General features: G+C 37.8%; 4 protein-coding genes across 28 annotated transcripts; 2 read left to right on the top strand and 2 right to left on the bottom strand.

Annotated features, from left to right (window-relative positions):
• Positions 1 to 409: 409 nt before the first annotated feature.
• On the bottom strand, positions 410 to 96825 carry gphna (gephyrin a). 19 transcript variants are annotated; one of them, XM_077240025.1, is made up of 27 exons: positions 96704 to 96825; positions 65854 to 65932; positions 58256 to 58313; positions 57437 to 57565; positions 52737 to 52831; positions 52539 to 52605; positions 48093 to 48365; positions 47540 to 47656; positions 43724 to 43855; positions 32700 to 32741; positions 31482 to 31556; positions 26326 to 26388; positions 24416 to 24458; positions 24196 to 24333; positions 13283 to 13375; positions 11948 to 12003; positions 11313 to 11432; positions 10629 to 10687; positions 8542 to 8695; positions 8338 to 8459; positions 6379 to 6466; positions 5849 to 5922; positions 4653 to 4717; positions 4129 to 4230; positions 967 to 1070; positions 778 to 874; positions 410 to 685 (listed from the first exon to the last, which is right to left on the bottom strand). In XM_077240025.1, the coding sequence occupies exons 1-27, from the start codon at positions 96765 to 96767 to the stop codon at positions 552 to 554; spliced, it is 2643 nt and encodes an 880-aa protein (XP_077096140.1). In that variant the 5' UTR covers positions 96768 to 96825; the 3' UTR covers positions 410 to 551. The 19 variants fall into 19 exon arrangements, with proteins under 19 accessions (XP_077096140.1, XP_077096141.1, XP_077096144.1 ...); XM_077240026.1 differs by having other exon boundaries at positions 57473 to 57565; XM_077240029.1 differs by lacking the exon at positions 4129 to 4230.
• Positions 96826 to 131565: 34740 nt separating this feature from the next.
• fut8a (fucosyltransferase 8a (alpha (1,6) fucosyltransferase)) lies at positions 131566 to 240091 on the bottom strand. 3 transcript variants are annotated; one of them, XR_013206710.1, is made up of 12 exons: positions 239786 to 239924; positions 200847 to 200901; positions 164950 to 165456; positions 151834 to 151952; positions 149860 to 150022; positions 148278 to 148392; positions 144838 to 145075; positions 140365 to 140611; positions 139425 to 139601; positions 135824 to 135974; positions 133017 to 133119; positions 132797 to 132921 (listed from the first exon to the last, which is right to left on the bottom strand). XR_013206710.1 is itself a non-coding variant. In XM_077239989.1 (11 exons), the coding sequence occupies exons 3-11, from the start codon at positions 165150 to 165152 to the stop codon at positions 132589 to 132591; spliced, it is 1746 nt and encodes a 581-aa protein (XP_077096104.1). In that variant the 5' UTR covers positions 165153 to 165456; positions 200847 to 200901; positions 239786 to 240091; the 3' UTR covers positions 131566 to 132588. The 3 variants fall into 3 exon arrangements, 2 of the variants coding, with proteins under 2 accessions (XP_077096104.1, XP_077096105.1); XM_077239989.1 differs by lacking the exon at positions 133017 to 133119 and having other exon boundaries at positions 131566 to 132921; positions 239786 to 240091; XM_077239990.1 differs by lacking the exons at positions 133017 to 133119; positions 239786 to 239924 and having other exon boundaries at positions 131566 to 132921; positions 200847 to 200953.
• Positions 240092 to 241816: 1725 nt separating this feature from the next.
• Positions 241817 to 245749, top strand: dnal1 (dynein, axonemal, light chain 1). The gene is made up of 8 exons (XM_077239988.1): positions 241817 to 241897; positions 242454 to 242492; positions 243362 to 243471; positions 243585 to 243640; positions 243721 to 243776; positions 243854 to 243980; positions 244401 to 244541; positions 244636 to 245749. The coding sequence occupies exons 1-8, from the start codon at positions 241895 to 241897 to the stop codon at positions 244683 to 244685; spliced, it is 582 nt and encodes a 193-aa protein (XP_077096103.1). The 5' UTR covers positions 241817 to 241894; the 3' UTR covers positions 244686 to 245749.
• A 425-nt stretch (positions 245750 to 246174) lies between these two features.
• tedc1 (tubulin epsilon and delta complex 1) lies at positions 246175 to 266109 on the top strand. Of its 5 annotated transcripts, none has more exons than XR_013206708.1 (10): positions 246260 to 246476; positions 246878 to 246968; positions 247049 to 247260; positions 249024 to 249200; positions 249304 to 249393; positions 251445 to 251531; positions 255701 to 255907; positions 256717 to 257157; positions 260010 to 260570; positions 264972 to 266109. XR_013206708.1 is itself a non-coding variant. In XM_077239987.1 (8 exons), the coding sequence occupies exons 1-8, from the start codon at positions 246345 to 246347 to the stop codon at positions 257077 to 257079; spliced, it is 1359 nt and encodes a 452-aa protein (XP_077096102.1). In that variant the 5' UTR covers positions 246175 to 246344; the 3' UTR covers positions 257080 to 257309. The 5 variants fall into 5 exon arrangements, 1 of the variants encoding a protein (XP_077096102.1); XR_013206707.1 differs by lacking the exon at positions 264972 to 266109 and adding an exon at positions 258462 to 258605 and having other exon boundaries at positions 260010 to 261699; XR_013206709.1 differs by lacking the exon at positions 264972 to 266109 and adding an exon at positions 260616 to 261698 and having other exon boundaries at positions 260010 to 260524.
• The last annotated feature ends 22249 nt before the right edge of the window (positions 266110 to 288358 follow it).

Below are 288358 nucleotides of genomic sequence, written 5' to 3'. Positions count from 1 at the left end.
GCACTTTGAGGAGAGATGAAAAGATCCAGCTCCCGTCGGGGATCCAAAGGGGTCCCCGCTCTCATTTTGAAGAGCTTTTCATTCCTCAGTGACACATTTTCTACCGATGAGAAAATAAGCTTTCTGATGTATGTGTGACAGGCGCCAACAGCTGTCTATTAAAATGCTACGGCTATCTATAAGTTCTAGCATTGAACACACAAAGCAATTGCAATGAAAGAGAACAGAGTTGCTTAATATGATAATATTCATCATTATATTAATAATCATAATAATTATAACAATATATTACAGAATAAATCTCTTATATTTAATATATATATATAATCACTTTAAAAGGTATAATATTTTCTGTCATTGAAATACTATGTCTTCGAAGTCGTATTTTCATAAATTTCACATATTCGTCTGTTCAAATGTTGATTATAATGGATCAACTTCTCCCAAATCATTAAAAACTAGCTGTGCCGTTGCATATTACAGAATAGTAATGATATGTGGACATGCACCACTTTCTTGCTCTATACTTGGTCTGTCCCCTTAAGATGACATCATAGCCGTCCTATGACCATGACGTCCACGACTTCACCCTTGTGCAACTCCACGTATTGCTCTGTTTTCGGAGGCAACATCAGAAGGCCGTTGGCACTTCGCATGCTCATTAGTCGACTACTCATTTGGTTTCCTGAGAAACAGAGCAGGAAATTGCTATTTAGCATACAGATAAGTTACTTATAGCATGTGTCTGTGAATATACACATAACTAATTATGTATACCTGTGCTCTGTGCCCAGGGAAGTGGTTCCTGGTGGTGCCATGTCAGTATACAGCGATGATATTCTGGACGTGGATCCAACTTTACATCACATGACAGCTGCAAAGAAAAGGACGCACGCTGATGACATCCCAGAAGTACAGAAACACAATGAAAGTCACAAAAACTTGAGCTTTTGCGGCTGTGCTCACCCTTGCTTTGATGATGGTGGGCCGTGGGTCCAGTATCCCCTGCATCTTTCTTAATGCAGGAATGACAAAGAGGTTACAGGTTACAACAGCTGACACTGGGTTACCTGAGAGAGAAAGGAGAGATGACTGTTGAGGTGAAGACTATGGCTGTGACTGTGGGGTGCAGAATCTAAACTGTGGATCAGTAGTAGATAGAAAATCAGTTCTGTCTCCTGATAAATCACCACTGATGCCTATAAAGCAACAGTTCACCCCCAAAAATCTGTCATTTATTTACCCTCATGTTGTTACAAACTAGCAGAATGTTTGTGCTGCCCTTTTCCATTCATTTCATGTATACACAATGGTCAGTGGCTGTCAAGCTCCACAAACAACAAAACAGCCTAAAAGGAGGAACTGACAGTAATTTTAATCATTGTTTGCTTAAAATATACCAATATCTGCATTCCAAATCTAATTATTGTAAACTACAATTCAAAAGTTTGGTTTTGGTAAGATTTGTTTCTGAAATAAGTCTGTTATGTTCACTAAGGCTGCATTTATTTGATCAAGAACAGAAAAAAAAACAGTAATACTTTCTGTTTTAAAATGTAATGTATTCCTGTGATGGAAAAGCTAAATTTTCAGCAGCCATGATTTGGTGCATTTCTTATCATTGACTATGCTAAAAATGGTTTACTAAGTAATATTTTATTGGAAACTCTCTCTCTGTATATATATATATATATCTAACCTATCATTGAAGTAAAATAATTGAAAGTGTGTGGGGGGAATCACATTATGAAAAAAATACTTTTTCTCCAAAACACCGTGGCCACAATTGCTTGGCACCCCTAGAATTTTTAACGAGTAAAATATCCCTGAAGTATATTCCCATTAATATTTACCTTTTTTTTTTGCACACCAGGGCCAAATTCCCTTAATCATCCATCACAATGAGTAAAACCAAAGAATAAAGTTCTGATGTGCATCAAAAGATTGTTGAGCTTCACAAAATAGAAAGTGGCTTTAAGAAAATAGCCAAAGAATTGAAAATCCCCATTTTGACCATTAGGGAAATAATTAAGAAATTCCAATCAACTAAAGATGTTACGAATCTGCCAGGAAGAGGATGAGTGTCTATATTGTCTTAATGCACGGTGAGGAGGAGAGTTTGAGTGGCCAAAGACTCTCCAAGGATCACAGATGGAGAACTGCAGCGATTACTTGAGTCTTAGGGTCAGAAGCCTACCAAAAAAACAAATAAAAAGAAATAAATCAAACAACCCCTACATCCTCACATGTTGTTTGGGAGGGTTTCAAGAAAAATCCTCCTCGCTCCTCCAAAAATAAACTCCAGCATATTCAGTTGTGAGACACGACTGGATCTTCAAACGGCACAGGGTTCTGTGGTCAGATGAAACTAAAAAAAGAGCTTTTTGGCAGCAAACACGCTAGATGGGTTTGGTGCACACAAGGATAAAAAGTACCCCATGTGTACACTTTAATATACCGTTGGATCTTTAATGTTGTGGGCCTATTTTTATGGAGGTCCTGGACATCTTGTTCAGACACATGGCATCATGGATTTTATCAAATATCAACAGATAAAAAAAAAAAAACCTGACTGCCTCTGCCAGAAATCTTATAATGGGGCCGTGGTTGGGTCTTCCATCAGGACAACGGAGCACAAAATGAAGCTTCTGCCATTACCGTCCCAGTTCCCTGACCTGATGAGTGTAGTGAACTGAAGAGAAGAACCACCAACATGGATCTGGGAATCTGCAGGATCTGGAGAGATTCTGTATGGGGGAATGGTCCTCCAAACTCATCCGGCATTATAGGAGAAGACTCAGAACTGTTATCTTGGCAAAAGGAGATTGCAAAAAGTAAGGGTGCCAATAATTGTGGCCAACGTGTTTTGGAGAAAAATATTTATTTCATAATGTGATTTCCCCCCACCCCACACACACTTTCAATTCTTTTACTTCAATGAAAGGTTAGATTTTTGCAAATGATTTGAATGAAAGATCAAAGGATAAACAATGCAGATTCATTTTTTTACAGCCATTTTTGATAATATTTACCAGGGGTGCCATTCTGACCACAACTGTATATTAATGATATTATATTAATATATTTCTTTTTCAGAATTCTTTGATTATTAAAGAGTTCAAAATAACAGCATTTATTTGAAATGGAAATCTTTTGTAACACTTAATATATCTTTGCTGAATAAAAGTTTTTTTTTTTCGTTCTGTATACTTCAAAATTAAAAAGAGCAGAATAAAGATTTTACCAAGCTTTTTTTGTATTCTTTGGACAAAGGAAATTCATACGAGTTTGTAACGAGACGAGGGTGAGTTGGTGATAACAAAATCTTAATCTCTGGGTCAACTGCCCATTTAAAGAGTCTTTTTTATGTCAGAGTTCAGTTTGTCAGGTTGGTGTGAATGAAAGCTACACTCATGTTGATGATGCAAATGTACATTTGTGTTTATGTAGATTTCAGAGCCCAATAATACCTGCGTGAAGGAATTGAACTCTGGTTCGGACCAAACCAATCAAATAAAGTGTGAAAACAACCCAAGACTCTCTGATAAGACAAATGTGTAGCACACTACTGAAATCAGTCAAGGAAGAAGAGTGTGTCGAGTGCAGAGGTGCTGCACCACATCAACAGGAAGGGAAGAGGCATTGAAAGCAAAAGGAGGACAGGACTATTTCAGACAAATAGCAATTTCAAGACACTAAGCCACATCACGGTACACAAACGGAAGGGCTTTGAGAGGTTGCAACAGAACTAATAACTACAAGGAGTGCCATGGACGCAAAAAAAAGAAAAAGCAAAAACACAAAGCTTCTCTCAGAAAACAGAACAGAAAGCGTCACATTGGAAAATCAGAACAAAAATATTATTTCCTATTTTTCATTTGATTGTGTTTTGGAGGTTGTTAGATTAGACAAGGCTATTTCATGTTTAATTAATATCTTGTGTCCGTAATAATTATATCATACTGGTCCCAAATGAGCCCAAGTGCACTAAAAAGAGATTTCGTGTTAAATCCTGTTCTGATTTCGAAAACCAGTTAATTAGGGTTTTGTGTCAAAATTTCAAGTCCATTTCCGTTTTCTGAGCGCGGGCTGAAGACAGGGCTTATTTCCTGAATTAAGAGCACCTACTTCCTCGTGGGGGAGGAGGCACAGGCAGTCTGCTGGCCTCGCTGTCACTCAGGGGCACAGTCTCCAGAAGAGTCGCCCCTGTGTCTCTGTAGGTGAAATTACCTTTAAAGGGGAATATAGAAATCGCCACTGTCACCACTGCCTCGACCACCTGGTTTCTGAAAGCACAAGGTGGGAGCACAGTGGGCTCGGGATGGGGGCAAGCCTGGGGAAGCTGATCGGGCCAGTGGGCAAGAAGGGAAATGCAGGTTTGCAGAAGGATACATAAGTGGGTAAACGTGGGCTGATTATATTTAATGGAGAAGGGACCATTTAGTTTGGAGATGGTACTATATAGATATGTAGGTTTATGTATATACTTAAAACAAGGGAAATTGTTTTAATTGGTACAATACATACATGGGGAAAACAGGAAACTCAGTCACCTGGGTTTGTGTATGTACGCGTTCTCATTTGTGTAAAATGAGAACATTTTTCCTGTCAATACTTCTCTGTTCGAATGTCAAATAGATGGCTTATTGTACCTGGAAGGGCGAAGATCAGTTTTCTTGTTCCGTCAATGTCTACGGTGGCAAACGTAGTAGGCAAACTGAAACAGAAATAGAATAAAGCATTAATATTCTGAATTCCAGGAAAAAACAAAATCATAAAAAAACAACAAAGAGATTCCCTAATCAGACTTAACATGTCATGAGAAAATGTACAGCCAGTGGGTTATTATCGCAAATTATTACACGGCTCTTTAAAACACTTAATTCTGATTGGTCAATCAGGACATTCGGCGATCAGATGTTTCCTAATATTTTCTGTTGTCTTCTCATGTGGTTAACTGTCATCATATAACACTATAGACTCAAGCTCTTTTGTTTTAACGCCACTGACATCATCTTGCATCTCAGTCATCAATTGTAGTGAAATCAAACTCAAATGAGCCGAATGCCACAAATGACCAATCAGAATCAAGTATTCTGGAGAGCCATGTAATAAAAACTGGTGTTATTGTTAACTAAAACTATTAAAAAAAACAAGTACACAAGTCAACAAAATCGTCAACATTGATCTACTGGTTTTTTTTTTTCTTTTCAAAAATCGTACATATTGTGCCTTTAAGCTAAATAAAATATAAATATGAGATGAAAAACAAACAAAAATTTAAAATTGAGTATTTTATTTAACAGAAATAAAAATACATTACTATAAATAAATTACTAAAATGTATTACTAAATATACAACTGAAATAAAAATATATTTTTAAAGAAACTAATAAAATGACAAAAAGTATTACTAAAACAAACTAAAATAAAAACTGAAAAAAAAAATATATATAAGCAAATGTAACATAAAAACTATAGAACTATATAAATAATACTAAAAGAACACTGATATTAACACAATGTAGCTCTTTTTCTGTTTACTTTGCTTTGAATCAGATTACATGCCAATGTTCAAAAACCATCTGATGCATATTGCACACAAAAATAGCAAGAGCTGAAGAAAAATGATTGGCGGGGTACTCCGCAATTTTTGGGAGTCAGGGTGCAGTGGTTCTTATCAATATTTTAGCTTTGCCAAAATTTTGGAGGTCATGGCATTAAACCCTTGTAAGAGTTTTTCGGCAGTAAGTTTTATCCCAGAGCACAACTAAATCCCTCCCCTCATGTCAGTGCCGCCCCATCAAGACTTTACACAAGTCTGACTAACACTGCTTTTCTAACTCACCCTGGCTTCATAAACACTCGACCGAAGTGGATCTGGGCATGGAGGTCTATATCCAGCACTTGCTTCAGGTAGTCCTGAGAAGAAGAAAAAAACAGAGAAGTTAGTGATGTGTTTGAGTGTGTGTTTGCGTTTCTCCACTTAAGTAGTACAACGCATCTATCCCCGCCTGGTGAAGTGAAACATTGGGTAATTAAAGAGCTCTAATTAATAGGGCGGAAAATCGAGAGCGAGAGGCGGTCAGTGCACTGCTGCCTGGGCAAAGACATAAAATAAAAGGTCCGATTAATAAGTGTTGCTTTGTGACAAAAAACAAGCAGTAACACTAGATGGCAGTAAAACACACGGTGACCTGTGGCATAAGCTCTTAAAGTGTTTTGATCTGAGATCTCATGGCCTTTGGGTAAACCAATGGAATCCTCTCCTTGACATGAAGCAGATTGATCTGTGAGGCCGTATTCCTTTATTGAAAAGCTCAGACATTTAAAGCATGTGACCTTGCATACACTTCCAGACAACTCCAAAGAACTGACCTTTTCACCCATGGACACGCCCCCGGAGGTGATGATGACATCAGCACGACTAATGCCCTCGTTTAGGGCGTTCAGCAGGTCGTCTGGGCTGGAGGGAGAGTTAGAAAACATGTTCATGCCAAATGACTTCCATTTTCTCTTTCCCACATGCATTACCGGCATATTGGTTAAAAGTGTCAAATGTTTGCTTACGCCAGGTTCACACACACTTTATTTCCCGTGCCCTTGTTAACAGACTATAGCATTCACGCCGCACAAGGATGCGGTCCGGCAATGTGTTCCAGGAGTAGTGTGTATTGTTTCCGCACTGTCTATTAAAGTGACAGTGTATTGTTCGCATAAAAATAAACACATGGCTTTTTAACCAGAGTAAAGGAAGGGAAACTACACCTTACCTCTTATTTAGATAAACAAGGCGACATAATGGATGACAGTCGTCTCTTCGTGGATGTGGAAAAACAAAGTTCTTTATGACCCGCATTTCTTATATGTAGATTTAAATCCAAAAATAAAAAAGACATGAGAGTTGGCTGTTTTGTCAATGTGTAAGTTTTACTTTAAAATGTTACTTTAAAAGAAAAGTATGTTTAAATGTTATCCCACTTTCTTGAGCAACCTAATATATAAAACTAGAAGTAATTAATTGAATAATACATTGTTTAAATTTAGTGTACTTAAACGTGAATAAGTCTATGAAACGTTGCATAACTGTAATGTGTACAAAGAGAATCACAATGCTGAAAAAGCATTTTCAGTAACAACTTCTTGATTTGAAATAAAAATTACGAATACATGTTGTGTTTCTGGTATACAGAAAAGGATGTTTTGCACACTGCAAACGTGCCATATGTGAGAGCACATGAAGCCGTGCTGCAAACGGAGTATGTGTGAACCCGGCGTTACTCTGTTGCTAGTGCAAATTGAATGCAAGAAATAACCTGAATTTAATATTTTTATTCATCAAGGACACATTTAATTGATCAAAAGTGACAGTAAAGACTTTTACATTGATGCAAAAGATTTATTTGAATCTTTTTTACATCGTTACAAAAGATTCAAGTAAATGTTGTTCTTTAGAAATTTGTATTCATATAAGAATCCTGAAAAAAAGCATGTATTACAGTTTCCACAAAAATATTAAGCAGCACAACTGGTTTTAGAATTGATGATAAGAAATGTTTCTTAAAAACAAATCAGCATAATAAAATGATTTCTGAAGGATCATGTGACACAGAAAATAGGAGCAATGGCTGCTTTGTCATCACAGGAATAAATTACTTTTTAAATTATATCAAAAGAGTAAAGTTATTTTAAAATGCAATAATATTTCACAATATTACAGTTTTTACTTCATTTTGATCAAATAAATGCAGCCTTGGTGAGCATAAATCTTACTGACCCCAAACCTTTGAACCTTTTTTTATTTTATTTTTATATATTTAACCTGCAATACTTCAACTGAAAAAAATTAAATAAAACACCTGTTCTTCTACTGTCCTTACTTTTCGTTTTTTTTGGATAGACTTCATTGAATATGTCAGCAGCAGAATTACATAAAGCAATAAATAATACATTTCAAAATACACAATATCTTGTTATATTTTATATTTATACTAAATGCATTAAATACTTCAGTCAAACTCGTATTTAATCACTTATCACTGATACTTTCAATGTAAACCTATTTGTAGTTGCTCCTTATACATGTTTTTTGTAAACACCCTTACAGTATATGTATGTGAATACAAATAATGGTGGAAAAATACTTCAGAGGACTGCAGGAAGTGCTGTCGTTCGGTAAATTCTGCTGAGACGTTGTATGATCCTGTATCGATTCTAATATACGAGCTGGAGTTTCAGAGGAGTGCTGAGGTTGGACAGATTTAGATATGTGCAAAGCTGACTGTGTGAGTGTGTGTGCGTGTGCGTGTGTGTGGGCGGTAAAGGAGGGATGCTGACTTGTCTCCGACGATGCCGAGGTTGATGGTGGGATAGCCGTGCTCCTGAATTGTGGCCAACAGTGTGGATCGGTTACTGTCTCTGATCTTGCCTGGGTGGAGGTCATCCTCAGGGTTCAACAACTGCACACATAAGCATATATAAACACGTTCAAACTCGTTTTAAACGACCATGAGCAAAAGAGAGTAACAAAGCAAGCCCTACCTCATTGCCAGTGGACATGACTGCTACAACTGGGAATTTCTGCACCTCCACCTCTGTGACTCCTACAGTGGCCAAGAGGCCGATCTCAGATGGACCCATGTGAGTGCCCTTAGCCAACACACACTCTCCACGCTTGATATCATGACCTATAGGCCTGTGTGTGACACAAGCAAGTGACTAGACTATAACATCAGCATTTAAAATACCAGTTTATTATTCTAAACAAATGAGCCCGATTAAGAATATTCACATCAAGCATCAAACATGATATATGTACACATAACACTACCGTTTTTTTTTTTTAAAGAAATTAACACTTTTATTCAGAATGGATGCATTAAATTGAATAAAAGTAACAGTAAAGACATTTATCATGTTACAAAAATTCTTATTACATACATGCTGATTTTAAAATATATCCAAACAGAAAACAGTTATTAGGGGCCAAGCACCAAAGGTTAAAATTATAAATAAAAGGTTTTTGATAAACCCAACAGTTCTCAAAAAACGCACAAACGAATTTGACAAAATAAAAATGGATGTGAGGCTATATCTCCGCAACACTTGAGCGTTGGTGCATGTCATAGATATATACACTAGATGTCGCCTTGGCTACGGCGGTTCATTGGAACCAATGCGTCAATAGAGCCGCAATCATGGAACAAGGGAGCCCCTCCTCTTTAATGCATCAGCGTCAATGTAGGAAAAGGTCGAACGGAAATAAAATCACCAAAAATCGTCATGAATGCGATTTTCTAGTTTTTGGGTTCGTTCCAACGGTCAGACATGTATTTATCATTGAGTCCAGAGAAATTTTTAAAAATTTACAAAATTTCACATTCTTGTGAAATGTAATCCCTTGCTGTCTGGTTTTTAGATTTCGTTCATGTGAACATCCATACGCAGTGCAAAAGTCCGGCATCCTCCATGAATTCGAAGTACAGGTGGAAATAGCAGCATTACCTAGCTACTTTCTATGACAAGACCCCTGTTCCAAGATGGCGGCGGTTTCGACGCATGCTTAGAACCCCAAGGCGACATCTAGTGTATATATCTATGGGTACATGTCATCACAAGCATGAACTGAGGCTATCTGCAGCATTTTGGCACAGCGCCTCCAACTGGTCAAGAGAGAGAAAAAAAAAAGCTATTTTTGCTTAGACGCCGACCATTTTTAATTTTGACGTAAAATACTCTATTTTATAAATGCATTGTCATATTGATACTAACACGGCAAGTGTCATCGGCACTGTGCCCTGAAGGTACTCAAAAAGTTGAGACAGAGCCATCTTGTGGTCAAAAGTTAAAATGAAATGTAAAAAAAAAATGCTAATAGCTTTTGATTAATCTTAATGCATTTAATGGGTTTTGATGAATTTAAGTGCGTTTTGATGATTTTTTGATTAATTTTGACTTGATAGGTTCTTGAGTCATTGTGAGAACAATGATACCAATTATGCCATTGTTGGTCAAATTTCTTTGAAAACCTACTTTTCAAACTCCTCCTAGACCGATGTTCCAATTTTCACCAAAAGTGGCTCAGATCATCTTCAGTCAACGTTGGCCAAAAATTATTAAAAGCTTTTTGATAGACAAAACCTTCATCAAGTAACGCATCAACGAAATTGTTGGCATGATGCCAAGCTGATTCTGAGGCTGTAACTGCGCAATACTTTGGTGTATTGACACCAAACTTTGTACGTGTCATTGTCACCTCACACTGACCACACAATATTAATTTGGTAACAGCACCACCTGTTGGTCAAAAATGAAAAGCAATTAAATTGTATTACTAGTGATTGTATTTATGCTATTTCAACCATTTTTCATGTTGTTGTTGTTTAAATGCAGAGGCTCTGTTCTTTCTTTAGATAATATTGCATGTTCAAATATTCATCATTCTGGGGGCCATGACATTTTTTTATATGAAAATGATTAAAAACTCAGAAGCTGGCTGGCAACTCTTTTTTTTTTTAAATGCAAAGAGTTAAGAAGGAAAAACACAGTGAAAATCTAATTAAAAAGTAAGTAATAGGTTTAAAAAAAATTCTCTTTTTCTTGAGGAAGCAAACAACAGTCCAACTCACCTGATATCCTGTCCTGGACGGGCCTGAACCAGGATCCTCACTTCCAGCTCCTCTGTACCCTGTAATTCATAACCAACCATGGGTTGGGTAATTCATAACCAATCCATAACCAGACACCTGTACACTAATGAACGACACTGGACTTTCATTTACAAAAGTTCCTACACACTTTTTAGAAGTGTTGTGTTGTGTTTCTTGTTTTATCCTTATTAAAACCATAACACAAAATATTTTTCCTTAAATATTTACCTTAAAAATCCTGCTGTACAATTTATTGTAATTATATAGTTGTAGATTACTTGTATTTTTTTATTTTATTTATATATACATATATATATATATATATATATATTTTTATTTTATTTTTTTATTTTTTTATTTTTTTTTTTGTCTTTGAAGTATGCATGTTTCACTTTAGGTCAAAATACGTGAAACTTGACCCAAAAAAGTAACTAATACTAACAAAATGGGCAGCATCCTCAAAAGATAGAAATTACTCATAAAAGTACTTTTATTCTAAAAACACAAAAGCTATTATTTTAGAGATAATATGGTTAATTTTGAGTGAGTTAAAAGTTATTTATTAGAAGTTTTTATTTGTATTTATTTACATTTAATTAGAGATATTATATATTAATTATAATAGTTACAATTATTTTGTGTTTGAGAATGTGATATACTTACGTCTTCAGACTCTCGTAGCAGTTCTGTGTCTTCTACTTGCACTACAGCGTCTGCACCACATGGGATAGGAGCACCTGTCGTCACCCTCATCACTTGGCCTGGCATAACTGTGAGAGTGGGCTAAACACAGAAAAAGACCCTTCACCAATGTATCAAAAAAAACATACATGTGTACGACTTTGGTGTGGAAGCAAAACACTGATGTTTGTCCTTCTGATACTGGGTTAAATTGTGTTTATTCACATAAAATAACATATACATACATATAGTACATTATTACATGTATGGCATCAGCTGAGAAAGCAACAGAACAACAGAATGACCCAAGACACAAATGCAAACACACACATGCACTGTGTGGACGTCAGCCATGAGCACTTGAGTGCTGGCCTGCACACAGCCCACAGGGATCTCCCCCTCTCTCTCTGTGTGTCGTGTAATGCACTCATTAAACACGCTCACTGATTCTGAGTTTTCTTGCCATCTGAGCACACAAGTCTCCTGCAGATGCAAGGTGCCAGTGCAAAAGCAGGCATTTCCAGGGTATGGTTAAGGAAGAGAAACTCTGCATTTTCACATCAATGTTTTCATGGCACAACAGTGTAAGAAGTTTAGTGAGTGTTAGCTTAACTCACCTGCTCTCCAGCCTGAGACTCCCCGATGATGAAGCGATCACCAGGGCCATCAGCAGCTGAAAAACAGTAAAAACAATAACTCTCAGAGTTATTTTCAACAGGTTTACAGGTTTGGTGAATGAGATTCTAATGGTAATAAGGTTAAGAATAAGGTTGTTATATCTTATTATGATAAAGTATTATGGGTAAAAGGGAAATAATCATAAGTTCTAATGAATATGTCAATTACACCTTTTTTATCGGCACAGTGCAAGAGCCAATTTGGCCCCGTTCCAAAAGGTGGCGGACCGGACAAAATCTGCCCTGTAAACTTGGTCAACTTGTTGTTGAACTGCAAACATCATATGTATGAAATGATGCATATAGATTTGATTTGTTGATGTATCTACCACCTATATATATACATTTAATGGTGGTATAAAATTACCTTGGATGTTAAAACTTTCTCAAAATGTTTATTTGTGTTTGCAGGCATTTATTTGGGCAATGTGAACTAACCTGAACACTAAATGTGCAAATGTATGTTTATGGGCAGGTTATATTATATAATCAGTTATGTAATCGCTCTGCTCTTAAAGGGAAAATGTGTAGTTTTTTAGGTGTTTTATTATCTAAAATCAATATTTTTTATTCATAAATATCTCCTCAATGGTGTACAAATACCTCTGCCAATTATCTGACTTATCCTTGTAAACGAAGAATTTATTATCTTTATATACATGTGACGGGTAGGTCCACGGAGGCTTCCATGTCGTTCCGCCATCTTGAAAAACTATAATAGCAGAGAGGGTCAAAAATTAATAGGCCAACGCGTTTCCATAACGCTTTTTCGTTCAGAGCCAGCATCACGTGACTGAAAGCAGTAGAAACGGAGGAGCAGAGAGGCGCTTGTCACTGAGCCGGAAAGTTTAAAAGGCTGCATTGCACTGTTATTATTCATACTGTAACATAAGTTTGTTCGTTGTGTCAAGTTGCAGTTTGTTTCAAATAACAAAGCTGTTCACCCGAAGGAAAACTCGACGAAGTGCTATTAGAAGACATCCTGTCATAGCTTTTTGGTACATAACAGCTACCGTAGATGCAACACGCATTTGAAAAAGCGAGGCGCTGGAGAGCACAATTCGTTTGAATGCAAAATACAATTTCACCGCTAGATGGGAGAAATTCCTACACAATGTCACTTTAAGTCAGTATAAATGCGGTACAGACTGAGAGAGGTCGGGAAATCTCCAGACCGAGCACGGTTCTAGCAAGTAAAAAGCACCATTTGGGTGGAAAAGAGGTAAACGAGACTGATTGTGTGATTGTGTGGATTTGGCAGAAACGGGTAATCACCTCGAACAGCATAGCCATCTTTAACTGACGCAGGGAAAGGAGGCAGGTTGTCTTTGGCGTAGACGTCCTGAGCCAGAACTCGACCCATTCCATCTACAAACAAAAGAAAATTCTGATGAACTCATACAATCATGAATACAACAACACAGAAAGATAACTTCCTTGTAAAAGTCAGAAAGGGAAAATGTGCCTAGATCAGAGGCCAGCAAAAGAATGCAAATGCATGAGAAAGCAAATGCACACATGCAGCCAGACAACAGACATGAACAGAGGGACGTAAAAACAAGGACAGTGCATATTAGGATGTACACTCTCTTAACTATTTTAATAATACAAAGAATGTATGTAATTAACTACCAGTTTACCATTTCATGTTCTACGTTTATTCTGGTAGCCGGCAAGCTAACAGGTTAGTATATTAGCTTAGCATACTGCTAATTAACAAACATGCCGCTAATTGACAAGCCTGCTAGCCTTGCAAACACACTCGCATAAATTATACACCATTATTTGTAGTAGCTAGCACTGCTACAAAACGATAACCCATAATAGTGAAATTTAACACTCTTAAACAGTGAAATAATATCCCTAACCCTTGAAAATGTGAGGAAAATAATTTTCAATTTTAATTGTTATTTTGTCCTCTTCAAATCATCTTAAATGACTAAAAAGTTCCTCTAATTGAGGAATCAGCCATCATTTCAGTGTATCAAGCTAACCAGTTAGCATACTAGCATAGCATACCGCCAGTCGATGAGGCTACTAACTTTGTATTCAGCTAGTCAATAAGCTAGCTAGCTTAACGTACTGCTAACTGATAAAACTGTTAACCTTGCACATTTGTAGCTAGCATAACCCACAAAAGTTAATTTGATTATTTAAAAGAATATCTTTAATTTGAAAAAGTTATTTTCATTATCTAGAAGAATTGATTTTTTCATTTTTATCACGGGCATTACAAGAGGGGTGCATCTCAATCAGCTCCCTAGTTTAATAGTCAGGGCATTGATCAGGAAGCCAGTCATTTTAAGCACTGTGTAATAGTAGCTGTAATATGTACAATAATACATTTATACTATTTATAAAGAACTTTGTCAGTGGTCAAATTTCACACATTTCACACTCTCACGAGAAAGCACAAAAATTCACACATAGCCTAAGGCCACGTCCACACGAAGCCAGAGCTTTCCCTATCCGATCTTTTTTTTTTCTCGTTCTAAAAAAAAAATCTCAAGAAATATCTGCGTACACACAAAACCACTGAAACCGACTGAAACTGATGTAGTATACATGCCAGACCAGTATGAGGCGCTGTATTTCTGACACAGATACACTAAAAACAGAGAAGAAGACCTCTTCTTCTCCGCATAAACCTTGCGCGCTGTATACAATAATATTAGGAACAGTAGCTTCTTTTTTTTCTTTCTTTTTAACCAAGAACTTTATTGAACAATATGAAAAACCATAAATGGCCTGGTACAAAATAGGAATGAGTCACGATATTCGATTAGTTAGCAGACGCATAAAGCTTGCCACAAAGAACCGGCAAATAGCCCAATCATTATGAATGTGTCAAATATAGCAAGGAGACATTTTAATTATTTATTAATAAACTAGTGTTTTCTGTGACGATGCTGACTCGCCACCTTCGCAGTATTGTGAAGGTGCTTATAGAGATAAATGCTAGGGATGCTCCGATCAGGATTTTGGCAGCCGATACCGATAGCCGATTTCTTGTCATGGTGATCGGCCGATAACGATCCCGACACCGATGCTTAATATACTTAATATAAGACAAAGATAAATACAAACAAAATGGAGCAGTCTGATGCAGCCCACAAGGTTAAATTAAACATTGTCCAAGAGTAAACTTTGGAGGACAACATAAACATTTAATCACCTAAAATAGAGAAGTCTGAATGAACCTAAACATTGTCCAATACAAGACTGAGCTGGACAAAAATTAAATAAATAAATATATAATTTCAACTCCTAAAAGACCAAATTGGAGAAGTTTGATGCTACTCATTAGAAGGGGTGGGCATTTCAAGCAAAAATAATATTCGAAAATCACACCCTTCCCCATATGCACGCACAGATGCATCAATAGGCCACACAAGTGAGAAAAGCGGAGTGGTCTGACCTTTAAATATAACTTAAAAACGTAAATATACATTTGTTTTATATAATATAAAGTTATCTTTTATTTCATCTATGGGGATTATTTGAAAAAGGAACCGCATGAGATGAGTAAGATAAGATCATAAGATGCCCAATATATCAGGAGACATTTGGAATGGGTCAGACATGATTTTGACCACTTAATTAAGTTTTGTTTTGTAGAAAGCCATTCTTTAAAGTGAATTTCTTTTGTAAAAATTGTATCTTAATTTCAATCAATGTTTCATTAACCAATTGACTGGATTTAATAATTAAAAAAGTGAAATATAGCAGACAATATAGGATACGGAGGCGCCCGCGCGTGAACTGGAGCGCGTCTCATAAATGAACCGAAACTCAGCGTATAAATGACTTGCCTCACAGACCTGAGAACATATAGAAAGCTTGAAATGCTTAAAAAAAAAAAAATACATTCAAATCGATAAGAAATGGTGTACTCTCTGCTAGTCTAATCCGTATGAATATCCGTTTCTCTCTATACGCGTTCACTACTTTGAAGATGGCGTCAACATCTCCAGCTGTATCTTTGCAGCCAGAAAACACTAAAATGTATAATGCTGCTTAAACATTACTTTTGCCGGTTCTTTGTGGCAAGCTTTATGCATGTGCTTGATATGCGGAATATAGATAATATTACGATAACACTCATTATGGTTTAGTATTTTCTCCCATATATATATTTAAGTAATTAAATTAATATAAATATGCGATTAGACTACTGGCTTAAATGAACTACTACTTGTCAACTAGAAAACTTTAGTTGTGCACGGGCAGCTCAATTTATTTCAAATATTTCCTAACCAGCGCGTCACTGCTGGCGTTCTGAGCGAGCGGCGCTGTGCGGACAGATCGAGCGAAGCTACTCTTCAGAAGGCGATCTCTCTGGCGGACAATGCTCCTCCACATGAGATTCCTTTGAAACATACATGGCAAATAGCTGTTTCTCGACACATCATAGTAATTCCACACCGGTGATGGCATGACTGCCAAATCATTTAAGTCCCCACGCATCATGTAGCCTACCTTCTCACGTTTTGACGTCATCAAATTGTGATCGGTTTGTGAGATAGGCCAAGTTTAGTGAGTACCGATCGAGTCATAAAATGTGAATATCGGCCGATACCGATCTCTGGCCGATCGATCGGAGCATCTCTAATAAATGCACACTTCATACGGATTATAGAGAGTTGTCTGTTTCTTTTCGTTTAGAATTGTTTTGTTTAAAAGTAGACATTTCAAGCTTAGATATATTTCTGAGTGTCTGTTGATTTATGAGACAAGCTCCAGTTCACGTGGGATGCAAGTTATATCGCGTCGGCGCCTCTGTGTCCTGATGGCTATTGTCTGCTATATTTGCTTCTTATTTATTAAATCCAGGCAATTGGTTGATGGAACATTGATTAAAATTAAGATACAATTTATACAAAACAAAATTCACTTTAAAGAAAGGCTTTATATAAAACAAAACTTAATGAAGTGGTCAAAATGATGTGTCTCGATATTGGGCATCTTATGATAAGGCTACTCACGCTGTTCACTTTTCATAATCAACATATATGAAATGGAAAAAATAACATATTATTTAAATATAAATATGAAACTAACTTTTCTTTAATGGCTACAACATGTAGACCTACAGTATGCCTTCAGAGAAATTTAATGTCGGAGCGAACGCCGTGTTACCGGTGAGCATGAGGGGCAGAGGTGCGTTTTTTGAATAATAATAAAATAATTCCCAGCGATCGTCGAATATTATTTTTGCTTGAAATGCCCATCCCTACAAAATACGAAATGTCTTAATCAGACAAAATACAAGCATCATAGCATAAGAAAGAAATATAAACAAATAAAGAAGTAAAATAAAAATACATTAAAGTAGGCCTAAATAATAAATAAAGAAATAAAAGAGGCTCAGTAGCTTCTGAAGCATGAACTCAAGCAAGTAAGCTAGTCGCAGTTGTTGTTGCTGTTAGCCTACTGATTTAGTGCGTCTGACTAGTCGACACGTGGGGTGATGACATCATCGTTTCACAAAATATACGGATTGGCCGTACACACGAAGGCGCAAGGGTGTCGTTTTCAGATTTATCCACCCTGGGACCCGGTTTCAAAAAATAGCGGTTTCAGTCTCCCAAAACGCCGGATCCGTCTGGACGAAACGCCGATCCGATAAAAAATTTGTACGTATACAGCTAAACGCGTCTCCGTGTGGACAGGGCCGAAATGAAGTTGTAGTAAAGGTGGATGAGAGTGTGCCCTGAAACACTGATGTGCCATTTACTCTGAACACCAAACATACACACTTACACTCACACAAAGCCTGAGATCTCTTGGGGGAGCAACAAGCGCCCTCCCACACATGAAAAGAAGAGGAAAAAAGAGAGATGACAGACAGAGAGGGAGAAAGAGGAATAAAGAATCAGGGAGAGCCAGCAGGAAAGCGAGAGAGAGAGAGAGATGGAGAGAGAGAGAGAGAGAGAGAGAGAGAGAGAGATAATAAATAAAGACAGAAAAAGAAAGAATGAGAGAGTGCAAAGGTGCTCTTGTAGAGATAAAGCAGGAGAATGAGAGAGGGAGAGCGAGCTGATGCTAATGAGGCCTCTCCTCGGTTGGAGGCTGATTAGAAAAGACTTATTTCTCTAAAACAGCACATCTGACAAGGCTCTAAATATAGCGCGTGTCTGGATTGGGAGATCAAACAGATGGGGTCGGTGTTATCTACATACAGAGATGAGTACTCAAGCGCACATCACAGAGCCCTGACAACCCAGTCACCGTGAAACTGCAATGATTCCCTGCAGCTACAATACAACAAGCCCAGATCAACTCAACACAGCAGAGCACAGGCCCGTAAACAGACCACATGTAAGCCTGGAGTCCAGACCAAATGCTGTCGTCTTGAAATGAACACTAAAAGAGTGCTCCTAAAACTGAGTTAAAGTTATTTTTGACTGAATTAACTTTAAACTGATGAAAAAAAAAATGTTTATAATACTAATAAGCTTGGTAAATAAGGTTCTCGTAACTTCTAACCAAATTAAACATTTTTGTGAAAAACTTGGTTGTTTTCTGAAGAGCAGTATTGAGGATATTTATAATAAATTGCACACATAAATTCCATATATTATAAATAGAATTGAAAACATTATTGTGAAAAATATGAAATGAGAATCAACCATAATCAGCCAATCATACACTACAGTTCAAAAGTTTGGGGTCAGAGAGATTTATTTTATTTATTTTTTGAAAGAAATGAATACATTTATTCTGCAATTTATTCATAAATGTTGTTCTTTTGAACTTTCTATTTATCAAAGAATTCTGAAAACATGCATCATCTTTTTTCTACACACAAAAAAAAATTTTATATTATGGAACACAACTGTTTCTAATTGATAACTAGAAGAAATGTTTCTTGAGCACCAAATCACTGAAAACTGGAGTAATGGCTGCTAAAATAAATATGCTTTGCATCAGAGGAATTAATTACTTTGAAAAAAATATATTACAATAGACATTTTAAATTGTAATAATATTTTGCAATATTAATGTTTTTTTTCTGTATCTTGGTCAAATTAATTTAGGGTTGTTGAGTTTCAATATTTTTCAAATCTTACCAACAACTTTTAAATAGTGGTGTATGTAGACATAGATGTATACAGCAATATCTGCAACCCAATTGGTTACTGGTAATTTATATCGCTGCATCAGAAACTCTTATACATCAAAATCCAGCAGAACAGGCTCTCACCTCAGCATACTCTAAATGGCCAATCTTCTCCGAGGCTGAGACCATTTATACATTTTAAATTCATTTTATTAACCGAGGTGACAGAAAGAGGTTTTGAAACAGACAGCCGCTCATAACTTACACCCATCTTGTTGTATGAACAACGCATTTCAAAAATTTATGAGTGACATTACTTGGCTGGGTGAGGATATTTCCTCTATTTACGCTGATCTGGACATGCCCTCCTTGTGCTCGCACGGAGCTGAAAATCAATCACTTTTATCTGTCAGGAAACAGTGAAGCTCTACACACAGTTACTGACAGATTGAAGGCACAATGTTTGAGGTGCTGGTGGGTTTTGTGAGAAGAGGTGATGTCGGAGAAGCTTGTGTATTGAATGTTTGCTTTAAGTTGTTTTTATTTTTACTGTTGGATTTGTACGCAAGCACACTGTCACATCTAACCACTGCGCTCACTGGCTTCAATAGCAGCAGTCATGAACAAATGATTTAGAACGCAAAATGACAACAAAGCTCTTTAAAACTAGGCCATTCTTCATGGATAAAACAGATACAGCCAAACATGGAACATGATTCCGTTGACTATGTATGACAACCATGCCATGTCCAAATCAGTGGAACAAGCTAAAGGAAAACAAAAGATTCCAGTGAATCACTTGCCTCTTATGAGCTGAATCCCAATTCGATACACTATCCGTAATAGTGTCACATTAAAGAAGTATGTCAAAAGGTACTCAAACGGCATACTATTTCTGATTGGATGGATCATTCCATGCAATGCAAGTGGTTTTGTTTGAAATAATTCACTGATGTAACATCAAGACACGATTTTTGTCACAATTTTGTACTGGCTTACTACATACTTAAAAGTATACAATCAATGGCTAAAATTTTCATATTATACTTTGCATACAAGTATACAAAAGTATGCAAATTGTGATTCAGCGACACTCAGCTCAGTCCTTGACGTGAGTTTTTTTTTCCACCCTCTTGTCAGTGGCAGCAAACAACTCTCAACCGCCCCCTGCTGGTCTGGAGGTGAAATGGCACTGAGGAATGGATGACTATTCCACACATTACTGGGGCCGGATGAGCATCAGGCATGCTCGAAGGTGTGCGCCGGACATGAAGGTGCTGGGTAAGGTGCTCACTGACCTGAGTCAAACTTTGGGGCTTGGGCGGCACTGGCCAGGGCTATACTCTCTGCTTCTGCTTCGGCGCCAGTGCAGAGAGGAATTTTCCGCCAACTTGAGCCGCTCTGGCGCCAGACGCCTTTTCGTGCTGGAGGGGCCAAGTCATCTGCATTGGGCCCTGCCAGACGCATTGGGCACATTACACTACCACATGGGCAATCCCACTATCCCCCACCACATGGACCGACATTAACGCCCAGCTCACAGACCTGTGTCTTGGTGGCACAATTCACATCCACATGCAAGGGTGACTGCTCTGTGTTAGTGATGCCCATGAAAAATCAAAAAAGAGCCATCAAAAAGAATAGCATTGGCTAAACTAAACAGCTTTTGGTGCACTGACCATAAAGTACATCCCATAGTTTTTTTTTGTGTGTGTGTTTAATCTAACCATTGGGACTGGACCGCTCCGGATGTTCATGTGAATTGAGTAACTTCGAATTGAGAGATTGAAAATCTTCCATAGTTTTTCCGAAATCCAGAAAGAAGACCTTTATGGTTGGATTTGTGTGTAAACTGATCACAGGATCTGTCTTCAGATGATCACAATGGCATCAAAGCTTCAGAGAAGGTCAGCGAGTTAAAAAACAACAGAGGACGGCGGATGGAACAAGCGAAAAGATTAAAGCTGGAAAGATGGAGAGACGATGGGACGCAAGAAAGAACGAACAGATGTGTGACAGATGAGGAGCTACAGGCAGGAAAGATGAAAAAGCTAAAGCTGAAAGCCTGCAAAGCAAAAAGCTTGGTGACTATATGCCTTCAGCACTTACTGGCCTATATACACCACAGTCCAACAGCCAATGAGAACACAGTTTGGTATCATTAGAGGGACAGTACTACATGTTAAAAGGATAGCCCACAAACAATGAAAATTCTTTCATCGTTCATTCATCCTTCCGTCTTTCAAAATCCATTTGACTTTCCCTCTTCCGTGGAGAACAAAAGAACTTATTCACGACAGCATGTCTCTATAACAAAATGCTCTTTACAATAATGAAAGTAGTCATATGGAGTATTTTTAAGATGTTTCATGGCTCTTCAAATTACATTGTATGAAAAAGAGTAGCAAGAACATTCTTCAAAACTTACTGTGTGTTCCATGGAAGAAAGAAAGTCATATGGATTTGTAACAACATAAGGGTGAATAAATGATGACAATAATGCTGGTTTTTGGGTGAACTATCCCTTTAAGGCTTATTCACAACATCTTTTTGAATGAGTCTGAATTTTAAATACTAAAATAAGCATGACAACATTTTTTTAAATGAAACAATTCATCCTTGTGAACTCCATGCAGAGTCTGAAACATCATACTGCAATGATCCATTGTTGTTTTTTAATTCTGTTCTGTTCATTTTACTGGTTGTTGAACAAATTCTAAGGGAATCATCAAAAAAAAATCAGAGAATGAAGTAAACAGTTTTGACTTTTTTTCACGATAAGTTTGTAAAATGCCAGTAGTTTATAATAATACTAGTAAAATATCATGTTTCTCAATACCAATTTCAATGCAACAAAAAAATAGGCTAGAGAATGCATTCCTTTATTTTAAGGTAAATATATATATATATACCCCCAAAACAGAAAAAGTTGGGACATTTTGTAAAATGCAATAAAATCAAGAATCTGTGATTTGTTCATTCAATTAAACCTTTTATTAGTCTAGCGACGACATTGATGATCGAGAGAGGAACAGGCCTGTGTTTTAGTTGTGTTTGGTTTTAGTATTTGTATTTTATTTTAGCCAGCAGTCGTCCGCGAGGGGCTGCTGGCGGTATTTTGGTTGGTTTGTTTTATTTTAAATAAAGTTTGTTAAATGTTTGCCGGTTCCCGCCTCCTTCTTCCCTGAACATTTCTACACCAATGTTTTCACTGACCAACATAATTGTATTTTGTAAATATGAACAAATTTTGATTTTGATGGCTGCAACACACCCCAAAAAAGTTGGGACAGAGACATGTTTACCACTGTGTCACATCACCTTTCATTTTAATTACAAGTTTTAATCATTTGAGAGTTGAGGATACTAATTGTTGGAGTTTTGCTAGTGGAATATTTGCCCAATCTTGTCTGATACAAGACAGCAGCTCAACAGTCTGTGGTCAACATTGCCTGATTCTCGTTTTCAAGATGGGTCATACATTTTCCATAAGAGACATATCTGGACTGCAGTAAACAGGCAGGCACATCCCTTCTATTGTGCAGAGTGTCTAGAAACCACTCAGTTTTAGCATGTGCAGAATGAGGCCTGGCATTGTCTTGCTTCCCAGGAAAGATGTAATCTTGATGGCAGTATATGTCTCTGTCTAATCCAAATATATGCCTCCATGTCAATGGTACTTTCACAATAATGCACGTTACCCATACCGTTTGCAATGATGCACCTCAATACCAGCACAGATGGTTGCTTTTGCACCTGTCGCTGGTGAAAGTCTGGTTGGTCCCTTTCGCCTTTGGGACGGAGAACTCAGTGTCCAATTTCTGAGACCATCTGAGATGAGCTCAGGCCCAGAGATCTCGCCGGCATCTCCACATAGAACTGAAGTAAAGCTTTCTCCTTGCGAAACAGAAATTCAAGTGACATTTATTGATGCAGCGTCAGACTGTGTTCAGTGAAAACGGTTTTCCAAATTACTCCTGAGCACATGTGGCTGTATTTAACGGATTAGCATGATGGTATCTTGTGCAATGCCATCTGAGGGCTCAAAGGTCACACACATTCAACAGAGGTCTACTGCCTTCCCCAACACAGACTGACATTTCTCTGGATTCCCTGAATCTTGTGACAATATTATGTATGGAAGATGATGAAATGCATAAATTCTTTGCAATCTTGCATTGAGAAATGTGATTCTTTAATTGTTTGACAATTCTCTCAAGATATTTGGCACAAAGTGATGAGCCATGACCCATCTTTGCTTAAAAAGACTGAGAAGCACTTTTACACCCAAACATGATACCCTCAACTATTACCAATTCACCTGCTCATTGTGGACTGTTAAAAAAAAAGGGATCATCTAATTTGGATAATCTTTTCACTTTTATTTGGTCTCCGTCCCAACTTTTTTGGGGTGTGTTGCAGCCATCAAAATCAAAATTTTGTTCATATTTACAAAATACAATTATGTTGGTCAGTGAAAACATTGGAAAACGTTTCTTTGTACTTTTGTCAGTTAATAAAAGGTTAAATAGAACGAACAAATCACAGATTCTTGATTTTATTGCATTTTACAAAATGTCCCAACTTTTTCTGATTTGGGGTTGTATATATATATATGCACACACACACACACACACACACACACACACACACACACACACACACACACACACACACACACACACACACACACACACACACACACACACACACACACACACACACACACACACACACACACACACACACACACACACACACACACACACACACACACACTTTGCTGTTCACGTCTGATTGTAGGGGACTCATAACAGCTACTAAAGCTATTCAGCCAAGAGCAGACTCTTTCTTTTTAATATTGTTGCTTGATTAATATTAATGTCAGTTGCGGGTTTAATCGGCTGAATTTACACAGCAAGTCCTAATGGACAGATTTCATATTTGATTTGATCACATTTTTATCCCACTTGTTCACATTCACCTTCTCACCAAGATTGATCATTTAAAATACTTAATTAGTACTTTTGACATCCCTGCAAATATATTCTCTCATCTGGTTTAACTTTGTGCGATCAGGCATTTGGCGTAGTTTAGGGTTGGTATGCACAAACAAAGAGCTTACCTCTGTAGTTGATGATTTCGGTACCCAGGACAGGAGTCATCTCTAGCACAGTGATGAAGGCCTTGTCCATAGAAGTGAGGGGAAACGGGGACATGCGGTGTCTCCGAGCTACTTTGGTGATGTCCACTGCACTGTGACCTGATACAAAGAGTGAGAATTTACACATGCTCTCAAACACACTTGCACAAACATCACTGATAATGCACAATCGGTCACCCACTTGCTCTCAGGATGTTCTCCTTGCTGCTGCATCGTGACTGCACCTACAGATATAGAGAGAGAGACGGAATGAGAGGGAATGAGGAAGAGAGAGAGAGAGAGAGAGAGGAATTGGGAAAAGAAAGACATGAAGAGAGTTAGCGCACAAAAGGAGCCCCATCGTCCGTCCAGGAGAGTTAGCATTCCACTGACAGGGTTCATCAGAATGATCATCTACACATTCAGACAAAACAACCAAAATAAACTAGCTTGAAAACAAACAAACAAACTGAAAATAACATTTTCAGTCCTACTGCCATTATTATCATTATCATCATGGACTTAATGCTGTAGCTAGGCTGAAAATTTAAGTGTTATGTCATGTTAGCACTCTAGTGCCCAAACCAACACGGTTCCAGAATCGTATCTGATATAACAGACATTAAAGTCAACATGAAACATTTTAATCCTGTAATGTGATGTATTTTAGAGATGCAGTTGTAGGCATTTCCTATCAAAACATTGAAGTGGAAATTTTGATTGGATCACCACAAAACACTATTGTACAGCTTCGGAAGACATAAAATGCTACTTTTATGGTACCTTTATAGGTTTTATATCGTCATTTTACTGCTCAAGTAATGCCAAGTGAACAAAAAAAATTTAGAAATTGCTTTTATCCATCACAAATTGATTGGATCGTGAAAATTGGGCGTAAAAAAACAAAATGGGGTTTCTGTCTGCTTTTGGACTGGAACTTGAGGTTGAAGATCAAGTTTAGCCTTAAAAGCATTTCGACTTATCGCAGTGATTTGATAATTTTCAAATCCAATGCTATTTGATATTGCTAATGTAATGTTTTTTAAAAGTTTAGTTTCCTACAACAGTAGCCTAAGGACAGTCAGTTCAGAGGCCATTAACTATTTACATATCTATTAAAATATAAATGTATTTTAAAAATCGTGTCAATTTCAAGTTGACTTTAACAGCTAGGTAGCTCCATAAAATAGAAGACTTCAAACACTCCCTCCCATTCAGTTTAATTTTGACCCCTTTTAAGCTGAATTTCTCTCAAAATTAGCCATGAATGTTTTAAGATAATAATAATAATAGCAAATTTGATTACACATTCAGCTGTAACTGTGGAATCTACCAATACAAAGTATCATAAAGTATGGAGTTCCCTTAGGCCAAGAGTAATGGTATGAGAGGGCAATCAAATTCCATGCAAAAATACACATTGACTTGAGGCTATAGTGGCTGAAGTCTATAGATATTAAGTTTTTGATTTACTGCATGAAAGTGTTAAAACAGCCCTTTATGTGTCCTTCGTGCTGAGACGCAATGCCCCTGGCCTATAGGGGGAGACACACAAGCAAGTCCCAAATCCTTTCTACTCACGATCCAGTTACAACAGACTAGCACCAACACGACAAATCAATGATCGACACAGAGCAGAGAGAGAGAGAGAGAGAGAGAGAGAGAGAGAGAGAGAGAGAGAGAGAGAGAGAGAGAGAGAGAGAGAGAGAGAGAGAGAGAGAGAGAGAGAGAGAGAGAGAGAGAGAGAGAGAGAGAGTTAAAGGAAGACCGGGAGAGGAAGAAAACAATGAGGCGCAGCTCACATACAGCAAACAGCAATAAAACACTGCATCTAAATGGAGATAAAACTTAAAAGGTACAGGAAAACAGGAGAAAAAAGATCTAAGAAACAGAACTCAATGTCCACAAGAGACTCCAACACACCAAACGGCTAATAAAACAAAGAGAGCATTAGAAAGAGCAACGTCTACAGACAAGATAATGAGAGAGAGGAAAGAAACAAGACAAGGAGAGAGAAGAAGAGTGTAAAGCAAGGAGTTTGGACTCCTGACGCAAAGCAGAGTTTGCGGATGGAAGCAGCTCCTTTTTTTTGCGTGGGTTGGGAATAGTTACTCGCGAGTCGAAGGTCCTATGGTTCCTGCGATCATCTTTGAGCCCCTCCAGCCTAGAGTGGAGCTTTGGCAATGAACAGAAACAAAAGGGTTTACAACAGACAGAGCAAAGGAGAAGCTTTGGGAGACCAAAAAAAGAAAACCGAATGAGTTTTAAAGGCTCTCTGAGACAGCGCTCGCTCAGTTTACACACAACAAGCTGAGATGAAAACGAATGAGCACTGAGAGGTGAAGAGAGATCTGACTGGACGTCATTCGCTCCTGTTGCTAATGTTTAGGTGGGCATTATGCCGGCCAGCCAGGAAGGTTGTACATGTTAGCGAGGAAGAGGGGTGCGGTGAGGCACAATGTCACTCGGCACGCACAGTTAGCGAAATCACACGGCACATACTGCACTTTTGTTCCAGTGAGATTTCAGAGGACACCGGAAAAAGACAGTGGTTTTGATTATCAGTGTGCTAATGGCCACCATAACAGTTCAGTTTGGATGGATGGATGGATGGATGGATGGATGGATGGATGGATGGATGGATGGATGGATGGATGGATGGATGGATGGATGGATGGATGGATGGATGGATGGATGGATGGATGGATGGATGGATGGATGGATGGATGGATGGATGGATGGATGGATGGATGGATGGATGGATGGATGGATGGATGGATGGATGGATGGATGGATGGATGGATGGATGGATGGATGGATGGATGGATGGATGGATGGATGGTTTAGTTTAACTTGTTTTCTTTCTTTTCGTGAAGTACTGAATGCACTAAAATAAAAATTGTGAACTAAAATGCAGGCAAGTTTAAGATAATTAGTCATAATTCAAGATACATTTAATTTACTAATAGCCCTGTTTAAAATTGTGTAATAATCATTGTTTCATAGATCCTAGAAAACCATACACCTAGAGTTAATGCAAATGAATGAATTTATTTAATGTAGTTAATGCACAAACTGTTTGTTTCATTTGATTTCTTTCTGAAATTCTGTAATCCCATTACTTGATGAATACATTATAATTGAATGCACTACACTAAAAAAAATAGCAGTTCAAAGTTTGAGGTTAATCATGTTAACTAAAAAAATACTATAAGATTAACTGTGATTAATTTTAATCAACTAGTACCCCTTTATATACTTTAGGTATAATTATACATTATGATTATTATTTACTAGATTACAAGTTATTGTTTAGGTTATATAGATTCTAGAGAGTCTAGATTTAGATTTATCATAGTAAATAAAAGGATCATAATGAAAACACAAAAACAGCTGCTAAAATGTAGATTAAAATATCAGGCCATAACTCAATGAATTATAAGATGATTAAAATAAAATAATTATTTAAAACAGTTAATACACTAAAATTACATTAAAACGGTTTAATCAATTATTTTCTTGAATAAAAAATAAAAAATACACATTGTCTGTACTTAAAAACCCAGTAGTATTAGTTAGTATTTAAAAAATGGGCCAGTTTAACTCCGGTATATCAAACACAACGACACAAACATGCAGATCTAAGACTGGTAGCATCCCGTCAACCAGCAATCTTTAACCAAATCCTGTACAGGCAAGGAAGACTGTACATCCGTGGCACGTTTGATTCTTCCCCCTCCTCCTATTTGTACATCTAACATCCTTTCATCAAAAAACAGACAGCATGAGCTCATAGTGAAGATGGGAGGTAACCAATGATCACAGGATGGTTGAAGGAATGGATGGAGGCAATGAAAGCAATGCAGCAATGTCAGGTCTCTCTAAATCAGAGTGGGACCAAAGAACTCAGTGGACTGAAAACGCATGCTCACAAAAAGACACGTCCTCACACACACATAGGGTGGGGAACGATGTGTCAGCATACGGGCAGATGAGAGTTAATCCCTGACCAGTGCAATGAAGATGGAGTAATTGGGAAACAGCAATGGGGAATGAATTATTAACGAGAGAGTGTCAGGCCCAATAAAAGGAACTCCGCTCTGTGATTAATCAGAAATGATTGATAAGACAGTATGGAAACTAACAGCTGTAATGCAGGTGAGCCATTTTATTAGCTCGGAAAGAGGGATGGAGAAAGAGAGAGAGAGAGACAGAGAGAGAGAGAGAGAGAGAGAGAGAGAGAGAGAGAGAGAGAGAGAGAGAGAGAGAGAGAGAGAGAGAGAGAGAGAGAGAGAGAGAGAGAGAGAGAGAGAGGAGATAGAGAGAGATGCTGTATTCCAAAACTTAGTGAGCTGCCTAACTAGACAGTATTTTAAGGCATCATAGTCACACTCCTGACATGAAAGTTGATCCAAAAGGTAGGAAGAAGAATAATTATATAGGGCAATTAATTGATTAAAAACAATAGTCAACCTGATCTCAAACTTTTAATTTGCATAAATTTCGCATCTTATTTAATTTTAAAGTATATATTGTATTGTATTGTATTGTATAAATATAGTGTATCCAGTTTTTTTGGTATCAGTGTTTTTTTTAAAGAGAACTTATTATGCCATTTTCTAAAATCTTTAATTTGTTTTTGGGGTCTACTAGAAAAGGTTTTCATGCTTGAATATTAAACAAAACATTATTTTTCAGATATATTTACATTGTTGCAGCACCTCTCTTCCCAGTCTGTCAGTAACACTCTGTTTAGTTCCTGTCTCTATGAAGCCCTTCCTTCCGAAAAACGCAATGTGTTCGGATTGGTCGGCTGGACCAGTGTGTTATGATTGGTCAGCCGCTTCGAGCATGTTTCGGAAATGTCATGCCCCTCAACATAACCGAGTTTCAATCATAGACTGTACAAAAATATGGACTTAGTGTCCGTGACGTCACCCGTAGGTTTCTGAAGAACATTTATGAAGCCCAAAGTGGGAGGAGCCGGCCTTCTCCATCATGGTAGCGCGTCACTCCTGGATAAACGAAAATGGGCAAAAAGGCGGGATTAGCTGAGGTGACGTGACGCTAACAGACAGCAGACAAACGACTAGTAGTGACAGCAGCGGCTATCCACCTGTCACTCATGTGGCCACGCCCTTAATAATGCAGAACTTTAAGGCTTAATATTATTTAAACGGTTGAGTTATATAAAAATTCACCCTCCTCACAGTTGTCATGAAGGGCAAAATTAGCTATATATACCAAAAGAAGGCTGTAAAGACACTTTTTTTCTGCTGTAAAGTTGGGCATTTTAACATGGGGGGTCTATGGGATTGACTCTCTTTTGCAGCCTTTCTCTAGCGGCCAGTCGATGAATTGCAGTTTAAAGCCCCTTTCACACAGCGCGTTGATCCCGGGAAATTGCCAGAACACCTTCTGTGTGAACGCAAACACGACCCGAGATTGATGCCGGGATCGATGCCGGGTTGGGGATCTACTAACATTGCTGTGTTCAGTCCCGGTTCCCCAGTGTGAAACAGTCCGTAATGCGCTAGTTTATGATCGAATCAGAGAAAAAAAATGCACAAAAGTGGTTTCTCGAGAGAAATCGCGGGTCATAAGCAAACAATAGACGCTGCTGAGACATTGCATTTCTCATCGATTTGCACATGTCTTTACGGGATTTTTACGGGTTGTGTGTGAACGCACTCTCTGATTCACTGAAATCACTGGCAGTGTGAATGAACCAAAGTCAAACGAACCCGGGTCAAATCCCAGGTCTCTTTATCCGTGTATTTTCCGGAATCTCTGTGTGAAAGGGGCTTAAGTCAGTTCCGTGTTGGTTTCAATTGAGACAGGAAGGTTGCCGCTTGGTTTCAACACACTACTCAACCAGGCCTCACCAAGGGGGTAATCCATCAGCCGGAAGTTGAAGCCTCGCGGGAGCCGCCATTGTAGCAGAACTTCACCTGCTGTTAGCATTCCACTGACTCCCATTCATTTTGGCGTCACTTTGACAGCGAATAACTTTACATCTGAGGCGTCCAAAGTCTTCATTTGTCCATTATTTATTTCTAAAGAAACACGACAATGTATAAAAGACTCCATTACTTTGTATCTTACGTTACGGCCCCGTAGAATCCGTTTTTGTTAAAAACAGGCTAACGATTGTGTCACAACCACGCGACTTTATGTCGCACAATAGATGCATTACCGTATAGACAGGAGGAGAAGCTCGCAGGCAATCTTTTACTGTCTATGATGAGGCAATCGGGGAGACATAGAGGCATAAAGTCAAGGGAGAAGCCCATTGATAGAGAGTCTATAAAAACAACGGGACAAAAAATTTCAACAACGTTTTTGAGGAATTAGGTGATTCAGATTTGTTTTGCCACAGTTACTAGAAGATGTACAACTGTCAGACTGTCGTCACGCTCAGTTTGAGCCTGCGCAGTCGCTCCGCCATCAGAAAGGAAGTGCAATAATCGGGCTTCAGTCTTCTCCGTGGGAAATCAATGGGGTCGCTGTGTCCATTTCTTTTACTGTCTATGGGCCTCACCCCTTTATTTTGCATCGGTCTTCCTGCGAATTATTTAAATGAGGAATATTGTGACATGTTCTTTCCCGGAAGAAAACTCAATCAAGGCGTTTCAGGGAGTTCAGAAACAGTGCTATAGAGAATAACAGAGAATAATAGAGAATAACTCTCTTTTAAAGATGTGCTTTGTAACTATGCAGACCTTTTTCATACTCAAACAGCAACATTACACTCTAAAGAAATTTCAATTAGCTAAAAGTGTCAAATGCATTATATTAGGAATATTTAATAATTACACTGCCTTCTAAAATAACTAATTTGGCCAAATTGTTAGAAGCGAGAATGCAGAAATACCAAAATGCATTGCAACAAACTCTGAGAAAAAAAAACATCCATCAAAAATAGCATACAAGTCAAGAAAGATGTTAAATATAAATATATTTAATTAAATAGCAAAAAAAATTGTGAATCGATTCTCCTGTGCACTTCATGTGAGGAGCGCTAAGATAGCCATCATTGTAGTCGGTAAAGCAAGGTAGTTCACTAGGTTTTGGAACAAAGCAAGAGAGAAAGAGAGATTGTTTAAGACAAGAAGTCAAAGCTATAACAAAAAGTGCCTTGATGCTACATCAGAAGGCTGTGGGCCACGTGCAACACTCTGAGGGAAGACTCTGGTGCATGTTTGTATGTGTGATTTAATGAGGGCTGACTTATGTGAAGATTAGGGGAGAAAGGGATATCTGTTTACCTGGTCCAAGGTAGAGTACCTTGACTTGAGCGTGATGACCTCATCCAGGTGAGCCCTGAACTCTCTCCGTGAGGCCTGGAGGAAGCCACAGGACAGTAACTCACCTGATACAGCCTTGCCCGTCAACAAACACACCCACACTTCACAATATACACTGTCACAAACACACACTCTAAGGATCATCTAACACTGATATGAAAAATATGAGGGGGAATCAAGCGAAAAGTCATAACAGCAAAATCTTCCTACTACTACAACTACTACTACGCAACGAAAGAGGAGCAAAGCAGCTGCAGCGTGTCTCTGTGTGTTACGCCCATTTTTCATCTGATCTCTAAAAACAAGGGAGGCTTCCGTGGAAAATGAGCACTCGTTGTTGTATTAAAGCTCATTTCTATAACTCCTCCAACTTTGTGAAGCTGGACGTGTTGCAGAAAAGTACAATATTATGAGAGATTTTAGTCTGGAAGGACAAGAGTGTATTTGGTGGTTTTTAAAGCTCCTGTAAGCAATTCAGAAATCAACTTCCGCCACCATTCCCCATCCTTTTATACACTCTCAAAAAGCCGCCCTCCAAGGGTGAATCTCATCAAATCTTTCAAGAACATAATCATATCATATCAAAAAAATAAAAATTATATTATATTAAATTCTGTTTTTGAAAAATTACTGCAATGCAAAAATCATTCACATTACTGTACTGTGAAAAACAATATTATTTAAATCGTATTATATTATCTCTATGTTGTACAATTAACAGTATTAAGATATGAAATAAATGTAAAAAAAAAATATTAAAGTAATGAGAATCACCATTGAGAATAATAGAAAATACAAAAAACACTAAAATAATGCAGTAATAATTTGATGATTGGTGGTATTTCATAAAAATTGCTTACATCAGCTTTAAATGTTTTTTTGTAATCAATCATAACATGTTCCACATATTATGCTATACATTTTTCTAATTACTGATCACTTTATCCTTATTTAAAGACAGAAAAGTTCACAATTCACGAGAAACTGATGAATTGAAGCACACACACAAAAACACAAAACAAACATTTTGGGGGTAAATAAATGAACCGATGAGACGGACTTGCTTCACAGGGATGAGTTGTGAACGTGTGGGGTGTGTGAGCAGTGATTGGCCGAGTCTCTGAGAGGGGCGTGGTTAGTCGCAGGGTGATGGGCGGCGCAGTGTAAAACATGCTGTACCTCTGTGACACTATAAGTGGATGAGCAGGAGGTGAGCCGGGCCTGGTGTAGGGAGAGAGGGAACAGGGAAGAGGAGGGTTAACACTGCAGCCACAAGCAGGGGGAACACATAGAAACAGCATTCCCATCATTACAGCGGCTCACAGGCAAGTGCTCTACAGGGAGAGGACATATTCACGGTGGCAGCAACCCCACTGCCAGTTTGACTGGACACAACTGCACACGTTTGCCAAGACCTCCAGAGAGAGATTATCTTCAAACACAAAATAAAACCCAAAACTCAAAATTAAACATGCAACAAACTAGTTACAATGATAGATCGCTGACAAAAAGAAAAGAAAAAAAGTAAATTCTGTCATCAATTACTCAAATGCATGTCATTTCAAACCTCAATGACTTTCTTCCTTTGAACACAAAAAGAGAAATGTTGAAGAATGTGTTGGCTACATATTATATTCCGCTTTTCCATTTTATGAAAGTAAATGAGATTCTGGGTTGCGGAGTTTCAAAATGAACAAATAAAATTATGAAATGAAACAAAATAAAACAAAATTATGGAGCTCAAAACTATGACAAGAAGAAAAAAAAATTGATATTATAACCACAAATTAAGATTTTGTTCCCACAACTTGGCCACATTAAATCTCTGCATGTCAAATTCTGGTCTGTTCATCACATAAAGCTATTGCATAACTTTAGGAGGTTTGGAATATATAGTGCACGAGTAATATGGACAACTTAACTAATACTTTTATGGTGCTTTTGACAACCCGGATCCCAATTTACTTACTATCGTTTACTCTTATGGCAAATGGCCAGTATTTCTCTTGCAGCATTTCTGCTGTTGTGTCGCATCAGATCAAGAAAGTCATGTGGGTTGAAAGATATGAGAGTGAATGATGATGGTAGAATTTTCATTTTTAAAATAGTTTAAACATACTCTCAAACTCACAACACAAAGCTTTATCTATCCATTTAAGAAAACTAAACTGCTTAAAAAAAAAGGTAATTTTGAAATTGTCACGGTTATAACATCACAACATAACACGACCGCCAACATTTACATATCAATGCCAATTCAGTATTCAGCAGCTCAGCCAACTCTGAAGAACGACAGTGTGAATTAGGCTAGTATTTCTCACATGCAATTAGCCATTCATAACACAATTCAATTAAATACAGAACTCTTACAGTAGCAGGTAAAGTAACAAAAACAGCCTGTTTAATCTCACTGTTTTTGGTACAGTGTGAGATATTATAGAAATGTAGAACACGGTCACATTAACAGACTGCCAATGTAGCTGTATGTGTCAAAAGATATGTACATGAATAAACAATAGAAACTAAAGAATGAGATGAAGGATGGATTGAGGTCTGAATATGAAGAACTGAAACTATGGTAATGGACACACAACTGGACAAACACATACTTTGAATTAAACAGAACCAGTCAAGTCTATAATGTACCACTACGTTTCCATGAAAACTTGTACCAGCCTTTAACCCCATAGGCGCGCACACACACGTGCACACGCACACACACTCAAACACACACACACGCACAAACACACACACACATTACTAAAAATAAAAAATATCCAGAGGCACTGCCAGATACAATATGTATCTCTTCCACAACTGTCACATTCAATGACAGGGATGTGTAATCGCCACGGCAAGCGTAAGGAACTGTTCTCCCCTTCAGCTGACCTTCAATCTCCTCAACATTCATCAATAGAAGAGAGAGAGAGAGGAGGTGGGGGTGGGGTGGGCTCGGGAGCAAAGGGTCATTGGCCTGTCAATGTCCATTTATTACACTTCCAGAGAGGTTAAGCCAGATACGCTGTCTCTCAAACTAACACATACAACCTAAACATGTTATTAGTGTTATGTGGCTTAAAGTGCCTTATTTTGGTTATCCCAGTATCCTATATTTAACTATTTCTGTGTGACCTTTCTTCTTTTTTTTATTATTCACAATAAAGGTCCGCCCTGTTTACACCTAATATGATACAAGTAACACAAAAGCATAGAATAATGGTTTCTCCAGCACTTTTGAGAGCTATGATAATACATTTTACAACTGAAACGGGCATTGCAGAACATCTGTCCCGTCTTGCTCCCTTTAAAAAGTCAACCCATTTCAAGAGACCAAATGTAGTCACTATACTGACAGCAAACATGCCCAGCGACAGAGTCAGTAACGTATTGCTTTCGATGAAAAACCTTTCATGTCAAACCTCCACTTAAGCAAAAGGGCATGGGAATTTTGTCTTCATGAAAATTATATTATTTAGTCATCATGACTTGAGGTATGATTTTCAATTTGAACAGCTACATAGTTACATAGGCCTATATAGCCAGCGCATAACCCGACTCCTACTACACTTAACATAAAACACCTAACAGCCAGGCAAAGTGCAGTCACAATAATGTAATATAATTTTGGTCTTTATTCATATAAAACAGAGCAGAGAGCAAAGAGATGGGATCGGAGAGGACCACAAGTGGAAACATAATGTGTTGGAGTGCAACACAAGAGGGGTTTTTTTAGGTTTAAAAATGGTCAGGTTTAGGGTAAAACATAAAAGAAAAAAAAAAGAAAAATTAGAATTAAATATGTGATCAATGTTATACATTTTTTTAGACATGCAAATTTATAAAGATATTTTGAAAAACTGTATTTATGATAATAGACATATTGATGCCATTATTTACACCAAAGCAATGGGTTTATTGCTTACATCAGTTAAAAGGCACCATAGAGAACTTTCACCATCGGCATCAACGCAAAAGCACTAGAAATTAAATTTAGACGTCAATAAAGGCCTTGCATAATGAACCGTTATGTTTTAATTACCTTAGAATGAGACATTAATATCTCCATAACCACGGGCGCCCCCTTCTATCGAGGTCGACATATTGTGTCGTCATGTTTCTACAGGAGCCCTAAACGGACAAACGCGTTTCGTTACTATGTTGCTCTTCGTGCAAGGAAGCAAGCTTAGTTCAGCGAATAAAACACTGACACAATGATGAACAAGTAACAATAATATTCGCAATAACATATAGTTTTACTGAATAATTAAGTAAACATAGTTTCTTAATTTATCCTTGTAAAGAAACCTCATTGCTGAACTGCTACTCTCTACTGTCTCAGACGATGACATATTTTCCTGTCGGCCACCGTAACTTTTGTTTGTTGCAATTCGTAACCTCACCACTAGATGCCGCTAAAAATCACACACTGCACCTTTAATTGTTTACGTTCATTATTATTGTAATGTTATGTATTTTGAGACATGAGGTAGTTTAACGCTGTCTCGTGACGCTTTTAGGCCCTGTTTACACGAGAACGATTCCGGGTGAAAACGTAAAAATATTTTATCGGACGTGCCTTTCGTTTACATGGCTTTGGGAATTAAAAACGCTAAAAAGTGAAACCACCCTCCAGAGTGGAAATCTTAAAAACGCTCCACCGTCGCGTTCCCGTCCAAAGACAGGCATGTGCCAGCACAGGAAAATAACAACCAACATGTCGGATTATTTCCATACATCAGACCTTCAAGTTGCCCTAGCAGCTCTGATAAACGTACAGGAGTCTTTTCAGCAGTTGTACAAAATATTCTCAGATATTGGTGTTGTTGTGTGGCAGTGCTTCATAATGGCACCTAGCCGCCTGGAGTGCATACTACATCGAATTTCCCACACTTTTGCGTCACCATATCCACGCGGCTTTCCCCCCCATAACGCTCGTCTAAACGCAGAATAAAAAGTGATAACGCAACGCCATTTTTGCGTTTTCTCTTCAGATCGTTTCCGTGTAAACATAGCCTTATTTGCTCCCTGCTGAACGCGTTCATGTGTTTTGAAGGAGGCGTGGCTTTGGAGACGCTCTGAAGGGAGGGTGGGACATATACTTTCAAAGCTCGCTATTGCTAGTCTCTCTGAAAATTGCCTACCCCTCCTTTAATTAGTCTCTTTTTATGTCTGTTGCTGAAAGCCCCTCCAGTTGGTATCCTTAGCCAACCCTATCCCGCAAAGCACACACCAGTGAACACACCACACACTCGCCTCAGTGAACACACACGCTGTCCCTCTGACCATCCAGTGAAGCTTCCGTTTGAATCTCTCTGACTATATCTCATATTGCTGTTATCTCGACTTATTATACATCACACACATGATGGGAATCACCAGTGATTAAAAGGTATGATACCATCATGTGTCGTGTCATAAAGTGTTGTTGCACTTATCATATATGACACACTGAGTAGGTCAATCTACAAGAAGTGTTGCAAACTACATCTGAGCAAATAATATACTATAATAATGTATATTTGTATTATAACATATAATATGGTAATTTATTCAATACAATTTGTGAAATCCCGAATAATCAAAGAATATGAAAGAATAAAAGATGAATATTGCACAAATTAAAGTTAATTCAAATTGCAAAGGTTAAGAACAACCAAGCATTGTAATTTAATTCAGTCATACATTCTTTATCTGACATTTTAATGTCAAATTTTGAGGCCAAATACTTGAATTTGTTGCAGGATGTTGTTGGATTTTTTTTTTGTGACTGTATTGGAACGGAAACATGGCATTCACAGGATCTGTTATAAATCTTAAAGTGCCCCTATTATGGATTTTGAAAAATAACCTTTCATGTAGTGTGTAACATAGCTCTAAGTGAATGAAAACATCCGGCAAAGTTTTAAATCTGAAAGTGCACCGTATATAAAGTTATTTTCTTTCAAAAGTAAGAGTCGACTCTGAATCAATGAAATTAATCGTTTTTAAAACGAGTCATAAGCCGTTTCGTTGTGACGTCAAGACGAGACATTAGCATATTGCCACATATTGCACGCGCAGACACCAGGGAAAACTTGAACCACAAACACTGCATCTGATCCCTATGGATACTGCACGTAGTGCACGTTTTTGAAAACGATTTTGTTATCGTCTCTGTGTAAAATACTGAAACGATAATTTTTGAAAACCATGACGTCATGCGCATGTGTATTATGTGTTCACTTAGTGTTTCTTTACAAATGTTGTTTGTCTGTATGCGAAAAACGCAAAGGAAAAACGTTCTTAGTTTTTTTTTTTGTACATCGTTGTCATGTAAATGTAGCCTAAATATTCTTCCAGCGAGATAGCCTGTTTTTGCTTAATATTGCATTACATTACAATACATTACGTTCCATTATATTATATTATGTTGAATTACATTACATTATATATTTTTTACAATAACATTGTGTTGGAACTTATTCATGAAATGTCCGTTATAAAACTTCTGAGAAAATTGTGTCTTTATAACGGAAAATCCAAAGTGTGTAAAATATCAGATTCCCCCTCCCACAAACAAACACACACTATGAATATGAGTGCACATGCACACACAACAAAAACAAGCATACGTACACTTGCACATCAGGCAAACACGCATAGTTAGCGACAGAAACAAATATGCACAAGTCATAAAGGAAACAACAAGATTCTCCCTGTAAGCACCTTCACCTGGAACTGTTGTACAGATCTGGGATTCCCAGATCCCAGTGCTTCCCAGACTGGGAAGCACTGATACTACATCAACTACATTTCCAAACAGTGGCGCCTAATGGAGCCTCCATTCAGAAAGCCACAGTAATGTTTCCTGTAGCTACAACCACATCAGACCACTGCAGCTGTTACAAAACCAAGGGGCTGCTCCTTACGCCGTAGATCATGCTGCACCCTGAAATCCCCCTCGGAGTCTATCTGAAACCCTACTCACTTACACCCCACACGCACACACATCCGAAACAGACACGTGTATAACAAAACAGAGTGACGCATCAGAGAGGAGAAAGACGGCGCTTACCATGCTTTATCCTGGTACACAGAAGAATGCCGCAAGTCTCCCGTGCACACACTGACACACGCACACACACTACACGCATGAAGCCAGAGAGAGTGTAGGAGGGGAGAAAGAGGTGGAGTGAGACGGCATGCAAAAGCGGAGGATGTGAAAAAAACACTGGGATCTAAATTTGGAGGAAGTGCAACCACAGATTTGAGGGATGTATGGCATAACGGGTTGACGTCTGTGTGTGCGGTTACGGAGAGTGTTTTCCGAAATCAGATCGGCTCAGACGAAGCATGTGAGTGGGCTAAGAGAGGAAGAGAGAGTGTAAAAACGTATTATGCATTATTACCTCTGTGTTTAGTGCGCATGGAGAGCTCACAGCCAAACACGGTCTTATGTAACAGCTGGACGGTGTGCTGAGGGAATGCAGTGAGCATGTGTGTGTGTGTGTGTGTGTGTGTTGCCTCTGGCCATACTGGATGATGTATGCTAGGAAAAGGTTTTTAATCACACGCTGCTTTCACACTGCACAAAAAATCCAATTTGGCTTCACATCCGATCTTTAGGCCTGTTTGTTATTTTGATGACATAGTAATTGTTTGTTCAGAATGGTAAGTTTCAGTGAATCCTCATTGTAACGATTTTAGCGTCAGCATGGTTCTAAAAGTCTCTCTTATACAACAAGCTGTCAGCTTGGAAAGAGACGACTGGGAAACTGGAATTTAACCTCTGCTGATGTTTACTACACCATTCTGCTGACCAGAACATAAGCTACCTTTTATGCATTCATGCATATATTGTGTGCAAAACTGCTGATTTGTTCACTACACAGTGAATGTCACACAGTTCACTAAATAAGGAAGGAGTCAAACAAAAAAGAACATATTCAGACACAGATCCAGACAATATTGAGCGCACTATGTATCTTTACCCACATTATCATTCTAAGTCTCATAAAAAAGGTTATTTGAGAATAAATACATTTAAAAAAAAATATATATATATATATATATATATATATATATATATATACATATATATATATTATTTTTTATTTTAAATAGAGATCAAGATTCTCCAATGATTCTGAATAGACAACTAAACAAAATAACATGTAATTTACTAGAGGTTCTGACAAAATGTTAACTGCTGTGGTCCATTTAAAAATATTTAATTAATTTAAATTAATTATTCAAAAACAAATCTGTGTGAATGAATGATTCAATGACTCGTTCAAAAAAGTCACTTATTTTATTACTGGATGAATCTGCATCTTTGAATAAATCTCTTGAATGAATGATTCAATAATAGATTTTTTAACAGTAACATTTCACGACTTAGAGGTGATATACAATCTTTATTTGAAGTGTCGAGTTATGAAAGGTGACAGACATCAGTGTTTATTTCCAAACTATAAACTTTTATTCCAGTACTTCTGTGATCATTTGAATTATTGTAAGACCGAATGAATGACCCTGTGGGGTTGAAAGGAGTGTTTGTGAAGCTGTTTCGGGGTCAGCGGAAGCGTAAACGCAGATTTGAATGTTTGCTGTGATCGTGCTTGTCAAAGGATTAATAGAAACAGGAAAATCGTTGTCAATTAAGAATAAAATCATGTGGGTGTTTGAATCGAGATTGAGATCTTTTAACGATTAATCTTTTAATGATACATTTTAGCCTAAAAAATTTTAATATTCCAAAGTGATTTACAATGATTAAAAGCCTCATTATGCTAAAAATTTTAGGATGATTTTATGATAATGAGGCTTTTAATCATTGTAAATGACTGTTCATGGGGTTATTACATGTTAAATGTATTTTTTGTTTTCCTATTTTCACAAAACGTAAGTCTATCTTAAATCTATGTAATGGTATATATTAAGCCCAAAGTATACTTCACTTTTTACACAAACGCTAGGGTCCACACTGTACTTGTCCAGCCCGATTTTTCTAAACGGTTGAGTTATGACATTTTGATTAAAAATGATGAGGTCAAACTTAAATGAAATGCTCAAAATAAGATCAATGACATGCATTTAGAAAACAGATTTTAATTTGATTACAAATTTAATTTGGCCCCTCTATGAATGTGAGCCCAACCACAGTCTCTCTTTCTCTCTCTCTCTCTCTCTCACACACACACACACACACACACACACAAAAGCAATATCCGCATATTAATTCTCACGTTTGTGAACCTGCGATAACTCTATTTTTTCAGGTCTGGGAATTCCCCAAATGCTCAAGCTGGTAGGTACACTGCTAAACAGCGCATGTAACAGAGTACACACAAACACACACTTACTTCTCTGCACGTTCTTTACTGTGTGTAGCCTCTAACTGTTAAGTGCCACCTGACACCCTTGTTCAGCAACTAAAGCCAAACTGCCAGACACTTGTCATAAAAAACAACAGTCAGCAGAATTAAAACCCAGCCTGAGGTCAACGCTGAAGCTTAGAGCACTTCATTGGAAATCTGCTTACCACAGGCTTTCACATACATCCTAAAAAAAAATATGATATAAAGAGGCCAAAACATTTCCATTATATACTTCAAGCACTTTGCAAACCAACTTTCCATAGTCTGTTACTTAGACAAATACTTTTATCTACTTTATCTGTTGTAATACACACTCTGTTCACTAGAGGGAGACAGAGAAACTAGTGCAGCACCACTAATTACTTATTTTTCTTATTATGTTGACAGATTTCACACACACATATGACTTATGTGACCCATTGTCTCATGAGCTAAATTGACACACATACAGTGGTCCTGACCCATGATGTCCACGTCGTCAGGGCCAAAAGAAACACACACTTATAGTATGACACTAAAAAAACAATAGAGAAAGAGCTGAAATCAAAGTAACTTATTGTCACAAACTCCACAACAAAATGTAACTTGTTATAAACACAAAGAAATGACTACATTCAGTCAACAACTCGATTGTCTACTCTACACCAATAGCACTTTTCATTCAAAAGTTGAGATGCGAGTGCATGTTTGATGATGTATAAAGTGACCAAATACTGACACAATAGGGGCTTCGCATTGGGTAGTTCTAGGAACTAGGCACCGGGGATGTTCCCGAGAACTAATGGTTCCCCTAGGAACATTTTACTGGTTGCATTCGCACCGCCAGTAGGAACCGGTAGGAACTCTGAAGTGACGTAAGCCACACATGTTGTTGATTTCCTGTGTTGCTGAGCAGAAATACATAATAATGCTTCACTTGGTCCCCTCAAAGTTGCGTTGGATTTTCTCGTCAGCGTAAAGGTTAAGAGGCCCATCTATCACTGTTTTCCATGTTCGTAGAGTTAGTTTTTTGAGTAAATATATAGGCTACAATCTGTGTGTTTACACAGCCTTTTTAAAAATGGCGGTCAGCTGGCATTACGCGTGCGTTCGGCCAATCAGCGAAGACTAACGTCACGGATAGTTCCTGTAGTGCAGGTTTAGACCCTACTCTGATGTAGGAGCTAAATTAGTTCCTCCAAAAGAGTTCCTAGAACTTCTGTCCTGATTTCTTCGAGGGGAGGGTCTTTGATAGGGTTGGGTACCGAAACGCGGTGCCAATAGGGAACCGGTTCCGAGGTAAACGGAAGTAACGAGACCGAATAAGAACAAAAATTTCAGTGCTTGATTTCGGTGCCTGAGTTTTTTTTACCGCCCCCTGGTGTTCCGGCGTCAACTTCAGTGCCGCTCGTTGAACTGATAGCGAGGGGATTAATGAAGATGCCGAAGGCAAAACGCTCCAAGGTTTGGGTGCATTTCATGTGTAAAATCACGGGTCAGAACGCCCTCTCTGTGCCGATTGTCTGAAGCCCATATAGAATCACGCCAATTCATTGGCTGATGGCGCGGGCGCCGCCTCGACGTCGTCATATTATATTGGCGTGCGCGCAATCTGCTCCTCAGATTTCTCTGCAGAAAAAGGAAGTTTGTCGGCAGCGCGAGGATCTTTGCAGCAAAGGCAGCGTCTCGTTCCCTATTCAGAGAACATAGGTTACACCAGTAACCAGAGACGTTCTCTTTCATAGGTTCACTCAACACTGCATAGCTAAGACGCAGTGGGAACGAAATACCAAACTCGCCAAGCTAAACGCTGCCGTAACTAGTACAACGACCAGAACTTACATGACTGTTTCAAGCTGACATGTCGAGATTAGATTACCCTGGTAGTAATCTCTATTAATCTCCGGTATTATTACATTGTTTGATACAATATTGTTTTATTTGATATTATGTAAATGTGAATTTTTATTTTATATTGGTTTATTTATTATTACCACATGTTACTTGTATTTATATTGTTTAAAGATGTATTGTGTCCAATAAAAGGGTATTCTTTTTTAAGTATGTGCGGTTTCGTTTTCTTAAGTACTGGTTCAAGAACCGTTTAAGCACCGGAACCGTTTAAAAAATACTGAGTAGGTACTGGTATCGGATAAAACCCAACCGATACCCAACCCTAGTCTTTGAGCGGGTAAATGTATGTGTTTTTTCAGATCTTTCAGTCTAATGGGCAAAATAAGCTCACGCAATTAACAAATTAACGCACATGGAGACAACGGAAAAACGTACGGAGAACAGCAGCTTTCGTTTCTGCTCTGATAACAGCAAGACCACGCCGAATTCTGTGAGTGTTTGTTAGAATCAGGATGGTGAGAGAACATTGTGATTGGAACATTTTTCATATTCAAACCAAATTTGGGTCTTCATCCAAAAAGTTTAAATCCAGTCTGGCTAGTGTGCTTCCCATAATGTTTCCGCATTAAGTCAGCAGGTGGAGAGCAGCTGGTCCTTTGTGGCTGTTCGAATATCTTTAAAAAAATAATAACAAATGTTATGAATTAATAGCCCCTCGTAGAATTCATCTAATCATACTGCTGGATCTAAAACAACAAACTGTCAACCGCTACAGGAGGAAAATCAAATTGGCCAAACTTAAAATTCAGCCAGTGAAGAAGCCCCGCTTCTCCTCTCACACGGCCCATTGAGCAAAGTCACTGCTGTCTGGAATGCAAAGCAGTGTGTCAAGCAGCCAATGAGGTGGCAGCAGATGAGGATCCAGCCATGGAGGATACTGAGTGCATGACGAAACAAAAAGCTGAGGGAGAAGGAATGGTGTGAATAAAGGGAGAAGGGGCTGAGTCTTACTTTAGGGGTGGGGCAGGAGGCAGTGGAGAGGCGGGACTGCTGAGCACAAGGAGACTCTGAGGGCGTGGTGCTGAGAGAGGCGGTGTCCCGCGGCAACACCTGCACGCCTCGCGAAATGATGGACTCTGGGATCTGGAAATAGAAGACCGTGCCAGTCAAATTCAGTAAAGAATTGTCAGAATTAAGCATTTTCACTGAAATATTATTGTTTACACTACCATTCAAGGGTTTGGAGTCATTAAGAAATTCATACTTTTATTCAGTAAGGACACAAGCAATTTGATGATGAGCAATTTATAATGTAACAAAAAAATATTTTTCTAATAAACGCTTTTCTTTTGAACTTTGTATTTACCAAAGAATCATGAAAAAATCAAGGTTCCCACAAAAATGTTAAGCGGCACAACTGTTTTCAACATTGATAATAATAAGAAATGCTTCTTGAGCACCAAATCATCATATCAAAATCATGTGAAACTGAAGACCAGAGTAATGGCTGCTCAAAAAAATCAGCTTTGCCATTATAGGAACAAATTGCATTTTAAAACATATTAAAATAGAAATTGGTTAATTGAAATTGTAACAATTTTTCAAAATATTTCTGTTATTACTGTATTTTTTATCAAATAAATGCAGCCTCGAGTATAACGGACTTTCAAAAACGTGAAAAAAAATCTTAATTATTCAAAGTTTTTGAATGGTAGTGTATAATGATGTAAAATGGTTGAGAAGGACTAAGGTATTTTAGTTAAACTAAAATTAAGTCATTAAATCTAAATTAAATTTAAGTAAAAAAGTAAATAAAAAGAGTAAATAATTGTGTTTATATACATACGCATACATACATACATCAAATATATATTAAACAAATTCTAAATAATATAAATCATTTTCAACGACACACATAATATATTTATTTATAAATATAAATTATTTATTTTATTTATTTAAAGAACCTGATCTTTTACAACAATCTAATTTTTAGTCGTTAACATATGACCTCCATATGTGTTGGCTGGCATGTTGCAAAGCATTAGCCAATCGTAACACTGCTTATTTGCATATATAACTCTCAAAGGTACAATAGCATCTGGGGGGGTTAAACATGTTAAATAATGTAACACAACATTAAACCTAGATCAACATGGATTTTCAAATGCTACAGAAGCGCATAATATGGCCCATTAAATGTCTGCAGAAAGTATCAATGAAGATCCACAACGAAGACAAATATTTGAAACGCCATGATCTATACAGAGTGATCATTTTGTTACTGTATTCAGACTGAGACTCTCTGCCTTTGATCCAGGCGAGTCTTCGTGCAGTAACAAACGGCAGCTATGCTGTCTGGGAGAACCGTGGTGGGATTAAGCAGGAGTCTGATGGGCAGAAGGGCGAAGAGCGCAGGGATCTTCCACAGGAACGTTGGGGCTTAACGGAGCACTAATTAACACTGGGGCTAAATCAAGGCCTCGCAGGAAAGAGCAGCTCTACAAGCGCTTTAATTACCCAGCCCAGAAGCTAACCCTGCGCTAATAATAGCATTCGACTCAACCTCTGCCTTCCCAGGAGACTCGTGCTACCAGCGCTCCCTGTGGAGAACACAGTAATGCCAACCTGCATGACCCCATTATAATTACTATATAAAGACAGCTACTACAGGATATACACTCAATCCTCTGCTATCAGGGAAAACACTTTACAAGACCAGGCAAAGCTCAACAACAAGACAAATATTGCTTACTAGATAATACACATGATACAAGGCACTACAGAAAGACAGTGAGACGTGCTTGCCAGAGCAAAACTAAGGTGTTGTGGGTGGTTGCCAGGGTGTTACTTACTGGCAAATTCAAAAAAGCAAGACCTCGAAGTGCCAAGTCTATGATATTTTTGTCTCTAGATATAGCTTTATGTCTAAATAAATAAAAAAATTAATAACAGTATGTATTAATATTTTACATAAATTGTATAAAACTGAATTAACATTAAAACGGTTAACTTTCTAAAATTAATCATCTCATGTTGTTATTGTATTGTGATGCAAAATCATTTTGTGTAACATTCAGATTAATGAAAATTAATTTAAAAAATACTTTAAAAAAAATAACATTCAAATTATGAATGTAATTATATAATGTTAAATGCCTGGTTTGCTGAAATTTTTATTATTAAATAATATTAAAAGAGATGGTACAGGTTTGGTTTATGATTCGATAAGATGCAGTTTTCTGTGTCGCGGGACTAAATCCACTTTGCATGCACTTTCAAAGGATGAGGACTTGAATTGATACGGTAAAAACTGACACCATTGTTACTGTTCATATCATTGTGTATACAAGTGCTGAGGAAGCCTTTGGAGCTGAAATTCAGATATGGTAATGGGCGTTTGGTTTCTGTTAGACGTAGGCCAATCAGAGCAGAGAGGGCTCTTGGAAAGGAGGGGTTTAGAGAGACAAACTGTTTATTGAACTGCTTTAGACAGGATATGCTGCAATGGAGACCTCCAAAACAAATTTAGGAACCTTTAATAATAGGAACCTTTAATAGCATAAAAGGGGCACTTTACATTAATTCAAGACTGCAGTAGATAAGTAATAGAAAGTAAAAAAAATAAATAAATAAAAAAAGACCTTGAGGTGTCAATTATTCAATATTTTGGTCTTTAAATAGTTTTAAGACTATGGAATTTTTTTCCGGTTTTATCATCGACCAATAGTAATGGTGACAAATCATGACATTTCATTTCTATGATTGGTTGTGAAACTGGATGTTCAAAAGGGCTAATGGAATATCAGGAGTTGGGATGCTCATATTGACCGTTTAACCGTTAACCGAAAGAAAAAAAATTAACCGATTAATACTACCAGTTAAATGGTTTAAAGGTTAAAAGGTTTTTTTTATTTTTAATTTTTTTTTAGTTTGCTGCATGGTTCAAAAAATACTATAAAAAAATACTATACTGCCTATATTTGTTAACTCATGGGGTGCGTCGACACGCACAACCACACGTGCCTACAGACATATTTCACTGAGCAAGCAAAGTGAAGCGAGCGAAAAGAAGTACTGTGTGGGATCATTTCGACAGAAAGAGCGACTAAGTTACTTGCAAATTATGCTACGCGGTATTAAAATACAGCAGAACTACAAGGACAATGCAATATCGAAGCAAACATCCACAAGCAAATGAAAGGCGCTTCCCAAAGCTGGCCATTCTAGCGAGACGTTATCTCTGTATTCCCGGGATATCTGTGCCATCGGAGAGGGTGTTTTCTGCCGTGGCTCTAACTGCGTTCCAGACTAACCCCACATCATGTAGACATGTTACTTTTTTTTTAATAAAAACTAGACAAGGTGTGGATTGAGGTAGGCCTGCTATTTTTATTTGACGAAAAAACTTCGTCTGACGGAAAACAAAATGCCATTTTTTAAAAGCTTCAAACGGATTCAGTGTTTTCTTTTTGTCATCTTAATTTGTGAATTATTTAAGTTAAAAAAATGTTTTTCTCTGTTGTCACTGTCAGAAATGCTGCAGGTGAGTGAGAATGTGATGTGAATACAGGTTCTTTTGTTGATCTGTTCTGTATGCTGCTATTTGCACGTTAATATAAACCCGTGAAATTTATTTTTGGTATTTTTAACGGCTCACAGACACTCAATTTTATTTTTATTTAATGCCAGTTCAATATTATAATCTTATCAGTTAATGGTTAATAGTCGGTAAACGAGGGGCGGTTGTCGGTCGGGAAAATTAACCATAATGAGCATCCCTAATCAGGAGAGGTGAATATGGATGGAAAAGTGTGTGTGCCTTACCGTGTCGCTGCAGGAGCAGGTGAAATGGGTGGGAATGGAGGTGGGCGGGATGAAGCCACTCAAGGGCTGCCCACCTTTCGCCATGAAAACGGCATGGCTGGGATGAGACTTCATGTTCTGATGATGAATATGAGACATATAAACATGACAAAAGACTTGACACATGTACACACAAAACACAAAACATGAATTAATGGAACATCAAGGGCAAGAGATGATGAAAGAAGGGGTAGAGCGTCATTTTTTCAATGTCAAAATTTCCTATTCCACTGTTAGGAAAACCTGTTTGAAAGCAGTTGCTGCCAATTCACTAGTGGCACGGAGATGACACACTTTACCTTTGAATACAATACGAAATTACTTTACTAGCCTATTTAATGCAAGTTTATCTTCATAAAGTGATAAAGTGATTAATTTTGTAATAATTTAAGAAGAGAAAAAAAACAATCTGATACAAAAACATATCAGTGAAATAAGCCAGTCTTTGATATTAAAAGAACAGCTTGAGCCAGTTTTGAGTGTTTGAGACTAATCAACCATTAATGTTGCTCACCTTAGCAGCAATAGCAGCTGCTGTGATGTGAGAGGAGCCGCTGTCCTCTGTGGACGCGATGCCACTGTCCTTCTTCTCCTCGTCCTCTTCCTCACACTGCACACCCTTGTCTTCTGTCTGTTTGTGTGGGCTGGTGGTGGGTGGAGGGGAGAGGGGCGGCGGAGGGGATGGCAGGTCCTCTAGAGCGTCGTGTACCTCCTTCACCTTCACTATGGCGTCCCGTAGCAGGTCTATGGCGTGGGGCAGAGCAGGCAGGATGAACTGGAAGCACTCCTGTGAAAAGGGAGAGAAGAAACATGTGAAAGAATGAAACAGCAAGAAGATCTTTTAAACCCAAAACATGTTCATTCATATCAATGAGCTCATAAGCAGCTCAATCCTACAGTGATGCCTTGGGAAAGTCTAGAAAAAGCAGGCAATAATGTGACAAGACATTGGACACGCAATAGAAATAGAAATAGAAATTCAATACTGAAAAGAACTTAATATAAATATCTTTAAACAATAAATGAAATGTAATAAGTAATATATAACTTGCCCAGTATTTCAATGTGTATATTTATTATGAGTATCACATTGGTAAATGGCAGTTACTAATAGGCAGTAAGCAGGTTTCAAAGTTGTGGAAAAGAGCCATTAATTTAATTTAATTTAATTTCCAAAACAAATCAAACATAAGTAAACAGTACATAATAATTTATACCTTAATTAATTAATTAACATAAATACAGAATATTAAACTTAGATAAATAGAATCACGGTAAAAAAGCTTAAAATAAATTATTTCATTCTCTTATTATACTGTGACGGAAAATCTTATTGTCAGAGATTCGGATGAATAATAAGAAATCATGATTTTAACAATAAAAAATAACATTCTGGGATTATTATTTTTATGGTTTGCTGAAAATTACATATCATTTTTAAAATATTATTACAAGAGATCAAGCTATGGTATAGCATTATACATGTTATTAACGAATCAACACACAAGCTAAAATAAATACCTGACTGCAATAGATTAATGATTGACATTTAGTATTATTTTTCTTATCCATTTTATTTTTCTTATACAATATTTGACATTAATATTTTTATCATACAATATTTAACATGTGCTTAAAATAGCTGAAATTATATTTAACCTGAGCTACTCCTTTAAGATTTAAACAGTGGAATTATAAAAACAAATTAATCTGTTGTATCTCCTCAGAGTTCAACTTTCTTTGCCTTGCCTTGCCTTACTGTTTAGCAGTAATGCGAGCTCTTTACGGCGTAAATCCCTCTTGTTCTCCTCCAACGTAATGGGCCACTATCTATCCGAATCCCCTAATAGGATGACATACAGGCCAACCTATTGACACTAACTTAATGGAATTTCTAATACAGTTGGACATCCTCCATTTTGAGGGGATGAAGTCCGATAAGGACACAGCATGTGAACTTAACACAGGTGGCCAAACTCGATTGCTCTTGAACCACATTTCTTAAGTACTTCTGACAAGAGACATTAATAATAATGAAGGAAAGGACGGCAGCGGGATGGAGACCGGTCCAGGGAGGGTTGATGCGGTGGAGTGTTTCCCCCCGCAGGTCTGATGTGGTTGCATCTCTCCGTTTTGGTGACTCAGAGTTAAAACGAAGATTAATGTGTGGAGACATTAGAAGTCCATAGGCTACTTCATGTCCTCTTGGTGCATGTAGGAATGGTCTATTTTTGTCTTCCTGGTGCAAGGTGAGGCACATGTGTGTGCGCTGACACTCCAGATCAGCTGCTCTGTAGGAATAATGGCACCTGAGCTCAAAGAAAGATTGATGGGCAACTCCGACACGCTGACCAGACAGGAACATGCCAATATGGATGTGTGATGTGAAGCCACATCACTGTAAAAGCAGATGGACACATTTCACGTCCAGTTTCCTCGAGACAGCAGTAGAAACCCCAACAATGTAGCCCTTATTCAGAGCGGAGGCATTATAAGACATTCTGTCAGTCACTTCACTTGGTTTCTATTTTGTTGTGTTCAACAGATCAACCGTTTCTTGTCAAAAAGCATACAATTTAAGATGTAGCATTGACGTATGTGTTCAAATCCAATGCAATAAGCTAAAACGTATGGATTTTAACTTCTTTCAACTTTTAAACCCTTGGAACTCTTGGAAACTTTCCATTTTTACCATTAAACTATGAAAATCGATAATTACGATAATCTAAACAGAGCAAAATAATTGTAACATTTTAAGCAAAATTTAGTTCTGATAGAGTTTATAGAAAATTCTATTGTCTCACAGTTGTGGCATTGTTTTTTAACACATCAAAAAATGTTGCACCTAATACAGTGAAGCGGTGCTTGGACCTTTTTTAGCAGCCTTGGTTCCTAAAGTATTTTCCCCAATCATTTATCCCATAGAAAGTCAAGCAAAACAGGATTTAAAAACCGGACAAAATACAAAGGTACACTGTGTACTTAATGGTTTTCATAAGGGAAAAAATGATAGGTCTGTCTTTAAATAATTATAAGTTATCGTTAAATATCAGTTGATGAAATGTGGAGAAAATTAAAAGAATTTGATAGTTCAGGACACCTGACTGTTGACTCTATACAGTTTTTTTTTAAAGTGTGAGAGAAAACAAAAAAAATCGAAGTATATTGTATAATTTCCAATCAAGCTATAATTTTGACAAATTACACAAAGTGGGAACATGTTAGTAAAGGGGTATTTCACCGCTGGCAAAATGGGATTTCAATAAAACTTGGCCTACACAGTAAAAAAGGCGGATTTAAAAAAAAAATGGTATTACCTGACTAGAGAAAACAAAGAAAAGAAAAATAGCGTTCTGTCAGTTCCCGAAGCAGAACACTGTCGTGAAAAAAAAAAGAAAACTGTAAGAAAGCTGTTGCCATAGTGTTCCATGTTGACCATAATGCATAAAGACATAGTACGATACAGTTTTCAGTGATAAACCTACCAATCTTAGAATAACTGTTTGTTAATAACCCTCTGTCGATCCGACGGTCTATGGGCGGGGATACAAAAATGCTGAAGTATAATCAGTTTTTATGAAACCCTGGAGCTCTCAAAAGTTTCTCTGTCCAGGTAACACAGAGAACGAGTACACTTTGGTTAATTTACATATACTACTGACATTGTAACAATATAAAGCTGGTTAAAAATCTATGAATTTATACTTTAATTGTGTGTATTTAGGATACATAAAATGCTAGCTATCTTAATTAGAAAGGCTATTTTATTAATTTATTTATTCATCACATAATAAAACTTATATCAACACATCATATGAGATGTAGTGGAAACATTCAGGACTTTGAGAACGTGTCCAAGGTTGAAGAAACACCAATTATGTTTATTTTAGCACTTCATGGCCCTTTGAAGGTTGTTTGTGTTTCTCACTCTAGTCAGTGCACACTGGGAGCACGCATTCCCATTTTCTCAGATGCGCTAGGGTCTGTGGCCCTTCCCCGTTTCAAATTCACTCAGTTTACTTAAACGGTAACAATTTTCCTGCATCAAAGCTCTTGCTGAGAACATTAGCGATCTAAAGGCTTTGCGGAGTTTCTCTGTGGACCGGTGTCTCTCTCTCTCTCTCTCTCTCTCTCTCTCTCTCTAAACCTTTAGCGTTGTGGCCTGGGTCTGTCTCCATTTTAAAAGCAAGAAGGGCAAACTCAGTCCAGAAGCAGAGTCACTGTAATAGAGGAGGAGCTGGGGATGTGAGGAGGCTGCTTTTATGGGTCGTGGACGTGGGATGGAGGGTGCTTTTATTTAGGAAAGGAGAGGGGGAGTCTAGTCCCTGAGCTGGATTGAGCATAAAGGGGTTCTTCAAAGTTTAATCCCCTTATCGGCTCGGCTTCTGGACTTCAAAGCAGCAGTGACAGCGGAGTTCTCCGTGGCTGGGGCTGATGGGTAATGGAGATTAATACCAGGGCCCTATCAGCAGAGCTGCACGGGAAAAGCTCTAATAGGATTGGCCACAATGTTAACACTGTAAGCGAGGGTGAACGTATATGTGAGAGGTGAAGGAAGGGGAGGGGCGTATACTCATTCTATATATATAATTTAAAGAGCTTTTTACATGGTGATTTTTTATTTAATTTATAATTTTAATTTATGTAATGTATATATATATATATATATATATATATATATATATATATGATATAGATTACTCTTATATAAATAAATACAATTTATAAACAATATAAGCAAGTGTTTATATATTTTATAGATATATCAGAATAGTTGAAGTCAAGGAAGTGATCAGAATACTTATGCACCGAAAGACAGACACACACACGCGCACGCACGCACGCACGCACGCACGCACGCACGCACGCACGCACGCACGCACGCACGCACGCACACGCACACACACGCACACACACACACACACACACACACACACACACACACACACAAACAGCTTACCTGTGAGCCCTTCTTGCTCCCAGGTAAATTAATGATGAGGGTTTTGCCTCTTATTCCACATACGGGTCTACAGGAAGGAGATGATTAGTATTTAATCCAATTAGTATTCGAAACACATCCTTTACACTTGTGTGTTTGAGAGTGAAAGGCAGAGAGGAGGAGTGAGATGAGAGGACATGTCTGTGCATGTGCATTCACCTGGACAGCATGCCGAGTGGCGTGACATTTAGGGAGCCCATGAGCATCGCTAGAGCCATTCCTGGAGCTTCACGCTCGATCACCTCTCTGGTGGCCTGCGGACGACAGAACACACACATATATAAGCAACAACAAGTTCATAATCCGATGTCAAAAGCACCAGTATTTTGGAGTCAAGTCTTTCTACAGTACCGAATTGGTAGATGAGTGCTGTTTTTCTTGGTTCCTGAATAATTACTTGGTTACTTGAATAAAAGCCTAATTTCAACCTGTTCATCATATAAAATGATTGTGTCTCTTCAGAAAATTTTGGACTAAACACCTCAATTCATATGGATTAGTTTTACGATGTTTTCAAGTACTTTTTGAAGCGTCAAGTGTGCAGCTGTCAAAAGAGGGACAGAAAGCTCTCAGATTTCATAAAGATCTTCTTTTGTGTTCTGAAGATAAACGAAAGTCGTAAGTGTTTGGAACGACATGAGGGTGAGTAATTAATGACAGAATTTTCATTTTTAGGTGAACTATCCCTGTAGTGCTACGCTGAATTTTTATGCCATCTAGTGATTTAAAAGAGAATAAAGTCAAATGCGCCTTTTACGCCGTAAACATTTTAAAGGTTAACATTTTAAATGCACAGGCTAATTTTTTTTCAACTTATAGTAATACACCCATGACATCAAGTAGTACACTAGAAATGGAAAGCCGGAAAGGAAGAGTTCACCAAAACCTACAAATTCTGTCATCATTTACACCATCATTTACTGGCATCATAAGATATTTAAAAAAAAAAAATGTTTCAGTGTTTCAGTGTTTTTTGTCCATTCAATGAAAGTAAAAGGGGTCCAATGTTGTCCAAAACTCTTCAAAATATCTTCTTGTGTTTTCCTCGTTTAAAACAAAGTCATACAGGTTTGATAAGAAATAAGGATGAGTGAATGATGACGATTTTTGTTTCCAGGTTAAAAAAATAGCCTATATAGGGAACCAATTTTGTTCAGTAAATGTAAAAAATTCTTAATTTGTGCTAATACATGCTAATAGGCTAAGCTAATTCATAATTTAGAGCCAATTGTTCTTCACAGCACCGTTGCTGAGAATTTTGACTACAAACACAATTCCAGAGGGCCTTTGATGTCTCTACTCTTCCATCTGAAACCCCCGTTCACTGAACCCTTCTCAGCCCCCCAAGGGACACATATCCCTCCATCTCCACTGTCTCATCCCTGTGGAACACACATATACACCTGCACACAGTCTACTCAAACAAACAAGCTCAAGAACACACGCAAAGTCAGAAGAAAAGTGCACAGGAGGGTAGAAAGGAGAAGAAAACGAAAGGGATCTCAAGCAAAAGGAAGGAGATAATTTCTCTCAGATGTGACGCACTGTGCCCTTGGAATTGAATGACACTTCAAACACTCACATTAGTAAAAAGGAGAAGGAGTGCACGGTACATCAAAAACAATATCTACACAGCATCGTTCCACCAGGCACAATCCCCACCAGACAGACTCCCATATGGATATACACGGTTTCACTCGTTCACATCAATTAAAGCACCTTTGTGTGGAGATCTGCAGGCACACACACGCATATTTTCTTCAAACTAACAACTAACTTTTATCAGTTCAGTAAATCAGTTTTTAGTAAATCAAAAACACACTGCGCAACCACGGTGGTTTATCTGCCAAACAAATTACTCTTTTGTAAATGTAATTGGTATTGGTAAGATTTGTTTGACCGAAGTCACTTATGCTCACGAAGACTGCATTTGTTTGATCAAAAATGTATTCACATGATCCTTCAGAAAATATTCTCAAATGCCTATTTGGTGCTTGTGATGGATTTTTTAATTAATCATGACTAACATTTATTTTTCTTGCAGGAACAACATTCATATGGTTTTGAATGTTGTATGTTTCCAAACCCTTTGGTCAAAAAATCGTGACTTTGAGTGTGTGAGTGTATAAATAACAAATAGGGGAAATGAGACTAGACAGATGTCTCGGTTTCAAAACTTGTGATTATGAAGTAATGTGTAGACTCGCTGGAGTATAGTTAGAGGACTCGGCTGAAGTCGATGTGTAGACTCGCTGGAGTTTAGTTAGGGGACTCGGCTGAAGTCGATGTGTAGACTCGCTGGAGTTTAGTTAGGGGACTCGGCTGAAGTCGATGTGTAGACTCGCTGGAGTATAGTTAGGGGACTCGGCTGTAGTCGATGTGTAGACTCGCTGGAGTATAGTTAGGGGACTCGGCTGTAGTCGATGTGTAGACTCGCTGGAGTATAGTTAGGGGACTCGGCTGTAGTTGATGAGTAGACTCGCTGGAGTATAGTTAGGGGACTCGGCTGAAGTCGATGTGTAGACTCGCTGGAGTATAGTTAGGGGACTCGGCTGAAGTCGATGTGTAGACTCGCTTGAGTATAGTTAGGGGACTCGGCTGAAGTCGATGTGTAGACTCGCTGGAGTATAGTTAGGGGACTCGGCTGAAGTCGATGTGTAGACTCGCTGGCGTTTAGTTAGGGGACTCGGCTGTAGTCGATGTATAGACTCGCTGGAGTATAGTTAGGGGACTCTGCTGAAGTCGATGAGTAGACTCGCTGGAGTATAGTTAGGGGACTCGGCTGTAGTCGATGTGTAGACTCGCTGGAGTATAGTTAGGGGACTCTGCTGAAGTCGATGAGTAGACTCGCTGGAGTATAGTTAGGGGACTCGGCTGTAGTCGATGTGTAGACCCGCTGGAGTATAGTTAGGGGACTCTGCTGAAGTCGATGAGTAGACTCGCTGGAGTATAGTTAGGGGACTCGGCTGAAGTCGATGTGTAGACTCGCTGGAGTATAGTTAGGGGACTCGGCTGTAGTCGATGTGTAGACTCTCTGGAGTATAGTTAGGGGACTCGGCTGAAGTCGATGAGTAGACTCGCTGGAGTATAGTTAGGGGACTCGGCTGAAGTCGATGTGTAGACTCGCTGGAGTATAGTTAGGGGACTCGGCTGTAGTCGATGTGTAGACTCGCTGGAGTATAGTTAGGGGACTCGGCTGAAGTCGATGAGTAGACTCGCTGGAGTATAGTTAGGGGACTCTGCTGAAGTCGATGAGTAGACTCGCTGGAGTATAGTTAGGGGACTCGGCTGAAGTCGATCAGTAGACTCGCTGGAGTATAGTTAGGGGACTCGGCTGTAGTCGATGTGTAGACTCGCTGGAGTATAGTTAGGGGACTCGGCTGAAGTCGATCAGTAGACTCGCTGGAGTATAGTTAGAGGACTCGGCTGCAATCGATGTATAGACTCGCTGGAGTATAGTTAGGGGACTCGGCTGAAGTCGATGTGTAGACTCGCAGGAGTATAGTTAGGGGACTCGGCTGCAGTCGATGAGTAGACTCGCTGGAGTATATTTAGGGGACTCGGCTGAAGTCGATGTGTAGACTCGCTGGAGTATAGTTAGGGGACTCGGCTGTAGTCGATGTGTAGACTCGCTGGAGTATAGTTAGGGGACTCGGCTGAAGTCGATGTGTAGACTCGCTGGAGTATAGTTAGGGGACTCGGCTGAAGTCGATGAGTAGACTCGCTGGAGTATAGTTAGGGGACTCGGCTGAAGTCGATGTGTAGACTCGCTGGAGTATAGTTAGGGGACTCGGCTGTAGTCGATGTGTAGACTCGCTGGAGTATAGTTAGGGGACTCGGCTGAAGTCGATGAGTAGACTCGCTGGAGTATAGTTAGGGGACTCTGCTGAAGTCGATGAGTAGACTCGCTGGAGTATAGTTAGGGGACTCGGCTGAAGTCGATGTGTAGACTCGCAGGAAGTATAGTTAGGGGACTCGGCTGTAGTCGATGTGTAGACTCGCTGGAGTATAGTTAGGGGACTCGGCTGAAGTCGATCAGTAGACTCGCTGGAGTATAGTTAGGGGACTCGGCTGCAATCGATGTATAGACTCGCTGGAGTATAGTTAGGGGACTCGGCTGAAGTCGATGTGTAGACTCGCAGGAGTATAGTTAGGGGACTCGGCTGCAGTCGATGAGTAGACTCGCTGGAGTATATTTAGGGAACTCGGCTGAAGTCGATGTGTAGACTCGCTGGAGTATAGTTAGGGGACTCGGCTGTAGTCGATGTGTAGACTCGCTGGAGTATAGTTAGGGGACTCGGCTGAAGTCGATGTGTAGACTCGCTGGAGTATAGTTAGGGGACTCGGCTGAAGTCGATGTGTAGACTCGCTGGAGTATAGTTAGGGGACTCGGCTGTAGTCGATGTGTAGACTCGCTGGAGTATAGTTAGGGGACTCGGCTGAAGTCGATGTGTAGACTCGCTGGAGTATAGTTATGGGACTCGGCTGTAGTCGATGTGTAGACTCGCTGGAGTATAGTTAGGGGACTCGGATGAAGTCGATGAGTAGACTCGCTAGAGTATAGTTACTGACCTCAAACTTTTGAATGGAAGTGTATATAATTGTCAATTACATATAAAATATTAAGACCGTATTTATGCCACTTCTAAAAAGACTAGTAAAGCTGTTAAAAAGTCATTAAAAATACACCTATCGCAAGAACTGTTTTTCATAAGAAAGCATTACGCAACCAGCATGCATGTGAATGTGAAAATAAATTGTGCACAAAAATACACAATGCCCAAATATACAGAAGTCATAATTTCTCTCATTCTCATTCTCAAGGACACATGGGGGTGGGGACAAAAACACACACTCACATGGACACAAACACAAACAGGTGGGCTCCCATGTACCTCAGGCGTGACATCACGGGGTGCAAAACCCGTTCCACCGGTGGTCAGAATCAAGTTGAGCTCCTTCTCGTCGCACCAGTCCACCAGTGTCTCCTTTAAAGCGCGCGGGCGCACACACACACACACACACACACACACACACGCGCACACACACATGCGCACACACACACACACACACACACACACACACACACAGAATATCAACACAAAACATTCAGCAGTAATTCTATATAGTGCAGAAATATTTGTATCCCTCAAACTACTGGTGCAACATCATATCAGCTATTTCGGGCATATAGTCTTGCCTGATAAATAAAACATCCATTTTTATTCTGCTGTTACCAGCAAAAAATAGCATATACAGTGGCTCCGAAAATTATTTTTAACACATTTAAGCCATTGCATCATTGCAGCAATAGACTTTTAACCAACTAGTCCTCCATAGTGATTTTTAGTGGATGTCTATCACAGTTCACCATTGTTTTATCATTTAAAACTTCACAAAATTCCTTGATGAAATGTTTTGCTTAAAATTGGTTTAATACTTGTTTGGTAATGCAATGATATTTATACCTGTTAAATGTGGCTTGAGTGTCCAAATACATTTTAGACACTTTCATTACATTTTTCCATATCTGAGCTCAGATAAAATCCAAGTGGTCCATGTTATGGATAAGAGTGTAGCACTAATACTGGCCTCTAGGGAGCAGTAGTGTGCAAAGGTGTGTATGGATGTGCATGTTTGCCTCATGGCCTCACTGAAGGGGTGAGAGGAAGCATTACCTTGATCTCGTCAATCTCATCAGGGACTATTTTGTATGCAGAGATTATGCCTCCGAGCCTGTGGGTGAAACACACAAACGACAACAACCGTTAGTGTATGTTCAGTCCCAACAGGAGGGGAGAAACAGGGAGTGAGAGAGGGAAAAAAACACAATGTGACAGAGTGCAAGAAAAAGAAAGAGCAACACAATGCCAGAGGTACCAGAAAGCAGTCAAAATACATTCCCACACACTCCACCTACAACCGGAATGACAGTTAAAGAAGAAATTTATTTCTTTCACAGGGCTCTTGTTGTTTTATTCACTTCTGCATTCACGGGGGTGACAGCTCACTAAGGATCAAATTTTGACAGAACTTTTTTAGGCCACAAAACAGGTGGATTAACACAATAGCTAGGTTTCAAGTACAAGCCTCCTATATAAATGTACATTTGCACTTAAAACTTTTGAGCAAACCATGTTCAAATACTGAAGTGCAGCACACACTAGTGGCTGCTTATAGTACTGCAGCTTTCAATAAAGAGAGCCAGCTCAGAGACAGATAAAAGCACACTTACCATTTTTGATTTCGCCAAACAAACTTGAACATTATCCAGCTTAGTGCATGATTATATACAAAACAAATAAACAAATTAATTTTTCATGTCCATTTAAGTTTAAATTATGTTATTTAAAGAAGAAGAAGAAGAAAGGTGATACAAGACGCAAACTACCACAGCTCAGTTGGAAATCAGTTGCCGGATACAATGACCAATAAAACTGTTTAAAGTTCCTTAAATATTAAACAGGACGCTATTAAGGAAACAGGGCCAATGGGATCGGGGGTTGATGAAAGTCGGACTCAAACTTGTATCGTCTGCGTGAGCACCACGTCTTGAAATGACTGGACCGCAGAGCTATGTGTCCAACTAAAGAGGCTAAAATCAGAACAAACTGAAAAGATTTAGCAAAAATCTCCTTTTTCAGTTTGGCTCAGGACTGGTTTTCTGGAGCTTATTTGTATATTTGGGGCTCTCTCACGTTGTTGGTTTGCATCTACATTTTCTCTTGAAGCACCTCTATCAGTCCATCTAACTACTATGGCGTAATGCCCATAAAAGAGCAAGAAATAGAGAAAAAGAAAGAAAGAAAGAGAGAGGGAGAGGAAGGAGAGACAGAGAGCAGAGACTAAAAGAAGAATATGCTGAACACAAAGATGCAGAGCTCTTTAATCCGGTTGCCAGGGAAACCGCTGGTGTGTGAAGATTGGGGGTTTGGAAAGAGGTGCTTTAAGACGGAGATGAGTTTGGGATTTCAACCTGGGTATTTTGTTTGTGTAAGTGAGTACACACATGCACATACGTGAACAAAGGAAGGCGAAGAATGCTGAATTTAACTGAAGCGTCTTCCGAATCTGGACGAAACTGTTCGATTGTGGCTTTATTAATGAATGTGTACGTGGGTTGGGCAGCATAGCCTCTCAAACCCAACCAAGTGTGTTTAACGTGTGTCTTTGTGTGCTGATTTAGTTGAGGTTTCAACCTGAATGAACCCTGAATAAAGCCATCACACACTATATTCAACTTTAAAATCTCTGTGGTGAAGTACATGGATGCCACAAATAGCCACCCATGCTCAGCTAAGCAGACAAGGATTTGGAATATATAGGGATGAATTGACTAACCAGTTGAAGCTCTTTTACACAGTATTTCAGTGCATAAAACACCATGTTATTCAATTGTCATCTGCAATTAAAGGCACAGTATGTGGTTGCTTATTTAAAACAATAACATAGGACATAGCTTGAATGAGCGTGGAATCATGGGAGTTGTCGTCTTCACCTCCACAGCCGATGGAAAGCAATCCGATGGGACTCAGGCAGAAATCATGTTCATGAATGTATTAAATTACATTTCATTAATGTTACTGTGGTATGAAGCAGGGCGGGACCAATAGCAGAACGAGGACGGTGGAGCGAATGCTAATGAGAGACGCCTCCACGACACAGCTCCTTCTTTCCTTAACTTGTTTGTTACTTTGTTACAGTTACGTTTGATCACTTACGTTTTCCACATTATTTTATTTTATTTAATTATAATGAAATAGCCACAAGTGCTGAATTACTACTCCTACTGGCCACTTTATTTGAGAAAATAAAATTGTGGGGTAATGCAGCCCTGTTTTACTTGGTCAAACCAATCATACTAAAAATACATTTAAGTGTGTTGGAAGTTATATTAATGTTACTCTGTGTGTTCGCTTGGTGGCTGGTATGAGAGACTTGTTGCACACAGCAGTAGAGGGCTGCATTGGGATTGAGTCCCGCCGGGTCCCGCGGGACCCAACGCAAATCTCGCGGGAGCGGGCGGTTTGAACTTTGCTGTGAGCGGGAATGGGTGGCTAAAAAAAACCCTGCGGGATCGGGAGGTAGCCTAGTGGAGAATGAGATGTCAGTAAATGACGTGGAAAAGAACCTCAAACGAGGTATTTACAGCACAAAACGTAAGCAAGGCAAGTCTGACATTTGGAGAAGTTTCTCAATTGTTTGTGACAAAGATTGAAAGGAACTGGACCTTGTTCATTGTGACAAATGTACATAGACATAGGATATATATATTGACATTGACAATTGATGTATTATCACCGATTCCGACTTGTCAATTACAGCGATGTTTTTGAATGTTTTGTATACTGTATTTTCTTGTGGTAGTAGGCTATATTTGTTTCCCTCTCGGGGTGTTGTTTTGCTTTGCGGCATCATATTTGCTGTGATGATAGGTCCACAACAGTGCGTTTTTACCTGTCCTTTTCATTATTTAAATTATTGTAGAAAGATGTAGACAGTGGTACGCCTGCATGAACTTCACTGTTGTTGAGATTTTCCCAGAAAACGACGACTCATTCATTTAAGAAAGAAGTTGAAGAGGGACCCTCAAAAGATCTGCAATCATGTATTTGTATGTATTTATTTAAATCTATTTATCTAAATGTATTAGAAGATGTAGAGGAATAGCTAGAAAAACAGCAAACAAATAAATAAATAAATAAATAAATACATTTAAATAAAAAAATGAATTAAATAAAAATACATTTAGATAAATACATTTAAATAAATACAAATACATGATTGTATTTGATCCTAAGATACGACTATCTTTTAGTGATCAGTGCGTCAGATGCAGGCCAGGGAAACGAAACAAACAACCCCATGAAGCTCTTTAATAATAGCAATACAAATACGTGTTTTTTCCTGCGGGACGGGAGAAGACAAAATCAATGCATCTCTATTATTGTGCAGGAATAAATTCTAACCAGTTTTGCGGGAGCGGGCGGGAGTGTAACACATACGTTGCGTGAGCGGGCGGTAATGGTCAGAAATTCAGCGAGCGCGGGCGGGAGCGGGATGAAGAAAACAGTCCCGCGCAGGTCTCTACACAGCAGTAAGCTAGATCAATATTACAATAAATGTATTAAATGTGTGGTGAAAATAAAGGTTTTAATGTTATTTATATGTCTATGTGGTGTTTTTAATATTCTTTAAGACAAACCATGTGCAAAAGAAAATTTTCTCCTTAAAAACTGCAGTGAACCAAAGACAGTCTCAAAAATGCAGATTGTAATCGCTGGTGTTTCTGTCGTCACAAACCACCTTGTAACCAATCACGTCGATGTGTGATCGTCAACGAGTGGATCTCTGAGCTGGTGTGAGTGAGTGGAGGCGGGGCTCATTTGCATATTCATAGAACCACGTATACTAAATGAGGCAAGGGTGTAGAGTTACATTCAAACTATTTTAAGGAATGAAGTTTTTTTTTTTAAGGAAATACCATTTCAATATATCATTTTGGTGATCAAAGAGGAGTTTTAATTGATAAAAGTATTGACTACAGGGGGACTTTAAGTAATTTAATTATTGCAACTCCCTTATTTACAAAACTCAGCACTACTTTCCTAGTGCAATTAGCATCACGCTAAACATGTCTGCGGTAAACAGGAGGTTAAAAAAGTTTTAGTGAGAAGAGACCCAGTAAAGTAGCCTTTACAATGGAGCACTATGAATTCTGAAACTTGTGTTAAGCACAGATATTCTAGACTTGTTTGCACAGTTATCTGATTTTGGATACAGTACGTCATGTAGTGAATTGGATGTCCTAGCTGTCCTCACCCACCGAAAATACAGAACAGGCAGACACTATAAGACATAGGTGCTTTTGCAGGTGATGCAGGTTCAAATACGGTCCCATCCCAATGCCATCACTCTCAATTTCCAGTCTCCTCTCTACTGTCATTGATTTAACAAAAATGTATAAACAGATCACTCTGGCGAAGTTAATAAATAACTGTCTGCAGGCCCGTTGCAAATAAAAGTCGGTTTCATAAGGAACTATAACCTTGGTGACACTTTTCCGCTCTCAGGTGAAGACACGTCCATTTCTGTTTCTCAGGTGAGTGCTCAGCTGTCCCTCTCTCAAACGTCTGCATGTTCACCTCTCTGTAGGTGAAGACGTCAGAATCATCTCTATCCAGAGGACGATGAGCCACGCGTGTCCCCCGCTATGATTAATTCAGCTCTATTTTTACCCCACCTCGTTAGTAAAACTGACAGCTCTTCCAATGAATCAATTCACCTGAGCTGACAGAGCACTGGAGATGGAGCTCACCAGTCAACAGACAACACACACATTCATTATCCATCAATACTCTGTGAAGTATCTCTACCTTCTGGCGGCACCCCATGCTTCTCTGACACCTTTCAGAGACCTACATCCCGCTGTCTCTGTCGCTCCACTGACCTTGTTGGGGTACAAAGATTTGCTCGGTACAAAGCTTTGGTTTTTGATGCTAAAGTAGAAACAGAGGTGGACAGGCATTGCAGGTTCTGGTACAATGGAGTCTTCGACCAATTGGAGTTCCTTTAATTCCTGATCCATCTATGATGACCTTACTGCTCAATCCTCTTTACCCATAACAGCACAATAACCACAGATATATCAATTATTAAAATGGGGCATTGCACACTTGCTGTCTGAAACCAAAAGCAGCTTCTTTTCTGAAATAAAATATCTCCAGAGGAAACTAGTCTCCTAGTCTTTCAAAGGCACTCCAGAAATCAACAGATTGGTGCATCTTTTTAGACAGGTTGTTAGTGAACATTGGATTTGGATGTGCCTTGAGGCCTTCCAACCTTCAAATTATGCCTAGAGAAGGTAGCATTTCTACAGAGGTGGAAGGACAATGAGCTCTTTTCAGCTGAAAGTCTGTTAAAGAACGAGAAGGTTATCAAAGCTCGAGAGGTCTCCGCTGAAGTATACAAGAAGTAGCTGAAATTCGAGAGGCCGAATTAAGTAAAGAGTCCTCACTACACCTATTTGCAAGAGTGCATGCAGACATACTCTGCACTCAAGCACTCATAAATACAGTCTCCAGCAGTTCAATCCTGCATGTGGTCATTTTTGCATGACCTTTGACGCATAACTGAAGAAAGTAAATATGCTACATTAGCATCTCATATGCACATAGTCAAAAGTAGACACACCTTGGATGTAATCGACACTATAATAGACACTTTCACTAACTGCTTACGGTCTACACAAATTACATAAAATAAAAGAAGTCCTGTTTATATATTAGTTAATCTTATGGAACCAGATTTTTGACCACCGACATAGTCTGGACCACTTTGAAGCATATTCTGTCCAAAAACTTCCTACCTAGGCCATTTAGAAAGGACAAGTTCTTGCTTATTTAGAAACCTCTACATTTGGTTTCATTCAGACAAGGGACAAGGGTCAAATAGAGTTGCTTTTTTACAAACCAACTAAGGATGCTCAAAAATCTTACTTGCTAGTCTTGAACAAAAATCGTAAATATCTTTCAAAGATCTGATGCCATAAAACTATTAAACTTAGGCAAACCCAGCAATAAGCTGTTACTCAGAAGCATTTTATTATATCACCTTGATACCCTGTCAAGAAAATCTTGCTTCCTGGAAAACTGATAAAAGTCTGTGCACCTCAATTCCTAGAATTCGTATAGAAGCTGCGCTTCAAATTTGGTCGATTTACAGAATCAATGAAGTTTGCAACAATGCATGAAAGGTATTGCAGACAGACTAAGTAAGAAATTGCAGCTGCTGTCCTCCTTTGTCAGGGATGGATTCTTGGGCCTTGCACCAAATGCTGACCTACTGTAAACACTCGCAGTCTTCAAAGTCCAAACATTGGTCTGGGTCGTTGTCCTTATCAGTGTGGGCTCGACACAAGGCCATATTCAAGGGCACAAAGGGACTGTAAAGTAGAGGTCTTCACAGGTCCACTTGAACCCGAAAACTCAAGGTCCGACCCGAGCGGGTCCAGGTCCAAAACTTCGACGAGGGCCTCGGACATGGGTAGAGTTCGATATTAGTGGCCTCAGGTCTCAGGTAATTTGAAAAAATTTATTGTAATTGTAATTGCGATTTATTAATTACGATTATCACAATTTACATTGAATAGGCGTATTATAATACATGTTTACACAAAAATTGTTAACACACACACAAGTACTGTCCCCCTCTACTTAACATACACATACATTGTAAGAATGACTAGTAAAGACTACTAATAGATAAACATTAGGACTATGCTAAAGCAATAGCAGTCCCAAAATAGTTTTTGTTAATACAATGTTGATATGAGCCACCACAGTCATTTAAAAATATAAAAATTAACACAAAGTGAAAATAAAGTGGCATTTTTGGGTTATGGAAACGACAATTACCATGGTGAATACACAATACTATCAAGAACTGTTAATGAAACAGCTCCTGTTGAATAGAATGAAAATCATACCTGCATGCAAATCCTTCTCAGCTAACACGTGATTTATTGGTATATTACTTTTATTTCGTGACTTACTAATTTACATTGTAACGACGTTGCTCCTAGTTTCTTTTGCACTTTATACAGTGAAGTGATACACAGCGCTGGCCGCCACATTTGCGCGTGCAATTGAAGAGTGCGCCCTACGAGCACAGTATAACGGGACAGGACAGTAAAGTATGTTTTTCTGAGGTGAAAGTCTTTTTATTTCAGCTTACACTTAGGTCACTGCCTGGTATGTCATATTGTGCTGGGTTTTCTGAAGTAGTCGTGATTCGCGTCTCATAACATAATTATGCTCTAAACACACACACGCAGAGTGGATTTTCTTTTGTAATCGCGGCTTTGAACGATTACCTAATCGTGGCATCCGTAATCGTAATCGCAATTAGAAATTCGATTAATTGTGCAGCCCTAGGTCTCATGGACATCACAAACACTTGCATTCTTCCCCCAATTCCACACATTGGTCTGGACCATTGGGTAGTAGTCCGCATCAATGTGGGCTCAGCATAAGGCCGCATTCAAGGGCACATAAAACCTGTAAATAGGGTTACACTATGGTCTCGTGGACCACAAATAAATACCACAAGACCGCAAATACATATCAAGTGCAGAATTTGGGACAAGGCCTTTATCTTTAAGAAGGACATCCATCCATTCAGCACAGAAAAACAAGGAATGGGAAACCTGTCCGAAAATGTCCTATGATGAACGAGACTTGATGCATGGGCAGTAATATTGTACAAAGTCACTTACAAGGATGGGTCATGGACAAGATCTTTGAGGTTGATTCCACTGCGGTCCTCAGCAAGGTTTCTGAAGCAGCTGTCACTCACTGCAGACAGGAGAGAGATGGAGGAAAGGCATGAGACATAGGAAAGGGGAAGAGAAAAGAGGAAAAAAGCACATTATTGCATGGGAATAATACAATGCCCTTTTGCAGACCACAAATGTCTGATTCCTTAAACGTCACATTAGTCCTGAGGTTTGAGAGAATAGGAGTTATGTCAAAACACATTACACAACAAAAGCACGCAACTACAAGCCTGGACAATCATACTCTCAAATGTGTACATTGAAACTATGTACACATAGGCTATACAACATGAACCACTTAATGAAACTGCTGCAAAAAATCTGACATTCAGAAATTGTCATGGTATTGATGCCTAAACCGTTAGCTAGCATATGACCAACCATGCTTACATATCAATGCCTATCTAGAATTCAGTAACATAACAAACCTTGATGAAGAACAGTGAGAACTTTGTTATTAAAAGGTTAGCCAAATATAACAGAGGTCACTTGCATATAGAAGTCTTTCGAAATAAAAATTCAATGTTCCATGTCCTATGTTGTTTTGGAATCCACTGACTTTCACTGTATGGACAAAAACAATTGTAGCATTCTTTCTTAAACATTATGTTCCACAGAAGAAAGTCATACCGGTTTTAGAACGAAAGGAGGGTGAGTAAATAGGGACAGAATTTTCATTTTTGGGCAAACTATACCTCTAAAGGCACAGTAGCAACAAAGAAAGTATCAAAAAAGATAATGAAAAACTATACGATCACTGTTTGTGGTGAAAGATATCTTGACCAATGTTATTATTGGACTATTATCTTGACATCTTTTCTCTGATGACGTGTTTATAGGCGCCAGGGCGGGACATCCTGTCACTCATATGAGATCACAGCAATAGCAAACCACAACCATCCAACGATTCAATCCATTCCCGAAGGACAAATCCAAGTAAGGGAAGAAGCACAAATACAAAAGTATAGACTATTTAAGTGTTTTAGTCGAGACCAGCTCATTAGAGTCAGAGACCAGGCTGATAACTGAGTAGGCTGAGTCTGAGTCAAGACCAAGACCAGAAAAGAGTAGAGTGTGAGTCTGAATAATTCAGACAGTGTAAATATGTTTTCTATTGAGGCAAATGAAGCCTAGTTTCACGTTAGTGTCACGCATACCTCCGCAATGCACACACAGTGTGCTCCGGTCACACAAAACCACAGAGTGGAGTCGGCACAGACAGACCACAATACAAGTCAGGACCGAATGCTCCAAAAGCTCAAGGGTCCATGACAACACAAAGACCATAAAAATATGGTCAAGATCAAGTCCAGACTCGAGGACTACAACACTGGACACTGTGTTCAAGTAAACATTGAAACCCAATTTAAACCAGGTTTTACTGTGCATATTATGCCAAAGAAAAATATCTTTGATGTTTCATCAAAACATAACAACTTGCTATGCCTCTAAAATGACTTAGGGTCACCAAGCTCTTATTTTTAAGAGTCCCATTCTAATATGCGCATTACCGAATTAAAAAGGTTGCAAATAATAGTAACAGAAATAATAGTAATTTCAACAGCATTTTGATATAAAAGAGTCCAGTCTAGCTCAAAACAGGTCAAAATGTGTGACGAGGGAAAAGAATGACCCGTGTTGTGTAAATAAATGATAAAGTGCTGCCATTCACCGTCACATTCTCCATCACGCACAAGGGCTCGGTGCAACACTTGCTTCATAATTGCAGCATTTTCTCACCCTTCTCTCTTTTCTCCACATCTCTTGCTCTCTCTGTTCTCTCTCTCTCTCTCCACCCTGCTAACCCTTGATCTATAAATAGGCTGGTGTTCCCTGCAGGAGGCAGGAGAAGTGAGCTCTCCTCAGAAAGGCGGCAAAAAACTTCTTGTCACAGGCACGGAAATGCAATGTCTGTGTGAGCATGAATGAGGGTGAAGGAGGATTGTTCTGCCTATGCATTGTATACAAGTGACCGTGTGTGTGTGTGTGTGTGTGTGTGTGTGTGTGTGTGTGTGTGTGTGTGTGTGTGTGTGTGTGTGTGTGTGTGTGTGTGTGTGTGTGTGTGTGTGTGTGTGTGTGTGTGTGTGTGTGTGAGAGAGAGAGACACGCAGAAGTTGGAACATTCATCAGAGATGTTAAGGAATGTTAATGTCACCAAAGCTCTGCCCAGCATGAGAGGAGCGGAGAGTTGTCTATTTTCTCAGAACTGCTAAAGAGCTACACTTCTCAAGTGAAGCATTAAGCATATCAATTCATTGTTAAAGTCATTGTTCCTTTAAAATATTTTTAAAAAGCTGACAGTAACCAACGATAATACCATGGTGCTTTAATATACATACCATTACACAGATTTAAACATTCACATGGTATTCCAAGGAATAAAAAAAAACTACTATATGACAACATATGACTGTTTTATATACGAGAATAGGATTGATAATAAGTTGACTTAACTTTCGCCCAGAAGCTGTAACTGATTTGCTGAAAAGCAAGTAAGTGAAGGTGGCCATAATAGGAGAACCATTCACTGATTCATTAATTACATCGACTGTGAGTTTGCAACCAGCTGACAAAGGCTTCTGATTGGTTTTAAATGGCTTCGTTTTATGGAGCCGGCTGCAATTGTTTTCATTTGTACTGTAAAAAAAAATCTCTGAAAATATATTATGTAAATATTAAAAATATATCATTAAAGTATAAATATTTAATGATTATATAATGACACCTTACAAAAAGAACTGTGGTGACTGATGGTTATACCATTTTATTTACATGAATTTCCAAAGGTACCGAAAAATACAATAATTTCACGATGAGTAACATATGGTAATGCCATTAAACTTAAAGCATTGTTCTGAATGAATACACTATTCAAATAGAGTACAATAGTATTTACATGGTACTTCAAGTTACTTAAAATAATTATTTAGTATAGTATTACTATAATATTTTGAGATATGAACTCAATATGTACTATATATATATACATACCATGGTATTTATATAGTACTCTAAATGTACTTCAGAGAAATTCCAGATCCTATGCTAAAGTGATGTAACAATGCTTAAAAGACAAGTTCGGTATTTTACACTTAAAGCCCTGTTTTAAGATCGTTTCTGATGAAATAGAATGGTTAAGATTGAAATTTGGACAAATGCTGCTGTCCCGAGAATTTTCGGTTTCTGTTTTAGCAATCTTAAAACAGGGCTTTAAGTGTAAAATACCGAACTTGTCCTTTAATACCACAGAAATCTGTTGTATTCCACAGTACGCAGTGATTAAAAAAACATGCTGTACAAAAATCAAGAAATTAAAGGGATGGTTTATTATGATTTCACTTTTTTAACTTTAGTTAGTGTGTAATGTTGCTGTTTGAGCATAAACAAAATCTGCAAAATTACGATGCTCAAAGTTCAAAGTAAAGGGAGTAGGGGTCGACCGATATGTGATTTTCAGGGCCGATGCCGATACCGATTATTACAGATCAAGTAGACCGATAACCGATATTTTAAAACCGATATATAACCTATGTCTGGTGTAAAAATGTAAGTTAATGTCAAAATTAAGAATAGCAAAGAGTTTTGACAAATACTTTCTTTAAATTATTTTAAACATATCTTTAAATCTGAGAACTGTTAATAATAACATTATTATTATTATTATTATTATTATTATTATTATTATTATTATTATTATTATTAATAATAATAATAATAACAAAAAAATTTGCAGGGAGCACCCAGCAGCATTCTGTAAAACTTAAAGACTCTATTTTAATGGTTAAATTAAATTTTAGTAATCAAAAAGCATTTCTAATTAATCTAAATCATCAAACTTATTCAATTTATTTACAGTTTAACAAAAATTACATGTTTAGGGCCCTATGAAAAAACAAACTTTTATTTTGATGGGTTGCCGTGGAGATCTTTGAGTTTCTGTGTGTTTATGATATGACGTTAACTTTTCTCAGTTGAAGCTTTAAAAAGCTCATGAAGGGACTAAGCGCCTCTGGAGATGATGTTTATGCAATCATGTCCTCATATAATGATGCGGCTGAGGCTGAAAACAGCGCAAGCGTCACGCGTGCTCCAGTGTGTGTGGTGAATGAAATCACACGTCTGCACCATTCATTTAGAGACACGCAGGATTCATTTTTAAATAGTCTTTTTGCAGTTTGAAATTCGAATTGATTTGTACTGACCTGCTTTTTATTAATTCATCAAGAAGTTGACAAATTCCGTGACATTCCGCTTTATACAGTAAATTCCGTTTTTATGACTGGATTCCGCGATTCGGTCCGTGTTTTCTGTATTGCGGACATGACAGGACCCTATTATATTGAGGTATTTTGCAACTTCAGTGTAGTCATTTATTGCTACGTCAGCAAAGTCTGCTACTGCCTTAACTTTGAGAGACAAGACAACTGATGCGTGATCAGTGCAGCAGTTCCAGTCAGCGAGTGCTGTCGGTGTGAGTGCTAAACTTTCAGTGCCTTCAGCTTTCCGCATTGATTGGCCGGACTCGTAATCAGATGTGCGGGACATTGCATTGGTCTAGTCTACAGATTGGTGAGTTCCGACAGAGGTGGCTGCGTCAGAGCCAAATATAGCGCATTTCAAAATTAAATTATTTTATCGGCAAATCGGTTTTGAAAATGGCCGATACCGCTAACCATAAAAATGCTCAATATCGGCCAGGCCGATAATCGGTCGACCCCTAAAAGGGAGGTTTTTGCTTTTAAAGAAATCGTTTTTGTGACATGACTAACCCTAAAATTGACATAAACCCTGCCTTCGGGAACACGCAACAAAGGGGGTGAATCCATGTTGAGAAGAGGTAAAAGGATTTGCTAACACACAAGCTCTTGAAGCTCCGCCCTCTGTGCCGGGAGCAGCAGCTCATTTGCATTTAAAGGGACACACACAAAATGACGCGTTTTTGCCCACCCTCAAATAGGGACAATTTTAACATGCTATGAAAAATTGTCTGTGGGGTATTTTGAGCTAAAACTTCACATACACGCTCAAAGACTTATTTTACATCTTGCAAAAAGGGGCATTATACCACCCCTTTAATGTTACATTGAATTCCTTTTTAGTTAGTGAAAAGGAAATAAAGTATTATATCAAATAATGTAAATATAAAGGAATTACTGAACACCACCAATTCTAAAGTCAAACAGAAACGGCATCTTTCAAGCTCTATTTGTAGGAAGGTGCGCACACACAGACACACTTGCTCTTTCTTTCTACCTCATGTCTGTGACTCACAGCTCTGCAGACGGAAAAGTCTGTCTGCATGGACACTTTGGTGAGGTGAGAGTTTCCCTCTCAGCGTGAGACTGTGTGTGTGTGTGTGTGTGTGTTGCCTGTGGCTGTGCGTAGGAGTTAGACTTGCATGAGCTGAGCTGGTGTAAAACCCTGTCTCGTTAACCCCTGCCTACATCCAGAGAAGACCTGTGGACCTCAAACACCACAGGTTCAACACCTGGGAGCAGATAAGCCCAGCTTTGAGCAGCAAACCTCGGTGGAGCAGCATTCCCTTTGAAAAACCCTACTGCTATAAAAGACTACATATAGAAACATCCGATACTACAGCTTACAGTACAAGAACAAGTCTGTCTCTGATTGGATGATCAGCTAATCCAGTTGGTACATTTACTTCCTGGCTTGTTTCATCCCACTTCAAGGTTTATTCTGATACCAAGTAGCATATAAGGTTGAAAAATCAATTTAAAAACTCTTACACAACTAAAATATTCTTACATTTTCTGAGGCATATAGGAGTGGTGCAAATTTGCTGTATGTAGTTTCCAGGGCGTTCCTACGCAGTTGCTAAGGTCTCCTGGGTGGTTACTAGGTGTTCTGAGTGTAAAGGCCCTATTCACACCATGAACGACAACTAGAAAAATAACTATAATGATAATTATGAGTCTACACCAGCAGACAATAACATTGTTTAAAAGCCTGCTGCAGATATACATGTCATTTAAAGTCACCATGAAATCAAAATGGACAAACAGTTATTGTTTTGTCATCCTAATCTTTATTCAAAATCACTTCCCCTCCCTCTTGCATCTTGACATCTTTTCTCTGATGACGTGTTTATGGGCGCGAGGGCGGGACATCCTGTCACTCACATGAGATCACAGCAATAGCAAACCACAACCATCCAACGATTCAATCCATTCCCAAAGGACAAAACCGAGTAAGTCCTTCTTTTATTTGTGGAGAAGCCATTCAGTCGGATATAGGCCTATACTTCACAATAGGGAAGAAATTACTATTGCAACCAACTTTAAATGCCCGAGCTCTATAAATTCAGGTGGATTCTAATTAGCTGTTTTTTGTTTTGTTTTTGTTTGTTCAACTGGGAAAAAAAGTGATTCAGAGGATTTTGCTTCTCTGTGTCGTTCTAATTATATCTGTGGTGTAGACTTCGCTATTCTTATGGAATTAGAGAGATTATTAAAACTTTATAGTTACAGTTTTTATCATTGGTGTGAACGGGCCTTTAAAGTCGTGATGAAATGGAAATAGCAACAGATCTTTTCTTCAGTATTGTGACATATAGTGTGAATGTAGGACATGGACTTAATATAACTTAACGCAAGCATGCGGTTGTTCAGCCGTTGCTTAAGAAACAAGGTTTGGATGTGGGTTGCTTTAATAATTTTCGGCCTGTCTCTAAGTTATAATTTTTATCAAAACTTTTAGAAAAAGTTGTCCTGTCTCAACTGCACTCGTTTTTAAATGCTGCAAACTTACTAGAACCTTTTCAATCTGGTTTCACTGCCCATCATAGCACAGAGTCTGCATTGCTAAAAGTGTTCAATGACATTCTACTCACAGTTGACGCCGGTAAAAATGCCTTTTTGATCCTACTTGATCTTACGGCTGCCTTCGATACTGTAGACCATAGTATTCTTATTTGGCGTTTGGAGCATCTCTTCGGTATCAAGGGTACGGCCTTACAGTGGTTTAGATCTTATCTTAAAAACAGGTCTTTTTCAGTGGAGATGGGTAAATTTTCTTCATCTTCTGCTCCTATTATTAGTGGAGTTCCGCAGGGCTCTATTTTGGGTCCCCTTCTTTTTAATTTGTATATGCGTCCATGGGGGATATTATTAGGAAGCACAATGTATCATTTCATTTTTATGCAGACGATTCACAGCTGTACCTGCCGTTGAAAGCTGGTGATTCAATTCAACCTTTGTTGGAATGCATTGGGGACATTAAGAAATGGTTAGCGCTTAACTTTCTCCAAATTAATGAGGACCAAACGGAAACTATTGTTTTTGGTTCCCCAAAATTGAGGAGCAGTACTATTATGGAGCCAAGCAATTATTTTCCTTCTGTTTCCTCCCAGGTTAGGAACCTTGGCGTCATCATGGACTCAGAATTGTGCTTAACTAAACAAATAAATTCTGTTGTTAGGAATAGTTTTTATCAATTGCGGATTATCTCAAATATTAAACCGTTTCTGTCAGCACAAGACTTGGAGAAGGTTATTCATGCTTTTATTACCTCACGCTTAGATTATTGTAATTCTTTGTATCTGGGTCTTCTACGGTGGCCGAGAGGTGCAAAACAAATCACAATTATAAAAACAAAAAAACAATTCAGAAAACACAACGACAATTCAGAAAACACAATAACAATTGAGAAAACACATTGACAATTCAGAAAACAAAATAACAATTCAGAAAACACAATAACAATTCAGAAAACACAACGACATTTCATAGAAAACGGAAAAGGTAGGTACATTTTGAGAATGGCAAACTTGTCGCTGATTGGACGAGACACCTGTCAATCAAGCTTTACAGGAAGTAAGAAATTTGTGATCAAAATGGAACACACATTAAACATTACTTTGAAGAAGGACATTCATATGCCGTGATTGTGAACATGCTGGTGACATGCCACGACATTAAAATGAGCTTGTGCTCAAATGGCTTAAGTTTATCGCACCCATCAACATGCCAAAGATAGTTCGGTCCCATGGAGTGATATGCAGACATCCTAATTCTCCCGGAAGTTCCCCGCATATTGATAGCGGCTCCCTGTTGCCCGCAAATTAGTTAAAAACTCGGAGCTCTAGAGAATCTAGAGCTCGCGAGCTTTAAACCGTGTAGCGCACGGCAGAGAGGTAGAGACAGAGAGCGAGAGACCTTGCGTGTGTGCCTCACGAAGCGCATGTAAATATTTTTTAGTAATCTTGTAAATAGTTTTAATACCGTGGTATTTCACCAGCATGTCCACAATCACGGCATATGACTGTCCTTCTTCAAAGTAATGTTTAATGTGTTCCATTTTCGCATTTAGCAAAACAAAGTTGATCACAAATTTCTTAATTCCCGTAAAGCTTGATTGACAGGTGTCTCGTCCAATCAGCGACAAGTTTGCAATTCTCAAAATGTACCTACCTTTTCCGTTTTCTTTGAAATGTCGTTGTGTTTTCTGAATTGTTATTGTGTTTTCTGAATTGTCAATGTGTTTTCTGAATTGTTATTGTGTTTTCTGAAATGTTATTTTGTTTTCTGAATTGTCAATGTGTTTTCTGAATTGTTATTGTGTTTTCTGAAATGTTATTTTGTTTTCTGAATTGTCGTTGTGTTTTCTGACTTGTTATTTTGTTTTTATAATTGTGATTTGTTTTGCACCTCTCGGCCACCGTAGTCTTCCGCAGTCATCACTTGCTCGACTCCAGTTGGTACAAAATGCAGCTGCAAGGCTGCTGACCGGGACAAAGAAATTTGATCATGTCACCGCAATTTTAGCGTCCCTTCATTGGCTCCCGATCCGTTTTAGAATTCAGTTTAAAATTTTGTTGTTTGTTTTTAAAGCTCTTAATAATCATGCTCCATTTTATATTACTGATCTTCTTACTCCTCTACCACCATCCAGATTAAGATCTGCAGACAAGGCTCTATTATCAATTCCCTGCTCCCGTTTAAAAACTAAGGGAGACAGAGCTTTCTCAGTTGCCGCCCCCCGTCTATGGAATCTATTGCCTCTGGACATCCGCCTTGCACCTTCCATTTGTACTTTTAAATTAAAAAAAGAAAACATATCTCTATTGCCTGGCGTTTGATACTTGATATCCTGTCTCAATGTTTTGTTTTTGTTTGGTTTTATGCTTCTGTGTTTTTATTTATTTATTTTACTTTACTTTGTTCAGCACTTTGGATAGCTTCGCTATGGTTAAATGTGCTTTATAAATAAAATTTACTTACTTACTTACTTACTTAATATATGGAGGCAGATCGACAGAATACGAGCTTGCAGTCGATTGTTAAAATGGGTGGGGGGGCTTAAGAGGACTACATGATATTAGTGTAATGATATTCTGATTAAACATTTAAAAAACAAAATATCAATTAAAAAAATAGATAGGTTGAACTTTTATTTCATGCCATCTTTAAAAAAGTTTTTTTTTTTTTATCATGTCTTTACGATATTATAATATCGTTCCTGTAGCCGTGACACTAGCAATGCCAACTTTATTGGTTCAATTCCAAAGGAACACCTTTAATGTAAGTCACTTTGGAGAGTGTGTGATTTTATCCAAGTGTCTAAGTAGAAAAATGGTCCTTGGAGACTCAACTCTCCAAAAAAAATAAAAAATAAAAATACAAATACAAGATCATTCATGTTCTTAGCATAAAATGTTCTAGGACCAGGTATCCACCAGAGTTCAATATCTAGTGTTAGTGGGTACTCTTTTCAAATATGAGCAATAGTAGCTTTCTCAAGCACCACTAGCAACATGATTTAGAGGCGTCTGCTGTCTTCAGATGTGTGTCCAATCAAACTGAAGAATGTGTAACATCCTGCTGACCAATCAGAGAAGCCCCCTAGACCAACTCCCCAAGAGCAACGTTATACATTACTCACTCCTCACTCTAGATTTAATCAATGACTATCTCTACTGCCCCCTGCCTCTACCTTCATGACTATGCAAAACTGCTCTGGAAACATGGAAGATTTGGAAGAAAGATGGGAAAAGAGCAGAAAGGGTTGGTTTCAGGTGAACTCCAGTGACAGGAACGCGCTGATCCCCAGGCACATAGTTAAACATGCTTGCTGGACAGGACAGGTTGTTTGTGTGTGTGCGTGTGTGTATGTGTGTGTGTGTGTCAGTGGGGGGGGGTTATGTTTAGGAGAGAAGATAGAAAAGCACAAACAAACTCAAATCTGTGAGCTGCATTTCAAAGCACCTTTATACACAATGCATCGTATAGACTCTACAAAAGCTCACTTTCTAGATAAGCATTTCACAAAGGCAAAGGAGGGAATAGAGAAAATGAAAAATTATTTATTTAGGGGGGAGGGTGCAGAAGGGAATGTGGACGTGTTCTAGAGAGGAATGAGGAGCATCTAATTAAATCATTGAGAAAACATCAACATCATGAATCATGATATATGATATATAATATATATACATGTATGTATTATTCAATAGTCAGGGATGTGACTTTTAGCCAGTTTTTCATCTTTAGCCATGCATAAAAGCAGGAATGATCCCTAACACGTTTTGAACCTTGCTCATGAGTATTAATTAGGTGTCTTAACAAACATTCACCTGGAAGATAACTGATTTGGTAGGTAGGTGGGTGTGGCCATATTAGGGTAACCGCTCAGTGAGTGAATATTTGTTTGTTTCTATTAACTGTTGGTTGCACCCTATTGGCAGACGCTTCTGCTTGTTTTTAATGCTGTCATTTTATGTGGCCAGGGCTGCACGTTTGATCGAAATAAAACCTATATCGCAATTTGGCTTACTGCGATTATGAAATTGCAAAGGATGTGATTGTTTTTATTTTTAATTAAATAAGTATATGCAAAGCCTGTTAGTGAAGAGCGGCTCTGTGATCAGTAGTAAATGCTGCTCAAAATCTGAAAGCACTGCGAGCTTGAATTTCTTATAACGTGCATTTGAAAGAGCAACAGGCGTCAAACATCTTCCTAAACTTCTAATGCAAAGCGTTTATAAACCTGTTGTCCAACAAAAGACATTTAATAACATTTTTTCACTCCAAAATCACTTCATAACGTCAGTTGAGTGTTTGAAATAACTTATTTTTGTAAGCTGATGAGTGATGAGGCTTCTTATCATAGAATAAGGCAGTCAATATATTATTGTATAGTATTCTAGTGATAAAGTCGCTTAGCATTGCATTATAAATATACTCCATTATGATGAAAATACCAGAGGCTTGAAGAACAGTATTAAAAACTTTTGTATTGTAATGTTTATTGCCTTGACCTCTGCTCCACAGTAAGTGCCTTATTGTACGTCCCAAACTGCTAAAATAATTACTACAATTTAGACAACAGCTCAAATAACACAAATATCGGTGTGGAAAAAAGTATATAAGTGCTTTAACAAAATGACAAGCCGCACTGTTCTGGTTTCCCCATAGTAAGTACATTAATGTAAACAAGTCAAACACTTTCTATAATTGTATTTAAAAAATGTTCCCTAAACATCAGGCACTTCAACCAGAAGATCATCTGACCTCACTGGACTTCTGCACCAACAGAATGCGCTTTAAACATTCCATCATGACGTTCTGCGAAGTCAGACTTTATAAGAACACCACCCTGATCGAAGTCTGAGTGAAAAATGAAAAATAAAAAAAACCTGAGTTAAAAGTTGCCCTCGTCGTCTCTCTCTTTCCAGAGCAGATTAATAAAACATCATACACAGCAGCTCCACTGCTAACTTACTTAGTCAGCAAAATGTAGCCCATCTCTCAAAACTGAACACACACACACACGCATGCTAACAATGGCAAGATCACACAATAACAAAGCAAGCACACAAAAAGAAAAGAACTCATACTGTAAAGAAGCGAGTGCTTTTAGGCCGTCTTTTAAAAATGTTGAAGTTCACAGTCACGATCAAAGTCAAAAAAATATTCACACGGTAGGCAAGACCACACTCGCATCTTAATAAATGATTATGTGAATTATGATATGGCTGAATCCGCTAAATGGGGGGATTATTAAGCTGAAATAAAATGGAAAAAAATACTAATTATAAATAGCTGGCAACTTTCATTTGTTTAAACGAACAAAAATCATTTCATATTGTTTTTTTTCATAATTTTTGACCAACTTCTTGTTAAAGTTAACTGTCACTAAAAAATAAATTTTTCCCAATTTATCTTGTTATATGACTGTCAGTAGGGGATGATCTTTTAAAAAAATCAACCCTGTTCACATGATATTCTATATATTTAAAAAGGGTATTTATAGATATATCAGCATCAGATTGTCTTTATACGCAGCACCTTTTAGTTTCATGACCTTGAGAGGTTTATAACATCAACTTAAACTAAAACTTATCACCCTGTTACGTTTCTGAAGGCATAATTATTTATCAATGTATATTAAAACTAATCAGCTTAGCAATGCAATTTGGTACATGCATTATTTGTCTGATAGAATGTTTAAAATCTTACAAAAAAACGTCACTTTAATCAAACTGCAAAACTACACATTTTATAAATTGATATATTTTTCTTTTCTAGTTGCTCATGATTTCTGGATGAAGTTTTCAAAACATTTAGGAGGAGCAATATTTAGCCGATTAAATATTTTAGAGACAAGCATTACTACTAGAAGGAAAAAAAGTATATTCTCTAGAGAAATACCCATGATTTAAGATTGGATTACTTTCTGTGACTTATCCAGACCTGGAACTCACCCTTATAACGAGATGAATTAGTCTTTACCGTGAGTTTTTCCATTTTAATTACTGTGAAACAATTTCAATTTTTTTTCCCCCAATGGCCTTTTTTTATATCTGTGAGATGGGATTGTCCACCGTTATTAATATTTCATTTCCAAGCTAATAAATATTGAGGAGGGACTCATTCAGGAAGCCGTTGCACACAGAGAGGAATCTCAGCACTCGTCTCTTTATATCCCTCCATCCTGCCACTCCTGTCATCTTCAGCTCTTACACTCGCATACATTTCTAAAAAATCAAAAGACACAGATAGTTTATATCGTAGACTACAGAAGGGGGGAAAACTAAAAACCAACATAAAGACTGAGAGAGAGAAAGAGAGAGAGAGAGAGAGAGAGAGAGAGAGAGAGAGAGAGAGAGAGAGAGAGAGAGAGAGAGAGATGGATAGAGTCAGATGGTCAGTCAGGAAGAACAATGGTCAATGATGAAGGGATCTGAAGACTGAAGGAGAGAATGTGGAGGTGTATAAGGAGCGACTGAGGAAGAGTTGGATTAGGGAGGAGAGCGAGAGACTGTGGATGAGAAGAAAAAGCATCAGCGTAGATAAATGATGAACAAGATGAAGCATACATCCTGAGAGAGTGAGAAAAAAAAGATAGAGAAAAACATCAAAGAATGAGAGATTTAGATTTAGAGAGGTATGACGCAAACCCTTACATCCAAAACTCACAAACGGCTATTCCCCTTGTGAATGCTGGTAATTATCTTAAAGCCCACTGCTGATGACCCCTGTGCTTTCATTAGCACTTTTGCCTGACTTCTGCACATACAAGCACACACATACACACAGAAACTAAACTGTTTACTCTCCTGCAAGACATTCATTAAGAGCAGAGCTGTCACTGTAACACATATGAAAACAATATTTTGGAGTTCCTCTTAAAAGGATATTATGGATTTAATATGAGTTAAAGTCTATCGGCAGCAACTGTTATTAATTATGAAAAAAAAATATTTCAACCCTTCCCTCTTTTTGTGAAAGCAAAGAATAAAACGCACAGAAAGTTATGGACTTGCAATGGAAGTCTATGGGACAAATACACCAACTGACCCATATAACTCCATTGTAAGAGCATTGCAATGTCTCACTTTTTTGTTTGTAGAAAAAAAGGTTACCAAAGTGTCTTCTTTTTGCTCCAATATTGCTGAAACTTGCATTAAAACACACAAACAAAGATTAAAACTTAACATAAATGACCCAATGAAATCAAACAACTTTTGTGGGCCATGTTTGCTTTAAAGCTAAATGCTAGTGTACTCAGAAAAAGTCAAACCAGTTTTTCTTTTCTGGAACAAAATTGTTGTCTGGTTACCAAACAGTTTGGGTGGCCACTGCATTCTGTTATATGGACAAATAACATTTCTCAACAAAAAAAAAGAGAAAAAAAACTATTTTGTGTTCCACAGAAAAAAAGAAAGTCAAACAGGTTCGGAACCACATGAGGGGGAGTAACTGACAGAACATTATAGGTGAACTCTGGCCTCTAACTCATGGCCATGTCAAACATCACATGGGCCGTTTCTCAATATGCGTTCTTGTCTGTACTTGTGTGCTTGTGGACTTATGAAACGTCATCAGTCGCTGCCCAAGTACTGTCTCAATACACAAGTTTGCATTTTGGCAAGAACGGTTAAAAATCCCGGAAGTGTTCTTGACACGCCTACACAGTAGATTTACACAGAAATCTACACAGTAGATTTCACATATTGGCATTTTTACGCCAAAGTTATGTCGAATCGAAAATATGCTCAAACATTTTCGGTAGTGAAGAATCTCCATACGCGCACGCGGGTGTAGCAAGCGAGCCAACCGGCCAGTCATGCTAAAAACCTGGCTGTTATCATCAATAAATCTTGTTATGTTTGGGTACTGAAGACGGCGCTGTGCGGGGGTATTGCGCAATACCAGCAAGCACACATCGCCTTAAACTGTCAGCAGCGTTCTGTGTGCTCGTCACCTCGTAAGTTCATTCTTCCAAGAACAACTAGCAAGAGCGTTCTCCCCAAGAACACAAGTCCGTTCTTTGCATTCTTGGTTTTGAGAAACGGCCATGGTCTCTAGAATGAAAATGTCCCTCCTCCTATTACCACCTTATAGCCAGTAGGAAATCATGGTTTAAGAGTCTGACAAATTAAAAGTTAGTGGCTAATCAGAAAAAAAGAAAGAAAGAAAAATGAGCTCTTTAATATCTTTCAACACAACCTTTAAACCAGAGAAATGTGTTGGAGACGTGGCCTAGCCAGACGTGCTAATTCAGGATATTGCATGGTTTCCTATGCACTCTCGACTACTTCTAAAAATAAAAGTGGCAAAATCCCAAAAATATAAATGCACCAGCCTTGAATCACCCTCAGAGTGACGGGATGCAAAGCTTCTCATTAATTCTCATAAAAAAACATCATACTCCACTCTTTTCTCGATTAAAGGGATAGTTATCCCAAAAATTTCAATTCTGTCATCATTTACTCACCCTCATGTCGTTTCAAAGTCATAAGACTTCTGTTCATCTTCAAAATAAAAATAAAGATATTTTTAATGAAACCCGAGAGATTTATGTCCTGAGAGATTGGAAAGTCCAAACAGAAATTTAACACCTCGAGTTTATAAAGATATTGTAAAAGCAATTCATATTAACGGAGCAGTTTGATGTGCTCTATGTATGCGTGTTGATTTAAAGCCTATATTAAATTGGTTTATCATATAAAGCATTCATGTCTCTTCAGAAGACATGGAAATAACTTGATTTGCTTAATTCGTATGGATTACTTTTACTATGTATTTATGAACTTTTTAAATTGTTGAACGTTTTGGGTGAATAGACTTTTGACAGAAATCATTAAATATACCTACATTTCTGTTTCAAAGATGAATGTAAGACTCATAAGTCTGGCACAACATGAGGGTGGGTAAATGGGTTGAACCAACCCTTCGAGCCAGGGGTTCTCAAAGTCTGGCCCTCAAGGTCCACTTTCCTCAGAGTTTTGCTCCAACCAAACCCCAACCCTCTTTCATGGAAACTATGTACAAACCTTAATTAAACAATTTAATAAACAATTATAAAGGAATTTATACCTTTATGACATTACACTGTAACCACACTGGACCAGCAGTTTATAAAATGGATGGATGGATTAGCTTCGGAAGCCATCGTTTGGCGGGACGTGGGAATTACTTTGGCGAAACTCTGACAGTGCATTATGGGTATTCTCCAGCCTAGTGTTTCTCAGCTGGTGGGTAGCAAGACCGTTTTGAGTGGGTTGTGGACTGTGCAGTCAAATAAACAAAAGTAAAATTGCAAGATTTTTATTTTGATGTTGACACTTCTGTCAGACGATATTAAGTAAAGAGTGCCTGTGAAAAACACACTGTCCCGACGCATCAGCATCTGCGGTCAGATGAGATGTTGTCAGGCTATATGTTAGTGCATTATTCGAACATTATTTTTGTAACTTGTTACGACATAAAAAGCCTCTCACCTCAGAAAAGCAAACTTTCCTGTCCTGTCAGACATTATACTGTTCTCATAGCGTGCACTCTTCATTTGCATGTGCAAATACGTTGTCGTGCGCTGTATAGTATCAATTCATTCTAAATAAAATGCAAAAGAAATTACGAGCATGCAATGTCATAGTTATGTTGTCAATTATTAAGTCATGGAATTATCAAAAAGTGCCAATACATTATGTAACTGGTACGTCATGTGTAAGCTGGAAAGCCTTTTGCATGCAGGAATGTAGGCTATGTTCAATTCATCAGGAGCAGTTGCTATATGTTTCATTAACAGTTAGTGTATTATGTATTTACCACGGTAACTGTACTTTCCGTAACCCCAAAATGCCACTTTATTTTCCTGTATATTACTGTAGTGGCTCATACCAATTTACTAACTTTATTGTATTAACAAAAAGTAGTTTGCCAACTGCGGTGCATTATGGGATTAAATGAGTACACTCGATAATGTCCACTATAGTTTCGGACACCAAATGGCTGTCCCCTCAAATAGTGCCCTATTAAATGTTTAGGGGCCGATTTCAAACACAGCCCAGGACAACAAGAACTTCCTCTAGGCCTCATGTTGCAGACCAATTTGAGAAAATCGTTTTTGGGGACTGAGACAGCCGGACTGTCCTTCACTAGACTGACACTGCGGATGAAGACAGTCTGCTCCAAAATGTGAGAGCTGTAATCCCACAATCCAGCTCTGCATCCGAATCGGAAGCTTAATCTGCAGCAGAACGACTCGCTGGGTCTCACACACCACCCTGACTTAAAGGGTTAGTTCACCCAAAAATGAAAATGATGTCATTAATGACTCACCCTCATGTCGTTCCAAGCCTGTAAGACCTCCGTTCATCTTCGGAACACAGTTTAAGATATTTTAGATTCAGTCCGAAAGTTTTCTGTCCCTCCATTGAAAATCTATGTACGGCATACTGTCCTTGTCCAGAAAGGAAATAAAGACATCATCAAAGTAGTCCATGTGACCTCAGGGGGTTAGTTAGAATTTTTTGAAGCATCGAAAATACATTTTGTTCCAAAAATAACAAAAACGACGACTTTATTCAGCATTGTATTCTCTTCCAGGTTCTGTTGTCAATCCGCGTTCACGAGGCCAGTGACGCTGCTGACGTGTTATCTGGTGCGTCCGTGTATTCGGGTTCAAATAAATATGTCTGGTTAAAAAGAAATGCAAGTCTTCCCCTGTGTTGAACATCCTTAGACGTGTTTGCAAAGATTGTTTTGTTTACAGCGTGCGTCTCCCTCAGACTGTAAACGAAGCTCGGGCGCACCAGATAACACGTCAGCTCGTCTTACGTCAGCGGACTCATGAAAGCGGATTGACAACAGAACCGGAAGAGAATACAATGCTGAATAAAGTCGTCGTTTTTGTTATTTTTGGAACAAAATGTATTTTCGATGCTTCAAAAAATTCTAACTAACCCCCTGAGGTCACTTGGACTGCTTTGATGATGTCTTTATTGCCTTTCTGGACAAGGACAGTATAACGTACATAGATTTTCAGTGGAGGGACAAAAAGCTCTCGGACTGAATCTAAAATATCTTAAACTGTGTTCCGAAGATGAACGGAGGTCTTACGGGCTTGGAACGACGTGAGGGTGAGTCAATAATGACATAATTTTCATTTTTGGGTGAACTAACCCTTTAAAGGTGCTCTTTTGATTCACTTTGAAAATTGGTGTGTTTTGTGAATCAATGAAAGTGTGATTGCATCTGATATGCAGACACTGACACTTTACACCAGTTAGACTTGTTTCATTATTTAGAGAAAGAATTAAATCAATAGAATATATTTTTATCATCATACACAAATTTTTCATTATAATACAGAATTGCCACTCTGAAGCAAGCCAAGCATCAATGCTTTAATTAGCATTTGTTGTTAAATTAAAACAAATTGCACTGCTTTTGGTTATTTGAGAGCAGTCGAAAGTTATTGTTGTACGGTTGCGCAAACTATAGTCGTCTCATTCTACATACGCACCGAGAGCCTGGATTCATTTCACCTTTAACAGCATTAAAGAGAAACAAAAGCCTGATATGAAAAATGCAATTTTTAAGAGATGCCATATGAAACCCTCATTGCAGTTTAATAAGTCTTGATGTTCTGTAATCCTTTCCGTATTTCAGCATATTAAAGAGGCTGCTGTACTGCAATATGACCCGAGAAATATGAAGATTATTGCGGGATCCTTGGGATTCACACCCCAATAATTAATAATAGTGGTGGTGGTGGTTCCAAGTAGGTGTGTGACCTACACTTTATTCACACTGAATGGTTTTTGGAAAGATCTGAGCTTTCTACTCATTAAAGAAGCCAGCATGAAACTTACTACCTTGCCTTTCTCAGGACAGGCACTGCACTCACAGAACTCTGAAGTAATGCCGACACAGAAAAACAATCACATATGCTCTGAAACACACGTTCCAACAGTTTACAAAAACGTAAAGAGCAGCATGTCCATTTGATCGTCGGTGAATTCCGGGGGTTCCTTTAGCCGTAGGTGAAGGGGGTCTGTGATTAATGTCTGTATTATATTATCTAAGACGCTGCAGTCACACTGTGTCCAGATAAGGCTTGAGTTAAATTATTCATCCAGACACGAGCCAACAGAACACAGGCACATTCAGATGGGAAGGCATGTTTAAGAGAAGAGATCATTACTGAGACACTTTGGCAGATTCTCTCTCTCACACAGTCTGTTTCCACCATATGGGCCTCTTGTACTGTTACTGATACAGTTTCCCTCACTGTGAGAAGTGTTCCCGGAATATAACCAAGCTGTTCAGGCATCAACAATAAGGATTTTTTTTTTTCTAATGGCCCAATCGATTCGTCACTAATAATCGTTCCAAAAAATTAATTTATAATTTAGATTTTAAAGTAACTAAATAAATAAAATACTAAATAAATTATTTTATAAATTTGTATATTTTTATCATGAACATTATTTACTTTTTATTTAGTTTAGTATTTCATTACATTTTTAAATATAGCCTATAAATAATAGTAATAACACTTAATTTTTTATTCATTTATTTTAAAATGCGTTTTATATGAACTTTAAAAAATATATATAATAATAATAAATTGCAAATGCATTAATGTCGTGTTATACTATTCGATATCTATTTTTTTTTTTTTTTTACTTTCCACATGTCCTGTGCTAGACTAACAAGGACTAGTCACAGCAATTGCATATTGTTGCCCTATTGTTGGTTTGATTGCTTCTATTGCTCTCCTCACTTGTAAATCGCTTTGGATTAAGTCTTGATTTTACATGATCTTCAAGGGGTCCTATTATGCTTTTTCCCTTTTTCAACTTGATGTGTAATGTTGCTGTTAGAGCATAAAAAATATCTGCAAGGTTACAAAGCTCAAAGTCCATTTCAAAGTGAGATAATCACTTCAGCAGAAAACACTTTTCAAGAACTACAACACACTTCTTCTGGATCTTGTATTATTGTATATATGTGCTGCACATTTTACGGAGGACAGCTTCCAGAACCTAACTGTGCGTTCACACCGCCTCCGGCAAGAGCGTCAAAGTGGCCGAAAGTCATTCATTTTCAATGTGAGCCGAGGGCGGTGCGCTGTCTTGGACAGTGAGAACGGCGAGGAGAGTTGAAGTCAAGTCAACTTTATGGTAATGAGCTATGACGCAGTACGGCCGCAACCAATCGGAATGTAGAAGTCATTCACTTGAGAGGATTCCAGAGAACTTTGGTTCCGACCACATTAGTTCCCAAGCAAAATGGAGGAGAGATTGATCATGTATATTTGATAAGAAGGCGCGCAACATTATTTATAGGCAAAATTTTCACGCTAGAAGGCTTGTTTTTCAACGGGAATGCAAATTAGACTAGCACTTAACCATGAACACAAAAGCCACACCACACAAATGGCTTTTAATTAGTCTTTAATTGGCTTTTTTTAGTCACTATAATTGTTAAAGGGATTGTAAAACACGATTTCACTTTTCTAACTTTAGCTATTGTGAAATGATGTTGTTTGAGCATAAACAACATCTGCAAAGTTACAATGCTCAAAGTTCAAAGCAAAGGGAGATATTTGTTTTTAAAGAAAAGGACTACAACAAACGGCTGGTAGGGACTACACAACGTTCCTCCCGGGTTAGTGACATCAGCAACCCTAAAATGTACATAAACCCCGCCCCCAGGACACGCCTTCCATGTCGAGAAGAGGAAAAGTTGTCGTATAAGAGTACATTTGTGAATCAGCTCAAACTTTAGCATTCTTCTTTTCACATGCAATAAAAAGTCACTCTGTGTGCATCTCACAACAGTTCCTATACGAGCGATTTATAGATCATCATGACAGAATATGCTAATTGAGGATTAGTGGTTAACTCCACATCAGCAACATGAATTCATCAACTAATCATTCAGAGACGTCCTGTGGCATTCTACATGTTGTCACTTCTTCTTGAGTCTCTCCATCTTTGTCTGACTGTGTTTTAACATTAAAGGCAGAACAGTTTCTGTCATTTTAGTGTGTCTGCGTGAGGTAATCAGAGCTGCTAACACACAAGAGCTCTTGAAACCCCGCCCTCTGAGCCAGCTCATTTGCATTTAAAGGGCCAGGCACAAAACGGTGCGTTTTTGCTAACCCTCAAAAAGTGACAACTTTAACATGCTATATAAAAATATCTGTGGGGTATTTTGTGCTAAAACTTCACACAAACAGTCCGGGGACATCAGAGATTTATTTTACATCTTGTGAAAAGGGCATTTTATCACCCCTTTAAGTTCTTTCCATCGATCAATTTCTTACTTTCACATTTAGAAGATTACATGAGGTTTACTTATACCCTACTTGGTCAGTCTAAATCTGCTCTGAAAAACTTCGGGTCGCCTCGATCTCAAGTCGTAAATATCCAACATGTTGAGTTTTTACGATCAGAAATCCTGTTGTTTGAGGGGAAACCCGAAGACAAACACGCACTCACACTGTAGATTGTCACGTGGAATGAAATTATACCAAATTAGAAAGTGAGCTGACAGAAGAAAAAAAGCATAACACGACTTCATCAAAAGCTTTTACTTTTTTCCGTGAATTTTCTGTAAAAAGCAATTCTCGCCTGTTGTCTGCCATGTTTGTGTACTCCAAAGTTACATTTGGCCATGAGAGATTTTGCGAGATTTCCCATGTTCAAAGTTGGGAATCTTATTGTTTGTGAATGTAATCTGTTAGCGTGTGGTGTGCTGTCTTGGCACTCCACATGCTATAGGAACAAAACTGTTAAATCTATGATTTTTTTATTGTCATGTTTGCAGTCTCTCACATTTTGAAAATCTAATAAGATTTTAAAAATGTTTTAGTTTGTGAAAGCCTTAAGCAGTTTATAAAACCGGCCACAGGTTCTAAACAAGCTGATAAACGGATAGGCCTAGCCTTTTTCAGTCTAACAAATAATATGGGCATGTATGGCAGTGATATAAGATATGCAAATAGAAAGGCATAATAAACAGCTTAGAGAGCTTGAGCTAAAAATTTTGATGCGCTTTTTATGGCGATTAAACGGAAAACAATACGAACCGTGTCAGGCCTTGCTCCATGGGGCTGGTGCGGTGAGAATAGCTCCCGGAATACAAACACGTGTACACGTTCATTCGCTTCATATCCCAAAAAAAGCAACAAAAAAAAAATAATATTAATAATAAAAAATATTATTATTAAGGAACGATAAAAACGACACAATTAAATCACGTTTGCTCACACAATCACAAAGCCATGTTCTCAATCTATTCCACAAACACAAAGGCTTTCTCTTATGTATTCAGAGTTATATGTGTCTAGCGTTGGACAGAAGTGTGTTTGGAGTGCCGTTGACAGTGGAGGGGTGTAATGAGAGTAATGATTAAAGGCCGATTAAAACTGCATGAGGATTATCATGCTCATTTTCAGCCTCTGCTGTGCTAACTATCAAACAGTGCTGCATTTCAGCCACTGCGCTAGAATATCCTTGCGCATGCATTCGTTTTATACACATTCCTATACGTGGTATTTAAATCATTGATTTTTAATTGGTGCGCAACACTGCTTTGTGTTTGTGTGTGTGTGTGCGTGTGTGTGTGTGTCTCGTGATCTGGGCTGGTCTCTGAACTCTAATGGTGGAGCATGATAAATATATGACCAGCCATGAACCCCTTCAGAGGTCCATTTAATCAGCAGTCAGGAGGCCAGCGTGAAAAATCCTCCATTTCAAGGCCAGCACTCAGGGCATCATGGGACAGAGGAGGGCAAAAGTCATTTCTTGATCATTAAGAGCTGAAAGAGGCACGAGTTTGCTGAAATAAAAGTTATTATTATATCAAATATATTTTATAAAAAATATTGTATCTTGTTAGGCACTTAGGCTGATATATTGTCATACTGAAATGGATCTCTAGAGCATTTGAGCATATAAATATCTTATGAATAAGCAAAATCCGTTTCTCATTTACATAGATGTTTATAGAAAACAAACTATTTTTAGCAGATGTGCTCATATTGAAACAACTTTACAGTGTTTTCTTAAACGTGTAATTAGACCACTCAATATTTCACTATAGCAAACACTAAAAAAACTAAATGAATAATGAATTATCATCAGGGCTGAGCATTATCCAACAAAACAAAAAACACATATATTGTGTGTATATTTCAGACTATCGCTATTAAAAGAGAATACCCCTTATTATTCAATAATACAGTAAAAAAAAAAAATAGTATAAAAAAATTAATAAATCAAAACCTTTTTTGACAACATTCTTCACTAAGAATTATATTTAATAAAAATAAAGAAATATATAAAAAAACACACAGAAAGAAGTTTATCTTTACTCTGAAAAATGCCACAACAAAACTTTATGGAACATGGACATAAATCAAGGTCTATTAGCACTTTAGCACTATAAATATAATAATATAAGAAAGAGAATTAAAAGATTTCAGATTTTAGTTAAAACAAATGAAACTTGGGTGCCTGTGACGTCAGCAAACAGGCCAGTCTGGCTCTATGAGGGTCACATACACTGTGTGTGTAAAACACACAATATACCATCTGCAATGAGTTCACACACTCTCCAAACACTCTGAGTGTAAGTGGGAAGTGAAGCATAGGCTAGACGGCATGGTATAAATGTCCTGCTGGATCATATTTCCCACTGCTCCAAATCCCCAGCAGGACACAGACACAGAGCCAAACACGTTCATGAGCCATTACGCATTTATGAATGAAGCTTGTGGTGTGGTAATAGAGGCAGGCCTCTGAGCCAGCCATGCAGGAACACACTGCCAGAGGACAGGAGACTTGTCAGTCACTACAGGTCAACCAATAGCAGAGCAGGAAACTGCAAGATCTCAGACAGGTGACCTCTTGAGAAAAAAAGTATTCAATAAATGTGTAATGAAACAATATTAAAACCATTTTGGAAATTAATCACTGTTCATTTTTTATGTAATTAGGTGCAAACAAAAAAAACTAAATAAAAGAATAATTGGTCTTTTTGCGAAACCATGCTCGCATGCACAATTATTCTTTATTTTGGCTCTTAACATTAAACACAGCCAAATAAAGAATAATTTGGCATGCAAGTATGTTTTATGCAAAATAAATAACTATTTTCATGTTAGAATGTTTAAGTATGGTGATGCAAAATTATTCAAATGATTATTAATAAAGAAATGCTTGCATGCCAGATTATTCTTTTAGCTCTTACTTGACATACAAACATGCATGAATGCAAAATTATGTATAATAAGAGCCAAATAATTTGACATGTCAGCATGTTTTATGTAAAATAAAAAGATGCTTATATGCAAAATAACTTTTTGCTTTTTATTTGTCAAAAATGTGCTTGTATGCATAATCATGTGAAATAAAAAAAAAATATTCATTTTATATGCACACGTCTTTGTAATATAAGAGCCAAAATAAAAAAATTTGCATGTCAGAGTGTCTTTATGTAAAACATTTGCAAAAATAATGAATAATCTGTAATCATCATATTGTAATATCCAAGCAAGCATATATGTAAAATAATAACCAAAATAACTTTGTATGAAAGAGTGTCTTAATGTAAAATAAAAGCCATAAAGAATAATTTATCTTAAAAATGAGCATCTAACGTTTAACTGTAAATCTGTGAGTATCACTTGCATATAGAACCTTCCATTTCAATTCTGTCTGTTCTAGTTGGACTAAGTGGGCTCCTTAGGCGTTTCAAAGAATACATCATTGCCGTGGGGTTACACTATAGCCAAGACTTACATTAAGTATATCTCAGTACAAGCTATGGCTCTCTAAACGGCAGAGAGATGCTTCAAAGATAATCCGCTTCAAAAAGAAATTCTTGTGCCCATGCTGAGAGATCTGAGCTCTAAACATATGCAGATAACAACTGCAGTGGATTTATCATGAGCATGCAATTTCATCTCACCCACATCTGGACAGAAATCCCTCGATGGAATAGATTAATAATCCGCTAAACTGAAGATACCTTCAGCATAATGCAGTTATCAGAAAGAGAACTGCTTTCGATTGGTCTCTCTGGATACGCCATATGACAGGATCATTACCAGATGCACGTAAAACTTCATCCGCGAGCATGCAGCTTAGTGCTTTTTATGGCAAAATGCCTCAGGAATGATATAGTATTAAGTCACTGTAGGTCCAAAGTCTTTCAACATCCAAATTAACTTTGAAAAAACGACAGTGATCTTTAAAAATACGCACCCATATGATTCAATAGTGATTCTACCATAAATGTAAATATACATCTTTCTGAAGTCATTTGTCCTCTACATCCCCAAAGGGCAACTACAGTCAGAAAACGAGGAGCATAAATCCACAAAAATGTCATCCATGTCGCCATGGACAGGAGTATTCACATAAACCACTACATAAAAGCCACACATTTGCCTTTAGCTTTGATTTGATATCTAGCATATACGTGCCGTTCTGAGAACACTGACCAGAATGCTTTGTTATCGTGTTCTCCGGGGCTGATCTTGTCTGAATTTTTAACACCTGTGAAATTATGCCCCTGTAATTCAATACTGATGCCTTCGAAACGATACCTGGGGACTGAGATCTGAACTATCTTTCATTAAGGCTTATTAATGGCAACTGTTGACGTAGAACTGAGATTAGATCTTGGCAGAGGCCCATGTCTTTCAAATACAAGATCCTCTATTGCCTTTAAGTCTGGCACATGAGTTCCCAATTGCTATTCAAGTGTCTGCTCCCTCACCACTGGAGGGTTTCTGGAGGTGTTAAAGGGACTTGAAGTGCAAACTTTTGGAGAGCTGTTTGAGTGTTAGCACAAAGATACCCTTCACAAGGGTGCTAACATGCTCTGACACCACAATGGCCTTGAGGAGCTACATCTGAAGGTGGATCTCAAGACAGGAGCGGCTTACTGGTGACTAGAGATGTAAAAAAAATGCAACAATTTGATAATAAAAAGTTCAATACACTGATTACGGTACTTAATAAATGATTGCTATAACAGAGTGTCATGACTATAATAGAGTGCTGCAGGGACAACATTTTTGTAGGCCAACCTGGAAGTTAGCATGACCCTGGTTCTACAGAAAATAAGCTCTGTGCGGCCAACAAAAGTTTATTATACTTGCATGTCTTCTTTATCTTCACAAATGAATACAACTCATCTTGTATTATTGAAGTAATTTTGAAGCCTTAATGCAATCACCAGAAGTAAAAATGTAAAGTTAGGCTATAAAGAACTACTCCACGATCGCATGACGTCAACACCCCCACTAAGCTTCTGACAACTTTTTGTCTTTATTTAAAATCTACAAGTTATAAAGTATAAGTTAGAATGGTTTGCAAGAGTACGAAGGCTATAAAAGCCGACTTGTGAGTAGATGACTTTATCTGTTTGGCAATTGGCATGATGATGTTTAATGTCCTCAATGGCCTCTGTAGTCATATTTCGCCACTTGTTGACAAACGCCTTTTTCAAGATATCTAAAAGCTTAAATAAATCACAAGGGGATAATACTGATGTATTTTATTGTCATAGAATAAAACGTGAAAATAGCTTAAGCTTGTGTTAATCACAGATATTATTTCAAAACATAAAAGTTATGCTAACTACTTTCTGGGTTTTAGGATTCATTTCTGTGGCACGCTATAATACCCAATGTGTTGTATCAATATAACGCCAAGGTGGCGGTCTCTAAATCGAAAATTCAGTTTAATGGTAAAATATCTGGCCAAGTCAACCAAAGTTACGTAGCCCCACACACAACACAAGGGGGAAAATCTTATTCATTTGTTCTCTCATTTTAGGTCAATCGTGGCCACATTGTACTAATTCGTTTTAGTCTAATCATGGCTATGATTTAGCTTAATTAAAATCAGAAAATGAATTAAGTCATGGTAACGAATTCTAAATTATTGGCCATGATATCTTTTATTTCTTCCTTGCATGTCATGTATGGGGCCACTATACTTGGCCATATATTTATCGACTAAAGCCCTATTCGCACGGGATTAGTACTATCTGGGTACCTTGTGTGATTTAGAAATTACCCCCCCACATCTAAATTTCATGTGGCGCATTCGCACGGGATAACCGAAGCCTGTGATTTGACTCAAATTTACTGACTTATCTCCCGGATATGACGTCAATAGGCTATTGCTTGGAAATGTCTTTTCGTTATATAGCCATAGGTCTAGCTGTATGATATATTATGACATAAACAGAATAAAGTTCCTTACCGCATGCTGCTATACATGTCATTCATCTCCATCTAAACATTCTTTTTGTTTTTGCTCTTCTGATGATTTTCAGCTTTCACTTTCCGCAAATTGTGTATTTGTGTAGGCCATAGCGATATGACCCAGCACCCAAAATACTATCAAAACACTCCAACACAGCCTCCATTCTTCGAGAAAGATGGATAAAAAGGCGCACATGAGACAAAAACCTTGAAAAAATGGCATACGATCCGGCCAAATCACAGAGATGCCGATTCGCACGGACTAATATTACCACAGGACCTCGGTGTTCGGCGAAATATAGTAGGTAATTTGCGGAGGAATTTTTACTTTTCAAATTACAGACATGGCCGATTCACACGGGATTAAGATCTCAGACAAACTCCGCAATTATTACAAATGACTAGAGGTCACCAGGTAATACTTATCCTGTGCGAATAGGGCTTTAGCTGATGTTTTGGTTTAAAGAGTGCCACCTTGTGGTTATATTGTTGTAACACATTGGGTATTATTATAGTAATTTTAAGAATTCTTAATCAATTTTTTTCGCATGTCTTGCACAGGGATCCAAACAAAGTAAAACCCATTTGGATACTAAAAAATTTCAGAACTCATTTATTTTCTTGTGTTTGAGGAAATAAAGCCCATCAATGACAGGCATGTACCTGACTTCAGTTTATTCGCTGAAGTACGACAGCTGTTCAGAAGGAGGAGCCCTGCCCACACGGGAGGATCACTCTGAACACCTCAGAGACAAGTCCTGACAGCATCCACAGCCGTGAATGTAACTCTGATGCTGGCACCTTTGAATTGAAAGATGAGAGCTGGAGAGGAAATGATCTAAAAGCTTGGGCTTTTTCTCTATGTGTTATTTCATGTATCCAATATCAAAAAGCAACCAACGACTTACCGATAGATGCGTCTAACCCTCCATTGCATGCACAACTACAGCTCAAGCAATCAGAATGAAAAACGCTTGGTTGAGCAAACTTGATGATTGCAGTAAATATATGGCATTTACAACACGTCAAATTTGGTCCAAAATCCCAATCCCCTTCAGGAGGCGGTTTGAAGGATACACAAATATATAAAAAACCAAAAGCAACACCCTTCCAAAAATTCAAGCCTTTGAGCTCATCATTCAAACAAAACCTTGAGACTCATGAGAATTCTGCATTTGTCCTTTATATGCATTCATCATTTCCCTTTCTCCCCTAAAATGTTCCAGGCTATGAATGTTATATGTAAAACATTCATAATACCAGACAGCATTCGGAACAATGATAACATTCTGGAAACCACTCGGATATCTGCAGAGCATGTCTCGATTGCCACCCCAAAAATAAACACCAAAACAAATCAACTTTCAATAGCACAAAATTATTGTTTTAATGCCATTTTAATGCATCATTTTGGATACCTATTAATTTGGAAGCCCCTGTTTTGTTTCTATTATACCAATTTACAACATCTAAAACAAGGGGTCAAAGGGTTTTTGCCCTGTCAATGCACAACCGTCTAGAAATGGCGATGTGTCACTCTCTTACTATTAAGTTTCGTAATTCTTTGTGTTTGGTCCCATTTTCGTCTCACTCTAAGGCATCCATACTCGCTTTTGCTCCCTCCCTACCTACTTTACACACACACACAATTCCACACACAGAGCTCCTCATCAATAAGCGTGCGCTTCCACGAAATGCCCCTACACAGTGCAGGCATGCTAACCAATCTCCTAGAAGGGTTTGCCGTGACTGCGACTAATGATGGACTAGATCAGCTGATGTTAGTATAAGAGAAAGGGGAAAAGGGGGGTGCTTATAATGTCCTCAGGAAAATCCCTCTCACCTTTTCAAATATATTTCTGTTACGGCTCCACATAGCTGAGAAAAACGTTGCAACAAGCACAAAAATGAGGCTGACAGCATTTCAGCACCAAAAAAACAGTGGACAGCACCATCAGCCAGCAGTCATGCTTATACATGGGTGCGTGTGTGTGGTGGGGGGAGGGGGATTCCCACACTGTTTTATGCCATTCCCCCTCGCAACAAGCTCAGAGACTCGTGCTCACGGAATAGGCTTGCGGAAGCACGCCGAAAAGAATGTCATGAACATGTGACACACTGCAAAGTCATTGACATTTGCATTCAGTCAGTGTATGCATTTCATCACTTGTGATCCAAGTCCAATTAATTTGAATCGGTTCCTTTAAGAATGAATCGGTTCCTTCAAGCAGTTTGTTACAAAAAAGCAGTTAAAAAATGATTCAGCTATTCTTTTACATCATCATGTGATCTGTGGCATCACTGTGTGGTTATTACATGCTCTAAAATGTTCCAATAAAACCATGCAGCCACATAGTTTGATAAAACTGTCATTAAGTTAGCGTTATTAATAAGGGTGATTTTAATTACTCTAAATTAATGCGGCCGGTCACATTTATTGTTGTTCGCCGAATTTTCAGGACTAAATACAATTATTTTAATTGGAGTCAGTGCAAACCGGAATTTCACATGAGGGCAAAATATTTCCTCACTCAGATTTCAAAATGGGTTCAAGTTGGTCACACTTGCAGTGTGGACCAATAGACAGCTGATTGGTTTAAAAACGATTGCCATACTATACATTGACAATAGATCAAAACTGAAAAAATTCGCAGAAATGTCGCTAATGGGACAGCATAATCATGCATGTTGACAAAAACATTCATATAATCAAGTTTTAGTTTATTTACGGAACTCTGCACTTTATGAGTGGGGAAAAATTTTCTCGAATCAATGAGTTAATGAGTCAGAATACAATCGATCAATTCGACTCGTTAACGATCGAGTTATATCCGACTCGCGAACTAATTGTGATTGTGAACAAGTTCATTATAAAGATCTCTGACTAAAAAAACATTCGTTCACTAATCGGACATCGCTATTCATCACTCATCACTTATTCACTCCTGCTCCCAAGGGGAAGCAACGGCAGCGATATTTAACAGTAAGGAGGCTGCTTCGTTCCCCTGATTTTAGACAAATTTGGGGTGGCAATCAATGCAAACGATTTACATGCATACACGAGAATAGGCTACTACTTAATCGCGCGCATAGTAAAAGCCATTATCGTTAACACTGAAAGTAGTGTTTCAGGTGCATTTCTAAGTGGATCCATCTATTGCACGAGAGGCTGTATATATTTAGATATCATCGTGCATGTGTACAAATAAAGACTCGAACCAAACCTGAAGCTGAGATGCTGCTGTGCAGAAATCCATGAGGGGGAAAAAAAACACTGCGTGACCAACTCCAAATACCAACTCGTATCTACATAACAGCACTATTCAGCAGCCACACACGTTAATATGGCCATAAACAGACATATGGCAACGATCGGAAGGTTCATTCACAGATATAGGAGGGTTTTTCAGCTATCTGCTGTATGTTATTTCGGATGTCTTGCGTACAAGCTATGAATAATTCATCACACAAACTGTTGTCTTGACACTGAGCTGTGCTGCATGACAGACCAAAGGCAGATCTCACAGAGCCGGATACATTATTGCATATGAGTATAAATGAATACGAGAATATATAGATACATAAACGCACAGCTTTTTACAAATGAGTCGAGGAACGCGAGCGATAGATGGGCAGAACTCGCTGATAGGAATCACCACCAGCACGACTATCAACAGCGGGCAACAGCATGGACGGACAGACCAACACGAGCGACGAGGCGTAAAAGGAGCTAGTGTCATTTCGTATTTACCTGTCAATATTCCAACTCGGATTTGGTGGTCGTGGTTGGTTAAAATCATTCCGTCCGACGCCATGTTTAGCAGCGCTCTCGCCCGCACTGACAAGCCTGAGCAGAGCCGAGAGATGAGCGCATCGAACTCGGGGGGAGGAGTCAGGTGAGAGCAGCTGAACCCTGAGCACAACACTGTAGATTTGGCAAAGTTGCTGGTGTTGGTGTACAATAATATAGGCTACAGTTTTCTCTCAAGTCGCTTTCTTTCAGAATGTAAGTGAAATGACTGGGTATTTATGCCGTATATAGGATAACTGGTGTTTTATTCCAACTCCTCCATGAATATGTGATGAAGACCGGAGTGTAGCCTAATCGATTCTATAACGTAACGCTATTATTTTAAAAGTCGGCAAGAAACCGAAAATGCGATAGTCTTTTCTTCCCTATTGTGACTTAGCTATATATCCGAGTGAAATGGAGAAATAGCTTCTTGAAGAAGTAAATGTAGGGTGGGACTTTCTCGTGTGATTGACAGTTTGCCCTGCCCTCCCGCCAGTAAACACGTCATCAGAGAAGAGGAGAAATGTCAATTAAAGATTACGCGTGTGTGTGTGTGTGTGTGTGTGTGTGTGTGTGTGTGTGTGTGTGTGTGTGTGTGTGTGCGGGGGAGGTATTGGGATACTTTTGAATTCTAAATAATTGTATTCTATCCTCTAGCACCCCATGAATTTCATTTTATATTCAAAATGGTAAACATAGGTAATTCAATTGAAACGTAAATGTATAAATGAATATATCTCAAACATCTTCAGTTTGAAAATTGTTTAAATATTCATTGTTGTTGTCCTGAAAATGTTTGTACCCAACAGTAATACAGTATTTGGCAAAAAAAATAGCTGGATGTTTGAATGTTTCAAATATGTGTTTCATAGTTTTGTAAAAATAATTTAAATGTATACATACAGTGATTTATTAGTGGGGATTCTTTGGATGCCTTTTGTATGGGTTCACACTCACAGTGTGTGGAAAAGGCATTTGTTCCTTTTTATATACATTTTATTTGTTTGAGCTTGAAGGGGCAAGATAAGGAGTAGGCCTATCCCAACAATATGTCAGTTGCAAAGATTTACAACTCCATTGTTCTGTGGCCTTTGGCATTTTGAAAGTTTCAGTAATAACTCACATATTTAGTTTAGTTCTGCATCGTGGAAGTTTACCACCACAAGACAAACAAATTCACAACATCAATAATACTTTAAAATACAGGAAAAAATCACTAACCTTTCCTATTCAAATTAAGCACATGGTATAAAACGAAAATTTGAATGTGTCTCCTGTTTAGGTTTCCAATGAATGTATAATTTAAATAAATGTATTGATTAGTTGGCCAGATTATAGACAAATAATGTAATTACTGCAAATTATAAAATGAAAAGACCCGATAGAACTCCACAGAAAGCTAAGTATTTCATGGAACTGATAAACTTGAGTCACACATGAGTATTTGGTTGAACATATTTTGGCTAATTTTGTTGTGCTTTCTGCTACTGATGGGACTGTAGTGAACTAGTGTGTGAGAAATCCAGAAAATTGTATGAAAAAACTGAGAATCTGATCAGTGCTACAGATCTGCATCAGGACGTTTAGGGTAGGACTAAAGGATCATTAACATGACATGGATTTTTTTAAATTATTTTATTATGTTCTTTGAGGTTCACTTATAATGTTAATAAAGTTTTTTATGTGGGAAAAACGATTATTTTCAATCTTCATTCTGACCCTCTGTCTGAAAAGATTAGTTTTTAAGGGGCAACTCCTTTAAAGGGAAAGTTCACCCAAAAGTTATTCCAAATCTGTATGAATTTCTTCCGCTGAACAGAAATGTAGATATTTAGAATAAGAATTTGGGTAACCAGTTGACGGACCCCATTGACTTCCATAGTATGACAAAATAGCTGACAAAATAGCGACAAACAGTGGCCAGCCAGTATAGTGAGGCTATTTTGTTTCCATAGCACATTAAACAAAACGTTTAATGACACTAATAACACTAAAAACAATACAATTACTAAATATTAATAATATCACTAAAATGATATAGGCCTAAAAACAGTCTTTAGTTCACAAACAGCACAACTCTGCTATCTGTGAAAATCAAAAGCAGCTTCAAAAACTTGTTTAAAAAGAAATATTCTTCTAATTTTTTACTGTCATTAATGTAGGTCCACAAGAGAAATATTAAGCCAGTAAATTAAGATAGTCGCTACACGTTTATATCCATCGTCGTTTCTGAGAGAATGCGCCGTTAATGCAGCGACAGATGCTGAAAGCTCAGTCCGTTTCTACTTTCAATTTTGGGGAACGAGCACGTTTACATGCACGTTCTTAACCGGATTATGCTGAATAATAGTGCATCCAATCGCACAACAACTATCTGGCATGTCGTTTACACCTCAAAACACCAACTTTTGTATATTAAAACTGGCAACGTCCTAAGATTCTTGATTAGTTTACTGGGTTTCGTTGCTAGAGTACGACGTTCTTGCCCGCCAGCCAGTACTTGTGACGTCACGTGCAAAGTATGAACTGCACATGAGTGTTTCAAGTGTTTTGAAAAAAAATTTCTTATAAAACTATAATTTAAAGGCAAAGCATTATGAAATACTTTACTTATGGTTTGTGATGCAGTGGCTGTCAATAGAGCTGACTGCTTCATCTTTCACTTAAATTTTTTATGCGAACTCTCCATTTTAAAGGGGTGATATAATGCCCCTTTTAACAAGATGTAAAATAAGTCTTTGATGTCCCTAGAGCGTGTATGTGAAGTTTTAGCTCAAAATACCCCACAGATCATTTTTTACAGCATGTTAAAATTGTCCCTTTTTGAGGGTAAGCAAAAACGCTCATTTTGTGTGTGTCCCTTTAAATGTAAATGAGCTGCTGCTCCCGGCACAGAGGGCGGAGCTTCAAGAGCTTGTGTGTTAGCAAATCCTTTTACCTCTTCTCAACATGGATTCACCCCCTTTGTTGCGTGTTCCCGGAGGCAGGGTTTATATACATTTTAGGGTGTGATGTCATTTGTTGTAGCCCTTATGAAATTATTTCTTTAAAAGCAAATATCTCCCTTTGCTTTGAACTTTGAGCATCGTAACGTTGCAGATGTTTTTTGTGCTCAAACAGCAACATTACACACTAACTAAAGTTAAAAAAGTTAAATCATAATCAACCACCCCTTTAAGCTTGATTAAATAAATGTTTTGTTTATAATAAGGACAACGTTTTAAGCTATACAACTTACAGGATGTTTTATTGGTACAAATAAAAAATCCCACTCAAAAATCTCAAAATATTTTATTGTTTGAATGTCATTTCCATTTCTTCCTTCCAACACATAATGACATGATGGTCAATCACCTTTAGCATCCCTCTAGAGATCATTTATTAAAACAATTATTTGGGTTCAGTTAAGCACAATCGACAACATTTGTAGTATAATGTTAATTACCACCATTTTTTTTTCAAATGGGCCGTTTTAGATTTAAAACAAAGACACACTTACAATGGAAGTGAATGAGGCCAATATGTAAATGTAAAAAAACTGTTTCAGTAGAAGAGCCACAAGATCACGATATGCGTGATTTTTATGTGAAAAAATCACTTACCAACCTTTCATGTGTGAAGTTCTTTCGTTGTCATGGCAATGCAACTCCATAAACCCTAAATTATTATACAAATTATGATTTACTTTACAGCTTAGATAATACACAAGTTTTAAGAAAATAATTAATGCAAGTTCTTTTATAATATTATAGGCTTCACATTTCTGCTTTTAAATCCTTGAAAAATGTACCCCCTTTTATATGTAAGTGCCTCACAGTAGCTTCGATATTTGCTTCTCTCTTTGGTTAGAAAAGAAGGGAGTCTAAATTAATTTAGTATTAGTTCACAAATACTGTTGATTTTGAGCCTGGAATATTCCTTTAAGGGTTGATGTTTAGTGATGATATTATTGGAGTGTCAGAGCAAGATGGATCCATGAGAGTTGGTACCTGTATCAGAAATTAATTACACACTTTATTGCATCACAGAATCACAAGCTTAGATCTGGCACTAAGGTGCAAAGCTCCAGAAGAAGCACTCCAGCTTTATTAACATGTGCACGAGAGCATTGTGGGGAAAAAACAGCGAAGGCTGTGGGGAAGCTTAGGTCTTGTCCATTAATAGACATGAATGTTTGCCATAGTGTTATTAGAAGAAACCATTTTCTGCTGTTGCAAGGATCATAGGGAGATTTTCAGGCAAGCACAGCTAAATCTAGATCAGCGCTCACCGTGTAACCCCAGGATGTCAGACTTTACTGGAGTTGAGTGAAAAGTCAGCACGTCAGCACAGGCCTCCTAGGAGGACAACGGCTCTCTAATGGTCAATATTTAAGCATTCTTATTAGGCAACAAGCTCAAGCCAACAAAATGAGCAGCTGTTTTCTGCTGCCAGAGCACAATAAAACACAGCATAGAAATCACAATCTATCCTCACATCTCAAAAATATCTAAATCAAATGCAAACACTGTTGACTGCATTGAACATATAGGGTTGCACACTCCCAAACGAATTGTGCTCTATAGCATTCTGTGGTGCAAATGACACTGATGTAAATTACAGTTTGAAAATTTTTGGAATAAAAACAATTATGTTGTCTTCATAGTGGCAATTTCACATTGTTTGAATAATTTGAAAAAGTTACAGCTTGGTTAAAGCTGCAGTAGGGAGTTTTGAGAAAATGTTGACTTAGCCTGAAAATTTGAACAAGCACAACTTACAGGTCCAACCCCCTTGCTCTCTGCTGCGCTACAGCCCTCCCTCCACAGCTCCTCCCCCACAGCTCCTCCCTCCACAGCTCCTCCCCCACAGCTCCTCCCTCCACAGCTCCTCCCTCCACAACTCCTCCCCCACAGCTCCTCCCTCCACAAGTCCTCCCCCACAGCTCCTCCCCCACAGCTCCTCCCCCACAGCTCCTCCCCCACAGCTCCTCCCTCCACAGCTCCTCCCCCACAGCTCCTCCCTCCACAACTCCTCCCCCACAGCTCCTCCCTCCACAACTCCTCCCCCACAGCTCCTCCCTCCACAGCTCCTCCCCCACAGCTCCTCCCTCCACAGCTCCTCCCCCACAGCTCCTCCCCCACAGCTCCTCCCCCACAGCTCCTCCCTCCACAACTCCTCCCCCACAGCTCCTCCCTCCACAACTCCTCCCCCACAGCTCCTCCCTCCACAGCTCCTCCCCCACAGCTCCTCCCTCCACAGCTCCTCCCCCACAGCTCCTCCCCCACAGCTCCTCCCTCCACAACTCCTCCCCCACAGCTCCTCCCTCCACAACTCCTCCCCCACAGCTCCTCCCTCCACAACTCCTCCCCCACAGCTCCTCCCTCCACAACTCCTCCCCCACAGCTCCTCCCTCCACAGCTCCTCCCCCACAGCTCCTCCCTCCACAGCTCCTCCCCCACAGCTCCTCCCCCACAGCTCCTCCCCCACAGCTCCTCCCTCCACAACTCCTCCCCCACAGCTCCTCCCTCCACAACTCCTCCCCCACAGCTCCTCCCTCCACAGCTCCTCCCTCCACAGCTCCTCCCCCACAGCTCCTCCCTCCACAACTCCTCCCCCACAGCTCCTCCGTCCACAACTCCTCCCCCACAGCTCCTCCCTCCACAGCTCCTCCCCCACAGCTCCTCCCTCCACAGCTCCTCCCCCACAGCTCCTCCCCCACAGCTCCTCCCCCACAGCGGAGCCTGCCGTGAACGCGCAGGCAAGTAAGCAGGACGACCGATGACGGCGGATTATAAACAGTTATGGAACATTCACTAATAGGGACGAAACATCAACAATATGCTTTACATTGACTATGGCCTGCCCATACTTTGACTACAAACTTGGTCCTCAAATCATTTTGTATTTTGCAATACATGTAACTTTATAAGGTTGCACTCTTTCTATAAGTTATAGCTACTAAGATAACGTTAAAGGATTAGTTCACTTTAAAAAAAAAGTTTTGCTGATAATTTACTCAACCCCATGTCATCCAAGATGTCCATGTCTTTCTTTCTTCAGTCGAAACATTCCAGGCTTTTTCTCCATATATAATGGACTTCAATAGGACACAAACGTTTCGAGGACCAAATGACAGTTTCAGCGCAGCTTCATAGGGTTTTAAACGATACCAGACGATGAATAAGGGTCTAATCTAGTGAAACGATCGGTCATTTCAAAAATAAATAAAAAACTTTAAGTTTTATAAGCACAAATGCTCGCCTTGCTCTGTTCTGTGATGCACGTTCGTGATCCTGTTCGAACTCGTTCATTAAAATGATCAAATCTTTTTTCGAGTCATTCGTTCGTTAAATGAACGAAATGACTCCAAAAAAGACTCGTTCAAAATGAACAAATCTTTTTTCGATTCATTTCGTTCGTTGAATGAACGAAATGACTCGAAAAAAGATTTGTTCATTTGGCTGAACGAGTTCGAACAGGAGAGTCACGAACGACGGTACGCGCTCGCGCTGTGCAAGAGAGGGGTGATCCGCGCGTACACGAGCGTGATTGACACTGCAAAGACATTCCTCCTGGCTCTGATTGGTTGTTTCTGACCGGTAGCGGTGTATTTCTGCAAATGGCAATAGGACCACAGGGAGGAGCCAGAGGAGCTTGATTTTTTTCACAGATTATCTGTCTCATATTCTACTTTCAGGACATAATGAGAGTTTTAACAAATATTTGTTTACAAAAGCTTCCTACTGGAGCTTTAAATTAGATATTTTATATATTGATAATTACCTAGAAATTGATATTTACTTTGAGGTCTTAAATTTAATCTGAAGCTCTTCACTGATTTGTTAAACAAGTACAGTTAGATTTAATAAAAAAAAAAAAGTTTCAAGTTTGGAAGGCTGGTTAAACAACACATAAAACAATACAAAACAATATTTATACATGAGGCATTTCAAAGGTGACTGATGCAATTCAGATTAAAAAATGTTGAGAAGAAAGATGAAACCTGCTAATTGATAATAATTTAAAATAAATAGCAACTCCTTGGATGTAAAACAAGTGTCAAAAGTTGAAGAAACGCCCACGTAAAGATGTGTTATGGTATGACATCACTTTGAGTATCTTTCAGTGTCTTCATGCATGACCCTCCTCTGCTTTACAGAACGTGTGCATTACTATAGTATCACAGGACGGCCTTTCACTAGAGCTGACACGAACATTTCCAGCTGTTGGCACTCTGTGAGGAAAGCCTTAGCACTCTTAGATGAGACGGCTCTCCAATTCACACATACTGTATATGCAGGCAGAATTTTAACCAACCTGGATTCCAAGTAGGCAGTAGCCTGTGAACCCTCTTCCCAAGCCCATCCACTCGTCCATTCTCTCACCTCCCCCATCCTCTCAATCTCTCTGTCTTCCTCACTAATGTCTTTTCAGTAACCCCCCCCCCCTCTCCCCCCTTCTTGCATGAATTTCCTTGTTGGTCCAGGCTGGTTAGTGCTGGTTTAACTGGTCCCAGACCTACAGTATAGATGGAGGACAAGCAATGACATTTGGCTGGTTCAGCTAATTAAGAACTCTCCTGGAAACATTAGCATCCAAAATGTTAATAAAAGGCAGGGTATTGGGTAAATCTCATGAAAAGGCGTCCAGGTTACATTATATCCTAAAAAAAATAAAAAAAAAAATATATATATATATATATAATATTCTTTTTATTATACTACAAGGACAGTTGTATTGCATTGTGACATATTTTCAGGACAATTTTAGCTAATTTTACAGTATAACTCAGTTTCCATTACTTTAATGCAAAATACAGTCTCCGTAAATACTGTATATGTAATATATACAAAGCAATTTAATAAAAAAATAATTAAAAATGAATTAAAACAGACTGCTACCTTGATCTATAAATACTACTATATATATATATATATATATATATATATATATATATACACACACACACTACCAGTCAAAATAATAATGATGTTTTAAATGTCTTTGAAAGACGTTTATTTATTAGATCAAAAATACAAAACAGTAATAACAAAATGGTATTACCATAAAAGAACTCTCTGTTTTATCATATTTTAAAATAGAATTTATTGACGGAAAAGCTGAATTTTCAGCTGCCATCACTCCTTCTGAGAGACATGATGCTTCATGGACTTTTGACCGGTATAGTATATAAAAATCGTATGTGAATCATATATTATACAGTGAATTTTATAGAGTTAAATAAGAATATTACTATACAGTATATCTATGTATTTACTACATACTTTAATTGAATCACAATTTAAATTAACTAAATAAATATTAAAAACAGTATTTGCACAATTCAGTTAAAAATTGGCTATTACAGTAATGACAATGACAATCATCAATAATATAATATATAAATAAGAAAGGCCATAATTTATACATTAATGTAGTGAAAACTGTAATAGGGGAGTAAATTAGTCCTGAAAATAAAGTCACAATGCAAAAAAAAAAAAAAGGGGTGATAATATGAAATGATATTTTCTTTTGGTTTTGAGTTTTGACCTGGACATTTCTTGATGACTTTCAGTCTAAAAAGCTGCAGTAGTATCACGATCATTTGAATGTAATGTTCATATAGAGTCAAACTCAAACGGGCCCTCGGCATTACCAGAGATGATGGACTGGACAAGGGATTGTGAAGGCTGGTTTAAGTGGGCTGTTGGAGAACACGCACAGTATACCACAGCCCCAATTTCTAGCAGCACTGCTCATATATTCCAGGAGGTAAATGAGGATGGCTGTGTGGTTACAGAGATTGAAATATATTCATTAACTTTTCCCTTTTTGCTAATATAAGCCTTTTAACGCCACGCATCCCTGAAATTTACATTTAAATTAAATTGACTGGGGGCCAGATGAGGAGGCACCCTAGATCAGGCCCCTGGGGTGACTGTTATTTACTGATCTCCTCTTCTCGTTGGTCAGTCACTGCATGTCCCCCTCCCAAACCCATCCCTCGCTTTTCCCCCCTCTCCCACCGCCCCGTGATGGAAAGGACACAGACCTTTGCCTCTAAGACAGGCTTTCAAAAATTCCTGTCAAGAACTTGCGAAGACCGAGCTTAGAGATGTGTTCGCTGACAGCTCGTGAAAGAAGACTACATGTCTGGAAATGGAGCGGATGACACTGTGACATGCGTGTAGAGGTGAGCGGCGTGTCGTCGGGGCAGGAAGGGTCGACCTGAAAGGTCACATCTTCATTACTGTCACGCGCACGCATCCACACACACCTACACAAGCTCTTCGGTCAACCCCAGATAATTCCACAGGACAGAACTGAAGGTTAACTTCAATGAGAATCGATAACCCATTTATGCTAATGTCAGCGTAATGCGCGTTTCCAGCGAGTACGACCTAACTGAGTTTGTGCTTGAGTATCGGCCTGACACGCAGAAACGGCTCTAGCGAGCAGAACGCTCTCCAGATTCATTTTTCATCTTAGCGTGTTTCGGCTTAGCGACGGTTTCTTTGTAATTGGATTTCAGGCGAATTACAGCCAGCGAGACAAACATCCATCGCTGGACATCGCTCTGACTGCAAAAGAAAAAAGAAAAAAAGTGAGCTTTAGGTTGATCAGAATTTATTTCTCAATTGATTTGTTTGAGCAGGGGAACATAAAAGAGGGGAAGGGGTTTAGATGGAACCAGTGGCTGTCATCATCACACGACCAACATATAATTTCATATTGTACACTCTTTGCCACAGTGTGTGTCATATTATTCAAGCCACAAGGATAATGCAACTCAATAACTACATCACCAGATCCCAGTGAAAATGCATAGATAACATAGTCTCACCACGCAATTCAATTACATCCATCTATCCAAACCACTTTATCCTGTAGTCTACAGGGTCATGGGAATTCAATGGTATTTAACTTTGAATTTCCTTTTGATTTGCACAGAATCTATGTTTTATATTTATGTTGCTTGAGTAGGCCTGTTAAAGGTTTGAGTGCCACTGATTGGAAAATATCAAATAGCCTACCTCGACTTTGTTATGAATTTTTATTTTGTATTTTTATTTCTATTTTATTTTCAATGTATCTTTTCAGTTTAGGTATTGTTGGTTTATTAGTAATTGTTAGTTTTGGCTTCAGCTTATTTCATTTTATTAATTTAATATGTAGTGTCGTATAGTTTAGGGCTGCCAAAGTTAATGTGTTATCAGTCTAGTGTTATTTAGTGGCATTTTCATTTTCAATTTAGTTAATTTGTGGTTTACATACCATATATCAAAAACTAAAATGAATTTGTGGCCATTTATTTTTTGGAGTCATATAAATGTATCTCACTTTTTTTTCTTTTTCTTGTTACTTGCTATTTTTTATTTATGTTTATTTAATTTAGTTTTCGTTATGCTCATATAACTGCCTCGCAATTCAATTCAATAGCATTTCATTTCATTGCACTGTAACTATGTTGTATGCTTTGAAGCATGTTTTGCTTGTGATCTGAGAAACCAAGGGCGATAATAACACTGACATATCCTCCCAAATATTTAGATTAATGGTAGATCAATTTGGCCTGTATTTCATATCACAACCATACACAACTTATCCTTGCCAGGGTTATTCTAGTTTTTTTTAAAGAATTAATTTAAGAATTCATCCTTTTTTCAATTTCTTTTTGATTATTGTCAATTTAATGTTTCGTCAATTGTTTCATTTCAGTTTATTTAATAGTTTGTGACTATTTCTATTTTATATCAGTTAGTTTTAGAGCTGTGGAAATGTATCCCAGCTTAGCTAAATTATTTAATTAATATTAATATATATTTTTTATTTTATTTTGTTTTTATTAACAATTATAACACTAATCCCCATAGAGATCACCATTTCCAGCTAGCAAACTGGTAATTCTGTATACGACAGATCATACGGTTACATCGGCAGGCTGATCAATGAAGACATCCAGCTCATTAATATTCCACGTCTCCATGTGACCTGCTCACCTCCGACGCCTCCTAACCTGACAATACTGTGTGACCTGAGCGCCCTTTGAAACGATGAGCAGGGGACCGCTAAAAGGCTCTTTAATCCAATAAATAGAATAAAGGCTCATTATTCAATTCTTAACAATTAAGTGTGTCTATTCTTTGTAATCAAGCGCTGAGTAAATGTTTCTCATATGAAGCCCAGCTCTCACCTCCACCCAGAGCGCACTCATGCAAATGCACAATTAAAACGAGCCATTACCCTTCCAGAATGCAAAACTGTCATCCTATTATCATGACTAATTGATGCTTTATAACATGGTGTTGAGGTCTGTTTAGACAGTGACTCTTGTCACAACAGAGAAAAATAAAACGGTGCAACTGTGGAACATGGCGGCAGGGTGTTATTTGAGTAAGTGCAGAGAGAAGATTCATTTTTAAATTGGCTACAACATCTTATTATTTTAATAAGAAGTTGTGTGTTAAAGGCCTACCTCGTCATGAATATTAATTATGATTCAAATATTTTTTTTTACACAAATAAAAAGTCAAGATTTGTTTACTGGAATGCTGTTTCACTTAATTGTGCTGTGCTGTGCATCAGTCCTGCAGGCTCATTTTGCAGTGCCACACTGAAATGAACGATATAATTATCCAGTAGATGGCAGCAGCGTGCTGATGAATGGTGTTGGGCCTGGAAGGTTACGATTCCAGCATACCTGTTCATGCCAACCATTTATATCTACACCTATTTGTGTAGCTTCAGCCACCATTTTGGCATTAACGGTGCCACAATCATAAAATGAAAACTGCATGAAAAAAGCACTGAAAAAAATACAAAAAAGCCGCTCATAAAGGCAAATGGGGCATAAGTTATTTCACAGACTATGGTGATAAAAAGCAGTGCCAAATAGCCTATAAGTGAGATAATCAACAATCCTTGATTAACTTAAGTACATAAAAATCATTTCAGATCTCTGATGGTTTTATGTCAATATAGTACTATCTACATTTAAGGTCATGCTTTATGGCTAAGATCTCAAGTGCTTCATAGCAGACGTCCATAATCCTGTTGAGCTCAAGATGGGCTACATCTGCAGGGTCGCCATGTTTCACGTAACAAAACCAGTCCAGTTGCTATTCATAACCCTGCCCAAATACCACCAAAACTAGCCCAATCGCGTTCCGTGGTGACAAATCAGGTCCTCTTCGAAATCGGGTCTCTATTAGGACCCCCGCTTACTTTTAGTAGGTACTCTCTGAAGCGTCCGATCACAACTCCTACTTATGATAAATACTGTTTGAACTACTTTATATTGACAATAATGTCTGTATTAGTTAGCTTATGTACTAGCATAGCAGACAGATACCCAATTAGTTTATAGGCGCATTTGCACTTATGTATTCACAATCATCTTTAATGTAGGCTAATTACATGTTAAATGAAGTGTTAAATCTCCAAATATTTCTGATGATGTTCAATTATTCACTCAATAGGCTATTCTTCTTTTTCTTCTTCTTCTTCTTCTTCTTCTTTATTTAACAGTTTATCAAGTAAAAGAAATTACGTTCAATTTGTTTTATTATGCACTATATATTAAGCTATACACTTATTTTAAATTCGTATATACTCTTATATAATTAGAGCGTTCGTATTTAGTATAATCTACTTAATATAATCATTAACTGATTACTGATAGCTGATAGCAACACAATTTCGAGGGAGTACTGGATTTGTCATGACACCGGGGAGTAAAAATTTACTTCAATCCGGTGACTAAAAAAACAACCCCCCCAAAAAAACTGAGGCAACAGTGTGAAAGTAGCCCACTGTGGATGGCAACACTGACATTAGCAGGAAAATGAATTTTAAGAGAAAAAAGAGGGGAAGGTTTGCACCGTTTTAGCTGGGAACAGTGCTTGTGAGGTAAAGGATATGCTTGAGGAAGGAGAAAACGAAAGTCTAGTGAAGTGAACAGGGTGACAGATAAGAGTAAGAGCCATGCTGTGATCTGTGAGCTGTGAAAAGCCTAACCTCACTAGTCTGAGTGCTCACTCTTATGTCCAGATTTATAGCTGCACCCCAACTTAAAGCGCAATATTCTTATGCGGTCATGAGATATAGTTGGGTTACAAGTGCAGGTCTCACAACGCACGATGAGCCTCGGCCTGTGAAAACACCCCTCTGATCTTTATTATTGTGCTACTGAGAAAGTGTGAGTGCAACCTGCTGTACTGAGGTAAGCACTGTAATTATGAACACTGTATCTCTGTGTGACTCCAATTATCCCTCAACATGTAATCTCTCTTTATTCCGTCCCTTTCACTCACTCTTTAAAGTTGTAAGAGTCACAGACTTATAAGAAGGATGAGCAGCGGGAATGGGAGAGTAGATGAAAAAAACATGCTGTTTTCCCATGCAACTCGCCACAGTGTAAACTCGCGCATAGCTAAACACACTCAAATATAGCATGTGGTTGCCAAGGCGTTGCTAAGATGTTTTCTATGTGTTTGCCAATGTCAGTATTTTTTTGATTTTGCAATGCGGTAGCTAGCGTGGTCTTGGTGGCTGCTGGGAATTTCTAAGGTGTTCGGAGTGTTTTTAGCATGTTGCTACGCGATTACTAGATTGTTTTGGCTGGTTGCCAGGGCATTGCTAAGGGGATTTGAGAATAGGCAGTTGCTAGAGGGCTCAGGGTGTTTTCCAGGGCATTGTTTAGGTGTTTCTCTGTGATTGCCAGGGTGTTTCTAAGGTGTTCACAGTGTTTTCACAGTCCTGTTAATTTTTTTGTCAGCTATTTTTTTTATTTAGTCTTAGTCCTGTGTCAAATATACTTTTCAGTTTTTATCACATTTAGTAAAGTTGCAAGTAAAACACTATGTAGAATTATTTATTTTTATTTAAATCTGGCAACCACAGATTATCTGGCTTGTTAAAAACAGTCTGTAATTTTTTGTCTCCTCTTTTTTTTCAACAAAAAGAAAAAGTGATTTTGGTCAAATTTGTATTGTTTTAACTACATTTTAGTCTCATCTTTTTATGTCAACGATATTGCATTTTTATATAGTCACAGTTGTAATTTAATGACGTTGGTGTCTTTGCGTCATCGTCTCATCTTAGTAATGGAGAAAAAAAAGTTGTCAACGAACATTTTTCGTCATACATTTCGTTTAACGAAATGAACACTATTGCCATTATTATTAAGGTTTTCGTATGTTGCTAGCATTTTGTCGGTTGTTGTTGGTTGCCAGGGCATCACTACAATGATTTTGTTTTAGTGCATTGTTATGCAGTTGCTAGGCTGTTCTTGGTGGCTGTTGGGCATTGCTAAGGTGTAAAGAGAGTTTTAGCATGTTGTTTTGCAGTTGCTAGGCGTTGCTACCGTAGGTGATCAATTAGGGGTGGATCAACAATGAGCCATGACACTCATGTGGGTTGTAAGCGTTTAAACTTGTGACATTTCCAGATTTTGCTCCCACCTGTTCCCCAAATAATGTAGCTACTGTCATCGCTTCCCTGTCCAACAATCAATTAAAAAAGTAAAACATTTTAATTAACCAAATATGTCTATAATGGGTGTAAATGATTTAGCATGTGTTCAAATCATATCCATTTATGCTTTAAAAGTGAAGTTCTCTGATCTGTAGATTAGCACACAAGCACTTTCATATTTCACAGATGGTGATACTGTATATTACCATGCAACACACACACCCGCACGCACGCACGCACGCACGCACGCGCGCGCGCACACACACACACACACACACACACACACACACACACACACACACACACACACACACACACACACACACACACACACACACACACTCACTATCTCTATGGGGAGGATGTCCATCACATCTTCTTTGATCTTCAGTCTTCTGCAGGCTTACAGAACAGCAAAGGGACCCTCAGTTTTTTCGATCTGTAGCGAAGTGGCCAATTACACTTCAAAGTAAAACCAAGGTTTTTTTCTTTTTTAAACACACCCCATAAGGCGTCCCCCTGGCTCTTTTCCCTCTGCTCCCTGTTTTATCACATTCCCACTCTCTCGTTCTCCCACTCAGGTACATGGAATGTAGACACACATCTACTTGGCATGCAGCGGTCTTTTAATACCATCATACATTAACAAGAAAGCTTGACAGCCCAGGTGTTTGAGTATTCTAGACAAGCCCACTGAAGCCTCTTTCCTACTTACTTTCAGGTAACACATTTCCTGGCAAACTCATTTAACCGACCCAGCTCTGACACTCTGTGGCCAAGTTGCATGGAATTTTTCCATGCAAGTCGATATGCAAACATGAGAAAGCCAGGAAGCATTCAAATAGAGATGGTATTCCAGAGGCCAAACCATATTTATCAGTCCTTCAGAGGAGACAAATGAAAAAAGACAAGCTTTATTTTGCTCCCATTATTTGATACTTGCAAATGGAGCGCTTCCCTCCTATTCTGTCCCTGTCACAGTGAAACAAAAAAGCTTTTTAGTTGGGAGGAATTATTTGAGATAATGTGTGTTCTCCCAGTGAGACTCACAACTGATTTAACCTGGCTGCGAGTTGCCGTGGAGATACGCGAGGAGGGCGTGCGTGAGCGTGTGGCGTCTCTCTTGGTTGCTGATGGGAATAAAGTGGAGAAATAAAGAACATTGAGTTTCTAATGAATCTGTGCTGCACCTCCTCACAGTGTGTGCAAATGGAAATAAAGTCTCTAAACAGCCCAGGTGAAATTCGGCCTTGTTTGACATTGTTGCAATCATATAACATTACTTGAAAATTGGGTGTGGGTTTGTAGGGATGTGTAGGTTTATACTCTCTTATTTGAAGGGGGAAAGTATCTAGTTCACTTTAAATTCATACTGTTTCGGGGCTCAAAAGTGGATTTGGATCTCTTTTTGGTCCATTATAGTTATGAAAGCCTCATTGTTTTTTTTTTTTTTTGAAGCGTTCACATTTAAACTAAACCTGCAAACCACTTTCAGACACAAAAATGAGGTAAGTGTGAAAGCACTTAAATAATCACTTTCATTTCGTTAAATCAGCATCTTTAGTTAGTTGAAGTACAGCAACATTTTTCATATTTCCATAAAATTCACAATTTCTTTCAAACCAAAACCATCACAGATTATTAGAAAAAATCCTAGATTATTATCAACCCTGTCACAATATGTTTGGCATTCATATACTTTTCAATACTGTTTGAATAGAGAAGTAAATTAACCCTTAAATGCATACCTCAGGTCTTTAGTGACGTTATTCACTAGTACTACCCTCCTCCTTATTCAGTTAGACAATCAATTCATTCTAAACAATATGAAAAATGATAAAAGATTGCCGGTTTTCCATTTTTGTTTCTTGTAAAAACGACCCGAGGTGTGTATCAGTGTAAGTATATTTTTTTTCTGCACAACAATAATTGAATCTTTGATGACTGAATAAGTGCAATTCACCTTTATTTATCCGACTTTAATGTCTGATACGTCTGATTAATGAAGTGATGTTTCACTCATAGTTACTGCAGGCAGAAAACAAAAGAATAGGAAGAATCATCAGCTAAACCTGAAATGGCTCAGTAATTTACCGCAGAGCAAGCACTGAACGCAATCAAATATTAGTGTCTCTGTCGCTTGATGGTGGATCTGGTGAAGAAGATGTCAGCGATCAAAGTAGGCTATTGATTATGAAGATGTTGAAAATGATAGTTATGAGAATATGTTTGAGATTGCGAATATGAGCCAGATGCTGAATGTACTGGGAAATGAGCTCTGATGAGGACAGTGATGATGGTATGAAACATCTGCTCAAACTGAACCCTTACAGTTTGTGTCTTCTAAAAAATAATAAACATTTATCATAATTATAATTATAAAAAATGACGTATATTAAAAAGGTTTAAAACTAGCTATAATAAACTAACTACATTTGTATAAATCATTACACATATTATTTACAATTAATATTGCTGCAAAGAATCTCTTCTATAAAAAAAAATCATTACATGGATTTATTCCCATCTATCTATCAAACCTATAAAATGGAAAGATGAACAAATAAATAAAAATGGGTAGATGTCATAAGGACACACATTACACCCAAATGCCATTGTATCCTGAGAGTGACCCTATACTGTTCTCAATACCACTAATTACGTATTTAAATCCGTTTCACCGGGAAAGCTTATTATTAAGATATATTGTTACTATATGGATTTTCTTTCTTTCTTATTCCCTCATTTATCCATCCACCCATTCATTCAGCCATTGAACTTCCCCAGGCTATTTTCCGCTGCATTGTTGCAGGTGCTCATTTGCCGTCGATAATCGTAATAAGACGGGATCTGATTTGTTTCTTTTAAGCGGCATTGTATTCATCTGTCCTCCCTAACCTATTATACCCTTTTGCATTCTCATGTCCCACTTTTTCTTTTCTTCCCTACAAACAGACCCACCCAAACACACACACACAAGGTCCTTTTATATCTATCCGTGGACTCCACCCCAGTTTTGTTACATTTGTCGCTCTCTGGTTTCTTTTTAACTTCTCTGCATCTCTATATTTCATCATCCTTACACCTTATTCCTCCCTACCACGCTGTCAATTCTCCTATCCCTTTCCTTGCCCTTTATCTTTTCTTTTCTTTCATCCCTACTCTCTACTTTTCTCACTCTCATTCCACATCAATCCCTCTTAACTAATCACCGATGATGTGGAGTTAAATATGGAAATGAGGTACTTGCAACAGGAGGGGAAACTCACTCCATTTAAAGCTCGCCCGGCCGTCAGTCCATCAGTCTCCCCGGCACGGCCTCTCATCTCTGCCCCGTCTGATTAATCATCACGGTCACATTACAGAGGCAGCGTTATGTGAAATGGGCCTGAGGAATTTTTAAAAGATTCAATTTAGAGCATCACTCCTCATCCGTTCCCAATAAATGCCAATGAGAGCATCATTATGGTGGCCTTGTTAATCAAGATATAGAGACAGGAAGGATGAATCAGAAAGGTGCTGCTTAATTTAATACTGGAAAGACTTTATGGCCAATCCACCAGATTACCCTGTGTCCACCTGAAGGAGTATGTTGGATTTTGGGTAAGATATAAATACAACGATTCAATTATATAAGCTAAAGTGTTTTTTTCCCCGTACTCTGGCTGTATTTAGCATAAAATAGCTCTGATTTAATGCTCTCATTCTAGTGATCCTGCCAGTATTAGTGACATATCAGTCACTTTGTTTTAAAGGACTGTATCTGTTTTTTTGACAGACGGATAGATGGATGGCACTGCATTCTATACTAGTTTTGAATCAGTAAGCAGTGCTGTGCACAATATGCAAATCTTCTTGGAATATACATTAGTCTGTATGTGTGACTTACTATATTAGTCAAAATGTCCAGTATAAAACAGAGCACACTGCATAAAATACTGTCCCACAATGCAGTGTACTCAATTTTAATATTCAATTTCCAGTGTGACGAATGAACCGGAAGCAATATCAATGTTAAATTATAATATTTCCTTCTTGACCATGCATTTTATCAGACATGTAACTCAAAACTTGATTAAAATGCAAACCATATTTATTACTCTCTGGAATAATTTGCTTCATGTCTGTGTTCTGAACACTGTCTGGATTTAGTTCAAATGTTCACCTGATTATTCAGTTGTGTCAGAAAAAATACTATATTTTTGGTTTGGTACTAGGCTATATATATATATATACTACTACTACTACTAGTTTTCAAAAGTGATGTCCAGGGGGGATATTTTGTTTTTAATGACCCTACAAGTTCAAATAAACCATCAAAATATGTGGAAAATATATTAGATTTTTGAAAATATTGTAAATAATTAGTTAAGGTATTTTTCTAACAAAATGATTTGGCAAAAGGACAACTACAGTTACAGGTTTTATTTTAGCATACAAAAACAAAAAGGCATAGAAAAAACAAAAAGCTCACAGGAAAAAGCATTTGCATTAAACACAACTTGTCTTACAACTGTTTATAGCACATAAGGTTTTTATTTCAATTGCTAAGATGCTGTGACCACACAGCACAAAACAGGGACATCCGAGAACAGGACACCACAAACGGGACGTCTGGCGGCGCTAGTATTCCAATTGGAGATTTAGCTATAGCGGAAACACTCCGTCTGTGCGTGTGTTTTTGTGTGGTGTAATGGAGACAGAGGGAGATAGACAGCTTCATCATCTCCTCACAGTGTCTCTCTGTCCATATGTTCACCAGAACTAACTCAGTTCACTACATCGGGAATGAGATGCTTGGAACAGCTGCTGAAATTGAGTACTGTATGTGTGTGTGTGTCCTCATGCATATGTCAACTCGGAGGAATTATTCATCAAAGTGAGAGCTTCTGCACACTGAGTGTCAGCATTGGTTTGGTGATTGGATTCCGTCTCAACTTGGCGAAGAAGTTCCTCCCACGGAGGCGAGAGAGACTTGTTTGTCCTTTCTCTCTAACGGTTGGGGATGTCATGGATCATGGTGTTTGTGTCAGCTGAGTAAACAAGTCCATTTAAAGCTGCTTCATCAACATTGGACAAACCAAATCGAGCCCAGGCAACAGTAGAAACCACACAAAGAGACACTGTATTGACTTCAGGTCAACAAGTCAAAAATGTCAGATAATTTCACCTTTTATGACAAGGCAAGGTTAGTTCAGGTTGTAAAATGTCATGTGGTGTATATACTGTAAGTTAACCTACAAATATTTTGAAAAATTCTCTTACAGATAGTAGATCTTTATCATTAACACGTTCATCCAAAGTGACTTCCAGTACACTTATAACAAGGACAGTCCCAATCAATCATCCTGGAGTTAAGTGCCTCGCTCATTGACGCAACAGCTCATATCTTGCTTCTTGCAAGTCTTGAACCAGCAACCTTCTGATTATGAGCCTCAAGCTGTAGCCACTGCTCCACAACTAAAACAATAAATCATCGTTAGCAGAGGACTCTGTGTCAGTCTGCCATCCTTAAGCCTGCATGATCAGCCCAAACACTGACACTGTCCGAGGGAAGTTTCAGAAAATACACGTAGAATGTCTCTGTATATAAATATGGCTAATCTGTGACCTTATTTGTGTTCTGTTAGAGTGGATGTACTCTACTAGATCCATTCTAATCAAATGAAAGTCTGTAATCTGGAAAAGGAGCGTATAGCTCCGTTAATTAGAGTTATAACCCCATTTTCTCTGGCCGTTTGCCCCAGCAGAAATGAACAGACTCAAATCGAATGATTTTATCATGGGAAATGAAGCTTTTGTGCTTTTTGAACAGCTTTGTCTAACATCAGAGTTTAATTGGAAGACACCGCACCGCATTACACATCTGCCACTGTGTACTGAGACTAGAGTAGTTTAAAAGTTTTACATTTTTCTTTTACAAATTATTTATTTTTTCTACAACTTTTTAACATTAGTCAAGGTTATTTGTACCATAACATTTAAAATTATATATACAATTAGTTTTGACATGACCAGTTTTTACCCTCTTTAACACTTCAGACTCAACTGGCTGTTTTTGCTGGTTTTGCATGCATTTTGCATCATGTCATCGATTTCCAGAAAAGGTGTGTTACATTATAGCTGTATAATTTCCAAATGTACTTTTTGTAAACTGGTGCTCTTCGCTTGACGGTCAAAATTTACCAATTTTTTTTTTTTTTATCATTTAAATGAAAGGAATGTACTATATTTTAATTCGATAATGATTTTAATGTAATATTTTGTATTTTTAGGGGATTTTATGGTACTAAATTATTTTTATGCTGTATTTATAACTCATTTATTCACTTTTTGAGCGTAGACCTGAAACTTAAACTGTCGTAAATCTTGAATGCTTTAGAGCACAGTTTGATCTCTTGTCAAAGAATACACGTGGCAGATTATTGCTGAAGTGAAAACAGTTTTAAAAAGTTGATTTGAAAAAAGTTACTGAATGTTACATTTATTGTTATGAAAAATGAATAAAATTTTCAATTTTATATGAAATACATATGTTCAAAAACACGTTTTACTCTTAAACTGCAAGAAAATCAAAGCCATAAATCTAAACAAGTTGTGTTCCAAATTTGAGCTTGGTATCTAAAAAAATTAGCTTTCAGTAAGATTTTATTTGGCCGCAGTACCAAAAGTTTTCATTATATAAAATTCATCTCCCATTCATTCGAGGTGCACAAGTGTGACAATTGTTTTCATGACCATTTAACCTTTTCAAATCATGTCCTTGATTGTGTGTGTGTGTGTGTGTGTGTGTGTGTGTGTGTGTGTGTGTGTGTGTGTGTGTGTGTGTGTGTGTGTGTGTGTGTGTGTGTGTGTGTTCACACAGAAAGTGCCAAAACCTTTACCAAATTTCGTACCATTCTGTAACCTGGGTCAAATACTGCCTTGCTTAAGTAGGAAATACCTCTTACCAAACGTTTAGTCATAACGTTGTTGACTTGTATTGTTCCCAGATGCAAGAATTCAAAGAGTAAACGTTTAGTGGGAGTGAGTTACTGTCGGTTTCCAGTGAAGGATCCAGCGCGTTGTAGTCAGTGGCTAAAGGCTGCAAAGAATCGGAAATACAAAGATGCAAAACGTAAAAACCTCCATGTTTGTCACCAGTTAAAACTGGATGACCACAAACAGCGTTTCCTATCAAACGGAGGGGAAAAACATGAACTGCCAATCCGTCTGTTCCGGCCAAAGCAAAATGATTTTGCATGCAGGTAAGAAAGCTGTTGCCATAGTGTTCCAGTTTTACCATATTGCTGTTGTAGACAAATCAAGATACAACTTTTAGTGATAAACCTACTCTTACAATAACTGTTTTGTTAATAACCCTTTTCCGATCGGACTGTCCGTGGGCGGAAGTATAAGCTGTAGCTTTCATGGAAGCCCTGGTGTTGTCAAAAAAACTTTTGCTGACAAATAAACGTGATTTTTTTACATATACTACCGACATTGTAACAATAGAAAGCAGGTTGAAATTTGGCGAAGTTGCACTTTAACTGAGATCAATAAATGTTTTAGAACGTTTATAGAATGTTTTTTTTTTTCATTGTTAGTGCATGATATAAACTAATACAGTTTATAGTGCTTGTAAAGAGTTACCAAACATCTGTAAAGAAAACTTAACATTTAATAAAAAATATAATACTTCCAGCAAATATAAAAATACTTAGCCTTGCAGTGGGGCCAGTGAAAATCTTAACTAAAGAAAAAAAAAATGTTATGGTTAAGCACCAAGCCCTTTCTGCTGCTAAGTTTTAAAAAAAAATAAGTCTTTTTGGATTGAGGGGTTCTGGAACGTACAGTATGTTTCCAAGTGCAAACTCATTTGTTTTAAAAGATCAATAAAACACACAGAAAGCACAGGGGGTCTGCAGAGACTTCCCTCATGCAGTAAAAGGGTCCTCCGGTGGATCCCGCGGGGTCTCGGCATTGCAGAGTCAGCACAGCCCATCTCATTACAGCCTTCACCACAAGGGCAGACCGCTTCTCCTTTATCACTATTTCCAATAGCCCATCACACAGGACCGCAGACTCTGACAGCTCTGCAACAGCAGCTCTCCATCCTGTCAGTCAGGAGCTATTACGGCTCCATGTTTGGCTGGGTTGATCTGGGCACTGTCCCAAAGAACATCTTTAGGAGTCGAGCCCAAAGAGCGAGTCTCAGCGTCCATAGTGGGCCAGCAGATTGTCAGAACAAGAGCCTCATCAAATATTCATCAGAATGAGTCCCTCTTGTCTCACATCAGCAGGAGAAGAAGGGAGAAGAACAAGATGTCTTTCTTTCCACACATGATAGCAGAAATGAAACATGTCGTTTCAAGCTCTTCAAGGACATCTCCCATCCAGAAACACTTGAATCTGACCTGGTTTAACAATCTGAAAAGGAAGAATGTTCTGAACGTCCTCTGTCTACACATGAGTACTTTGAAGCAGTATTGCTAGCAAGCAAATATTAATTTAAAGTAAAGTTCAACTACAGTTGAGAGACTCTTTTGGAACTACATTGAAGCAAAGTAAAGGGGCAAAATATATTTTAAATATGTAATTATCCTATTATATAGTTTAATTTAATCAGAGCCAAAATAAACAATTAAGATTTTATATACAATGAAATTTGTAAAAAATATAGAAAAATAGAAAACAATCATGTTAAATTGTAAAACCTATTTCATGATATCACTCTTTTGGAAGAAAACATTACACCAGTGAATATACTGTAATGCATCATATTGCTAGATATGCACACATCTATTCAGCAACAGTTGCGATTGTTCATGTCGTCGGAAGTCACCAGCTTTCATTAAAAATGAATAACGTCAAGGTGTTTTTGTTGCTGCAAAAGTCGCTTGTTAGACAAGGTTGCATGTTATTGTAAAAGCTGCAGAATTCTGCAGCTGAAATCCTGTCACACTACTGATGGACGTAGTTAAGTTAGCAGTGTCTCTACTTTTACTTAGTTTCTCCCAAACACTGCTACACACACAGAAGCTCACACAAAACCCCTTACACATCGTGCACTTCATCAAAGTTCGTGTCAGTCTACAGAGCAAACCTTTTGGAGCGTACCTCTCTGTTCCTCTAAAATATTCAGACTCAAAGATTCCTTCAGCTTAGCTTTCTCTGCCCTGTGCTGAAAGAGACTGCACAAAAATAAGGCTGTTCATCAAATAAAATATTTCATTGTGCTGGTCAGTTTTTGTGACATTTTAATACATTATGTCCCTTTTTAAATAATACAATAATTTGTGTAATTATCAATTTTGGCAAAAATATAAATACCAAACAGCATATTAAAATGATTTCTGAAGGATCATGTGACTGGAATATTTTTAAAATATATGAAAACGGTTATTGTAATGGTAACTTAAAGTTTTGATTAAATAAATGCAGCCAAAAAGAAAAGACAAAACATAAAAAAACTGTCATATCCCATAAATTTTATACTTTAATATTAAACAAAAAAGATTTTCCATTTGCTTTCCCTATTATCTCATTGCGTTTCTCTAGGAGAAACAGATTATATTTGTTTCTTTTTCTATAGCATTGTTACTGATTTAGACCTGCACAAACATACACAAACAGCAAAGACAGAATATACATTGCTTATCAACCAAAAAACCTGAGAAAAACACTAGATTTACAGTTTAAAAGTCCATGGTGACAGTCCTGAGATGCCAGCTGTGTTCAACAGTACTACTCTGTTTAATGGCTCTTAAAGTCACAGCGCACTGAAAAGACCACTCTTCAAAACTAGCATCATACACCCGTTGCATGATGCCACTTCAACACTTGCCATATTTTGGGCCATAATATCCCTCACTGATTTAGATTAAAATTGACTGTATTCTGACTCTTGGATCAATATTTAATAAAGGATGCAAATACAATTAAAATGCAGTATATTTCTCCTCCATTATTTCCTTGTATTTTAAGGAGATGATATAAAAGGAGGAATGGGATGTTCTTTCAGGGGAGGAGAGTAAAAACGGGTTATACACTGCTGAAGGATTCTTCAAAAAAATGATAATAAAACCCTCTCGTTTAGCACACCTAACACCCAGCTGCCCACCGAGCCATTCACACACACCATCACACAGGATCTCTCGTTTTAACAGAGTCATTATTCAGCTCTAACCAGGCGGCAGTTCCAGCAGCTGAACCAGAGAGGACCCTGGGAAATCAAGCTTTCAGAGGACTATTCCCTCTCCACTGCTGCATCACTCTCTGTCACACACAACTTATTCTCACTTCTCATCCAAAGACAAAGCTTTCTCGCAGTTCTCAGGCGTTTATTACTGTATACACACACAGGTGCGAATGACTTCAAATACGGCAGATAATTGTTCAAAATTAATATAAACTAGGGAGAGGAAAAAACGGAGAAAGGGAAAATGGACTAAAATTAGGCAAAATGGACAATACAGAAATGTTTTTGCTTTACCACATTAACTGAGAGAGGACAAAATGCCGAAAAGGAAAACAAGTGCAACATGTCAGATAATCTCTCAGACACAAGCGGCCTTCCCGCAGTCTGTTCACTGACCGTCTATTGCAGGGCATTTTCAGAGTCAGGGTACAGGTTTTTTATCAGTCCACCAGGAAAAAGAAATCACTGGTGAACCTGGACTTGTGGAATCAAATCAGTTTTAAGGCTAAATCTCAACAACTGTCCACTGTGTTTCCTTTCTAATGAACAATAAACAATCCGTACTTATTAATGGGCGTACAGATAATCTGATAAAAGTCCAGACACATTTAATTTTCCAATAATTTTCTATTTCAGTGATTCCTGTACAACCTTTTGCCTGTTTTTATTTATAAAAACTGTATTTTCACATGATATTTAAGTTAAATGTGATGGTAGTTTATCTAACATATCTGATAGTTCTCACTTCATAAACATTGTGCTTCAAGTGCTTTAAAAAGTAACAATAAAGTAGGGTAAGCAAAATACACACAAAATGACCAGAACTGAGGTAAAACTTAAACAGGTTTATTTGCAGACAGGGAAGAAACACAATGCATAAACTGGAAAGTGATGATACTTGAGATTGTTACTTGATATTGTATAGACTATTATTAGTATAGACTAGTATTAGTATTAGTATATAGTATTGTTAACTGAGTTTTTGAGCACGCACGCACACACACACACACACACACACACACACACACACACACACACACGCTCGAGGGAACAACATTGAGATGAGGGATGACTGGAAGATAACTTGGATGACATGATGACTGGAGATCTACTTAGATGACTGGAGATAGCGGTAGCTAGGTTATCAGGAACATCAAGCGGGTAAGTATCAATCTGTAGCATCAGATGAGGTCAGACCAGGGCTGTGTTTAAGGCCATTTTTTTACACCCTTCCCTCGCTAACTTCCCTCAATCTCGTTAACTTGGATGTACGTAATGCTTACGTTGCACGAGTGCCCACTACTGATGGAGCCTTGAGATGTTTTTTTAAAATGGAACGCATTAAGGCCTTGATTATTGGAAACCGCAATGGAGCTGGTCTATTAGTTACAGTTTTTTTCCTTATGAATTTGTTTATATGCACCATTCTATACGAATTTGTACAATTTGTCTAAACCCCAGTGACAGGTAGCTTTAGGGGCGGAGTAAGGGGTAGGTCATTCTTATGAATTCATACGAATTGGGCAACTCGTAAAATATGTAGGCTACGGTTTGGCAAAATATGCAAATTCGTATGAATGAGATCGTACGAATTCGTACAAATTTGCCACCTTGGAAAATACGTACGAATTGCCATGAGATCGGGTTGGGGAACACCAAATGGAGTAAGCGTTAGTAATTTTATAACAGACACTTTTGTCCAGAGCGCCTAACAGATGTAATACTGGGACAGGTCTACTGGTGTGGGATAAGTATGAGGATAAGTATTGTTCAAGGGCACAAGGGTAAAAGCTCAGAGATAAACCCTCGCATGGATTTTACCCACACCTTTTCAATTACCAGCCCAGATAATCACCCACTACAACACGCAACCAGTCAAATAAGCCTTTGTTTTTTCGCTTTGCTTAAAGTGTTGACACCATATGAGCTCACCAGAACAACGTACAGCTGGACCATTACTAACAAAAAATAAAACCAGCAGAATGCCTTTTCCAGTAGGACTGTGGAATAAATCCCCTCAGGATCCAATAAAAAATGTTTCGCATCACCTACAGAGGTCTTTTCTTTCACCCATCATCCTTTTCAGCTTTGTTTACATCTTTATCCAACTCATTCTTTCTCTGCTGTCAAAAGCAGCACAGTTCCTTCGTACACATTTTTCTTCCTTTGCTTTCACCACACATTTATTCAAGTGTTAGAGAGTGACACCTTAATTACAGCAGATGACCTGCAGTCCCTGAGAGATAGCGATGCTTTCACACACTCCTCTTCTCTCGCTCACCAACTGCAGGACAAGGTTAAGGCCAGTGTTCAGCATTTTATAGGCTTTATTTTTATGTTCAGCCTAAAGCTGAAAAAAAAAATCATTATATCATTAAACACGTACATTTAATTGCTTAATCTTCCGATCAAATTGGAAACAACTAATTTAGAAGTGATTAAAGACCCATTTAGGTTTAAGTGTATATTGTTGTTATTTTTTTTGAGTTTGCAATTAAAGTTTGAGTTTACACTAAATTCAACATTATTTAAAAAATCATCCCAAAAATATTTATTTTATATTAAGCTGACAGGGTATTTTTTTATAAACCTGAAATATACTGTTTTATATATATATATATATAATATATTAAATGAGACAGTAATAATGTAAAATAAAAAAAGTAAACTTTTTTGTCCTTGTTTTTCTATAAAAAATGTTGCCGACTCCAAAGTGCCCACTTGAAAACTTCTGAATTAATGTGTTTCATGCTTAGATGACTAAAGTAGTATTGCTATGATGGTAAAAGACCTTATAAAGATTGAATATTGGTTGAACACTTGAATGAATGAAAAAAACAACAACATAGATCTGTCTCTCCTCATATTGTCTCGCACACACAAGCGTACACAGTCCATTTAATGACAGCACAAATGACAGACAATTACTTGTTTTCAATGCAGAATTCTGCAAAAAGCTTTTAAAGTAACGGATTCCATCTGCTGTCTTATGTGGTTCAGTGATTTCTCATTTACGAAGCTGACGAAGTCATTTGTCATTTCAAAGCATCCATACGACTCGCCGCCAGTTGGCTGAAAGAAAGCTTAAGGGAAGTTTCACCATTTAAAAGCTGCTGGGGTCACTGACATCATTTCGAGAAACGTCAGAGAATCTCTAAACTGCTTTATATTTGTAATGAAGGTCAGTTTAGGACTGGTTTAGAAGGGGTTGTGTCTAAAAAAAATGCATGAAAACCTCTTATCTGCGGCCCTATGAAGCAAGAAGCCATTGCTGTATTTTTTTAAAGCCTAACTGAATTACAATTACTCAATACATGCAATTATCGCAAATGTAGTGGGGGTTCAACGTAAAGGTGGGGGGGTCAATAATTTTATACCTTAAAACTAATTTTTGATCACCAACTCTCTATCTATCTATCTATCTATCTATCTATCTATCTATCTATCTATCTATCTATCTATCTATCTATCTATCTATCTATCTATCTATCTATATATCTATCCATCCATCCATACCAAACCAAGGTTGTTGTGTTTAGTAAGTGTACTTGTTTAGCAAGAAGACAGTGAGTAAAGAGTGGTGAGTGAGATAGTGAATTCTGCGACAAATTGAAATGAATGTCAGCGGTAACCGACAGCATGTTACAGATCAATGACAGAACTTACCTTGTATTTAACCCCGGGCGTTCCTTTAGTCTTATTAGATCAAGCCCACACTACAAGACAGAAGGTCGTCGTCCAGCAAATATTTCAAACTCACAGTTTCTTGTTTCCCGACTCGTTATGATCCTGAAATTCATTTCTCACACAAACTCACACATTTACAGTCGTGCTCATACGTTTACAAACACCTGCATCTGCAAAATGTGAATTATTTGAACAAAATAAGAGGGATCATACAAAATGCATGTTATTTTTTATTTAGTGCTGTCCTGAATAAGAACGTTTACATTAAAGTTGTTTACATGTCGACGAGACAAAAAAAAACTGAATTTATAAAAATGACAACGCATTCTCATCCCAAGGCGTCATTTTATTCACACTTTTGACCATGCTTCCAAATCCGACGCGCATGGCACCCTTTAGCGTCAGGTAGATGACGCTTATCCTCGCGCGTCATCTAACGCCTTTAGCGTCAGTTAGATGACGCTTCCGTTTTTAGCGTCAGTCACATGACGCTTCCGTAATGGGTAGGTTTAGGTCTGGGGTAGGGTTAGAGTCTCATATTGACGCTAAAGGGTGCCTTGTGCGTCGGATGTTGAAGCATGGTCAACAGCGTCAGTTAGATGACGCCTTAGGATGAGAATGGGCTGACAATGACTGCTTTCAAAAGTTTACATACCCTTGGGTTTTAATACTGTGTGTGGTTACCTGGAGGATCCACGACTGTTTTTTTGTCCCTTGCTTGTCTTGAGCAGTTAAACTGCCCAATGTTCTTAAGAAAAATCCTTTAGGTCCGGCAAATTCTTCAGTTTTCCAGTATATTTTGCGTATGAACCCTTTCCAGCAGTGACTGTACGGTTTTTAGATCGATCTTTTCACTCTGAGGAAAATTGAGGGTCTCAAACACAACCATTAAAAAAGGTACATTCACTGATGCTCTAGAACAGTGTTACTCATTGCGCGACTCGCGAGCCGCATGCGGCTCGCCAAGCTTTCATTTGTGGCTCGCATGGTGGTAAATAATACAGTGATATGATCAAGCAGTCACTACAGATATTTCATAAAAACATTTAAAAAGAAGTTGGACTATAACATAACCCATTAAAAACTCAAAGTGTCAGCTCTATTTTCAAATAATTTTGATCGGATTGAAAGGGGTGGTTTATCGAGAGAACATGTTCACTTGAACGATTGAAAACCGAACCTGAAAGGACGCCGTCCGTCGCGCTGAACGAGCTGTTCTTCTGATGAATAAAGTGTCGTATAAACGAGTGTCACGTCGTTCTATAATTCTCCTTTCACTCAGTATATGTGAAGTGAAGCAGGACAACGGCTCACCAGTCCTTGTTTCAGATATTCATGCACAGACGACTGATTTTGGGCATTTTTACTGCGTGATCAATACAAACAGCACGGCATAACGGTTCATAGTCACCAAATTATGACCAGAATTTGATATTAAGTCTGCTGTTTAAAACAAATAAAGAACCAATGTAGGAAAATGGTTATTACGCGACAACAGCGGGAAACTTTGTATATTTGTGCAGTGTGCGAATGTCAAAAAACCTATTCCCAATTTGAATCTTTTGACTTATAAACGTGCACATCACCCCGATCATGCATTATATCACGATGTTAAGCATTCATGTAAACTACAATACATTCAGATTAATCAATCACGATGAATTCAGACCGATTGAAACAAAAGTTGTGCATGTAAACATATCCAGTCCCTGGGGAGTTGCCAGTTATGGCGGTATTTCCAGCTCTTAACGCCGCATGTGCTCTTGGATGATAAGATACATGAGGGGCTAATGTAGAAAAAAATAACTTAATGTCATTCTGGGATGAATCTATTCTGGAAATCCTGCTTTTTTTGTCATTAAGGGAAATCATCTTGTCTCAGTAACAAATTTTACTGGTAAATCATTAAAAAAATATATATTTATTGCATTGCATATTGAATGTTCAGGGGTGACATATTAATAAACAGACATGGTATTTATGACTGGATGTAACTTTTTATACTTTCCTGTAAAAATGGCTCTCCTACTGACTTTGTCCTAAAAAAAAATAGTGAAGACCACTGCTCTAGAAGGAAACACAATGCATAAAGGGATAGTTCATCAAAAAATGAATATTAGCCCATGATTTACTCACCCTGAAGTCATCCTAGGTGTATATGACATTCTTCTTTCAGGCGAATACAATCAGTTATTTTAAAAAATATCCTGGCTCTTACAAGCTTTATAATGGGAGTGAATGGGTGTATGTTTTTGAAAGTCCATCTAAGTGCATCCATCCATCCATCATAAAAGTTCCCCATGTGTCTCCGGGGGTTAATAAAGGCCTTCTGAAGCGAAGAAATCTGTTCGTTTAAGAAAAATATCCGTTTTTAAAACTTTATCAACTAAAAAACTGGCTTCCGGCAGATGGCCTACGCAAGTAGTAACCGCGTTTCTTCATTTCGTTGTGTGTCCAGTTCAAGGGTTACTCTTTTGGCGTAAATCGATGCGTACGGCCGTCTGCCGGAAGCTAGTTTTTTTAGTCAATAAAGTTTTAAATATGGATATTTTTCTTACACAAACGCATTTCTTCGCTTCAGAAGGCCTTTATTAACCCACAGAGACACGTGGAGCACTTTAATCATGAGTGGATGCGCTGTGATGGACTTCCAAAGACATTCACTCCCATTGTAAAGCTTGGAAGAGCCAGGATATGACATATACAAAAATATATTTTTTTATTTTATTTAGTACTGCCCTTCAGAAGCAACAGAAGATACATATTTCCCGGAAGACAAATTAAGTACCATTTACCTTGATCTTCAAATTCAAAAAGTTTTCACCCCCCAATTGTCCTCACTGTGAAAAGATGGATCTCAAATTAATACAGTCACTGCTGGAAAGGCTTCAAATATGCAAAAGATTCTGGAAAACTAAAGTTTTAGACAGGACATTTTTACATAAATAACACTGACAAATTACAACGATAAAAGTCAAGTCCACTTTTTAGTCTTATGGCACACATTGACATTCAGTAACTGAGTGGTGATTGATTTAGGAAGGAATTATACTGTACCCTCATACCTTCAAATCTCTATTCTATAGTCCTGCATCTAGAGCGGAAAAAGACAGATGGAGTGGGAGAGGCGAGGAGCGGCTGTAAAAGTAAAGACGTTTAACGTGTGAAGAGATAAGAGCCGTGCTGCAATTTCTCGGCGTGTCGAGGCAGAGACGCAACCTCTTAATCACACAAGCTATCAGATCAGCCCAGCTGCTAACAGCGCTAAAAGCCAAGATGCTAGAAGACCAGAAACACGCTTTTTCATCCAACATGCAAACTAATGCCAACGAGAGAGAGATAGAGGGTGATGTGGGGGTCGTCTTTGGCAGTTAATTGAGGCTGCAAGCAGACAGGACGCTAATCATTCTAGAAAACCTATTGTAGAGGTAATGCTTCAATTCCTGCTTCTACAAATTGTTGCCCTTGATTAGAGCACTTTATCTCCTGCCTCCTAAAGAATTACAGCTGCTGTTTTGTAAATATCCAGTTCAGTTAAAGGGATAGTTCATGCAAAATTGAAATTCGGCCATTTGAATGTATCGTTCCAAACCTGCCGTTCTTTCTAATGCACAAATGGAGTTAATTAGCATTTTAGCTCTTAAAGTCTAATCTATTTTCTAAACGCATGCTATAAATCTTATTGTGAATGATTAATCCATGTACGTTTAATTTTTGACATCATAATATTCAAACTAAATGTCCACCAGAATCTTTCTTTTAATTAACTGACAGACTCCTCTCTGGTGAAGTTTGTCTGACTTATCCAAAAAATTAGTCCGCAACTACAATCTACACCATTTCACATTCAGATGTGCCTCCAGCCATTCAACAACCAATGGATAGAACCAAGTCACTGCGCTGCATTTTTTTCTTTTCGATAATCCGTTTCACTCGAATGTTCATTTCAATACAGAAAAAACTTCCGTTATGAGCGAAGACTTTCAGTAAATAAATTGAAATTCTGATTGCTCCTCAATCAAAGTGGTTTAAATAAATGGTTTAGCAATATGGGCCACTTTTTATGATACTTTTCTGAATTTTTTTGCCATTTTTGAAGTTTGTTTCATTATATAAAAAACAACATCATACACATTATTTTGGCTTCTTTTGGCTTCCACAGAAGAAAGCATGGACTAGCATGAAGATAAGAAAACGCGGACAGAATTGTAGTTATTAGGTAAACTTTGGTGATTGGTGTACCTTTAAGACATGTCGTCTACAGTGTTTATAGCAAGGCCCAAATTTATCTGAACTTGGAATCAGGTCATAACACCAGAAAAACAGATCCAATCTCCTTCTGAGAGCCTCCAAGAACAACATGACATCCTGCTGGGAGAGAGAGGTTATTTTCCTATTTAGATTTTCATAAGCATATGGGGTTCATTGGTCAGTTCAATAAATAATTGTAAATTGCAATTTCATTGAAATACCGGCTCAGAGCGTGCTGTGGTTTAATTAATGAGAGCAGTGTGTGACCTGTGTGTTCAGGAACACCTTGGAGAAACGTTCATTCTGTTTAGCCCACCGCTGGGAACTGAACTTGGTTTTAGTGCTGTAATTTGGGCTATGGCAAATTGGGCTAATTTGGGCTATGACACACTCACACGCATGCATCTGATTTGTAATTAATTGTTGACAGGACTGAATATCTCACCTCTCTATGGTACTAAAATTGCATAAGCAGGTGGCACATGTACACACACGTTTGATTTGAGAATTTTACTTTATTTATTTGGCGCTAATATCCCTTAAAGGGACTGTTCACCCCAAAATGAAAAGTCTGTCATCATTCGAAATTGAAACCTGTATGACTTTCTTTGTTCTACTGAACACAAAATAAGATATTTTGAAGAATGTTCATAACCAAACAATTTTGGATAACATCGACTTCCTTTCTGGATGGATGGAAAATCAGATAGAGGACAGAAAAACATACAGATGGATGAATGGATAGAAAATCAGACCTAAAGATAGACTACGGATAGAGGATGGATAGAGACTAATGGATAGAGAATCAGATAGACCTATAGATAGACTATAGGTCTATAGTCTTTTTTTATAGACCGATAGAAAGAGAGACAAATTATATGGATGGATAGAAAATCAGATAGACAGATAGACAAAACAAACATAGGGATGGATAAATGGATAAAAAATCAAATAGACAGTCAGACAGATAGACAAAAATACAAAAAAAAGGGTGTTTGGATGGATAGAAAACCAGGCAGACAGACGATAGATGCATGTTTGAGTTGTTTTAACAGAAAGCAACTTGCACTAAAAAAATATGTCAGTCCCATTGTTTTGTCTCAAGATGCACACCAGTAATGTTTTTTTTTTCTTGACATGATGTGAAGATTTGGCCTCGAGATCCTATATTAAGGGAACAACATCTTTTCTTGTGGCCTAGAGTTTAATGCGTAAACTAACCTGTGTGACCATAGAAACCTGGGATTATCAGAAATTGATGTTAATAAATTAATGTTAATAATAAATTAATATATATATATATATATATATATATATATATATATATATATATATGTTAATACATAACAACATAAATTTGGCCTTCAAGAAAACAGGTTTTGTCCATCCCATTACACAGTCTTTTAAATCCATTCACAGATCATTTCTTTTTTATTTAATATTTGTATATTATTATTATTATTATTACTATGTCGTGGCCATGACAGAACTTTTATTCTGATAGATATAGATATATATTGATCGATATAGACAGGTAAGATACAATTAAAAAAAATACACATTTATCACATATTTATAATATTTCAGATTTTTACAGCATAACTATTAGGTCTATAGATTTTACAAAAGGAATTCTTCCCAATGGGGTTTGTCAAAGCAAAAAGTTTGAAAACACCCGTTGTAGGTACATTCACACATTCAGTGTCAGTGATTGACAACCATATTTTTCACACACTCTCAAACGGTCCTGCTCATACAACAACTTTCAAACAGTTCTTGCTAACAGTTCTACGCCAACGTCTAGAACATTAGAAAGCTTTATATCATTATATCACAAATCATATGACACAAGCAGTTCAGTAAGGTTCGGTTCACACAGATTTATTGACATAGTGATTTTGAGTCCTGAAAGTGTTAGGAAGCTAGTTTGGTTGAAATACTCTCCTTTATAACCAAACTGTGTGTGAATACAGCGGAATTTAGTGCACTAAAATAGCACTGAAAACATTATGCTACTGTGTGAATATAGGCTAAATATAAACTATAAAACTGGGACAAAAAACTTTGTGTTGTGCCAGCACAATAATAGCCCTAAAGAATAGCCAGGCATACACACTCACACCCACACACACACACAGACACATGCATGCACGCAGACACACACACACACGCACGCACACACACACCACACAATATTAAAATACTGACATACACACACAATAGTAAAATACAGACATAGACCAAATTTGGCTGATCAATTTATTTGATCTGCTTACCAAAGAGACAATGCCCGCAAACATAAAACAATGAACAACTCCTTCATGATTAACTAAAATTTATAGTGACAGCAAGTGTCATTCTTACAATAATTATTCTTTCTCATCTCATCATCATTATCATATCATTAATAATATTAGTATCCTTATCTTCATATTAAGTGTCATTTTCTTATCGGTTTTGCATTTTAAAATGTAATAAAATGAAATGATCTCTTAAAAAACATGATGGACACACGGCTGTGGATAAGACACTACATGGAAAGGAGGGGAGGAGTGTAATTCTGCGTGGAAAGGCTGGTCCGTAAGGCTCCATAGTCAAAACTCTTTCCGTAAAAGTCAATCGCCCTCATAGGCACCGCTTCACACACAAACGCACATACACACTCACACAAACATATGATAAACCTTACAGTGAAAATAAAAACAGCATAAGTCACGTTTAAAAGCACAGTATGGCAGTGGAAATTAATAGCTCATGGGTGTGAAGAGGAGTGTCAGCTGGCAAAGCGATGGCATGGGAGAAACAAGTCGAGTGAGGCTAGAGTAAGGGATGCCATCATTGTGCACAAGGAGGTATAAGAGCACAGGAGGACGAGAGTAACCCGGGTTTATGATTCCTTTGTCATGATCAGTTTGGAGTCGCAATGTTTCTTCTTCCAGTTGTGTTCTTAAATAAACGTATTTAGTCGCCTTCATTACCCGGAAATTAATTAGAAAGTACCTACAGTACAGTGGCTTCCGTTTCTGTTGTCTGAAGTTCATGCTCTTTGTTTTTTGTCTTCCACGACCCCGATTGCCATTTCAGGGGGACTCAAGGCCCAAGCACCAGAGTTAGGAAGATGTCCCAAAACCCTTTGAAGAACCCCTAGACAACACACACACATGTACACGAACACATTCATACACACTCACACACAAAGTGCATTCCCATTTGGGTGGTCCAGGGTTTCCTCATTTCATAAACAAGAGTATTTGTACTTTGTCTTTCTCTACGGCTTCTTGAGAAGTTTGTCCGCCTCTGGGTACGTGGGATACTTCACTGTCTCGATCTTCTCTTTGACTTTATAGGAGGGGTAGAGGCCAGTACGGCCCATTTTGCGGTTGATTCCTTTCGAGTATCCGTCCCAATGATTGCCCGCGACGCCGATCAAGTCTCCAGGCTCTAGTGGGATGTCTTCGCTGTTGCGTGCTTGGTGCGGGTAGATGGCGATCTGGTTGTGGGCGTTCTGTCCTCCAAAGTAGTAGATGTCGTCGAGGGAGTAGAAGAAGGAGGAAGCGTCTGGGTGGAGAGTCTGCATGATCTCATAGGCCACTCGACACACCTGTGCACAGTGGAAAGGAAAACAAAGACACATGTTCACAAGCTCCTCTCAAGCAGAATCCTCTGAGTGGAGTTGAAAGGGATATGTAGTTGCACCTGACAAAGATGAATGGACTTTACAATGGTTAAGTGCTCCTCATGAAGAGATGAAGTGAAGCCTAAGGAATATTAGAACAAAGTACCCACAGTCTGGAGCTCACTGCACACAAAAATGTCAAGATTTTCGGATTTCAAAATCAGAAACTTGGATCTGACTAGGTGGCATTTGCAGGGGTTTTTAATCAGTTTGTCGGGAAACAAAGTCTTGTTTAAAATGTATCAGACTGCTATAATGTTGGATTAAGAAAAGTCACTGGACCAAAAGTTTTCTTTCTAATTCTCGACATGATGTGGTCATTTTTATGGATCTTTACGATTGTTGATTGGTAAAGTCTTGCTCTTGGAAGGCTACCATACTGTAGAGTACGGCTGGGCGATATGGCCAAAAAAATTATCGTGTTAAAATTTTCATATCAGTCAATAAAGATAATTATCACCATAAATGTCAAATCTTTATTTCTTTCAAATTTAAAGGCAGATCTTTGCTCCTTGTGGTTTTATCATCAGATCACTTGACAAAAACTTGTCAAACAAGTGAACATACTGTAGCTTGAGTTGGGATGCAGATGTGAATGTATGTTTATTAACAAAAAACAACCTCATTTTTATAGGGTAAAAATTGGTCTTCCATAGTATTTGGATCTAGTGTTTGGAGTATTTTAACCACAGGTAAAACCACGCATTGCACCTCACTACCAGGGTAAAAATATTAACTATATTGCTTCTATGGTATTTGTTATGAAAAACAGTAGCCTAAAGACATTTACAGTAGTATAATACAAATGCAAACTGCTATAGCTTAGTAACAAAAAATACTCTACAATATTCCACATTTCTGCCACAATCCCATGGTTTCAGTTAGTGTTTCTACAGTACATCATGGTAAATGTTGGCAACTTGTGGATCGAAAAGCCTTCTAACTGTATTGTTGTGGCTCAGTGTTTCTGTGATTCTTCTGTTTTCTGCATTAGTGTTGTTGAGAATGTCAGCGCTGTTTCATGTGGCTTTAAAGTAGTTTAAATCACAAGGCATTTGATTTGTGGTTTGTATGTGAGAACTCTGCACCGAACTCGAACGCTTTTCACCGGATCTCACAGTGCTGTTTAGTGGTGGCGTGATTGAGACAGTCAGCAAGTAAATGCATACGCTCTAAGCTCAGTGTGTTTTGAGCTGAACTGATAGATGTTCTGTGTGGTGCGTGGCCCAAACAAGCAGCTCTGTGTCGTTCCGCTTTTGGCACATTCACCATTTATGTTTCTCATATGCAACAGAAATGGCAGGCCTTATCAGTTATTGCCACAAGCTGCGACGGTCTGCAACACGCATATGCAGAATTTTTTGCAGTGCATAAACATTATATCGAACAATTATTTAAGTTGAGGTGTTTAGGGTTACTTGAAAATAACAGACGGGTGTGTTGGAACTGAAGTCTACAGAAAGGAAGTCCCTCCAGAAGCAAGGTTGGCTACCCCTATGACTCCAGTGAGATCTTGGCTAAAAGTCTTGGTATCTGAGACATCCATGGTCTTTTTTTTTATGTGAGAGTGCACAAATGTAGCAAAGACTGCTCCCACTCATTGATAGCTGGTTGGAGCAATCACACTGCATGACTGTGACTTCATCAGAGGTCATAATCTCATAATGGGAATTAATCAACTGGCAATAAATATGTGACACTAGCAATTTGTAATATACAAATATTAGTTAATGTAATTGATTTTGGCGGCCAAATTCGGCAGCCAAAAATTGTACAGTGTGAATTTGTCTTAAGTGGGCGATTCCTGGCCAGAATAAATAGACCAGATTTTTTTGTCGATAGTAAAAGTTTGGAATTGCAAGACTATTTATTGCCAGACACCAATATGTTCTGGCATGAAAACTAAAATCACAAACCAAACAAAGGCTACGTTCACACTGCAGGCTGAAACGACCCAATTCCGATTGTTTTGCCCCTAAGCGACCTGTATCTGATCTTTTCATGACAGTCTGAACGACACAGATCCGATCTTTTCAAATGCGACCCAGGCCACTTGGGTGTGTGGTCCAAATCCGATATGTATCCGATCTTTTGGAAATGCGACTTCAATCTGAACGGCCAGGTCACATGTATCCGACCTGCACGTCATTGATATATGACAAACGTCATAATTCTGCGTTGAAGTAGGCGGGAATGAGAAGATAAACAACAACTATGGCGGACGATGCTGAGACCAGTCAATGGAAGGGAAGCGAGGTTTCTGATTTAATTAATATTTGGGGGGACAGCTCTATTCAGGCCATGTTTAGCTACTTCCGCAAACAACAAGTAACGTTGTTGACCGTTGAGTACTCTTCTGCGCATGCGGGTCACTTCTGGGTCATTTCACGTTCACACAGGAGATCACAAAAGGTCGCATTTAATTCGAAATGTGAACGGCCTAGCAAAAAAATCGGAATTGAGCATTAAGCCCCTGCAGGGTGACCGAGGCCAAAGTCAGCATGCTATTTCAGAACTAACCACAAAGTCTGCAGAGAGGACTTTATCCATAAAAAGCTAAAAAGCAAAAAAAATAAAAAAAAATAAAAATAAAGCACATCCCCTAAACAAGGTTTTGGCAAGAGGAACAAGAAGAAATGGAGAGTTATAGATTGGTCAAGTCTTAACCCCATAGAAATGCTGTGGGAGGTTTGGGTAGTACAGGCAAGAAAACACATGCACAATTCAGTTATCACACAGCTACAGGTGTTTGGTGAGCAGAAAGGAACATGACCATGTAGGAGACAAACAGAACAAAAACTTCTATATGAATTGGGTCAGACTGTACCTGTGAGGAGAAGGTGCACACTAAGAAGTTTGTCCTGGAAAGGAAGTGGATATCCAAGATGACTCCTCTCAGAGAGTTTTCAGTGTAGCGGTTGTGTAGCCCAGCAGACCATGAAATAGAATTATCACTAATAAATTCATAATCAGGGTACCTGCACACAAACACAAAACAAATGTTGATTAAAAAGGCCGTCCTGATGGCCCACCTCTTGCTATGTTGCCAAACTCTGTCCCAACAGTGTACAGCAATTTTAGGCATCATTTCAAGCATGCTTATGACGTCAAGGCTGTTCCAAACAGAGAACAGCAAGTACAGGTCCTTCTCAAAAAATTAGCATATTGTGATAAAGTTCATTATTTTCCATAATGTAATGATAAAAATTAAACTTTCATATATTTTAGATTCATTCCACACCAACCGAAATATTTCAGGTCTTTTATTGTTTTAATACTGATGATTTTGGCATACAGCTCATGAAAACCCAAAATTCCTATCTCAAAAAATTAGCATATCATGAAAAGGTTCTCTAAATGAGCTATTAACCTAATCATCTGAATCAACTAATTAACTCTAAACACCTGCAAAAGATTCCTGAGGCTTTTAAAAACTCCCAGCCTGTTTCATTACTCAAAACCGCAATCATGGGTAAGACTGCCGACCTGACTGCTGTCCAGACGGCCATCATTGACACCCTCAAGCAAGAGGGTAAGACACAGAAAGAAATTTCTGAACAAATAGGCTGTTCCCAGAGTGCTGTATCAAGGCACCTCAGGGGGAAGTCTGTGGGAAGGAAAAAGTGTGGCAAAAAACGCTGCACAACGAGAAGAGGTGACCGGACCCTGAGGAAGATTGTGGAGAAGGACCGATTCCAGACCTTGGGGGACCTGCGGAAGCAGTGGACTGAGTCTGGAGTAGAAACATCCAGAGCCACCGTGCACAGGCGTGTGCAGGAAATGGGCTACAGGTGCCGCATTCCCCAGGTCAAGCCACTTTTGAACCAGAAACAGCGGCAGAAGCGCCTGACCTGGGCTACAGATAAGCAGCACTGGAGTACCCACAGTCATTGATGGTCTGGGGTGCCGTGTCAGCTGCTGGTGTTGGTCCACTGTGTTTTATCAAGGGCAGGGTCAATACAGCTAGCTATCAGGAGATTTTAGAGCACTTCATGCTTCCATCTGCTGAAAAGCTTTATGGAGATGAAGATTTCATTTTTCAGCATGACCTGGCACCTGCTCACAGTGCCAAAACCACTGGTAAATGGTTTACTGACCATGTTATTACTATGCTCAATTGGCCTGCCAACTCTCCTGACCTGAACCCCATAGAGAATCTGTGGGATATTGTGAAGAGAAAGTTGAGAGACACAAGACCCAACACACTGCATGACCTTAAGGCCGCTATCGAAGCATCCTGGGCCTCCATAACACCTCAGCAGTGCCACAGGCTGATTGCCTCCATATCACGCCGCAATTTCTTTCTGTGTCTTACCCTCTTGCTTGAGGGTGTCAATGATGGCCTTCTGGACAGCAGTCAGGTCGGCAGTCTTACCCATGATTGCGGTTTTGAGTAATGAAACAGGCTGGGAGTTTTTAAAAGCCTCAGGAATCTTTTGCAGGTGTTTAGAGTTAATTAGTTGATTCAGATGATTAGGTTAATAGCTCGTTTAGAGACCCTTTTCATGATATGCTAATTTTTTGAGATAGGAATTTTGGGTTTTCATGAGCTGTATGCCAAAATCATCAGTATTAAAACAATAAAAGACCTGAAATAATTTAGTTGGTGTGCAATGAATCTAAAATATATGAAAGTTTAATTTTTATCATTACATTATGGAAAATAATGAACTTTATCACAATATGCTAATTTTTTGAGAAGGACCTGTATTATTAAACCAAATTCTAGGCCAAATTCTAATGCAGCACTGAATCCCAGAATGCACTCTGTGCACAAGTGGACTTCCCTTTTCACATTATCAATGATTATTAAATATTTCTAGTTATAGTAATCGGTACAGTTATCATCCATGGTGTGAAAGAGCCTTTAGGCCGTTTGTCCACCAAAGCATTTTTAGCCAGCTGAAAACGCCAGGTGGTCTTCTGAAAATGCCTAGATGCGGGCGCTTGAGTGCTTTTCGGAGCACAGCACTTTTTTTCAGAGACATCTTTAAATTATGACGTTTTAAATTATTTTGTTTCACTGTTGTGCTTGTTGTTGTCATCTGCTGTCGTTGTACAAGCAGTACAACAACTGAAAAAAATTGTCTGGCCTTGGGAAAAAAGGCTTTGTGGACACGGCCTTAGTCAAGTTGATAGTGAAGTCAAGTCACATTTATTTATATAGCGCTTTTTACAATACAGATTGTTTCAAAGCAGCTTTACAGAGATAACAGGAAAATAATGCAAAAAAGTTTGTTTCCATAAGAAAATAGCGTCACAGTCCAGCAGTAAGTTGAGTGATGTTTCATTTTTGTTTTAAAAAAGTTATTAATTTAGTGTCATGGTCCAGCTCAGTGCAGTTCTTGTGTAATAGTGTCAATGGAGGCAGATCAATATTATTGTTGAATATTAAATTAAATGTTAAATTTAATGTCCCCAACTAAGCAAGCCAATGGCAACAAAGGTGGAAAAAGGCGACAGAGACAAGGAACCAAAACTCCATCAGTTGGCAGGATGGAGAAAAAAACCTTGGGAGAAACCAGGCTATACGCTCAATGTGTTTTATTTCAGTTACTTAATGATGATGTTCCATGTTGGTTAGAATGGTTACAACTTAGTGTATTCTAAATGATTCTAAGCTGTTCTCTTAATGATTCTATTTGTCATCTTTATTTCCAGTTAAGATATTTAAAGATCTTTAAGACAAGATCAATTTAATTGAGAAGAAACACTGCATGGGATACTAAAGCCCTATTCGCACGAGATTAGTACTATCTGGGGACCTCGTGTCAATTAGAAATTACCCACCCACATCTGAATTTCGTGTGGCGCATTCGCACGGGATAAGCAAAGCCTGTTTTTTTACTCGAATTACTTACTTATCTCCCGGATATGATGTCAATAGGCTATTACTTAGAAATGTCTTGTCGTTATTATAGGTCTAGCTGTATGATCATAAACAGAAGAATGTGCCTTACCACATGCTGCTATACATGTCATTCTAACATCTAACCATTCTTTTTGTTTTTGCTCTTCTGATGATTTTCGGCTTTCTCTTTCTGCAAATTGTATAGTTGTAAGGTGTATAGCGATATGACCCAGCACCCAAAATACTCTCAAAACACTCCCACACAGCCTCCATTCTTCGCGAAAGATGGACAAAAAAGCGCACAGGAAACAAAAACCTTGAAAAAATTATAAACGACCCTGCCAAATCACAGAGATGCCGATTCGCACGGGACTAATGTTATCACAGGACCTCGGTGTTCGGCGAAATATGGTAGGTCATTTGCGGGGGAATTTTTACTTCACAAATTACAGACAAGGCCGATTCGCACGGTATTAAGATCACAGACTGTCTCCGCAATTATTTCAAATGATTAGAGGTCACCAGCTAATACTTATCCCGTGGGAATATGACTTAAGACTGTATAAATTGTACTCACTTAGACTTGGCCTCTTGCAGTAGAGAGGGGTCGTCGGTGGCGAGGTAAACCCGTTTCTTGTCCACATGCATGCGCTGGGCCAGGCTTTGGTAGTGGTCCTCCACATGCGCCATGTACTCTTCTATGGGGTGGAATGCCGCCTCCGTCCCTACCTTATCTGTCCGGCGCACATGTACCCTGGAGAGAGGAGCAATTCCTGGGTCAGGCTGATTGTGTGTGTCCGTTTGAGAAAGGGATTCAAGGTCGCCAAAGAACAGGAAAAAATACAGACCAGCAGAATAAAATTGTGTTATTTTTTTAAACAGATGTTTAAAGGTTTTTACGCTTTGGGGTACCGGTTTTCTGAAAATGCCAACCATTATGTGTCTATGTGTGAGTGTAAGGATGGCCGCCTGAATAAAAAGATGACAGAGAAAGTACGAATAGTGTGTGTGTGAGAGATATAGAGACAGAAAGATGGCTGTGAGTGGTTGCGCTCCCAGTAGAGAGCAAAGTGGGTGTAAGTGGAGATTGATTGTTGGAGCAGTGGAGGTTTGTGTGAAAGGGTCTCTCTCCTCCTTTTCTCCCCCTCCTTCCCTCCCCTCACACATAAATACATTCAAAATCTTACAGTCCCTGTGTTTCCTAAGCTTGAGGAAGCTTTAAACGCATAGCTTTAAACAATGGGACTACTATTGATAATAATAATTATTATTATATATATATATAAAAAAAAATATATATATATATTTATATTTTTTATTGAAAATCTATTAGTTTGGACTAAAAATTACTTTGATAAAGCTCATGTTTTAGCTGATTGCTTAATTTCCCAAGAAACAATGAGTCACAATAATTTTAATAATTATAGTAAGCATAGTACGGTCTGGCTTCACTAATAAAAAACAGTGAAATATGTAGCGTCTGAGTGGATTTGATGGGATAATGTGTAATGTCTCACCCTATAATGGGGTGCTTGAAGCCCAGCTTGTTGGTGACCTCTTCCATCTCCTTCATCAGCCAGGCCTGAGGGCGGATCAGGTACTTGACAAACTGAGACACCCACCACACGGCTGGGTCTCCGTGAAGCCTCTGAAGTCGGTCCGCAAGGTCTTCAGGGATGGCCAGGGGCAGATATGGGGGACGAGGGTGCAGGCTGTCCACGATGGGCAACTCTATGACCTGAACATCCCGATCGTTTGCTTCACCTACAGACACAGGCACAAGACAATGAGCGGAAAATATAAAAGGAATGCACTGGAGAAATGAAATATTGCAGAATGGACTGTAAATTGGCCCAACATGCTTTTCCAATATGAGATTAATTTACAATTAGCAAGTCAATAAAGTTTGACGGAGAAGCTGCTCACAAGGAGTAAAGTGTGTGGGCTGAGAACAAAGGAGCAGGAGAGGAAAAAAAGACACCCTTAAGTCACAAACATAATACACGTAGGTATAAAAACAGATTCAAATGCCTGCTGTACATCCTTTACATTACATTACATTAACGCCTTTGGCAGGCGGTTTTATCCAAAGTGACTTACAGTGCATTCAAGGTGCATGATTTGTCAATGTGTACAGTATATGCCTCATACGTCACATGCCTTCTTGCATTAGTGTGGCGGTAACAAACCTCAAGGGGTGAGGTGATGGAGTTCCCTTCAAATGTCTGTGCCATTACACTGGATGTGTTATTATGGGCTTACACACATGCCAAGAGTATGTTTCAGACCATGGGGATGTAGAAAATATTGGAAGCCATATCTGTATATATATATATATAATGCGCATATATACGCATTGTATATATACAAGGGGGTGGTTATGGCGCTGTGGATAAGACACATGCCTTTGGTGTGAGAGGCCTGGGTTCGAATTCACTGTGAGACACCAATGTGTCCCTGAGCAAGACACTTAACCCCTAGTTGCTCCAGAGGCGTGCATCCTCTGAAATATAGCAATTGTAAGTCGCTTTGGATAAAAGCGTCAGCAAAATGAATAAATGTAAATAAATCTAAATATACAGTACTGTGCAAATGTCTTAGGCATGTTATTATTTTCACACACACAAAAATCGGTTTTAAGCCAGTTATTTATCTTTTGCAGTAGTGTGTCAGTAGGAAATATCAGTTTACATTTCCAAACATTCCTTTTGCCATTAATTGTAATAATCCAGTGAGATTTTTGTATGCACAAGGAGTCTGACAACAGCCGGTATGCTCCACAGAGATCTGATCTCACCATCATTGAGTCTGTCTGTGATTACATGAAGAAACAGAAACAACTGAGACAGACTATATCCAGAAGAACTGTGGCAACATCTCTAAGACGCTTGAAGAAACCTATCTGCAAATACTTGTGCATATAAAAATCTCGCTGGATTATTACAATTAATGGCAAAAAGAATGTTTCGAAATGTAAACTGATATTTCCTACTGACACAATACAGCAAAATATATAAATAACTGGCTTAAAAAAAAATTCTGGTGAAAATACTAATGTGCCTAAGACTTTTGCACAGTACTCTATATATATATGCACATTTGATGGTGGCTGTAACACTCTAGATATCTGGAACAAAAGGCAATAACTATTGAAAAATCCATATTGTTCAACCACTAGCATGTAGTAACGGGGAAAAAAAAACTTTATCAGGGAAAAACGTCTTCAAAGAGACTGTGTGCCAGGTTTAAAATATGCCTTATGCAGCATTAAATGTTAAAAAGTATTTTCACACAAAGAAGTGTTGGAGAAACTCCCCAGCCGTTCTTATATAACCTTGCTGTTAGGCTCTTTGCATGAGGATGAGGTTTTTCCAGCCCAGCACCCCTCATTGCACTGATAAACAAAATAACTCTCTCTCTCATCCTCATTAGAGCAGCAAGAGAATCTAAATTACATCTTGTCCTTGCATCCCGATGAATAAATTGAAGGGGGGGGGGGGGGGGGCTTCAGGGGAGGAGGCTTCTTTATTATTTTTAATTCATGCTGTCTATGCGTAAGTACCGCTGAAGCGACACTGATTCATTTTAATGCTGCATGTGTTTGGGTGTGCATGTTGCTGGGGGTATTTTCTCTAAACGCCAGCAGGATTATCCTGAAGGATTTTGTCTGCCCTTCGACCCCGTGCGTGTTATAACTAGAGGCATTAACAGGGTTATGTTATGCACATCATTGAGAACCATCTCTCGAAAGCTCCACTAGAAGTAGGCTGAATTCATTTGGGTATCGTCAGTATGGGCGTTTATTATGAGAAGCCAAAATGTTAATGTTAATGTGTGAAAACTGATGGCATGGCACTAGCAACACCAAGGTCATGGGTTCAATTCCCAGGGAACGTAATAAACAGTGAGTACTGGACCACTTCGAGCTCCATCTTGAATACATTGAATGCCTACCAAATGCATAAATGTATGTAACGTGATGAGTTGGAATGGCATGTTTAATTTCACTCGCTCCATCTCTGTCAATCTGACTGGTCCGCAGAGTGCAGAAACTCAGACTTTAGGGCAAACTAAGAGAGACTGTGTCCTCTGGGAGGAAAGAGTGATGGGAAAGTGCTGCTTTGTTTTGAGGTCATTTCTTTCATGTTTTAAAGGCAGTCTCTCCTTCCCCTCTCCTTTCCTTTTAAGAGCACAGCAGGTTCACTCCAGCTGTAGAGAGATTTCCCCGAACACTGGCTTCAGCCCATTAGACAGACTCTTATGCAGGACCAGTGTATATAAAAATGGCCGTTAGTGTGTTTCCCAACTGAACACTTCAAAAACATCCATTATTGAATAAATGTTCTTGTATTTATGTAAAAACAATCAACTAACCAGCACTCCAAATGACAATTTAAAACAGCGAGATGCCAAAAAAACGTGTACTGAAATAAAAAATAAAAAAAAGAAATAAAAAGAATTACAGTATATAAAATAAACAAAATGCCCATACCCAATATCAACACAAGAAACAAGCAGATGACATGCATTTTCAATGTCCCTGATCACTTCTAAATTTCACCTAACCATCTGGCACATTTTTAGCTTTGACTGAATTTAATTAGGGATGCGCTAATATCAAAATTCTGCCAATACTAATAAGCTTATAATTTGTTTTGAGTTATGGCAGATAACCGATAAATGGCAGATTATTATAATTATATACTATTTTGCTTGAATAAATAAAAAATTAACTATAAAAACTAAAATTAATAATTTCAAATGCTAAAAAAAATTAGGCATCACAATATTATAATGTATAGATCAAAGATGTTAATAAAGGTAATCTGAATGTGCAAATATCAGAAATAAGCGCGAACAATAACATATCCAGTGTTGACTGATATATCCAATGTAAACAGATGAATTAAAACAAAACTATCACCGAAATACTGTGCATCCCCCCTTTGTACTACAGTCTGTTAGTAGTACAGTCTACATAAACTTCTAATGAATAAGTAAGTATTACTCATTTAACATTCAAAGAGATCAGCCAATCATAGCAGAGGTAATTTGAAAAGTTTGGGTTCACTACGATTGTTTTTAAGATTACATTGTTTTTACGGAGACATTTATAACAAACACCCTCTAAAAAATCCTTTTAAAATAAATGCTATTCTTTTGAAATTTCTATCCATCAATCCGGAAAAAAACAAGCATTATGATTTCCACAAAAATATTAAGCAGCAAAACTGCTTTCAACATTGAAAATAATAAGAAATGGTTCTTGAGCAGCATATCATCAGCATATTAGAATTATTTCTGAAGGATCATGTGACACTGAAGACTGGAGTAATGATGCTGAAAATTCAGGTTTACCATCAAGTCAAATCACCATTTATATAGCGCTTTTAACAATATGGACTGTTTCAAAGCAGCTTTACAGTGATAATAGGAAATTAAAGTAAAAGAGAACAGTTTTGGCCTTACAGCAGCTCTAGAATAAAGTTATTGTCCAGCTAAAGTTAGTTTTTATCGATTCACTTCCGTTGCAAAGATCATTAGTTATTAACTTGGTTATGTCGCTAACACGACACCGTTCTAACAGAAAACCTTTAATGCGCTCCGGCCGCTCATTTGCACAACAACAGTGCCTGGTGTCTCGAGAACGCAAACCTTGAAATAGGTTCCAAAATAAATAAATAAATAATTTTTTTTTTTTAGAAAATAAATAAATAAATAAATATATATAATATATATATATATATAGGAATAAATTACACTTTTAAATATATTTAAAATAAAACACAGTTAATTTCTGATAAATAAAATGTATTTTGAACAAATAAATGCAGCCTTGCATGCAGCATAAAAAAATCTTACCAACCCCAAACTTTTGAAAGTAATCATTACAATAATACTTGAAGTGTAATTTAGTTATTACGTTTTTTAGCCTTGTATGTGTGTGTTATGTTTCCAATCTTGTTTGAGTGTGCGTGTCTGTTACTGACCAGACCAGTGTCCAGTGGAGGCCCCCGTGCGGTCAGTGCAAGAGTCGCTGACGGGTTTAAAGACGGTCTCCCAGCCGCCGGTGGCGTAGCGCCAGTTCTGTGACTCCAGTATGAGCGTGCGCTGCGTGCCATAGGCGATCATGAAGCAGTAGACCACATGATGCAGCTGGCAGCCGTACCCACAACCCTTATTGATGTTACACACCAGCTTGCGTGCCTTGCTGCAGTCCGGAGGGTTCTACAGATCAGTAAAGAGAAAGAGAGGTTTGAAGGTTTCTACACATACAGGACAGTTTTGGATACTGAAATCGTACCTTAAAATATCTGAATTGCATTGCATTACAGTAAAAAAAACAGTTTGAGGCTGCTGTATACAGCATTTTTACAGTCCAACAGGTTCCTTGATCTGCTAGATGTCAAAAAAAAACACCACATGAATTTGCATTTGGCAAGACAGACAGTTCAAGTGTCTTCTGTACCGTGCTGTTCACTGAGCAGTTCAAGACATTTGTATTATACATCTTTCAAGACCACAAGTAAGAAAAAAACATGATAGAATACAGAGAGAAACAGATTTGTCAAGTTCTCCAATCATCTCTGGCATGAAAATATTTTTAGTATGTGCTGGAGGAAATGATAAATTTGGCCCTGATGCCTGAAGAAAATAATGTCTGAATTATCTTGGCTGGAAGAAAGAAAACGAAACAAACAGGACGAAAAATGGTCCCTCCATCTATTGCTGATTCTCTCATACTGGGACAATAGAGAGGAGAATGACTGGAGTAAAGAGAAAGGAAGGAGCAAGAGAGAGATAATAGATGGATGACAGCAGTGTAGTGAGACAGACAGAGGACCGTCATTCTTCATAAGAGACACGGCTTCTTTGTTATCAACCTGTCTGTCTCTCACACACAAAGTAAAATACACTCCATCACTTTAATCACACTCCAGCTCTCATTACCGCTTCAACACGTCTCTCTGATGGAGAGCATTGAAACAAAGTTATTAGCCAAAGTTAATGTAGTACAAGCAGCACAAAAGTTTTCCCCTGGGCCCATTGAGTAGGTTATAATACAAAGCAGTGTTTCTCGATCTTTCCCTGACGCATCAGAAAGACCCAATGCCATCATCATTATCAATCCAGGAATGTGTTACTTTTAACTCATATTAATACTGAATTTTATTTAGCATTATCATTAAATAGATATTAATAACAATGTTTTATTATGACATGTTTTGCTCTATTCAGCTGCAATATTTTAATATTACAAATTATAAATATATACAAAATATTTAATTGATGGATTGTATAAAACAATTATTATATATAATGTATTGTGACAATCATTATTCAAGGGTTTGCTATTTGAATATGTTTTAAAAAGTAAAAAAAAAAAAATTCTATGATGGCAAAGCTGAATTTTCAGCAGCCATTACTCCAGGCTTCATTGTAACAGAACTCAATCTGATTGGCTGATTTGGTGCTCAAGAAACTTTTTAAAGTCTAAAGTCTAAAGTCGTTGCTTAATATCTTTGCGGTATACTTTGATAAATAGAAAGTTAAAAAAACAGCATTTAATTGAAATGTGTATATGCATGCAAGTTCTGTATGTATACGAGTAAAAAAACAGATATTGATTATTTCATAATAATTGTCAACGAAAAACATGTGGTTGGCACAAACTATATGTTTTCTAATTGCACATAAACCCAGTTTAATGTGATCTCAACTTGCAGAGTTTGTTTGCTTTTACTAAATAACTTGAAAACCACATTCTATGGTGTGCACCTAAATAACATAGTTCGATGGACGCATGACATTGAGATTTAAAGCGAACGAAAGCCTCAAAATAACTACACCCATTTATTTTTAGCCTCTATACGCACTTAGCATTGCAGACCTAAGGCCCCTTTTTAATTTATACCACTGCTTACTGTATAAAACTTAAAGATAAGTCCATCACAAATATGCCGTTACAAATATGATTATCAGGTAAAAGCCACAATGTGCTGTTGGCAATCCATCTTTAACTTCACCGTGCGACAGCGGTTTAAAGTCTTTCTGCAAGAGAATCAACCAAGAATCAGAATCAAGCTGAGCTCTGCTGATTACAGCCTATGAGCTTGTGCGTGGCACTGCATTGTGTTGCAGCTGAATGTCAGTTTAGTCTCCAGTGTGGAGTCAATGCAAAACAACCGCCCCATTCCATCTCAGAGAGAGGGACGGATGAAATATAATCAGCCCTCTCACTGATAAAAGGGGAGAGGGAAGGAGGAGAGTGTGATCTTGTTCAGCTAATAGACTTTATTCGAAACGGACACCATGTTTAATTTGAAAAAAAAACAACAACAAAAAAACAACATACAGAGAAAACAGAGGCTGTGAGGAATGGAAGCAGTGCCGATTACTATAGACATGAAGGTGGAGCCCAATATTCAATGAGCCAAGCGATATGGGTTATTCAATGAAAAGTATTAAATTTTTTACATTTAATCCCCCAATCTTGAAAGTTTGGTTATATTTTTGAACAGATGTAAAGTCCATTAAGTACATCGTACTGTTCATGGGTGCTGATCAATTAATTCAATGAGAATTTTTTTGAATGTAACGGTTCACAAATCGCACTGAACAATTTATTTGTGAGTAGGACCGATCCGACTGCATCTGTTCTTGAGTCAACAACTCACTGATTCACATGATCCAGTCAGAGCGAGTCTCCACTTTTTACTGAATTCACAAGTCTGAATCAAAATGAGCCGAGAATGGGAGATCCTCTGAGCTTGAGTGCGTACACGAAAAGTAAGTTACTAATGCCGAATTTATTATTGTAAATGAAAATCATATTAAGGACACGACTATCAGTTGTTTGTGAACTAAATCCGCATTAAAAGGGTGAGCTGTTTAAGCCCACTGTATGAAATGCTTGAATGTGGACATGTTCTAATTTGTGTATGACCATCTGAACAGAGTAGGTTTGTTTTAAAATAAGTTAAAATAACGCAAATGAATGTCCATGCATCTTCCCTGCTGCCGTTGCGGTTTCAAATGATATAAAACTAGTATGTTTGTATAGTGTTCTTCTTAAAATGTTAACACATTTTGCCCTATGTGACATCTTTTTTATATATTGCATGTTCACATTTGTCAACACACATTTAGTTTTTCCTCATTTTTATATACTATCCCCAGGTTTCACAGACAAGGCTTAAACCTAATCCCAGACTAAAACGCAAGTTTGAGCTGTTTTCGCTTTAAATCTGAACAAATCTTTTTGATGAACAGGATTCAAAAGATTTTTTACAGAACTGAATCAAAATCTTAGCCACAAATGCCATCTACTCGAACTCAAGGGACAAATGACTGAAAATGTAATCATAAATATAAGGCCTTTCTAAAAAATTAAAAAAGGAAAAGGAAAACAATTAAGGCGAGTATGTACCTGTAGATACATGATTCTGTTCTGTACTAGGTCGGACACTTCTTCAGCTTCCTTCTCTCTCCAATCTCCAGCACCGTCTGCCTGGCTCAGATGATACAGGTCTGTCATGATGGACCTAAAGACCACATTAACACCACAGTAAAACACAGCTCAAAACTACAAACAACCACATCACAGTGTTTCTGCTAATTAAACCAATTGATTATGGTTAATTACAGAGCATTTTGTAAAGAAATAATATTAAATTAGTTTTACAGCCACAAACTAAAGTCAGCCTGGCCTATGCCTTGCTAATCATCCACAATACAATTAAGACCGTTCTAGTAATGATTTAATTTTTTTTTTGCGTCTGTTCGGCATTACATGGTCGCCTTTTTTCTCAAGTGTGAGAAAACGCACTGATCTAAACATACACACCCATTAAACCTCAGTAATGTGATACTGCCACATGAGATTACAGCTGTTTAGAAAGAGATTAGAGACGGAGAGAGTTTTTTCCCCCTTTTAATAAAATGAAGTACATGATTAGGACAAGTCAAAGTGGAGCTTGTGCAACAAAAAAATATTGCAAAAACATTAAAACGTTATTAATGGTTTCTATTTCATAATAAAAGGTTTTGATGCCTGTACATCAGATATTTAAAATGTAGTGGAAAAAAGCTTACGTAGTGAAATTTTTCTTTTTGTATGTCATTATATTGTATTGTAGGCTTATCAAGTTAATTGTGTAATGCAGATTTAATGAGAGTATAGGGACTGGCCAATCGTTTCAAATGTATCCTTGCAGAGTGTTTATGTTATGCCATCTTAATATTTTTTTAAAGCTCCTGTTTCGTTTGAAGTTGATTTGGTTTCCTAATTAAGAGCAATAATTGTGCAGAGTTCAGACTATTGTTTAAATTAATTAATTCAGTTTTTATCGTAATTGTACAGAATGTTGTGTTTTTATATGTTTAGAAAAAATATGACCTCAAACAGGGAAAAAAAAATCCTAAAAATGGATTTATTGATATATATATATATATATATATATATATATATATATATATATATTGTTTAATTTCTCATATTTAGTTTACTAATATTCAAAAGTTAGGGGCATGTAAGACTTTAAAAAAAAATACTTTTATTCAGAAAGATGCCGCAAAATGATCAAAAGTGACATGAAGACCTTTTTAATGTTACAAAATATTTCTATTTCAAACAAATGCTATTCTTTTGAACATTATATTCAGCAAAAGATCAAGAAAAAAGTGTCACGTTTCCAAAAAAATATTAATTGGCATAGCGGTTTTCAACATTGATAATAAGAAATGTTTCTTGAGCAGCAAATCAGCATATTAGAATGATTTCTGAAGGATCATGTGACACTGAAGACTGGAATAATGATGCTGAAAATTCAGCTTTGATCAGAGGGATAAAATACTTAAAAAAAACAACAACAAAAAAACAACTTTACATAGAAAATTTACCACCCCTAATATTTGAAAGGTAGTTTAGATTTATAATACAGGCATATTTGCCTTACTGGTCAAAATGTATGCGAGTGTATTCATGATGTATACATATTTGTGTGTGTAACCTTTGTTGGTGTCCCAGGTCCTGCAGGAGTGTGTCAACATGTTTCTGTAGTGCTCCAGTCTCCACCAGTGCCAGTTTCTTCACCTCACTGCGTACGAAATACCACAGTTCCCTAACACCGTTCTCCACCTTCCTCCTAAGCTCCTCCTGGTCCTTCCCTGGGCCTGCACACATGCAAAAACAAGCATTTGTTCATAATGTTTTTTTTTTCAAAATAAATGCTGTTCTTTTAACCCCTTACTAGTCAGCCCCAATTTTGGCAAATGGTGCATTCATGACATCCCCAAAATAAAAAGGTTTCTGCTCATAAGTCATTCTGAATAGACACATATATTTAGAAAGCCAACCCTTGAGAGTTTCCAGTTCAAGAGTCAACAGACTGTTATTAATATTGAGATATATAAGCTCAAACATAAAAACAAAAACAACAAATATTAATAATATATTTATTAAACATATAAAATATTATGTGAATGAAGGTATAACGTATAACCACAACTAAAGTGTTCATCAAAGAATCCTGGCAAAATTGCTTTTAACATACAACAATAACAATAATAAGAAATGTTTCTTGAGCATCAAATCAGCATAGTATAATGATTTCTGAAGGATTAGGTGACACTGAATACTGGAATAATGGAGTAATCACATGAATAAATGACATTGTAAAATATATTAATGTATATGTAATCTGCTCATTGTTTTTAAACCAGAAATAATAACATTATGCATTATATACTATGCTCTCTAGATATCTATATTGACTGACGTCATACATTAAAAAAAACTAGCAAATAGCATTCAGGGATTTGTGTTCATATGTGGATGGGGGTGTAGAGCGTTTGTTTCGTGCTGTTGGCCATATGAAAGAATGTGTGTACTGTAGTCTGTGTGTCCTGACTCCTGTGTACATGCGTGGATGCTATAGGTAGCGCAAAGTTGTGTGTTGGATTAAAAAGCGGTGTCATTCAATAAGAGTATCAGTGGCCGTAAAACAATCCGGAACACGGCTGTGATCCTCTGTGTATAGTGTTTCTCTTAGTGTTTCCTCTCAAAAGATCATTCGCTGCAATACTATAAGAGCTGGTGACCCAGAAACCAGCCACAGAGGAAGTGTGTGTGTGTGTGTGTGTTTAGGGTTATTATACAGGACTGAGGACAGGACAGGACTGAGGACACGCTCGTGTGTGTGTATGTCAACACTTCAACACTTATTTTGGATGCCCAGAATCTTACTAAATCTGACAAAACCTCCCTTTGGGAATGTCTAGAGACATCCTTAAAAGGTAAAAAGCAAAAATTGCAAAACATTATGGTTTGGTTTGGATTAGTTACTGCACTATTTATTTATATTAAATTATATGTAACATATTATAATTTATATTAAATGTATTTCCTGATATTTTTTTAAAAATATACTTTTATAGATACTTTTAAGAATCTTTGTGTTTTGACCAATATTTTCCCTCTTTTGACAGGAAAGTAAAAAATAAATAATATACATAAATTTGCTTTAAATATTCAGAGATTAAATAAAATAAAATAAAAACTAAACATGAAAAATGTTTTCTTTTAGAGTTATGGTTGGGTTTGTTGGTAAGTTAATGTGTTTTAAATACTGAGACATTGAATTAAAAGGTATTTTCTTCTATTTATATTCTTCTTTTTTTTGTGGTTTGGCCAGCATTTTAAGTAATGGCAGGCAAGTAAAAAATCTATAATTTAAAATAAAAGAATGTATATATGATGACATAAATGTATATATAATGACATATTATATATAAATAATTCCTAACATAAAGAGAGACATTTTTTTCACTGGTTCAGCCAGTGAAAATGCAGGTAAGCAAGTATACATGTAAACTACTGGCCTGACCAGCAGAAAAAAATCCTAATTGTTCTGTTAGCTTTACATAAAAACTATAAAATTCTGTGGTGTGCATTTATTTAAACAAACATGTTCGTATTTACACACCATCAGCAGGGAGACTACGGTAAGAGTTGATCTTCTCCTTCGCTCTGATCAGTTGCTCTTCAAGTTTACGTAATTTACCCACGGCTCCAGGACCACCATCGGCCTGTCCGTCAGGTAACCTGGAAGACAGAGAGAGAGAGAGAGAGAGAGAGAGAGAGAGAGAGAGAGAGAGAGAGAGAGAGAGAGAGAGAGAGAGAGAGAGAGAGAGAGAGAGAGAGAGAGAGAGAGAGAGAGAGAGAGAGAGAGACATGTTAGCATGGCCCTTGCCTGGGGAACTGGACTGTGCGTTAACGCTTATGATAATTTGAACTGGTGTGAGCAAGAGTGAACGTGTGGCCTACTGGGTCAAGGTGAATTGTGGTTGGCTAATTTCCCAGGGGTCTTTGCTCCTTGCTTCCAGTTCCAATTTAATGCAATGATCAGTTGCGGCAGCCACTGCGGGCAATTCACTTGGTGGCAGGGGCTATTCATCACATACAGACTCACAAACAGTTGACCGAAGCCTGCCCAGCATGGGCTCCTCAAGTCTAACACACACACATTTCCATCTTATAAATTTCATTACCGACAAACATCCCAAGACCTGAAACTCCATCACTCCCTGACACTCCTTCAGCCAAATGTAGTTCATTTATGAGATGACTACCTTTACTAGAACAAAGATCCTGCATTCTCTCTCTCTCTCTCTCTCTCTCTCTCTCACACACACACACACACACACACACACACACACACATTAGTTTAGCTATCTAAATTGGCACATACAATTTTTATTGCTTTTCTATAAAGCCAATTATAATTTCCATACACCAGGAGTCTCAGACTCATATTACCTAAGGTAATATTCATCATTGTGCTTTTATCGGCCGGTAGCGATTGTTGGCCGATTAGTCGGTGCATCTCTAATATTCACTACACATCGGCTATCGGTCGATTGTTTAAAAACAGCTGATGATCAGGGCCGATTATATCCTGTCAATCAAAAGAGGGTGGAAATCAGACTATAACTCATACTGTGTAAAGAAAATCTCTTTTTTGTTGAATTCAGGGCAAGTTAACGTGACAATTGCATTATGCATTAACAGCTCAAATAGAAAATAGAAATGTTAAAGTAGGCTTTATTTCACCCTAAGACACACTTATAGTTCGAGCCAGTGTTGTCTGTGTTTTTTCCCTACACCAGACATTATTTGTTGCGCTTCTCCCATCCAATAATCGCAAAGAATTTTGTGCTTTGTTACTTGTGATAAGCAACAAAGTCTCAGCTTTCAAATTCTGTCCATTTTATCACCTCAGTTAGAGCGGCAGCGTAAAGCGCAAGTTTTTTCTTCCACTTTAACACAAGTTATAGCTAGAAAAAACATGCAAGAACATCAGAAGGTATGCTGAAAGATACAGTGCAACTTACTGAAATGAGTCACAACAATAAGAAAACAATAGCTCTGTTAATTTTAACCTCTAATATTATGTAATTTTTAGGGCTAGTCAAGATTGTAAGATCGCAAAAAAAAAAAAAAAGTTGAATTGGAGATATTTTATTGCATTGCATGAATATACAGAAACCCTGGATTGTACATAAACTAATTTTATTTCAGCTACAAATTGACGGGCAATACAAAAAGATCATGAAAATTAGAAATAAAAATAAATTAAAAATAAAATAGAATAAAAATAGTAAAATAAAAAAGTAAGCTTATCCCTAATTTATAATAATCTCTCATTTATTAATTATTTATAATAATAATAATAATAATAATAAAATACATCTTTGTGTTTTAGGCCTATATAAGCTATGTAGAAAAAAAAAATATATATATATATATATATAAATAAAATTAAAAAAATAAATAATAATAATAATAATAATAATAATCTAATGTATATATATATATATATATATATATATATATATATATATATATATATATATATTGTATATATAAACCCTAAAAGAACACTTTTTTTTTGCATTTTTATAATAATAATAATAATAATAACAAATTAATTTCACAAATATTATTCCACACAAGGATATTTTCAAATACCCCTATGAAAGGTTTCGTCAGATTTTGTGGCCCAAGTACATGCAGACACACACAATCGCAGAGCTCGCTCCGCCTTTTTCTCATGCACAGCTCTGTGCCCTTGCAGTGGGGGTGTAGTGGAAATCTGAGCTGTATTTGAAATGTGTTTGGAGTGAATGGAAAGCATTGTGAAGAACTGCCTCACCTGAAGTGAGAGAGACAGCAATAGAGAGAAAGAGGGGGAGGAAAAATAAGGATAGGGCTGCAGAAGTCTTATCTGAGGAGAGAGGGATGGAAATGCATTCGTGGGAAGGCGTGCATAGGGTTCTGAAATGGTAAACAACACACTGCCATTTCACCAGGATGCAATTGGTCATATGGATGTCTGTCAACAGAAGGAATGACAGAGGAAACGAGAAAGAAAGATGGGTGAAACTGAGAATGAGAAGGGGAATCTGAAATTGGAGAAAAATTGCCATGTCAAACATTTATGTCATTCTTGGCTGGTCAAGGGCGAAACGAAAAGAGAGAGAAAAGAAATGAGCGAAATTGGGTTTATGTGTGTGTGTGCGTGTGCGTGTGTGTGTATGTGTGTGTGTGTAGGTTTGGTTGTACTTGTGAGGGCCAAATGTTCTCACCTATATAATGAAATATTATCACAACCAACTAAAAAATGACCTATAAAAAGTATTGTAAATCAGCCAAAACAAGTCCCCACAAGGATGGTATTATCAGAAAACATTTTTGGTCCCCAAGAGGAAAACTCTCTCATAATAATTAAATGTGTTATCTGTGATGGCTAGGTTTAGGGGTAGTTTTATAAGGATGTTTATGTATTTTACCTGAAAAGAAGTCACACATACTGAAATGTGTGCTGCGAAATTTGTATTAAACTCCTGTGCTGCACTCCACTTCACAGTTTTCTGCCCTTTCCTCGCTGTGTTAACTTCACCCTCTCTCATGGATTCAGATGCGCATCATTGCTTACATTACATAGCTTGAGTTGCCCATTTCTGGCGGGACCCGTGTCCAAAGTGGAACGCACTTCCAAATCGGCTGTGGGGATTCTCGTGAGGGGAAGTACTTAAGAGAAGTTTGCGAGTGTATGTCTAAAACACAGCCCTGATCTGCCATGACCAAACACAGAAAACTGACAATAGAAGAAGGAAGCTTATACTAATGCTCACTGTAGCACCTCTTGTGGCAACACTATGAATTGCAACATGGACTGGCATTACATTATGAAACATTTTGAAACTCTTCGGAACATATCGATGTTTGAAATCAACCTAAGAAGTATTGGTGTTCACGTTCACTATGATTCAATGTTTGGGGTTGGAAAGAGTGTTTATAAAAATGTGTCTCTTATGATCACCAAGGCTGCATTTCTTGAAACTGTTTTCTATTTTAATATATTTTAAAATGTAATTTATTTCAGTGATGATAAAGTTTTAAGCATAATTTCTCCAGTCTTCACTGTAACATGATCCTTCAGAAATCATTCTTTGATGAATAGAAAGTTCAAAAGAACAGCACTTATTTAAGATAGAAATCTTTTGTAAATTACAAATGTATTTTTTTATTAATTAAATTAAGCATTAATCTCTTTTAAAAAAAATCTTACTGACTCCATACTTTTAAAGAATATACATAGAGTAATTGAGTAAAAGCCTAAATGTCTCTGACAGTGCAAGACCCTTCTAAAACAACATTTAATGTTATCAATACATCAATAATCAATCAATGAGACTTTACCTCACCCTAAATTATTGTTCACTGAATATGCAGTATCACAAATAAATAGGTCACATTCGAAATTACAGTGAATGTAGCAGATGCAATTTAATGTTGTCTTTTAGACTGGCACAGCTAACACAGTCCTGACACACACTTTAAAAACATAAACCTCCTAAACTGTCCCCCACAAGAGGACATTAGTGTATGTGTGAGAAACAGCAGATGGTCTTCTCTCAAATCCGGTAACAATTTCAAAGCCAGTAACAATAGAGGCTACACAATTCACTTGACCTCCCTCCTCTCTCTTTCTCTTTCTGTTCTCCTTATACATCACCTCTCCTCAGAAACCTGAGCTTCATCATGTGGCATTACATAACCAGCAATCACCAGCTAATGAGGCCACATCACTCACAGCAGGGGCAGAGAGAAACATTTAGAAACACACCAGAGTTTGGGAACGGCTGTCAGAGAGGTGTGATGGAAATCCCACGAGGCTTCGTGTTTTCTGCTGACGGTGAACTCTTGCGAGATGTTGTAGCAGCCCACAGAGACACTTGTACCAAAGTAGGACACATACACTTACACAAAAAGCAGACAGGATGAAAATAAGTGTGAAAACCATAAGTGAAAGATGCAGAAAACTGTCACACTCAGGGGAAAGTACCAACGGCTTGCTGTGGGCTATGGTTTAGACCCTCTATGAGAACATTTCAGAGTGACAAGAGCTGCCAGTGAGGTAGCAAACAGACAGTCAGTCAATTGACGAATTGGAGGACATTTTGTATGACACCTGGTGTGTAGGTGTGCGTGAGACAGAAATATAGATGTGCTGAACAAGAACTTGATGATGCCACAACATGACTAGGTACTAGGGCTGTAGTCAAGACCACTTTTGTCGAGTCCAAGACAAGTCCAAGACCAGGACTAGTCGAGTCCAAGTCAAGACCAAGTCCAAAAAGGTTCGAGTCTGAGTCAAGGCCGATTCCAGGACAGGAAAAAAATTCTTATGCATGACATTTTCAATACAATCATTTTGTGTAATTATTTTTTGATATAAAAGCAAAAACAGTGTCACAACACCCAGAATTTTTAAGTATAGACATTCCCCTTGATATCATATAATCTTCTTATCTAAAGAAAACAGAATGATGATGATACCTCATAATAGCAATGTTTCACTGTGGATCTGAAAGACGCACACTTTCACATCCAGATAGCCCCCCATCACAGGCCATTCTTGAGATTCGCCTTCGAGGGGCATGCTTATCAATACACAGTTCTGCTGTTTGGTCTGTCCCTAGCACCCCGTACATTTATGTAGTGCATTGACGCGGCGCTTTCTCCCCTGAGACTCCGGGGAGTGCGCGTGCTGAATGATCTCGACAACTGGCTGTTTCTGGCGCAATCGCGGCTCCCACAAGAGCAAATAAACGGCGCGCAAATAAACGGCTTTTATGTGTGCTTACTGGGAACATAATGAAGACACCTGGACTCGGTTGAGACCAAAAGCCATATTTGGCAAGACCAGTGGCCGAGACCGAGACAAGTCCGAGTCCGAATACCAGCGTGTCCGAGACAAGTCCGAGACCATAGAAAAAACGTTATCGAGTCCGGACTCGAGTCCAAGACCGGACTCGAGTATTACAGCCCTACTAGTTACACTATGACTGACCGTGTCAAGTGCAAGCTCAGGATTTGTATCTGGAAGGTTTCTGGTTTAAACCCTGCAAGAAGTGAGCCGAGAGCCATATCTATTGTGGCACTGAGAGAAGCACTTAACCCCAGGTGACTGCAGAGGGATTGTCCCTCTAATAAGTTCATGGTGCTGTTCCACAGTGCCATTGTATTAAAGCTGCTGAAACAAATTTGTGTGGTTCTACTTGTGTCGTGATAGATTACAAACAATACCGTAAGTATGGAACTGATTGGCTTAGTCTCAAATGTCATTGTGAATATTACTACAGTTTGGAATGCACTTTTGCCAAGATAAATGCTCCAATTTATCGTCTGGACGAGTCAACACTTATTGCTGAAAGTCAATTCTGCAGATTTTGGGTAGTTGATTTATTTATTTTTTTACAGAAAATTGCAAAGTATATGATGGGTACATACTCTATATTCATTAGACTATGATTCCATTTCATCCATTTGGAGGATATCAAACATGTTAGATATTTTGAGCAGATTATAGATTTTTTTATTATTTGTCTAATAAAACGTACTTGTTTATTTGAGTTTGGATTGATTGTCTGGTAGTGTGTGATCCTCAGTCATTTATTGTATTAGGTGCCTAGATTTCTTTGTAAAAACTCGGCAAGTGTATGATGCCTAGTGTTTTAAAAATCTGTTTCATGTTTTAGTTGTGTAGTATATTTCAGGTTTAAGTGTACCCCTTATTCTTAGCATACAGGGGTTAAAAGGGACTGAATATTCCTTAATGACATTTAGGCACCTTTAATAATAATAATGAAAAACCCTTTAACTCAGTCCTTACAGGGATAGTTCATCAAAAATTAAAATTCTGTCATCTTTTACCCCCCTCTTGTCATTCTGTCGAACATAAAAGAAAATATTCTGAAGAATGTTTTTCTCTATACAATGGACCTTATTGATTTTAATTGTATGGACAAAAAAAAAAAAAATCACTTTCTTTGTGTGCCTACAGAAATTTCAACAGGTATATCAATAATTAAAAGCCAGGTGGAAGGAAAACAATATCTTTTAAGGAGTCCCAACTCACTGTCAGAATATTTGAACTAAGCCCTATATAAATTAGGGCTGATTAATGTTAATTAATGTTTAATTATTGAAGAAATAATTAATAAAATTGCTATACTGTCAAATGTCCATTTCTATGGAATAAAATAGGTAAGATTATTGGTAACTGCAGTTATTGGTACAATACAATAAAAATATTATTTTAGGTAAAATGTTCTGTTAAATCCCAGCTCTGCCACAGCATGTGCTATGTGTGTGTGTGTGTGTGTGTGTGTGTGTGTGTGTGTGTGTGTGTGTGTGTGTGTGTGAAGTCAATGACTGCCTGTGCCTGTTTGCAAATGATGAGTATTCTAAAGTGCACATTTGTTATACAAATGTGAGTACGATCTGAAATAAGTGTGTGTTTTTACTTTTACAGATGACTGGTGGTGGTGTGGAATAGTTTGTTTTGGAAATTTGTCAATGTGAGTTGTGTGTGGGAAAACTAAATCAAAGCTAATTACAGTTTGATGTTTTTTATTACAGCTGCACCAAATAGAGAGGCCAAATAAAAGGCCTAGTCTAAAGCCAAGTGTAATTAGTCACATTTAGTAGGTACTAATAGACTGTCAGTGAATCCAGAATCACAGTCGCTATGGCGATGCAATGCCAGGCAAGGACCTCATGCTGTGATTGGCTCTTTGCTCACGTGGGCGTGGCCTCTCGGCAGCATCTATTGGCTGGACAGCCATTTGAAATCAAAGCAAAATCTGAAATTAAATCTCTCCATTGTTTCTCCATGACAGTAATGAGATTAAATGGAGAGCCAATTGAGCAAAGATTCAGAGATCTCGATATGAACTCAAATACCTATACGTAGATATATTAGATATGCCATCCAAATAAATCATCACATTTGTTTCTATTTTTATTTCTCCCAAGGAATTTTATGAGATATATCTAAGACCGGAGTGTGTAACTGACTATTTCATTAAATCTCCCGAGCTATGAAAGAGCTATTTGCTGCTGATAAAAAAAAATAAATCCATTTCATGCTATAAATCCATCAGAAACATTTCATAATACATAATACATAAAAATGTCTTAAATGTAGACCCAGGCAAACACAGACGGCCTTGCACATGCTGGCACATGTCTTGGGGATATCTGTGTGTCATCATAAAAAATGTAAATATCAGCTCTTATCATGAAAAACATCAGCTTCATCAGCCAAAGTCCATCTCCACCCTTATCCTTTCTTACTTTTCAGTTTTCCTGCACAAACACAAATATATATATAGAGACAGTATAGAGGATGGAGATGATCCACTCTGAGAAAAATACATAGAGAAATCATAACGTAGAATATGGCTATCAAACATGATGAACATGATGAAGACAGAGAAAAGTAGTATTAAATAACAATAAAAAATAATTCGGAAACTAGGAAGAACCAGGAAGACGGAACAAACAGAAACACCAACGGAACATCAACAAAGGAACAAGACCTGACAAAGAAAAAGTGAAATACAAGGGCTATATACACACAAAGGGAAATGGACTAACAAGAAACACCCAAAAACAATCCAGTGCAAAACAGAAAACAGAGCAAAGCAAATCTATAAACTAAAAGTACTCAACACAAAAGCACAAAAAGATATTACAATTGCGCTGTAGGAACTGAAGCCCTGGCTTTCATTCTTTTAGATAGATGTATCGGGTCTTTATTTACTCATTGTCTACTTTATTTAAAGGTGCTCTAAAGGATGTCACACGTTTTTTAGGCCAAAACATTTTTTGTCACATACAGCAAACATCTCCTCACAATCCGCTAGCTGCCTGTCCCCTGAACACACTGTAAAAAAAACGCGGTCTCTGCAGACACCCCATGCTCCACGAACGGCAACAAAAACAAACTGGGCTAACCCGCACCACGAAACATAACAAACTGTTCCAGCCAATAACAGACTAGAAGGATTTGGGGGGTTAGTGCGCGGATGAGGAGGAGGAAGGGTCTAGCTAGCCTCCATTTTGTTTGACAAGTCTTTAAACGTCAACAAGATGTGACATCACCCGGCATTGCTTAGAGGACCTTTAAAATGTATGCAAATTGGTGCATATTTAATTAGATAACGCCTAATTTGCATATTTAAACATTAAATTACAGAAAACTTGTAATACATTTTTTTCTCATCTTAATGTAGGTAATCAACTGGGAGAGTTTCATGGTGATATCTGCTAGTTAAAACTTTTACCCTATTCACCTGTAGTGTCTCGCCTTAAGGAAATACCTAAATTGTTGTCAATAGTGTAGCGATGTATGAAGCAAAGCTCACACAGCTTTCTGTTGGACAATACAGTGAATTTGCAAGACCAACTTGGATGAAGCCATTGCGAAAGTTTATTTAAGGAATAAACTTTATAAATGTATGATCTGTATAGTATGAATGAAATCCGGCCGCACTATATTCACAATGTTGTCATTGTCATGAGACTTAAGGCATCAATTGCGAACCTTTACAACTTGTCTCCTGTGGCCTCATGGGATGGACAATCGTGATCATCGCAGTGACGCTCACTTCTACTCTGTACTGTACCACAATTCATCAGTGCATTTTTATCAGCACAGCTGTGAGAGTGTCAGTGCTGGAGTCGCACACCTTCTCTTCCATCAGGCTCCTCTCTTTGGATCAATCACAACATCATCTTTGGCCTGCTCCGTCACTCATTCACATATCTCCTACCCTCTGTGTGTGAATTATCAGCCTTTTCATTCACACAGGACTCAATATAAAAGCGAGATGAAGCATCAGTGGGCTCTATTAGGGAATCGTCGAGCGTGAGTGATAATTCCCACAGGAAGTGCTTAATGAACGACTGACAGCACTGTTCTGTGGAGGTGAGATAGGAGGAGAGCAAACCGTTTCAGATTCTTCATTCTGTCCTACTTCGAGTAGGGTACGCACGCATATACACACTCTAAGGAGTCAAATATTTCTATGCAACACTTCATCAGAAGTCAAATTCAGGAGTTTACAACATCAGAGAAATCAGAGCTACTGAAAACATGCAGCAAACAACACTGACTGTTCATTGCTTTTAACAGAAAAGCTCTAAACAGGTTGCTAAGGAGTTCTAGGTGGTTACTAAAGACACAGGGTTAGTATATGTGAATGGACAATAATTGTGATCATTAAGTACTACATTAATCCGGATACATCTGAGAACTGGGGTTTCGTTTCAAAATAATCTCCGTCCACACTAGCATTTTTAAGCATTTTCCAAAAGTTTCTAATCCAAGCTGAAACGTTGGAAAATGTTAAATTCACCTTACTGCGCATGCGTAGTCTTATATAAGCTGACTGAGATGATACAGACGGAACAGACATAATATAGTTCTCATGCTATTCTTCTGGCAGGATCATTTTATTTAGTAAAATATCTCACCATTCACTTATGCGTCCAGGTCGCACTCAGTCACCATTATATGTTTGGTCTAATACACAACTGCACTCATGTTTTGCCGCAGGATTGCAAAAATATTGATATCGCACAACCCTAGTTCAACTAACAAGAATTTAATATTAAGTTACTTTTAGACACAGTATTGCCAGTTTTAGTTACAAACAAAGCCACAGCAAGAATCTACTGTTGTACTGCTCCCAGCATCACACAGTAATGGCATTTTATTCCTGAGTAAATCAGTTTTTGAACGAATCGGAGAGAATGACTCAATCATCCAAAATCGAGTACTGTCTGTGTAGGTATTGCTTTGTGAAAAAAGTACGTTATAATATGAATTTGTGTAGTATGAATGAATTCTGAATTTACTACTATATCCGCCATATTGGCTTTGTTATGCGACTTAGTTGCATCACTTCACTGCCATTCACAACTCCTCTCCTGTTGACTAAACAGATAATAAAGTGTCCTTTGGATACACACTTCAGAATCTTACTGGAAGTAGTAGGTCATCCAGGTACTTTTTGGCAGCTGCTTTATAAATACTATTAATTTCAGGTATTGTTCTTTTCTCTACTATATAGCAGAGGCGGCATATTTGAACACAGGGTTAGTATATGTGAATGGAGGATTGTCATCATTGCAGTGTGACACCCAACATAAGTTATGTGCCACACTAATCCAGATTTTTTGGGGGTGTGGTAATCAACATTATGCCACAAATGCTATCAATTGATCTTAATTTATACTGATCCTATTACTTTTTATGAATATTTCTTTCTGTCAGTCTGCCGTGTGTGACGCCGGTAAAGGCAGGTCACTAAAGTCAACCGATTCTTTTCATGGTTTTCATTGCCCATACAGCAGTGGTTTTCAATCATGTATAATTGTCTGTGGCATGCAATGATCTGTAGCTGAGAAATACTGCACTCAAACTGACTGTAGTTGATACACGCATTCCTTCAAAGAAGTTTCTTTTTGAAAATGCTTTTGAAAATTTTACTACAGTATAATCATAAGCCTTTGTCTTCTTTGTTCTGAAAAAAACATCCCCCCTAAAAAATCTTGTTTACATCCAGTCAGGAAGTAGGATGTGCGATTTCCTCTTTTTGTTTATGGGAGGATCATTTTCATATTCATGGTGCTGGTCAAAATTGATATTATAGGTCTTTTAAAACAGCACCTGACATCACTGTTACACAGTGTGTTCAATTGTAAACACTCAAATGTAACATAACTTAATATTTGAATGTCTTGCTTGCAACAATTATTTAGCTTTTTATTATTTGACATTAGTCTTGTAAAGCACAATGTTTACATTCAGTGATTGAATGAGAAATAATTAGTGTTTCAAACAGCAAAAATTAAAAATTAGAAAAAAATTGTTTCTGCATATTGATTATCAGACAATACTGGATCATCTTAACATAAAAAAATGATCAGTATCAGTCATAAAAAACAATATTAGGCTCATATTTGGTTAATACAGTTAAATTGTAAGTGTCAGCGGAAAGAGGCTGGAAAATGGCCATCCATCCATTCATTTTCCAAACCACTTGTCCTATATAAGATCATAGTGGCCAGTTAGAAAATGGTCATGAGAAATTACGTACATTTTTGGTGCAAGAAACCTTGAATGGAAAATTGTTGCATGGAACTGTTTTTATAAAATATAGGTTGAGGTATAAAAAAAAAACTTTCTGTCACGCAATGCATTATGTTTAGATATATATTTTATTATGTGAGCATTTATATGTAATCACTGTCAAATATCAGATGAAAGAGGAACATTTGTGGAATAAGTCATCCGGGTCATTTTAATAATTTACAATAACACTGATAACTGAGTTTACATAATGCATAAGCAGATAGATGACAAGTCCACAGCTTAGTGAAATACGTTACACACAAGTTTGCATACTGCAAACACACGGCCTTAAAGCACAACACAGGAAAACTACAGCAGGCAGGTACACTGTGAGGAAGTGCGTTTGCATCCGTTGATTATAGAAGGTTTCCCTAAGGGTAATGATCATTTAACTAGCAAAGCAGTTCAAATTTAGCCCAATGGCCATCTGTCAAATGCCACAGTACATGATAGAAAGTGAGTGACTAGTGCAAACCTGACCATACAAGATCAGCTACTGGCTGACGAGGACCAATCGTAACCCAGCACGTGAAAACAGACCAATAGAGCTACACTATCATAAGGCATAACGGAAACATTGCTAACACCGAACATTTGTCTGAAAGTAAATTGTCTTGAAATGTATTGTACATGATGAATTGTCAGTAACAGTTAAAATGTATTCATTTATAAACGCAACTACTCTGGGAGGGTTTTACCATGCTGAAAGGGACTGGTAAAGAACAGTATGTTACAACCTTCATAATTCATCCTTTTTAAAGCTTTGCAAATTTCAACTCCTTACTGTTTGTCATTGCAAAATTTGAACTATATTATCACTCAGAATATTATTATTATTATTATTTTTTTTAAAATATTATGAATATTAACATCAGGATTTTCTGTAAAGTTACTTTAAAACAATGTGCACTGTGAAAGTGCTATACAAATAAAATTGACAAGATAAACTTGTTGACCTCACCAATTAAATACTTGGTTGTTAGAGGACTACTAGTCAGCAATCTTGCCCAATCCTAGAGAAAATATGTTTCAATTATTGAAATAATGCTGACATAAAATACTAAATATTAGATATTAATCTGTAATGTTAGTATTGTTTGATTATTAAACGTTTAATCATAAATTATATACATATTGAAACTTAAACTTTTTAAACTTAAAAGTTTAAGTACTAAAGTTATTCAAATTAATAAATTAAAGCTAAATAGAAATCAACAAATTTTAATCAACTAATTAAAATGACAAAAGCAGTAAAACTATTACTAATATATATATATATATATATATATATATATATATATATACACACAATACACACACATACATATACATGTATACTATATATATACTGCTTGTGGTTAGCTAGATACATTTTGGGATAACTTGTGGAAATGTAGGAAGATTATAATCCAGATCATATATCACATATTAGACCTCCCAAACCTGTTGGCTTAGAGTACCTGACTAACCAAGTACCTCAGGTTTGAAGATAAACAAAGAAAATGGAATAATTTGAAAGAAATATCAGACTTGAAACATTTCACCAACCTGAGTGTCTCAGCCATGCGTCTCAGATCTTCATTCTGCTGTTTCAGCCTTTCCAGCTTGGCCAGAATCTTGGAGAGCTCTCTGCTGGACCGTTCCGGATGCTCGCTGTCCTTCACGAGGTGACCCCCAATGTAGAAAAGCAGCGTGCCCCAGGCCAGCAGCACCAGCATAATCCAGCGCCAAGAGCCCGTCCACGGACGCATGGCGCCTAGTGCTGTCCAGCGCACACTCTCCTTTCACAACACAGGGGTTTGAGGCATGCTCAGCTCAGCGGCAGCGCCACCTCGGTGCTCTTCCAGAGTGGAACGGGGGATTCAGGGGTCACTGGGTCTCGTCTGAGTGTGCGCTTCGAGGCTTGGAGGTTATATCATTTCAGCGGCCCCGTTGCAGAGAAGGGGAGGAGAGGTTTGAGATCCCTTGAGATTTCTCTGATGAGACTTCACTTCAGAGAACCGATGGCTCTGATGAGTTCCTCTTCCTCTAGGGCCTCTGTAATGGTTTCTGGTCCTGTAAAAACACAGCAGCATATATGATCAGTGAGATGATAGGACACACTCGCGCTGACTGTGAGAGATAAAGGCATAAGTGAGATTATCTATCAGCTCCACCCTTTCCTTCTCAAGGATATGAGACTGGATTGAGCTGACAATGCAACAGTCATACAGCTGCTACTGAGGATTAGAGTGAGCTCAAAGAGTGAGCTGTGAAAGTTAGATGTCAAGTCAGCACAAAATACAACGGCGCATAATGAATTCCTCAAAATTAATCAGTTACGGAAAAGTGCAGAGAAGAAACGACAAAAGAAATAAGAGTGATATGGAGAGAAAGAGAGACCCTAGATCTAAAGAATTTTGTTTTGTAACACATTTTAATGTTTACATTTTATTTATGTTTTCTATTTATTAAGTGAGGCTTAAATCGTGCAGAGCATATAAAACCGTAAAAAAAGTACACAGATCGATATATCACTTCACAGGAAGTAGAGAGGGAAATTTAACCAGTAGTCATTGCACACCACCTGAATATCTCTTACATATAGGATGGATGGATTTTTTAAAAAAATTAATTAATTAATTTATACTAAATATAGGAGTTTGGGGTATGAAACCTAATATTAAAACTATATAAATTTTATATGAACTTTATAAAACTGCATGAAGTATTGTCTGTGTTTGATGATGTCCCAAATGACCAGATCTAAAATATAAAAGATCTAAAAATCTATCACAATTTTTCTTGACTGCCAAGATAGAAGGCTTATTGTTTTTTCACATAAGATTAAAAATGCAAATGAAATGTACGTAATGAGGTCATGTGACAACAATGCTGCATGTTACTGTTTGAAATGTTTGCATAATACATTCTGTTTCACATCATTAAAATATAGCAGGCAATATTATTTGTACTCTGTACTGTACTGAACACTGTCTTTTCGTGTGAATCCAGTGAAGTTTTTTATTTTATTTCATCGCATTCAATTCAGACAGCAAACTCTGGTCAAATATATGTTATTTTTTTCACTCACACACACATACACACACACTCTGTGACTTCAGTTCAACTTGTGAATGCTTGTCATTCATTTATTGACTTAAATGAGCATTCACAGTCAAATTACACTTGTATCACAATCTCAAGTTAATACACGCAGCACACCCACGAGCAGCCTAGGTCGTATCTTAAAAGTGAACCATTTACAGAGCTGAAATAATGTGCCACTCACTCTGCATGTAAAAGTGGCTGACGGATGGGGACTATCTGACAGATTGGGGAACGTAGGCACTGCTTATCCTTCATTATGAATGAGGGTGGAATATAGAGAGTCATTATGGATTTCTGCACAGAGCATATACAATGCATTATAGATTGCGGTGGTGTGTCAGACCCAGTAATCAAAGGCCGCAGTGCGGGACTGAATCAATAGAGTGACCTTCTGCTAGTGTCTCAGTACAGCAGACCGGCAGCTATTTATGCACATCACTACTGCAGTCAACTGTGTGCACACATGGAGCACTACTACACACTAAACACTGGGATTTACCCACACTCCTGCTGGCATACACTGAAATTATCTTTATATCTAATGCATGAGCTGCTATCCTACTCATTAAAGCTTTTCCTTGCTCTTTTAAATAACCAGTACACTGCTTAGACGTACTCAAATATTCAAATCGAAAAGCTCCTTCCCAAACTCCCCAGCTTAAATAAATTTCGCAAGAAGAAAAATAAAACAAGATAAGATTTTTTTTGTTTTTTTAAAATAAGTCTTTTATGATCACCATGGTTGCATTTAATTACTCAAAATACAGTAAAAAAAAACGTAATATAGTGAAATATATTTGAAAAAGTTATTTTAATTTGTAATATTTTAAAATTGTATTCATTCCTGTGATGGCAAAGCATCACAGCATCATTTCTCGAGTCTTCAGTGTCACATGATACTTCAGAAATCATTCTAATATGCTGATATGCTTCTCAAGAAATATTTCTCATCATTATCAATGTGAAAACAGGTGTACTTTGTGGAAATCGTGATCCAATCAGGATTCTTTGACAAATAGAAAGATCAAGAAAAATTATTTTGCAACATTGTAAAAGTGTTTAATATTGCTTTTGATTAATTTAATGCTGAATAAAAGCAACACACACACACACACACACACACACACACACACACACACACACACACACACACACACACACACACACACACACACACACACACACACACACACACACACACACACACACACACAGCATGTGTATTTTATACAATAACATAGTGTCACGACTACCTGGCTCACAGTAGCAATGACATAGGGGAGACCACACCGTTTGTTAAGTTAAAGCAAACATAATTTATTAAACATTAATTTATACGATGAAATCATAATTTAGATCAATAAATGTAACAAGTCAGTAAATGAGAAACGAAATAAAACTAATCAAAAGTGTGTTGCAGATCAGTAAAGTGTAGACTATGTGTAATGCATACAAAGCAAAAAGAAGTGGGATGATGCTGCTGCCACCAGCATGGAGACCCGAGCAATGCCGAGCCGCGCAGCACAGAGCAGACCAAACAACCGACAGGAGATGTTTTTAAATAGTCCCTCCAATCAGCTGTTGTCGGATGGACCTAAAACAAACAGCTCCCCCTTCAGACTGGGAGGAGAGAAACGGCCCAAACATAATACTATCCATGGTGGAGTGAGCACACCCCACACGGCAAAGCCGGGCGTGACATCACTCCCCCCACAAAACAGAGACCCATGTGGGACTCTGTAAAACTACATTCTACTCACTACCATTTCCCATAACCAATACTAAAAACAAAAACTATACCCAAAAAACAATAAAATGTCTAAACCATTACCCTTTTTAACCAGTATCCCGAAAGACTAAGGTTAGATTAAACCAAACTCTCGACCCCATTCATCCACCCCTTTAATACAACAGCCACTACAAAAAATTAACCCATACTCACCTCCCATAATCCCCCCCCTCCTACCCCCCCAGCAAATCCTGGCGCCTGGATAGCAATTTAAGAATGGAAAGACCGGAGGCAAGAGAGAAGAACTAGAGACTGGAGAAGAGATAGGCACCCCTTAACAGTCATCAAGAGCCCGTGACAAAGCATCAGCCATGACGTTCTCAGACCCCTTGATGTGTCTAATAGATAGATTATAAGGCTGTAGAAAAAGAGCCCAGCGCATAAGGCGCTGGTTAGTATTTTGAAGAGAAGAGAGGAAAGTCAGAGGATTGTGATCAGAAAAGACCACCACAGGGTGTAACCCACCACCAACATACACATCAAAATGTTGGAGTGCCCAAATAAGGGCCAGGGCCTCTTTTTCGATGGTTGAATAGTTAAATTGGTGACAATTAAATTTCCGAGAAAAATAGGAAACTGGTCTATCTATCCCATTTTCATCCTTTTGAAGGAGAACGGCACCTGCCCCTACCTGGCTGGCATCTACTTGCAGCTGGAAGGGCTCCTCCAACCTAGGAGCAGCCAAGACAGGTGCAGAACTCAGGAGAGATTTGGCGTTTTCGAATGCGTGTTGGCAATCAGCAGTCCAATTGAATTTAACTGAACCCTTCAACAGGTTAGTTAGTGGGGCAACGACAGATGAAAAATTACAGCAAAAATTCCTGTAATAACCTATCATTCCAAGGAAGCGCATCAATTCTTTCTTAGTGACAGGACGTGGGAATTTGTCAATGGCCAGGACTTTCGCTCTCACAGGCCGAACGTTCCCTTGTCCGACCACCTTTCCCAGATACACCACTGTAGCCTGAGCAAACTCACACTTTGCTAAGTTAACAGTGAGATTTGCAGCCGCAAAACGTTCAAATAATGAACGTATGCGAGCCAGGTGGATCGTCCAAGTGTCTGAATAACAGACCACATCATCAATATACACAGCGCACCCCTCCAGTCCCACAACGACTCGATTCATGAGCCGCTGGAAACTAGAAGGGGCGTTGCGCAACCCAAAAGCCATTCTCGTATAAGAGTAGAGACCCGACGGCGTAACAAAAGCAGAGATCTCTTGTGCCCTAGGAGTAAGAGGAACCTGGTAATAACCTTTAAGCAAGTCAAATTTGCTCACATAACGAGCCGCACCGACTTGATCAACACAATCTTCTATCCTAGGCAATGGATACGAGTCTGGTTTTGTTACACTATTCACTTTTCTGTAATCCGTACAAAATCTGTACGTATGATCAGGTTTTTTGACTAACAAACAGGGCGAAGCCCAGCTAGAGTATGACTGTACGGCAAGACCATTTTCCAAAAGATATTGGACACTATCATCCAGACTTTTACGCTTATCAGGACCAGTGCGGTAAAACCTCTGACGTATTGGCTTTGCATCACCGACTTCTATGTCATGCTCGATTAAAGTTGTGCAGGTCGGAGTATCTGAAAACAGACATGGAAATTCAAAAATTAGAGCTTTCAATTCTTCCCGCTGTTGCAAATCCAAATGATCTAAAACTCCCTCTAACTTGCCCAACGTCTCTGAATTATTTAGACGAGCATGCAGCATGGAATCGTCAGGGCCCTGCACATCATCCTCTAACTCTGGAGAGGCTACCGACGTGCTTGCCACAACTAAGACAGACGATTCACCCTTACAACTAGGTGACCGTGACGATACATAATATGGCTTAAGTAAATTGATATGACATAACTGTGTCGCCCGCCTACGGTCAGGCGTAGCAACCACATAATTAGTCTCTGACACTTGACGAACCACACTGTAAGGCCCTGAATACTTTGCCCCAAAAGGAGAACCAGGTATAGGCAACAATGCCACAACCTGATCCCCTGGACTAAAGACACGAGCTTCTGCTTTACGGTCATAATTTTGCTTCATTTTTCTTTGGGCATCAGTCAAATTTTCGGTTGCCATTTTACATGCCAAAAGTAACCTGCGGCGGAAACCATACACATAACTGGACAAACTCTTGGGTGGTTCATCTGAATCCAGATCACTTGACAACACAGACAATGGGGTACGAACCTTGTGACCAAATACCAGTTCATTGGGACTAAAACCTGTGCTTTCTTGCACAACAGCTCTAGCCGCCAACAAAAGCCATGGTAATCCATCCTCCCACTCCCGTTTCATCTCTATGCAATATGCACGCAAAAGAGACTTAAGAGTGGCGTGGAATCGCTCCAAAACCCCCTGACTTTGCGCATGGTACGCGCTACTCAAGTTATGCTGGATACGCAGCTGTTTCAAGGCTGCTGCGAACGTTTTTGATGTAAAATTTGAACCACGATCACTTTGAATGACTTTAGGAAGTCCAAATATTGAAATAAACTGCGACAATGATTTCACCACAGACCTTGTCGTAATGGTCCTCAGAGCATACGCAGCAGGATAGCGAGTCGTTTGGCACATGATGGTAAACAAATAAACACAGCCTGATTTTGACTGGGGTAAGGGGCCCACACAATCAATGATCACATGCTCGAAAGGCTTACCAACAGATGGAATGGGCTGTAAAGGCGCAGGCTTAATGACAGCATTTTGCTTACCTGCCACCTGACAGACATGGCAAGTTTGAACAAACCGTGAAACGTCCTTCTTTATCCGTGGCCAGTAGCAATGTTGTAACAGTTGATTATATGTTTTCCTTACCCCAAAATGACCCGCTGTTTCCCCATGAGCTGTTTTTAGTGCCACATCACGAAACTTTTCAGGCATCACCACCTGCAAAATTTGATCTCTCACATCATTTCCCACAGTAGGTGACCACCTTCTTAGCAACAAACCATCCTTCACAAGATAACAGCGATCTAAATTGTCATCTACAGCCAACTCAAAGTATTTCTTTAAGCTTGGATCACTCTTTTGAGCCTCAGCAATGTCAAAACGAGACAAAGGTACTGGTAACTGCGGAATAAATACCTGAGCAGACGTGTACTTGGATACATCCGACGAGTTTACATCCTGCTTATTCGCCATAGCGCGCGTCACAGCGCACGCTGTAAAAACATCTGGAAAATCTTTTTGACAACTATCTGACTCATCCAATAAAGAAGCTCCAATCTTAACCACAGGAGGTGGTGAGACCTGATTAGGAAAAACACGATCATGAGCAAAATTATTACCCACAATCAGATCAACTCCCTCTATAGGTAAAGAAGGACGCACCGCAATGGTTACATCCCCATTCACAAAACCAGAAAACAATTGAATTTTGTGCAGCGGCACTGGAAATGACTGAAGACCAATTCCCTGTATTAAAACACAATTTCCTGTATCAGATTCAGACGAGAAAGGCAAGACAGATTGACAAATGAAACCTTCTGATGCACCCGTATCACGCAGAATTTTCACTGGAACGCGACGTGCGTCTCCAACCAATGCCACAAAACCCTCCGTAACAAACGGTGCATAATCCGTTATCATAGATGCAGAAAATTCAAACTCATCACTCTGTACATTACCTTTATCAACTGACGCAGTACATTGTGCACGATCCAATGTCTTTTCTGGAATTTTCTTACCTTTACTCCCTGAGCGCACACCGGGAACAGATGAGGTACAGAGACCAATTTTTCCTCCATCAACCTTCCCCCGATTTCGCTCCAATAACACTGGGCAATTTTTTTTCCAATGATTTTTCCCAAAACAGTAATTACAGTCGGTTTTAATATCGAAATCTGATGGTTTACCACGTGCACTTGAATTTGAAAACACAGATGTGTCCGTATTAACACGACTATAGCGACGTTCTTTGTAATTAATGTTAGGACGCGGACAAAAATCACGAGCTGGAGTCTTGTGTATGAGAGAAAAATTATCAGCAAGAACAGCAGCATCTGCTGCTGTTTTCACGTGATGTTCGCTAATATAAGTAGCTATGCGATCAGGCAATGTGTTCTTAAGCTGTTCCAATATTATAATATCACACAACTCATCAAAAGAATCAACCTCTTCAGCTGTAAGCCAACGATGAAAAAAACTGGTTAATTCACCAGCCCATTCAGCGTAAGTCTGCTTGTCTGACTTTTTCCATGATCGAAAACGCTGTCTATAAGCCTCGGGAATTAACTCATAACACTTTAAGACAGCTGTCTTAACGGATCGATAGACCCTCTTTTCAGAAGACGGTAAAGCCACAAATGCCTTCTGAGCACGGCCAATTAACGTAGTTTGTAACAATACAATTTTATCCTCATCACTCCATTTTTGCTCAGTAGCAATATTCTCAAATAACGAAAAAAACACATCTGGATCGTGCTCATTAAATTTAGGCAGGAACTTGATCATACCGGCCAGACCAGATTGCTGCGATTTGCCAAGTTTACCTTCAGCTACTAATTGCAGCCTAGTACGCTCAATCTCACGTTCCTGCTCTAAATTTTTAAGCCTTTCCCATTCCAACTCACGATCCTTGTCTTTCTGTGCAGCTTCTAACCTTTTAAGGTCCATTTCGTTATCAAGCCTTCTTTGAGACAACTCATCATCTAATTTTTTCCTTGCTAATTCTTGTTCCAATTCCAATATTTTTTTTTTTTCTTGCAAATCATGTTGTAGTTTTAACATTTCGACTTGCTGTTCAAATGTTAATATACTGGATTTTGGCTGTGGGTCCACAAACAAACTCGGAGTGGGCTCACTATCTGAACTCGACTCTCCCTGACCATAGTGCTCCGGCAATTTCTCGTCAGGTAACACGTTATTGTCAATCAAACACGCACGAATAAAGTCAAACAGCTCATGCTTCTTAGCTCCCCTCGGCAATGTTACATCAATTTTATAGTGCTTAGCCACACTATGCAATTGTTTCATTTTCAACGCCGCAAGCAAGACCACTGAAGGAGCAACCAAAAACGCCTCAAGTGTACTCATTATTACAACTTAAATTACGAGTCACCCATCACAATCAAACCAGGCTATGGTCTATAAACACCCAACAGCAATAAATCCAGTCAAATAATCAAAACTAAACCTCAACGTCTTTCGGGTTACTAAACAATTCCAACCACACAAATTACATCGGGTGAAGCGGAATGCAGCTCATGTTACAGGACAACAACGGAGTTTCCCCCTAAACATTTTCCCCCCTACTATTCTAACCTATCTTCACACTAAGTCCAAGAACAAGGCTCATTTACTCACCAATACCGATGGAATCGTACTGTCCCGACAAAAGTCAATTCAGCCGGTGCTCCACGGCGGTGCCCTCGTTCAGACTTCAGTGACCAGCAACCTAAACCCACAACGCCTAAGCGCACTAATTGGGGATAAAACAGGCTCCGTAAACTGTCATCCTGCAACACAAGTAGACATACAAACACTCTTCGCCACTCAAACTCAACAAACAAACTATGGTTGGCAAAAATTGCTCTAAACTGCGCAAATAACCTACTCCCAACTTTTTTCACAACCAAAGAACTAACTTTTAGCGATCAACCTAATAAAGTAACATTAAATTCATTAACTGAACACCCGATGCGGAACTCCCCAACAAACAATCACAACGCACGCGTGCCAGCTGATTAGACTACTATCAGCTGATCACCGGTACGTGTCATTCACAAAATGTGAACCAATGACGTAGCACTACCCACGCAACCCAGCCTACACAATATTGCGAATTATAGTAGTCTACTTACAATTCGGGATCCAAATGGTTAGACGAGCCCCCATATGTCACGACTACCTGGCTCACAGTAGCAATGACATAGGGGAGACCACACCGTTTGTTAAGTTAAAGCAAACATAATTTATTAAACATTAATTTATACGATGAAATCATAATTTAGATCAATAAATGTAACAAGTCAGTAAATGAGAAACGAAATAAAACTAATCAAAAGTGTGTTGCAGATCAGTAAAGTGTAGACTATGTGTAATGCATACAAAGCAAAAAGAAGTGGGATGATGCTGCTGCCACCAGCATGGAGACCCGAGCAATGCCGAGCCGCGCAGCACAGAGCAGACCAAACAACCGACAGGAGATGTTTTTAAATAGTCCCTCCAATCAGCTGTTGTCGGATGGACCTAAAACAAACAGCTCCCCCTTCAGACTGGGAGGAGAGAAACGGCCCAAACATAATACTATCCATGGTGGAGTGAGCACACCCCACACGGCAAAGCCGGGCGTGACAATAGATATTACACATCTATTCATTTACACAAGTATATTATGTCATAAATAGTTTTAAAGTTTTAAAGATACAGTAGCAAATAAAATAAGCTAATAGTTCCTCAGTAAAATGCAGTTGGTTCAAAATCCTTCTCCTCAAAACTCGATTTTAAACATCCAATATTTTTGAAATGATTGTGATTGTGTTGCGAATGAATGACACATAATTTCTCCAGGGCAGAAGAGTGCAATGCAGGACGACATATCTCTTTATTACACTGTATTAAGTGCCTCTTCAGCATGACATTCTACTTATTTAAACTTGTAATTAACTCAGTACACTCTTGGCTGAAGCTAAGATTGGCAGTTTAATATACAAACTTATATCACAGAGTGTGAGAGTCTTAGTTTTAAATGAGAATTGGGGAGCAAATGATTAAAATACTGCAATACAGCGAACCAGACGATTTGGTGCTGAAAGAGAAATAATCTGTAAACTGCACCGTCCCGCATGAGTGCACCACCCTTTACCCCCCTTCTACAGCTCATGAATAATTGAGATCTGCATAGTGACACAGCAGCGCACAGACAAGGACAGCAATAAATCCATAATTAATGCCTGCATTTATAAAAGCGTGCAGGGCTGAACAACAGCCTGTTTCAGGTTAGGGTGGATTTCTGCAGGGTTTCAAGTATCTTTCTTCCCCTTCCTGTTCCAAACCGAGGCCAGGGCAGCAAAACAAACTTCCTGTTACAAATATGTTAGAACAAAACTAGAGGTATTTCGCATTTCGTGGAAGGAAAGTGTTACTGCATAGAGAAAAGCCTTAAAAACGGCTAGATCTGCTTATTTTTCGACTCTTCTTAGAAGAGAACAAACACAACCCCTAGGTATTTATTTGATACAGTGGCTAAAGCAGTACAACACAGCAGTAATGACTTTATGAATTTCTTTACTTGCAAGGTTGATACTATTAGAGAGAAAATTATAACCATCCAACCGTCTACTACAGTATCACATCAGACGTGATGTTATAGACCCCCTGAGGAACAATTCCATTCATTTTTTGCAATAGGAGAGGAAGTATTGTCAAAACTTGTTAAATCATCAAAATCAACAACATGTATGTTAGACCCTATACCGACTATGCTACTGAAAGAGATTCCAGAAGTTACAATTGTCATTAGGATAGACATGGATTAGGATTAGGCTAATATAAAAAATGTAATTACTAGTAATCTCCTAACACTTGATGGCTGCTCTGTCAAGTCTTCATCATCAGTAAGGAACCGGGGTGTGCTCTTTGATACCAATCTTTCATTTGAAAGCCACATTTCTAATATCTCTAAAATCTATCTTTCTAAAACCGCATTGAACAAATATATCTAAATTATGACATATGCTCTCAATGGCAAATTCATGACCTCAAGGCTAGGCTATGGTAACGCTTTACTGGGTGGTTGCCCTGCATGCTTAATAAACAAACTCAGGTACAAAATTCGGCCACTAAAGTTCTTACTAGAACCAGGAAGTATGACCATATCAGCCCGGTTTTGTTAACATTGCCTTGACTTCCTATTAAACATTTCATACATTTTAAAATTTTGCTAATTACTTACACTCACTCGTGAATTTGGTAGTTTCAAATTACAATCAAATTGCATTGCAATGACCTGCATCAATATGTACCATATTGTGATGTTGTTGCCGAAACCCAGTCCTATATCAGCTTGTTTTTGATGATGGTGCAAAAAACAAAGTCAGTTCATGCACTTGATATAGCTGAGCAGCCATGTATGCAGTCATGCTATGTTAACTTTCACCATTAGGTTTTTCATATCTCAGAAACTCTTCAGTGTAACACGAAAGAGTTCTTTGCACTCTCTACAAACTTTGAATGCAATTCTTTTTCTGTGTGGTGCTGAAAATGACAGACTCTTAAGCAGGGCCGGAGTGGGGCCACTTTTTCCATGGTGGTGGAAATTGGATGGATAAAAGCAACAGCTCTTACTATTGTGTAGTTTTCAGTAATACCATGGTTCAACAATAATGTAAAGGTTAAATAATAATTCACGTAAGCTGAGAAGAAGTTAACAAAAAATATTCCACTATTCCACAAGGATAAATTAACAAAAGCATACTGATCTTTTCCATTAAATAACTTTAATTCACATTGTTTACTCTGGTATCCTCTCCACCTGTCCCTGTAGTCATGACCTGCATATTTAGCGGGGGACTGGCTTAACTGCTGCTCAGAAGCTACAAAAAAAGAATTAATAGGTAATTTTACTGCATACCATAGGCGTAATTTGCAGGTGGGGCGGTTGGGACATGTCCCCACCACTTTTTCCCAGGGTCGATTGTGTCCCCACCACTTTTGAAACATCTCGCGGCACGGATGTACCAATACAAATAAATAAAACATCTCGTTAACTCTAGAGCATTCATTTCGTTCGTTTGTTAAATAAGAGGCGATCTGAAATGTGTTGTTTTTTAAATCAAGTGACCAAAGTGCTCGTTGCCGCTGCTATCGAGACATCAGTGCCGCGGATACAGAGTTCTGTTGTGACTCGCGCACAGCCTTCACACGGACACGCGCTTCAATCCGTTGCGGATTGAACACAAAAAACGTGTCCCTGCTTGATTATACAACCACTAATAAACAATCGGTTTTGATGAGGGGGAAAAAAACTATACAACTTAGTGCGGATTAGAACCTAGAACCTCTGACATGCTTGGCAAAAGTTCTGCCACTGGACCATTACAGTACATGGAGAGATCAATCAGATCTATGTATTTAATCATGTGAAAATTTTCGCCACCAACACACTTAGTAGAATACAGTAACGCGCCAGGGTGATACAAAAAGGCTAATATTTTAATTAAATTTAATATTTTGCTTGTGAATAGGTTGACAACACTACAACGGTATTAGCCGAATAATAGTTGTTGCCACTTGTGTTTGTCCTCTTGAAAATAAATCTGTAAGCACATTTGGCCGCATCCTCCTCCAATGCCTTTCTTTTTTTCAACCTGGCTTTTTCAGCCCCTCCTGGCCTCTTCCTCCCATCCATCCTCCCTGAGGCGTACCGTTACGGTAGGGCCAGCCCAGCTATCAGTAGCTTACCTGAGAAAACGTTTTGGAAAAGACGGGCTATGGACCCAACCAACTTTATTTGGGAGGAGAGGGGAGAACTCCGTCACATGGTACAACCCTTGCATTCATAGGCTGGGCGCTGCGGTGTCAGAATGCGGAATGTGTGTAGCCTAATTTAAGAGAAGATAGACTAACGAACATTTTACAAATGTAAAAAAAAAAATATATATATTCCTCGACCGGCCCAGAAGTGAAGTGGCCCACCGGGAATTCTCCCAACTCTCCCGATTACCCATTCCGGGCCTGCTCTTAAGGCGAGACAGGTGAATAGGGTACAAATTTTAACTTACAGATATCACCATGAAACTTTACCAGATGATTACACACATGAATGGGAGGAAAAAAATGTATTGCACGTTTTCTGTAATTTTATGTTTAAATATGCTAATCAGGCTATATCTAATTAAATATGCACTAATTTGCATATATTTTGAAGTGACGAATCTGACCATTGAAAAAAACAAGGTTCAAAATTATTTTTGCATTTTGTTGATATATTCAATGAAAAGACATTACCAGAGGGGAGTATGAATATCTCCTTTAGTTACCCTGTAAATCAGAAAATACTGCCAATAGCCTTAAAAAATTGATTTCCGCCCTATTTTTAGGCATAAAATGTCATAAAAATCAGGCCAAGAACGATATATATACAAATCCCTCAGGACAAACCTTCACAATATAGTTAGGAATACGACTGTAAAGTTTGGTGTATGTAGGTGCTACAGAAGTGGAAAATCGTCACTCGGATTGTGAGAAAAAACTCATTTTGAGAAAACGGCCTTTGAAGATTTTTATGGCAAAATTCCACTAATTTCTATTGAAAGCCATGAATTACAGACAAAATATGCTTTAGGCCCAAGTAAAATCCATGTATTACACTGTTTAACATCCAAAACTCATTATTGCTTCATCCATCACTGATCATAACATCCAAAACAACACATCAACAGTCCATCACACAGGTGAATATGAATCTGCCTGAGGGACTCACAACCACTTGAGGATCCCACAATTACAGATTTGTTTAGTATTATATAGTACTTATATTATACAAAAACTGAAATGTGTTGTGTAATGCAATTGTTTTGTATATATAGTGTGTAAAGTATAGTATATATGTAATGTGTATAGTGTGTATAGTATAGTATAGTATATATGTGATGTATTTATATAATGTCAGAGCGCGTCACGTGACGATTCTGAAGGAATCATCTTGTCAGAAATTGGCATTGGCCAATGAGATTGCGCATTTCGAGTTAAATCGCCCAGTTTACTTTCATAATTGGTTGCTGATAAACAGGAAATGTTTCAGACAAAGTGTAGTCAAATAAAGGCCTAATTGTGTTTTTTGGGCTTTTTTCAGCACAAGTCTTAAAGAAGACATGTTATTGAAGACAAATAGCCCCAAATCTCAAAATTGACCAGTGAAAAACCCCAGCTGTTTTTGCCTGCCGTGTCTCGCCATAGTTCACCCAAAAATGAACATTCTGTGATAATTTATTAACCTTTATGCCATTCTATACATGTGTGACTTTGTTCTCTTCCGTTGTGATGTCAATGGTACATTTATCAACATTCATGTTGAAAAAATGATGGCAGTGTTTTCATATGTGGGTGAGCTACTCCTTTAAAATGCAAACTAACAATGATGATAAATGCTTATCGATTCAATGTTGTCATGATAGACTATCACAATACAGTAGCGTATTGATCTTTCCTCTTTTTTCTGTTGGTTCCTTCCTAAATCTTCAGTCGATTTTTTTTTAAATTATGTTTTATTGACATTATTGTCATTGCAGCTGTAAATGGCGATCATGTTCTGCTGTTAAAGATTTATCTTTTTTTATATATATATATATATATCTCACTCACACACCACACACAGTAAAGATAATAGACTCCATAATTTCCTTTCCCATACTGATGTGCAAATTGTCAGCTCTTTTCATTCCAGTAGAAGTACATTGTGGGAGCTCTGGATTTCTGTGGACCACTCCCACTGCCTTCACATAGCCTCACTTTATGCAGCCTGAGTCCTGTACAGATCAAGTGTCCTGTGGGAATCACTGATAACCTGTAAGCTCTCCATTCAGGTAGAAGGTGAATGCTTTAATCATTCAGAAAGATGAAAAACAAGCATGTCATATTCAGGTGTGGTCTGATGCACACGCCTCAGGTTTTGTACAGTATCTAGAGCAGTAAAACCCATGGGGCTTAAATGTGAGCAGGTTCACTGGGCCATAACATACAAACACAAAAACACAAAAGGTGACAATCTGCTCTGGTTCTTTATGTGTTCACATTGGACTACTAGGGTTACAAGTGAAATGTAAGTGGACTTGATTTGTCATATTAGATCCTGAGATTTCAGCTCTAGAAATTTGGCACAATAAAAGGGCACACCAAGAAGGATGACGCAAGATGGAACATTTTTCCCTATAATCCCTACTCAAAAAGATCTCAAGAGGACAGCTGTGCTTTTGCTTAGAACAACCAACAAGAAATTGGACTACCAGTTTTCTACCATGAACTACTTAGAGACAAAATGTACATTTATACAATTTACAATTTTAATTATATCAGTGGTTCCCAATTCTAGACCTGGAGTATAAAATACTATTATTTTATTTTCAATATTAAATATCAAAAAAGAGATTTCTCACACAGTTTAGCCCATTAAATATAACAATTCATAAATGATATTAATAACTTAATATTTATATGGTAACACTTTAAAATAAGGTCTCATTAACTAACAGTGAGCAATATATTCTGTACGGCATTTATTAATCTTTGTTAATGTTAGTTAATAAAAATACTGTTACAGTACATATTAGTTTACAGTGCATTAACTAATGTTAACAAATAATTTATTTATTTTTTCAAATTAATTAAGATTAATGAAAGGCTTTAAGTATTGTTAATTCTAAGTTCATGTTAACTAATGTGAAAACAGAAACATTCACTCCCTATAAAGTCCCACAATGCACTGTGAAAACCAGGGAGCATCAAAGCTCACTATGTTCCCTTAATGGAAGTTCTGAAGTGCAAAACATAAATCACGCGAGCCACTACACATAACATGCAATAGATGTTTTGAAAAAAAAAAAAAACCCTGTTATTTAAATAATTACATGCATAAATAGACAGGTCCTGAACATAATGTAGCTAAAAGTCATACTTAATTTACAGCTGAAATGCTGCAGGTATATGTAACAATCAAAGTATTTCCCATAATGTACTTTAAATAACATTTAAAAAAAAAAATATATATAAATATATATATATTTTATAACATTTATAATAAAGCATTTTTAAGCTTGCGGATGCATCTTATCTCAGCAATTATCACTACCAGATGTTCCAATACCTCAAACTGCTTGTAAAACACAAGCCTTAACTGTTACCTTCTGCTCTTCCACATTAGTTCTGTGGAAGTCTCATGGAGGCATTGAATCAACTTGGCCAGGTCAAAGGCATGCTTGCCCCTTGGTAAACTCTTACCGCATTGCAGGAAGCTGCGTTTGACTTGTTTTCATAGTGAAATCCTAATAAATGATATGCAAATGTAGGCTTAAATTTAGGCGTGAGTAAACTCGCATCTCTTAAATTCTGATCAGCGCTCTCTCTAAGCTGCAAGGCCGTGCTCTTCTGATGCTGATCCCATGCAGACAATAGTATGCACACTAGTCAGACTCAAAACAGTTTGGAAATCTAAAAAAGCTATTTTTGGAAATAGAAAGTTAGAAAGTTTTTTTGAATTAGAGTTAAAAGAAAAAATAACATTTAAACTGGGATCTATCTGAATGGATAGTGATTTTCAATATGGTTAAGTATGGATGGAGCGATGAAAAAACTTGTGCACAGAAAAACTAATATTAATTTGAGAGATAATGACTGCATCCTAAGATTTCACAGCAGCATAAGGAAAATGGGGGTGGGGTGGAATTAAGGAAAACCATAGTGGCCATGCAATATTTTTCTGTCTTGCTAAATTATTTTGCATAAAACTGCTAGACGCAATGGGAAGATGAAAATGTCATTATTTTCTCACCCTTCATGTCATTCCAAAATTGTATGACTTTCTCCTGAGGAACATAAAAGAAAATATTTTGAAATGTATTTTTGTCCACATAAATGGAAGTCCATGGTAACCAAAAAAGACACGAGGGTTTCTAAATGGAAGGATTTTCATTTTGGTGTGAACTATCACTTGTTATCCAACTAAAATAAAATAAAATAAAATGAAACACACTTTAAAATGACAAAAAATAACTTTTTATTTATTTTATTTTATTTAACTTTTTCTTTATATGAACCATTTTTTAAAGATGGTTTAATATGCTTTTTTGAGCACTCCATTGTGCCACCTGAACTAAACCAGCCCATGTACCTGACTTAAGGCATGTTCACACTAAGGACGATACCTATACCAACAAAGATATTGTGGCGAGCAGGACGAGGTCGAGGGACGTGAGAGAACATCGCGATGGCGTGAGTGATAATGAATGACACCTGTGAGACGCACCGGTCCTGCATCTCTCACGGAGGAGCGGAAGCATAAATGAGGAGCGACGACTGTGAAGATCGAGAGAGGAACAGGCCTGAACCTGTGTTTTCTTTCTGTTTTGTGTGGCCAGCAGTCGTCCTTGAGGGGCTGCTGGCTTATACTTTTGTTTTTGTGTTTGTTTATTTATTTTATTAAAAGTGTTGAATGTTCGCCGGTTCCCGCCTCCTCCTTCCCATAACATCTGAACCCTGTTACAGATATAGTTCTATCGTTGTACACATAAAAGAATAGCAGTCCAACCACAAATACAACGATAACAGCACAGATATATCGTTGGAATCACTATCAGAGCGATTTTAGTCAAGCCGATAAACGATAAAAACATCAACAGCCAATCAGAAACCTACCTCAAAGCTACCTGAAAAACTATCTGCAAGTGTACGTGGGAAAAAGCGTTTTTAAACGCAAAGGGTGGTCACACCAAATATTGATTTGAGTAAGTTATCCGTAATTAATTGATAATGCTCTACAGCATTTTAACAAAAGTGCCTCAAACTTTTTACAGTACTGTAGCTTTGCAGATAGGTTTCTTCAAGTGTCTTGGAGATGTTGCCAGTTCTTCTGGATATAGTCTGTCTCCGTTTTTTCTGTTTCTTCAGGTAATCATAGATGAAGACTCAATGATGGTGAGATCAGATCTCTGTGTAGCATACCGGCTGTTGTCGGACTCCTTGTGCATACAAAAATCTCACTGGATTATTACAATTAAAAGGATAGTTCACCCAAAAATGAAAATTCTGTCAGTATTTACTCACCCTCATGTTGTTCCAACCCCGTAAGACCTTCGTTCATCTTCGGAACACGAATTAAGATATTTTTGATTAAATCTGAGAGCTGGATCACTCCATTATCATTTTATTATACTAGTAAACTGACTCGAGGCCCACAGAGAAGGAAATGAATAGTTGAAATAAAGTCGTTGTTTCGTTTTTTTTTGCGCACAAAAAGTATTCTCGTCGTCAGAGGTGGAAAGAGTAATAAAATATTCTACTCAAGTAAAAGTACTACTACTTCAATGAAATTTTACTTAAGTACAAGTAAAAGTACCGGTCTAAAAATCTACTCAAGTAAAAGTAAAAAGTAGCTCATTTAAAATTGACTCAGAGTAAAAGTTACTGAGTTACTTTTTTAACAGCGGGGGTGGGGTGGGGGACCCTCCCGTGTAGGGTTGTAATGGTATAAGATTTTCACAGTATGGTAACGTCTCAGAAAATATCACGGTTTACAGTATTAATCAATTGTTAAATAAATAAACTGTATTATTAAATTATGGGTATTATTATTATTATCATCAGTTAAAATGACAGTTAAATTAATGAAAACAGGATTTTTTTTGGTTGAACAAATGCTTTTATTATAACAAACTTGAAATAATTTGTTTGTTTATTAAAATTTCAATAAAACATGTCTAATCAATTAAATTTGATAATTAATAATGAATTAGATTAACAACTTATTTTTAACATTAATAATTTATTAAAATGTTTAAGAATAATATTGTCCTATGAAATGTATTTTATTCAGAAAATTAATGTTTCTTTTTATTAGGGGTGTAACGATATTCGAACCAAACCGAAGAACCGCGATACAGAACCCACGATTCGAATGGCGATACTCTCATGGCGTACCGAACACGCCCCGCCCTGCAAGCTACCCCGGCCCCGCCCAGCCCGGCTAATTGATTGGACCTGGAATCAGTGTTGCCAAGTCCGCTTATTATAAGCGACTTTGGGCTTGTTTTTCTGTAAAGTCGCTTACAAATATTGGTAGTCGCGGGTCGCGTTTTTTTTTTGGGCTTGTTTCTAAAGTGTAGTTGCTTATTTGGGCTTGTTCTCAGCTCGTTGTCAAGCAGATATTTTCTATATGTTATTTAAACGTAGGAGTTTGTCTTGCCTGTTCCCTCTGTCTCTCCCCTTTCCCTATACACAGAGTTTTTTCCCCACCCACATCCTGCTTCTAATTGGCTCTGACCCAGATGGCAATAAGTACTAGCCAATCAGAGGCAGAGCAGGGCAATCGGTTTTTTTTCTGGTTAGGAAAACGTCAGTGAGTGACGTTTAAATGAAAATACGTGCGAGTCGCGACTGTCGCGACTGATGGTGACTGGACTGTAGGAGAGTTTTTATATATAAATTATATTTTAGATATTATAGATATAGATATTATAGTTTAATATTGTTTAACCCTTTAACTGTCACTCCCCCTTTTATCGCATAGACATGAAAATCACTATTCAAACTTAAATGGTTGTAATTCAAGAATGCTTTCGAATATAGACCTATGGTTGGTCTTGTTTTAAAGAAGACATTTGCCAGATTAATGTTGAAATGAAGTATTATGAAGTTATGAAAGTGAAACAGAAAAAAAGTTATACAAGTTTGAGTTTATGAAAATGAACAATGTAAAAATATCATTATTTATATTTTATATAAAATATATATATTACAAAATATATTTTACTCTAAAACTGCCAGAAAATGTAAGCCAAAAATCTGAAGAAGTTGTGTTCCAAATTTTAGGTTGATATCTCAAAAAATGAGCTTTCAGTAAGATTTTATTTGGCCGCAGTACCAACATTTTTCACTAGATGGACAGCCAAGCTTCATTACAGAAGAAAAATAAACTACCGTGTGCACAGTTTTACAAAACTAGGCACAGTTTACCAATCTGTCCACATGGATGTAAATTGACAATCTGTACCCACAGTTTAAAACTATCTGTCACCACGGATTGTAACAGTAGCGGTAGCGCGGAGTAAACGCGAGTAAACGCGATCATCTCTTCCTCAGTTACAGAATAAACATGAATGGACACCTGAAGATATGTTGAAAAATACAGTATACTTACTGAAAGGCATCATAACTCGTGTAATCGCTCAATCAGTGTTTCATCAGCGCAAAGACGTCAATAAAACTGCATAGCTTGTCACTAGCATTATATTTACCTCAGCAGGCTAGTGATTAAGTGTCCACAACTTGTTGGTTCCTAGAGAAATGAACTCTTGCACTAAATAAATGCACAATATTATCCTATATATTATATTTTACTTAACCTGTTAATTATATCTTGATTATTTAAAGTATGTTTAAAATATCTTTAATGAAAATGACAGCAACTGTGTAAATTATTATATTTCAATAACAAATTAGAGTAAAGTTAATGCAAAAACTGACAAACACACAATTTTCTCATTAAACCACTGTTTAATTTTTTTTTTTAGCTTTCTAAACCGAACCGAACCGAGACATCAAAACCGTGGGAAAACCGAACCGTCAGTTTTGTGTATCGTTACACCCCTACTTTTTATGATTTAATCCAAATATATTATCAAAAACGGTGGTAGGCTAATCAAATGTAAATTTAAACTTGTGTCCTTTTATTTTTTGGGGAAGCGCTGCAAAAAAAAGATTTACTAAATTAAACCATGGACAAAAAAAAATATTCCTATAAATAATGTTCAAATAAAATGTATTATTATTGTTATTATTATTATTATTTTGAGAAGTAGGCTAGGTTCTACTGTATGCCTACAATAGTAATATATTTCTGTCATAATTTCTCCTAGTAAAACCGAACTTTTATTTTGACGGGTTGTGAAGACCTGTAATAGTGTATTTGACAATGGATTTTCTCAAATAAAATTATGAAAATGCTCATTAGGCGTTCTCTCAGAGCAGCTCTGGAAATGTTCATGTATTCATATCCTCAAATTGTTTGTGAGACGCTGAAAACACCATGAACGTCACGAGTAGCTACTTGAGTATGTAGTAGACAAACGCAGCTCAGCAGAACAAATAGGGTTAACTTATATATTTACTTGCAGTATTTTAGTGCTTAGCTTAATTATCCACAGACCATGTCGCGATTGGGTTTATTGCACAGTTCTACTTTCCATGTATTCATCCATCCATTATTTTGTATGTTTTACGTGACATCTGCATTAAGTGAATTCCATTTTCATGACTGGATTCCGGGATTCCCTTTGCATCACGTAAATCGGGACATACCTTTATCTGCAGGAGGGATGGTGTCCTATATCCTCTTTTTGCAGCCACTTTGCGTCCACATTTTTTGCAAATTGGATATCTATCCTCGAGGACAACAACGCTTTTTTTCTACTTTTCATACTGGCCATAATTCGCTTGGCGCTTAGCTTTCAGCTTCAGCTGGGCGTCACCTTTTTTGCGCGTTTGTTCGGGTTTGTTCTCCCGCCCTTCAATCAATTCAATAGTTTCCGGAGTGTGTGATCCCCCCCCTTGTATTATTATTTTTTACTCAGTAACGGATATGATTTCAAATGTAGCGAAGTACAATACTTCAAAGAAAACGTACTTAAGTAAAAGTAAAAGTACAGATTTTAAAAACTACTTTAAAAAGTAGAAGTACACAAAAAAACTACTCAATTACGTAACGCGAGTAAATGTAATTCGTTACTTTCCACCTCTGCTCGTCGTTTGATAAACTTAAGATTGAGTCACTGTAGTCACTTGGACTATTTTAACGATGTCTTTAATAACTTTTCAGGGAACAAGTGTCAATCCCTTAAGAAGCGTATGGAGGAGTGATCCAGCTCTCAGATATAATCAAAAATATCTTAATTTGTGTTCTGAAGATGAACGAAGGTCTTACGGGGTTGGAACAACATGAGGGTGAGTAAATACTGACACAATTTTCATTTTTGGGGGAACTATCTCTTTAATGGCAAAAGGAATGTTTGAAAATGTGAACAGATATTTCCTATCAGTTCCTATTGGCTTAAAACCATTTTCTTTGGGCTGAAAATACTAACGTGCCTGAGAGTTTTGCAATATTTTTGTATATATATATATATATATATATATATCTGAGGGATGTCATAATGTGATCAAATGGCTTTAGATAGAACATTGTGCCATCCTACATCTTAAAAACTAGGTTATGAACATTTTGTGTGAGGTTTAGAAATGCATATAGTGTTAAACTGTGGCCGAAGTGTGAAAGTTGTGCAAGAACTTTGCATGTTTGCAGAAAAGTTGCACTCATTGTTTGTGTGTGTGTGCTTTATCATGCTGAGACACTATGTAAAATGTGTGGCTTGAGGCAATCACAGATCACAGAAAAGGTCACACCTGCTCGGAAAGAACAGAATCATTCTCAGAGACCTGTGAATGTGTGTGTATAAAAAAATAATTATGCAAAAGATGGGGTCTGTTCAAACAGGGGGTGGAAGGGCAATTAGGAGGGAAAAGCTTTGGTTTGTCTCTTTCATCAGTTTTATATTCAATAAGTGTCACATTAGGCAGGCAACACCTGTTAAAGCAACCTGGTCTTCTCTCCGGTGTATTAGCTTGTGTGTATTTGTAGCGATTTAAACCACACTGAATACTTGAGCCACTGTATACTAATATAAAGACTTAGGTTTTCAACATTGATAATAATAATAAATGTTTCTTGAACAGCAAATCAGCATATTGGAATGATTTCTGAAGGATCATGTGACACTGAAGACTGGAGTAATGATGCTGAAAATTCAGCTTTGCAATTACAGAAATAATTAAATAATACAAGTTAAAAATATATTCAAATAGAAAACAGTTATTTTAAATTGTAAAAATATTTCACAATATTGCTGCATTTTGGATCAAATAAATTGTTCCCTGGTGAGCAGAAGAAACATCTTTTGAAAACATTTGTTTATTTTTGTATTACTGATCTAAAACTTTTCACCGCCATTTATTTGTTTTCAATCACACTTTTCTGTAATTAATCGGACCTTACATTAAACTGTATATTATATTTTGTAGAAATTGTACAAAGACTGCACATTTTAAATATTTGTATAAATGTATGAAATCTTTTTTTTTTTTACTAAGTACTATAAATGAAGGCCAGTATCAGATGCCATAATGCTACTGAAGTCTGTATTAAATGGATTTTTCTCAACTTCTAGGGATGAAATGAGTAATTATAGCCATTCAACATTAAAGTATGATTGAAAGCCATTTAAAAGGCTTTTGAAAATATAACAACTTTCAATTTAAGTGACCTTAAAACAAGTTATTGCATTGTTAACTGCGTTAAATATTTTAACGTGGTAAAAAAAAAGTTTTAATTTTGACAGCCCTAAAGCATGGAACTTGCATGTTTGCGATTATTGCATTTTAGATATATTAATTAAATATTAATTTAATAACTGTGTGTGTATGTGTGTAAAAATATATCAATTCAAAACAAATGCCATGGATTACTAAACACACACACACTCATTACACTTAGGCTTTTGTCTCTGAATGAGCAAAGCCTTCGAACATGAAACCCCCAGATGGAAACTGAAATCAAGCCATAGCAACTCACTCAAGTTTCATCAGATCAGATGATCAAGGCAGATCTCAGACAGAGATGATGAAAAATAATAGAAGAATAAATAAAACAAAATATTTACATTTGCTAAAAAAAATGCAAATGGAGCTTGCCTCTGCAAAACTTGCCACCCAGACAGCAACATAGTGTCGGCCCAGATCCGGCCCACATCCGGGCCGTGTGGAATCCATGTGTAGCAGATGTGGGCCGGATGGGTCGACACTATGTTGCTGTCTGGGCAACATGATGAGTGATCGCAACGCCATTGAAGAGTATTGCTGTGTGGTAGCTAGGGTGTTCTAGTTAGTTGCTAACTGGCCTAAAGTGGGGTAGGCTATCATTCATATAACAGAACAAACAGTGCAAAACGAGGTACGTGGCAAAGTTTAAAACTCAAACCTGGGATATGCTTCTGTTTTTATGCACCGTGTTCAGCTAAACTAGACTTTATGTTGACCATGATCTCACACTTCAGGCTTAGGGCTTTAGAACAAACCCGTAACTCCAAATATGAGCAATAATAATACTTGTCTCAGTAATGGACCATAAAAACTTCTGATCTTGTACTGTATGACTGCTCAGTCCTTGCTATTTAATTGTAAAATCTGCATCTGTAGGAGTCAACAGAACTCCAGCAAGAGAGCAGCCAGAAAGAGCGGAGCTGAATCCTCTCAGCACTTTAGAGTGCTGAGTCAAGAGCTATAATAGACTCTTGGTGAGCTGCAAGTGCGATTGGGGATGTGCCCCTGAGGTTGGTATAAATTTGATTTAGCTTCTTATGAGAATGAAGAGGTTGAGTGTACATGTGGGTGTATATTCTATGGTATAGGTATAGTGGCTATCAAGAGCGAGCTAAGATAAACCGGTATGCATCATGATAGCAGTAGATGAACAGTGGATGGATGTTTAGTGAAAACATATTACAGCTTAGGTCATGAGGTAAGTACAGAGCTATATTTTGTCTTAATGGAAAAGGCACTCGATATCGAGCAGCAATGCGGCAGTGTCTGGGAGGTTGTCAGATGTATTTAGTGTCAGATTAGCTGTTTGAGACTGTGTGATAAATTAGGCCTCGATTCAGCCCTGATCTGCTCTTTTTATGACCTTTGCTCCAGCACGTGTGCTAGGAATGCATGCAAGAATATGACAGAAAGAGAGGCTCAAAGGAAAATTTGGCTTGTCATTCTGGCTTTGAGCTATGAGTGAAAAAATGGCAATATGTGCTGGTCTATATATCTCAAAGTATACTCTAAATAAAAAGATTAAAGAAAATATTTAAAGGTGCAGTGTGTGATTTTGCATAAATACTGTGCAAGTTGTGAAATCTATGCAGTGCAAGCCATGAAATGTTACTGGGGTCACAGGTGTGAGAGGCAGGACAATGTGGGAAGTGTCAAGAGACTCGTGGCTGCTCAGAATGAGCATGAAACCTCTAGTATCAAACTCTCTATATGAGTTTTGAGTGAGAGAACAGTAGGCGTTTTTGACATGGTGATTGCATTCCTTTACTGTGAAGCAAAATCACACACAGGACTCTCAAACGGAAGAAAAGAAAGCATGAAACTATCAAAAGGATAGTATTTGGAGGAATGGAAATAAAAAAAATAGCTTGTTTGCTTGCTTGTTTTTAACGCCATGTCAGCTTCTGTAGCTATTCCCTGGGAAAAGATAATGGGCACTTTCCACAAATAGGGTAAAAAAATAAGGCAACAACTCTTGAAAACTGAATGCGTTTTTTTTTCAAGAGAAAGTGAATTGGGGATGCATAACTTTTAGAGAATATTGATTGTCAACCTCAAGAATATTGATTGTCAACCTCAAGAATATAATATTTAATTTCTTTACTAAGAATCTTTATTTTTTTCTATTTGTCTAAATACTAAATAATAGTTATATTACTAAAAAAATGAAATCATTATATTATATTGAACATTAAACAATTAAATATAGACTACTATTCAAAATGTTAGGGTCAGCATGTTTTTTTTAAAGAAATTGACACTTTAATTCAGCAAGGATGCATTGCACAGATCAAAGGCCATACAGTAATTATAATAATATAATTGTAATGTTTTTATAAAACATTAAAACAATCTTACTATCCCCAAACTTTTGAACAGATGTGTACAAATAAATAAATATGACCATAAATAAATAGATAAATAAATCAGAGAGAGAGAATGAGAGAAGACAGATAGCCCTGATCGTGAATCATTTGCCTCCACTTCAAGTATGTTCCCTTCATACCTGTCAAGTATCCCGTTTTGGCCGGGAAAGTCCCGTATTTAATCCTTCTTTCCCGCCGTCCTCCCGTATTACTATTTTCCCGTAAATCTCCCGTATTTTAACCTGCGCTATTAAAAAATAATAATGGCCCGGGCGGATAAAAAAAAAAAACATTCCCAATCTGAGCTCTGTCACTAGCCACGCGATAACTGCCACCTGAAGTAGCCTACTACAGGTACTGTGGGTACTGTAGGTGGCAGTTATCGCGAGGTTAGTGTGTGAGGTCAGATGATGAGTGACAACGCGGGGGGAAAAAAGAAAAAAAATCGGAGACGGATGATGGACGCTACGACAGAGACGGAAGGCACTCCAGTCACAAAATCAAAACCCTCATGTAAATACCGCGATCAATGGGACAGCGAATTTACTTTTCTGAAGACGAGCAGTGTAGGGGACAGTCACGTGTTTTGTAACTGCGACTTTAGCATCTTAAAAACTGTTAACCGTTGCCAGTGCGCCGGCGCACTGAAGCGTTTTTTGTTTGTTTGTTTAAATAGTTCAAAGTTACTATAAGATTTAATGTTATTACCTTGACAAACTATACATCATTAAAAAGATATAACACTCAAGTTTCAGTATTTGACCACTATTGTATTCTCAGAAACTTTGAAGATGTTTCATACAAAATAAATTTCTAATAACTTTACAAAACTTTGTAGCTATTAATAAAAAAAATTTCATTATGACAATAATGAATTCTACATTTACAATAAACTGCCAGGTGTCAGCTTTCAAATGAGATCATACTTGTGATTTTAGTGCAAAGTGTTTATGAACTGTAGGCTATCTGTTTCAGTTTGGGAACGCCATTTCTGAGGTTTTTTCAAAAGTGGGGTTGCAGCCTAACAGGTTAAAGAATGCAAAGTCTGCAACAAATTTCAACAATAACTCACAAAAAGAGTTAAGAAAAGTTATGTAACATGTAAAGAAAAACTGTAAAAGAAAAGCAATATGAAATGAAAAGAATGTGTGGAATGAAAATAAAATGTAAATGTAGAGACAAGTAATGTTAAATGAACAGAAAATATGCAAATAAAATAAATGCTCTTCATATATACCCTTTTGTGTTTTCATTTAAGCTATACCACTTGTCTTAAAATGTAAGGGATAACGTTACTGGTGGGACTGCTCGCGGTGGGCGCCGGAAAATCTCCCTTATTTTCAAATCCAAAACTTGACAGGTATGTCCCTTTAAACTATAAGCTATAAGCAATTAGCCAAGGTGGTTGTTACACGTTAGTAGCTGAAAGAGATGCCATTGCATTTGCTTTCCTGTAGTTTATGAGCAGCAGAAGACGCAGTGAGTTGTTAAAAATCAGGCTCAGTGTCTCTTCTTAGGCTTGCGTGGAGTATTGATCTGAGTATCGCTTGGTTAATGAGCAGCACTGATGATTCCACGAGTTGGTCTCGCTAGAAAAGGCTAATCGGTTTGCAACTGCCTTCGAGGGATCAAAGAACATGAGTGTGTGAGCGGGCATGTCAGAACTCTGCCCGTCCTCAAACTCACCACCTCTGGCTGTATTGAGTGCACTGACGTGAAAGCAATCATGCTAATGTCTCACCCTATTGTTTCATGGGTGGAGGATAAACCATTTCATTTGCGGAACATATGTCTCACCTGAGTTTTCTCTCGCCTGCTATTATTCTGTCTTTGACTTTTCTTTCTCTTGCTTGTCGGTGCTGATTCTCTGCTTCAATGGAAGAAGGCACAGCCGTCATGTTTATCTAGATCAGGGCTGTCAAAACCTTTTTTAACGGGGACTAGATTTGATGTTGTAGGGACGCTTGGGGCCGGATACTTCTCCTTTATTATTTATTAGGGGTATAACAATATATTGTGTTTCAAAAATAACGAAATACAAAAATGCAACAAAATATATCGTGGATAGTGACAATCTGTATTGTGTATTGTTCACCCAAATTGAAAAAATTACTGTGTGAGAAAAAGTTTACAGCGTTTTAGTACATTCAGCTACTATATATAATGTTGATTATGCAATGGGGGAATATTTGTGAGTTCATTAACATGCGGTGACAATGGCAGAAGCACAAAGTTAAATCTTACGCTTTTTCAAGAAATATGAGCGAGAAGGAGAAAAAGAGCCTACTTCACCTTTCCAAGAGACAGCGAGTAGCACCTGAGGCGTCTCATTACATGACACACATATTTCATCACTGGACTTCAACGACACAAATTGAAAAAATGCCAAATGATTTTGTCTCATTTTAACAGCGGAAACAACTTAAAATACTTTGTCATTTATGGTTATACAGATAAAAGTATAACATATAGATAGCAAAGCTGAATTTTCAGCATCATTACTCTAGTCTTTAGTGCCACATGATCCTTCAGAAATCACTATAATATGTTCATTTGACGCTCAAGAAACATGTCTTATGTTGAAAACAGTTGTTAATCTTCAGTACAAATTTTCAGGATTCTTTGATGAAAATAAAGTTCAAAAGAACAGCATTTACTTGAAATCTTTTAATGCATCCTTGCTAAACAAAAGTATTCATTTCTTAATTAAAAATGAAATAAAAATGACTGACCCAAAACTTTTGACTTGCAGTTTATAAACAACTATTTTCTTAGTATCCTTACAATTGTAACAAGAGATCTCTTAATTTAGTGGGTTTGTCACAGCTGGGTCCATCGCCCCGTAACTCATGGCTGCCACTTTCAGACTATCTGAGCCAAAAATCTTTAAGTCACAATAGAGACAGAGCCATGGAGCTCTGGCTAATCCTGGCACCTCATCCTCCTTCTTTACAACCACAACGGAGCCTCTCACTGCATCCAAAGGCTTTTTTCTAAGCAGTTCTGCCTCCTCTGACATCCCTAAACAATGGAGGGCAGTGATCTCTGACAGTGGCCCACAGGGCCATCGTCTGATTAAAAGGAAACAAAGGAGATGGGTGACCTCCGTCCAAGCATCTAATCTTAGAGCCACAATAAAAGGAGGCAATGTTTTGTCCAATGCTTGGTTTCTCGAAAGCTGACAGTGCTAGCTGTGGATAGATGAAGCAAGGGGTGGATAGTAGTGGACCTAAAGAAGGACTGCAGAGACTGGACCTAGTCCAATCTCGTGATACAAAAAAGCTGATCGGCCTTCATTATTCAATTAACAGCCTGGCTAGCAACCAATTACAAACACACGCTCAATTGCCACAAAGGTCATAGATGACGTTACATTTAAGACGTTACAAACTATGTTGAACATTGATATGATATGGACTGTGTGGCAGACACCGTGCAAGAATGTCAACATCACAGCATTCTTCTATTTGATGCGGGTCAACACACATCCTGTTCCTCCCCTGCACCACTGGGACAGCACATGCGGGCTCCTGTGGAAAATGTTTGCTGTGGCAGCAGCTTCAAAGCCAATATGAGCCGCAGGAAAGACAGAAAAGGGATTTCAATGCAACTAAGCCTTTTTCTGGGACTTCATCAAGTTTTAACCACCACAGCATGCATGTCTCTCTCAAATAGTAAAAAGAGTGATATGCGCTCTTTTAGTTTGGCCATGCCAAAGAGCAAAGAAGTCCGGACCTCTGAAAGGAGATAGTGGATGCCTATCTTTAGAGGGCGGCCATAATGCCATTTCCAAGCACTTCACAGTATCTAGAACAGCTGTATGTTGCATTCAAGTTTGTCCATGATCATTTAAAACAAGGCTACGAGTTTTGGGTCTAATGAGACAAAACTGAATCTGTTCAGGAACATTAAATTAGCTTTTGTTTGGCGAAAGAAAGGAGAGTCCTTCAACCCTTAAAACACAGTTCCCCAAGAGGGCTAGTAACTGTATTTATTTTCTAAATGAAACTTATTGATTTTATTGGGAATGATTCATCCATGAATGTGTCTTTTTTTATAAACTCAATCGTCTGGTGAAACAACAGGCTTCTCTCTGGTGATGTATGCCAGATTTAGCCAATCGTTTAGCCCGCATAAACCCCAACGCAAGTTCTAGGTCTCCATCCAATCAACAACCAATGGATGGAACCAAGTCTCCGCCCTACATTTTTTTCTTTTGTGATAATCCAGTTCACTCAAATTTTCTTGTACAATACAGATGAAAAAATATGTCACTACTTCTGTTATATCACAACTTTAGGTGTTGGGCAAAAAAATTGACAAATAAAAAATAATAAATAATATAAAAAATGTATAATATTTTTTTTTAATTATACATTTAACATTAGAAATGCAAAGTGGGCCAGCCAAAACAAAAAAACAACAACAAAAAAAAACTTACTTCTGGACCTTGGTGCTTGTGATGTGATCACTTAAATGGGTCCACAGACAATATGTAGAATCAAGTAAATCTGACTTTGGCTAATCTCATCAACCCATTATGTAATGTTTTTTTTTTTTTCACACAGTGCTCTATTGAGATAAGACAGGAAATAGTGCATGCAATGACTTCAGTATTTTTTAGTAAGCTCACAGTACACAGTTATGACAGATTCCATGAAAAGCCCCATCACCCTTGCCATATGAATAAGATCATGTGAGTGCTCTCGACAGAGACGCCATGAGCTGACTTTATTGGTATTTATTTTAGTGAAGAAAGATCCTATAAGCACTGTCCAGCATACAAGCCCTTCAGCCAACATTTCCTATAGACCACTAAAAGCTGTTGCTAAGCAACTTGAGCATCTACAACACCAATCCTGGTGTAATACACAGGCATTCAAATAAGTGTAACTTCAATGGTTCAGTAAATAACAGACATCAGAAAAATAAATTCGGCATCACTACAACTTTTTGTGCATGTTGATGCTTATATCTAGCTAAAAGTGCACAAACATTACTTCAGTTTGCTATTACTGATTCAGACTGATAATTTGCGACTGATTCGTTTCTGTTTTGTCATTATGGTGTACGAAATGTAGATTGATGTGAAAAAATTAAGGGGTACAAATACTTTCACAAGGCACTGTATATATACGTACAGTGCATATGTTTTATATATGCTGCGTGCGTGCATCGATATTGACCACCAGTTATATACAGCGTGCTAACCTAGAAAATCCAGCTGTATCCAGCTCTCCTTATTAGCTAGGCTCCTTGCATGCTGGCTACTAACTTTTTTTAAAGCTGGGTCTCCAACATTGACAGGGCTGTGTTGGACAGATTTGTGCAGCGGTGTTCCATGAGGGAGAGAGGGCGTGAGAGGTACGAGTGAGTGAGTGAGAGAGAGAGAGAGAGAGAGAGAGAGAGAGAGAGAGAGAGAGAGAGAGAGAGAGAGAGAGAGAGAGAGTGAGAGGTAATGCTGCGCGAATGCGCTACGCCGCTCTGCAATCAAATACGATTTTAAATAGGCTTAGTAAAAAAATAAATAAAAAAACAATCGAGCAAAACACATGCGCACACACACACACACACACACACACACACACACACACACACACACACACACACACACACACACACACACACACACACACACACGCAAACACACACGCAAACACACACACACACACACACACACACACACACACGTGTGTGTGTGTGTGTGTGTGTGTGTGGTATGTGTGTGTGCATGTGTTTTGCTAATCAAATGAGCTTAGGTTAATGGAACACCCAAGTGATTTGTTTGAGGTGTGTGTGAGTATTGAGTGAAAAAGGGTTTTGTTAACCTGATCAATGTACTCTGGTAAGATGATGGAGTTTTATGCATCACTGTAACTGATGCTGAGAATGAGATTATTGTGTGTACAGTTTTGGCTATGCTGGTGAGGGCAAAATTGTTGAAAAAGTCTTCAATTGAAAACATCAAGAACTGACTTGTGAAGACATCTGAGGTTTTGTGTAAGGGTTATAGTTGGAAGTTAATCAATATTATCACATAAAAGCCACTGCATCTATGTTCTAAGTGCATCTAAGTGGAATGAAACCAACATGTGTATGTGCCTATGTCTGCTTATATGCCAGAGTGTTCTTTCTTTTTATAAAGTAGAGAAGTGAAACACGAAGAAAGTCTGACTGCCATCCCATCTCTTTATATCTATCAGAAAATGTTAAAATAAGTAAACAATGGAGACAAATATGAAAGAAACAAATGTGAAAGGTTGTCAGATGTCAACAAAATAGTAAATGACAGCCTTATCACATGCACATACATATCTCCTGTCTGTCATCAAAGCTTTGAGAAGAAATGCTCACATATCTTTTTTTATCAGGAGAAAATGTTCTGATGATATAAAAAAGTAATGCTCAAAGAGATGACCTGCAAGATCTTCAATGCTAGTTTCAAATCGGTTTCTTACAGGAGTATCTGATCTTACCCAACTTTCTAAAAAAAGATTGTCCTGCAACTCTCTGTGATCTGATTATTCATATATGAAATATCATATTAAAGGGGTTCTATTATGCTTTTTCACCTTTTCAACTTTAGTTAGTCTGTAATGTTGCTGTTTGAGCATAAAAAAAGATCAACAAGGTTAAAAAGCTTAAAGTCCACTCCAAAGGGAGATATTTTATTTAACAGAATTCACTTTCCAAGGAACTACAACCAATGGCTCCTTTGGACTACAAAGCAATTTTTCCGGATCTTATGAAGTCATAATTATCCTGTGGACTTGGATATGTATGACTTGGATATATATATGTGTGGACTTTTCAATTTAGAAAAAAATACATGTAAAAAGGCACAGTAAAAAATGTAGTCAATTTGGTGGGTTACTTATTAGGTTTACTCATTTTGCTGGGGAAGTTCGTGTAAGCCAAATCTGCGATTTAGCCCAAACACTAAATTCGTGAGTCATCATGAAATATTAAATACGGTGTATTGCACAGAATCTGCGCATATCTAGCTTACTTGAACATACACATCACTACGCAAAAAATAACTACTTTGAGCTGTGACGTAGGTAATCTGATTTATTCATTTATTTATTTTTAGCTAGTAGAAGTTCTGAATGGCCGGTAACTTAAAAATTGAATAGCCAAATTGGCCGGTGAGTGAAAAAGTTAATTTCAAACAATGATTATTGTGAAAAAACGGTCTCATCGTTTGGAACGGACAGCAGTATTTTTAATCATGTCTGGCGACCCCAAACTTTTGAACAGTAGTGTAATACTGTAATCAATCTCAATAATGGAAATAAATCATCACGAATTGCAATTTTGCATATTTTCTTTAATCAATATAGTTAGTTATTGGCCATTAAAATAGTAAATGATAAAAAAAAAACTGTAAATGAAAATAACCAAGTTAACTTTTTTTGTATCCTGTATGGTATTGTCATTTATCACTTATAGCATGAAAGAGGACATTCAAGAAAGGATTTAAAAAAATTAGACTGTAATTAAGATCCTTGAAGAGGAAGTCACCATGTTACCATGTTTAAGGATGTAACAGGTTCATAGATATTTTATTCAACAGAATTCAGCTATGAAAGCTAGCCTATATTAAGCCCAGCAGGATAGACCCTTAGAAATAAGGCAGGCTTGTCAATACCTCGCCTCAAATGTCTTCTCATTAGCTCACATGGCAGGAGTCTAATGCATTTAGCAGGTTTGGCCTTTTCTAGGAACTTTGCTTTGGTGTTAATGAAGATCCTATAAGTACGTCAGAGAGAAACCCAGGTGATTCTAGAGCGAAAACCCTGGGCTTCATGCCGTCTGTCATCATTTCAAACACTGAGAAAATGGAGAGCCACATTTTGAGTGTCTATCTTTAGGAAGAGCCTAATAATGAAACTCTTGAGCTATGAGATGTGACACATTTCCCCCCCGACTGTGACGTCTGAGGGAGGGAAGAAAGAAAAAGAGAGAAAGAGCGAGGGAGGGGAGAGAAGAGAAGAGTGTTCTGAGGGGGTTTTAAGGGGAGTGAGGCTGAGAGGCTGCTGTCATGCTCTAGTTGGCCAGTTGAAAGATGGTTGAGACACGTTTAAGAGGGTGAAGGAGGGGGGTTTATGCAGGGATTCTCCTTCGCTGAGCAGCAGCTCTAAGTCTGGACAGACACAGAAGTGGTAACAGGGCTGACTCACTCAGCCCACACACAGAAGAACGCTTTTTCACCCAGAGAGGAATATTAACGATATAAAAGCCTCCACTCAAACTGCCAGACCTGTTGCGAGCGCTCAGAAGCATGCAGAAAGAACATATGTGGAAATAATTAATCAGATTCATATTCAGATATGCACAAATATGGGAAGCACACATGCATCCATCCTACTGGATCGCTGAATCTATATGTAGACTACAGCAATACAATCGTACATCACAAAAGTTCACAGGCAAAATTGCTTAAATAAAGTCTAATTTCAAACTCTCACTAAATAATTGAATTATCTATTTAACAGCATTAAAAAGTATACTGTATATACTATTCAAAAGTTTAGGGTCAGGTTTATTATTTATTTTTTTAAAGGAATGAATACTTTTATTCAACAAGAAAAAAAAAGTTTAATGTTACCTTTCTATTCATCAAAGAATCTTGAAAAAAATATTTTGTTTTCACAACTGTTTTCACAAAAATATTAATTGGAACAACTGTTTTCAACTTTGATAATAATGTTAATAATAAATGTTTCTTTAAAACCAAATCAGCATATTAGAATGATTTCTGAAGGATCATGTGACACTGAAAACTGGAGTAATGATGCTGAAAATTCAGCTTTGCCATCACAGGAATAAATTACATTTTAAATATAGTCAAATAGAAAACACTTATTTCAACTGTAATCATATTTGACAATATTACTGTTTTTACTGTATTTTTGATCAAATAAATGCAGCATTGTTGAGGCTTTTGAATGGTAATGTTTTGGAAAATTGTAATTTGATTACATTACTGCATGTAAAAAGTAATCAGATTACTAATTACTTTACTTTCAAGTTACTTTGAAAACCTATGGAAACTACAAGAATACACTACAAAGTGAAACAATTTAATATTGCAGACATCTCAAGTCTCCCGGAAGTACCGGGAGTCTCCCGCATATTGATAGCGGATCCCTGATGGCCGCAAATTACTTAAAATCTCTCGGAATCTAGAGCGAGCGAGCAAGAGCGCGCATGCGAGACAGAAGAGACTGTGCTCCAAACCGTGTAGCCCGCGCACGGCGGAGAGGGAGAGAGCGAGAGACCTTGTGTGTGTGTGTGTGCCTCATGAAGCGCGTTCTCCGGTAATTCATTAAAGCGCATGCCCATTAACTGACGCAGCCGGCCAAATGTGATTAGAAATGCATTTTACTAAATATTTTTTTCTTAACAATACATTTGTAACGCAAGTAACTTAATTTTATTGACATCAGTAACTGTTATCAAATTGAATCAATTTTAGACGTAATGAGTTACATTACTGCGTTATCAAGAAAAGTAATTAGAATACAGTTACTCTGTAACACGTTATACCCAACTCTTGAACTTGAAGAAACACCCGATAATTTATCTCATGATATCATATCAATACAAATATTTTCAACCCTGATCCAGACTGTCAGCCAACCTTTCAGTCAATTAGTGAAAATTATTCTGTCTTAGAATCCTTATAACGCAAATTTATAAATTGGACATATAATATTTGTAAGTTTTGAAATAAAATATTTGATATATCTCTCCACAGACCTCCAGCAGGATCTTCATGCAGCCCTAAGGCTTAAAAAGCTTGGCTTTAGAACCTTGAATCGATATTTTACTTCTTTGAGGCACTTTAGCGGACATCAGTGAAGTGAGCCGCATGAGAGAGATTGAAACTTATCCAACAGATTCACTCAGACATGCTGAGAGTCTCTCCTCAGTTCGGCCCAGTTTCAATCTCAATCCAGTTATCTTACTGAGATTCAATGCGATATACTGAATTGTGAAATGTGTATTGCAGATTACCTGCAACACTTAGCCATAAAGCAGACAGTTTTTTACCACAGTTAAACAGCACATATGTAGACCAACACATGCAACAGCTTACCAGACTGTGTGTCCTATAAAAAGCTTAGCTGGGACATGAGGATGAATCCCTCCCCCTGTAACACAAGAAAGAAAAATCACATCACTGACACAAAGTAAATATTCTCCTCTTTTATTTTTTTAAGAGTCAGAAGGAAAGAGTTCTCAGACAGGGGTAATTTGTCTGCTCCTCAAGGGTATTCATGAAAAGGACTGGAAGGCACATGCAAGTGTCAACAGCAAAACTTTTGAGGTGAAGTATTTTATGTGATGTGAGAGAGATACTGTTTTGAGAACCAGAACCATCCATTGTTCCTGACTGGTGCTGATGTATCGCGGATTCGCACATTGCGATATAGATGCTAAAACGATGTATCGTGCAGCCCTACATACCGCTCAGTATTAGTTGTAATTGATAATCATTAAGTAAGGCTCAAGTCCAAGAATGACGTAAACACACATACATACATGCACTTATAAATGCTTTGTAGTCCTCAGACTACAAAATAAAATGAATCAATGGTAAAAAAATAGAACATTTAAAATGACAAAAATTAAGCTTGCTATTTCAAGAAATAAAGTTGCAATTGTACGGGTCGTACTTTCAATGAACAGGAACTCAAATTGCAATACCAGAATTCATATTTAAAGCTGCAAATGTGAGATATTAAGTCACATTAGCTATGTTTATTTGCATACTTTCAAATAATGCCTTCATGTAAACCAGTAAACCATCAGATTGAGCTCAAGCCGAATGAAATGTCGATGGGATTCAAAAGGGTGGTGTAAATCTCAAATAATGCGATAAATAGGAAAACGCATGTCCATGCTTAAAAGAGACTATCTTCTCAATCGCATTCCAAAATCCCTTGCACACATGGGCAGTGCCATGATATGAATATCTACCAGAGACCTTTCATAATAAGATCTCGGATTGTGCTTGTAAACATATCAGTTGTGAGATATAAAGTTGGAATTAAGAGAAATAAGGATGCAATATAAATTGGCTATACAGTCGCAATCACGTGATAGTCAGTTAAAAATCTTTTAGTAATTAATTTATTTTTATTGCACTCTGAGGCAGAAACAGGCTTCCATCAAACAGTCAACGTGACCTGGGAGCATTTTTTAGTTTTACCGTAGAGCTCTGTCTTTCTAAAAAGTGTATGATGGGAATAAATAACACTTATTTTCTTTATGAATTGACAACCGCACAAGAGACTTCTACAGTACGTGCACAACAGTCAAGATAGGAATATGCATAATTTAGATACAATTTTGGATCAAAATAACAATCCTGATCTTGCGTGAGGATAAACCATTTCCCACAGAAGGAAAGTAAAGGGATTCATATTTCATGGCACAGCACTCTCAGAATAGAAGAGGGGAGAGTCGATCACAAATCCTGTGCTTGGAGTATTAGAGCACAGAAAATGCAATGCTAGTTATGTTTTATTAAATGCTCTCTTCCAGAGCTACTGCACCTATGAGATGCCGGTGCTTAATATTTCAGCGCCAGACATTGGAATTCTGACTGAGGAAGGGGAGATGTGTGGATCCTGTCTCCGCAAAGTCCAATCGGAATGATTTATGAGCGGTTTGGTCATTGGCATCCCAGTCAGCTGCACGGAGGGCATCCGCCGCAGTGTTTGTTCTTATAGTTCGGGTTGGCGACAAATTCTTTGCACAGGAAAAGTGGAAATTTTGTCAGAGCTAAAGCCTATTCACAATATATGTGATGCAACAAAATAACACTTTTTTTGTTTTGTTGCATGATTCACACCATATGCAATGCTGGGTTTTACTCTATCCTCTTTCTTTCGGGGATTTTCTCTTAAATAATGCGTTTGCACCTGTTTAAAAAGTGAAGGCCTTGCGGCCCTCTTCCAAGTCCAAACTTTGGAGACGTAATGCTGCAGGGATTGTCTGGTGGAAGTCTGCTACAGCGCATCAGTGCATGACAAAGCACCATTTTGAAACCTAACATGACAAATGGCACACCGACGGCCTCATAGACTGTACAGACATTGTTGCTGATGGTGAACTAGGTGTATGAGTATAACCTTAAAAACAAAACAAAAAAAACCCCAGAAGAAATCAGTTATCAATATATGATTTAAAAAATAACAACACTTGTCAAACTAACAAACTAATATGTGTATATAAACTGTATTTAATTCTGCATTAAATTAAATGATTAAAAACTTAGTTAAATATGATAAATAAAACATTTTAAATTAAATAAAGACATTAAATATATTTACTGATTTGTTCATTTAATACATTTACTGTTACATTACCTATATTTCATTCATTCATTAATGAAATATTTATTTCTTGATGTTTCAAATGACTTGGGGGGGAAAAAAGATCTATAGGTCAGTGAACCTACAGTACCTTCTGAGCAAATTATTGCTGGATCAATACAGAAAGATTTTTGTGAAGGGGTTTAGAAAAATGCAGTTTCACTTTCAAATCTGAAATGCATGCCAAAAATTCTGACTTGTAAATGATAGGCTGGAAATCTCGGTAATACTTTGAGTCAAGTTATATTTAGAATCATGGTGCATGTGCACAAAACAAAGTGCTTGTCATCAGGCTCATTACAAACATTGACTGAGTGGAAGTTTTAACTGAAAGTCAGCAGTCTTCGAGATTAAAGGTGAAATGAAAGGTGACGTGTCAGTTGGCATGTGATGGGCGCCACTGTAATACGTTTCTATTCATGCTGGGCAGCAGCTGCAGACTAGCACTGTCTCTACAAGCACGCAGGGATGGGACGGCGGCAAACAGCAAACAGTCCTGCAGTGTAAATGTGTGTGGACCTGTGCCAGGTATAAGCGCCCACACACACACACACACACACACACACACACACACACACACACACACACACACACACACACACACACACACACACACACACACACACACACACACACACACACACACACACACACACACACACACATCTCGCTGGAGGAGGTAGAAGCACAGATGGGCATTTCTGGATGGCTGCGTCTCCTGGAGGGGTCAAAAGCAGTGGGAGGTGTTGGCAGGCCTGTAATGCTGCTACACCAGCACCTCACAAAACACTCACACTATCTACAACATATGCTGTCACTGAAAAGTGTATGTGAAAATGACAAGAGAAGTGCAATCTTAGACAACTAGCTAGTCAAGGCTGTATGATGTGTGATTCTTGCTGTCCTTAACAACAGCTGCTTGTTAGATTGTTTGATGTTATGATCTGACCCCTGGGAGACCCCCGACAGATTGTGCAACGACAACTTTTTTTTATGTCGCACTTCACAATACACATTTATACTGGGTGATACCTACAAAAGATGTGATTACGACCTGTAAAATGCATTCACATCCTTGTAGAACTTGTAATTAAGACTTTTATCATCTGACCGCTGCAACATCATGTGGAAATACTCAAATGTAGTTAAGCAGTTGCATGCAGGGATGCATTCTGTGTCCTCACGTCCTTCTGAGCATTTTGCGTCATATAATCGTAAAGGCTTGACTTTGCAATAGCGATATTATTAATCGTGCAGCATTAGTCAAAACATTTAATACGACGAACCTGATTCGGCACTTAAGGACGAGCCACCGCGAGACATATGGCGAATACGAAAAACTGGCAACTGCAAAAAAGATCTAAAAAGATCTCAATCAACTCTCAGACAACAGAAGAAGATACACATTGTCTCACACCAGAGCATGTGAGCGGAGTGGTAATATTTCCTCCAGAGCGGAGAGCGTCTTTATAAAGACTAAGCGCCGCTCGCTCAGAACACCTGCAGTGACATGCTGGTTCGAAAATATGTGAAATAAGTATGGCTGCCCGTGCACGACTAAAGTTTTTTTCTAGTCAACTAGTAGTAGTTCATTTAAGCCATAAGTCTAATTGAATATTTATATTAATTTAATTACTTATATATGGGAGAGAATACTAAACCATAATGATATATTCGTAATATATTCGTAATATATTGTCATTTCCGCATCTTAAGCGCATGCATAAAGCTTGTCACAAAGAACCGGCAAAAGTAATGATTTTAATGTATCACTTGAATGTACTGTATCATGGGGTCTAACAGAATGGGCAACTACACATCCAGGACAATAACTGTAAACACAGGAACTCCGCAGGTTTGCGTATTGAGTCCCATGCTCTATACTCTATACACCCATGATTGTGTGGCTGGCAGTTTAACACCAGCATCATCAAATTTGCTGATGATACCACAGTCATTGGACTGATATCTGGGGGTGATGAGTCAGCATACAGGTGGGAGGTGGCTGGCCTTGTGAAGTGGTGTCAGGACAACAATCTCTCCCTAAATGTTAGTAAAACAAAGGAGATGATTGTTGACCCAGGGAGTAGGAGGAATCAGAGACTGTTGTGGAGAAAGTGAGCACATTTAAATTCCTTGGTGTTCACATATCTGACGATCTCTCCTGGACATCACACACCTGGTGAGGAAATCCCGCCAGCGATTGTATTTCCTGAGAAGGCTGAGGAAATTTGGCATGCCAGGCAAAATCCTAAGCAGTTTGTACAATCGAGACTATCCTCACCAGCTCTATCACAGTCTGGTTCGGCAGTTGTACAGCCTTAACAATGCTGGAGAAGATCTACCAGATCAGAGTCAACAAGAGGGCCCACAACATCATTAAAGCCCATGGTGCAGGTTAAACACCACTGTCGATTAATGGGTACATAAAGCAGTCAAGATATGTATATAAAGTTAGAAATGTAAGTCCGGTTTTTGTAGTTTTTGGTAAGTCACGGTTATTTTTTACGCAACTCAGCGATGACGTCACATGAGGTAGACGTGGTGGATAGCCTCAGTTTTTCTCAGCTACTAGAACTAGTTCTAACACTGACTATGGCGTCTAACTGGGATGAGGAAGAGTTGGCGAGACCCACAGTTAACATTTATGATGGCCCACAGCCATATAAATAAATGCATGGTCAGAGGAGAATGACTGGAGAGTTGGTGGAGTGTCCTGGTGAGTTGCTACCATTTAGAAACACAGCAATGACCGCTGGAGCTAGTAGTATATGAACAGCAGTGCATACAATAACAACTTTTTTTTTACTGTCAGTGAATAGCATCTAGTGAAAGTCAACGTTTTCTATATATATAGTGACAGTGATTATGTCGTTGGCTCAGATAAGTACCCTAAACTTAGTCAGAAGATTTATAAATAGAAGGTATTTTATGCTAGCTATGAGCTAGCTTGACAGTCCCACCTGTGAACCCCTAGTGTTTATTCCTAAGCTTTTACCTCTTTCTCCGGTGAAAATGTTGTTTGCAAACGTAACCGACGCCAAGTAGGCTGGTCCTGTCTTCAGTGTGATTATTGTTGATTGTGCCAACTAGTTTTCCTCGTGATTGATTGTCATTGACACCGTCAGGCTTACCGGGAGAGGGAGTGAGTAGTAAGCGTCTGTGTCGCTGTGTTTGGCAAGTGTCTGTGTGGGCGGTGTCGTCCCATGGAAACTGTGGTGGAGAGCTTGTGTTTTAGGGAGGTGAGAGCGTTTTTGTCGCTGGTCGAGGACCTCGCCCCGCGGCCAGCAGATGTGTAGCAATGTTCAGGGAAGAAGGAGGCGGGAACCGGCGAACAACCAAAATATACTTTATTTAAAATAAAACAAACAAACCAAAATACCGCCAGCAGCCCCTCGCGGACGACTGCTGGCTACCGAAAAATAGCAAAGAACTGCCAGCAGCCCCTCGCGGACGACTGCTGGCTAAAATAAAACACAAAAACCAAAACACAACTAAAACACAGGCCTGTTCCTCTCTCGATCATCAACGTCGTCACTCCTCCTCCTTTATGCCTCCGCTCCTCCGCTCTCTCACGTCTTTCGGCCGTCCTGTTCGCCACAAGATGTAACGTGCCTAACACAGCATCCTGGATTTGAGGCATGCTGCCTGAATACGTTTGTGCTACACATAGCATACTCACACCTCAGGCAGGAATTTACCATGACGATGATAAATTAAAATACAAAAACTACCGAAAACACTGACTCACGACCGCTCTTACTGAATACCAACCTACTCAGCACTGAGCTGACGCAGAGTACACATACAACTCCCTCGTGTGACGTAAAATGACGCGATGCTGAAAAAAAGCGTTTTTTACGAGCAGTCAAAGAAACGCTCACTTTATCTACTAAATTGGTGGCCTTATGTTGTTTTAAAACATTTTAAATCCTGCATTAACTTAAGTGAAAGCAAGGACAACAATACTTTTACCCACAGGTAAATGGCATTCACCCACTGTCCCTTCCCCCAACACTGCAAACTGCCCTCTGATCTTGAGAGGTGCAATGATCCCCCCCACCTTGCACACACGGGCGTGCGCACACACACACACACGGACATGGAAACACACACACACACACGGACATGGAAGCACACACACGGAAGCGAACAACTACTGACAACCTACCTCTGCAGACTTTGCACTGATTCCTCATGTTTATATGGCAATACAATTTTGAAATTGTTTATTAAAAAAGTAGTGTTTTCTGGCTGCAAAAATAAAGTTGATGATGCTGATTCGCCATCTTCGCAGTAGTGAACACCCCCACAGAGAGAAATGCAAAACCTTTAGTACAATGCTGCATTTCTATATTACAGTAAAATACTTGCATCCTGGGGGTTTTTTTTAACTAAAGGGATAGTTCACCCAAAAATGATATTTTTCATCACTTACTCACCCTCATAATATTCCACACCTGTATGAGTTTCTTTATTCTGAAGAACACAAAAGAAGATATTTTAAAGAATGTCAGTAACTAGACGGTTGACGGTAGCCATTGACTTCCATAGTTTTTTTTTCTTACTATCGAAGTCAATAGCTACCGTCAACTGTTTAATTACCGACATTCTTCAAAATATTATCGTTTGTGTTCAACAGAAGAAAGAAATTCATACAGGTTTTCAACAACTTGAGGGAGAGGAAATAATGACAATTTTCATTTTTCGGTGAACTATCCCTTTAAAAGCTGTTTACACCTGTAAACTGAACATGCAATGGTTTTAAATAAAATAGTTTTAATAGTTTAATTGATGAATAAAAAATATTTTTGATAAGAACATTGTTTGTATTAGAGATGCATCGATTACAATTTTCTAGGCCGATTACGATTTTTCATGAGTTTGGCCTACCGATACCGATTTTAGCCGATTCCGATTTCATTTTTTCTAACCACTTTACAGCAAACACAAAAATATATTTTCTATCTTTTCTTTAATAGAACATTTTACATAGAACATTTTTGAACAAATTAAATAAAATAGAACTATATAAATTATTACTCCTGGTGTGGGAAATTCACACATATCTAGTGCAGTGTTATGGTATGGAAGAACCGTTTTCACTTTCAATATTCGACAAAAAAATTTGATATATTTACTTATTTAGGAAACTAAACTTCTGTATGAAAACAGGTAATGGCAATAAAATAATATATAAATAGCAAATAAAAATACAATAAATATAGCCTTGCAGTATAAAGATATTTCTCAAAACACACACACACACACACACATACACACACACAAACAAAGGCCTATTGCAATCACTTGTAAATGTTGTTGATTTTTTTATTATTAATTTTTAATTATTTAACAGTCCTGCTCAGACTTGTACTGTGTTTAAGCTACAAAAGACTTTTCCATTTTAGGAGATTAAATGTTTATTTTGTCCTCCACAGTTTACCATTGGACAATGTTTAAATAAACCTTGTTGGCTGCATCAGACTGCCCATTTTCTCCATTGTGTTTGTATTTATTTGTATTTACATTTATCTTTGTCTTATATTAATTATATTAAGCATCGGAATCGGGACCGGTATCGGCCGATCACTATGACGAAATCGGTACTCGGTATCAGCTGCAAAAATCCTGATCGGAGCATCCCTATTCCAAAGGATAATGATGAACTTGTTTTAAATATTTTTAAGGATTTTTTTTTTAATTTTCTATTTCTAGTCACACTGTGGAACCACCTGAATATTTTCTTAGAGTAACATAATATTAATTATTATTGTCATGATTATTTTTATTCATTATTAATTTTATTTAAAAGCTCTACTTTAAAAAAAAAATAAAAAATAAAAAACGAATAGTAATACATGCCTGTCCTAATTCACTTTCACACAGTATTTTGAGCCCGATCTCATGAAAGTGCGTATCTATACAACGAATGTTATTTCTCGTGCCATTTATACGGCAAAAATAGTTTTTGCGTGTATATGCTATCGAGTTTTCGCGTGCATATAATATGCACTTTATGGCGTGTAATACGCACGCACTCCTCACCCTAAACCTACCCAAGGGGTTTTCAGTGCGTAGCATATGCACGCTAAAACCATTGTTGCCGTATAAATGGCACGAGAAATAACATTCGTGGTATAGATACGCACTTTCATGAGATTGTGTTGGTATTTTACGGTGGTCTATATAACCCCTTTTTTTTTAACATTTTTAAATGCTCCTCATTTTTTAGATATGGAGAAACGCTCTATCTATTCCTCTGTGTTGTTGCTTGTCATTAGATTTGCAGGTCATCTGGAGCATTTCCTACAACAATGGATAAGGCCCAACATTTCTAACACTGCCAGAACTCCATTGAAGGCTAGATTCACCACAAAGGCAATTAATCTGTGAGGAAGTCACACTGAGCAAACACAGAAATCTCTTACGATCTGCGGATGCTATCTAAGATAGTGACGTCGTCTTGGCAATATTCCTAGTGTGCACCCACCCTTAAGATGATCCAAGTTCCGGAGTCTATTTCCGCGTGTGTGTCTGAGGTCCTACACACAGACTGTGATACCAAAAAAAAAGGAAGTGGAGAGGGAAAGAAAAGTGCAGGGTAGACTGAAATAGTCAGAAACAAAACTTGGTATGGTCTCATTTCTCCAAATGCTTCTCTCGTTCTCCCTCTCTTCCTTCCACAGACACAATCACAAGTGGTCGCAAATATTCATTTCTGTCAGTTCTCTTGAGTTTTGTGGCTTCTAGTAGGTGTCCATTAGCTTTGAAGCTATCTATATGCTAGTGTACTCCTACAAGTTGGCAAAACAACCTTTAGCAGATACACATCTTTCTCTTCTGGGAAAAAAATACTAATGACTCCTGCACTATATAATTGTTTGTCGAATAAAATGCTCTATAGATTGTAAATGACCCACCCACCTAAATCATAGCTCATTTTTGACATAATCAAAGCTTGCTAGCTAAAAAAAATAAAATGTTCTATATGTATTACATCAACAAAGAGAATAAAATGTGATTTAATGGGGTTTTAAAAGAGAAAAATCTTAAGACTTGCAAATGAATGTTTAATGGCTGTGAAGCAAATGCTGAATAGAGCAAGTGTGCAACATTTTAAACAGGGCATAAATTTCCTCTCAAACTACAGGCAATGTGTGAGAGGTGCTGTGCCGTCCCCTAGAGCATCGCAGACAGTGCAGATCAAGAGTTAAAACATGGAGGTGGGGGTCTTTTGCATAATAATAACATGATAATCTGGATATGCAAAAAGCCAGTGTGAATGGCGGTTTCGAATGCAAGAATTATGGGAAGACGAACAGCATAGCGCCCTAAACTAAGCTAGAGCACAAAGCTACATGTATACAACATACACGGACACACATATAGCCTACCCTTCCCTTACACTTCACTTCTTTAATTGTGAGACTAACTTCATGCTAATAAAGCTGCTGATAGGGTAAATTTAGACCACCAGAATATGTATGCATGGACACACACACGCGTACACTCACATGCACATGCTCAAATGTTTATTCTCCAGTTCCTGGATGCATACAGTAGCTAGTGGGGCATGTGAACATTATTTTAAGTGATGTTCGTATTTGAATTAGAGCTCTGCAGTCGGTTTTAACGATATGCTGATGAGCGTTTCATCGAAAAAACAGCACTAGTTGTTGCCCCAAGGGCTGAAAAAGCAGGGGGGCAAGAAGAGAGGAAGCTGTGGGGAAGGGTGTTAAAGAATAAACTCAGCTAAATGTGGTTTCTCCTCAGGCCATGTCCACAAATTTGTTCCATATTCATCTTGTGTTAAGGCTGACTGTTAAACCGCTTTTGTTGGAGGATTCGACACGCATGTTGTAAAAAAACTTTAAAAATGCAGTTTGATACAGATAATGCAAGGTCAATGTTAACATGTGTACATTAAAAATGAAAACAAAAACAAAACAAAACAAAGGAAATCCCTCAAGGACCTTTAGGGTTGACGGTCACACTAATTGCATTTTTTTTTTTTTGAAAGCAACTGCTTGGAATAATTCATAATTATATACATAAATAAATGTATTTATTTTAGGGATGCACCGAAATGAATGTTGAATGAATTTAAATTTTTGAATTTGAATTTGAATGTTGAAATGAATTTAGGGATGCACCGAATGTGCCGAAACCGAAACTTCTGGATGCACTTGGCCGAAAACCGAAACCGAAATTTTTTTTTCTTATTTTAAAATATATTTTGAATAATTGTATTATTATAAAACTCTTTTAATTAAAGGTGGGGTATGTGATTCTCTTTTTTGTCCATTTTTTCAAAATAACTTCCTATTCCTAACCCGCTTACAGCCACTGAGTTAGAAGCACTGAAATGAAAATTAAGCAATTTAATCATCTGTGGAACGGGCAGGGCTCGAAAAACTCCAGCCAATCATTTCCAAGACCACCTAGAATCATTGGACAGTAAGTTCGTCAATCAAACGGTCGTACCACACCCCCCTCCCCCCAGCGCGCGTGACCCCCTTCGTTCGCATACTCAAAGCTTGTGACGCGTGCGCATCTGGTCAGTAAAGCCGGTTCCATGATTATTAATAAATCGTCATTACAATCTCTCGCGCATCTGAGTTTTCGCTCGTGCATGATTGCGCGTCCATGTTCTTCGAATGGGTGGAGTCAGGGCCAGCGTTGGAGGAAAGATGGTTGGACCATTTGAATTGTATATTTTAAAAATCTGCCGGTCGTTTTCCAAATCACATACCCCACCTTTAAATACAATAATTTAATTAATCTGAATTTAAAAAATACAAGCCAATAAAATAAAATAACCACACTTTTATTTAAAATTTGACGGAAAATAGGCCTATATTAAAATAATATTAAATATCAATATATTATTCTACATTCAGTTATTTGCAACATAATCAGATTTAACAGATTTATTTTTTGAACAATTATCAAAATGAAGTAGTTCTAGAAAGCTATTATTATCAGAGCATGTGAGGAGATAGCAGGGAGTGGATCAGTGAACAAGAGGGTAGCGTCATTTTACCAGCCTTGCCCAGAATTGTCTACTGTATGAAATATTGTTACACGGATAATATTATAAATATTATACATCGCCTACGCAATACATCGCCTACACAATACATCACCTATGCAATACTCTATTATGCGAGTAACGTGACACGCGTGCAATGCATTAGCTTACAGATGACATTTGACCATGCAGAGCATCAGGGAGAAGTTGGAGCGAGGGGAGTTACTAAAAGTTCCCAATGCTTCAGGAAATCCTGCATTTTGGAAGAGTTTTGATTTGATTACCACAACAAACAATGAGCCTAAGTCTACAACAGTTGATGCTATTCCTTTTCTTCACAACACTCGCGAATTAACAGTGAATGATGACTGACGTACATGTAGCCTAACGTTACTCAGTTCAACGGACAAAAAACTAAAATACAATTTTCAGCTGATAGTTTTTGGCACCCGAAATTTCGGTGCATCCCTATTTTTTTTTAAATCATCTTATATTATACACAAACTGCTGGGAAATTTTTTGTGAAATTTACTGTCAATTGCTAATTTATAGAATTATGAAATTACTGTCAAAAAACAACAACAAAAAACTCACACTCAAGATTAAGTGTTCGATTTTGGATCCCGGAAAGCATTAAACTTATCTTGGTGGTGGCGGTATAGTGTAACATGAGCTGTGTGCTGAGAACTAAAGTGTTTAACCTTGGGTTAAACTGGATTCTTGCATAGAATGACTAGATCAACTTAGCAATATTATTTCGTCTCTCGGCATGCAACACACACAAGAAGGCAAAGCAACTACGAAAGCCACTGGAGATACAAAGCATTGTTTTTGGTCTTGCTTTGCCATGATCATAAAAAAAAATTGTTGATCTCGTGATCTTAAGAGTTTTTTTTTTTACTTTTGACTTTTTTTTTCTACATCTCGACATATGATGACAAGATGTTTTGCTTGAACTCAGGTGGCTACAGCGATCTGTCACGCCACATTTAAGACAGCACATAAGACATTTTTTTGTTTGAATTTTGTGATAGATGGAGAGAATCTGAAAGCCATGACTTTCAAGTAACGAAGCACAATGCTTTTTGAGATCACTTGATGGGAGGCACGGTATACAAATAACTTGAACTACGTACGATTCATAGGGTCAAACAGAACTTTTTTTTTTTACTGCGTTAAAGGGATTAATGCGTTATCGCGTTAACTTTGACACCCCTAAATTCTACACAAGAAACATTTTCTACACACACAATTTGAGTTTTTCTGCCCTCTTTTGATTAGCAGCACACAATCAGCTGTTTTAAACAATCGGCTGATATCTGATAATGGCTCTTAGTGCTTGAAGTACACAACACCACACATTTCTAATTATATAATTAAGGAGAAATTAACAGAAGAATGCTTGGTTGACTTCTGTAAGCAGGAGGCCCCACAACGACAAAATACACACACCAGTTTTCTGATAGAAGAAACATCTATAATAAGGACCAGATAATCCAGTTTTTGAATAAAGAGATCAATGGTCTGTTCAATAAATGACATCACTGGTATGAACCCAAAAGGCTTTCAACCACACAGACAAAATAATTTGCATAACAAGCAAATTTATATTCCATTTAATAACAGAAGCACAATGCAAAAAAACACGTAAAAATAAACAAATAAATAGCCTCATGAAACGAGCCAATAAAATCCTTATAGATATTCTTGAGTGAAAATGTATGGTGTTAGAAGCCCTTCTCACAGATAGGGATAGTTAGAACAGATTTATCTAATGGTCTGAAATTCATGTTTTACAACAGCAGACTTCAGCAAACAGAGGCTAAACATGGCAGACCCGAACCTGCAGAAGTTTGCAGTGTCAGGCTTGCACATCCTTGCACTCCCCTCTATACTCCCCACTTTTCTTCACAATGGTGATGAGTTTCAGCATCATTAAGCCCTCACCATTCTGCACCAAATTACTGAGTGTGTTGAAATGTAATTTATCTGGCAGAGAACTAGGCATATTCAGTATTCAAGAAAGACTCAAGCAAACCAACAATTGGTAATGCCATTGAGACAGATTTGAGGGTGTGTTCCTGTGTGTATGGGAGAATCTGTCTGACAGATGGTTGTCACTAGTTTCTGGCCAGGGACTCAAAGCGATTTTGAGATGGTCATATTGATCTGAAGGCAGTTGGACAAGACTGGTCAGACAGAACGACAGAATGAGCTTACAGACAGAAGGGCCTTGAAGGATCATTACTGGTCTTGAGGTTCAATCAAGCGTAAAGCAGTCGTCTCTCAGGATATCTTTAGTAAAATGAAGCAACGCTCGACTACTTTTTTTTAAATGTAGTTAAATAATCAATCACATGTCTAAGTCATAAAAGTAGCCCATTCTTTAGATAAAACACCATTCTGATATGTTCACAAGTCTCTGTCACAAAATACAATCTCAATTTTTAATACCATTAAGAAGTAATAATTAATAATTCTCAATTTATTTTTAAACTTAATTTATTTTTAAAATTTACTTTTTAAAATTTACTTTTTTTTAACATAACTGTGCGTTCACACCGCCTCCGGCAAGGGCGGCAAAATTCGCTCTCACCGCCCTGCCAACAACGCCGTAGAAAGATTTTTGGACGCTCTGATGCTCTGACGTAGATCGAATGCTTGGTCTTTTTTTAAACTTTATTTAAAGGGGCCGCAAAGCAAACAAGCATGTTGAGCGTTATTTGTGCAGACCAACCAAGTAGGGTATAAGTAAACCTCATGAAATCTTTTAAATGTGAAAGTAAGAAATTGATTGATGGAAAGAACTTAACAGTAACATGTAACTTACAGTGGATAGCATAATAAGTGAACACACCAATGCTAAAGTTGACTAAAAAGAGGAATAAAAAAATAATCTTTCGGAAATTGATCTTAATGCCTTTAAAAAAATGAGGAAAATTCCTACTTTCAGGACACCAATTTTCTTTGTGAATGAATAATGTATCGTAAATAAATAAATGATATTTCTTAAAATACAAGTTGCGTAAGTCAGGACACCCCTATGTTAAATTCCTATAGAGGCAGGCAGATTTTTATTTTTAAAGGCCAGTTGTTTATCAGGATGCATAGAATCCTGGATCCATGAAACAAACTGGCCTTTAAAAATAAAATCTGCCCGCCTCTATGAGAATTTAATTGGGATGCACCGAATGTTCGGCAACCGAAATTATTCGGCCAAAAATAGCAAAAAAGCAATTTCGGTGTTCGACCGAATAAGTAAAAAGACCGAATAAATTTGAATGAACAATAACGTTTTTGATGACGCGATCAAATTTTTTTTCACATAGCACCATAAAAGACTTAAATACTCCATCATTTATGGTCATACAGACTTAAGAAATATGAAAAAAATAGACTGTTAAATGTCTACTTGTGTCCACTACAATCGAAACAAAACTGTGCTTTTGTAAAATAAAGAAAATAAACAGGATGTGCTTTCTGTCTTCGCGTTTCCGTTAACTTTTTTTCCTGGAGCACGTCTTTTAAATGATCTAATTCAAAACTAAAAAAAATATTCTCTGTTTATGTAATCAGTATGAAAAGAGAGAGATGTCAGTCGTTCTCAACTCCTTATCTGCTAATCGCCAAGGAGAGCGCGCGCTATATTGAAACCCAAATGATCTGAGGCAAGTCCATGCAAACCTGTCAACGCCCACGATAAAGTGTATGTAAACCGCAAAAGTAGGCCTATTCATTTGTTGTGGGTTCATCATATTTTTTTTGCAGTTTTCAATGCACTTTTTTAGTTACATTCTTTCAGCAGTCAGTTATAGGCCTAACATAGGCTATTCAAGAAGGGGGGCTTCAAAGATGGCCAAATAAAAATATAGTTTTTATTTTACTAATTTATTTATTTTAAGTTATTTATATTCATCAAAATGAACGAATCTTTTTTCGAGTCATTTCGTTCATTTAACGAACGGAATGACTCGAAAAAAGATTTGTTCATTTTGATGAACGAGTTCGAACAGGAAAGTCACGAATGTGCATCACAGAACAGAGCAAGGCGAGCATTTTTGCTTATAAAACTAAAATTTTTTTATTTATTTTTGAAATGACCGATCGTTTTGCAAAATAAGACCATTATGCATCGTCTGGTGTCGTTTATAGCCATTTGAAGCTGCACTGAAACTGTCATTTGGACCTTGGAACGTTTGGTACCCAATCAAGTCCATTATATGGAGAAAAATCCAAGAATGTTTTCATCAAAAACCTTAATTTCGTTTCAACTGAAGAAAGAAAGACATGGACATCTTAGATGACATGGGGGTGAATAAATTATCAGCTAAAGTTTTTTAAAAAGTGAACTAGTCCTTTAACATAGGGGTGTCCTGACTTATGCACCCTGTATTTTTAGGAAGAACATTTATTTATTCATGATACATTATTCATTCACAAAGAAAATTGTTTTCCTTAAAGGTTCGATTTTTCCTCATTTTTTTAATTAAGGCATTAAGATCAATTTCCAAAAGATGATTTTTTTATTCCTCTTTTTAGGCAACTTTAGCATGGGTGTCCTAACTTATTCACATCAATGTATAACACCCCCCTACCACCCGCCGGTGGTTGGTCCATTACCACCGCGGTGGTAAAAAACTGCCACCGTCACAGCCCTAATGCACAGTAAGTACGAATAGAGCTTTTCATGAGCTTAACCACGATAGAAAAGATAGTCCAAAATCTCTACCGGTTATTCGTGACTACACCGGTATATCGCCAACCCCTAATGTTGGTGCGAGTTATATATGCGACACAGTCATAAAACCCCACCGAACTAAATAACTGATCCATCTATTTTTCAAACCCTTCCAGAAACAACAAAGAAACATGCAATTTTAAAAGGTGTCAAAATGTGCCAGCCCTTCAGATCAAGGCATCATTCACATGGTTTTCCTGACTTGCATAGAATAAACAAACCTGTCATCTGCAATTTTATCATGCATTCACTAGTCAACATCACTCCACTGAGGCTTTCAGAGAACAGATGGCACATTGACATATTTACATTTTCCAAGACCATAGCTTGAAAACTAAATTTAAAATGAAGAGCTTAAAGATCAAACTAAGACTCAGGAATTTGACATGACACTGATAATACAGTGAAAGAGTCCTCTGTGCTCGATAGCATGTGTAGGAGTTCTCCATAGGACACACATAAACGCCTGCAAGACAATTAATCAGAGACCAAAGACATTATGCTTTTGTCTTGGCTTGAGCCATGCTCAAATTTGCACTGCAAAGAACATCTGAAACAACACAAAATATTCACTACTGTGCAAGGTAACAAGCCACTCATAATTCCAGCCATTTTTTATTGATCTAATATATTGTACCATTCATCAACATCATCGACCACTTATCTATTAAATATGTAACATCTTATATTCTGCATAATTGGATGTTTTTACAGACAAAATGTTTAGGTTTAGGCTAAGTTTTAGGGCTGGATGATTTGACTATATAAATATATATATATATATATATACACATATACATACATACATACACTACTGTTCAAAAGTTTGGGGTCAATACGATTTTTTTTTAAAGAAATTAATACTTTTCTTCAGAAAGGACGCATTAAATTGACGCAAAAAGACATTTATAATAATGCAAAATATTTCTTTTTTTAATGAAATGCTTTTCTCTTGAACTTTCAAAGAATCCTGAAAAAAACGATTCATGGTTTGCACAAAAATATGAAGCAGCACAACAGTTTTCAACTGTGATAATAATGAGAAATGTTACTTGAGCATCAAATAATCATATTAGAATGATTTCAGAAGGATCATATGACACTAAAGACTGGAGTAATGAAGCTGAAAATTCAGCTTAGATCACAGGAATAAATTACACTTTACTATATATTCACATAGAAAACAGCTGTTTTACATTGAAATTATTTTTCACAATATTACTGGCTTTGTTTTGTATTTTTTTATCAAATAAATGCAGCCTTGGTGAGCAGAAGAGACTTCTTTTAAAAACATTAAAAATCTTACCGACCCCAAACTTTTGAACAGCAGTGTGTGTATGTGTATATTAGGGCTGGGCGATATGGCCAAAAAATCATATCTCAGTATTTTTTGCTTAAATGGCGATATACGTTATTCTTTCTACGTTTTTCTATTTGGATAAAGAAAATGTATTTATTTAAAAAAAAATGTTATTTCACATCCTGCTCAATGATATGCAAACAATGTTGATATTGAAGGATGTGGAAACAAATAGGGAATGTAATGTAGGCTATGCAATATATTATGTGCAAAAAGGTGGTTAAAATCACATTACATTCTAACTTTGTAACATTACAAACAAAAAACAAAAATAATGCTTTTGTTTTTAAAAATGACTAAAGGCTACACTAAAAATGAAAATAAAAACAAAAGCAAAAACTAATTATTTTAGCCTACATTTGATTACCCCATTATAATGATCACTTTCATAAAAATATACTTTACATTGTCTCCAACAACAAATATTTTAGTAATAAGTATTTTAGTCAGAATTATTGCGCTCGCCAGTTTTGCACGCATGCGCGCGGCGGCGCCCATTCACGGAAGCTTGAATTTTAGCGGAGATTCATTTGCAGAAGCTCGTCCTCTCCTGACAGTGAAATGGACATATTTGTTTAATTTGTTAGAAAATTTACAGATGGAGAATATACCTGTGAAATGTAAGTTAAGCACTGAGGAAAAGACCACGTCTCAAACGCATTAAACAGCGCCAGTATTTATCTTTCAGTCACTAACAGTAGGCTATCTGTCCGAGCATCTGACAGGGCAAGCTGCTTTAAACTTGTTAACTATCTTACCAGTTATTTTGAAGGGCTTAGTAAGACTGTTAAGTTAGCACTTTTAAACATCCGCTCACTTAAAAATAAATCACTTTTAGTCAACGACTTAATAACCACATACAACCTGGATTTTATGTTGCTAAATGAAACTTGGCTAGAAGAAAGTTGCAGTGCAACAGTCCTCAATGAACAGCCCCTCCTAACTTTACTTTTATGAGTGTCTGCAGAGCTGTCAGAAGAGGCGGAGGTTTAGCTGCTCTTAATAAAGATGTCTATCAATGTAAGCAAATATCATTTGGGAATTACCCGTCTTTCGAATATCTGGGTATTGTGTTAAAAGGTGCTCCACGCATTTTACTTATCATTGTTTACAGGCCTCCAAAATACTCTCCAGCTTTTGCTGAGAACTTAACAGAACTGTTATCAACAATTTCCTCAGAGTTTTAACATCCACATAGATAATGCAGAAAACAATATGGCAAAACAAATCAAAACTGTTTTAAAAACTTTTGATCTGACTCAGCATGTACATGGAGCCACACATAATCGTGGACACACTCTAGATTTACTTATCAGTAAGGGTCTAAACATTTCATCAATTGTTATTAAGGATGTAGCACTGTCTGATCATTTTTGTATTTTCTTTGATATATTGATCTCTCCTGCCATTGAAGCTAGATCTGTGTCTGTCAAGAAGAGATGCTTAAATGAGAACACTAGTGTACTATTTATGAAGGCTATATCTTTAACACCAAGCATATCTGCTGACTCTGTTGATTTTCTCCTTGATTCTTTTAACTCAAAAGTTAAGAGTGTAATTGATGATATTGCTCCTGTGAAAGTCAGGAAGAAGAGTGGCAGACAAAAAGCACCTTGGAGAAACTCAACAGCAGTGCAAAATATGAAAAGACAATGCAGAAAAGCAGAGCGCATGTGGCGGAAGACAAAACTTGTAGTCCATTATAACATCTACAAAGACAGCATCCATGCTTTCAATATGGAACTAAGCAAAGCTAGACAGACTTTTTTCTCGAATATTATAAACAGCAATATAAACAACACGCGCACTCTTTTTGCTACTGTAGAGAGACTGACAAACCCCCCAAGCCAGATTCCCAGTGAAATGCTCTCAGTGAGAAAGTGCAGTGAGTTTGCTTCTTTCTTCTCTGAGAAAATCAATAATATCAGAAAGGTGATCAGCTCATCCTTGAGTTGCGCTGGTGTCAGGCAGATCAGACAACAGCACGAGAAAGTAGCCACTATGTCTGATTTCGAAGAAATTGATGGCAAAATTTTGGAAGAAACCGTACAGCAACTAAAAACATCAACCTGCGCCCTTGATGCACTTCCCACATCTTTTTTCAAAAATGTGTTACACAGCTTAGAAGCAGATCTCCTAGAAGTGGTAAATGCCTCACTTCTCTCTGGGAGTTTTCCGACCTCCCTGAAAACTGCTGTTGTCAAGCCCCTCCTGAAAAAGAGCAATCTGGATAAGACCATATTAAACAACTATAGACCGATCTCAAATCTTCCTTTCATAGGCAAGATCATTGAAAAAGTTGTCTTCAATCAGCTGAACAAATTCTTAAGCTCGAATGGATACTTTGACCATTTTCAATCTGGTTTCCGACCGCACCACAGTACAGAGACCGCGCTCATAAAGATAATAAATGATATTCGCTTAAATACTGATACAGGCAAATTATCAGTGGTGGTACTACTCGACCTCAGTGCTGCATTTGACACTGTCGATCACAAAATACTTCTTGACAGGCTGGAAAACTGGGTCGGGCTTTCTGGGATAGTCCTAAAATGGTTCAGGTCATACTTAGGAGGCAGAGGTTATTATGTAAGTATAGGAGACCATAAGTCTGAGTGGACATCCATGACATGCGGAGTCCCTCAAGGCTCAATTCTTGCGCCACTCCTATTCAACCTGTACATGCTCCCAATGAGCCAAATAATGAGAAAGAACCAAATCGCTTACCATAGCTATGCAGACGACACACAGCTCTACTTATCCCTATCGCCTAACGATTACAGCCCCATTGACTCCCTTTGCCAATGCATTGATGAAGTAAACAATTGGATGTGCCAAAACTTTCTTCAGTTAAACAAAGACAAAACTGAAGTCATTGCGTTTGGAAACAAAGATGAAGTTCTCAAGGTGAACGCATACCTTCAGTCTAGGGGTCAAACAACTAAAAATCAAGTCAGGAATCTGGGTGTGTCTCTGGAGTCAGACCTTAGTTTCAGTAGTCATGTCAAAGCAATAACTAAATCAGCATATTATCACCTGAAAAATATTGCAAGAATTAGATGCTTTGTTTCCAGTCAAGACTTAGAAAAACTTGTGCATGCTTTCATCATCAGCAGGGTGGATTATTGTAATGGACTTCTCACTGGCCTTCCCAAAAAGACCATAAGACAGTTGCAGCTCATACAGAACGCTGCTGCTAGGATTCTGAGCAGAACCAGAAAATATGAACACATCACACCAGTCCTCAGGTCTTTACACTGGCTGCCAGATTACATTTAGGATTGATTTTAAAGTATTATTACTGGTATATAAATCATTCAATGGCCTAGGACCTCAATACATCGCAGATATGCTCAGTGAATATAAACCCAACAGATCACTCAGATCATTAGGATCACATCGGCTAGAAATACCAAGGGTTCACTCTAAGCACGGCGAGTCTGCTTTTAGCTACTATGCCAGCCGCAGCTGGAACCAGCTTCCAGAAGAGATCAGATGTGCTCCTACAGTAGTCACATTCAAATCCAGACTCAAAACACATCTGTTTAGCTGTGCATTTACTGAATGAGCACTGTGCCACTGTTCGTCCGACTGTTTGCACTGTATTTTATTTTATGTTTTAATTATTCTGATTTCTGTATTTTATCTTTTATTCTAAACTGTTTTAATTATTCTGATTTCTTTTGATTATTTTAATTTCTTCAATGTAAAGCACTTTGAATTACCATTGTGTATGAAATGTGCTATATAAATAAACTTGCCTTGCCTTGCCTTGCTTAATAAGCTTGTGTCATGTTTAGGACAAATTGTACTGTTCTTTCATTGTACAAACTCGATATACCGCCCAGCCCTAGTGTGTATATATATAGTGTGTATATATATATATATATATATATATATATATATATATATTAGGGGTGTAACGTTTCACAAAATTCACGGTTCGGTTCGATATGATACAGCAAAAAGAAAAATGCCAGAGAATTTATTAAAATTTATTAACAGCCTATTTATTAAAAGAAAAATTATTTTTAAATAAGGTTTTCCTACATCTTGAAACTTTTATTTTTATAAATGGGGGTAATCTTTGAAGGATGAACAAATAATGTTTTGGTCATCACATTAATAACATATAAATATGATAATATTTGTGTTTTGAAGTGCTGGAAAAAGATGTGTGATGTACTTGAAAGCATTTGACTATTTCTGCCAAACTTTCATGGTTACAGTGAGTGTTACTACAGTAAATCCATGGTGAATGTTGCTGATCTGTGGACTTAAAACCTATAACTAGTTCATTCATGGAACAATGTTTCTCCTGGTTTCCATGTCAGCGCTGTTTGATCTGTTAATAACGGAGAAATTTGAATGCTTCTCACTGGATCTTGCAGCGATGTTATTACTTAGTGGAGAATTCAAATGCTTTGTTTACTGGATCTCTCAGCGCTGTGGATAACAGTGTCGCTTGATCAAGATCGGCTCGCGCTGCACTGATGGTGATGGTCCAAACTGATAAACGATTTGTGAAGCACAAAATAATGAGTAGCGCAGTTTCTTTCCGCTTTCATTACGTTTGCCATTTGATGTTGCGCAACGTTGTGATGGTGGATTTAGGTCAGCAGGAAAAATGGTCCAACGAATCGTTCTGTTTGAATTGCGTTACCGATTACATGTATTGTTACACCCCTAATATATATATAACATTGATGAGTGATCACCCGGCTTTAGACCTACCTATATTGTATTTGCATGAAGCATTCACAGGCAAATTCTGCACAAATCGCCAATATCAGGCACATATAAATGCCAATATCCATTGGACACTGGATCTTTGGTAAGTTGTAAGGAACACTTATATCAAGTCCAACCTTTATTTTAAACTGATAATCGTTTGTTTTACTTGTGTTTTCGCAGTTTCATCTATTAAATCCAGTCATGCAGCAGGCTCTTTTGCCGTCAGTCCGGCGGAAAAGTGACATCAATGCATAGTATACCCTCTATTCTAAAGTCTAACCTTAACTAATTGAAAAAAATTAACAAAATTAAAACTTTGGTTCTGTATTGGAACTAAAGAAAAAAATTCTCCAAGGCACATATGTAATGGGCCACAACTCTTTGTCTGGAGGAAAAAATACAAACAAAAAACAGAGTGATGAATCGTTGAGGAGTTCGGAGACGCAAGTAACTCTGACACTCTGATCCATTGCCGAGGGCAAGAATGTGAAATGGAAAAGTTCTCATCAGGAGTGGAGAGGCCTTCTTCTGAGGAAATAAATGGCACCCACACCTCCAGCTCACGGAGAGGAAACAGAGAGATAATGAAACGGCAGGCGGATGTTTGTTTATCGACTTTTATGAATTCTATTTGATCTTTCTTCTGTCGTCACTTGTTGGCAAAAAAACAAAACTCCCTCGTGCCGCTGGTGCCGAGGGTGGGCAGGACAGCAGAGGGAATATGACAAGGAATGCAAGCAAGCAACAGATGGGAAACAGAGTGGCCAATTACACCGCGCTGTAAAAATGGCAGGGTGTGCGGCATGAGAGGAGGAGATGAGGTGATTCATTCAGACAAATGATACCTCTCTCACAAGCTGCCTCCTGCTAGAACAATGTATATGTCACGCCAGGTTTCCAGCTAGCATGCAAGGTAAAATGTAAGGGAATAAATGCAACATGCAAACCACAGAGGAGGCTGCTAATGAATAATGTTAAGTGATTTCAAATAAATGTTGTAGTGCCGTGCGGTAGGCCACAGGCGGTAAGAAGCTTTAGCGGAGCGCCTCTGTGATTGCGTCCCAAGGGCATTTCAACTGCCCTGAAATTCTATTTCCCAATGCCGAAAAGCCTGTTTATGCACGACTGTTAATGCTCACAAAAGATGCTCTGATCACACCAATAAACCGTGCAAATCACTGAAGCACCGAAACATTCATTCGCACCAAACTCCAGCATGCAGTGATGCAGAGTGTGTCACTAGGCACGCTGATTAGCATGGATGTCAGTGGAGCACTAAAGAGGGCAGCTCAGCCAGTGCCAGGTCCTCAGCAAAACAGACCCCATACAGTACTGCTGTCTGCATCATTTATGGACATTCATTCAGTCACATTCACAAATGATCAAAATTAGGGCTGGGCGATAAACGCTGTCATATCAAGATCACAATAAAAATGACATTGATAACGATGATAACCTCTGGATACTTTTACTCTATATGGATAAATATAGCAGCGTATCACACAGCAGAAATAAATGCGACAACAGCCAGTCAGTGCATGTCACTAATAAGTGATTTCTGCGTGTCTCTGTGTGAATGAACGGAGCATGTTTCGTCTGATACACAAACTCACATGTGACGCTCACAGTAATGGTGGGCGATAAGGCAAAAATATCATATCACGATTTTTTCAGGAAAATCACGATACACGATTTTTTATCATGATTCCTTTTCAAGTTGGTTTTACTATTTTGCAAGCGACTGAGCAAAACAGCCAAACTAATGTCCCTATTTTAAAAACAAAGCCTTAGGTAACAAAATATAAAATAAAAAGAATGGCAGACATTTAGGCCAAAATGCCGAAGGTAAAAATCTTTGTCATTATTTTCTGTTAATAAAAAAAAAAAGAACAAAAGATACACATACCCAACTTAATATACAAATAAAATGAACAGTGCTTTATTTTTCAGACACAGTAGGTGTATTTAGCAGTTGCATTGAAGAAAGTAATTAAATGAACAAATATGAAATTAAAACACTACATAGACTTCACTGTACAAATTATACATTGATTCTTATTAAAGCTACTATTTAAGTTCTCAGTCAGTGAGTGATTTTCTCTTTGTGTTTTGTTGTTTTATTAATATTAAAGGGTGTCACGGTCACCATCTAGTCTCCTCCACCTCCTCACTACATTTCCCAGCATCCTCCTTGACCCACACATGCACACCATCAGCCATCACCCGAATACTAATCCCCATCACCTGTCCCCACAACCTGCCTGCACTCAGCACAGCTAATCACCAGCACCATCCACAGCACTGCATTGTCTAGTCTTGTTTTACCTGTGTGTGTGAAACCTCCAAGACCTTTTATTTCCCGTGATCATCTCCTACGTCCTTCTTCAGCGATCCTCTCCAGCGTCTGTGTCCTGTGCTCTCCTCAACTTTGTGTTTACTGTTTGAACATTACTGTTAACTGTTTGTCTGCTCACTGCTGCTAATAAACACTTTCAGCTGCCCTTCTGTCTTCGGGTCCCTTTACCATAACAAAGGTATAGTTCTCCGAAAAATGAAAAACGTCAAAATTTACTCTCTCAAGTTGTTTTAAACCCGAATAAGTTTCTTTCTTCTGTTGAAAATAAAAGTTATTTTGAAGAATCTGGGTAACCAAACAGTTGAAAATATATTTTGTGTTCAGAACAAGAAAGTAATTTATACAGGTTTGGAACAATATTAGAGTGAGTAAATAATGACAGAATTTAAAAAAAATGTGTGAACTATCCCTTTAAGGACAAGGGGCAGCATGTTTACTATTAGGTTACTGACGCTTTAAGACCAGCACGCGATGCATCTAATATACACGCATATGACACACGCAGATTATTTCTTAAATGTTTGCTTTCAGTTTAGACATAGCTAACCATCCCTGTTTATATAAACCTTGTGTGTATTTGACAGTATTAGCGCAATGAGACTACTTAGTTCAGTAACCAGGCGCTGTTTGACTCGGCTTTTAGTTCTTGCGCTTCGGGTGTACGCGCTCAAAAAAGCGCACGTTAGAAAGCCGCATCAGCACCCGAATAAAATTAACTGGAAAGGCTTTGAAAGGACAATTCCGGCCAAAAAACTAACCATTGAGAACTTTGTAAGTGTACAGACAATTTAATAAGAAGATACCTTATAGAGACAGTGCACTTCGCGTATACAAGCATGTCTCGACCAGTCGAACCACGAACGCCGTGCTACGTGAGCTGAACTGTGACTATTGACCAGGATGTAGTACGGAGTTCATCTCTAAAGTTGCATACAACATTGGTATACACGTTTCTAACTTCAATAGCAAACTTCAATTTATTTGAATAAATATCAAAAACCTAAAAGGTGTGCATTATGCCTGACACCTACATGAACACTTTACAGTAGGTTTTATGACTAAGTCGTTCTCTTCAAATGCTATTGAAGTTAGAAACGTGTATACCAATGTCGTATGTAACTTTAGACAAAGAGTATAGAAGTACAAAGAGGCGAAACTCAATAGAACGTTCCATTGCAACAAACGCGCCTATGCGCAGAGCAGCAGCTCCGCCATTTTGGACTGAACGCAACACAGCTGTCATAGAATTGAACGATACCGGTTCCAATTCAAAAGCGGTTAATGGAACTAAATAGTAGTTTCTAGTATTTAATACCTCTATAGCCTAAACTAAAACGGCGTGTTGAATGATGTACAACAAAATAATGCTTATGGATCGGTTTATAATAAAGCAATTTCGTCATAGAGCATGACGCTGTCGAAAAGGCTATTTATTTACCCCAATAACTTTTGGGGATAACTCCCGTTTTCATACACAGCACAATTTTAGAACACTAGTAACAACAGCCCATGTTCCTCATGAAATGATTAACAAATTCATTGAAAAAGCCAAAACATAATGAACAGTGAGTAACGTTAGGTGAAAGGGACAACACATTAGTCAAGAGAGAATATTTAATAGTAATAGAAGATCGTCACAAAATAAACAGTAATAAAATTGGTGATGGTAAGTAGATCACATCATTTCTGCCTGTATTAACTTACACACAACAAATCAAACATTGTGCTAGTAAAGTGCACACATTTACGTTACTACAAATAGAATGGCAATGGTAAGTATATTAGCTGTTCTAACGTTATATGTTTTAGTCTTTAGTTTTATTATAATTTAATTCATCTTGACTAATAAAAACTTTGTACAACATGTTACATTTGATACAGAAAGAGAGAGTTAATGTACAGATGACTTAGCTTTAAAACTATTCTGTAGCGCTTCTGTTTGGGCTGTGACAGTTGTCGATTTTGGGTCCGTAATATATGATGGATTCTGACTCTATTGAATAGTTTCACCATGTATACAAGAGTGTTTTTGCTCTTTTCCTTGTCACACACAACTTCCCTGCACTCACTGTTGTACATCCATGCCGCTATTTACGTATGGAGACGTACGTACGCTGCTCACTTTAACGGTAATAAAAACCTTTTCTACTTTACCTCTCTGGATCTTAGGGAATCTATGAAATGCTAGTTGATTGGTTGTACACTGGTAGTTGTTGCAGTTGATGGCAGAACACTGTTTTCTTTGTTTCCAATTATTTCCAGACATTATGCTGTACAGTTGTGCTAACGGTAAAACCGTTGGTTCAGTCCAAAATGGCGTCAGCAGCGCCATCTAGTGATTGTTACCAAAACTGCAACGGAGTTTCGCCTCTTGTTACTTCTATACTCTTTGCTTTAGAGACGGTCCCTAAATGTGCGACTGTCCAATGTCAAGCCAACTTTATGCCAGTATATCACTTTACACACACCCTGACGAAGGCACATATTCGCAACGCGTAGGTGTATCTGTCACCAATTTTAATGTTAAAAGCCATGATCTAATAAAGGCTTTTTATACTTTTTTCTACTTTTTTCTAAGTCGAGTGCCTTGGAATATTTTCTGTTTTTGAGCATAATTATCCCAAGCAACCAAAGAGCACCGTGAGTTTACACCCTGTGTAGCACTTCGCTTGCATTTTTTGCTGTGATGAAACTTTGTGCGTTAAGTTCATATTCTGAGTCCATCTGCTTCCCAGCCCATAAAAATCCAAGCCCTAAAAATACAATGCATTAAAATGCAAGCATGGTTAATGCAATGCCTATTTTTTTAAAGGGGTCATATAATGCCATTTTTGTACAAGTTAATATGAATCTTTAGGGTCTAAATGAAAACTTTGTAATATACTTTTATTAAAAATTCTCATTAGTATTTTAATCAATTCTCGCCCAGGGCAACTGGAAGCTGCTAGGGACTGGAAGATGCTGGCTGATCTTGATCAACGGCATATTTTTCCACCTGAGATTGCCACCACTAACCTACGACCAGATATTGTTTTGTGGTCTGGATCAGCACGCATTGTTCAACTGATAGAGTTAACAGTGCCATGGGAGGATGCGGTAGATGAGGCATATGAGAGGAAGAAATTGCGGTATGCTCATCTGGCCACTGAAGCAAACAGCGAGGATGGAGAGTCCAGGTTTATCCAGTGGAAGTTGGTTGTCGAGGTTTTGTGGCACACTCTACAACCCGGTTCCTCAGAGACATCGGATTCAGTGGCCAAGAGTTGCGTCGCACAGTAAATAACTTATCTGAAGCAGCACAAAGGAGCAGCAACTGGCTGTGGTTGAGACGGAAAGATTCTAGCTGGCTGTGTACAGGCCGCCATTCTACGGTTTCGTAGAATTCTTGAAAACTTGAAGAGTCTGTTGGTTTATTTGTATAGGTTGTATAGTATTTACAGTCATTACGTTCCTGTGTATATTGCTTGAATGACGGGTGGTTGGGCAGATATTGTGTTTTGCGGTAGGTGGTATGCCATACGGAACCGTTGCCACTGAAACTGCATATTAACGCACCAGTGGGCCTCGACAGCCTTAGTCAAACGGGTTGGCGCGTATGGTTGGGTTGCGGAGAGATTGTGAGATTGTGGTTAGGTCTCAGCAGCAGGAGGGATGTAGAGGTCAGTAAGCTGGGCTGAGTTGAGTGGGGGACGGAGGGGGGTGACTCTGGGACGCCAGAGTCACTGTCGGCCCTCTTGAGGTGTCGTGGGCTAGTCAACGAAACACTGAGGACGGAAGGTGCCCACTTGAAGACCCTAGAGATGTCCCCTAATCAGCTCAATCCAGACGGTTGTCATGGGGGGACCGCACTATGGTTGCAGCCGTTGTGTGTGCTGACGCGTGTTAACACTAGACAGAAGGAGATTTACATCACCATATGGAAAGAAGCGTAAATGGATGGAGAAGCATAGGTTACTGTAAAGCTATGTCTTAGTTGGTGCTTATCTTGCCGAAAGCCGAGTACAAATCAGCATGAAGTTTTAACATCTACTCTCGTGTAATGGAAATCTTAAGAAAACACTAATTTTACATGGTCAAAAACAGCTCTGTTTTCAGCACGCCGTTTCAGTGTATATGCCTTTAAATGATAATGAGCTTGCTGACTCCGCCCCTCTGTTCTTTGGGGCGTTTTTGACAACGCACGTGGAGTGTTGCCTTGACAACAGTTGATGGTATATTTTAGCGAAAGAATGGCAGCGGGAGTCTCTGAGGACACATCTGTAGTGTTGCCATTCCAATTTGAACCGGAGTCGGACCCGGAACAAGATGACGCCCCCGAAGAAGTTCGACCATTAAGGCTCGAGCAAGACGTTTCTGAATGGTTGGTTAACATAATGTCACTTTGATCTATTTTGTATGTAGCCTACTGTAAGGGTAGAGTAGTGGGATACAAACGCTATGTGTTTACTGTATAGGTTAGTTCGTTGACAGATTTATGTTGAAAAAAATTTTTTGTGGTAAATGTAGGCTTGTCAGTGATGCGTAACGTTATCTCAGTGTTCGGTACAACTATCGTGACTGAAACATGTCCTGTCATGTCAGTAATGATTCTAGCAGTAACTGATAGTTGAAGGATACCTAAGAATTTGTTGTATGTTTATGTTTAGTGCAGTACAAAAATGTTTTATGTTAAGCAAAAATAAGAGATCAGATAACATCAATTACAGTATTAATAGTCTTGAATCATGCATTTGCTAGATGTAAACAATATTGTGCCGGTATTGTGTTACCATTCATCTTCATGTAGTTATAACTGTTTGTTTTTTTTACATTACTTCTTAATCAGTAACATACCAGTAAACCAGGTGTAACTTAGTGTTAGCACGTTAACTGTAACACCTGCGTACATAGTTTTTAATAACACAATAACCATAATGCGTTGTTCATTATAAACGTGGGATTATTAATTATATTCAGAACGTCGTAACATAGAATACATGCCGTAATGTACCCTGAGTGTAAACATTAGCCGCATTCATCGTGAAGCGTGCAACTAGTAAAAGGTTAATAAAACATTATAGCAGCTACTCACTTCTTCAGGAGGTGCAGCAGGTACACGAATATACCGATTCCTTTTTCAGGAGCAGCTTCTTAGCAAAACCAGCTTTATACTGACCCTCGTTTAAAAAGCAGTCTGGTGAGAAATGATTCGCGCAAACATGAACGCATTTACGTTGATAGTGGGGAATATTCTCATCGTAAACAAAACTCTGAAACACTGCTGTCAATCAACAACCGTGGGAGGGGCGTCACGCGCCGTGTGACGACACACGGTGAAACGGCTCGATTTGAGACAGGGGAATACATAAAAGGAGATTAAAACAAAAACACTGGATGGATTTTTATCATTATATGATGGTTGTGTACAGGCACTGCCAACACACATTGCAGTACAATCAACTTGTAAAAGTGCGTACCATTATATGACCCCTTTAAGTAGTGCAATTCAACAGGCTTTTTTGTTTCAAAAACATTTGACATTATTTTACTTCCATATAAATGAACGTTATGATAAATATTGATATCGTATGCATGATATGGAAAAAAATATTGTGATCACCCAGCCCTAATCACCTAATCAAGATTTTAATGCTTGATCCCAATCGCTTCCTTCCTGTTCTTTTCACTCCTTTTTTATGATCTCATTGTTATGAGACTGAACAGTGACCAAAGTCCTCATGCACTTCTTTACAATATATCTTTCAACAATGTGTTCAAGGTTGAGCGATAAGGTTGGCCAGGAGGCAAATATGGCAGGTGCCATTTATCATATGTGTTTTTGTGCCTTGCAAATGTAAATGTTTGGTTTTCTATTATTTCTGTTCATCTTGTAAGTATCAGTTAGAATGGATTGATAACTGTAATTATCAACCCATCACAGTATGCTATTGTTCTCCAGCAAACATGTTTATGAATTTATAGCTGTCATGGAGTTAAATTATTGCTTACTGCATAATTTGAATGTACTGTTGCAAATTAAAAACTTAATTAATTTGTTTTGAAAAGGAAACTTTGAACAGACATTATAAAATACACTGGGCATATATTTATAAGGGGAAATTCAATTATATATATATATATATATATATATATATATATATATATATATATATATATATATATTATAGAGAAGCAATATATATATATATATATATACACACACACACACACACAGTGACAATGCCTGGCTAAATAATGTGTTTGTTGTCAGTATTACTCTTGTCAGTCAAATCTCTTCAATACCCAGAAAAGGTTAATCAGTTTAACAAATGCATTAAGGGGAATATACCCAGCTAAACAATTTTGCATCATCATATATCAATGTACACTTAATAAAATTAAAAGTCTTGCTGAACAAATACAGAAAAATCAATGTCCACTAAATCTTATAACGTATTCTGCGTGTGAAACCAAAGTATGTTGTAATTGGCATGAGCGGCAATCCCACTCTTGATCCCAATTAAGACAACCTGTGCCTTTTCAACACAAAAGGGCTTGCCACAACACTATGAGGATTAGCGAAAAATTAAGTCGACAAATCCACTGATCAGATTATCTCTCCGAACAGGATCTTCTCCGCCTTGCACGCCTCTCGCTGGCACAGGATAATGCTACTCCATGGTGTCTAAACTGAAGTCGATAACCTGGCTCAAAGATGCCGCTCCACAAATAGTCGATTTCAAAGTGAATGAAAGAAGGAAGGAAGAAGCAACAGAGAGATGAACAGAGTAAACGGGAGGTTAAAGAAAGGGCACTGTTACCAAACAATTTGTCCCCTGCACATTTAGGGAAAAGAAAAAGAGTCTGCCGGGCTGTACTTTTTCTCTGCTCTGCTAAAAAATGATGGAAGTGATGAAAAGCACAGAACCCAGAATGTGACTTATCTCCACTGTCTCTGTCATCAGTGTCACATAAGGTTTACACCTCTGGCTCTGTACCAAATTAGCATTCGACTCATCCTCTGCCCTGTGCTACGCTACTAAAATCCACCGGCAGCTGATAAACACTGTGATCATAGCACTTGGCCAGCGGTTACATGGCCTTGCCTTGCAATAGTTTGTAAGGAATAACTGATGATGCATAGGGACAAAACTGCAAGTAGCATGTTGACATGCAAACTGATGCATGTGAAGTATAGCAGTATGAAAACTTTCAAATTGAAGCTTTCGATGACAACTTAATTTAGCTTTCTGGGTCAAAACCAGTTGCGGTTTTCTGACGATTTTGTTATGTGTAGGCGGCAGAGCCCACCTGAGCCGAACCCCCGGGCTAACAACTCTACTTAGTGGGTGAGGGCCAGCTGGGCTTCTAGCCAAAAGGTATAGTCAAGATTTGCACACAAAACCAACAACGAGTAACACTTAGTGTTCAATTCACCCTATGTAAATAGCAATGGAGAGAAGCAAATATTTTACTAGTGCTCCAAGTGCTAAGGTTCAAACAGGAGGGTCTGGAAACGTCTTATCAGACATTCCCTATAATATTCCATAGTACATTTTGGTTTCAGCTGAGTGGGGAAGCAATTTTCAGAGGGCATAAATGGGAAAAGAAGAAAAGAGAAAGAGACAAAGAGATAGCAAGAGAGAGGGGGTAGACTGGGACTTACAAAACCACACTCAATACATTTGTGTCCTGTGAGGTTTTTGGACCATCTGTTTTTCTTCACACCCCAATGGCAGGGGACAGAATGGGACAAGCACATATTCTGACCCAGGATGGCATATAAACCAAGTGACTGTAAGGAAGCAAGTGCTGATTTAAGCTAAAGTGAAGGTTCTGTGCATTACCCACCATGTCTCCTGCAACTGATAGACTGTATCATGTACTCTTGAGAGTCTGTATGTTTGAAACTGTTAAAGGTGAAATCCAATCATGCCAAACCCCTTCAATCCTCTTATGACAATCCCCCACCCCTGATTTTTGCATAAAAGGGATAACAACACTGACATAGAGTCCAGCTCTGAAAATCATCAGTCATAGCCATGCTTGAGCTTGACCCATCTCAATCGGATGACTTTTGGGTGGTAGCATTTAGTGGATGAGATGCCCTCACTCTGCAAATTGGGTTTGTTTAATAACGTTTAATAGACATTCTATCTGCCCTCTGATCCTACCTCTGTTGCTTTTTATGCAGATATCCATCCATCGCTGCGAGTACCGCAGAAATGCTTAATTGTCCCAGAGAAGCCATTAGCATTCCACGAGGCATTAGGGATGCCATTGAGCATGCTCCAGTTGAGCTGAGACAGCAGTTTCCCTCAGGTCAGTGGTGAGCAATGCAGACTACAGGACTGGATGCCTCAAAAATGCTTCCATCATCCTTACCTCAGACATAAGACCCCTGGGTTTTTTAGCCTAAAGCTTATAGATAGATAGCCTATTATATGTATAAAAAAACAGAGGGGTACAGTAAATCACTATTTTTTGACAGAATTTGTTTTCCAAACAACATTTGACTTACAATAAGTAGCAGAAGACTGATTTGAATGGGAATGACATCTCTACTCAGATGGGAGTCTGAACGTGGTCTTTAGAAAATGTGCAAGCATTATTAAAAAAATTTAGTTTTTGAAAAGGTACTTGAAGGTGCAGAAGGTAGTGGAGTGAGATATTTCGTTTTACTTCAAAGTAAATGAGAAGAATTGTTGTGAAAAAAAAGTATTCCACAATCACAGACATTTCTATCCAGGTGGGAAAGATTTCTCAGAGAACCACAAAGTTCGTGGTCCTCAGAAGACCGCAAGTTTTACTGAGGCTGTGTGAGAAAAAACAGTCGTGTCCAATTTGGATGAGATCACAGAAATTATGTTTTATTAACAAAGTTTGGGAGGAGCACGTTCAGATAATCAACTCAATTAGCATCAGGAGGTATACAGCAGACATACCTCCATTCTATGACAGTTTTCCAGCATCCCTCCATTACCCCAGCTCCTCACTTCACACTATTCCTATCCCAACCTGGGATGGGGAAGTAGTGTTGTTTTTGGCGGCCTGTTTTAATTTTAGTTTTAGTCTATTCTTTGTGTCAAGTTTCAGTCAACTAAAAGTCTGAGCATTTTATTCTTATTTTATGTTAGAAGCACACACACATAAATTGAAATAAAAATTATCGGTCCCTTTCTCTGTGTCTGGCTTAACTTTATTTGTTGTCGTTTACGCTAACTCACCACAGCTGCATCTTCTAAAAAATGCCGCGAGTGGGGCTTGAGGAAGTGACGTCACCTGCGTCTGCGCAGTGCGACCTGATGCAGCCCCTGAAGTGAGACCCAGGAAACAGAAATACTGCAAAATAATAATAATAATAATAACGCGACTAAACAAGACGATAAAAACGTTATAACGTTTTGTCTCGTCTCGTTTTGGTCAACGAAAATGATGAGATATTTTAGCACAGTTTTTATGTTGTAAACCACATTTAGTCTCGTTTTTATTCGTCAACGACATTGCATTATACATTTAATTATACACATCGTCACATGACCAGCCTTTTCGTCACGTGATAAAGGTTCATTGACGGCATTATTTAGTCATAATTTTCATTGACAACACTATGGGGAAGTACTCTGGGTTCTGAGCTCAGAGCCCTCCCCTCGGACAGCACGCCAAATACGCATAACCTTTACTCTATTTAATTAAATGTAAGTGTGAACTCGTGAAAAGTACACATGCGAAAAACAAATTTACCTGACCTCTTTTATGGAGTGTGTGCCAGAGGGTGTGTCGAAGTTGGGTAGGACATAACTCTGGTGGGACAAGGTGTGTTTGCTGGCACAGATAGGGTGAATAATGATAGCAAAAACTAAATACATTACATTCTATTGTAATTCAGACAGTCAGAGCGAGGACCTGCTGAAAATAACCTGGCTTCTGAGACGGTTAAAGTCTATTTCTGTTACTAGTTTTCCCCCTTTTTCTTAATTAAAGTAACTGTGGCCTCATTGTCTGCATGTAGCTTAAGCAGAGGACACATTATTGTGCAAACTGCGTGCCTCTGGGTTCTCAACTCTAAAAAAGGGTCTGAGTTCAGTTTATTGAGGACTATTCAGAGAGAGTCTACCAACTGCCTTTGCAGAAATGCATTTGGCACAATCGCTCATGTTCTTCTATCTGCAATGGCAAGGGCATTAAGAACTTTGGGAGAAAAGCTGTGTCTTGCAACAAATTTCCCATGGTTTAAATGAAGCCCTGCAGTAGGTAATCATTGACTATGCTACTGCAAATGCACAGCTTTGGGGAAAATATACCCATTTAATCATTCAGACCATACGTTTATGCAAAAACATAATTTTTCTGCAGGGGTCAAACGAGGTGTGTGGTCGGTGTAATCCTGACCCTTCCTCTCCTTGTGTGTGGGCAAAGGCAGTGCAGTTCCCCTGCAGCTGCCAAAGCGATGCTCCACATTACAGTGTGGTATTTATAGCCGATGAAACAGCTCTTGTCGTTGGCCACTGTCATCTCTGATGGGCGCAAAAGCAGTCAGCTAAGAACCTACCAGCAAAATTCACACAAATGCACAAGCATCCACACACACTGACTTTTACAATCTCCAAAGGGCTCTGAAGAATGACTCACAGTCTCCCTTGTCCTGGGAAAGAGAGAGTAAGTAAAGACAATGACTGGAACGCTCTTCCTTGCAGCCCATTGCCGCAGAACTAGAATTAGAAAAGAGTGAGTTCAAATGTTCATCATGTGGAAGGCTACATGGTCTGCCATTAGGATCCCTGCCAAAGATTTCATCCATGTGATAATCCCACCCCACCGCAGCTACTTGCTTCATCATCCATCTCATGCAAACACACACACCTGCACTTGTACATGCTAGTCCCTGCCGCCAAATCCCACACCTCTCTGCCGTTCCAATCAAAACCTATTGGGAGAGATTTTCCATCTCCTGCTCAGAGAGACAAACTACACTATCATTAAAACTGATCAGAACCTCTTTATCCCTGCCCACTGCCCACATTGCTATGGAAACTCAGCCAAGAGTAGTCACCTGATATTGGCAGAATAGAAGAGATGAGCAAGGGGAGCGGGGGAGGGGAATGAGATTCCCTTCACTCTAGTTTGATCCGTGATTTTGAGCTTTATTACAGCCCCCATCCTGACCTTCACTTCACAGCATGGGGCGAATGTATGTTAAAAAAAAGTAGCAAAGCCCTGCACTCTATTACTCCTCCATTCAATCTCAATAAAACAAGCATAAACCTGAACCGTCTTTCCCTGAGTTAATAATTCTTCTTCATAATTCATCCCAGGAGACAATTATCTATTTAGGACATTATTATATTTCTCAGTTCATTACTCAAATATGACAAATGTGACAAGACAGACATGTATGCAGATGATTTCCACTAGGCAAATTGTCCTGTTACATGATCATGTGACTACTGTGACATGTGCAGTCACCAAATAAGTGTCATTAATTTAAGTAACACAAAACAAAACCTATATGTGCAAATATACCTTGGGATCAGGTTGGAAGGTGAAACTACACATTATGGAAATCTCATAACCACATATTAGGTATTCAAGTTAATGTTTCACGAGCATAATTGTGTGAGCAGTGTGAGTCAGTGCAAAACATTCATGGAGCAGAAACAGCAATAAGTCTCCAGGTGCCTATGACAAATAAATACATATTTATGGTTCATTTGTGAGTCTTTGATTGATCGAAGAGACCTGAGATTAAAAGAAAACTTTCAAGAGACATGATCACACGCTACTAAAAACTTACATGAATGTAAAGGTTTATAAAACACTGGAGTAGAGATAAACTTCACTTCAGCAAGATAAGGCCACATCACACACTGACATATGAACTTTATAACAGCCAAATGTTTTCATCTAAATATGAACACTCAGGTAGGCCTGCCCCCAAACAGTCGACTAAATGTTAGTCGACAAGAAGAGATATAATCGACCAAAATTGTATTGGTCAGTTTGTCGCAGAAAAAAAAAAAACTCCACAGGAAGTGGCAACTTCACATCCGCGAGGGAGTGATCTTTAACGGCAGGTCCTTGTGGTTTTTATAGGATGTTGTGCAGGAAATCCAAAGGTTTGTCTATCATCCATCAACATCAAATATGGCTTGTCATTTGAAACAAACAAGTAGTAGCGACTACTCTGTTTGTGTATTTAAAAAAAATAATTCCCAGAAAAAGTACCCTGGCTAAATGAAGCTCCCCTTAGGGAAGTTACAGGCACTGCCATTGGCAAAGCCAGCTCTAAGGACCCTGGCAAGTAAACATAGCAGAGTAGTGTCGAATTAATTCTCGTTTGTCTGACTTTAATGTTAAATGTGAAGGAGTGACTGCTACCTGACCCATAAAAATCGCTTTGTTTGGTTTAATCTAATCGTCAGGCTGTATTCAGTCAATATTTTTTATTTAAAACCAGATAACCACTTTTATGGTTACTTAACTATATTTTCCAGTTTATTTCTTTAAACAATGGAAAAGTGCTAGACTGAAACCTGGTATTTATAGTATACTGTAGCTATAAGCTATGATATTTACATATTTGAATGAAATGAAATGCTCATATTCTTGTGTTCTGCTGTACATCTGATCTAAGGTCAAATGCAATGCAAATCAACTGATACAAGAATGATTCAGAAAGCAGTTTATTTTTTTTTATGAGGACCATCTGACTTTTGGAGGAGAAACATCTCATCATCTCTTAACAGAAACCTAAGCTTGTGAACGTATTAATTATCACAGCAGATTTAATTATATCATTAATTCCAAGTCAAGCGAAATAAGCTGCCTCAACGCAAAAAAACACTATTAAAGATGTATGAATGTTGAGAGATTGCACACGAGTCCAAGTACTGTAGACTTAATAACGCACTTGACTATGAAAGCTTGTTATCGGTGTATGCTTTGAAAAGCAGGGACTGGGCAGAACATCTGTAAAACACATTGATTTTACAAGGCTCTTAAGTGAGGCAAATGTTTTCTGAGCATCGATTAAAACAGCAGATGACATGACGGGAGATAAAAACCACAGAGTAGCCTTAAAAGAGTGAAGCCAAATTGTTATATGATGATAATTAATGGTGCCCAATCCTGTAGTGTGTCTAATGGGTGTGATAGTAGATTAAGTAAGGAAGAGCACTGGAGGAGATACCTATGATGTTGAAATATGCTACTGTAGGTAGACAGCTCACTTTCTCAAATTCAGATCCCAATGCAGTTTAGAAACATTAGCTTAAAGCTATGAAGAACAGCAAAATGACTTGTGGGAACTGTGTTAGGAAAAAACAATCATCATCATAATAAGTGGTTTGTATTGTTGTAATAACAGGCAGAGACGTATATAAATGCCATCATCATACTCACATTCACACATGATTCATGCACTATATTCAAAATAAGTCATACATTAGAGCTTTGTTTGGGAAACTAAATTTTGTACTGATCTTTTTTCTTCTTTTTTTTTTGCTCAATTGATTCATTGAAAAGATAAACCAATCAAACGAATCGCTTATTTACAAATCTTTCCATTTTCTTCAGGTAGTCTCATGCACACTCCATGAAGAACCAAGACGGATGTTAAGATTTATGGGAAATAATGTCATTCAGTTCCTCACCAATTTGCCATAAACACAAAATATTGAGTCATGTAGACTACCTTTATAACACATTTATTCCAATTTTGAGGTTTGACATCTTCAGTCCCCATTCACAGTCTTTTGACGGAAACTACATTCTTCAAAATTTCTGCTTTTGTGTTCCATTGCGGGGTAGTCATAGAAGGAACAACATGAAGTAAATGAAATTTTATTTTATGTTGTTAACTATTTATTTAAACACCATCTGCAGTCGTCAGTATCACGCTGCCTTCTTCCTAGGGGTCTAAAAGTAAACACTACGATTTCTGCAGTGGCTTCACGTTAACTTGCCTTTCTACCCACATAAACATGGACACGCTCCTGCTGTGGTGTCTTCTGCTAAATGTCTGGCTAACGTACCGGACATTTACGCTAAACCACTTCAACAGCCCTGATACGAACCATTTAATAATTTAATAATTTATTCAGTTATATGAGTGTGGTAGATTCGTTTCCACTATATGGTGTGGATTCGCTGAAAGTAGGTTTCCTATATTTGGCACAACAATCATTCGCAATCGTCTTCCCCTCGTCCTAGTACATAAACACAGTATTCATTGTGTCCGTGCTCGTAATGGCAACAAAATGACAGTCTGACCAGAGCATACTTCGGTATCACCGCGCGAAAACACAATGCGCTCGAGCTGCAAACCTGACCGTTATGTTTCCCGTTCAGCAGTCGAGGGAGCTAGCAACAGGCCGGGATGGAGCGAACTCGCCGGCGAGAAAAACACCGTTTTCCTTAACGTAGTGCGGTCGTATATAACGGCGACACACTTACCTTGATTTGGCCACGGTTACTTGTATCTCCACAGCGCGTATGTTTTAATGTAAGGGATGCTTAGCGAGTCGTGGCGGAAACAGGAACTGGGGAGACTGACTGCTGCTGTCTGAATTCTCGCTGCTGACTTGAGGAGGCTGCTCGCTGTCACTGGGCTGCACTGCGCATGCGTGTGTCAGATCACCACGATACAAGTGCTCCTCAGCAATGAATACAATTTCTTGAAACTCATTATTCATGGTTTTGCCAGCGTAATTGTACTGATTTTCTCCGTGCAAATGTGACAAATAGTCATTTCACTAGGCCTAATAACACCGCAGACAAAGCAATTTAATGCGACCGATTGTGTGGGATTGTATTAAAAAAGTAGGAAAGCCTACTATTATGCAAATATAACACACTCTCGGGTAGGCCTATATATTAATAATACATGTTAGATTTCTAATAAACGTCCAGTCTAACATCAGGCTCGAAAGTCTAATGTTCAGTGTTTCTATGCTGAACAATGTATTGGACATTGGATTCCTGTCCATAATGTTTGTCACTGTTTATAGAATCTTTATATTTTTAGAGGCTACACTTGCATAGCCTATTTACAAAGATACTTCAAGTTTTGTTCTCAGTATTTAATTTTTAATTGTTCTTTTTTTAATTTGTGATCATCATAACAATTGTAGCTTCGATATATATTTTAACAAAAAACAAGGATTAAAGTATTTTAACACGTGAAAAAATTTTTTGTTTTGAAGCCCATTTCTACCAAAAAGTAAAATCATGTAGGCTACTATAGGCCTATGAAATAAAAAGTTTGAGATAAACGTCAAAAGTATGATAAACAATTATGACTTTGTATCTCATAATTTACTTGTTTGTCATAATTACTTTTTATATCATAATTTCAACTTTTTATGTCATAATTAGGCCTATGATTTAGCAAACCATGATATTTTTTATGTGTCGGAAATGGGTGACAGTTGGTCAGACCTGACTGTCATTAATGACAATTTATCATCATTAATGATAAAGATCGCTGATCGTGAGGACTCTTGTCATGTGTCAATTTGTTCTCTCTCTCTCTCTCTCTCTCTCTCTCTCTCTCTCTCTCTCTCTCTCTCTCTCTCTCTCTCTCTCTCTCTCTCTCTCAAAAAAGGTTTTGAGGAAGTTTTCACATGGCTTTTATCTGGGGGTGTAGCCGTAGGCCTAATCAAATATTCAAATGGCAGTTGATCAATTTTATTGTCGGTCAATAGCCTACATTTAAAAATACATTTCACGAAAAAGGAAAAGGATAAGGGAAAATGATAATCGAACAAACACACACACACACACACACACACACACACACACACACACACACACACACACACACACACACACACACACACACACACACACACACACACACACACACAGAGAGAGAGAGCGAGAGAGAGAGAGAGAGAGAGAGAGAGAGAGAGAGAGAGAGAGAGAGAGAGAGAGAGAGAGAGAGAGAGAGAGAGAGAGAGAGAGAGAGAGAGAGAGAGAGAGAGAGAGAGAGAGAGAGAGAGAGAGAGAGATGACTGTAATCATTGTTACATCACTCCCACCCAGTGGTCTGACTGTGGAATCACACCATGAACATCTCATTGGGTTTTTCAACTTGAACCAGTACAGTATTTTGAGTGGAGTGAGTGGACACTGGAATTACTTTAGTATTCAAAATGTAAAGATTTTACGTTGTAAAAAGCAAAAATATGTCTAATAGCAAATAAAAACAAAGACCAATATGAATAGTAGGCTATGCTGCTAAAATGTTAATATAAAAACGAAAAATAATAAGAATAAAATAAAAAGAACATTAAATTAAGGTCTTATTATTTGTGATAGTCTTATGTTGTGAAGATTTATAATTTATACTTTAATTTAATTTAATTATTTTTCTATTTTAATTGCAGCAGCTTCCTACTATTAAGGCAATATAATTATTAAATCAGTTATCTATTCATATGGCAACGAGACCAGCGCGATATTTGTGTTGTCAGGCGGATTCCCGGCTCGTGCTCGTCGGAAGCATCACCTTGCGCACGCGCTTTGCGTCAGGGTAGTTCCATAGCAACCGTAAAGAACAACATGGTGAGTTCCCATCCTGTTTGTGCCTTTAAACGCTTTCCTGTGCGATGTTAATGGGTGCATAATACATTGTTCTAAATAATGAAAACTAGCGCTTGCTGTTTATAGTGAAAAGAGGACATTACTCAGGCTGCAAAAACAAGCTGCTTCAATGGTCATCGCTTGAGTCAGGCAGTTGCAGCAGATAAACATTTAGCCGCTTTGCTAGCTGTTGAATATTAGCTAACGTTAGTTAGGTTTTAAATGTTCAAAGTTATTTGCTTATTAGTTATTAACCTTAGTATTAATATTAGTTTAAGGTGCAGAAATTGTGACAGACTACAGATGATGTCAATGTACTGTCTAGTATAGGGAGGTTGTTGTAAGTTAGCTGTATTCATTAGTAAGCTGGTGAATTTAATAACATACAGTTGCATACTTGTAGAGATCCAGAATTTGTATCCCTACATTTTGTTATTGGTTTTGTTTCCAGCTATTAACTGTTTTTGCCATGACAAAGATGATAAACGTCCTCTTACCTTGCTGTGAGTGACTAATCAGTTGTTATGCGTGTTTTTAGGCAAAAGCAACAACTATTAAAGAGGCCCTGATGAAATGGGTAAAACATTTATTACTGATGTAGTTTGTAGGTTAACTTTTTTCAAGTTTTAAAGGGATAGTTCACCCAAAAATGAAAATTCTGTCATGAATTACTCACCCTCATGCCTTTCCAAACATGTAACACTTTCGTTCATTTTCAGAGCACAGATGAAGATCTTTTGGACGGAATCTGTGAGCTTTCTGTTCCTCAGTTGACAGCTAGCCATTGATGCTTCAAAAAGTTCATAAAGAGTTCATAAAACTAATCCATATGAATTAAGTGGTTTAGTCAAAAATTTCTGAAGAGACGTGATTGCTTTATACTATTAACAGATTGAATTTAGTATTTTATTCACATATAAACATTCATCAACACACATCAGTTGTGGTAAACATAAGCTCAAGCATGTTCGCCTGACATGCGAGAACCAATGAGGTTAATTCTCGTATTACGCAGCACAGTTGAGCTTCAGCAAGAGGTTTGTTTTCACACGTCAAGCAGGTTCGGATGATTCTCTGTTTATGTTCACTGATCAATGTGTGAATAAAAGCCTAAATTCAATCTGTTCATCATTTAAAGCGATTTTCATTTAAAACAATCTCAATTCATATGGATTAGTTTTTTGATTTCTAAATGAACTTGTCAAAGTGGTAGTTGCGTGGCTGTCTGTGGAGGGTCAGAAACCTCTCAGATTTCATCAAAAAGATCTTCATTTGTGTTCTGAAGATCTTACGGATTTGGAACGACATGAGGGTGAGTAATAATGACAGAATTTTCATTTTAGGGTGAACTATCCCTTTAACCCATTGGACATTCCCAGTATAAATTGTAGGTTATTTTCTGTGTACTATTAATTATGTTTATTGATTTCACTTGGTTATTACAAGGAGGAGAAAACAGGTGAAAAAGCGAACGAGGCCACGGCAGTAAAGCTTTATGGTCAGATCCCTCCCGTTGAAAAAATGGACGCATCTCTCTCTAATCTTACCAACTGCGAGTGAGTCTAAATATACAACTCCAATTTTGTGTATTTTCTCTTAAACCAGCTTCCATGTCTGTCATATATAATAACTCCCTAAATATCTTCATTGCAAATTCTTTCCTGCCTAGGAGATTATCCCTGTCTACAAACTGTATTGAAAAAATTGCCAACTTGAATGGTCTAAGTAAGTACTCCCTTCAGATGCAAAGCTATCAATTGCATTCGTCATGATTGCATAACAGTTTATTCGCATTTCTTTCCCAGAGAACCTTAAGATATTGTCCTTGGGGCGGAATTACATCAAAAACCTTAATGGACTTGTAAGTAAAGGAACAGAACATTAATGATAGCTTGAAGAATTCAGAGATAATTCACACAGCTCTTCTGTCCCCCACAGGAGGCAGTAGGTGATACCCTGGAGGAGCTGTGGATCTCTTATAACCTCATAGAAAAGCTGAAGGGAATTCACGTCATGAAAAAACTCAAGGTGTTATACATGTCCAACAACTTGGTCAAGGAGTGGGGTGAGCATGGAAAACAGACTTACCTGAGAGTCTGATAGCAGCTTAGTCATGGTCCTTAAAGGGATAGTTCACCCAAATATGAAAATCCTGTCATCATTTACTCACCCTCAAGTTGTTCTAAACCTGTATGAATTTCTTTCTTCTGCTGAACACAAAATAAGATATTTTGAATATGGTTAACTAAACAGTTGACGGACCCCATTGCCTTCTATAGTCAAGGGAAAAAATACTATGGAAGTTAATGGGGTCCATCAACTGTTAGATTACCGGCATTTTTCAAAATATCTCCTTTTGTGTTCAGCAGAAGAAAGAAATTCATACAGGTTTGGAACAACTTGAGGGTGAGTAAATGATGGCGGGATTTTCATTTTTGGGTGAACTATCCATGATGAGGAGTTTATAAGGCTGTTTGTTCCTTAGGGGAGTTTGTAAAGATGGCAGATCTTCCATCATTGGTGGACCTCGTCTTTGTGGGGAACCCATTAGAAGAAAAGTATGCCGCTGATGGCAACTGGATAGAGGAGGCTACTAAGAGGCTTCCCAAACTTAAAAAGCTAGATGGTAAGTGTCATATTTGTGATGACATGGAAAAAAAATCATATGTTAATAAGGCCATGGTTGCAAAAAATGGATTCCTCGTCATTCTCATTTTTAGGGAACCCTGTCATCAAACAAGAAGAGGAGGAAGCTGAAGGAGAGAGTTAATGCAATTTATTACGCATTTTTATTGTTCAAACACCAGCATTTTTACTTTTAAAAGTCTGTGCAATATTTGCATTTTTAGGTGTATTTATTAAAAATAAAGATAAAAAGCTAAATAAATTTTCTTGAGCTTTAACACTATTTGAATAGATTTGAAAAGCACACACTTGAACCGCGTTTTGTTAGCCTCAGCACAAGCAGAGATACACAATCATAATTTATGGGTTCTGCAGAAGGACATATAGGATGGTACTAATTACTTACACTCTAATAAGAATTGATGCATGTCATTGTTACCTCAAATAATTATTTCCACTTGATCTAACCCTTAAAATCACTTTATTAATTTGATATAACTTAATTGAGTCATACTGAATAATATTTTTGACTTGAATAATCAGTTAATTCACATGTTACCACATGAAGGACATATTAAAAGTTAAGAAAGTCAATGACTAAACTTTTTTACGCTGTGCTTTTCAGGGTGACCCATGCTAAGTTGTAACAGTAAAATACAAGCCAGTGATATTAAAGCAAGTACAAAACTGGATGGATACCATCAAGGGTATGACGGAGACTATAACCTATAACCTCTTTAGTGGTGCTATACTTTAGTCTCTATTAGGAGGCTACTTTAAAAATTTAATGTATCTATTAATTTATAATCATTAATGTTTATTAATGACTATAAAAATGAAATTTTTTGTAATAATTTACAGTAAGCAAAACTCCTAATTAATAGGCAGTTATTCTGTTGTCATACAGTTTCATTACTAAGTGTATTGTTGAAACATTACATTGGATGTGTGGTACTTTAAAGCAAGTTGCACAATGAGAGCAAATCAACACTTTATAGCATGTCTCGTGGCCAAATAAAGGCACCATAATTAATTTTGCAATTAAAAATGTATCTGACTTCGTTTCCTGTTAACAATTTTATTAATGTGATTTAAATTTTATATTTACAAATTTAAGCATGTTTTAATGTTTTTGACCCCTTTACATGTTAGCTGTTTTTGTTTACTGTTTCACAAGAAAAAATAAACAATTTTGTCCACTGCACAAAATGTATAGTTATCTTTTCTATTAATATTATTATTATTATATATTACGTTATCATTAATATTATATAGGCCCTAGCATTCAGTTTGTTTTCATCTAGGGGGTGAACGACAAACCTTTAACAGAAGGGGGCAGTAAAGTTGTACACTTCTGATTTTACCCATAGCAAAATAAATAAATAAAACATGACCTATCATTATGATTATTATAGTACTTATTGTATTATTGTGTGACGTATTATTGTGTTTTCAGTTCAACACTCAGTTATCATAAACGTTACATAATCGCAAAATATGAGTAAATGCTGTTCCTTTTACTTCAGATCCTTTAAGAATTCATTTCTACATTTTAAATATACAGCAATGTTATTATATATGAAATATACTAAATAAATCAAGAGTTTTGCAATATTTCTGCTTTTTTAATGCAGACGTTATCGTGGTGGGCTGCTTATAATTCCTATTGGTCAGGATTCACGTCAATCATGAAGAGCGCCAATACACCAACTAATCAAAACGGCGTAAAAATCACCCAACTAGGAAGTGACTGTTGCCTAACGACCGTCAAGGCTGTCAACATACTAACGTTACACGAAGAAAAATGCAGCGCGAAAAGAGTGTTAAAGTGAAAGAAGTAATCACTTCTCTCTGCAAACTACTGTCTGGGTTAAGCATCGAGTCTATCCCGACAGCCGAGGCTTTCAGGAGAGCCAAATTCAATAGAGAAGATTCGGTAAGATCTAACTTGCACGGGTGGCTGGCTGTTTCTTTTATTTCCTACCAAAGTGCTTGACTTGTATAACATAGGCAGCTAAAATAAAGTATTCACTAGAGTAATACCATGCTGCTTGTGTGTGTGTGTGTGTGTGTGTGTGTGTGTGTGTGTGTGTGTGTGTGTGTGTGTGTGTGTGTGTGTGTGTGTAAGCACGCACACATATACAGATGGTAACATCATGTAAGTATAATATATAATTAAATGTAACCATCTGATACCGTTATTGTACTATGGTACCACCACTTTCTCCCTTCCTCTCCCTCCCTCACTTTAATTTGATTTAGGATAATTTGATAGATAAGTCAATGTTAACTAGATAAACCTTGCTTAGTGTGCTCATAAATATGCTTTGCTTTCAGGCACGGGACATGTGGAGTTTGTTAAGTAGGCTTCTGCAGAGAGCCTTTGCACTGGATTGTGCGTGCCACTGCCAGGACTCTAAAGACTTTGGTAAAATTTATCATTGCCCATAAATGCAGTCCATGTGTTATTCATTATTGTTTGTACAACCAACAGTGTTGTGCTTGCAGACATGCAGCTGCTCTTTGTGAGGAGTGCTCTGTGGCACTGTGGGTATGGGGCCCCGTGGGTGTTGGGGCCCCGGCCCCCCAGTCACATAGATGAGGTGGGGAGCCGAGATCTGCTCCTGGCGTTCGGCTGGGTGCTGTCATCTGGGAATCTGCTGGACTTCCTGCTGGCAGAGAAGGTTCATCAGTTAGACATGCTCTCATCGGCACCAACGGTGAGACCTTGAGTTTTGTTGATTTGATCTATTGATGCTTAACAATAGGATTTTGTAAATGAATAGTTGTTTATTGTTAAAAGGATCCCCATTAGCTGTCACCAAAGTGAGAAGCTAGTTGTCAAGTTAATATATCAAGTGTTATTCTGTATAAGGCCAGCAGAGAGCAGATTAATACTGCATTTTATGCACAGTGATGCACACAGACAGGACATTGAATTTCGACCTGTTATTCTTTAATAAAACCTACAATGTGGTTATTGAAATCATATTAGCAGCATCCTAAGAAAATTACACAAGACTGAGACACTAAACAATTAACTTGTGGTTCCGTTTGCTCTTGGTTGACTAATCTAATTGACTTTCTAATAAAAAGTAATCATGAATGGAACACAATGCAGAAAATCCTGTTTGCTTTTAGGATCAATTTTAAATCTGTTTCACTCTTTTTGAAAGTCTAATTGGTTAAGTCCTAAAACTTTAATCTAATGGAGACTTTCTAAGTGTCAGTTTCATCTGTTTCAATGGTGCTTGCTAAGTCGAGCATCACTATTGCTCACACCTTGGCTTAATTATATTAACCTTAAGTATACATCAGCCTGTAACTCATCCCACACGGTTTGTGCTGCAGTCATGACTCATGAGTGATACCCCAAATGGTATGGCATGTTGAGGAGAAGTGTGCTGTTATGATTCAAAGCATTTCTGATTTGATTGTCACCTGGTTGATGATTAAAAAAAAAGAACTCAGACTAACTTTTAAAAAGTATTGGCCAAAGTCATATTTACGAACCAGAATAGCAGAGACTTAAAGATTTTCTCTTTTGTCTAGTAAGCTAGTTAGAACACTCTGATCTGTTCCTGAGGTTTTTCCACTCGTTTATTATTATTAACAGTCATTACAGTAAACCAGAAATGTGTTCTTTCTAACTCTAGTTTTTATTAGCATATATTGGTATCATCAGTTTAATAAAATGTCCATTATAAAAAAAGCAAACTGGTTAAAAAAAAAAGAGACCTGTTATTTGATACCAGCATTTAGACATTTTATGGGGGGAAAAAAGGAGTGTTGCACTCAGTGTTGCATTGTTCTTAAAACAAGTGTTGCATTCATCTACATCTGTTTGGTGTCTTTATTTATGTGCACATAAATCAGCATATTAGCATATTGAGAACGAAATCAGAATATTATTATGATTTCTGAATGATTGACTTGACTGAAGACTGCAGTAATAATGCCGAAAAATCACCTTTGCCATCACAGGTATACATTGCATTTTAAAACATGTTAAAATAGTAAGGTTATTTTGAATTGTAATCATTTCACAATATTACTGTTTTACTGTATTTTTACAGTTTTATTTTAAACTTTTATACGGTTTTATTTATCGTCATCCAAACAATTGCTGAAAGCGACACTTTAAAAGAATTTAAAAGAATGTTTTAAGCTGTTAATTACAACAACATAAAATATATACATGTATGTATATAATATTTTTTTTTCTTTCAACAGCCTTTCAAGTTGTGATTTCTGTTTTATGGGTTTAACAAAGCAAAAGCAAACTCTCCCCTGAAACCAGGTTGGGGCTCATGTCTCCCCTGAGGTTATATCATAAAACCTTTAATCTACTGAAGATTTTCTTTATCTTTATTTTTGTTGTAGGATTTGTTCTTTTTGCCTCTAGGTGTTGTTTCAGCACTAATAAAATGATGCTTGAAAGCTATTGTGATGATTTTTCCTAATATGTTTGTGGACATGTAAGATCCTCCAAGGTCTAACACATGGACAGGATGACGTTGTGACATGTGGACCTGGAGAGGATGCCACAATAAAGACGGATCAGGTACTACAGGCACTGCAGTGGCAATATGGGAAACTGAGGCTCCAGTGGAAGAGCTTACTTTCAGCCCAGGAAGAGGGGTCTAAATTCAATCATAGGGCAAGTCACTCGACACCTTATAGCCTAAAAAAACTATTATGAAAACAGCATATTTGGATGTAAAAGCAGAAATGAAATAATATCCTGTGATTTCTTTCTCTAGGTTATCTCCAATATCAGCCCCTCTGCTGCTTTTCAGCCTCATGCCACTGGTTCCCATCACAGCAACACGACATCAAGTGCACTTGACAAGGTGACATTAAAACACTGGAACATTTTAATGAAATATTGGCATGAGATCATTTAGGTCTTAGTATTTCTGCATTAAACACTACGCAAGTGTTTTGAGTTCAGCCCCTGATCATTGTTATTACATGACAAGTGACACTTTTACTAAATTAGATTCTCTCCTGAGATTTCTCATTGCATTTGTATTCCTTTGGTGTATGTTAAGTGCTTCTATCCATCATCAGAGCATATGGTGATCAGCGCTCGATAATAACTGCCGTAAGCTAGGTAACAAGCTCATTTCAATCGGCGAATGATTGCACGCAGCTGTCAATGTGTTTTTCATCCTCTGGCTTATTCTGGAGAAGGCTGTAATGAAGCATCCACCTCTATGTGCCGCCCTGTTCTTTGGTGTGACAGATTGACAAGGTGGGAAATCCTGCTTGTTTGAAGAGTGTGGATCTTGATCTTTAAAGTCAAAAGGCCTACGCTCTCCTGTTCCCTTCTTTTTTCCATCGCTCTTTAGAGGCTTTGTAAGAGTATTTTATCTCAGAGAAAAAGGCTCCCTTCTGACATCTAACGAAGGGGCTGTTTTTGTCAGGCAGGTTGTTTAGAGTGCCTTAAAAAGTGGGATATAGAGAAAGTGAGTGAAAGATGAGAAAAAGAGACAATGTGAGTTTTATTTATTTATTTATTTTTTAATGCTGCTACCTATGTCTTGGAATTATTTTTTTCCTAATAGAGGAAGGTTTATTTCGAACAGCCATCATAGCAAGTAGAGGCAAAAATGTTTAGTGCAAGTAGTATAATACAGTAAACCCAATCATTGCATTTTTTTCTAGTTATTTGCTACATGAACAGGATGAATTGTGTTTTTATTCACGAGAACCCATTAAAATGTAATAATACACAGCAATAGTTATCCATGTATCCATTTCCCACAAAAATAAGCAGCACAAACCTTTTTCAACATTGATAATAAGTACAGTAATGTTTTTGAGCACCAAATCAGCATAATAGAAGGATTTCAGAAGGATTATTTGACTCCAAAAGCTGAAAATTCAGGTTTGACATGAAAGTATATTTTAAAAATCAATTGTAATTTTTTTAATTGTAAAAGTATTTCACAATAAAACTGTTTTACTCTATTTTTGATCACATTAATGCAACTAATTTTAATAAAACCAGGTTAATAAAGTTATGTAAGCAAATAAGCAAATGAAACGACTAATGGGAATGGAATGTTCTGATTGTATTGTTTTTGTGTAATTGCACAGCAAACCCAGGCTCAGTGTTAAGAAACAAATCTCTTCCCTGAAATAGTGCCATGTTACACCTGATTAGGAGCGTTATGTACTGCCTTACTTACAAATAGTAACACGTGTAGCAGGCATGAAATTTGCATACTGACACATCATTGGTCAACTTAATGGCATCACTATTATATTAGATGTATTACCAGTGTCCAATCCTTTTGTAGGGCTCACTGCCCATGTTCGTGAGGGGTTTGGGACTGCACATTCTTTTGGTAATATCAGCCAATCAGACTTTACAGTAATTAGTCATGTGGCATGTATAGTATGGCTCCGATAATTGGCTCAAAACAACCTAGCAGCAGCAGAGCCAAGTGCCCATGAGGAAATATTGCACATTTTAAATTGCATGTCCGGGGGGTTTTGCTTCATAATTATAGTTATTCTAGACCTTCGTCTGAGTGTGTGAACTATACAATGTGGGATGTGTTCAGACACAGGCTAATAGATCTCTCTTCTCAAGCCGTGTAAGTCATGGTGGGCAGCTCAGGGATCTCTCCCTCCCCATTGCCCTTCAGCCTGTGTGGGGTGCTGAGAGGAGTTATCAGCCTAAAGTCCCTTGTGCGCTTCTGTCTAACCGCAGAGATGTGAGGTATTAGCCGAGCTCCTACAGGGAAAAAATTGCCCCTGAGTGCAGATCAAAGCGGCTGCCAAGTGTGCACAAAACTGTACTTGCACTGTAGAACCACTGCGGTTTTATTGTTTTAAAAACAACAGTGCTACCCTGCGTGTAATCAGGATTTCTTGTTACATTTTATTTCAGGAGCTGGAGCGGATACAAGCTCTGAATGGAATTCTGGAGGCGTATCTGGATTGGAAACTCCATGAGCCTTTATTCTGGTGCTGGATGGTACGTCAGCTTTGTTCCATGTAGGAATGAATTTGAGTTTCAAATTCGCACTCCTTTATCTGATATTCTGTTTGTTCACACTGTCACATCACTGTTCAGCCCCAGGTATTTATGCATGGCCATTAGCTTACTCTGAAAAATTACCAATGACGCAAAATCTAATCTGTATATTACCCCAGTGTTGTTCGAAAGCCAGACTGGCGGTCTTCCCGCAGTAACCTTGCCCAGCTTTGAGTTGTCACTCACAGTGATGCACTGGTGCTCCAGGACTCTGAATCTGGCAGACAAGAGCCCTCACTCACGCTGGCTCCTCTCCCATTCGAAATTAAGTTGTAAAGAAGTCCCTGGCTTGCAGGAGTGGGTCCTGAGCACTTGGCAGCGGTTTAATTTTTCACTCTCAGTGTGCGTTTTGAAGTAAAAAGGGATGTTTTAACTGCTATTCAGTAAGAGTGGTGAGCTCATGGGTGTCTTTGAGTTGGACAAATGGTTGAGGGCTTTTGTTTTCCCTCTTCTAGCATATCAGACTATTGAAATTATTACTTTTCTCGTACAATTCTGTTACGTTGAACCTCAATAGAAGACGATAAAAGTCACAATCAGAATAAAGCACATTGAGTGGTTTCACTGAATTACAATAACCACTATCTAATTGAGTTGTAGAAATACATTAAACCTTGTCAATCCAATTTTTGGTTCCTTTTAGTAAGAAATTCAATCTAGACTTTTAAAACGCAGACAAAAGTTCCCCGGTCCAAAGAACAGGAAGAAAAGGAATGGAAATCAAATAGCATGCCTACCGCGTCAATGGGAAATCTATAGTCCTTGATGAAAGCCAAACATTTTGAGGATGGAGTGGTATTTGGGCAGGATTGTTTTGTCACTGTTCACACAAGAGGGATGGAAGCAAGTCTTAAGCTTCAGCTATTGGTTAAGCCGCTGTTGAATAGCACAGGTTCTTAAAGAATCGATTTTCTTTGGAGGTTCTCGCACAAAGTCTGACTTTGAGAAAACTGGATCATCTACCCAAAACACTTTGACGGTTATTCTGAAGTGTTGGGACATGTTAGCAGAACTGTTTTAACAAGAAAACAATCAGTCGTGCTTGCTCTTATTTTTGCTCATACGTAGGGTTTTTAGTTTATTCTAAACCCCTTAAGGCCCATTCGCCAGTGCTTGAAGTGGGAAAAGAAAGGTGCCGGTACTCTCTTGCATTGGCAAATCATGACATTTGAGATTTCTACAGTGAAAAACAAAACTTATAACAAAACTTATTGTTATTTATTAACAACATAAATGTATTAAAACAAGTCATGCGTGTGTGCACGTGCGTGCGAAAACGGAACTCCTCCAAGCCTGGAAGTCCAAAAATACATTTAGATTACTACATTTTATTTAATTAAATGCATTTATGGTGAGATTATTATATTTTCATGTCAATCTGTTTTTTGACCACGAACCATGAGCTGTCACTTTAATTCACCGCGTGCAGCACAGCAAAAATAGACTCGGAACGATCTCTGCACTGCTGTATACGCACAGCACCAGGAGCGCATTGACGGGCCGCAGCCGTGTGCTGTGTGAAAGCTCGAACCTGTTAACATGGGTGCGGAAAAAATACGCACTGCATACGCACTGCAAACGAAGTATATCAACGGGCGTGACACTGGCGCCTTTTCTGTCAGTGGTCGAGTACCGGCTACATGCGAGAAGTAGCGGTACGCAAGAAAAAGTGCAGGTACGCTTGGGAGTAAAATGTAGAAGTGCCGGTACTGCGTACCGGTGAGTACCGCCCCACTTCGAGCACTGCCATTCGCAATAACACCATGGCCTAGCCAGATGTAATGCGACAAGCAATTTGTCTGTCCATACAAGACAAAATCAATCAAAAATCACAGCCAATCACAAGAGTATCTGTCTGGTATGTTTAACTATTAGTTTGGTCTTACAGATATGATGAAAACATAAGTCACAATCTAAGTTGCATTTCCTGTTCAATTATGTAACTCATTGCTTAACTACCAAAGTTGTTGGAGAAATGAACTAGCAAGTCATCACTGTTTCTCAAAACTGTTGTATCTTTACAACACATTCATCATTCAAACTACATTGGTTCAACATACGATGGTGATTCATCATTCAAACTACATTGGTTCAACATACGATGGTGATGTCACAATTAACATCATGCAACACTAATTTCTGCTAATTTATCAGTTCAAGATCTAATTAATGTCAGATTATTGCTGTAAATAATGAACATTTCATCTGATGACTATTTTTGTTTGCGGTTGTTATGCTTTATTTAAAGATGTCTTATATAATTGCGGGTTCTGTTTTGCATGATATTCCGGGGGTTCTAGAGTTAAAAAAATGCTGTTTGCTTTCTCTTGACAAACTCGAATGTCAAGATAAATTAAATTTGTATACATATGGAATTATATATTATATCTTATTAACCTTATTTATCTAAAAAGCATGATCCATGTATTATGTCATACTAACAAAAATCTATGCCACTAACCAAAAGTCGAGAACTGTAGTTCCAACTTTGCAGTGCTATTTATGAATGTTCGTTGGAACTATGATTTCGGGAAACACTGAATTGCTAACAATGGAACATGCAACCATAGTTGGCTAATGTTGCTTTTGGATAAGGAATCTGGAAAAGTTTGGATTTTTCTTTTGTTGTAATTCGCCACAGTGGATCAAAGAAACTAATATTAACCTAACTAATATTCATATGCCAGGGAATTAGCTCTAACCCTAATAAAATACTTAAACTAGCTAATTAAGGTTTTCATAATTACTAGAAACTTCCAGGCAAGTATGTTGTAGTAGTTATAACTGGGAACTAAGAAGCCAGCCCTGCAGGAACACGATTGGACATCTCTTACCCTAGGCATTCTTATGATAACTATGCGCAAACAAGATGGATTTTCGGAGACAAGATCTGTGCATCAATATGTCACTGATAAGATAAACCCCAACATTACCGGTTATGATCAGTGACTGGACAGTTTGCTCACCTGTTTCTTGTATTATTTAATACATTTTGGTCAATTTTGAAATGCCATTTTTAGTCAGTAGGGCTGGATGATATGGCGGAATTAAATCGAAAACGTGATATGACTAAATAATATTGGAATTTTATATGATTATCAAATCACAAAGGCTGCAATTTATTTGATAAATATACAATCTGCAGGTTTCAGAGTGAAGCATGGCACTGTATCATGGGTTGCACATATGTAAAAAATTGTGTTTTTTTTATTATTTGTAATGAAAAGTGTTTAAAACTGTTGACAACAAAGTACAAACTTTAAAAGTTCATCTAAAAATTAAAACCATCCCATAATTTACCCTCAAGCCATCATAGGTGTATATGACTTTCTTCTTTCAGCCTAACACAATCGGAGTTATATTAAGTAAAATCTTGGCTCTTCCCAGCTTAGTAATGGCATTGAAGATTTTTTGAAGCTCCAAAAAGCACATCCATCCATCCATCATAAAAGTAATCCATACTACGACTCTGGGTGGGTTAATAAATGCCTTCTGAAGAAAAACGATATTCCATATTTCCTTCCATATTTAAAACTTTATAAACTATAATCACTAGGCTTCCGCCAATGGCCGTATGCCCATTCACAAGAGAGTCGAGTTCCGGTGGAAGGGTAACCTCTGACCCGACGTAGGTCCTCTTCTCTTATATCGAAATCCTTCACCAATTTTCTTTAAAATGCGTAGACCATTGCCAGAAGCCAGTGATTACAGATTTAGTTTGATTATAAGCTTTAAGGGCTCTTTCTCCAATATTATGACACCCTAGTCAAAATACAGAAACTACAGTACAGATCTGAAGACATCCTTTTAGCCATTTGGAGTAGCACCCCTCATTTTCTTCAAAAATTTGAAAAACCGAGTTGAATTGTGGTTGATTGCACATTTAAAGAGATGGAAAAAAAACTACACAGTGTGCATGTTTTGGTTGTAAATGAGAACCTGCAATAAACAAAGCCCTCTGACAGCTTTGCAGTTACTGAATCCAAAGAGATATATTTCTTTTAACAGAACTAACTGATCTGGCATGGGTTTTGAGCACAGTGCATCTCAATGGATGCAGAAGGGTTTTCTGACAGACCTGTTACACTCATGCCATTGTCTCCGTGCAGGACAGCGTGATCGACAGCTCCCTCGCCGATGTGTCCGAGGTGGAGCCTGCCGACTGGCCACCTGGGGAGCGGGCTGTCACGGTGAGGTGTCCTCACAGCAACAAGACCAGGAGAGCAGTCAGACGACTTGACAAGATGCTGCTAAGGCTGCAGACAGACCTGAGAGCTAGAAGAATAGAGCAGTCCACTCTCACACTCACCTCACAGGTAATGACCCGCCAGACCTGCATAAGTGCCATCGGGAAGGCTTCAACTTATAATAAGGCCAGTATTTCACTGCATGAAGTTCATGAAGTTTTAAAATCCAAGCTCTTGTCAGTTTTGGTGCCTGAGATGTTGACAGTCTCAGTTTTAAGATTTATATAAACTCAGTCACACATTGATGTGTTTATCACATCATGCTTTATTTCTCTATCCGTCCCAACAATACGCAAAAAAAATTGTGATAAATTATTATTGTTGTGTTCTTTATTTCATTTATTAATGACCTAGCTTCCAATTCCCCAAGGAAAATGATTTGTTCTGTGCATGTGGAACATCATGTTTTATTACCTGTTCAAAGGTTCTACCAGCCGACTTCAGAGGTGTTAATATTCTGATAATGAGGGAGGATAGAGCTAAAAGAATTATAAAAACTAGGTCATCTCATCATTGCATTCTTTTATTGCCTGAATAAATTACACTTCATTGTATGGAAATTCGATCTGGTGTGTCCGATGGATAATTAGGTGGTCTTTGTGATGTGGTTCCAACCACAGATCTGACCTGTAATGATAAATGACCGCCTCCTATGGCTGCGGTCTTATTCTGAATGTCTGAGACTGAATTTTCTTCACATCAATTCTAAACACATTCCTTGTGATGCAAGAGATATACACTGACATTTATACTCCCACGTACTTGATCATCTGGGCTACTGCAATACCTTTCTTTTTGATATTAGTATCTTTTTGATGTTTGATCTGTATTCCGGTCTGTTGAGATCATCAGTCTTAGCAAGCTCTCGTTCTCATTAGGGGGGACATCAGGGGGCTTCTCGGCTCTCTGATAGGCAGAGAATGGAGGTGGAGAAGAAGGTTGCAGGTTATTTAGAGGGTCTACATCTTTTTAACACCTCCGCAATCACATCAAGTGGCTTTTTGCCATGTCTCCAAGATCCACAGCCCTCAAAGCCACCTCACAGATTCCACAACGGAGAGTCTGGTGTGGAAGTGACAGCTGGGAAGCTCCAGGCATCGACGGCTCTGGGCGAGCTGAGGGAGAGGGAGGCTGTACTGCAATGGCAGCTGGATGGGTTGAGGCAAAATATGAGAGTGGACTTGCAGAGACAGGCCAGCACAATAGAGGGGGTGGTCCTCATCCCACCGATTAAGAGATAAACACACTATTTGTGTCATTATATGCACTGGGATCCTGACATAAAACTGGACAAACAGCATTTCAAGTCCCTAAATAAGGTGAACATATTAGAGTTTTGGTTTCCTGCTTTTTTTTGTGGAGTTTTGCATTAAAGAGAGAATGTATTGCAGTCAAATTTTATGTATTTAAAAATGCCTGCTGCAATGTGAATGTCTGTCTTTGGACAATAAAGAAACTTTTTTCAAGGGCATTTCATCTATACTTGAATCCTTGCAATGAAAAAGATTATTTTGACTACTGAAACGCATCAAGCCACACTCGGGAAAACAACTCTGACTCACTCAAGCAAATGGCTGACCCCTTATTACTTCTGTGTACTTTGCGGTGTGTTAGAGAAAATGGAAGACGTTTGAAATTATTTTTTTTAATGTCTGCTATTCTTAGAGTGCAGAACGGCACACAGTTTCCAAAGTAGGTCATTCTTTCTGTTGCTTTCTGAACCTGTGAAAGTTCGGATTGAAGTTTGGGAAAAATCAAACACCAGTAATGATTAGCAGCTCCCCGCTGATATTCAAACCCAGTTTTACTGAGCGCTTCATAACATGAGAGGATTTCACCTTTCAAGGCCACTACCAGTCAGTTGGTGTGGTCTCAATTACATTTGGAAAGCTGTAAACAAACTAGGTGTGCAAGATAAAATGAGCTGTTGGGCAAACTGAAGAAGCTGGCACAGGCCACAGTATTAGCTGATTAAGAAAGTCATTTTCAACACTGATTTTCATTAGGATTATAAACAGAAATCCTAATCTAGACGCTGTACGGAGCATGACGAGTACTAAAAGGATTTTCTCTCCATTACCTTCGGCCTCCTTATCTAGGCCAGAATGGCTGTTTACAACTGAGGGAATGCAAACACGCAGACACGCTGAGTCCGTTTCCCTGATGTGTGATGTGTGCTGTGCTCTAAATGAACTAAGCTTTGTGTCGCTGAAATTCCAGGTTATAATTATGCTATTGTCAAGAGGGTCAACCAATGTCAAGCCAAGAGCTGGTGTGGGTGGGTTCAATAATTAGATGCTGCAGAGGTGTGAAACAGGTCTAAGTGACGCATTTTCTTTTTGTCATCAATATTAATAGGTTGCTTATTTTCACACTTATGTGTAATGTGGTTCTGCACTGCATCTGAAAGTAGAGTTTTCAAAGCAATGAACTCGCAATGAAATTGCAGTATAATCTATGTATCAGCTGTGTGTTGTACAATATATAGGCTTCCCTGTTGTTTGACAAAAACAAAAGTCTTTTGGGGTCGCAATTACTTTACAATTACACAGTAGACTCAGCTTCAGATGGCAATCTTGCCGACCACACAGTGCGTTCACTGACTGTTTAATGCATATTGCAGACAAAGCTGGAAAGTACTTTCTCATCTGGCAAGCTCTAATCTGAGCAGCCGATATGTACTTCCCCGATTAAGTGCACACGGGGTTTTTTTATCAGTCTGCTTTGAAACAAAGGGAAAATCTCTGAATCTACCAACGTTTTCCAGGTTAGTGACCTCAAATCTTTAAGAGATTTTTGTTTGAAGAACTTGAATATTCTTGATATACTATATAGCTATTTGTTATAGTATGTAGTTATTGTTAATAACTATTGTTAATATTTACTATTATTTACCTAAAGTAACTGTTGTTAATATTTTAAATGAGATTTTATTTTTATATTTTCTGTTTTCACTTTAATTTTAGTGCATTAATTATGCGTTGTAATGCACCTTATAATGCATTGTGTGATCGCATGAATAATTAGAAAGTATAATCCATTAAAACACAAGAAACAACCAGTTACAGATGTAACAAGGAATCTGCAAATATTATAATGCATTTTACTTTGGTTACAATTATTTATGAAAAGGTGTAATGCATTATAATGTAGGCTACATTATGAATACCCTTATAATGCATTATGCATTAAGGCTTTAAGTAAAGTGTTAACGCATTTTACATGATCCACAAGTTTTACAAATCCTTTTTTGGTTAATAGAATATTGAATTAATGGAATAGTGGATTTTAATGTAATTAAATATGTTCAGCTTCATCCCATTTATTTAACACACTTACATTATTTGACATAAAGGTTTCATTCTTCCATGAGATTATCAGGTGCTGGATTCAACCCGTTTCAAATGATTCCATCACTTTATCCAAAACTAAAATGTTAAAATGAATAGATTCATCATTTAATCATTACTGAATCATAAACCGTGTTTACCTTTTACATCCAATACATCTATAGTGTGCTCTGTTTCAGCACACTGTAAAAAAAAAAAGCCTCTCCAACATAAACATTTCTAGTGACCACCCCTGCATGTAGACTGAACTTGAAATAGAATGTTGTGTCAATTAAATATTTTCTGTTGACTAAACATAGCTTGTTGGGTTCGGCCAACCAAAGTTACATTTTCTAAACTGCATCCAATAAGTTCAGCCAACTAAAGTGGTGTTTTGATAATTAAATTTTAAGCCACGATTATGGTGATCAGTGTTTGCTTTAGTTGGGCTCGTGACCCTTAAACTGTTAACATTAGATTTTGTTTGGCAGTTGTATCTGAGTTACAACTGCCAGATGATCAAAGAGAAAATGTTATACTGATGGTGTTGTTTATATTTTGACAGAATCTTTACTTGAGAGTTTTTAAGTGATTCTATAGCAAACGATTTTCAGCATTTTCAATATAGTCCAAAATATTTCTTAAAAGTTTTTCTGTACGTGTAAACCTTCCTGCATATGTAAACATGACTAATGAGATAAGGCTATTGGGATTTGTAAATCATTTACCATTTGGATATAAATATGGTCCCTTGTCTGATGTAAATTAATTTTATGATGATCAAGTGCTGTCTTTAATAATTTCTCCAAAAACTGTTTTATAATTTATGTCTGTTATCAAAGGAACTACTCAACGTGGCAACCCAGAAATCACAGTTGGCTGTTTGTGTGGAAGCTCAGCACATGCCTCATGTTGGCGTTACGCTAATGTGCTACAGATGCAGGCCCAACATCACTGTGCTGTTTGCTAGTCCTCTCAGTCAGAAGCCTGATTAGACCTGTCCCTGGAGGTCCAAAGTCATTCTTCCAGTACACATCCAAGCCAGTCCCAGCACTCTTTACTTATTACAAAACGGCAGCTTCCATCTGGGGATGAACATGGTACTGCGGTGCCACAAATGAGAGGCGCAGACAGACAGTGTTTCCAAAGGCACTGTGCCTAATGGATGGCGACAGGGTCAGTGTGGCACCGCTGCTCACTCCACCGCTGCTCATTTAGACAGGAGGCCATTAGAGAAGGCGTTGTCGTGATGGCCCCGATAGGTACTCGGCTGGAAACAGACTTGAGCCATCCTTCACAGAGATGGAGCAGACCGCTTTACCCTTGAGGACTCTGATGTACAATGGGGCCTTGCTAAGTACCCACAGTGCAGAACTACAGAGCGTTTTGCAAGATTCGCCGTGGTATGTATCTTTTTAATTGGATAAATTGTGTCTTTTCTCTTGCAGACGGGGGGCAGAGGGTCGAGGGGGCACGACTCCGAGTTTTCTTGGAGATCTGAACGGTTTGTGCAAGCGGGGAGATGCATCAGACTAATTAATGAAGGAGAGGTGTTTGGTACACAGGGATGACACCTCGCTTTCATCTTCTTTCAAAGGTGTAAGAGCACAAAAGCCATCTAACTGTCAGTGCCAGATATAGTGACAGCGAAAAAATTAAGAGTTTACCGCAGGCGGAGGGTTTGAACCCCTCATAAAATATGGAATACAGCAGCCTCTGCACCTCAGGGACATAATGCAGATAAGAAAGTTCTTCAGGGTGAAAAATGTTTACGAGTTCATCAAATACAGACACAGAAAGCCTGATTTATTGGGAGATGCTGACTTAGTATTTGACTGAAAATCTTTTATGAACATGTTCCTCTGCTGATATTGTAGGGTTTTCAAACTGGGGTCCAGGGAACCCCGGGGGACGTGAGAGAGTGCTAAGGGTTCATGATGTTTTGTTTTTTTACCAAAGTAACTTAAAGCTTAATATATTAATTAAAGGTACACTTTTTTGCCCTAAGCGGGTAAAAAACAAAACTGCATGGATTTTGCTAAATACAAATTTTTTTGGTTGTATTTTGGATGAAAATGCTCATAAAGTATCCTACTGCTCATAAAACATTCACTACTAGGATTAAGAGAAATAACCAGCTTAGATGGAAAGGATCTTTAGCTGACTAGCTGTAGACATTACTGTAGCTTTACCCATTAATAGACATGGTACTTCCTTGAAAATAAATTCCAGCACAGTGCTACAACAACTATAATGAAATGACCCTTCACAATAATAATAATAATAAGTTGATTTTTTTAGCCCCTTTCAAGAACCAAGGTTGCTTCACAAAATAATACAAACAGTTGACAAAGAGACAAGCAATCTGCTTATTATAACAGTCAAACAAGCAGAAAAGCAGATGGAGACAACAAATAACTACAAATAATTAACATGAGAAGTTATAGAATCAGTGAAAACATCAATTTCGATAAAGTAAACGTAACATAAATACTGAAAAAGTGGAAGACAGAGAAGTATGGAGGAAAATGATTATTTACTGAAGATGGTAAACAGATGAGTTTTAAGTTGAGATTTAAAGGTCTGGAGGTTAGGGGTGGCACGAAGATTAGGGGGCAGTTTATTCCATAGCTTAGGGCCTATAACACTAAAAGCCCTAACACCCACAGTAGAGAGTTTATACTTGGGTACGAAAAGCAAATTGTCCTGGCAGGCACATATTTTTACACTAACTCAGCAAGGTATTGGGGTGCAGGGACATGACAGGCTTTATTAACTAATACTAAAAGTTTAAACTGGATACGATTGACCACAGGAATCCAGTGACGTTGATAAAGGATGGGAGTGATATGTGCAGATTTTTTATTATATGTAAGGGCTCGAGCAGCAGAGTTTTGCACCATATGAAGGCAGTGTATAGCTTTGGTGGGTAAGCCGCTATATAAGGAGTTACAGTAGTGGAATCTGTAGGTTATTAACACGTGGATAACAGTTCCAGCATCTCCAAAGTTAAGAGAGGGGCGTATACGAATAATATTCCACAAGTGGAAGAAGCATGATTTAACAATCTGACCAATGTGTGTGTCAAAACGTAACGAGTCGTCGAACAAAACTCCCAGATTCCGCAATTTTTGGAGGCCTAATCTGGACACCATCAATATCAATGAAAATGTCATGCCTTGGTAAACTGTGATTTAGGGCCATATCTACAGGATTTCAGTTTTGCCAGCATTAAGCTGTAAGAAGTTATCAGACATCCATGTTTTAAGTTCCTGAAGGCAAGAGACAACAGAAGTGGGTGGACAAGCTGAGTTAGGTTTAACCGTTAAATCATCAGCGCAACTATGAAAGTTGAGACCACGCCGTCTGAAATGAGAAATAAAAGGACCAAGGACAGAACCTTGAGGTACACCATTAGAAATAGTGACTGTACGGGATCGATTCTCACCTATCCTGAAAAATTGCTGTCTATCCGATAGATATGAAGTTAACCACTGAAGAGCAGCACCAGTGATACGTATTGCAGATAGTCGAGAAAGAAGTGTAGATTGGCACACAGTTTCAAATGCTGCACTGAGATCAAGAAGAACCAGGATACTATGAGCACCATAGATAACGCTTTACAATGAACTTTATTAAAGAGCTACATATAGTAATTTATCTGTTCAATAAAATACCTTTCTCAACTGTTGAGTAATAAAAACGCCGTCTCCTCATCGCTTTTACAAATTTCAAATCCCTCAGGTCTCACCATCTCCGAAAGTCGAGCCAATGTTGATTCACATTATGAGCTGTTACATTATTTTTTTTTTCTAATATTTAATATTTATTGTATACTTTTTCAACTTCATAAAAAGTGAAATAATTTTACAGATACACTACCCTTCTAATAATAATAATAATAATAATACATTTTATTTATAACGCACTTTTCATCAGAGGATCTCAAAGTGCTACAGGTTAAAAATTAAAAATAAAAGATAAAAAACATGTAAAGGGGACCAAAAGCTTTGCTAAAAAGAAATGTCTTAAGGCCTTTTTTAAAACATACAGTGGATTGAGGTGCCCTTAAGTTGTCAGGGAGGGAATTCCACAGTTTTGGGGCAGCAGCACAAAAGGCCCTATCTCCCATAGTCCTGAGTCTGGTTCTGGGTATGTGGAGGAGGTTTGAGTGAGTGGAACGTAGGGAACGGGATGTGTTTTGTGGATTGATAAGTTCTTTGAGGTAGGAGGGGGCATGTCCATGGATGCATTGATGTGTGAGGAGGGAAACCTTGTACTCAATCCTTGTGGAGATGGGAAGCCAGTGGAGTGAGTGGAGAATGGGGGTAATGTGCTCATGTTTCCGCACTCTCATCAGGATCCTAGCTGCAGAGTTTTGGATGTACTGAAGCCTCTGCAGACTAGAGGTCTGCACTCCCGCGGGTCCCGACGCAAAACAGTGCGGCGCGGGACAAATTTTTAAAGGTCATTGCGGGAGCGGGCGGGATGATGAGGTGCACTTGCGGGTGCGGGCGGGAGGGATGATACGCTGCACTCCCGCAAATTAAATATGAGTATAAAGTAAAATATATAAATGATTAAAGTAGCGTACATAATTTGTAGTTGTGAGGGAGATTCTGATTGGCAGCAATAAAAACATTTAAACAGCCTAAACTTGTGAATGTTGTCGGGTAGGGCGGGGCCTAATCTCACGCACACTTGTTTAGAGACAATTCCTTTCCCGCTGCTCCGAGTTCGAATTCGAAAGCTAGTTCAAGTTCAAAATAGACAGCATGGACGAGGAACAGAGCGCCTCTAGTGCTTCAGATAAAGTACTGTTGTGAATATTATGCTGTTCGTAATATGGGACCAATAAATATGTTACCAAGTATTGGTAAGGAATTTTGTGTGCACGCATTTTTTTCCCCAAGACCTTTCGTCAGACAGAAAGTGCGGGCGGGAGCTGGACATTATATCACAGATGCGGGCGGGAGCGGTACTAAAAATGACAAATCTTTGCGGGAGCGGGACTGAACACTGCGGGAGCGGGTCTGAAAATTGTGTCCCGCGCAGACCTCTACTGCAGACTCTTTCCAGGAATCCCAATGAGAATTGCGTTGCAGTAGTCCAGTCTAGATGAGATAAAGGCATGAACCAGCTTTTCAGCATCTGAGAAGGAGAGAATGGGGCGGAGTTTGGAGATGTTACGGAGATGTTACTGTGTCAAAAGACACAGTAACAAAAATTGTTCAGTAAGATAATTTTTTAGATTTTTTATTAATCATTTTTTTCAGCAATGAAATTAAATTAAAAGCTGAAAATTCAGCTTTGTCAACACAGGAATACATGATATTTTAAAATCTATTAAAATATAAAACAGCTATTTTAAATTGTAACAATACTTCACAAAATTATAGTTTTTACTGTATTTTGGATCAAATAAATGCTGCCTTGACGAGCATAAGTAACGTTTTTAAAAAACATAAAAAAAATCTTCTTGACCCCAAACTTTTGAATTGTCATGAAAGTAAATATATATATATATATATATATATATATATATATATATATATATATATATATATATGTGTGTGTGTGTGTGTGTGTGTGTGTGTGTGTGTGTGTGTGTGTGTGTATATATATTAGAATATTTTAAATGTAAAATAATGTAAAAACCTAATTATTTAATTTAGTAAACACTTATTTATTTTTGTTGTCTATACAATGTCTTTGTAATAAAAGTTTATATTTGTCTTAAACAGCATTTATTGGATTTGCATACTGTACATGAAAATAACTGCCTTTATATTTCACTCAAACAGAGGTCATCATATTTGGAGGTCCTTGCCATCATAAAGTTTGAAAAACCCTGTATGTCCCATATAACCTCACAAGTGGGGCTGTATTCAAGGCTTCAAACCCGTCAGTACCAGACGGCATAAAGTACATTTTTAAAGCAATGAGCTACAAAAAAAATCAGGTCTACCTACTGTATGACTGTATTGATGCAGTAGATTTACGGAGATGTAAGTATTCTTTATTGATCCTGGTGGGATAGTTTCCTCACAGAAGCCTCTTTAAGGTCAGTATTATCTCCATTAAATATGTTTCTGCACAACAAACTTTAAAAATGACTGGAAAATCAATGATGGATTGGAAACTATAGGTTTCAACTTGGCCAAATATTCTTCTCATTGTTCTATTTGTATTATGCTCCACTTAAAAGTAACTTGGGCAGACCAGAGTTAGTTATGTAAATTTTTACTTTATATTCACAATTTTTAAGTGCAGCAACAGGGTAGGTGTTTATATAGACCTTAAAATCTTGGATACCAAAATACAATTGAACCTGTGTTATCACCATTGGGGCATGTTGTCATACAATATGGAGCCTGCCCATTGTAGGCTTTAAAAGAGAACATTTAAAAGGTAAAAGGCAAGGCAGGGAAAGACATCCACCACATAATTTTTCGAGTAATTATCCAAGAGACTCTTTAGTCCATCAGCTCTAGTGGGGTTCAGTAACAAAGCAGTTTATATAGAACAGACTAATGTTATGTTGTGTCTGTAAGAGAGTGCTAAAGTGGTGAGATGTCACGCCAGGGCACATCAGTGGCACATATGAGGGAGTGTATCTGTGATAGTACCATGGAGCAGATAGCACAGCCTCTGAGGACTAAATCAATAGCCATCACAATGGCTGGAGGATTTACAGCCGCCCATTGATCCCTCCGTAACTTCTCAGCCATCCTCAGACCAAAGCAGCTGAGCGTGAAAGACTGATCATGTCGAGCCCAGAACGTGGCCTGGAGGGATCTAAGATACAGACCAGAGCAGCAGACTCTTCTGGTCAACAGAACGGATCAGAAGCTGGCTTGAGTAAAGCCCTTAAGCCAGTCAGTTTGCCCAGCGGCCATCTTTGTAAGACCCATAACAGCTATTTGCTAGTCATGACAGTACAGCTCTATATTATAATTTACTCATCCTCAAGCCACACTAGCTGTATATGACTTTCTTCTTTCTGCCAAACACAATCAGAGTTATATTAAAAAAAAAATCCTGGCTCTTCCAAGCTTTATAATGGTAGTGAATGGTACCTCAGACTTTGAAGCCCCAAAAGCGCATCCATTCATCATAAAAGTAATCCATAAGGCTCCATTGGGTTTTTAAAGGCCTTCTGAAGCGAAGTGATGCATTTTTGTAAGAAAATAGTCATATTTAGAAGTTATTTAAACCATAATCACTGGCTTCTGGTAATGGCCATACGCAAGTCTAGTTCCAGCAGAAGAGTGACCTAGGACCTAAGACTCATACACCTAGGATGGCTTGAGGGTGAGTAAAATATGGGATAATTAAAAATGTTGGGTGAACTATCCCTTTAACTTAACTAAAAATTGTCCATGATACCTAAAGCATAATATAACTGATGTTAACTATTTGAATCTTAAAGTTTTCACATGGCGTCACACCCTTAGGAATGCCCACATGAAGTACTTGGTCTTTTAATAACACTATCTTACTGCAACAGTACCAGTGCTTTAAGTGGCCCAAAAGAGGTACCGGTACTCTATTATTAATTATTATTATTATTATTATTTTTTTTTTTTTGCTGACTCCCCTCCTCCCCTGAGGTAACAACAACGCTTGTTGTCTCTTGAAGGGGTTTTATATACAGCAGTCAACAGACGACCTTATAAAAAATAATTTAATTGTGGATTTGCTTGAGCTAGAAAGAGCTACTGAACATAAATAAAATGTGCAAAAGTTGAAAACATTTTGAACAAAATGTACATAAAATAAATTATAAAGCATAATAACATAATAACCATAGAACAGTAGAACATAAACATGAGTCTTGCTATGGTTAATTCATTTCTTTACCCGTTTCACACACCCTCTCCAGACCACGTTATGTTGACACCATGGTTGACACATGGACACTAATAATCGGATTGACGGCTCGATCAGACTAAAAAACCCTCATGTAAACACCTCAATCGATCCGAATGACATTTCGATCGGATTGAAAGGGGTGGTTTATCCCTGATGTAATCCGATCGAGAGAACATGTAAACACTTGATTGAAAACCGAAACTGAAAGGACTGCACATGTGCAAGGACGTTAAATAAACGTAATGAGTATAACGCGCGGAACGGGCTGTTTTTCCTGTTAAATAAAGTGTCATATTAATACGTTTCCCGTCATTCTAAAATTCTCATTTTACTCGCGCGTATGTGAAGTGAAGCAGGACAACGTCCCACCAATTCTTGTTGTGGATTCTCATCCACAGACGCCTGGTTTTGGCCGCGGGGAGGGGCATTTTTACTGCGTGATCAGCATGGCAAAATGGTTAATATGCTCTAGTCTAAATTATGACCAGAGACGAATTAATATTAGCCTACGTCTGCTGTTTAAAACAAATAAAGAACCAATAGAGGAGAATATTTATGCGCGAACAGCGGGAAACTCTGTATATTCGTGCAGTTTGCGCATGTCAAAAAATCAGATCCGATTTGAAACTTGTGACATATAAACGCGCACATCAACCTGATTACTTTATCATACATGTAAACACCTTGTTCAGATTCATCAATCGTATTGATTTCATTCCGATTATGTCCATGTAAACGTAGCTACTGACAGCGGCAAAAGCGACGCATGCTCTTTTCACTTGTACAACTCAAGGGTGTATGGGTAATGTAGTCTCTGCTCTCGGTGGGACGAATTAGGAAGCGTGCCGTGCATTGTGAAGGGCGCTCTGAAAAGCGGCAGCGCAGCCAAATGATTAAAACAGATGTGCAAATGAGCGTAGGCTACCGGTACGTTAAAAGCACGTTCTGTGCGCACGGAGAGGTGGCGGTACGCTCAAGAGCTATATTTGGAAGTGGCGGTACTGAGTACCGGCGCGTACCGGCCCACTTAAAGCACTGATCAGTACTTCAAGTGGGCATTCCTATAAGGTGTATATTAAATTTGGTCTTTTAATAACACTATCTTACTATACTAAATTTGGTCTTTTATTAAAAGACCAAATTTAATATAAACCTTATTGATGATGCATACTATGTACAGGCAAGCAGATGAACCAAGAATAAAAACGCAACACACAGTTTGTTGTTGAGCAGTTTTCCCATAGAAAACCATTACGCTTAACCATTTAGCATGTGGAGTTCATATTCTGGGCTCATCTGCTCGCCTGTATATAGTATGTATCATCAATAATGTGGAAAATGAATTTGATTTTTTAATATCTCTGTTTTATTACATTAAGGCACTTTAAGTGTTTTTCGCATCAAGAGTTTTAGAATGTCCCGCTGTTTTTAGTGATTGAAATACAGCAGCAGGTGCTGTATATGGATCACAAGTGCCCAAATCTTGCATTTTGTTCACACATTTTTGTGTTTTTCTTCTTTTGAGATGTGACCTAAATATTCGTGGCTTGAAACAGATGCGAAAATGACAGGCCTGTGGATGCTTTGCCCTTCAGATCTCCGGGCCAGTCATGTGACTAAAAGCTATGAATTCTAAAATGTCTCCTTGACCTTCATGTATAATTCATTAAGATGAATGTATGTCAAAATGTAATACTTTAAATTTTGTTTTGTGTAAAAAATAGTCTCAAGTTTGATACTAACTACAGTAGGTATAGTAGGTCATCCAACAGACATTTTGTATACATAATAAACGTGCTGCATGTTTTAAAAAAAAAAATTGTCAAATAAAAACCAATAAATTATGCTTACTTGACAAAATACTCCTCAGGCCTTGATGACAAAAGTAGTGCAATCTATACTTTAGCAGGCTGGTCAGGGATGACACCGGAAAGATTTATGGCTCAAGACTCAATATATACAGTATATATGAGAAAGAAAAATCCATTTGGACTTTGTTTGTATCAGGAGAGAAGTGCCCAAGGGAGAAATGTGATTATAGAGACAATCTGTGTGTTTCATGCGACAAGCGGGAAAGATCCGACTGTTTCCGCCAAAGTGAGCATCAACACGGCCAAAAGCGTGCAAGTGAACAGCTTGGCGCGAGTTTTGCTCAGGGATATTGTCCTCAAGCAAAACTCCAGGAAAGATTGTTGTTTTCAACATCAGCATGCATGTTAAATTGCCAGTCATGGTACAACACAGGCATGTTTGTGCCGTCTAGCTCTTTCATCTGTGATATGTACGCTGTATTATGTTAGCTTTCCCTGGTTTGTTTTGGCTTCTCATAATAATATCCGGCTGCAGCCCTTTGACACGTTCCCTTCAGCCGAGCTGACAGCCTGTTCTCTGATTTACACCGCAATAAATAGCATTCGACTTGCTCTCCCAAACCCAATGGCCGTCTGTCATCTGCTGAACTTCCTCTATCTCTTCAGCAAACACCCACCCCAAGTCGTCATAAATACCAGTGGGGTCAATAAAGACTCGTCAGTCCTGTATGTGTGTGAGAAGAAGAGAGAGCCTCCTTTCATTCACTTTGGCTTTATTTGCTCCTATATCACCTTCACTCTCATCCCCCATCAGCTTACACACAGCTTATAGGCTCTTAATATGTCCTATTAATGCTCTTGTCTAGGATGAGCATAAAACCATTTGCACAAATGAAACGTTTTATTGAAGAACTAAAAGCTTTTTTCAATTATCAGGCTGAACTATGACTTTTTCATTTCTTCTGTTCAGATTTTCTGTTACTGACATTCTGTTGACTATACTGTCTATACTGTCTATACTGTCTATACAACAGAATGTCTAGAGGGGACCATCAGTTCCAGTTGAGTTTGGTGTAAACATGTAGTAAAGCTAAAAACAACTTACTCAAATAAGCATAGCACACAAATATTGTGTGTAATAGGTCTATTTTTAATCAGGTTAAACTATCTTTAGAGCTTATTTTGTGAAATCTAATTTCCCCTTTGATTCCCCTGATCCTTGTGAACGGGGATCGTTTTGACGACGTTGTTGTCTATAAGTTTTAATAACTCAATTAAATCTATTCAATCTTCCGGTGAAATGACAGACTTCATAGAACTGACTGGCAAAGTAACTACAGTTTCAAGAAACAGTCATGACTAGCTATTTAATTTCTCCAACGGTGCATCATATTCTAGTAGTTAAGCAGCGAGTTACGTCATTGTACAGGAAATGCAACTTAGATTGTGGCAAACTACCAATGCTTTCACCTATAATGCCTTAAAATGCTATGTAGGCATCACACAAGGTTTTTTTTCCAGAGTCAAATGTGAATACTTTGTTAATTCCAGATGATTTAACATGCACACGTCCCTGTTCATTACGCAGGACTGGGATATGATCCATATCAACTCTCGGCTGATGTTTTGTGCGTAGAGAGTATTATTCCAGTAAAACACTATGACAGCCTCAACTACTGCATATTCCAGCAGATTTTGCGTAAATGCATTAACAATATACTTAAGAAAGGAACTGAACTGAAAAATGCAAAACACACACACAAAAAAGAGTTGCCTTAAATGCCTTAATTCATATAACCCCCTCTAAAAAACAGTAAACAATGCTCCAAAAACAATGCTCGAGAGGAGCATCCTAAACGCCTTACCTCACATTTCTAGATGAATGAAATCTTTGCACATATTACAGCAAAGACAAGGCAATAATTCCTGGCTGACATGATCTCAGCCCTGAGCTTCTTTAGCAAAGTGGAAATCTCAATGGAGCAGGTCATGAAGGTCTTGGAAGACACACCTGAGAGACCACATATTCTGATAACATCTGTGCCTCACTCCTCAGTGTTTTTTGAGAGATTGATCCAGTCTTCCAAATGCTTATACACACATGAAAGGCAAAAACTTCAACCCAAATCCCTAAGAAGCAGTGCCTAAAGGTCCAGAAGAACCATGACTCTGATCTCCACTATGTTTGTTTCAAATGTCCAGTATGTCCAGTATGTAATTGTTTCAAATACAGAAGAGTTTGGCCTTCTTCTGCAGACATTTTAGAAGAAAAAGGACACAAGAAAAAAAAGAGAGAAAACGGAGACAATTGTATCTCAAAAACAGTAAAAAGGAATTAATGGACGAGTCTAGCAGAGTGTGTTTCCACAACCCATTACCACCTGATTCTGTCATCACACTTCAATGCAAGTGCAAATTCTGTCACTTCTAATTAAGGCTGTTAAATTAACATGTTAATTAAAAAAGAAAATGTGAGAAATTAATGCATTTAATCATGGCCCCTGAATGTTTCTACCATCGGAGCAATTCAAGCAGACCTATACCAGTCTTGACATTTGATTTTAGTTTCTTCTGCAATCCATTCAGTTTAATTAATCTGCTTGTTAATTACATTAATCGTATGAATAAGTAATCATGTAATAAATATGATTGTGTTTTAAAGTTGATTGACATCTACATTTAATGTAAAGGTTGTCATGAGTTATTACATGATTAAACTTTGAAATGTGTAATTTCTTCTCTTTAAGTCTGACTGAATCTGTCTTGAAGTTTGGCGAAATCTGGGGAGTGTAATGGAATGGTAAAATGTAGTAATGGTAGTAAAATATTTAAAACAAAAGAAAAACATTCAAAGTATTACATGTCACAAGGTTGTGTATTAACTCAAAAAGGAGCATCAATATTAATGTCTTTAATGACAAACTCATGCGATCAGAGGTGTAAGTCCAACATACACAACAAAACATCAATGAGAAAGGACAGCGAATGAGGGAGAACACCGGGTATAAATACACAGGGACTAATGAGTTAACTAATGAACTAACACGTGAACTAAAGGACTAATCAGATGAACACAATGACACAACATAACTTTGAAATTATGTAGAACTTTGTGAATGACAAACAATTCTGCAGAAATATGATTTGGGCCTGTAATGTTTCTTCTTTTGAGTTGCTAGATAAAATTTCTGTCATAAATATATATATATATATTTTTTTAAATTCAAATCAAAAGCAAATATTATTGTGGTATAGCTAAAAACATTCCTTATTCTTCCTAGATGTATCAGCATCTAACCCCCTTTTTTTTCCTAGGAGAAAGATCTGAATTTGCCCTCCACCATGTATTTGAACAAATACAACTCCAGAGCTTGCCAATCTGCCAAAAAGAGGACATGTTGAGACCCTGGGGGAAAGAAGAGTATTTTATTCAGAAATGGGGTAAATATTTACAGTTTAATAGGCTATCCACACTTCCCTCCCATCAGCCTAACTCTTTCATAAGTGCTGACGTCCTGCATATTTATCGGAGCGGGAATCTGCCATGCAACTCATTGGGAACTCTGCTGATATTCAGCATTTTTCCTCTTCCTCTTTAACAGAGTGGAGGTTCCAGCTCTATTCATTTGCTTTTTTTTTTTTATATAAATACTTGTTATGATGAGTGCTCAGTGACATGATATTTTCCTCCTGAAAAAGTCCAGTGTGATGGTGGTTGGACACTAATCACGGCTGTTAAATGGTAGGTTGCCTTTTCTGTAGGCCATCTATTGTATTCCTATAACGCTGAAGGAGAGAGGGCTCAGCTCTTGGGATTTCATGGATACAGGTCACTAGTGGACAGCTAATCAAAAAGCCATTTTCTTGCCTATACTTTGGTTTTGATGGCATAGCTGCACATCAACCTCAGTGGACTCTAGTGCATCATCCTATGCCAACCTATGCATCTAGTGCATCATCCTGCCACCATGGCAAGCCGTTGTGTGTGGAATTTTATTTTCTGCCAAGTTGATCCGGAATATCCATCCATTCCTTCTATCCTAGGAGACTCTTGCAGCTCTAAAAAATGTTGTACCTTCAAGTAACATCCAAGGAGTCATATCATTGTTAAATTTTCTAATTATTTATTTTAGATTGAGAGGAAATTCTGATTAATCATCTGTCTGCTAAATTGGAGTTTATGCATCCCTAGCTAATTCAGCTTAAGTTCATACTACTACTGTGAATTTTGCTCTTCAGCTGCAGTAACTTTTTGGATGAAAATAAATGTATTTGTGTTATTAGAATGTAATTTGCAGTTACGTCAAAAAGTTATCTAATTACATAATGTATTTAGATCAAAAAGTTATCTAATTGCATGCTGTGTGTTACTTGTAATGTGTTACTTTACTCGTTACATAAAAAAATATTCTGATTACATAATGCATGCATTACTTGTAATGCATTACTTTAATTGTTACATAAAAAATAAATGTCCTCATGTCCTGATATCAAAGACATCCAAAGTGCAACTTGTATGAGTTCTTTTCCGTCTGCTGGTCGAAAGGGAACAAACTCAATTGCGTTTACAATAATTAAAGCTGTATTATATTTTTGTATATATTTGATAGTTTTCACATGATTTTATATCATTTCATGCATTGGTTTGTTAAATACATGCAGTGTTACTATTTTATTATTGTATCATGTTTAATTACGTATCTCCTCCTGGAGTTAAAAAAAACTCATGCTGTCCATTTAAGTGGACATCTAAAAATATCTTTTACAAAAATGTGTACAAAAATCTTGTTCAAATCTTGTATTTCATGCCCTAAGAGCAATAACATCACATAGAGAAAAAAGCCTGACTAAGGTTGTCATAATTCGTGCATGAAAGGGTTTATTAAATGAGCTCACAAACAGCCTATTTGGGCCATTCATTTCTATCCTTAAACCAAGCCACAGAGAATAAGAGGAACCTAAAACTTTGGTCAAATACTAAACCAGAAGTGAAAATCACCCCATACTATACAATCCTGCGGAAATAGTTTACTAAAACAGTAAGCAAGGCTTTTGTTTGCCAAAAGCATCACCAGGCAAATCTTCTTAAACATATACATCAGCTCAGAGGCTCTAAACGTGCTAAATAAAACGGATAGCATTGTGTTTCTGTTTAGCACATGATTTCAGCAGAAAATCACAAGGGAAAGATAGCTCTGTGCTTCCAGTGTTTTTTATTTGTTTGTTTTTGCGCGTGCCGTCACTTATCAACATATGCGAAGTGACAGACGATGTCAGTTAATGAAGCATTGTGGAATCAAAGAGCTCGATTCAATTGATTTCACCGCAGGAAGCTCTAAAGAAAACACAACACCTTACCCATGAAAAATAACACCAGTTGCTGTGCCTGATTGAAATGAGGAATGCAAATTGAAACTTCATGCATGCAAGATGTGTGTAATTAGCATAACTAAATACCCAGAAATTGCTGTAAGAAGCCTGATTTTGAACAGAAATAAGTTTCTCTTCAAATCTAAAAAAAAAAAAAAAACTTTGCAAATGCTGACTGGATTTTTCTCAGAATGTCCTGTGTTCAGCCCTTTTTAGCCCTAGCATCTGCTGGAAAAAAATCTGTGTTCTAGATATGAAAAGTTTTAAGATGCACTCACACTATGAAGAATCCAGTCATATCAGTAGTCTAAAGGGGGGGGGGGGGGGGGGGGGGCACACACCATATTAGAAGCACCATTCCACACCACGTCTTTAAAATTCAACTCATTGTTTTCTATGAACACACACCAGTGGCACCAATCAGCATCTGTCCGTGGCTCCAGACTCCCAACTACATCTCTGGAGGCTGTTCAAAATCCTCCCACGCCACCGAGTGCCACTCACATAGTTTTCCATTAACTTCAATTAACAATGATTTGGGACAAATATAATGTACATATTACATAATGAATTCAGCCTAGGCTGAAAGATTGTGTAATGTGCAAATCTTCCTGTGGCTTGAATATGCTTTACATAGAGAGAGCATAATTATGTAGATCACCTTTTCTGATTTCGGAAAGACTTCTGAGGCAGTGTAACGGTTTAATGATGTACAGCAAAATAGATTAAAATAGAAAATTTTATATTTAATTACTACAATAGTTATTTTTTGCAAGAAATGACATCAAAAGTGGAAAACATTGGTCAAAAATGTACATTTACACACAAACTGACCACCAACTGCAACTTTCAACAATATTTTTTAGCACCACTGTCACAGAATGGAACGCACAGGATTGTGGGATATCAAAGGCAGCGAGGGATACATCTATGCTGCCTTTAAAAATCGGAACAGATGACGGTGTCTTAGGAGACAGGAAGTCAAGCTAACTTTGGATTCGGACCTGCCTTGATGCCTTCCTTCCTTGCAATGCGTCCTCCGATGGAAGCATATTTCAGTTTTTGGTAGCAGCCCCAGTGTGCTTTCTTTTACATGGAGCAGGTCGCCTCATTGGTCACCCTTTTGCGACCTGTCGAATATTATTTGTGTTTGCAATCCATTATATTTCCATCATCTGATGTAATTTTTGCACAGGAATTTTCAACGAGAAAAAATGAAAGAAGGCAATTTATCTATTGGACTGGATTTGATTGGATCATGAAAGTGGGTGTGGCATAGTTGAGTAATTTTATTCCCAAAACTAGTTATTTGGCTATTGGTTAACATTTTCTAACAGCCCAAATGGCCTATTTGGTACTTTTCTCTCGTTTTTTCTTGTTTTTTTCTTCTTTTCGGAATAGCATGCGCCAATGAATCATTCACAGTAAGACCAGGAACGTGCTTTAGAAAAGTAAATAGGATAAATTCTGGTTTCATGTTGACATTGACGTCAAAGGTCTATAAAAGTGAGCAACAAAAAGGGGTTTATTATAAATTAACCTCAAGGATTGTGACACTTCATATAATTGTGTCACAATTATATGACACAATATAATTGTACTTCATATAACCCCCCTTCCACTTCATATAATTTTTGAACCTGTATCATGAGGTTTGCTGGTCAGTGGATGTGTGTTGGATGGGGGTGATAGAAATGTTAAGCACACACTTAAGATGCAGAGTCATGTTGCGAGAGCTTTCGGAGTTCAGGTGTGAAATGCATGTAAAAAAATAGGGCTTTCTGACTGACGGGTCCCTGGTGATCCCAGCTCTGTCACAGCGTAGGTGAAATCGCCGCGAGTGTGACGGAAAGATCAAGGGTGATGGTGAAGGGGATTAAAAACAAATGATTCTCTCTACTCCTCTCTGTTTTAATGTGATTCAGCTGCGGCACTACACATTACTAAACCAATGGAATGATTCACCAAAGCAATGTCAATGTAATTTCACCTCCACGACCGCAATTGAACTGAGGAACTTTGAGCCTTGTGTGAAAAAATGTCCCATTCTGGATTTAACAACATGGTTACAGAATTGATGGCCACACATCATAAAGTGTTTCTAGACGTATGATGACAAGTGTGGCTAATTACTAAGCTGCCAGGTGCAATTTAGCAGACGTCTCTTTTATGCGTTTTGGTCGTTCATTTACACAATAACTGCGTTTATAGGGCCTGAAAACTCAAACTTTTGGAAACTTTTTTTTTTAAATTGCAAGTTGTTTTTTGTGAATTTGTAAAAATGGTGATGTCATGCGCATGTGTATTACGTGTTCAGTCTATAGGCGCGTAGTGTTAAGTGTAAAGTGAATTGAATTGAGGCACGTAAAGTCACATCGCCAACTACTGGCCTGGCATGCATAATACTGTGTTTTTAATAGTTTTCGCAGATCTGCGTTTTGACAACGTTGTCCTCTGTATGTGAAAAATGCTGTTTTTAGAACAATGTTGTCATGTAAATGTACCCTGAGGTATTGAAACTAGAGCTTCATTTAATCGAATGATTTGAATGATAATCTGATTAATTAATGTTATTATGTGGCTATCTAGACTACTTTACTCTGATAAAACATTTCTAAATAATCTGGGTAATTCTGTGTAACTGAACCCTGGTCAGAATTGATGCTGATAAAATCTTTACGATTCCCTGTGTTTAGTGTTCTTGGACCTTTATTTTAATATGCTTTTGTCTTTGTGTCTTTGTGTTCAGTTCCTGTGGTCTAGTTCCTGTTTACCTTAAATTTCTAGAGCTACCCTTGTTTGTCACCTTGACAATTTATCACCTGCATCTGTTCCTTGTTAGCCTCCTGTTACCCAGTGTATGTATATACCCCCCCTGTTTCTGTCCTAGATTGTCTGACATTGTCTTTATACCTGTTGTAAAGCTGTCATGTCTCCTGTGATCCCTTTGTCATCATGTTTGGATGATTGACATCGGCTCCTGATTATCTTATATGTGTTCTTGGAATAACAACTGTTTGGCTGTAAGTCAATGGCTACCGTCAAAACTGTTTGATTACCAACATACTTTAAAATATCGTCCTTTGTGTTCAAAAGAATAAAAACTCATACAGGTTTGGAACAACTTGAGGCTGAGTGGTGACCTATCCCTTTAAAAAATAATCAATTCATACGTGTAACTTTTTTAACCAGAAAAGCAAAGTTTATCAACACATACTTTGAATGTTGGCTTGACAAAGCTTTGTTTGAAAGCCTTTTTAATTTGAATTGCGTTTCAATAAATTAATTCCAATTTGTCATTCCAAAATGTCATTCCAATTTGAATTCCAATACAACTAAATGTGGTTCATTACCAGTTCAAGTCAAGTCATCTTCAATTATATAGCGCTTTTAACAATGTAGATTATTCCAAAGCTGCTTTACAGTGATAATAGGAAACCAAAGTAACAGAGATTGTTTTGGCTTTATGACAGCTCTAGAATAAAGTTATGTTCCAGCTAAAGTTAGTTTTGATTGATTCACTTCCGTCACAACGATCATTAGTTAGTTTTATCACTCAATTAACATTGAATTGGCAGCCCTATTTAAAACACTACCAAAATTGCCTCTAGAATAACCAAAAGATCAAAAGGACACCTAAGACCCCAAGACTCTGATTATCAGAGAGTAGTGACATTGGGCAGCGCTGTCGAGATCTAAGCACTTCTCTGTCAGCCCAAAGGTGACTTTTGTAGGTCTCTTATACGTGGCCTGGCACGAAACCCAAAGCCTGCCTAGCCCCGGGCAGCCCCTGAACAGTGCGATGGGACATGTGCTGAATACATGATGAAGGCCCTAATGACTGTAGAGAAGACTCCATTACCTGGGAGTCTGTGGGAGGCTGATAATTACCAGACACACTGGCTCCCATCATTACCCTTGCTGCTTTAATACTTCACACATCTGTTCTTCCCCATATTAGGATTCTCTTTGGCTCCACTATAGCCCTGACCATATGCATTTACCCTCTAAGGCAATGTCCGAGCCATCGGCGGCGCTCATTTATAGTGTTAGATGATGCTTCATGCTGCTACAATGAGAATAGTTTTAATGACTCGGGTGTAGGAAGTTGTTTCCTCTTTTACCAAGCAAAAGCTCCACCTTCATTCTTAGCCTGCAGTTCTGCCCCCCTGGATAGTGGACTAATTGATGTTTGTTTTTCCGTCTTTAGAACTGTGACAGAAGGACAAATGATCTTATTATTATGTAAATTGCTATCTCATCCCAGTAAAAGCAATGGCCTGAGCTTGAAGCAAAGAGAGTGCCTGCAGTCATTGCTCGATCAAGCTGCTCCGACTCGGCCAAGTCACGCATGCCGAGAAACCCTCGCCGAGAGCTCACCGTGGGAGTCCACCAGGCTCAGCAAACATGGTATGCAAGCACACACAGTCTCTCAATCCCTCTAATTCATGAGCAGCAGAGTGGAGTGAGTCAGAAAGCGTACTTGAAGTAAACACGGGCATCTACGGCATACGTACCGTGACGAAAATGAACGAGCTACTTTGACACTCCAATTAGGCGCGGAATGGTGGATGGGTGAGTCTGACTAGATGAGTAACAGCGGAAGTGTGACCGTAATCAATTCCCTTATTGAAGATAATGTGAATAATTCTCGGCTTAGAAAGCACCCAGAGCTCCCAGAGGATCCAAACACTGGAGCCTGGCTTCAACTGAGATGAAAACGAACGTACGACTGGAAAAGCCCCGCTAATAAAACTTACAGGCAGATTTCAAAGGCTAGTAAACTTGCATGCATCGTCTCAGCTGCCGCTCTTCCATTCGTAAAAGGTTCCCTCTGAAGCTTCTTTTGTCTTGCTGTGTTGTCTACAAGTGGGTCATGAGACATAGAATAAGTCCTCAGTGCATTCGTTGGTGTGTTGCATGTGTCCAATTAGAGCTAGTGCTGACCGGCTCCCCGTTTGATTGCGGCACTCAATAAATTGGTCCCTAACTCATATGGCAAATACAGCAGAAACGGACAAACTATGGAATGTTTACTTTTGCATTTCACAACACTTTTGAAGTGAAATAATTCTGGTGTGTGGTGCTAAAAGCAGAAACATATAAACATGAATCTGGCAATTTATTAAGTTGGTTGTACATATTGTGGTAGTTCAGAAATGTTCGGTATGTAGCACTAAAAGGTCAGCGCTCTATTGCGTTTGAAAATAATATGCCATCTACAATAAATCCTACTCTAAACCCATCCAATAGTCTTAACATAAGCAAACCTGAGATAAAAACACATTTGTGACTTGTTTTTCACATGATCGTATCCGCACAAGTGCAATGCTGTACCAAGTGAGCTATACAAAGCAAGAGTGATGCAAACATCATAATATATTATAAATCATGCACTATGGTAAAAGTTTTTGTGGTAGAACATAGTAGCCTATTGTGTAATTTGCCCCTGTGGTCACATTTTCTGTGAAACGTTGTTCATTCCAGCTGAAAACTGAAGTTACATGATCCGTTTTTGATATTATGATTTTAGTTGACTGCATGATTTGTATTATCTTAGAACTGTACATTTTTGACATGTGGACATTACTTTGACACATGTGACCTCTGATAACAGATTACTCTAAATTGTGAAACGTGCATTATTTTCTGTAAAGCTGCTTCGAAGCAAAATGTATTGTGAAATGCGCCATACAATGAAATGTAAATTGAATTGAACATTGAATGAGCATGGGTTGCATATAGCCTATATTAAATAATAGCCAAAGGGAAAACGAATCACAACAGACTATTATTCCATAGTGCAGCATGAACTGGTTATCTTTGTTTTTTGTACATTATTTGATTATGACAGAAAGTAACCTAGTATTTTATTGTAAGAAATTAAATCCTGCCAGTTGTTAGTGTGCCTGCAGTTGCATTTCTGATACTGTCTGAATCGTGTGAATGTGAATATTTTACTGTTGTATGTTATGTGTGTGCACGCTGTGAAATAGGCCACAGATAAGTAGTCTTAACCCACTTAAAAAATGAACTCAAAATACTGTAATTAAAGAGGCTAACTAGTACACAGTGCTCCAGGATACTTCAGACTGGTTCATTACAGCTAGATCCGTTACAAATTACTGTTATGCTTTCGCTGGGTTTAGAAAAAGCAATGGAAATCTCACTGAATTCATAATTGTTTAGCACACAAAACATACCGCACATATTTTTAAAACACTCTGGCTTTATGAATTTTTTTATTTATTTACCTTCTGTGAAACACAAAACTATAAAAAAAAACTGCTGTTTACTACACACACTATATTCACATCTTATAAAGTGATAACTTTGAGTAAAGAACAAATCAGACTGTTGAACAGATCATAGCTCTCCTGGACACATTCCCGAGAGAAATATGCCTGTTCCATGAATGAATTGTCTTTTTTTAGTCAAATCTTCTCAATTAATCCTTTGATCCAGTTCATTAAACTGGTTTGAGTGATTGTAGTTCTCAAGTTCAACTCACTGAATCAATGATCTGACAGCAATGACTGCAAGCCCACTAGAGGGGAAGATCATCAGTGAATAATGACTTAAATTAGACTATTTCTTAACCAAAGCTATCGTTTAACTTCAGAAGACTTGAAATAAAGCGCACAAGTTATGGATTGTTTACAATACCTTCATGGTGCTTTTGCTTTCTTTTTGAAGCGTGAAACCTTCAGTAACCATTAATTGTAAATTGTTTGAAAAGTGCTGCCCACTAAATATCCTTTTGTTTTGCAGAAGTAAAGAGAGTAAATGATTACCGAATTTTCATTTTGGGTTGAACTGTCCCTTTATATGGGAACTTTCCCCCTTTTTTTTGCAGCAGAACAAGTGCCTACTGTTGCATGCAGTTTCTCAAGGGATGATGGGCCTGGAAGACATAATTACTTATTTATTCGCAAATGTAAACCACCAAGGAGTTTGTCAGTCATTACTGTGGTTTTCATCATTGTGTCTGAGGGTAATCTCATATTACACCACAATTCCTCAGAAGGACACAATCTTTCTATGAGTTTAATTGCTAATTAAAAACTTCCATCGGAAGTGAATTACTCCATTACCAAGAAATCGTGTTTTTTTCCGATAAAAGGGGCAGCAAGTCTTCGGACAAGAAAAAAGGACGGATAGTTGTAGATTTTAAATGTTTCTTAAAACCAATTTTGTATATCACCCTAATGAAGAAGATTTATGTAATTTATTCAAATATATATATATATATATATATATAAATATATAAAAACATGGGTTAAAAGAAGACTTTATTGGTCAATTTCCACATCAAAACTATCAAATTAGTTATGCATCCCAAATCCAGCACTTTGAGAGAGTCTTTTGGGAGATAAATAACATACATTCATCTGAAGCTGCGGTATCATATCTCCACAGCTCCGAGCAAACTTTCATGAGAATACTGGTCCTTGTCTCCATTAACGAAGGGCTAACTTTGCATATATTCCTCTGTTACAAGATGAAACATCGCATGAATATTCAGCTGCTCTATTTTACAGTGTACTATAAAATGTACGGGGAGAGATGTAGGTTTTGTGAACTTAAAGTAAACACTGTGTCAATATTTCAGAAGCCCCCTTTTCTGTCCAGAAATCAATTTAAGAGACAATCCGATGCATAGCAACAGGTTTATCATATTTATTTTTTTATGTTTATGATTTTGTTGTTGGAACTGGGGATGCATCACCTGTTTTGTGGCCTGGGAATACATTTAAAATAAATATATTGTGTAGAAATGTTTAGAACCCCATTATTCTCATGCTTTAAATTGAAAACATTAGTTAAAATTTTGTTCTCATAATATAATAATAGATCCTTGAGCCATGTTAATCTGAATTTTTTTTTACTTTTCAATATTTTCTTCTATTTTGCACCATCCATATTTCATTCCCTTTTAACAAGACGCTGATGAAAAGCAACCCTTTAGCATGATGCTAAATGTTAGTGATAAATATCACTAAATTAAATTGAACTCATTTCAGCAAAACATCAATGTTGGATGTATTTTTCAGTGAAATGAGTTTGGTTCAGGGTCTGAATCCTCTTGCAAAGCACTGTATAAATCAGAGGCATTTGAAGTAATTTAGATCAGGCACACTAACGAGAAGTCACAAATACAAATATTTATTTCACTATAACATACAAGTCGTTTCTTTAGTGCAATTACATGACATGTTTGTGCTCAGGGGTTGGACAGAGCCATCAGACTCCAGTAAATGAGGCTCATTTAATACCCGTTGGCATCTCCTCTGCATCCATATTAAATGGAATGTAAGTAGTCAGGCGAACAGCGTGCATTCTGTGTGGCAGGACGGGAATACGAAAATCAATAGAGCTCATCTAGCATTAGCGGGACTATAAAAGGTCAGTTTTAAAGAGCATGGATGAAAGTGGGTTAATAGCATGGGCAGTCCTCATGAAGCTCTGGGCGTGGCTAAGATAAAGAGGAGGAGCCACTTGAGGGAATAAATTATGATTGGGTTGAGGAGGTATGAGACTTAGTGCAGAAAGCAAGGAAAAGCATAACAGCACACTATACATTTACATAACATTTACATTTAGTCATTTAGCAGACGCTGTTATCCAAAGCGACTTACAACTGAGGACTAAAGCAAGCGAGTCATCGTGAAGAGGCAAGAACAACGCTAGAAGTGCTCAAAATACAAAGTTCAGGCATTGCTCAGAGTAGCAAAAAAAAAAAAAAAACAGACAAGGGAGGATTTAAAGGAGAAGGAAAGTTTTTCTTTTAATGTTAAGTACTCACGGAAGAGATAATGTACTATATAATATACAGTAATACTGTATCCAAGAATGCCAAGAAAACCCCCAAGGGATCTGTTCAGTGGCAATGACTTACATTAACATGATCCATTTCTGTCGTCCAGTGCAATCCTGACCACCAGCAAATGCAATCATATGTGCATAATGCATTGGTCTGATATTTTATTTGAGCCTTCAAGAACAACCAATCATTGTCAAAGCAATCTGAGGACGTTTCTGGGTCATTCCGAGAAGTACTGTACATTTGAATTTCCCCATACAGGGCTTATTTTACAACCATTATTTCCGGCCACTATTCTAATTTCAGTGTAATATTTACTCTTGCTCATGATATTTTACTTTAAGATTGAATAAAATATCAAACTCCGAAATTTTTAAAATATTAATTACGGTTCAAGAAGATGTTCACATATTTGCCCAAAGCCATTTTTAGATGGAAAACGTTTTTACAAAATATTCAACAAATTTCTCAAGGTTTATATTTATGCATTTGGCAGGCGCTTTTATAACCTTCGTTGCATTAAAGGTATCTATTTTATCAGTTCTTAAAACCATGTAATTTGCCTTTGCTAGCTCCATGTGCTATTCTTTGAGATACGGGAAGACTAATTTCTTTTGTAATAAAAATGTTCCAAACAAATTTGGGTAACATATACAATCACTGAACATTTTTGGTTTTAATGAGAAATAAAAAGCTATACGAGGGTGGAACACACACACACACACACAAACACACAGACACACACACACACACACACACACACACACACACACACACACACACACACACACACACACACACACACACACACACACACACACACTGAAACACACACACACACACACACACACACACACACACACACACACACACACACACACACACACACACACACACAGAGAGACATTCTGCATTTTTACATTTTTAATAAAACACTGCTTAGTATGTTTTTAGAGCCATTTGAAATATGAGGACTCAGGAAATGTCCTCATAAATCACATCTAAGTTGTAATACCAGTGTAATACCAATGTCATTATACACATTTGTGTCCTCACAAATCACAAAAACAGACACACACACACACACACCCCCCCCCCCCCCCGACACACACACACACACACACACACACACACACACCTATCCCACCCATTTAACCAGTGACAGAAACAAGCTCAACTAATCAGTAAGTAATATCAAATTTAGGACTAAGATAGATCCTTAGGTAGCCTAATCAGTTACGGAATGGGATCATCCTCAATTTCAACTATGACAAATTATAAATAATTACCAATTAATTACTAATCACAACATTATCGTGTGTCTGAGACGTTCATAGGGATCAGTCATCCTTTTTACTCTGAATATAGTCATAAAATGCGTTACTAAGTGTCGCAAAGTCACTGTGCAGGAACTACATGTTATCTGGACCATTATTTTGAAGTAAAAAACATATTTTTCACTTAAAAATAATGGTCCAGATCACTAGTAGTTCTTGAATATTGTCTTTTTTACTCAGAACATAGTCATACAATGCATCATAATTACTCAGGTGTAACTCAGTCACTCTGCAGGAACTGCTAGTGATCTGGACTATTTTTCAGTGAAAATTTTTTTTTTCTTTAAAATAATGGTCCAGATCATTAGTAAGTTCTTGAAGAGTGACTACACTTGAGTAATTAGTGATGCATTTTATGACCACATTGAGAGAGAGAAAAGACAATTGCTCACATCTCAGACACGTTAATCTTCTAATTAGTAAATAATAAGTAATTCTTTACAATAAAAACGAAAGCATAATCCTTAATGACATCATCCCACAGGAAGTGACATCATCATGGTGGGAAAACATCAGCACAAATGTTAATTATTATTAATAATAATGGATTTGATTCATTCTGTGATGTTAATGTGGTATTAGTTGCTTTGTCTGACTCTGAAACTTTCGATTCTGTTTGGTAAAATTATAGACAGATTTGCAAAGATGGCTAAAAAATCATTAAAAGCTGACACTCTCTTTTATTTCCATCTTGTTAGCTTCCATTCTGTCAGGCATTCTTTAAATTCCTTTTCTACTGTGGAAAAGGAATATGTACCTTAACTCAACCAGAGCATATTTTGAATGTCTCCCATTCCCCTTTATAAATACATTCACTTTTAAACGTTACAGAGTTGAAATGGTTCTATCACTGCAACCAACAAGTCGATCACTGGAGCAAAAAAGCAGGATGGAGAGAGCCGCCTTTTGCATTTAAACCACGGCAGCTTTAAGCACTGATTAAAAATTGTTCAAACCGTGCATAATGAGTGTCTGGAGAAGACAAAGAGAAAGACAGCTAAAACAGTGCGAGCGACAGACAGAGATAGAGAGAGAGAGGCGGAGAGAACGAGACAAAACGGCAACATGCGACACTTCACGAGAACCCTAACCATCAGTCATGTTTCATGATGTCACAGAACAGAGTACATAATGTGTATAATTATAATCAGGTCTGACAGGCCCACACACGAGCGAGTTTCAGGGGAGTTTTATTTAGCAGCCTCCGCTTCTTCAGCTGCTCTCTGATCTATCATTATTCATCTCCCAGGATTTACTGAACTGATATAAATCTCGCCAGCTTTTATGAGTACGTTCACAATATCCCAACAAAGTGCTTACTTAAACTGCGTGGTTTATCTCAAATTAGCTGTGGTGAGCAGATTGAATTGACTGAAAGTACTTGAATTAGAGCAATTTGAAGACTGCATAATTCATTTATAATTGATTGCAGATTGATGGAAATTCCACAATACAAAAGAAATTTATTCAGCTCTTCTGTTTGGAGTGGATAGGGTTAGTACTGGCTATTGTTATATGTATCTGCTAATATTAGTAAGTCAACTGTTCTGTACTTTTTGCGGTAAATAGACACACCTATGGTTTGGTTTACGTAGTTCCCAAAAAGGACATAATTTACTTCCCCTCATGTCGTTCCAAACTGACTTTCTTCTGTAGAACACAAAAGAAGATTCATTGTAGTTTTAGTTCCCATTGACTTTCATTGTATGGGCAAAAACAGTTGAAACATTATACAGAATCTTCATTTTTGAGTGAACTATCACTTAACATGCTGGACATCATGTTCCTTTCTACTTCAAAGACCAATTTTTATGCATTATATATGACATTCATTTCATATTAGTTAAAGGATATGATCTTTAGAAAATAAATCTACCATCTTGTTGGAACAGGAGTTCTTATAACAATTTGACAGGTATGCAGGACATGAAAGATATTTGTAAAAAACGTAAAAGAACAATGAACTCGAACTGAATGTACTCGTGGATAATGCACTAGGTAATGCCTCACATTAATGAGTGGAAAAGAAAACCTCATTTGTCCATGGTACGTTAGACATTAACGCATAAATGAATGAATGTGTCTAACAAAATTTCTCATTGTATGTTGCTTCTACATCGTCAATCACAGCACAATGACTGCCTCACTTATCTGTGCAGGCCATTCACATATTTAAGGTCTAATTTATTAGAATATGTATGTGTTTATACCGTATCCGTCGGATGTCAGACGGATATAAGCATTAACCACAGCTTTGTTAAATGCTCTGCCCTGTGGTTTCTTTTTGTATTATCTCCTGAAATGACAGCAAACCCAACATTGACTTTGGATAATCTGGCATGGACTGAATGCAGATTTGATTAGAAGAGTAAAGTGATTTTTTAGAATGCAAAATACTGTGTATCTGATACTAACACAATTATGATATCAGCAACTCAGTATATATTTAATGTAAGTTTAGCTATACAAACAGTTGAAGACTATTCAGCTAAATATGTAACATTACAAAGTTTTCTTTGCAAAACTTTTGAGTCTAACAAATAATCTTTTTTATGGTTCATTTTATCAATGGAACAAATCATCTGAATAAAGCGATTTACAAAAATTACTCAAACTTTCCAACAATGCTTAAATTCTATGGAAAGTGTGCTTCAGATTGTGTCTCAGAGTAATTCAATTGGTTGACTTAAGCATTATTTTGCTATTCTTACTATAGCTTCAGAAAAAGTTAACACAACACCTTATATCTCGAAAGTTGTCATTAATAAAAACAATAAATTGTTTTTTTTTAAGAATAGGTTTGAGATATTTTGGCTATTGTTGTTTTTGTTGCTTGATGTTTTGTGTGATGTCACCATTAGTGTTTTCTATGAAGAAACTTGGACCCTTGAACTCATGTAATTTCATGCAAGTGTAGATATTTAACGAAGGTTTTGAAGAGAATCAATTGCATCAATGGTTGAGACTGATTATGTCTCTTATGCTGTAATATATTTGGTAACACTTTATTTCAATGGTGCACTTTAGACATTCTACTATCTATAGGTAACATTGCAACTACAGTACATGACAACTACGAGTCATTAGAGTATTAGTAGACTGTCTGCATTATATCTGCTAACACTTTATTGTGATGCTCCCCAACAGACATTCTACTGACTATAAAAAACTTTGCAACAACAAGTCAATTTATTCTACTAACCCGAACCCTAACCTAACAGTCCACTATAGTCTACTAATACTTTAATGACAGTTAGTTGATATGTAGTTGCAGTTACTTAGGCTATAGTTCCAATGTCTAAAGTGGACCATCAAAATAAAGTGTAACCATATATTTTTATTTATACATTTGGCAAATCTTTATCTAAAGCAGTGAACATTGCTTTCAAGGCCTAGATTTAATCAGTTAATGCATTCCTCCTTAATCCCATGGCCTTAGTGTTGCTCGCGGCATACATAGCGGAACAACCAGTGATCCACTAAATGCATGAATGTTAATGTATAGTATTTAAGATGATTTTTCTCAATAACTTTGAGCTAATTCTAATTAAATAAGTATTTAATTGTATATCTGAAATCACTTGCATATACTTTACTTTAATGGTTAGGACCAGTAATTAAGAAGACCACATTAGTTGAATGCTGAGTGTTAAATAAGCATAGCTGAGACATCCAATTCCTAATCCACATTACTACAGCCAAATAAGGATATTTACTTTTTATTTTTAACCCTTAAATGCATTAATGTTTCGCCAATCATGATTACATATTTGGGTCTTAGCAACCCGGATCTATATATCTAACACGGATAGATCTCTACCTGACTCGATAATATAACAATTACAGAAGAATAAAATAAAGCATATTTTGTTACCTTTTAGAGCTTGTAAGGGTTCAGTTTGAGCAGATGTTTTATACCATCATCACTGTCCTCAGCAGAGCTCATTTCCCAGTACATTCAGCATCTGGCTCAT

This window comes from Siphateles boraxobius, unplaced genomic scaffold (genome assembly GCF_051911475.1).
Source record: "Siphateles boraxobius isolate OS27281-9 unplaced genomic scaffold, OSU_SipBor_1 22, whole genome shotgun sequence".
NCBI classification, from domain to species: domain Eukaryota; kingdom Metazoa; phylum Chordata; class Actinopteri; order Cypriniformes; family Leuciscidae; genus Siphateles; species Siphateles boraxobius.
This window is presented reverse-complemented; position numbering and strand designations above follow the sequence as displayed.

Excerpts from the sequence above, each read along its gene's own strand:
- gphna (XM_077240025.1), bottom strand. The coding sequence starts at position 96,767 with ATGGCGTCGGACGGAATGATTTTAACCAACCACGACCACCAAATCCGA. Across the intron at positions 13,376-24,195 it reads CGAAATCATCAACTACAGAG|ATGGAATGGGTCGAGTTCTG; the intron begins GTAAGCTCTTTG and ends TTTTGTTTGTAG. Across the intron at positions 1,071-4,128 it reads GCCTCCTCCCCCACGAGGAA|GTAACCCAGTGTCAGCTGTT; the intron begins GTAGGTGCTCTT and ends TTTCTCTCTCAG.
- fut8a (XM_077239989.1), bottom strand. The coding sequence starts at position 165,152 with ATGCGTCCGTGGACGGGCTCTTGGCGCTGGATTATGCTGGTGCTGCTG. Across the intron at positions 148,393-149,859 it reads GACCTGGGACACCAACAAAG|GTCCATCATGACAGACCTGT; the intron begins GTTACACACACA and ends TGTGGTCTTTAG. Across the intron at positions 139,602-140,364 it reads TTCAAGCACCCCATTATAGG|GGTACATGTGCGCCGGACAG; the intron begins GTGAGACATTAC and ends TCCTCTCTCCAG.
- dnal1 (XM_077239988.1), top strand. Across the intron at positions 243,777-243,853 it reads TCAAAAACCTTAATGGACTT|GAGGCAGTAGGTGATACCCT; the intron begins GTAAGTAAAGGA and ends TGTCCCCCACAG. Across the intron at positions 243,981-244,400 it reads CAACTTGGTCAAGGAGTGGG|GGGAGTTTGTAAAGATGGCA; the intron begins GTGAGCATGGAA and ends TTTGTTCCTTAG.
- tedc1 (XM_077239987.1), top strand. The coding sequence starts at position 246,345 with ATGCAGCGCGAAAAGAGTGTTAAAGTGAAAGAAGTAATCACTTCTCTC. Across the intron at positions 246,969-247,048 it reads CCAGGACTCTAAAGACTTTG|ACATGCAGCTGCTCTTTGTG; the intron begins GTAAAATTTATC and ends TTGTGCTTGCAG. Across the intron at positions 251,532-255,700 it reads CTTTATTCTGGTGCTGGATG|GACAGCGTGATCGACAGCTC; the intron begins GTACGTCAGCTT and ends GTCTCCGTGCAG.